Here is a 245,401-nt window from a genome sequence, read left to right as displayed (position 1 = left end):
TAGTCAAGATTTGCCAGTAAATATAGGCACACAAACTTTTAAAGATAGTTCCTTTTATAAAAATTACACTCATTGTAAAAACCAAAGGGAATTTGAAAAGGTCAAAGATGAAAGTCACAGGCCGTGAGAACTGATATAAAATATTGATACATATCCTTCCAGATGTGTCATAAATCCTGAAAAAGAATTAAAAAACAAGACAAAACAAAAACAAAACTCAGAAAAACAGAAAAGCCTGTGTGTTTTGTGTTTAGGTTTTAGAAGCTGTCAGAAGCACCTTTTAAGCTACTATGGGAGGAACACAAGCTTGTAAAGCTGCTTATCTTAAACACCAGGAGTTACACTGAGCTTTCGGTGGCTCTGGAAAACACAAGCCCACGGTAAAATAAGAAAGAAGAAAAAAATAAACCAATTATGAACTTACAGCTGATTCACTAACACTGGGGCAGTCAGGGCTGGGCAGGTGACCCTAACCCCATTAGGGGTTGAGCTGATTGGAGGCCGCCCCTGTTTTCCCTTCTGCCGATTTTGTAGTTTACCTACTCCTCCTGGGTAGGCGTGCCCTTTAGGGCATCACTGAAAGCCTGGTGGGTACCAGCACTGCTCCTCCACTGCAGCCCCGAAGGTATCTAAAAATACATTTTGCTCAGCTTCTCAGCGTCTTATCTTTCCCCTTCCGCTCAGTGCCTCAGCCTCTCAGCCATCGCTTTCAAAGCAGCAGATTCATTGTGGAACAGAGTGGCAGCAACGCCGTACTCTTTTCTCTGGGCCTCCCTGCTCCCTGGGATCATGACTTCTTGGGCTCCAGCTGCCTTGGTAGTTCTCCAGCGCCTTCAGGGAAGATACAAGATCTCCTGCTTTCCCAAAATAATGAAAACAAAGATCCTAATCTTTTTGCTAAATATAAATAATAATAATTCACAACCTTCCATGACTTTAAGTTTGGTTTCTGGAGAACTGTCATTTTCTTTTTGTGATACCATGTTACTGTGGTTTTTTCACAGTGCTTGAAGAGTTGCTCCTCTTCCAGATACTTGAAGTAGCAAAACACCTTTCTTATTTAGGTAACCTGTTTTGGTATATAAAGTTACACAAGTAAATTCTAGAACTAAAAATAATGCAAATAACAAAAATTGAGAAGTATGGGGGAAAGGGAGGTGAGAGGCAGACCAATGTGCTAAATTCCTCATCTTTTTCAGAGCAGAAAGTAACATATACTACATGAAGCTGATAAAACAAGGTTAAGTATCTGAGAGTTACGATGTTATCATCAGAGCTAGAAAGAGAAATTAGTAACAGTGGCTTCCTCTGGGTTGTGGCCTTGAGAATTGCTGGGGAGGAGGAATAAGACGAGATATTTTTTCACTCGATATCTTCTGTACTATTGGAATTATTTTAACCCCCATAATGCACTCCTTTTGTATGACAGCATGTTTTTGTTTATTATTTTAACTCTTGATTCTGACAACCAACTGGTTCATGGAGCCATTGAACTAGACAGTCTTGGGAGAAGTCTTTGAGCTCAAACACTCCTGTGAGCTTTTCCTCCCGGAGAGTCGCAAGCAGGGTTGGGCAAGAGGCCTACTGTCCTTCCATGGGTTTCAATGTAAAAGCAAGTTTTTAGAAAATTTTGGCTCAAATTATCTTCTAAAACAACGCAATACAGTTAAAAGAACAATGCTTTGAAATTGTTTAATGAATTATTTAAAAATACAACTTTTAATTCCCAATAAAAGAGAATTTTATTTTTTTAAAGGAAACCAGGATTTTTTTTTTTTTTAATTTTATTTTTTGCTGCGTTGGGTCTTTGTTGCTGCACGCGGGCTTTCTCTAGTTGTGGCGAGCAGGGGCTACTCTTCGTTGCGGTGCGTGGGCTTCTCATTACGGTGGCTTCTCTTGTTACAGAGCACAGGCCCTAGAGCACGTAGGCTTCAGTAGTCGTGGCACGCAGGCTCTAGAGCGCAGGCTCAGTAGTTGTGGCACGCGGGCTCAGTAGTTGTGGCTCACGGGCTCTAGAGTGCAGGCTCAGTAGTTGTGGCACACGGGCTCAGTAGTTGTGGCGCAGGGGCTTAGTTGCTCAACGGCATGTGGGATCTTCCCGGACCAGGGCTCAAACCCGTGTCCCCTGCACTGGCAGGCGGATTCTTAACCACTGCGCCACCAGGGAAGCCCAAAAGTGAATTTTAGAGATTAAAATTATTCTGATTTGTATAATGAAGTTTTATTTTTCTTTGAAAATCAAATTGAGCAGAGAAAAAGTGTGGCAGCAATGAAAAGACACCAACACGGAGGTAGAGCTTTGCATCCCTTCTTCAATTTAATCTTTAAAAGAAACAATGCAAACAAACTGTTACACAAATAACTGAAATGAGGAAGGAAACATTTACCTAAGTAACAAAGGAAATTCACAGAAAGAACTTGCTGGTAACAGAAGTAATTATCAGGTGTGGGGGTGAGGGGACGCAAGACAAAGAAGACTCTCCCGATTCTAATGCTGGCCCGATTCTAATGCTGGCCGGTCATTCATGGTGATTTCCAAGCTGATGCTGGGTACTTAACAGATTTGAGTCCCAGTAACATGTGGAGCCTCAAAACTCTAGAAATGTCTGCTGGTCCATTTTTAAAGAGTCTTGTTGTTTCCCAATGAAAAGATAACTTTTTTTAATCTGGGAAGAATAGGGAATCCTATGTGAGTATGCGACAAATATTCAAGTTGTCTGTAATGCTGAACTCTACAGAAAAAAGTAAGTTTGCGACTGAAAGAGATGGAGAGGCAAAGACTTGGTTTGCCCAGGGCATTTCTGGGTCCTCTGGATTCTGTGTGGCCTGCAGTGGCTGCCCACGTGCTCAGCATTTCCCGGGCCACAGCCACTGTCGAGATCACTGTGTTCCTGGGCCTCTTGCCCACAGCCGGGCAGACCTCAATGCTGCTTGCAGACCCAAGGTAAGCTGCACAAAAATTAAGCCTCGTCTGTCAGGAGCAAAAATCTGCCATAATCGACTGCAGCTACCTCTCAGGGAAAAGGGGTAAGATGCCCAGAGTCAAAGAGACACGACAGTCTTTTCAGAGCAACCCTCATCCCCCAGCCCCCCACCCGCTGCCAACACAGTGCACTACTGCCTCCCTTGCTTGTGTTTGGCCAACATTCCTGTGGGAGTTGTGTTCAAAATATGCTCTTCTGTGGAGAAGCCTGGGTTCCCTTGGGAGCCCCTTCAATCTCCAAACTTTTCTCATTCCTAATTGATGGCCTGTTGGTGTTAAGGCATGGAGATGGTGAGAGAGGGGGAAGTGACCAGGAGGAGTCCAGCTTCTTGGCTTGTGCAACTGGACGGATGGAGGTGCTGTTACCAAGGCTGTTAGCCCAGAATCACACCCCTGCCCCTCCCTCGACAAGAAACCAATTACTCGTATCTGAGTTTCAGGAGAAAGCTGCAAAGAGAAAAAAAACAACTGGTTAGAACCAACTAGGCCCAAGATGGCGGCAGATTTGACTTCCTGTGGACCTTGAGCCTCATTACCTGCTCATGATAATACGTTAGCTAAATGCCACGCCCACCAGCAGCAAGACAGTTGACAATTGCCATGACAACAACCGGAAAAGCCCACATAAGGACTGAGAAGGAGATTTGCATCAGTTCTGGGTCCAAATAAGACCCCTGTTCTTTGAATAACTCATGAATATTCCTCCCACTCTTTCCAATTCCCTCCCTTTTACCTCAACCCTTCTATATTTTTTGGTGTCTCTGCCCAAATTGGGTTGAGAAGTTGATTTGCAAACTAGGTTCTTGCTTCTCCATTCTCTGGCCATTGAATAAAGCTTGTGCTGCTCCAGTCTCAGCATCGGTTTCACTGTTGGCTACACGAATCTGATTGGAAAAAGAACCTCTGTGGTCAAGACAAGGGGTCTCACACGGGCTAGGACCCTGGAGTGGGTCGTCAACCAATTCGGTAACAGTGCTGTTTACTGGGATAGGGGACCCTTAGAGAACACCCTGGTGGGGGTTGATCAGGAGTTTTATTTTAGAGATGTTGATTTCCAGGTGCTTTGAAACATCCAGGGGGAGATGAGGAAGTAGGCTACTGATATAAGGGCTGAGAGACTGTGATACAAATGACACAGCCCCTACTCTCAGGGATCTCACAGTACAACAGGAACAGATTATAATCAAATAAATACAAAAATAAATATCAACCAAGTTTAAAGAGAGTGAGGGAGTGATTAAGAGGCACTGAATGCTTCTGGGAAATACATACAATGACTGAAAAATCTCACGAACATAGTGACATGGAGGTCTCTGGGGACCCCGATGAGAGGTGTTTTGTTCAGATTGATGGGCAGCATCTGAAAAACTCAGGAAATATGCATGAGATACTATTATCTGGGTACTTCGGAGAGGAGCTTCAGTAGGGGATATGGGGGAGGGGGGTCTATCCCAGGAAGGCTCAGTAGGGTCCTGCTCGGGAACATTTTCAGTGCTCTCTCTGGCCGACTTCCCAGCGCCTTTGTCAAAGCGGACAGCACCCGCTTCCTGAAACAGTCTCCACACTCAGCTCCAGAAACAACCCTCTCCCTGGTTTTCTGTCTACTTCTCTGGCAGGCTCTGCTTGTCCTCCTTTGCGGATTCCTGGTCCTGGCCTCTAAAGGCTGGTTGTGTGTGTGTTTTCCTTTATGTCCCTGTCTCAGGTGATCCCACCCAATTCCACCGCTTCAAATATTCCAATGACTCCCAATTTCTAGCTCCAGTTTTGTCACTCTTCTGATGAGCTTCAGACCTATATATCCATCTGTCTAGCTGTCATTTCTCTTTGGATTCACATGTTGAAAACCCAACTCTTGATCTTCCCCACTTCCCTGCCAACTTCTCAAGCCTCTGTATCTTGGAGAATGGTGCCAAAATCCACCTGGTTGTCGAGAATGGACACCTAGGGCGTCATCCGTGATCCTCCCTTCTTCCCTCCCATCTCTCCTATCTCTTGAATGAGGAGCTACCCCCACCTACCCCCACCCTCCCCCTCAACTATCAAAGCCATCAAAAGAGGCTTTCAGACCTGCAAGCTAAACTAGGTTTCCCTGTTACAAGCTCACAGCATCCAGGTGCTGACCACAGTACTGTTCTCCCTTACTAAGCTCCCTCAGAGGCAGGCTCAAGAAGCCCTCCCAAGAGAAAGAATGAGCTTTCCCTAGACCCGGGGGCAGCCTTGCCCCACGCGAGCACGCGGCCCTGAGCAAGCCTCCCGGAACGGAGTGGTAGCCAGGCCCGGAACGTGTCAGCGAAGGTGCAGCTGGAATCCAGGGCGCCGACACCCTCCCTCGGCACCCGACAGCCTTCCGGGTCACGCCTCCGCCCTCCGCCCTCCGCCCGGTGGGCCGCACTGGGACCCCGCCCTCCCGGAAAGGGGAGGAATCGCGGAGAGCAGGCCGTGGTCTCGGCCGGTGGGGGGGCGGGCGGTGGGGGCCCCGCCCGGGGCTAGGGGGCCGGCGCCGCGAGTCACGTGCCGGAGGGCTGGGGGCGTGGCACCAGGAAGCGGCCTCAGCGCCCGCGAGATCGCCGCCGCCGCCGCCGCCGCACGGCCGGACTCCCAGCGCCGGGCGCCGCTCGCTCAGCTCCACGCTGGCGGCCGCCCCCGGGCCCACCGCCGCCGCTGCGGCGCCCGCCATGGGCGAGGAGGACTACTACCTGGAGCTGTGCGAGCGGCCGGTGCACTTCGAGAAGGCGAACCCGGTCAACTGCGTCTTCTTCGATGAGGCCAACAAGCAGGTGCGGGCAGGCCCGCGCCCTCCTCCCCCGCGCGGCCCGGCGCGCCCTGCCCGCCGCCCCCGGTGGCCCCGGGTGTCCCGCGCGCTGGGGCCGGGAGCCCGGGGACCAGGCCTGGGGCCTCTCCTGCCGTGCGGGCGCGGGATCCGCGCCAGTCCCTTCCTGTGGGACCAGGCTCCGCTGCGGCCGGGGCTTTCACCCCCGAAGTGACAGCGGGGCGGACCCCAGCCCCCGCGCCGACGCCGCGCCCCTCGGCCAGTGTGGTCAGCTGGTAGCACTCCGGTGTTTCCTCGGCTCCTTTTGTTGTCTGTATTTGTCATTAGTTTCCTTTGCATTCAAAGATTTAGACGTTGAGATTTTCATTATTCTCGGAATTTTGTAAAGGGGCGGGGTGCGGGGGGCAGCGGGGCGGAGGAGCAGGGTGTGCGCAAGTGCCGCGGCGGCGCCTTTGCCGAAACGGATTAAAACTTGTAGCCTCGCTCGGCGGGCTGCTCTCGGAATGCGAGACTTTTTTGGTCTCTACTCTCTTGTTTCTGAAGATTCGTGTGGACGCCAAGGCTCTGCAGTTTGCTATGCGTCACGTTAGTTTAGTTGAACCAAGGGTAGGGTGTAGCAGAAATCATCGTTGCAGGTTGGTATGTGTCTAAAGCCTTTCAAAGTTCGGGCCGTTAAAACGTTGCTGCTTTTCCCTCTCAGGTTTTTGCTGTTCGATCCGGTGGAGCTACTGGAGTGGTAGTTAAAGGCCCAGATGACAGGAATCCCATCTCATTTAGGTAATGATTGTATTGACGTTTTCAGAATATTTCAGCATGTAAACAAAATGGTGTTTTTCTGTTTTCATTCAGAAGATTTTAAATTTTGTCCTTGTCTCCCCTAAGAGGGCTGAAGTGTGGGGCATATCCTAGTCTGTAGGAAAAGGGAAGCAGACACCTGCTGTGCAGTCTTGGTGGCACATCTTAGTACCTCCTGCAGAGTGAATGTGTGGAGGCCTTCCCTGTTATTTTGGGATCCAGATACTCCAGCGCAGGGCACCTACTTCCTGGCACTTGAAATTAGCCGGTCAGTGCGTTGATGTGCCTATTTCCGGCTTCTTGAGAGGAGGGACTTCATTTCCTCTTTCGGCCCAGGGTCTTTGCAGAGCGTTTGGGAGGTGGAGGAGATTCCTAGGTCAGTGTTTCCCATCTAATAAAGTGCATTAAAATCTCAGCTTCCACTATACTTAAGGGGAATGAATAACAGCCTCTTTTACTTTAAGAGATATCTCAGTTTGGATGATAAAGTATCTGGTCACCTTAACTCTTGATTACAGAAGGTGAAAGTACAGTGTAGGCCCTCATTTTACATTTTACAATTGGCTTGTGTAAATAGGAAACAGTTTTTGAAGCAGAAAATGAATCCGCCTCTTTTTCTTTGATCATCATTTGTTTGGAAAACACTGATTGCAGCCCCTGTGCTGGGCACCAGGTGTGGGAAGGCTTTGAGTTAGCTTGGCTCCCTTCTGGAAAAGTCATACATTTAGTGTGGGAGGCAGGTGAGTGGACTCATACTGTTTACTGTGGTAGGTGCTGTAGTAGTGCTCTGTTCAGAATGTGGCCACAGAGAAGAGATGGACATTTGTCTTGGTATCGCCTGGGGAAGACCACTGCCCAGGCGTGGGAAGGCCTCAGAGTGGAGCGAGGCTTGAAAGAGAAGATTCTAGGTAGAGAAGAGAAGAGGCTTCCGGATGGAGAGAACAAGAAGGCATGCAGGCACCGTGTTGGGGGGGACTCCGAGTCTGTGTGACTGAAAATGAGGTTTCATGCAGGGAAGGGGTGGGTGGTGGTGGTGTGACCTCTGGCAGCAGTCAGCTATATTCTGCTGTGGATTTCGGGCTTTATCTTGTTCCTGAAGGTAAAGGTGGGGCGTGGCGTGATGAGATCGATGTTTGGAAAGGGCGCACTGTTGCAGCCTTGAAGCTTGATTATTGGGAACCTGTCAGTCAGGGATCCCATTAAGAGACAATTGCTATAATCGGAGCAGGGCGGGGAAGACCAGCCTGAAGGCACTGTAGACCAGCAAACAATAGGCACTCAAAGGTTGCTTAAGAAGGTCTGGGGTAAAACTTGGCAGGTCTCTTGGGTGTGGAAAGTGAGGGTGAGGCCATGATCCAGATTAAGGGGCTCAGGAAGGCTTGATGGGGGGAGATACTGAACTTAACCCTCTTTTTAAAAAACATCTTATTTACTTTTAATAGCTTTATTGTGGTCTAATTATCATTAATTGTATATATTTGACATATGCCACTGATGAGTTTCGACACGTGTATCCATGAAACCATCACCAGTCAGGACAGTGAACATCCCCTTTCCTCTGAGAGTTTCCCCTGTGGTCCATTTCTTGACTTCCCATGTAACGTCCGATTGAGGCAGTTGTGAGACCCGAGGTGGAGCCCACCTGGCGGTGCAGCCCATTAGGTACTGGGTGGCGAAGAGTAGACTCCTTTCAAAAGCACTGCTGTACTTCAGGCAAAAATAAGTAAGTAAATAAATATTTCACAGCTGCCAGCATCTCAAAGAAAAAAGAAAGTGCTGCTGTGAGGGAGATGGAGAGGGAAGGCGGCTGTGTGGAGGTTACTGCATGGGTCTAGACTTAGTTACGCCTAAAGGGAGGCTCAGGTGAAAGTGCAGTGTTCTCAACACCTCAGTCGCTTGTTACCTGCAATTCTGTCGATTTCTCCCGCCACACGTTGCCAGTTGGACTTTGTTGTTTGAAAAGCGGTCCTACTGATAGCGTCAGAAACATAGTTTTAATTTTAAACTAAGATTTGCTGCTTCCTGAATTTTTTTTGTGTGTGTGTGGCTGCGTTGGGTCTTCGTTGCTACACGCGGGCTTTCTCTAGTTGCGGTGAGCGGGGGCTACTCTTCGTTGCGGTGCATGAGCTTCTCACTGCGGTGGCTTCTCTTGTTGTGGAGCACGGGCTCTAGGCGCATGGGCTTCAGTAGTTGTGGCTCGTGGGCTGTAGAGCACAGGCTTGGTAGCTGTGGCGCACGGGCTTAGTTGCTCCGCGGCACGTGGGATCTTCCTGGACCAGGGCTCGAACCCGTGTCCCCTGCATTGGCAGGCGGATTCTAAACCACTGCGCCACCAGGGAAGTCCCTTCCTGAATATTTAACTTGTCTTTTTTCTTTTCACAAAATGATAGATGCTAGAATGCAGTTTTGAAGTGTAACTCATAACCTGCTCTTTCTTCTTTTAAAGAATGGAGGACAAAGGAGAAGTGAAGTGCATTAAGTTTTCCTTAGAAAATAAGATCTTGGCTGTTCAGAGGACCTCAAAGACCGTGGTAAGACATATCTTTAAATACAGTATGAAGAAAAGGACATTAGAAGTACATTTGGAAGAGAATGAATTGCAAAGTTCCAGTGTGACAGGAACCATTTATTATTTTAATGTCATGGAAGCTGTAGTTATGCTGCATTGTATTTGAGCTTTCGGATTCTTGAAGGTGAGAAAGACATTTAAATGGGTAAATACTTATGGGTTAGTTTGTCATTTTTTACTTAATTTTTTTTTTTAAAGTAAGTTGGAACTTCAGGTATCTTTTGTATTGATTGACAGCCAGCACCATAGGTTATACGAAGCATATCTTTGGCGACTTTGTGAGTTAAGCTTACCCAAGTAACTCCATTTATTCACTTCTCTCATCTTTGAATGCTCAACCTAATAGGAGCAGATATTCAAAGCTGGAGCAGCCTGTCGGCATTTTAGTCTTCATAAATCTTCACCATCGCCATTCATGGAGTAGAGGAAAAGCCGTCGGGAAGGAGGCAGAATCCTGTTTCCTTCTGTCAGTATTAATTACTAAAATTTTTGGAAAGCCCCTAGTAAAATACAGCAATCCATTTCTCTGAAATCAACCATTTGAGGAGTGAATTTTCAAAATCGGTTTCTAAACCCTAACAGTATTTGGATTAACTCATTTAAAAAAATTGAATTGTCGACCTGCTGCTATTAAGGGGCCAGATTGTCCAAATCAGTCTTTTTATTTTAACCCTGTCTTTGGGTTTTGTCAGGTTTTTTTTCTGATCACTTTTTAAATTTATTTGTCTTTTTCTCTTGTCTCATTGTATACCAAAGTAGGTCGGCAGTATGCTGCCCAATCCACATTTCTCCTCGTGTGTGTTTTTGTTTTCCAGGATTTTTCTAATTTTACCCCGGATAGTCCTCAGCTGGAGTACACTCAGGAGTGCAAGGTATGGGCCTGATCCTTTCCCAGCTGGTGAGCGTTAACTCCGGGGGTAGAGGCGCAGGGTAGCGTGGTAATTTAGAGCACGAACTTGGAAGCAGGTTGTGCTTGAATGCTGGGATCTGCCTCATGTTGGCTCTGACTTTGGACACTTCGTAAAGTTTTTAAAGCCTGTTTCTTCGTCTGTAAGATGGAGCTGGAAGAATTAAATGGATGCAGGATGCTGAACACCGAGCCACGTCAGCACTTGGTGGCTGTTGTCTTCCTGTTGCCCCTGCCCTTCTCTGCTGGGCGGCGATAGCAGCCTCTTTGGAGGTTTTTGGAAAAGGAGTTCTTTTTCCCTTTTTCCTGACGATGTTTTCTTTTCTCGACTTGTGCTCTTCGTGTCCTTCCTCTTCCCTCCGCCCTCCCTTCCTCCCCTCGGTGGAGATTCTAATCCGTTTTAACTAGATTTGCTGGCTATGCTGAACTAGGCTGGTGGGGGCTCAGCTCAGCGGGCATCGCGGCACCCGGGAAACCCGCAGAAGTGCAGGTGGATAGGGTATAGCTCTTTCATTTTTGTGACGGTTTTGCTGACTGGGGATCCAGGTGGGTCCCTCAGCAAGGAGGGGCCCGTCTGCAAACGCCTGAGCCCCTGGCAGCGCTCCAGGTCCTCTGTGTGCAGCAGAGCCCTGGCCCTGGCCCAGCTGCCCTTCGGCTCCCGGGCTGCTCATCACCACGTGACCTGGGACGGGGCTCAAGGCCTCCAGCCCCATTTGGGGCAAGAGCCACGGAGAATCTTTAGGCCTTTATACTTTTATAACGCCAGCCTTTATGATGTGTTTGACTCAGAGTGTCAGCTGGCCTTTGATTCCCAAAGTAGAGGTTGGTATCTGTGAGTGCTTGGCAGTTGCCTTTCCCTCTGTCGCGTTGACGAGAAGGACTTCAGATTCAAGTGCTTCAGTGAGGCGTTACAGGTGAAAATCTGGGAACGGTGTATTTAAAAGAAAGTTTGATTTGTTCATAAGTAATCAAATCTCGGTAACTTTTATTAAAGAGCAATACAAACAACAAGGTATTTTAAGCTTTTGAACAGAATTATACATACATTTTTTTTTCTTTTAATTAAAAAAAATCTTTTACGATTCTTTTCAGACCAAGAATGCCAACATACTAGGATTCTGCTGGACCAGTTCTACTGAAATTGTCTTCATCACAGATCAAGGAATCGAATTTTACCAGGTACTATATCACTTACGTGTGCTAGAGAAAGGTCTGTGATCATGTTTGGCCGCCTTTTGAATTCAGCACTAGGTAGATATTTTGAGATTCCAGAGCTTTAGTCTTTCGTTTGGGTTTTTATTCTTTTTTTCTAATTACAAGTAATACATGCTTTTTGTAAAACATTCAAACGTTACCAAGATATATGGAAGGTAAAAGTCCCCCACAGTCCCTAGAAGTAACCATTATGAACCATGTGATGCATGTTCCTCCATTTCATTCCTACACAGGTAGCAACATTTGTTTATTTTACAGAAATGGTTATATTGTATATAAACTTGTGGCTGGCTTTATTTATTTATTTATTTATTTATTTGCATAGCTGTCCCTTAGACATCTTTCCATATTTGTTCTGGCTGGTATTCTGTTGTGTGGACCTGCTACAGTTTAACCAATTCCTGTTGAACTTCATGCTTGTTTTCATTTTTTAGTGATTACAAACAATTCTACAGTGATTTCAAGCAGTGAAATGGTTTGTAACCATTGTTTTATATTCTTAGGTGAGGCAATTGTTGGAAGGGAAATAGCCTAGGTACAAACATCTAGAAAGCTGAACAGATATCACTATATTTCTTCTAGAAGTTGCACTCTCACTAGCAACGTAGGAATCTCCATTTTCCAAACCTTTAGCGGAACTGAATGTTATAAGTCTGTAGACATTTGCCAGTCTGAGAGGTGGAAAGCCATTTTAATTTGTATGTTTCATTACGAGTTAGGTAAGCATCTTTTGTGTATTGTACATTTGTGTTTCCTCTTGAACTGCCTCTTCCTCTTAAAAAGAATTTTTTTTAATTGTGATAAGAAGCACATAACATGAAATTTACCGTCGTAAGTGTACAGTTCATTAGCATTAAATATATTCACATTGTAGTGAAACAGATCTCTAGAAGTTTCATCTTGTAAAACTGAAACTCTGTACCTATTAAACAACAACTCCCCCATTTCCCCTTTCCCAGTCCGTGGTAACCACTGTTTTCCCCGTTTCTATGAATTTGTCTGCTTTAAGGACCTCTACCTCGTATAAGTGGAATCATACAATGTTTGTCTTTTTCTTGCTGTCTTATCTCACTTAGCATAATGTCCTCGAGGTTTATCCATGTTATAGCATGTGTCAGAATTTTCTTCCTTTTTAAGGCTGAATAATATTCCATTGTTATACATACACCACATTTTGTTTATCCATTCTTCCACTGATGGACACTTGGATTGCTTCCATTTTTTTGGCTATTGTGAATAATGCTGCTATAAACACGAGTGTGTAAGTATCTCTTTGAAACCCTGCTTTCAGTTCTTTTGAGTATATACCCCTAAAATGGGATTGTTGGATCACATGGTAATTCTATTTTTAATTTTTGAGGGGTTACCATACTGTTTCCATACTGTTTCCAATGGCAGTTATGCCATTTTACATCCCCACCAACAGAGCACAGGGTTCCAGTTTCTACACACCACCAACACTAGTTGTTTTCTGTTTTACTGATAGCAGTCATCCTGCTGGTTGTGAGATGGTATCTCATTGTGGTTTTGATTTGCATTTCCCTGATTAGTGATGTTGAACAGCTTTTCATGACTTGTTGGCCATTTGCATGTGCTCTGGACAATGTCTATTCAAGTGCTTTGTTATTTGGATTATTTCTTTTTGTTGTTGAGTTGTAGGAGTTCTTCATATATTCTGGATATTAACCCTTTATCAGATAGATGATTTGCAAATGTTTTCTCCCGTTCCGTAGGTTGCCTTTTCACTCTACTGATAGTTTACTTTGCAGCTTCCTCTTTATCTTTTAATATGTTCTAGCTGCCTGACCTATTGGGAAAGCTTCTGAGATCTCTAAGTGGAGCCAATGTGGAGAGTGTTAGTATTCTTTCAGGTGTTAACTTTGTTGCCCTAACGAAAGCAGTGTAATTTAGAATGTACGAATGGAGGAGATACACCTGTGTAACAGTGTGCAAAGTGAATGTTGTGGTGCTTTGCTGTAGGGCTGTAATCAGAACCTTAGCTGACCAGCAGAAAGAAAGAAAAACTACACAAATCCCATACGTACAGAAATAGAATTTTGTACCTATGATAGCAAGGAAATGACTGCTTGCTTTACAGAAGGGTTCCCTGGGGCAATCATTTAAAAGTATAGCTTTCTGTTCTCAGTAGTAGAAAAGTGTACATTCACGTCATCTAGATGGTTTTCAGATCTTCAAGAAATAAGTTAGAAAGAAAGAGGACTCTAGCACATCTTTATTTTATTGTACCTGGATTATCGAGAAACCCACGCCCCCAACCCCGACTTCCACGTCTGTTCTGCAGGGCAGTGTTCTGGGAGCATTAACATCTTGGGGCTCTATTCAGCGTTCCTTAATGTATCAGAAGATTGAGAGTATATTTTAAATGTGCCTTGATTATAAAATACTAGGTTTGCATGCGGAGTCTCAGGAACACGTCTGTTAGAAGAAGGGAGCCCCTCCCAGCCGCAAATTGAGCCTGCAGGCTGGGTGGTGCCTGACTTGGTACACGTGGCTCCAGGGGCGTGGGTTTGTTTTGACCGTTTCCATGACGAGTGAGGATGCTGCTCCTCCCTGCCCTTTGGTGGGTGGTGCCTGGGAATGAGGAGGCTCGGCCCTGGCCTGCAGTGAAGTGGGCTGCCTAGGCCGTCACTGGTGAGGCAGGTCCCCTCGCCTCTCCGAGCCTTATTTTCTCCCCTCAAATTGGCCTAATGATGCCCAGCTCTCAGCGTTGTGGAGAGAGTAAATGAGCTAAGATTTGGAAGCGCTAAGCACAGGGCTGGATAAGTGGTAGCTGTGATAAATAAAAATGATTATTTTTTTCTGTTTAACCTACTGGGTTTTTTCTTCTGCTTTTTATTATTTTCTTCATTTACTGTGTCAGTCTTCAGACTTTTTTTTTTTTTTTTTAATTTATGGCTGCGTTGGGTCTTCATTGCTGCGCGTGGGCTTTCTCCAGTTGCGGCGAGCGGGGGCCACTCTTCATTGCTGTGTGCTGGTTTCTCATTGCAGTGGCCTCTCCTGCTGCAGAGCACAGCCTCTAGGCACACAAGCTTCAGTAGTTGTGGCACGCAGGCTCAGTAGTTGTGGCTCGTGGGCTCTAGAGCGCAGGCTCGGTAGTTGTAGCGCATGGGCTTAGTTGCTCCGTGGCATGTGGGATCTTCCCAGACCAGGGCTCGAACCTGTGTCCCCTGCATTGGCAGGCGGATTCCCAACCACTGTGCCACCAGGGAAGTCCCAGTCTTCAGACGTTTTGCTGTTGTGTTTGTTTGTTTTGGCCAAGCCACGTGGCATGCAGGATCTTAGTTCCCCAACCAGGGATTGAACCCGTGTCCCCTGCAGTGGAGGCGTGGAATCCTAACCACTGAACGACCAGGGAATTCCCCATTTGCTGTATTTAAATGAAGGCTCTGTTTCTTGAACTTTGCATCAGGTGTTACCAGAGAAACGGAATCTGAAACTCCTGAAGAGCCAGAACATCAACGTGAATTGGTACATGTACTGTCCCGAGAGTGCTGTGATTCTGCTGTCCACCACGGTGCTTGGAAATGTGCTGCAGCCCTTCTATTTCCGGGTAAGAGTCAGCTTCCCTTTAAAAAAATTTCCCCTCCTACCTTGTTCCTCTAACATCCTAACTGATCCAGTAACTTCAAAGGGGCACGTTCCTCCAACAAGAGCCTTGCCACTTCCGACCACTAGAGGGCACCCCGTACCATCCCATCACCGCCGAGAATGAGTCCTTCTGGGGACAGGCCCCTGGGACCCTGGAAAGAATGGAAAGACATAGTGCGTGTATATCCTCAATGATTTGATGTGGGGAGTGCTAAAACATCAGAGGGGGTTTAATAAGCTTTTCTTAAAACTTTTTTCTTCCCCAAACAGGCTGGCACTATGTCAAAGCTGCCCAAGTTTGAGATCGAATTACCAGCTGCACCTAAGTCAACTAAACTGAGCCTCTCAGAGAGAGACATTGCCATGGCGACGATGTATGTCTGTTCTTTGAGAGAATTCCTTCTCGTAATTGCTTTCAGGGATATCATGATAGAAGAAGCATGTTGTAAGAACTCCAGGGCTGCCCGTGCTCCAGTAGCCTTGGAACACATGATAAGGACTCCGCCTTCCCTGCTTTGTACCCAGATCTTATGAACGTAGAAAGCCCGTCATCTTCTTGACATTCTTTTTTGATTTTATTGACTTTGTGATCTTAGGGAATTTTTCACCATTCTAGTCTGATAAAATGAGAACACTGAACCGATTTATTTCTTAGGTTTCTTAGTTTTAGAAATTTCTTTTCAGTCTGTGAGTCAAAGCTTATCACAGATTATTTTTTAGCTAAAATATACTTGTTCTAAAGAAAAACATAGTTTACATTTTTGATCTAACAAATATAGACCTGAATTACTTATGTAGGAAAGTATATTTTCATTTGGAAATGCAGATATCTCAAATTTTAAAACTTTATTATGAAAGTATCAAACACACAAAAATAGAAACTGATACAAAGAATCTCCTATATACCCATATTCAACAAATATAAACAGTTTGCTCCTAAATTACTTGTGATTCTTCTATGGCCTAAAACAGTGGTTTCCAAACAGTAAAATTTTTTAGCATTTAGAATGCTTTTTTTTTTTTAAGAAATCTGCGGCATCCTGGTTTAGAAAAAGATAAAATGAGAACAGTCCTTGCAAAGGCGGAGACCCTTCCCCCAGTCTCCTCCTTGTCCCTGAGGCAGCCCCAGCAAAGTGTGAACTCCTGGAATAAAAATGTACATGCAGGAACTGGTCACGGCAACATTTATCAGATGAGGCTTAAAAATCAAGAGTGATAATATTTTCCTGTGATTAAGGAATGTACTCATTATATAAAACTGGGAAATTACAGAAAGTTAAAAAGAAAATGGACTTAGCATATTACTCAAGGGCAGCTATTGACAACATGTATTTCGTTCCAGTAGTTTTGGACATTCTTCATAAGTCATTCTGCAGAAGTTTGTGTTTTTCTTTTGAAATATTGTGATCAAGCTATATTTAGTTTAGTTTTTTTTTTTTTAATTTTTTAAATTTTTGGCTGCGTTGGGTCTTCGTTGCTGCACGTGGGCTTTCCCTAGTTGTGGTGAGCGGGCTTCTCATTGCGGTGGCTTCTCTTGTTGCGGAGCACGGGCTCTAGGTGCACAGGCTTCAGTAGTTGTGGCTCATGGGCTGTAGAGCACAGGCTCAGTAGTTGTGGCGCACAGGCTTAGTTGCTCCACGGCATGTGGGATCTTCCTGGACCAGGGCTCAAACCCGTGTTCCCTGAACTGGCAGGCAGATTCTTAACCACTGCACCACCAGGGAAGCCCAAGCTATATTTAGTTTTGCATCCCACCTTTTCACTTAACTTTATAATAGGCTTTTTTTTTTTTTTAAACTAACTGCACTGTCTTTGTAAATATTTCTTTTGGCTGCAAAATACCCCATTAAGTGAATATCTCTTAATTTACTTAACTATGGCCTTATCACTCTGCAGTTAGAATGGAGGGACGTCAAACAGCCAGCATGACTTTCGTCTCTTTGTTCTGTGATTAGATACGGACAGCTATATGTTCTCTTCCTGAGGCATCATTCTCGGACCTCCAATAGTACTGGAGCGGAGGTAGTCCTATACCACCTACCACGGTATATTTAATGCTTTCTTCCCTCTTCTCCGATTGTAAAATATGAATTAGAACTTGTCGATCTATGTTTTGACCTTTCTGTTGTCCTACAGAGAAGGCGCCTGTAAAAAGATGCACATATTGAAGTTAAACCGGACAGGGAAGTTCGCCCTGAATGTGGTGGACAACCTGGTGGTGGTTCATCATCAGGACACGGAGGTATGAGTTGGTGGGGGGGGGGGGGTCCTGCTTGAAGGAGCTGTGAAAATGGATACAATATTCTGAGAGAGACGAGAAAGTGCTTTTTATGCTCAAAGTTTTGATCTTCCAGGTGGAAATGGGTTTGGATTTCTAGATGGTTTAGGAAAACCCTACCAGTTGATTAGCATAATTAAACACTGTTTCACAAAGTAACACATGTGAGGAGATTGGACTTTGGAACAATTGTTCGGTCGAATCATCTAAGCTGGGGATTCCCTGCCGAGCCCGCGTGTTGTGGGAGCACATGAGCCCTGTACTTCCTGTGTGAGTGTAGATGATGACGGTTTTGAGGCTCTGTGGCCACAGAGAGAGAGCTAGAATGATCCTGCTGCTTCCACCCCATCAGCTGGGTGTCTGGTGGGAGACAAGCCACTTCCCTCCTTGCCTCCTGGAGGCTGGTGACACCCGTATCGATAACTAATAAAGATGTTGCAAGTTAAAGTGAAAAAGATCTGTTCAAGTCACTGGAGCTCTTCAGAGGCAGCATGTCATAGATTCCAGGAATACTTCTGAGAGCCGTAGACATGTACAAGAGAGCTGGGATGTTCCAGCAGGTTCCTCCTCAAATAAGAGCCAGCGTGCAGGGGTGGAACGCAGGCACGGGACTCCTTCAGCTGATCCGAAACAGCAGATGTGAGGTCACGAGAGGGACGGGTGGAACGGTGGTTTGTCTGGGCTGGTATCACAGTCTTGCCTTTCTCCCCCGCAGACATCAGTGATATTTGATGTCAAGCTGAGGGGGGAGTTCGATGGCACCGCTACCCTCCATCACCCGGTGCTTCCAGCTCGATCCATTCAGCCCTGTCAGATCCCTGTGGCAGGTAAAAGGGAGTCTCCGTGTGTGCATGGAAGGGGGAGCAGATAAAGGGCTTCCCAGATCTGTTTGCTTTTGCAAGGGGTGATTTTGGGTTTTGTTTTGTTTTTTAAATGATACTTCTGCTGATTCTTTAAGCTAAAATTGTGTTCTTATGAAAGTGTTTTTTAATTTTTTGGTCCTGTGAGATCTTAGTTCTCTGACCAGGGATCAAACCTACGCCCCCTGCAGTGGAGACGCAGAGTCTTAACCGCTGGACCGCCAGGGAAGTCCCGTGAAAAGTGTTTTATAAGAGAGAAGAATCTTCCTTTGAAGAAAATAGAATGATTCTCTTCTTTGAGCTTTAAAATGGAGAGTTGTGATTACACATTGAAGCCCAAAGATTTTTTTAATGTTGAATAAGACCTTGACATTTCTGTTGGTCTGTGCTCTGTAGCCCTGAGGTTAAATTTGGCTGCTTATGGCTGTTATTTTAACCTGGGATCACTTTTCCTTATCTTTTTCACATTCTGCATCATAATTATAATAAATACTGCGTTTTCCCTTGACTGATGGTCACAGTAAGTACTTAGGCTGTGGTTCTGAGGTTATTCTGAACCACTCCTCCAACCTGAAGAGGTGGCAGTAGGAAGTCAGAGAAGAGACAGGGTCAGGATTTCAGAAAAAGGGAAAGAAACCATTTGGTTCCTTTTGCTTTTTCCCAATGTAATCGATTTTAAGGTAGAACTCAAATCATATTCTCTTCTTTTCAAGGAGACTGGAGTCTAGAGTAAGCTAGTTGAAGTTTCAGTGTGTAAACCGTAGTCAGATGGTACACATTTGGAACTCTGGGAGGAGTGTTTTTTTTTTTTATTTTTAAAATTTATTATTTATTTACTATTTTTATTTTTTTTGGCTGTGTTGGGTCTTCGTTTCTGTGTGAGGGCTTTCTCCAGTTGTGGCGAGCGGGGGCCACTCTTCATCGCGGTGCGCGGGCCTCTCACTATCGCGGCCTCTCTTGTTGCGGAGCACAGGCTCCAGACGCTCAGGCTCAGTAGTTGTGGCTCACGGGCCTAGTTGCTCCGCGGCATGTGGGATCTTCCCAGACCAGGGCTCGAACCCATGTCCCCTGCATTGGCAGGCAGATTCTCAACCACTGCGCCACCAGGGAAGCCCCGAGGAGTGTTTTCTTAAAAGGAATCCCCATCAGATAGCTTTGGTGTGTCGGCCTCGCCTGCTGGCAGGATGTCCTTGTACCTGTCACAGGGAAGAATCAGATCAGGCTCTGGGTGATAGTTTAGCAAGAGCACTGCCTCCTGCCTGCCCGCCCAGTCTTGCCAGATCAGCCAGAAGCTGAGCAGAGTTTGAGAATAAGCTACAGTGGAACCTTGAACAGTGGGGTTAATCCACATATAATTTATGGTCAGCACTCCATAGACGAGGTTCTGCATACAAGGATTCAACCAACCACAGTGGTTTTTACTGTTGAAAAATATTCCTGGGCTTCCCAGGTGGCGCAGTGGTTGAGAATCCGCCTGCCAATGCAGGGCACACGGGTTCAAGCCCTGGTCCGGGAAGATTCCACATACCATGGAGCAACTAAGCCTGTGCACCACAACTACTGAGCCTGTGCTCTAGAGCCCGTGAGCCACAACTACTGGAGCCCACGTGCCATAACTGCTGAAGCCCGCGTGCCTAGAGCCCGTGCTCCAAAACAAGAGAAGCCACTGCAATGAGAAGCCTGCGCACTGCAACGAAGACCCAACACAGCCAAGAAAAAAAAAAAAATCCCTGTATAAGTGGATACACGCAGTTCTAACCCGCCTTGTTCGAGGGTCAGCTGTAGTTTGCACATTTGATTAGGTCTTTTGGCCCTCTCTGTTCTTTCCAGCTTCTTCCTTTTCCCAGGGTAGTGATGTTTAAAAGAGTAGATTGTGTCAAGTGATTGGCTTGTATCTGCTGCTCACTCAGCATGAAGGTAACTGCTGGCAAATTGGGGAAAAAACAACTCTAAACATTCCAGCCCTTCAGCTCTGTTCCAGTTGTTTAGGACCAGTAAGAAGGTAGCCAGGTTCTGATTGGTTGTTTATATAAAGCAAAGGCCAGGTGTGGCTAAAACAAGAGCCCAGAGATTAATAAGAATTCAAGAGTCCATGAATCTCTGGGCTTCTAGAGTGGGTTGGCAAAGCGTTTTTTGTGGTTAATGACTTTTTGTTTTTCCTGCTAGACTCCAAGCCCCTCACAGGTTTGTAGCATCTTTGTATCTTGCCCCCCTGAGCTGTTGCAGGTGTGCTGTCACAGGTGCGCTGTCGCAGGTCAGGAAGAGCTTGTTGGACTATTTTGAAAGACGAGACCAGCAACTTGGGGAAGAGCCAGCCTCCCTTGTTTCCCCTTCTGGTTTTGGTCTGTTCGACCACTGGCTCTCGAGCTGGCTACACATTAGGATCACCTGGGGGGCTTTCAAAACCAAAGCCACCTGGCTCTCACCTGAGTGCATTAAGTCAACGTGATGGGTAGCCAATCAAGGCCCACGTGTAGGACCCTCACTCGTAGGTTCCAAATGCAAGTGTTCTTTGCCTCAGCTTGTCTGGTCTGGCCCTGTCCTCTACTGGGGGGTCTGTGGAAAATTACCACCTTTTCCAACCTGCCGATTGAAACCTATTTTCCGATTGTACCTGAGTAGTTGGAACAGAACTAGGATAGTCATGTTCAGTTTGTAGGCTGCATTTCTCAAGGTCACAGCAGGCTTCCCCCACAGACATACACACTCGAGCAATGTCACTGGTAGTTGTGAGTCCCTGTCACGTGAGGGTTTTATGGGGCGGGGGGTCTGCTTCCCAGGTGAGATCTCTGCCTGGACCTACTCTGTGCAGTGGAGAATTGAGCTCATTATTTAGATAATTAAGCCACAAAACACTTTATTTGAAATAGTCTCAGTGAATTATCTGAGTATTTGATTCTGAATCACCCAGGTGAATTTCTCAGTTCTTTAATGTGCATGTGTGTAAAAAAGAAAACGCTGTGAATTGAACCTTGACCTGCTTTCTCCTTGGCGAGACATCTTCGTGGATGGTTCTCGACTTCCCCCTTCCTCCTTATAGGTGTTATCAGTGGGACACGACAGTTCCCTTCTTCGTTATTTAACTACAGTCGAATGAACGTTTACTGAAGGAAGTATTAAGTGTTACCTTTACGTCCCAGTATCGGCAGCACCTTCTGGCTGCGTCACCAGCCCTCACACACACGCATCTTCTCTCTTTGTAGGTCCTGCTCCCGTGACCAGCCAGTCCCCCATCCCGTGTAAACTCTGTATCCTTTCCAAAGGCCTTGGCTGGGCACAACAGGGGAGCTGTCACCTCTCCTTACGCTGGGGTCTAAGGGTGGTCCGAGCCCCCGGTCAGGCGTGAGTAATGTCGTGGGAAGCGCCTGTGGGGTTTCCTTCCCGTCGAGGGCCGGGCACCTGGGGCGGCCTCAGCAAGCAGGGTGGAAGGATGCTAATCGGGGCTGGGTTTGCCTTTTGTCTTCATCTCTTCCTGGTTTAGAATTTCCTATAACGTGTAGATTCTTCATCCTGGATTGTCTTTCAACCTGACATCATCATCAGTGCGAGCCAAGGTGGGTCGGGGTGGGGGTCACCCTGTTAGAAAGCTGTGCTTGCTGACGGTCTCCCGTCCGTCTTGAGGGGTGCCAGCCCTCGGAGGGTTGGGAAAGGGGTCTCAGATCATTTCCAGTGAAGCCTTTGGTTCTTCTCTTCTGGAACCCCAGTTGAGAAGGGCTCTGCCCGCCTGCCCGGCAGTGTGGGTGTCAGGAGGTTCAGGGCTGGTGGATGGCTGAGTTACGGAGCTCCTTTGGGAGCCTCAGGAATTGCCTTTTGACTAATGAGCCAGAGCAGGAGAAACCGGAGCCCAGGACCGAAGTCCGTGCCCTGCAGACACCCGTTCTCCCTTCAAGGTCAAAGGGGATTGGCCAGGGGCGGGGAGGGGTCGCCCGTCTGTATGCAGTAGACACTCCGCGGGTACACGTGGAGTCACTCTGTGAGGAGTCAGCCGACACGCAGAGGTGCTTTGGCTGCCACTCCCACTGTTGTCAGACGTGTCCTGAACATCGCAGCCTGTGCTTTGGTGTGAGAAGCAGCCACTGGCTGTGCTTTGCACCACTTCCCCCCATGAATGTTGAGGGGAACCAGCTTTGGGGCTTTTGTTTTGGTTTGCGTCCCACTATTAAATTTGCTGCCTCTCAATCCAGGTTACCTCTGGAACCTCCAAGTGAAACTTCAGCCCATAGTAAACCTCTTGCCAGATAAAGGAAGGCTCATGGACTTCCTCCTCCAGAGAAGGGAATGCAAGACCGTCGTCCTGTCGGTGTGCTCGCAGAGTAAGTGGGGTCCTCACCCTGCGGTCTGATTCCTGACACTGCCTGTGCCGCCCACCGGAAGATGGGCCACATTTTTATCTTGTCTGCAGCCGGTAGGCTCAGTGACAAGTGGATTATTTAACCCCCTGGAAAGGCTGCTCAGTATGAAAATGACTTGTCTCTACATTCCCTGGGTAAAGACTAAATAAAGCAGACCTGAACATGGGCACACATGAGGGTAGAGGCTGCCCTCCCCAGCTTGAAAACAAACCTTTTTCAGAATCCAAGTCACTCACGACATTTATACCTACTTTGAGAATCTTCTGACGCCCTCCGTAGCTACGTTAGTAACCGGCAAGGGCTGGCGAGTGCCCTTGGGTCCCGGTCTCTACAGCGTTTCTCTGAATGCCCTGGTGACCCCCGGAAATGAGTCATTTCTCTCACAATGTGTTTAAGTTCTAAAGTTGATGCAAGGTTGGCCAACATGTGTGAACCTTGACTCCTTCCAGTGTTGACAGAGTCAGACAGAGCAACGCTGCCTGTGATAGCCACTGTTTTTGATAAACTCAACCAGGAGTATAAGAAGTACCTGGACGCCGAGCAGAGTTACACGCTGGTAAGTTGTATGTACGTCATGAGGGCCTCCTCCCCACCCCACCCCGGGTATCTTGTCTGTGTAATTATAACGCAAGATTCTGACAGAGTGACACCACTGAGGTTTGCTGTGTGCCAGAGGGCAAGGTGGCCGGCCGTAGGGGAACGTAAATCCAGAGTCCCTGTGTCCCATGAGCTAGAGGCTGAACATCACTTAATGTCTTCACCTTCTTTTGTTGTTTTTTTATATATATATATTTTTAATAGTAATCTTTTATTTATTTATTTATTTTTATATTTATTTTTGGTTGTGTTGGGTCTTCGTTTCTGTGCGAGGGCTTTCTCTAGTTGTGGCAAGCGGGGGCCACTCTTCATCGCGGTGTGCGGGCCTCTCACTATTGCGGCCTCATTTGTTGCGGAGCACAGGCTCCAGACGCGCAGGCTCAGTAGTTGTGGCGCACGGGCTTAGTTGCTCCGCGGCATGTGGGATCTTCCCAGACCAGGGTCCGAACCCGTGTCCCCTGCATTAGCAGGCAGATTCTCAACCTCTGTGCCACCAGGGAAGCCCCTTTTGTTGTTTTTTAAAAATATTATTTTTTTCTTTTGGCTGTGTTGGGTCTTCGTTGCTGCACATGGGCTTCCTCTAGTTGCAGCGAGCGGGGGTTACTCTTCATTGCGGTGAGCGGGCTTCTCATTGCGGTGGCTTCTCTTGTTGCAGAGCACGGGCTCTAGAGCGCAGGCTCAGTAGTTGCGGCCCAGAGCATGGGCTTAGCTGCTCCGCGGCATGTGGGATCTTCCCGGGCTAGGGATCGAACCTGTGTCCCCTGCATTGGCAGGCGGATTCTTAACCAGTGCACCACCAGGGAAGCCCTCTTTTGTTGTTTTTAATCAGTGTTTGATCTTACACGTAGATAGCTCCTTGGTCTGCCTTTATTTTATGGATAAGAAAATCAGTCTCAGTTTGGTTATTTTATATGTCTTTCTGCCAATCCAGAGCCTAGACTCAGTAAATCAGAAATATAATCATTTTGCCACTTGTTCTTCCTTCCCTTTGAGGATGTAATAGCTATAAAAAATAAGGCGTGTCCTGGCATTCAGTCAAGATCCCCTTAGGACTGTGATGACTGAGTATTAGCACTGTGCTTTTCCTATAGTAGGCTCAAGTGTTTGTTGTGAAGGGCTGGAAGAAATTAACATGCCTTATCAGGGTCTGCTGTACTGTTTCTTATTGTACCTTCTGAAGCTAGAAAGAAGTTCAGGACAAGTGGAATGAATGATTCCACTTCAAGAATCTGATTAGTCTGAAGGCTAAAAATGGAAGTGGTTTTAAACAATAACAAAAACCCCAGAACGCCCGTCCCCTTTAGCTACTCAGGGATAACCCAAATGCTAGATGGTCTGTGATTAATAAAATTAGGGAGTTATTTTAAGAGGTTAAAAAAGTGTCTCCCTGGCAGTCCAGTGGTTAAGACTCTGAGCTTCCACTGCAGGGGGCGCAGGTTCAATCCCTGGTCGGGGAACTAAGGTCCCTGCATGAGGCGCGGTGCAGCCAAAAATTAAAAAAAAAAAAAAAGTCTCGATAAAACTATGACTTAGGCTTTTTAGTTCATCCGTGAACACTGGTGTATCTCCTGACCTCCTAAACTCCTCCCCGGCCAGCACAGGAAAGAGTTTTGTCCAAGTAATGAAATAAGTGTCATCCTCTGCTCACGTCTTAGGCTCACAGCATCTAGGGGTTCAGTCTTTTTGGGTTAGCTGCGAACACGCCATTTCCCGGAAGACGACTGAGGTCCCGTTTGTGATATATTGTGCAGGCACTGGAGGCGGGGCAGAGCCGGAGCGGCCCGCTCCTCAGGAGGCCGGCGCGCACCCAGGCCGTGGTCGACCAGTCTGACATGTACACCCACGTCCTGTCGGCGTTTACGGAGAAGAAGGTAGGGGAGGCTCGCCACCCCTTCTGGACTGAAGATTCCCAAAACAAAGATCTCATTTGAAGGGGATTGAGGAAAATGAGTAGAACTCAGAATGTGATTAGAGTAACCGGGTTATCTTGGGTGAGGACTGAATGCTCATGGTTTGGCTTCTAATGCTCAGGCCTAAAGATGATCCCCGACCCGGGAGGTTCTGGAGGGGTTTGTGCAAAAGCAGCCAAGTAGAACCCTGGAAGCAAGGGGGCAGATAAACAAGGAGCTGTTACACGGAGCCTCCTCTGCCACTCTGGTTCTAAACACTTTTCCCCTCTGTAGGAGATGCCTCAGAAATTCGTGGTAGCCGTGCTCATGGAATATATCCGCTCTCTGAACCAGTTTCAGATCACAGTACAGGTACCTTCAAGCCAGCGTCTGTGGTCCCATGTTACAGGGGCAGGGGATTATTAAAGTAAAAGCACTGTCAGTACCTTAACTGAGATGACTCTCCGTACGCCACAAGAGTCTGCACACCTGCCTCAGACTCTGTGACCCTCCTCACGTGACCCCATGTTCTCAGGTGGAATGGTCAGTTTCAGGCCGGGTCGGGTTCTTTCGCCCGTCACTTAGAGCAGCCGTGGTCCTCGGCATACTGAGCCTCTAGTCTGTCGTAGTTGAGCGACGTGGACACCGTCTCTCCTTCTGTCTCTGTCTCAGCATTATTTGCACGAGCTTGTCATCAAGACGCTCGTCCAGCACAACCTCTTCTACACGCTGCACCAGTTCCTGCAGTACCATGTCCTCAGCGACTCGAAGCCTTTGGTAAGTACCACCCAATTTTTACTTTTGTGACTTAAAATTTGACCTTTCAACATACGGCAAGTCTAATCTGAAAATGTGTCTTCCAGGCTTGTCTGCTGCTCTCCCTGGAAAGTTTCTATCCTCCTGCTCATCAGCTGTCTCTGGATATGTTGAAGGTAACTCTGATACAGCAGAGTTTTAAACCCCACAGAAGGGTGTTCCTATTGCTTGCACTGACCTGGATTCTCTTTACCTTACTTCTAGCGACTTTCCACAGCAAATGATGAAATAGTAGAAGTTCTCCTTTCCAAACACCAAGTGTTAGCTGCCTTAAGGTTTATCCGGGGCATTGGTGGCCATGACAACATCTCTGCACGAAAATTTTTAGATGCTGCAAAGCAGACTGAAGACCGCATGCTTTTCTACACTATATTCCGGTTTTTTGAACAGCGAAACCAGCGTTTGCGAGGGAACCCTAGTTTCACACCAGGTGAGAACATAGCTGCAGGGAAAAGACCTGGGGCAACCACAGACTCGGACAGTAGCAGGAGAGCACTGGCAGCTGGGGGGGCGAGAAGCCTTTTGGTTTGGAGAACTCTCGGGTTAGTTCTTAAAAAACAAAATTTTGTACCAGCCCGCATAATCCTTAGCCTGTTGTAGTAAGAGTGGATTCAAGGTGCTGATGGAACTGGAGTTCTGCTCTGGAACTGCAGTGGGGTGTCGGGGTGGAAGGCAGGGTAGTCTGGGCCCAGCTCTGTCTGACATCTGGGCTTGGAATGGCCCTTGCTGAAGAATCAGGAACAAGACAGGAAATGGCTGTGGAGGGTTGTAAATGGCCTGGGGCTTGTTGATGTTTTAGTTTTAGGCAGAAAGCATTGGCTAATCACTCTTATCTCCAAAGTTTTGAAATCTAAAGCACCCTCTTCCTTAGGATGGGGAGGAACCTGTAACTCTTTCAGGGCTCCCAGCATTTACTGATCACCCTGCTTCTCCCCTGTCTCTCAGGGTAGATAGAGGGCAGTTTGCTGGGGGCTGTAAAGGTTCTGTAATGGCACGAGCTGGGTAAATGGAAAGGACAACAACTCAAGAGCTTAGGAAAACAAAGTATTTTATGAAAGAAAAATAAGTTAAAACCCAGTATCCACATCTAGGAGCTGCAAAGTGTTCATTCTCGTTTTCCTCCTTTCGTGCCTTGTCTAACGGATTAAATCTGTATTTTCCTTTATAGGAGAACACTGTGAAGAACACGTTGCTTTTTTCAAACAGGTTTTTGGAGACCAAGCTCTAATGAGGCCTACGACGTTCTGAGGTCACTTGCTAGTTTTTTTTTATATATATATATAAAATGTGTACAAAGTTAATTTATTGCGTTAATAAAGCTCTTTAAACTACAAGATGTTATAATAAAGTATATCTACGACATCCTCAAATGTTACTAAAAATATGGTATAGAACTTGTGTGATGGCTTACTCCTACAAAAGGAGAAACATTGCATTGATTGGCCTTTAGAAAGTGTCAGTGAGCAGATAGCAGCCTTCCCAGCGTCCCCTTCTGCCTGCCCGAGAACCAGGCTTCGTTCCTGGAGAACCGGAGGGCGCTCCAGCGTCTTGGGGCTGCCTCCAAGCTCAGTAATACTCCTTCAAGGCAGAGTCTGCATTCCTGAGTTTAAAAGCGCTATGGCCGAAGCTGCTGCTGTTAAATAGCCTGACATCTGCTCGCACTCAGGGTTCAACTGAGCCTTGACAATGCAGCTGCTGTCCAGTGGTGAACCGACCAACTGACCTGCAGAGTCTCCGAAGCCCGTGAGAGAGCTAGAAATTGAGAAGCTGCTCTCGCTCTGTACCTCTGTATCGCTCCTGAGCGGCCAGACTTCTGGCTTTACTTATCGATGGTCCTGTGAGGGATAAAAAGAATTAACTTTTGGATCATTTCTTTAGGAGAAAAGGAGATAGTTTCTACTGTAACACAACTTCCTGTCCCCCAGAGATTAAGGGGGGGAAAAAACCCCTCATTTTCTTAATCACAAAGCTATAAATCAAGCAAATTAGTACTGTTCTTTCAGCCACAGGTCATTTATAGAAGCTGAAGTGACCACAGAGGTAAAAAGATCCTAAGGAGAACTCCAAATTAGAGATGAACAGCAGAGGCAGTGTTCTGCTAGAACAGCTAATGGAAATGAAAGCTGTTCCAGGGCACCGCTGGGCTGTGGCTGGACTCGTGTCCTTCACCTCAGCAGGGAGGAGCCCTGGGCTGCTGACGCACAAACTCACTTCCAATCTGACGACGCGAGGCCTCCAGTTTTCTAATGAAGTAGTATGGACGAACATGAAACCCCAGGATTGGAGTTCTTCTCTTAGAAGTTTTTTTACTCAGTGTTATTTATCAAATGACCATCAGTATAAGTACATTCAAATACTTCAAAAGAATGTTTCAAGATATCCTTTTCCTTTAGTATCATGCTTCCTCCATCCTACTAGGTTAAAAATAAAAACTCTTACCTATGTAACTGAGCAAGACAGGGAGGAATATTAATCCATGAGTGGCTCCCAGTAAGACCATAGCTAAATACATCCTGAAGTAAAATATCTGGAAAATTTGAGATTTGGCAAAGGCCAAAACCATAATGCCTCCAAATTTTGTTAGTGTGATTCCACTGAATACCTAAGAGAAGAGAGATGGGGTTAGAAACAACTTTTATCAACCTGCCATAATTGAACACTTCCTCATAGAGGGATTTCTTAAAAGCCGAGGTCCAAAGTAATGGGGGACCGAACCCTAGCTTTCAGATTTACTGATAAGTAGCATTAGGCTCTGCCTAAATTGTTTTATTTGCTACTTATGAATCTGAAGGGGAAAAAAAAGGTGTAATAAGGGTAAAAGCTGTGTATCCTGCGTAGACCCCATGGTAGCCCTGCAAGTCAATCAATGCCATTTTTCCAACAGCATTATTGTTCAATTAAGGTATGTACTATTTTTTTAGACAATGCTATTTATCACACACTTTCTGTTGTTAACTCTGTAACAGTGTTGTGCGGTGGTAAAGTAACTGGTTGATAGTTCAGCCCTGTATCCTGGTTTAGCCTGAGAAGATTCTCCAAATGTGAACCACAAACTGCACACCGGGCTCCAAGCATGGCAGCTCCCCTGCTTTTCAACACACATGGCTGGCCTGGGTTTTAAACGGCTCTCAAATCAAACTTCTCTATTTTCCTGCTTCAGCCATACTGTCGTCTGCAAAGGAGTCTCCAGCAGTAACAGTTCTAAAGAATTTCAGGGTGGAGCTCTATGCAAGATACAGCTATTTCATGAATTGCCTGAAAACTTGTAATCCTTAGGAGCTGCTGCTAAGTAAAAGATACAAATTGGGCTTTCCCTACTTAATCTTAAAGTTCCTTCTCCTGAGAAACACTCAGTCACCAAGCTGGGTACTTCACAGTGAGGTATCTGCCCGAGTCATCTGCTCGGGCTGTACTTACAGAGCTGCCCATGTGGGAGAGCGCCTCTTCTGCCCGTTCCACGCGGCTTCCCTTCGTGCTCACCGTGAACGCTCTCGTGATATGGCTGCAGAACTCCACAGAGATGCCACAGCTCTGAAATAAAGTGCTTCCTTTACACCTGCCCTTCTCCAGTTAAAAACAGTAAAAGCAACCACCCCTTTCCCAGGATCTGTGGTTATCAGGGCACCTGGGAGATAAAGGAGCCTGGAGCACCCCCTCTAACTTACAAGACAAAGCTCCCATCACACCAACTTAAACTGTCCCAGGAAGCTTGTGGAACCCTCCAGGCACAGTTTCCTCCAGCAGATTTGCCTCTGTTAGGGGGAAGCAGCTGAAACCTCTCAAGGTCCCCCCAACCCCCAGCCAACCAGCACACTGTCATTTCTTTAGCTGGGCCTCACTACTGCTCCCCCTGAAGCCACGTTCCGTTCGTATCTGAAGAGCAGATGCACTGTGTCTGTTTTCTGTGAATACTTTCTCAAATGTGCACGTATTCAAGACTATTAAAAAGCACCTGGCAACCACATGGAAGGCAAAAGGTCTTGGTCAGAAAATTCCACTGAGAAGGGGCAGTTTTTCTAACTGAAAACTGAACGTCGTGCTGTCATCAGGCTACATACTTAGGCAAAACACCCTTCAGAATAATAATTTAAAGGCAGAATGCCTAAGCCAGACCGTGAGCTCACATTTCCGTTGCTATACGTACCACCCACGTCCAACTCCACCTGCCCCTGACCCCACCTGACCATGTGCGCCAAGAGCAGGAGCTGGCCTTGACCTCTCACCCCAAGAAACAATTCACAGCAGTGACATAAGGAGTGAGGGACAGACTGAGTGGACCAGGACTCACCATAACCAAGTTGACCAAAGAAACCGCATTCAAACTGATGCCCCAGAGCCACATGACACCGAACATGTTGACCAAGATCATAGCGATGGTGATGCACATGATCACCGCCGACCACAGCTCACAGCCCAGGAGAACCACCGTCACCAAAAAGATGGCGCCCAGGGACACGCCGAGGTTAAAGATAGTGTCGTCAATCATGGTCAGGTACTGTTCGTAGAAGACGTAGAACACACTGGAGAGGGGGAGAAGGTTCTATTACAGCTTGTTTTTGCTTCTGGAATCTTTACTCCTCATCCAGCCACAACTGCAAAACGGAAACTACCTTGAGAGAGATCCTCACATAAAACCTCCCTGTTTGTGCAAGACTCACCTCCAGCAGTTAAGCTGGACCTCCGACCACTGACACCCAAAGAAGGGCCTCCGAGATGTGTATTTTATATAAGGTTTTTGTTCATGTGCCCAATCCATTCTGCTTTATAGGCATTTATCTACAAAGAATATTCTGTGGTATTCTGGGAAAACAAGCCCTGGTCTATCCTGAGGGCTACCCCCAGCCAAACGGAGTCTTATGCAGGGCCTGAGAAGAAAATGTTTTTTTCGGCAAAGTTAACCAGCTCCTCTAAGGAGTCGGGACACCCACTCCAAGAACTCCTTCCACAGGAAAACAGGCTGTCCTCCTGCCAGGAACAGGTCCAGACTCCCTTCAATGAGATTACAGGGGTTGGGGGGAAAATCACTTGTTTCTCTTACTTTTCTATATTTTCCAAATTCAGTATTTCATAAAATATTTTCTTTATGAGGAAAAAAAAGAAAAACAATAAATGAAAAAAGAGAAACCTCCATAACGGCACTGTCCCCAGCGATCAGTTGCCGGGCCCTCTCTGTGAAGCTGCTCCCCGGGCGCCGCGCCCCCTGCCCCCCGCCTGTTTTGCAGGGTGTGAGCTCCAGCCCTGAGACCTCAGTAGGTGCTGCAGATTCTGGCCCAGGTGCCGTTTCCTGAGACAGGCTTCACCTGTGCTCAGGACGGAGCCGGGTTCAGAAGGAAAGCCAAGTGTCGGCCCCCCAGCAAGGGAACCCCAGGGTGTGGGCGCTTCCCCAGGACACCCTCATTTACAAAATCCACACGTTACCTGTATGGGAACACACGGTGATCACTTCCTTCCAGGCCCATGGTTCTGGTGATTCTGCTGGCGATGAGGCGGGCCTTTTCCATGGCGTCGATGAAGTCAGCGGAGGTCTTGAGTACCGTGTGGTAGGTCATGAAGTACGTGGCTCCGACGCCCGTGCCGTTGCCGAGGATGTTAACTGCTGCGCTGTAAGCGGCGTGTCCCCTGGAAGAAGACAGTGGTATCAAAGGCCACACCTCGTGCCGTACCTGCAGAATCTGAGCGTCAGGGCTGAGTGGTGTCACCTGACCCTGGGCTCAGGGATCAGACCAGCTGTCAATTTCAGGGACAGGGACGCCCCTGAAAAGGAATGATGAAGGTTTAGCTTTTCTTTCCCACTCTGGCTTTTCTTTGCGGCTTTGGTTTCTCTGACGCGAAGCTGCTACCGTTTCTGCAGCTGGCTCTGCTCACAGGCCAGTGTGCTTTTCTACAGAGTTTGCTCAGCAATGCTGTGTAACAGGAGGCGGGAACGGACAAGGGCCCTGGAGTCAGGCCGCCATGAGGTCGGCCTCGGCCCTGGAACCCTGGGCAGAATTACTGAATTTGGGCTGCAGTGTCATCTGCACAGGGTGTACCACCACCTACTCATGGGGCTGTGTGGTGAGTCAGCGAAACAGTGTCGGTGAGGTGCCTGGCACGATCCTGGCACACAGGAGGCTCCCTGTCTGTTGCCCTACGAGTTGAATTCATTCTGACTTCTTTTATGCAGCCGAGCATTCAGTCTGCCGGGAGACCAAGCTACAGGGTTCATTTCTTCTTTATTTTTAGGGACAGTCCTCCCATGGTACCTAGTCTAGGTCTTAAAACACAGACATGAGATGTATGACTGACGGGACTCTGGTCACATTATGTATTCTTATGAAGAACAGGGATGTCCAGCGTTTACCTAATGTACACCTGGACACTCACCTTCCTACCAAAACATCCAAATCCCCCCAACTCCAGACTTCAGTCATCTTTGCTATTTCTGGGCCAGAGATCCTGTTTCCACGGTAGCTGGCTGCCTGGCTAGGTGGGGGAGTGAGACAGCCCATAACCTCATGTACAGACAGGCTGGCAGGAAGCACAGTGGGGCTAAAAGAATCTAAACCTTCGGGGACTTCCCTGGTGGTGCAGTGGTTGAGAATCTGCCTGCCAATGCGGGGGACACGGGTTCGAGCCCTGGTCCGGGAAGATCCCACATGCCGTGGAGTAACTAAGCCCGTGAGCCACAACTACTGAAGCCTGCGTGCCTAAAGCCCATGCACCGCAACAAGAGAAACCACCGCAATGAGAGGCCCAAGCACCACAACGAAGAGTAGCCCCCCTTGCCGCAACTAGAGAAAGCCCGCACCCAGCAACAAAGACCCAATGCAGCCAAAAAAAAAAAAAAAAAAAAAAAGAATCTAAACCTTCATCCTGGGTGATGTCACCAGAGCAGAGCTGCAGTGCCCCATATGCCCCAGACACAACTGGACAGATGCTTTCACATCCTGAATCGCCCTCATCCCTCCCCACAATCTGCCCTGCCAGTGGTCTGCACAGGACTGTGTCCTTCATGCCGCCAGGAGGGGAGCATGAAACAAAATGCTCAGGCCAGGAGGGAATCGGGTCAGAATGAGGAGGAGTTTTGTTTGTGTTTTTTTTAAACATCTTTACTGGAGTATAATTGCTTTACAATTATAAAGTTAGTTTCTGCTGTATAACAAAGTGAATCAGCTATACGTTTACATATATCCCCATATCCCCTCCCTCTTGCGTCTCCCTCCCACCCTCCCTATCCCACCCCTCTAGTGGGACATAAAGCACCAAGCTGATCTCCCTGTGCTATGCGGCTGCTTCCCACTAGCTACCTCTTTTACATTTGGTAGTGTATATATGTCAATGCCACTCTCTCACTTCGTCCCAGCTTACCCTTCCCCCTCCCCGGGTCCTCAAGTCCATTCTCTACGTCTACGTCTTTATTCCTATCCTGCCCCTAAGTTCTCCAGAACCATTTTTTTTTTAAGATGAGTAGGAGTTTTCTTTAAAGGCGTTTTGGTTTCTCTGAGGGACAGGGTGGGGAGTGGCAGAGAAGAGGACCTTCCCGCCCACCATTCCCACCCCAGCCCTCCCCAGCTTCCCAGTGCAAGTTAAAGGGGAAGCGGGCACACAGCTGAATGGTTCAGTGTCACTTACCCTTTGCCACACTTGGGGTTCGGGTTATCGGAGAGGAACATGGGCAGGAACCTCATGAAGTCTGCGCCCTGAGGCCTCTGCTTGCCCTCTGGAGTCAGAGGCCGGCAGTGGACGCAGGCAGGGTCAACCACTGTGCAAACAGGTTGGGGGAGCCAAGGTGAGAAGGATGGGTCTCCAGATTAAAACATTTAAAAATAATGATAAAGAAGTGACAGGAATTCTTTTCCTGAATCCTTCTGTTTATCCAAAAGCTTCAAACACATGGTTTTCACAGTCTTATAAACTTGAGGTCCCATATGTATCTAACACAGGCTGTACAAATTTTCTTCCCCAAAGCAGGCTTCCTGCTCTAAGGACAACCTCAGTATGTTATTACCAGAGCCCAGGACGTCCATGTTTTTATCAAGAAAATCCTAGGACAGACTCAACACTTTTACAAAACCATACGGCAACAGTGATAAACAAAGAAAAGCACTCCCATGAGAAGCTATGGCCAGATACCAATCAAGAGAGACCATCAGCATTGTTGGGAAAAGATGACAAACCTGAAAACCAAAGTCCCCTGACCTGGGCCTTGTTCAGCCTGCAGCCCCGTGGGGGGCTGGAAAGGGGACAACAAGGTATCTCCAGAGTGAACAATGGAGGAAGGAGATGATGACAAGGGGAATGAGATGCAGCAATGGCAGACAAACAGGTGGACATAGAGGTGAAATGCAAATGATTTTTAAATTATAATGTTAAAGTTCTTCAGAAAAAAGGGAAAGATCTGGAAAAGGATCAAGTACCCGACGTGTTGCAGAACCGATCCGTGCTGTTGTAGACTCTACAGCAAGACGACTGTGGCTTGACCCAGTCAAAATAATCGTCAATCCAGGACGAGGGAGCAAAGCCTATCCGGGTACTAGAGAAAGGAGAGAAAGGGTTACTGATGCCCCCACAAGGAGGAAGTCTTCAGTTTCGGTCCTTTTCTTGAAATCCAAAACGTCCTTTTCTAGACCTTTTAATGCCACCCAGTCAGAAGACAAACCACATCAGTGCTTAATGGGAAAAGCTTCAGAATATGAGGTGGTAAATTTGCCCTTTAAAAGGTTTTGCTCAGGTAAAGCTAGATTCAACCCACATTTTGCAAGATAGATTTTCCAGGAAAAGCTATCTTTAGAGAGAGGTTTCAGGCCGAGGTCCCGGGCCAGGAGCCCGTCCGCGGCTGGGGTACTGACTAGTTGTCCAGCTGGGCGGCGGTGAAGATCTGCTGCACCAGCGAGTCGTTGTTGCAGCCCAGGCCCCCACACACCATGTTCTGCCCTTTCAGAGAAGCGTAGTCGTGCCCTCCCTCCACGACAAAGTACACGGGCGGGCCCGCGTGCAGGAAGCGATTGAGGGACTGGAAATAATCCGTCACGTAGGAGTCCTGAGAGAGAGAGCGGACAACAGGACACAGTGTGAATGTCCTGTGCAAGCGAGAGGGGGGCTCCCGGCCGAGACGCCTCGAGCCCAGGTTCCTGACTCCCTCCACAGCCAGTGCCCCCTCCCCACCCTGGGCCCAGGGGCTTTTCCAGTTGGTCCCACCATCAGGAGGACACCTCACGAGGTCAAGACCAGCTGCTCGCATTCTGCAGCCATGCCCAAGGCCTGTGAGCTCAGAAGGCCCAGGCCTCACGGGCAGAGCTCTGGCGAGGTTCCTGCAATGCGGGAGAGCCTACCAGCATCCGCGTTTAGAAGCGGACATCGGCTGAAACACCCGCGTGAGTATTTTGAAAAATGTATTCACCATGGGCTAAATGAGTTAGGATAAAAAAAGAAAGCGTCTTACATCTGGCATTGACAGAGACTGATCCAAGCCGATTTCTACTTTGTTCAGGACTGCGATACTGAATGACAGAACACCCACAAATACCGCTACCTGGAATGAGGAGTTACAGGGTTAGAGTTATCATGATTAAGAACGTAAATCATTTATTTATATTTATTTATGGCTGCCCTGGGTCTTAGCTGTGACATGCGGACTTCTTAGTTGTGGCATGCATGCAGGATTTAGCTCCCCGACCAGGGATTGAACCTAGGCCCCCTGCACTGAGTCCTACCCACTGGACCACCAGGGAACTCCCTAAATCAAATCTTAAACACACAAAACAGGACTTTTCTAAACGAAAAGCAAGTTTAAATGACACGCTAAGAAAACAAGGAGTCTGGGGCAGTAGCCGAGGTCACGGTCTCAAGAGTCAAGCCACCTGGGTTCAAATCCTGGCTCTGCCACTTACAAGCTGAGTGACCCTGGTGAAGTCACTTAACCTCTCTTAGCTTCTATTTCCTCCTCAATAAAACAGGAAAAATAAGACTTGTAACATCAGATAATTTGTGGATTAAATGAGAAAATTCTAGGGATAATCCAGAATTTAGCGTAGTACCCGGTTCTGAGCACAATACCAGATATTAAGTGTTCAATAAATGTTAGGTGTTACCATTACTTTTACTGGAATGAATTTACATTCTTTTAGTGGAGATGTGATAAGTTATAGCTGTTGGCTATATCCAGTGTGTAAACTGTACTACAAAATGCTCTTGCATGGTTGCTGGGGATGAGGGACAGTGCGGGGGAGGGAGGTGGGTGACACTGAAGGTGCAGGACGAGGGTGATGGAACAGATCTGTATCTTGGTGCTTACACGAATCTGCACATGTGATAAACTGACACAGAACTGGACACATACACTGTGCCAATGTCGAACTCTTGGTTTTGTTATTGAACTATGTAAGTATGTAAGACCTTGGGAGGAAACTGGCAAAGGGCAGCTGGGTCCTTCTCTGCGCTACCTCTGTGACTTTCTATGAATCTGTAATTATTTAAAAACAAACCAACCAACTTAAAACAGAAACTCTTGCTTATACTGCCTGCTAAAAATATTTTATATATTTGTACATATTTGCTTTTGCATTCTTGTGTGTGTGTGTGTGTGTGTGTGTGTATGTATATATATATATATATATATATATATATATATATACACACACACACACTTAACAGCTGTCAGAATCCTTCCCAAGCACTCTGATTTCTTAGAAGGCATGTGACAACTTTGGGGAGAAAAACCACAGACAGGCTCCTACCACAATGGGCCGCATCCAGTCCTTAAGCAGAAGTGGAGCATAGGCGTTTCTGAAGAAGTGAAATAAGCAGCTCTCCGAGGCCTGGATGCCTGCTCTGTCTGCCGCGTCCCCGACACAGCAGAGGATGTCCAGCCGGTTCTTCTGAGGGGAGGAAGAGGAACAGAGGTCACCCTCCAGCCACCTCATCTAGATTCTAGACTCAAATGAAACAGGCTGCACGCCCGATGACAACTTACCTCTTGCCGCTTAATGTCTAATCCCAAGAGACTCACAAAACAGGTAATCTGGAGGAGGAAGTCGATGAGGACCGCCATCCCCGCAAAGAGGGAGAAGGTGTGCACAGCTGGCATCACGGACAGGCCTCCTGCGGGGAGAAGGGGGCAGCCACGTCCTTCCCAGCTGAGGGCTCAGCAGGCCTCACCGGCACGTGCACGTGTGAACACGCGGCACCAGAGCAGGCCAATCCCACAAGAATCCCCCCAATCCTCCCACCCAAAGGCACTCTGCGCAGTCTGCGGGTGTCACACCAGAACCACCTGGGGAGGTTAAAATGCACGTTCCAGGGACCGGGCCCCATCCTACTTTATCAAGACGATGGGAATTCAACCCCAATTCTACTGTTCAGAATTCTATGATTCCAACTCTATAATTTAACAAGATCTCCAAGCAAATGCATGCACTTTCACATTTGAGATCCATTAACACAGGCCATTTCTTACAGTACCTGCTACGCTTCAGTCCACAAGAGGGATGGTATTTCCCATCTGCTATTATATCATCCAATCAGTCTCTCGGTTAAGTTACAAATGAGGATGCTCCAAGCGTCCTCCAGGCTAAGACTCAGAAGCTGAAAACTGGCTGCCCATGGGCCAGATATATATAAACCCACTTTAGAATTTAAAAACAGTTTTTAAAAATAAGTAGCCAATATTTAACAATGAGATTCACAGTGTCGCTTGAGGGAAAAAAAATTTAGATTCACAGCGTCGCTTGAGAAAAAAATTGGACCTGGCAGCACTGGGCCAGCAACACGTAACTGCCTCTTGCAGGTGGGACCCCAGAATCTGGTGCCACGGTCCCTGCTGCTCCTCCTGTCCCCCCAAAGTCACCCCAACCTTAAGGCCCAGGGTCAGCTGCTATCACCAACACACTTGCACTGGTTTTTTTTATAACAGAAAAAGGGGAAGTAACTGTTTTGCATCTGTATCCATCAAAAGAAACCACAAGGGCTGCAAGTTTGTTCCACAGTGCACTGCTTCGTGGAAATGGGGGATGATATATGCTAATGACGTGTCTGTGTCCAAAGACCACACCTACGATGTCCCTCCCATGGCCCCTTGTAAGAGGACCTGGTGGCCCCTGCAGGCATTTCCATTGGGACCCACAGATCGTGTGTCTTCCCTGGACTTACTGGGCGATTCTAATCAGCGTCCTCTGCAGAGGATGTGATCAGTTTTCTCTTACTACATGCCAGACATGGGGGTGGGGAGTGCCCTGCTAGTTAAGACTACCGATTTCTCCACATGAAAGAATACACAAGTGCTGGGTTTTGTGCCAGCTTATTCTGGCTCCTTGTATCGAGGGAAGATTAAAGAACTTCTGCTCATTGACGAGGCTGCTTCCCAGTGAACTGTGTGTGCAGAGGTGGGGAGACTGCCTTTCGGAACAGTGGCAAACACCTTGCGAGCTAACGCCTGTGATTTTGGAGTTGCTGCCGAGAGTGCTGTGTCGGGAAGGACTCTGTGGCCGTCCTTCAAGAGCGCTATTTTCAAACCCCAGCACTCGCCATGGGTGCCCTAAAGGGGGAGGGGCAGGAGTCCTAGGTATCTGATCCCCAACATCAACACCGTCCTGAAACAATGTGAGAAAGAAGGCACTTGCTGGAAATTCCCTGGTGGTCCAGTGGTTAGGACGCCGTGTTTCCACTGCGGGGGGCACAGGTCGGGGCGGGGGGCCGATCCCTGGTGGGGGAACTAGGATCCTGCATGCCGCGTGGTGTGGCCAAAATTTTAAGAAATTAAAAATTAAAAATAAATAAATAATGTAGTTAAAAAAAAGACACTTGCTAATGACACCCGAGATACCGCCACCAATTTTTCTCGTGGTCCACTCTGATACTTTCCAATCACAGAATAAAACTTAAAAAAGAATGCAAAGGGTCATATACTGATACACCCAGGCTCAGCAAACCTCAGGGTTGGCAGATTCAAAGAGTAATTACCTAAGAAAAATGCTACCGTCTCTGAAAAGGACGACAGGAAAATACTTGGAGCCACTTCTCCCAGCACCCGGCCCACCTGCTGGTCCAGCGTCTCCCCTTGGAGACGTTCATCTCTCTTAAAAATAAAAAAAAAAGTTAAACATGCGACATTAAAGTTTCTCAATTACAACGCCACCTCTTTGCTTCTTTGGTGCCTTGTGTTAAGCTGATGGTAAAAAATAATGATTAGTAGCATCTACTTGTTGTTTGTAAACTTTATACAATAAAGTGGTGAGGACCCCAAACTTCTCATGTTGATTCATTCGGGATATTTCTGAAGCCCGGAGCCAGGTAACAGGTGAGAATCTAAAGGAAGGATTGAATCAAATTATCAGGAAAATACATGCAATGCAGGCTGCAGGTGGCTGGACTTTTAAATAACACTCCTGCATGCCACTGGGTCTCTGCCCAGGTAAGCGCTACAGGACAAGGGACCCTGGGAGAACCAACGGATTGACGTCATTTTTTACATCAGTGGGTCCTGTGTCGACCTTTTGCCTTTTAGTGGCACCTCTGACAAATCCCTCATTCTTCTACACTATATTGAGAATCATTTTCTAAATTTATTTATTTATTTATGGCTGTGTTGGGTTTTCGTTTCTGTGCGTGGGCTTTCTCTAGTTGCGGCGAGCGGGGGCTACTCTTCATCGTGGTGCGCGGGCTTCTCATTGGCCTGGCTTCTCTTGTTGCGGAGCACAGGCTCTAGACACACAGGCTCAGTAGTTGTGCCTCACGGGCTTAGTTGCTCCATGGCATGTGGGATCTTCCCAGACCAGGGCTTGAACCCATGTCCCCTGCATTGGCAGGCAGATTCTTAACCACTGCGCCACCAGGGAAGCCTGAGAATCATTTTAATAGCTGTTGTGCCCAAAATATTTTCCACAAGCGTGGAAAATAGCCCTTTTTTGCACACATGTTGCACATATTTTAAAACCAAATTCTCACTTTATATCTATGCCACCAACCAAAGAGAATGTTGGTCTCAATCTTCTTGGTCTCAAAATGTCCAGAACAAGTCACAGGCACCAATAAGCAACACAGAGGAACGGAAACGAAGTCTCCACGTGTCACACTCAAATACTCTGCATGGCGCTGAACAGCCGTATGTGGAGCCTGGTACTCGGTCAGACTCTGTGAGACTCTGAAACGCACCTGGTAGGTCTGGACCAGAATGAAGATGTTGTCCACTCCCACAGCCAGCACCAGGAACGGGATGACTTCTATCACAATGAGGGTGAAGGGGATCCCAATGTAGCTGAAGATGCCCAAGGAGCACGCCACTGAGCTCAGCACGATCAGGATGCCCGCGATGCCCAGGGAGATTTTCGAATCCACCTGGAGACGCCACAGAGACATAAATCCTCATTTAGGGTGCTTTTTGTCCTGTTCCTAAAAGGTCTTCATTTTCACCTCTTTACCTGGATATTGCCCATCTAGATTTAAAAGTACAGTTCCTGGTTTGAGAGAAGATATGAAAAGGTGTCTAGGTCTTCCCTAGCAACATATATATACATATTTTTTCAAATGTCTCCTGCCAACATACAATGCATTTATTTATTTATTTTTTTATATATATGCTAGGTATTTTTTTTTTAATTTTTTAATTTATTTATGGCTGTGTTGGGTCTTCGTTTCTGCGCGAGGGCCCCCTCCAGTTGCGGCAAGCGGGGGCCACTCCTCATCGCGGTGCGCGGGCCTCTCACTATCGCGGCCTCTCCCGCCGTGGAGCACAGGCTCCAGACGCGTAGGCTCAGTAATTGTGGCTCACGGGCCCATCTGCTCCGCAGCATGTGGGATCCTCCCAGACCAGGGCTCGAACCCGTGTCCCCTGCATTGGCAGGCAGATTCTCAACCACTGCGCCACCAGGGAAGCCCCCTAGCAACATATTTTATCAGCCTACATTCTTAGGTGATGGCAAGTTAGAAAAAAAACTGGATTATGTGAAATAAACTTTAAGTTGAAGATAAGAAATTGGAACTGAAGAAAACAGATGCAGGAAGCAGAAAATGTGACAAACAAGTAAAACACAGGACAATTTAAGGCAGTTTTGAATATAATGAATTAGGATTAAGCGGAGGCAAAAACATGCCATCACGCTGTGTACTGCCATTTCCCTCTAACACACACACACACACACACACACACATACACACACACATGCACACACACACCTACACACCCCACTTACCAGAAACCTGCTACAGCTTTTGATATGCCCCAAGGCTATGGAAATATATAAAAACATGATGCCATAGCTGATTAGAATAGTGAAGATATCACTGTTACTTTCACGATCTAGTTCATCTTCAATACTTCGTTCAGCCTTAAAAGAAATGGTCAGATTTGGATTCTTGTAGTTTTTCACAAAATTAATAAACCTAAAAGGGTAAGCAAAATTTTGTATTTTTAGTTAAAACTTAGTGACAACTAAGTAAGGAACTTCTTCGTAACTTCTACGACACAAAAGCCACACTTAACCCTTATACCTCATTAGGACCTTCTACACTGGCAAGTAGAAGGTAGGACACTTCCAGATTATGAAGTTCCAGACATGCTGAGTTTTCCAGTATTTAAAACAGGTTTAGAACAAGTTTAAAAACTGCTTCATGGTCTCACTTCTTTTTTTACTAAAAAAGATTTCTAAATGAAGTATATTATACTACAGACATATGCTCATGGAACAAAAATTTTAAAAGTTGATCTACAGATTCAATGCAATCCCTATCAGAATCCCAGCTGCCTTCTTTGTAGAAAGACAAGCTGTTCTAAAATTCACATGGAATTGCAAGGGGCCCAGAATAGCCCAAATCTTCTTTTTCAAGAAGAACAAAGTAGGAAGATTCACACTTCCCAATTTCAAACTTACTACAAACCAAGAGTAATCAAGACAGTGTGGTTACCAGCACAAGGCAAGGACAGGCATACAGATCAAAGGATCAGAACTAAGAGTCCAGAAATATGCCATGTATCTGTCTTCACCTAATTTTCAATAAAGGTGGCAAGACTATTAATGGGGGAAAGAATATCTTTTCAACAAATGGTCTGGGGCAACTGGATAGCCATATACAAATAAATGCAGTTGGACCCTTACCTCACACCATGTATAAAGATTAACTCAATGGATAAAAGACCTTTCAAATGTAAGAGCTAAAACTATAAAACTCTCAGAAGAACACAAAGGGGTAAATTTCCAGGTCCTTGGGTTAGGCAATGGTTTCTTGGCTATGACACCAGAAGTATGAATAACAAAAGAGAAGATAGATAAATTGGACTTTACCAAAATTAAAAACTTCTGTGTTTCAGAGGATACCATCAAGAAAGGCAAAAACACAGACTGGAGAATGGGAGAAAATATTTGGAAATCATACATCTGATAAGGGACTTGTAGAATATATAGCAATTCTTATAGTTCGATAATAAAAATACAAATAACCCAGTCAAAAAATGGGCAAAGGATACGAATAAACATTTTTCCAAAAAAGTTATACAGATCGGTGCATGAAAAGATGCTCAAATTCATTAGTCATCACGGAAATGCAAATCAAAACTGCAATGAGGGAATTCCCTAGTGGTCCAGTGCTTAGGACGTGGTGCTTTCACTGCCGTGGCCCAGTTCAAGCCCTGGTTGGGGAACTAAGATCCCGCAAGCTGTGCAGTGTGGCCGAAAAAACAAAACAAAAAAACTGCAATGAGATACCACTTCATACCCACTAGGATAGCTGGAATCAAAAAGTCAAATAATAACAAGTGTTGGCGAGGTGTGGAGAATCTGAAACCTCCATACACTGCTGGTGGGAATGTAAAATGGTGCAGTCACTTTTTTTTTTTTGGCTGTGCCACACAGCATGTGGGATCTTAGTTCCCCAACCTGTGGAAGCAAAGCCTTAACCACTGGACCACCAGGAAAGTCCCATCGGTGCAGTCGCTTTGGAAAAAAGTCTGCCAGTTCCTCAGAGTTGCCGTATGACCCAGCAATTCTACTCCTAGATATATACCAACCAAGAGAAATGAAAACATGTTCACACAAAAACTTGTATATGAATGTTTGTAGTATTATTCCTTATAGTCGAAAGGTAGAAACAGCTCAAATGTTCATCAACTGATGAATGGATAAACAAAATGTGGTATATCCATAGGATGGGATATTCTTCAGCCATAAAAAGGAATCAAGTACTGACACATGCTACAACTCGGATGAACCTTGAAAACATTATTCTAACTGAAAGAAGCCAGACCCAAAAGTCCACGTACATGATTCCATTCATATAAAAGTCTGGAATAGGAGAATCTAGAGACAGAGAGTAGATTGGTGGCTGTGTAGGGCTGGGTGTTAGGAGGGTGACCACTAAAGGAGATGGGATTTCTTTCTGTGGTAAAGAAAATGTTCTAAAATTGACCATGGTGATGTTTGCACACAACTGTGAATATACTAAAAGCTACTGAACTGTATGTACACTTTAAATGGGTGAACTGTATGGTATATGAATTATATCCCAACAAAGCTGTTGAGTCCGTCCTCCTCGGTCCCCTCTTCCCATTCTCTAGAGGTTACACCACAGCTAACCGGTTCCCAGGTCATTTGTTTGATACCTTTTCTAGGCATGGATGGCATGCATAGCGTATATTTGTCCAAACACGCTGACTGCAGTTTTTATTTACTATCTTGAACCATTTATTTATCTCACCATCTTTAATGACGAAATAATATTCTACTGTACTTCTCCCTACTAATATACACTCAGCTTGCTCCCAGGTTTTGCTGTTAGAATATAATGCAAGGAACATTTCTGCATAGATACTTTTGCATTCTTGTTGCAGGGATATGTATTAAAAGAATGTTTATAGGTAAATTTATTTATAGATTTTTTTTTTCATAGCACCACCAGTACCAAGTGAAAAAAATGGCATAACTTAGATCTACTGTTGGTTAATTTAGTTGAACTGAGTGTAAATGCTTTCTGCTATGGTCCACCTTCCCACAGAAAGAACAGCTTGTTTAGATCCCGTGAGCAACTCACTCTTTTTCCCAGGCCTGGGCCCTCTGGAGCTTCTCTGTATCGTTACAGTAATTATTGACAGGAAAGGTAATCACCAGGGCTGTGGCGTTATTGTAGTTTTGATCTAGAAAGGAAAAAGGTGACATCAAAAAGCAGATTACAAGCGTGCAGAAAACTAGGTCAATACGAGGGGATAATCACAAGCCAGTTAGGTGCCTGGTTTCTCATGGGGCTGAAGCCTATACACACCTGAGCTCGAGGAACACAACAGGAGATCTGGTGCCTGTGTAGTTCAGCTAGTGAAGAAAAAGGACCGTCGTGTGGAAGTAGGCACAGCTGTCATTCGTATCATCATTACTACACGGCACGTGCATGGTGACAATTTCAAACAGAGCGGAAAGGTGTTCAGGGAAAAGCCTCTCTCCTCCCTCAGTCCCCGCCTGTGTCTCAGCTCTCCTCCCCACACCATGGCGCTGTGACTCCTTCCAGCCACGGTCCACGTGCATAAGCACAGTCTCCCCTTCCCTCCTTGTTTACACAAGCAGTGACACACTCTTCTGCAAATGCTGCTTTTAAAGTCATATCCTGAGAATGCTCTGTTTTAGTACACAGAGAGCGTCCTTATTCTTTTTTCTGCTGTATGATATTTCATAGTATAATTTAACCAATCTCCAGTTGATGGCTATCTTTGCAAATTTTTCTGGTATTATATACAGAATTACTACAAAGAATAACCTGATATTTCCAAGATGTAAAATGTAATTCGTAGAATCAATTCTTATAAGTACAATCACAGAATCGAAAAATATGTGCATTTCTAATTTTGATAGATTCCCCCCAACTGCCCTCCAAAGAGGCCATCCTGTTTTTCATTTCTTTCTTCAACAAAATATTTACTGAGACCTACTTTGTGCCAGACATTATCTTAGAGACTATGGATACATCAGTGAGCAAAGGAGATAAAAATCTCGGTCTTCCTGGAGCTTATATTCTAGTAACCATTTATACTTCCACCAACAATGTGGTTTCCCCACATTCATCCACAAAAGATTTTATCAAACACTTAGATCTTTGCTAATCTCATATGTAAAAGATTGAAGTGAGAGGCATTTCACTAATTTGGAGTGAGGTTCAGCATTTTCCCCATATAACTGAAAGCCACTTGTATTTCTTCTTTTGCTAACACTCATATGGCTCTGCCCACTTTTCTTTTGGGTGGCTGACCTCTCCTCTTTTCCCCAAGAGCTCTCCACATATTAAGGAAATGCTGTCTGTTATGTATACTAACTTCTTTTTTTTCTCCAGTTTGCTGTTTGTTTGTTTTTTAAACTTTATGTTTGCTCTCTACACAGGAATTTTAAATTCTCATGCAGTCAAATTCATCAGTGTTTCCTTCTGTGGCTTCTGCATTGTGTGTCCTGCTTAGAAATGCCTTCTCCATTTAAAAATTATTTTAAAAAATTCATCCTGCATTCTCTTCTAGTACTTTAGTAGTTTCACTTCTTATATTGTAATCTTTGTTCCATCGGAATTTACTCTGGTGGAAGGAATAAGGTAGAGAACAAATTTAATTTCGATGGCTGTGGCGACCCAGCTGGTGACACCATCTTTTCCCCACTGATTGGAAACCACATTGTGTTACATAAGGCAGAGTAAAACTTAAATACAGCTCACAACTTCTCCCTTCCCACTAGATGAGGAGAAGAACATCTGGCTTCTTCATTAGGCCGGAGAAAAACCTGTTAGGCTGCCTGTAATTAGGCTTCAGATGCCAAAGCTGTCACATGATTCATTACCCCATCATACCTAATATAATCTGCTCCAAGGTGCTGCAGGAACCAGCAAAGAGCAAACCAACTGCCTCTCCCACTATAAAAGTGTTTGAATTCTTAGCCAACTGGTTTAGAAGGAAAAAAATCTATCCACTTTGTTTCTTTTCCCCCATCTCACATATTATCTCTCCCCCATTACAGATGTTCTTAACCAGAGGGCTACAGACTCCGCAGGGGCTCTCTCAACGAGTTTCAAGGGTTCCATGAACTCCCTGAAACTGAGCAATGTATTACGTGGATGTACACAATGGCATTACTCTGGGAAAACGTCCTTAGCTGTCGACAGCTTTCCCAAGAGTAACCTAAAAATGGCTAACACCACTTCCTTCAGATGCACAATAAAACCCAAAGCCAAAGGAGATATTATATTTGGGACCCAATATACTGGGTAAATAATAAGAGTGCTCGATTGATGAAATCTTCGTAATTACCACTTGACTGTTAATGACAGAACCAAGACTACTTTATCTAGCAGGAAAAGTAAAAGCTTCTCTCACCATCATAGCCTCCTAACACAAGCCACGGGAACACTGGTCCACCAAAGGTCCCCAGGCAAGGATCGTGCAGCAAACTGGTGTCATTCAGGGAGGCGGGAGCCCTGCCAAGAAGTCAGAAAACAACACCCAATTAGAACAACCTTAAGACGTCACTGAGACCTAAACGTTTACACAGCAGTCATGAGGCGGATTAAGAATGTGGGCCTGAGGTTGGTTCCTTGGATGAATAATAACAGTTCAGTAGTTGCTTTTGGGGCTAGAAAGGAAGAGGGAAGCAGTGGAAAAAAGGGGTAGGCGCCATGCTAATAAGCAGTTTGGATTTTTATCCTGTAGGCACTGGGGAACAATCAGATTTGGGGAAAAGGGAGGTCATGAGCTGTTTGACAAAGATAACTCGGGTGGCAAAGCGGAAGGAGGTCTGGAAGTAGGAAAGAAAGAAGCAGGGAGACCAGGCCGGGGACGCCAGCAGTGCAGGACAGACAGACAGACAACCGGTGACAGGGAACCAGCATTTTAGCACAGAAGTCAGGCGGACTCTGGGCACACGTGAAGGTCCTCGTATATAATGTGAACCACCGCCCTTCAGCGCCGAGGGACAAGGGACGGGCTCAGGTCCTGGAGGTCAGGTCACTGCTGGGGGCGAACAGCAGGGCCGCGGGGCTGCACAGAAGCTGCGTCCTGTCAGCCCACACACGTGGGGCTCTGCCGCCACACTGCGGGCTTGAGGGCTCACGCTGGGGTTAAAACCCACAAGAGTTACGTGAGGAAGAGTCCGGGCATCCCGTAAGCGGTAGGCGTTGATGCCATCATGTGATGCAGGGGAAGCAGGAGGTCTGTGCGTGGTTCTGGGCCAGCCGGGCTCCTGCAGGGCCTGCGTGCCCCCAGGGGGAATAGCCCAGGGAAAGGTGGAGGGCGAGGAGGGAGCTGAGAGCTGGGGACGCACAAGCGGAACCACAGACAACACACACCCCTGCCGCGCAGGAGAGGAGCTGCTCACGGTGGTGTTTCCACACCTGTGTGAACCACGCTCCCCTCGGGCAAAACAGAGAGAAAATAACATTTTTCTTTAAATATTAAAGTTAAATAATACTGAACCTTTTTTTCCAATTGCCCGTGGCTGCCCTGTACCACCTGTCCTTCGGAGAACACGGCTTTGGGTACATGGGCTACACTTATTGTTTCACGGGCTTGTGTTTATAGATGTGACATCCTGAAGAGAGTAAACACAGCCCAACCACCTAGAGTCAGTCATATTCCAGTAACAAAAACAGATGGAACCTAAGGTCACCAAACCAGGCCAGAAGCCAGAGCAGTTGGCTGTCAAGATGTGGTTAATTGAGCAGCACGTTCCAAGGTGACAAGGAATAATTTCTCTGCTTCCATAATGAAGAAACAGCCACAGTGGTGGGCCGATTGGCTGAACAACTGTCTCTGGGCCAGATCAGGCCAAGGTACATGGCATCAGGGACGGCAGACGCAAGCCGCAAGCCGCTCCTCCTGCCGCGGGACAGGCCTAAAGATCACCTCACAGGTCACCAAGCACGGTTTCTCTGTGTCTAATTCAAACCATACACGCACCCTGCCCAGCCAGTCGAGCCTCCGAGGGGAAGCAGCTTCAGTGCCCTCCGATCTAACTGCACTCTAATCCAGCCCCCGCTCCTCGAGGGGATGCTGCACGTTTTAAAAACTCAGTATCATGAAATAAATTTATATTTGAAAGACAAGAAAAAGCACTCCAGGCTTCTATTTTTGCACTATTTAACCAGCTCAGGAATGCCTGGGGCGGTGTGGTAGATGCAACTATGTGTTATCAATCCAGGCGGGAGTCAGGGGCTGAGCGGAACCTGCCGTTCCTCAATGACACACCACGAACGCCCCGCCCCAGGGCCTTTGAACCTGCTGCCCGTCTACGTGGAACACTCCCCCCACCCCCCAACCCCAACTCTCCCAGGCCTCCGTCTTCCCTTCTGCTGAGCAGGTCTCCGCTGCACCGAGAGCGGCATACCCCCTACACTCCCCGCCCTCACCCAGCTTCCTTTCCCCACGGCATCGCCTCGACCTGGCACCATCTCAACCCGGCGTCAGGGCCAGCGGCTACTGTTCACCCTCTGCCTCCCTTCATTAGAACGAAGGCTTCGCCGGGAGGATCCAGCCGTTTATCCCTGCTGGGGCTCCAGTACCTACAACGGCATGTGGTCACAGCAGGGGCTCCAATGTTGGAGGAATGAAGGAAGGACTGTCCCCGCCACGTACCTAACGCAGTACAGGAAGTGTGTGTGGTAATCCGCGTACACAAAGAAGTAGTCTCCTACTTTGTGGTCCAGCACGGAATGGCTGTTCTGGAAGTAATTTAACACGCTCATGATGGTGCAGTGCTTGTTATATGGTGAGAGGGGGGCCAAGCAGATGTCCTGGAGTGTCACAGTCTCGTTGTTGTAAGATGCAGTGATGTTCTCGATGGCTGTTTGTAAGTCAAGAACCTGAAGGATGATTTTTAAAATAAACAAACCCAGAAATGTTATCAGTTTTCCCTCAGAGGTTGACTAACCATTATCACCTGGAGGGGTCAGAAGGTTAAAGAGTATTTGGGGAAAATCCTTCCTAAGACAGGGAAGGCTGAGACACACGATGGTAAAAAAAAAGAAAAAAAAAATTTTTTTTTTTTAAACGTATTTTTGGTGACTTCCCTGGCGGTCCAGTGGGTAAGACTTCACTTTCCAATGCAGGGGGTGAGGGTTCAATCCCTGGTTGGGGAGCTAAGATCCCACATGCCTCACAGCCAAAAAACCAAAACAAAACAGAAGCAATACTGTAACAAATTCAATAAAGACTTTAAAAATGGTCCACGTCAAAAAAAAAAACAATTAAAACAAACAAACAAACAAACATATTTTTGCTGAGGAACAGCAAACTGGGATGGAGACCCCACCTAGAGGCACCCAGAGAGAGGAGGGGGCACCATGACAGGTCAGATCCCAGCGCAGGACACACGAACATCTGCCCTCCCACCCTTCTCCACAGGGACCCACGAGGCCACAGAGGGGAGCCTGGGGTCATCTGCCTGATCTTCCTGACACTCCCTGCCCTCACCAACAAATACCACCTTGCTCCATACTACGGTTATTTATGTATATTCTCGTACTTTCTAATAGACAATATATTCCAGGAGGTAAATGACAACATTTGCACCTTTTGCAACAAGCTGGGAAAAAGCAACAGACAGTCATTGGGTGGAAAAAAGATCCTACTAAAGTCTTGAGACTATTTTGATGTTTTTTCAAGCTATCAAGACTTTCTGTAGGGCAAGAGCAATGTTTAAAGGAAAAACCATGCAACTGTGCAACTGTTCATTAAAAAATAAGTGGATGCAGTTTATTTACAGATAAGCGTGATAAGGGAGAACGGGCAGGTTTAAAAGCCTTTGTAAGAGCACGGGATGGATCTCATTCCAAATGCACCTCCCACCAAATGCAGGCAGGGAGCCCACATTCAGGCAACACTAAGTTCATTCCTGCAGGTGGGACCAGCAGTGATCCAGCAGCTCCTTCCTAGGTCCCCAGGACAGCATAAGAGGCTTTTTATCCCTTTGGGTCCTGGTGTATTACTTTTTAATTATCACGGGAAAAAAAAATCCATAAGTTCCTAAGGTGAATTATAAATATATTCTGTTTCAAAAGAGAAGCGCTCATCTCAATTTCAAGCAAGACCTACTGTATGAAATAAATACCAAAGCGGTCTACAGTAAATTTGTCATTAAATTCAACAGCTATCACTTTTTTGAAAAGTAGGTGAAAAGCGCCTTTACTTTTATCATTAAGGTTTACAAGATAAACCACCACACTCAGCCCCAAACCCACATCAAGTAAACTGCTCAAAAACTGACAAAGTGCCATGTCCCCCGGAATTGATTTCTGCAAAGAGCAGATTACCTGGTGCAAAATGTCTAGGGCAAGTGGAGGCCCAAAGGGCACATCGGCTCCAGCGGGGACGGGACTGTACGTGTGTGGCTGTGTGAGGGGGGCTTGGATGATAAGCTGCTCGGTGCGGAAGAAAGGTCCGAAGTGTGTGTCGAAGTACTCCTTCTCCTGGCGCGCCTGGCTGCCGGGCGCAGACCACAGGTCCACCGGGTCTGTCGTGACCTGCACAAACACCAGGCCCGAAGAACAGGCGGCGATGAAGGCCACGGAGAAGAACACGATGCAGCCGGGGTGTCGGACGCAGAACGAGCCCCACTGTGAGAAGAGCCGCTGTAGACGGGCCTCGAAGGTGGCACCCAGAGAGTCACAGCAGGACGGCCCCCCTGGGAGAGCGGGAGAGGAAGAGAGGGTGGAGGTTAAGAGCCAAGCCATTCCTGAAAGTCGGAACGGGGAGCGCATCAGCTACAACTGCCCATAGTGGGACTCGCGCCCACACAGGACACACCAGGACGTGCACAGGACGATCCCCACCGCCCCCCCCCCCACCCCAGCTACTTGTCTGCTCTGGAAGCAGCCCTGCTCACCTGCCCACACCTATCCCCACCCCTAGAGGAATGGTGCTCACACACAAGCCTCGGAAAAGCAAAGTGCTCTCAGCACTCTGTCCAGAGCAGTTCCCTCCAACCTTTCCTGCTACCCCGGCTCTCAGCCCGCTACGCTGGTGCCTCCACAGCTCTCATCCCAGGCCAGGATCATTCTACTGCTATTATTAACTGCGTGGCTCTGATCTGCCACCCTGACCAGGTTGTTAGTGCCACAAAGGCAAGGACCCTGTCTCCATCACAGCCGTGTCCTTGGCACGAGCCCAGGGCCTCTCCTGGAACAGGCATATCAACGTTTGTTAAGGAAATGAACACTCTTGTGCCAACATGGTCCCAACCCTTTTAGTTAAGTACCAACGTGCCTACCTTTGTCACTGGCATTTACAGAGAAAGCAATATTGCCATCAATGGGGGTGTACTCGGAGACAAAATACCGTTTTCTGGAAAATAAAAGCATGCAAGTTGTGTTCGTGGACCTCGGCACAGTGAGGCTGTTCTTCTGATATTCCCACACGAGCTTCCCCGTTGAAAGCTCACTTCCTCATCCTGTTTGCTTCCTCCCTAATTGGTGCCTGCCTTCCCTTAAGTTCTCTTGCTCTGGGTCTCTCCGCTCGTCAGTCTCAGGGGAAAATTTATGAGAGTATTAAAAAAACAAATTAATAAAGGATAATGTCACCTTGTAGCCCTCATTTACATTTAAAAGTTTTAGCTTCTTTAAAAACACAGTAAACACTATATTGCAGGAGCAATGAGCGCATCTAGTGCCTAGATCTTGGTTTCTAAACACCATTCTCCAATGAAAGGAACCAGGACTCCTTGCAGAAGAGGATGCTTCTAGGGCTGGAGCAGGGAAAATAAGAGAACATCTTGTGATTCCAGAAAATAAGAACAAGCTTGAGAATTGGAGGGGGTGGGGGGTGGGGGGGGCATGCTTAAAAAAACATAGGAGCCACCAGAAGATGCTCCCAGTGGTCAAAACTGGGAAAATTTGAGCAATAAGATAAATGATGATACTGAACAGAGACCACAGAATTTTTTTTAAAAGTCCATGATGTAAACATAACTGAATAAATAAATAAGTAGAGGAGAAGGGGTAACTCTGTACAGAGCAAGCCCAGTTAGTAAGTGGAGAAGGAACGAGGCAAATACAAAGTCACCAGCAGGCAAACACCACAGGAAATAAGTGTTGAAGACAAGATCCACGGATGGATGCTAAAATCAGTGGGCCACAGTTTGAGGAGAAACAAGGTAGTAACATAAGTCTCAACATACCTCCTCTAAGATATTTATCAACTCCAAAGGGAGAAACAGTAACTTCACTATTACCCTAGTGGAGAAACCCAGCAGACACCTTCTTAACCAAGCGATCGAGGCTAACCTCACCAGTGATGAGACATATTGACATCATAAGCCCTTGATATGATACATTGAGAAAGACAAGTCACTTCTGTGATATTGTCAAAAACACCTAACCTCAACCTAATCACAAGAAAATATCAGATAAAGCCAAACTGGGGCACATTTTACAAAATAACTGACCAGCACTCATCAAAAGTGTCAAGGCCATAAGAGAAAAGGAAAGATGAAAAACTGTCACAGATTGGAGGAGGTGAATAAAACAAAAAGTGAACGTGACATGGGATCCTGAAACAGAAAACAGAAAAAGGGTGTTAAGAGAAAAAACTGGTGAAACTTGAAAAAAGACTGTGGTTTAGCCAACAACAGTATACCAATGTTATTTTCATGGTTTTGATTAAATTATATCCCATGGGTGATGTGCGTTGTAACACTAGAGGAAGCCGGTAGAGGATATAAATAAACTCTATTATTTTTGTACCCTTTTGGTGAGTCTAAAATTATTTCAAAATAAAAAGTTTTAAAAAAATGTGTTGTCCTAAGTCAAGACGCAGATATCTAAAAGGACTACAGTATTGCATTTGAAAGGATCTGAATCAGATTTGGCTCATGAGACTTTCTGTTAAAGAATGGCTGCTTTAAATCACACGCCATTTTGAATAAATCAATGAAACTGACTTCAAATGTTTCAACGGCTAAATAGGCTTTTGACTATTGACTAGTTGCAGGACATAAGCAATTCATGGAATGGTATTCATGCAGATATTTGTTTCCTATTCTAATGAACCAAAGTCTACCGAGCAAAAGCTAGAAGTGCCACTTGGGTAATTTTGCTCTTCTTGTCCTGGAGGGAAAACAAAACGGATTACCTGTAGCACCACACGGCAAAGAATGCACCAAAAAACACGAGCAGGAATGCCATGTAGGTGCTCCACATGATGACGTACATGGCGTCCAGACCCAGGATTCTCCAGGGAACAGGAAGGGCTGGGGGCTGGGGCTTGGGCCCACAGACGATCAAGCAGTCCTGGCAGCTGCAGGGCCCCATGACCTCATCCACGGACTCGTCACAGCCCTTGGTGGCATTGTTCATGGGCTCCATCCCATGGGCTGGAAGATCTGTGGGAAGGATTGTGTTGAGTGAGAATCTCTGTTAAAAAAAAGCAAACACTACAAGGCTTGTATTAAATTATATTTAAACCCAATGATAAGCACACTGAAAGAAGTAACACAAATGGAAGAATAAAAAGGACTGGAGGTTTCTGGGTGATCAAGTTATGTTTTGCTGCTTAGTCCTGTAAAATTTTAAGTTAACCTCAATAACTCTGGGCATAGGGTTTGTCACCGAGATCCAAGTCTACCACATTCCACGGTAAACCTTCAATCAAGCTTTACCTCCACTGAGGAGCTAGTCTAATGCTATGGCAGAGCTTTTGAAAAAACTTTTTTTAAAAAACAGCTTATTCCTTCAATTCTGTAGCAACACCTGAAGGCAATTCTTCTATCTCCACTCCCATGCCCAGCCCCTAACCAACCAGGGGCAGGATAAATGCTCTAGTTACCTCTCGCGCTGGAGGAAACTCTAGGACCTAGTGATCTGAATTTATCTTCCTACTGCAGGTTAAGGTTCCTGGGCTTTAAAAAAATCCTAAGTACAATACACTAAACGTGGAGGTCTTCATCCCCACCTGAAAAGATGGGCGTGATGGTGAAAGGCGCCTGGCCGTTGTCCTTGTTGAACATGTACTCGATCCAGTTGGTGGCGTTGCAGGCTTCGGCCTCCTTCCCGCACAGCAGCCCCAGGGCTTTCTCGTTACTCGAGGGGGCCTCCACGTCCTTGCAGGCATTGTACATGGCTGGCAGGGGAGTAAGGGAAAAGACTGAAGCCGCGCTGCTGTAATTCACCAGATGAGATCTTACCGGAGGCCTCTCACGTGTGACCCTGGAAATCCAGACACACTGCAAGCGGGAGCCGCGGGCTGGGACTCGGGACAGTAAACACTAAGGGCGGGAACGGAGGTCACCTCTGAAACCGGCTTGTCACCCTACAAGTAACATCAGGCCAGATTCCAAGCAACTTAAAAGTCAAAGACAGGAAAGGCTTACGTCATCCCAGTATCACCCCCAGTGCATGCGACAGCATCCTGAAGGCCGAGCAAGGAGAAGCTAAGGACCTCAGTGCCTGTTCAGCCAGCAAAGCTGGTTCCAGGAAACTACAGCTGGAGAATGATGGCACTTCCAGGGTAAAAATTGGTTTCAGGACAGACTTCACATGTGAATGACCCTAATACCACTCTTTTTGGGTTTTATTTTAGTATGCATAAAGACAACACACAAAATAAGAATGTCAATGACATTTTGCACATAAGGAAGCAGTGGTAATGGGTCCTATCTTAATATTCAATTACCAGTCCCTGCTTGTTAGAAACTTACCAGGACCTTCTTCCCCTAAACTTTAAGGAGATACTTATAAATTCATTGTGTTTTACCCTCACTCCTGAAAGACAATTTAGCTAGAGCGACAGTAGCTTCTTTAGAACTATGATAATTCCATTGCCTTCGGGCCTCTATCATTGCTGGTTAGAAAATCTCCAACTGTCATTCTTTTGAAGTGATTTCTATCTTTTCTCTACTTGCTTTGAAGTGATTTCTATCTTTTCTCTACTTGATATTTGTCTTTGGAATTTTATAGTTTTTATAAGCTATATTTAGGTATGGATTCCTTTTTTAAATAGCTTTATTGAGATAATTCACATACCATACAATTCACCAATCTAAAGTTAAAATCTAATGGCTTTCAGCATATTCATAGATATGTGCAATCACCACCACAGTCAATTTTAAAACACTTTCATCACCTTAAAAAAAGAAACCTGGTGGGGCTTCCCTGGTGGCGCAGTGGTTGGGAGTCTGCCTGCCAGTGCAGGGGACACGGGTTCGAGCCCTGGTCTGGGAAGATCCCACATGCCGCGGAGCAACTGGGCCCGTGAGCCACAACTACTGAGCCTGTGCTCTGCAACAAGAGAGGCCGCGATAGTGAGAGGCCCGCGCACCGCGATGAAGAGTGGCCCCCGCTTGCCACAGCTAGAGAAAGCCCTCGCACAGAAACGAAGACCCAACACAGCCATAAATAAAGAAATAAATAAAGAACTGATTGAAGGACTTTAAAAAAGAAAAAAAAAAAAGAAACCTGGTATCTTTAACTAATGCTCCCTTATCTCCCTATCCCCTCAAGCCCTAAGCAACCATTCATGTACTTTTGTCTCTATAGATTTGCCTATTTTGGACATTTCATATAAATGTAATCATATAATATATAGTCATTTGACTGGCTTCTACCACTTAGCATGATGTTTTCAAGGTCCATCCATGTTGCAGCATGGATCCATATTTCATTCCGTTTTACGGTCAAATAATATTGCATCGTATGGATGTACCACATTTTGTTTATCTATGCATCAGTTGATGGATATCTTCGTTGTTTCCACCTATTATGAACATATGTTTTCATTTCTCTTGTGAGTGGAACTGCTGGCTCATACGGTAACTCTATGTTTAATTGTTTCAGGAACTGCCAGACTGTTTCCCAAAGTGACTGCACCATTTTACATCCCCACTAGCAGTGTATGAAGGTTCTAATTTCTCTACATCCCCGCCAACATTTGTTATCTTTCTGATTCTAGTCACCCTAGTAGGTGTAAAGCGGTACCTCACTGTGGTTTTGATTTGCATTTCCTTGATGACTAATGATCTCAAGAACCTTTTCATGAGCTTACTGACCATTTGTATAACATCTTGGAGAAATGTTTACTCAGATCGTTTGCCCATTTTTAAATTGGGTTATCTACTTATTGAGTTGTTAGAAGTCTTTGTATATTCTAGATACAAATCCTTTATTAAATACATGATTTGCAAATATTGTTTTCACCTCTTTTTGATGGTGTTCTTTGAAGCACAAGTTTTTTATTTTGATCAAGTCCAAGATATCTATTTCTTCCTTTTGTTTGCTCATGTTTTTGCTGTCTTATCTAAGAATTCATTGCCAAATCTGAGGTCATGAAGATTTATCCCGATTTTTTTTTTTTTTTAATTTTTAATCCTGATGTTTTCTTCTAAGAGTTTTGTAATTTTAGCTCTTACATTTAGGTCTTTGATCCATTTTAAGTTTTTAAATGCAATTTTTAAAGGTTACACTCCATTTACAGTTATTGCAAACTATTGGCTATATTCCTCATGTTGTACAGTACATCTTTGAGTCTATCTTATACCCAATATTTTGTACCTCCCACTCCCCCAGGTTTACATGCCACCCCTCGCCACTGGTAACCACTAGTTTGTTCTCTATATCTGAGTCTCCTTTTTTGTTATATTCACTAGTTTGTTGTATTTTTTAGATCCCACACATATGTGAGATCATACAGTATTTAATTTTGTCTGTCTGACTTATTTCACTTAGCATAATGCATCCATCCATGTTGCTGCAAACATTTTAAGTTAATTTTTGTATATGGTGTGAGGTAAGGGTACAACTTTGTTCTTTTGCATGTGGCTATCCAGTTGTCCAAGACCACTTGTTGCAGACTATTCTTTCCCCCATTGAATGGTCTTGACACCCTTGTCAAAAATCAGATGACCAAAGATGTATGGGATTATTGTCAATTCTGCCTCATTTCTTTGTATGTCTATCCTTATACCAGTACCATACCATCTTGTTTTCCACTGGTTGGTAGTAAATTTTGAAACTGGGAAGTGTGATTCCTTCTATTTTGTTCTTCTTTTTTAGGATTGTTTTGGCTATTCTGGGTCCCCTGTAATTTCATGTGAATTTAAAAATCAGCCTGTCCATTTCTACAAAGAAGTCAGTTGGGATTCTGATAGGGATTGCACTGGCTCTGTAGATCAATTTGGGGTGTACTGCCATCTTATAACAATATTAAGTCTTTGATCCATGAACACAAGATGCCTTTCCATTTATAAAGATCCTCTTTAATTTCTTTTAATAATGTTCTTTAGCTTTTAGAGTATGTTTCACACTTTTTTTGTTAAATTTATTCCTAAGTATTTTATTCTTTTTGATACTATTGTAAATGGAATTTTTTTTTAAATTTTCACTTTCAGAATGTCCATTTCAAGTGTATAGAAATACAACTGATTTATATATATATTCTCTCCTTTTTTTTTTTTTTTTTTGGCCACGCCATGCAGTATGCGGGATCTTAGTTCTGCGACCAGGGATGAAACCCACGCCCCCTGCAGTAGAAACAAGGAGTCTTAACCACTGGACTGCCAGGTAAGCCCCTATTCTACTTCTTCTTAATTTATCTGGTTTAAGGATTCATTTTCTTTTCCTAAGTCTGAAGATTCATCTCTCATCCATTCTGGAAAATCCCCAGCCATTATCCTTTTGCTTACTGTCTCTCCCCAGCTCTCTTACCCCCATATGTCACTTTTAATGATTTCCAGAACTTTATATCTCGATGCTGTTTTCTGAGTAATTCCCTCATATCTTCCAGCTAACCATTTGGTTTTCAGGTTTTAATTTTATCAAATATTTCAAGGATACGGAAAATATGGAGAATATGATTCTCATGTACTTGCCACCCACCTCTACCGATCTTACTATTTTACAACATTTGCCTCAACATTAACAAAAACGCATTATAGATATAGCTGAAGCTCCCTCACTATCCCTTCCTATGGGCATCCCCCCTTCCCCAAGGTAATCACAATCCTGAGTTTGATGTTTATTTTTCCCATGCACGTTTGTGTACTTTTATGACATATTGTATCCATAAATATGTAGTACTGTTTAATATAAACATACTACATATGTTCTGTTACTTACTTTCAGTCAGTATTTTTAAGTGTCATTCACGTGACTGACACAATCCTAATTCATCCATTTTAACATAACAGACTATGACTATGCTCCAGTACACTGATCTGTTCTCCTCTTAATTAGCATTTAGTGTCTCCAATGTTTTTTTAAAATGGTCTTTATTTTTTAGAGCAGTTTTAGGTTCACAGTAAAGTTGAGCAGAGAGCACAGAGGGTTCCCATATAACCACTGCCTCTACACAAGCACAACCTCCCCACTATCAGCAGCACCAGAGTTGTGCATCTGTTACAAATGATGAATCTACATTGACATCATATTCGCCCAAAGTCCACAGTTTATGTTACGGTTGACTCTAGGTACTGTACATTCTTTAGAGTTTTGGCAAACATATAATGACACACATCCACCATTATAGTATCAACTATTAGTTTTACTGCCCTAATAATCCCTGTGCTCCACCTATTCGTCTCTCTCTGCCCCCAACCCCTGGCAACCACTGATCTTTTTACGGTCTCCATAGTTTTGCCTTTTCCAAAGTGTCACAGAGTTGGAATCACACAGTATGTAGTCTTTTCAGGTTGGCTTCTTTCACTTAGTAACATGCATTTAAGGTTCCTCCATGTCTCTCCATGGCTTGATAGCTTGTTTCTTTTCAGTGCTGAATAATATTCTGTTGTCTGGAGGTACCACGGTTTCTCCATTCACCTACTGCAAGACATTATTGGTTGCTTCCAAGTTTGGCAGTTACGCATAAAGCTGCTACCAACATCCACGTATGGGTTTTCATGTGGATATGCATTTTCAACTCTCTTGAGTGAAAACCAAGGAGCATGATTACTAGAATGTGTGGTAAGAATGTTTTTCAGTATACATATAACTGATTCACTTTGTTATACAGCAGAAACTAACACAACACTGTAAAGCAATTATACTCCAATAAAGATGTTAAAAAAAGAATATTTTTCATTTTCTAAGAAGTTGCCAAATTCTGTTCCAAAGTGGCTGTACCATTTTGCATTCCCAGCAGCAATGAATGAGAGTTCCCATGGCTCCACATCCTCGCTAGCATTTGGGGGTGTCAGGGTTTTGGATTTTGGCCATTCTAATAGGTGTGTAGTGGTATCTCGTTGTTTTTTGTTTTTTTTGTGGCTGCATTGGGTCTTCGTTGCTGTGTGCAGGCTTTCTCTAGTTGCGGCGAACGGGGGCTACTCTTCGTTGCGGTGCGCAGGCTTTCTTGTTGCAGAGCACAGGCTCTAGGTGTGCCAGCTTCAGTAGTTGCAGCACATGGCTCAGCAGCTGCAGCACACGGGCCCTAGAGCATGTGGGTTTTAGCAGTTGTGGCACGCAGGCTCTAGAGCACAGGCTCGGTAATTGCGGCACATGGGCTTAGTTGCCCCAAGGCATGTGGGATCTTCCCGGACCAGGGATTGAACCCCTGTCTCCCGCATTGGCAGGCGGATTCTTAACCACTGTGCCACCAGGGAAGTCCCTCCTTGTTGTTTTAATTTAGAATTCCCTAATGACATATGATGTTGAACATCTTTTCATATGCTTATCTGCTATTCATGTATCCTCTTAGGTAAGGTGTCTGTTCGGGTCTTTTGTCCACTTTTCAATCAGGTTGTTCACTTCCTTAGCGTTGAGTTTTAAGAAGTCTTCCTATATTTTGGGTAACAGTCCTTCATGAGATTATGTCTTTTGCAAATATTTCCTCCCCGTCTGTGCTTGTCTTATTCTCTTGATGTCTCCAATTTTTCATGATCACAGAAATGCTACAATGAACGTTTTTATATGGTTCTCCCTCCTTACATGCATTAAGAGTTTCTCTAAGGTAGGCACCTCTAAGTGGAATTTCTGCAGTGATGGTATATTTATCTTCAAGTTTACCAGGTATTGCAAAACTATTTTTCAAATGGTTTTCAAACACTCACACCAAGTTACAGTTACCAGTGGAGTAGTATATTAGCATTCCTCTGCCTCTACATCCTCACCAATATTTCTAATTGACCAATTTTTAAATCTGTGCCAATCTGATATGTGAAATGGTAGCTCACTGTTTTAATCTGCATTTCACTGATTGCTACAGATGCTAATTATCTGTATTGATAAATCCTTTCACTTCTGGTTTCTGCTTCTCCTCTCTTGTCTAGAATCCTTTCTTACCTTAAAGTCATAAAGACATTCTATATTTACTTCTAAAAATTTCCAAGACTAGGATTTTCACTTTGTTAATCAAAAATAAAAATTAGATGAATAATTAATTTCTCACTCCATTTATCAACTAGCCCACTCTTTCCCTTAATGATTTGTAACAACACACCTGTTATATATCCACTGTCCACATGGATGGTTCTGTTTCTACACAGAATGATCTCTCTTCATCCTGTCAGGCTGTCTTTTACGTCACATCTTTTGGTACATTTGTTCCTAGGTATCCTACTTTTTGTTGCTGTTGTGAACGGGATCTTTTTTCTAGTAAGTTTTTTTGTTACGTTTTTAACTGATCATTATAATTAAATTTATATGTTGCTCTTATAGTCAACAACTTTGATGAATTATTTTCTTATTTTATTTATTGTTTTTGGGCACATTCTTTATTCAGCTGCATCTAATCTTTTAATCCACTTAAATGACTATTTCTTTTTTTTTTTTTTTAATTTTTGGCTGCATTGGATCATCATTGCAGAACGCGGGCTTTTCTCTAGTTGTGGCGAGCGGGGGCTACTCTTCGTTGCAGTGCGTGGGCTTCTCATTGCAGTGGCTTCTCTTGTTGCGGAGCACAGGCTCTAGGCACGCAGGCTTCAGTAATTGTGGCACACAGGCTCAGCAGTTGTGGCGCGCAGCTCTAGAGCGCAGGCCCAGTAGTTGTGGTGCACGGGCTGAGTTGCTCTGTGGCATAAGGGATCTTCCCGGACCAGGGCTCGAACCCGTGTCCCCTGCATTGGCAGGCAGATTCTTAACCACTGCCTGCCTGTTATATATCTTAACCACTGCGCCACCAGGGAAGCCCTATAGTTCTATTTCTAATCTGTTCATTCTTTTCCCTTAGTGTCCTATTCTTTTAGAATTCTTTCATTTCAGTCATTTTCAACAAACATGACATGGTCTTTTTCAGATTGTTCTATGATTTCTAGTTGCTGGGTTACCCTTTCTCCTACGTGTTACACCTGCTTACTTTCCCTTCTCGTGATCTGTTTCTTCATAGTCAAAAATCTCTCCTCTGCCAACTAGTTCTACCTTCCACCCCATCTCCTCAGTCTTGCAGTAATTCATGAAGTTATGCCTTTCATGTCCACTAGAACCAAAGTTCCAATGGTTTCTAAAATGTATAGAAATAAGCTTGCACATACTAAAAATTTCCATGTGGGAACTTATACTTAGGAAGGAGTTAAAGCAAATACTTTAAGGAGATTGTATAAAAGGTTGTAGCTCAAGTCCCAGGATACAAGCAAAGCAACAACTCACATTTCAAGGCCAATGGAACTAAAAACTGTCATTTTCACAGAGCTGACAGGACAACAAAAAGGGACAATTTGATCCACTGTCCTGATACCAAATATAAAAGAGGAATAACTTGAAAGTTTACTTACCATTGGCAAAACTCTCTCCAACATAGTATTGTAATTCTTTTACGTTTGTTTTTGTCTGGTTTGTAACAGGATCAACATAATCTTCCGTTGCTGTAACGTTCAGAAACTGACTTTGTCGAGGGCTACATGTCAGCTCACAAAACAGGTTCACTAGGTTATAAAAACAGGATGGACATCTAAAAGGAAAAGTAAAACTACTTTGTATGATTTCACGGATAATAGGGCCAGCAAAAAGATGATTTAAAATAGACAAAGAATGTTTAAAATTTATTGTAAAACGGCAAATGGATTACCATGAGGACATATTAAACCCAGCAATTCCAAACCTAAAACCTCATGTTAAAATAAAGACACCTCTTTAGAAACTGCCCTAATTACTACATTTGTGCTGCCCAGATGTAATTTCAAAAAGAGACAAACACTCTCTGAATTCTGCACTTTATAGTATCAGACATGTTTTCTCTGTCTTGAAGTTAGAAGGACTTAGAAGCATCATGGTGACAATTCTGATTGAGAAGAAAAAAGGGAAAAAATGAGATTTACACATTAGAGTTTTCATCTTATAACCTACGGAAGGGCTCTCTTCTGATCCCCAGATAACCCTAGGCTCTCTCTAAACACAAGAGGATTTCCCCGTGACATGAGAAGATAAAAAGAACAGCAGTGGTGTCCTCTGGCTGCATGCATTTCAGAAGCACCCGGGTTTTCATAAGAACCACAACTGTCTGCTGTCTTCCAGGTTCAAAGTTTAAGCTTCTAATGTTGACCAGTTATGTGGCAGAAGACCTCTCTCTCCTCTTTGGTTCACCGTTATCTGCAAAAGCTATTGCTTCATCAGACTTGCACTCTTGCAACAAAACCAATCAAGATTGCTCTCTATTCTGAACCCATCCAGACGACCACATGCGACACAGAACAAGGAAGGTGTGGTCTCAGCCTTCAAAGCCTCTGGTCTAGTGAAGGAGCAGACACCCACGCTGACTTGCTTTCAGGAGTTCCATGCTTTACTGTGACAAACAGGAACGACAATTACACCATTCAAACAGAATTCGCTCTTGGGGTGCACAGTTTTCTACTACTTTCCATAAATTACAAACCTCTTTCCATGTTACTCCATTTAATCTCTGCAATCATCAGTTGGGACAGCTGCATAGTATTCCATATTACCATCTCACTGTTTGCTATCATAAATAAAGCTTTGTTACCTCTGACAACACGGGGGAAACTTGGTTATCTTTTGATGTTTACGCCCATAATACCTCACGTAGAGCAGGTGCTAGATAAATGTATTTTGGCTAAATGACAGCTCCAGTCTGGCTACAGCAACATCCACTAGGCTTCCTTCCACAAGATAAGCGGGCCTGATTAGAGTCTCAACTTTCTGATCTATTATATTGTTTGCTGTCCTCAGAGAACAATTTACAGATGGTTTTCCACTCTATATTGCCGACTGAAAATCTGAGAAGCAAGGTTTCCTAGTGGACCTGTGCCCTGTCACCTGCAGTGACACCTGCACAGAGAAGCACATGTCCTTCCCATCCGCCTTTATCAGGGTGCTCAACGTGCTGTTCTAAAGACCACCACCAGTTCGTTCTTCTGCACATTCGAGAACTGCTGGGTAAGCTTAGAGAACATGTATTACGAAGCCCTTTTCACTGCCCCGGTCACACAGAACACACTGGATGGCAAACTAATTTTGACAAAACCAGCCGACTCTGCCAAAACAAGCTTTGAGCAGTTACCAAAGGCTCTACCGAGGCCTGGGTCACCATAGGAAGAGAGAATCACACACAAAGCAGGGGAGGGAGGCAATGCAGAGGACTGCACGGAGGAGGGTCTCAGGTCAGAGAAATGGGCAGGACCCCCTCTCCTCCCCACAGCGCGAAGGGGCTCAAGTCTGAAAGGACCCAGACCCCAGTGCAGGTCCCCTTTGGGATGAAGACATCTCAGAGGAAAACCAAGTAGCAATTCTGAATGTAAAGAGAGAGAGAACTGAGTCTGATAATTATTACTTTATCAGAAGTTACTGTTTATTTCTGAGAAGTCATAAGATAGCGTTCTTAAAACAAGAACTAACTTTTAAACCCATTTTTTCTGCATGTCTGGCGGTCAACCCACCTGGACAGAAACTGCAGAGGCAGCTGCAGGTTGTCTTTCAGTGTCCGAAGCTGCTGAACATCACAGCAAAGACTGACGTTGCCGAAGAAGAACCCTGGACAGAGTTCCTTTCGGGTGAGAAAGCATGGACATCAGAGGAGCACAGTTAAATAAGGACAAGCATTCCTCAAATATAAGACCATTTTATTCATATCGCCCTTTTTAGGTACACAAGGGTGAGACACCTATATGCAAAGTGCTTGCAGAATTCTTTTAAAAGGCTATCAGATTTACTGTTTACAACTAGGGATTCACAAAAGTAGAGGCAGTAGAGGCATTTTAATTTTTTTTTTTCTAACTGGGAAGCTCACTTTCCTCCCTTGACAATCATTTTACCTCTTTTTAGGTTATTTGGTTAAGTTTAACCAGAATGCTATTTACTCTTTCCATCAGTCACTCCAGGAAATGTCGAATGCTTTTAATAATTCTGATGAAAGGAGTAAGTCCAGATGACCCGCTACCGTGTCAACTGCAGCCTCTAAGACCAGTCTTTCCACCTGGATTTTTCCAGTTCTTTTCTAATATCCCTGTGTATCAGGGATGGTGAAAGAGACAACAGGAAACAGATTCCTGGTAGCAGCCAAAGTTCATAGGCTCTTGGTGGCAACCGGAGGAATCACTAAAGTGAACAGAGGACAAGGGAGTCACAGCCACTTAGCAGCCTCGTCCACTCAAGTCCTGAAATCTAGGAACAAAAAGAGTTAACTTTGAGTGTATTTTGAAGAAGCTGCTAAAGCAACATCTGAGGTACCAAGATCAGTCCCTAAGTAGTAACCTGATAATGGGAAACTTTATGAGCAAGGTATAGTCAGCCCCCAAAAATTAAGCCTCTGGAGTTATGTTATCTTCTTTGTGCTACAGATAAGAGTTTGGGATAAGAAAAGCCCATTCATTTCATCTCTATCCCCACCCCACGGTAACATTTAAGGTATAATTGCAGAGGATCTCTGATTAGCATTTTGTGTTCCCAACGCCCGAGACAACTAACTCACCTGCACCAGGTCATAGCCATCCTCTGGCAACGGCTTTGGTGCCTCAGAATATCTGCAATTGTACCTCTTATCTCCAGATGCAATTCCACACTCTCCATACCAAACACAGGACTGTGAAAATACCTACAAAAGTCAACCCAAAACTCGCTTCATTAGGGCCTCAGGGATAACACAAAGTTCCACAGCAAAGGGCACCCACTCAAGCCCCATTCACAGAAGCTTCCAAGGTTACCTGCAAAGCCAAGTAACAGCAAGAGGCACTGGTTAGTTTAACATTTTGACAAATATTAATTAAAATAGACCAAAATGGACTTGTCAAGTCAGTCAGCGAAGGAGGTAATAGAAATTCCTTATTTACATGATTTCTACTTCCTGCTAGTTTATTTATTAATAAGAGGAAGCTACAGTTCCACATAAGAGTCACTAACAATCAGTGAGGAAGAAAGCAAGATAGTATGTGAGTCTGTGATTACTAAGGCTCTATTTTTGCACATCTGTATAAGGAACTGTGTCAGGTCTAAATAATGAAAGATCGTTTGCATATCTGTTAAGGTTAATTAATATCAGCACACCATGAGTAACATGAAGAAAAGACCGTAAGGAGGACGAGCAAGAATGAATACCTTGTCCTCGAGATTTAAGTAAAAGGCAAGAAATGTGCTCCCTTTAAGGAAAATCACCTCAGAATCTTAAAAATATAAAACCTCTTGTGTTAAGATTTCTCAAGAGCCACTCCTATTCCCAACGTGAGAGTCACACGGCAGTGGGGTTGGGGGGAGGAGGGCACCACGTGACTCATACCATCAGCAAGGCCACCGAGCTCCACCAAGCTGGCCAGGGTCAGTGACCTTGCAATCAGCTATCATGTAGGGAAACAGGGACTGTCGAGAAGCAACCATGGATCCCAAGATACCTGGTGGAAAAGCCATTTTAAAAAAATCGGCATAGAAGCAAGAGAGTGAATTCCCTCCAGGGGCAGTGGCACGTGGGCCACACACCGCAAGGAGTTAAGCTGGGCTGTGTTGGTCGCCGGCATCAAGACACAAATTCCACAACAGGCCCTGAAAACATGAAAGGAAAAACAGGCAGGAGGTTGAGGGGTGTTGAGGGGAAATCTAAGGGTCCAAATGACTTGTCTCTGAATTCATTCTTCAGATATTTTAAAACAGAAATTATGACTTACCCCATCTTGTTTCATTAAAAGTCATATGTTTAGGCCACAAGGAAGGGAGATTATACAAATGAGGAAGCAACAAGCATTTAACAACACCATATCCCAAACCTTTGGCAAGAAGTTGCAAAATTCCATCATTTCTATATAAAAAGATAATTATGTCCTAATTATGTCCATAAACCTAGCGAATCTAGAGAAAGTACTGCTCTTTCCAAAACTCTGGGTTTCCCACTAAAAGGTCATTATCCATCTACTGAAGTTTGAAAAGGCAAATAAGCTAAGGAGGGGTGACAACTGCTTATACTGACCTGTAATTTACATACAAGGGACCCGTCCCTTGGACTCCCCCTCAGAGAATTCTCAACAGACCAACAGGGCAAGCAGGTCCCGGCCAGGGGGCATTCTGGCACGTCACCCACAGGAGTGGCAGGAATCCAGTCATAAAATCGCAACTCTGGCATGACTAACAGGACGGGCATCTGGAGTCTAAGTTCCCCTTCCTCAGCACTTAGCACTCTATGGGAAAATAAAGATGACCCAATGTTGTTTGGTCCCTATTTACAAGATCATCCTTTATAATCTACACCACTTGTTTCAAAGCAAAGTTGTTTCCACCCACCAAGTAGAAGAGATGGGGCGGGGGGATGGGGAGGAAGGGCTGAGGGTTGAGCTTGAGGGGCGGGAGATCAGGAGCCCTGGGTTCCTCAATAAATGTTGAGCCCGGCTGCACCTGGAGCAGGTAACCTGGCTGAGCAGAGCAGGAGTCTCCCACCTGTGAACTGCACTCATAACCCCGCTTACGTCACAGCTCTGGTGTGAACGCTGAATGCGGGAATAAAGGAGGAAGTGCTTAGGAAACTAGAAAGCACTACCACTCAAACGTAAGGAATTATTCATAATGTCTTCCAACTGTTTTCTTTGGGGCCAGGAAAAAACTGGGCTTGAGTCACTGCTCTTAGGTTTGCTTTCCCAAGTCATCTACCTAAAGAAGCATGAACCGGCGGGTCCCAAAGGTACTCACAGGCCACTCGCTGTGTGCCAGGCACTGTTTTAACTGTTCTTACATATTAACCCAATGAATCCTTACAACAAATGCACGAGGGAAGTTTTTTTTTTTTTGGCCACACCACGCGGCATGCGGGATCCTAGTTCCCCGACCAGGGATGGAACCCACACCCCCTGCAGTGGAAGCGCAGAGTCTTAACCACTGGACTGCCAGGGAAGTCCTGGGAGGTGCTATTATGCCCAATTTACAGATGAGAAAACAGAGGCAGAGAAGCTAAATAACTTGTCCAATAGCAGCAGAGCCAGGATTCAAACCAGAACATTCTAGTTCCAGAAACAGACTCTCAATAAGATATAATCAACCCTATAATTAAGGTCCTCCCTCAAGGGGGTCCATCACCCATCATCCCTTGTGCAGGCCTGTGCACTCACTCACACGGCTGCACAGGTGGGGAGGCCTCTTCCCCACCTCGAGTCTCTCTCCCCACCTCCCCTCGGCTCACCTACAGCTGAAACCCGAGCATCTCCTTCAACCGCAGGCCCGGCTGGTGCCAAGCCCCCCTGGAGACCTCCACCACCTGGCCTCCTCCTCATCCACGTGTTCAACCTCATCTCTGTGTTGGTCCCTTCACCTGCTCCTGCCCATGAAGGCTGCTCCATTTCACCCTCCCGCTCAGTCAGACCACCCCCAACTCCTCTCCAGCTGCACCTCCAACCACCTGCTGCACAGCCCAGGTGCTCAAAAGGAAACCAGTCTTTCCTCCATCGCCAGACCCTCTTCATCAGGGGTTCAAGCCCAGGTACCTTTCCCACCAACCTCCCGGGAAGCCTCGCCGGTGCAGCCTCCCTCACCCCTTCCCCCCCGACCCCTTCCCTGCGAGCCCACAGCCATCCTCTGTCCACCTCATCACCTCCCACCATGTGGTCTGCTCCCATGGGGGTACACCACGCCCACGGCGCCCAGGCACTGGATAAGGGTGCCCCTGTCACCTCAATCCCGCAGCAGATCTGTGAGGCTGGCACTAAAGTAACACCATTTCACATATGAGGAAACTGAGGGTTCCACAGGTAAAGCGACCCATCTGAGGCCACATCTGAGAAACAGCAGAGCCAGACCCTGCCCAAGGCCTGGCTGGTTTGGAAGCTGGAGCTCTTACTCCTTATGCTGCACGAGGGTCACTCCTCAGTGGACCACTGACTAGGCCGAGCTCAACTATGCAGCCCGTCAAGAACCTATCTGACATCCGAACAACTGGGGTTTCCAGGATCCAAAGCGCCACAGCACAGCGGTCGGACTTTATCAACGAAGACAACGGCTCACCTCAAGATCCCTGGAAGATTTCCTGGAACATCAGGGCAGCACAAGCCGACACCAAGACCAAGGGAACGTCAAGCAATCAAGGGCTCGGGTACAGGCCACGTACTTCCTTCCTCAGGGAAGCAAGGTGTCTGGGTGAAAGCTGCCTTTACTCTGATACAAGAACACCTGGTGCTGACTTCACACCAATGATACTCACCTGGGGAAGGAAGTATCCTGCCCGATACTGAAATAAACCCACCAAGCTGGAGGTCTGCCAGAGCCCAGAGGGCACCAGACTGCATGTGAGCTCAGCTCCAGAGATGGACGGTGGTGGTAGTTGCACAACATGTGATGTACCTAATGTCCCTGAACTGTACTTTAACTTAAAACGGTCGATTTTATGTGTATTTTATCACAAAACATGAGCTCGGATGCCCTTCACCACGTAAGAGAAAAACCCAGTGGCAAGGACTGCAGAGAGCACATTCTTGGTTATACTGAGATTAAGCAGAGAAGAGTGACTGTCAGTTGAAACACCATGGGTCTGAGTGTCATGCGACACAGCCAGAGTCTCTAATAACAGGTGTTGCCAAAGCTCCACCTGGGGTCGGGGGGGGGGACAAGTCCAAAGAATGATAATTCTCCACAGTTCATCTCATGGGCACCAACCAGTCTTACAGAGCTATTCATGACCACAAGAACTATCTTATTTAAGCATTTAAACATTTAACCGACTCCTAAAATGTTAAATGAGTGTAGACTTTATTTTCCTTAATTACAGAGTACCCACCCATCACAAATATTCAAATATCACAGGTGTATATGAGATAATATTGAAAGCTCCCCCTTACTTCTCCACTGCCACCCCATTCCTCAGATTTAACCAATGCTAACTTATTAGATCTAGGCCTTCCGGGCTTTCAATTCCCTCCCACAGGCAAACCTGTAGAGATGTATCCACGCAAACACACACAAATGCAGTAACTTTTACATAATCTCTACTACCCTCTGTGACTGGCTGTTGACTCTACCTGAACTGCCTGTAACTGTATGTATCGGGGTCCCCAAGGCCAGACTCCAGCCCTTGTCTGCTGTCCCTTGTTTTCTCCACACATTTCAGTCCCCGCCCCCCATCTTGGAATGGCCTCCCTTTTTACAAGCCTCACCCAAGACTCACTGCCTCCACTAAATTGAACTCTGACCCCTATCACCTGGATCTGGTCATGGCGCTCCCCCGTCGGGTGAGCTGTCTTGGGGCATAGGCAGGTTGGCCCCAGGCAGCACCTGGCTGGTGCTCATGGGCATCCATCCTCACTGCTTGAGTCAGCAGGTGTCCTGCACCCAGAGCTCAGGCGAACCATTTCTCTGTGACTTACATTCCACAAGCTCCCCTGGGGATCCACCAGGACGCGGTGGATAAACTTTTCCTTAGAGGGCCAAATATTAAATATGGTAGGTTTGTAGGCCCTAAGGTCTCTGTGCTACATACTCAACCTTGTCTGCTGTAGCTCAAAAGTAACCACAGACAATGGGTAAAAGATGGGCGTGGGTGTATCCCAAGAAAACTATACAGGCTCTAGCCAGGTCATAATTTGCTGGCTCCTGCTCTAAGATCAAGGAGAATTTATACTTATGAGTATCACAAAGTTGTGCATGAGGGCAGAGGTTGCAAGAGTATTTTCTTGCCTTTGTCTCGACTGCCCTGTAAGACCACAGAACCCTAAAGGGCAGAGCCCAGGTGTTACACTTCCTTTGAAATTTTCTATAGTATCTCATCCAGTGTTCACTGATTCAGAAACTATCAAAACGTACAAGATGAGTTAAAGGAGCTTGACTGGATTATGTAAGAAGTTGCTTTGGCTTTAACCCAGAATTTAGTGGTCACAAGCCTAGACCATCTCTGCTTTTAAAGGTTAGGCCATATGGTTATTTCACAACATGCTCTAGAGTTTAATTATTGGATATATGACTGCACAGGGAAGCATCTTTCAATAATAATAGGAATAGTTCAGGAAAGTTAAAAAAAAAAATGCCCCTTCTGCTCTATGTCAGCAACTCTAGCAGCTGTTAAACAGACTCTAATTGGGAGCTCCCCGAAAGCACATCTTATCACATGGAGAAGCTCTGAACCTCAGCAACAGAATTGTATACTCCAGGCTGAATATTAACTCATGTTCAAATGCTTAATGAACATCAACCACGTGCCAGGCACAAAGTTGAGTGATTTCTCCCTCATTGCCTCATTTATTTCTCAGACACCCCATGGAGTAGTATCACAGAATTTTATAGGTAAGGAAACTGGAGCTCAGAGAGGATTCTCTGAGATCACATGGCTCATAAGTGACAAAACCAGTAATGAGAAACAAGATTTTGAACACCAAGTTAAGCATTCTCCTTCCTATTCACCCCCATGCCCACCCCGCCAGCTGCTGCACTGTTCAAACTTCAGCTCAGTTTGTACACGGACGTATCCTTAGATTGTGACAATGTGCTAGGGATGGGCTGTCCCCTCCACTATCATCCTACACAGGTGTCCCTCTTTCCACACAGCCTTGTTCACCTGCAGGACTAATGACTACCATTTACATACAACTCTAGGCAGCTGTCAAGTCCTGACTCACTTTCTCAGGACCAGTGACTGTCTTCAGCCCCAGGCCTGTACCTGGCCATCCCATGCAGATGCAGTGCAGGGCCTGGTCCCCTCACCTCTGCTGCTGTCCTGGATAAGTAAAGCTCACGATGGAACCTGGAGACACACCCAGCTGCAGCTCTGGAAAGGGGTGGAGCTGAGGGGCTGGCCTGGCCAGTCAGGATAACCCAGGAGGCGGTGGCCCAGAGAATCCTGTCCAGAGATTAAGCTGCCTGCTGTGTCCTTTGGGGTCGGGTATGCAGACCAAACAAATATGACAGGACATTTCGGGTGGAGGCTGGTCTGCTCTTTTATTGACGGAATTCTCTGGAACACTGTTTTATAGCCAACCTGGGGTAAACATATCCACATAACAAAGGATAATTTGTGTGAGCACCAGGCACGCCTTTAGATGGGTGTTTTAGATATATTTTTCGAGTTAGATGGGCTCAGCCAACCTTCACTTTACAGATAACCCCTCCAGCTTGCAGTTTAACTGACTTGCCCAAGGTCACACTATGAGTTAGTCTTAGACATTTCTGAGCTCCCGCACTCACGAGTTTGAAAAATAATCCAAAAGCCACAAGGCTAAATCAAAACCATGGAAGTGGATGGGGGTGTATACTGTCCGCAGGTTTTTTCCTAAGGAATGTTCACACAACGTGACAATTGAACCAAGGGTCAGGCCAGTAGGCTAAATCCACCCCTGATCTATCACGGGCTTTTGGAGAAGCCACACTGGAGCCAGGAACATGCTTTGAATGTTACCGGCCAAGTAGAACATCTACTAAACACCCATTCAACAGAGCTTGCTAAATATGAATAACCTGGCAGCAATATTCTGAATTTCAATAAAGTAGAGCCTGGAAGTCAGAAGACAGTGGCTCAAGCCCCAGTCTGCCATTTACCAACTATGACCTTGAGACAAACTTCAGCCTTAATATCCACATCTGTAAAACAGGAAAAACAGCATCACACCTATCTTATGGAGTCTTGGGAGGTTAAAACAAGACCAGAGGTGTCATCGCAATGGAGTACTATGCAAAAATTAGGTAATTCCTTTTTCCTTAGTCTCTTGTAATCCAAGATGCCATTTAAAAATATTGAGATAATTTACATACTATAAATTCACCGTTGAAGTGTACAGTTTAATGGTTTTTAGTAACAATTGGGTAACTTTCCCCCCTATTTTCTCCAGTTTTCCTTTCATCCGCCTGGTAAGCATTAATTCACCCTCCAACACTCAGCTCAAAAATGGACTCCCCATCACATTCTGTCCCTTTATTAGAGCACACTTTTCTTTGCATTGTAATTTTTTTAAGTATCCACTCTTCCTCCCATCAACTATGAACAAGACAGGGATAGTAACTACTAACTTTTACATAGCACTTTACAGTTTACAGACAGACCACTTTCTGGCTAGGTGATTCTTTCGATCTACTATTGTATCCTACACTGCACTCACTTCACATTTATGAAATTACTGAATGACAGTCATTTGAGTTCCTCTGTGGCCCAATTCTAAAGATTCCCTCTCAAATTCCCCAAGAGCACACTTGCATCAGAGAAAGCAGGGGTTTTTTGGGTTTGTGTGTGTGTGTGTGTGTGTTTTAAAGTTTTCTTGCCAAAGCAAATATTCTAAAGACTGAAAATAACAAGCATGTTCCAAGCAAAGGAAAGCCTGTCGGGCCACCGTTGATCTTTGCAATCACCCAGACAACAAATGCAAATCCAATTCTGATCTCTACTAGCCTCTGAATGCCTCCCCGATCTTATCCCCTCACCCAAATCCATGAAGGCCCAATGATTTGTTGATTCAGGCCATGCTGGAGATGGTAAAATATAGTTCTTGCCCTCAAGGAGCCTGCAGCACGGTAGTTCAATTCAAACAATATTTCTCTGTCTTTCCACAAGCACCCTGAGAAGTAGGCGAAGTTGTTAACCCCATTTTACAGAGGAGGAGACTGCCTTTGCCCAAGATCACTCCTGGTAAGAGGAAGAGTCAAGACCCACACCAGGTCTTTTAACTCCAAGTCTTGTGCCAGGCCGTAAACGCTGCTGCTGCTGCAGCAGTTTAAACAAAGATTGAGAACTTCAGAGGGAAGGCATTCTAGTTGGGGGAACAGAATAACAATGCCACAGATGAAGATACTTTTGAACTGGGCCTTGGAAGATGGGCAGAGTTTTGACAGCAAGTAGTTTATTTGGCTGGAGAGCTGGTGCCCTTCACAGGTCTGTGGGTGAAAGAGCAGACGAGGCACCTTAGATCAGGCTAGAGATGGCCCACTCCAGGCTTCCGCACAGGTAATGTGTCATCTGTAAAACACCCCTGAAAAGCATCCCTTTTAGGAGGAGTGGAGGGAGGGGAAGGGTTACCCAGGAAAGAGGATTCTTTGTTCTGGGTAATATGACAAACACTGAAGGAATACAAAGACCTATTCAGCAAGGCGTTTTCTTTCTGCCCACTTGCTAATAATAAAAAGCCTCATTTTCCCTTGATTACTTATGTTAGTAAAATAACTGATCACAGCATCAATCAAGGAATGGGAGAGACTGGGGAAGATTACCCACATTCGCTCCAATTTCAGAAAGTTATTCTTCAATGCTCTCAGGCTGAAAGATTAACCCATTCCCGATCTCCTCAGGAAAAGCAGTTTTAATGACTTAATTCCTACCCAGGCCTCATTATGGTGCAAGTCTCTCAAGAAAAAGCTTATAAATATTACAGTCAGGAGAGATGTGTACTGCTTCTCAAAACTGCACACATTATTTGGATGAACACAAGGTTTACAAACCACGCAGTCTTAGTAATGTGATTTCATCATATGTAAAACTTAAAAGTTAAGGAAAGCAAAAATCCCCCACCCCCCAAAGGTTATTTCAGACTTTATGAAGGACAGTTAGTCTGCAATTCCGTGACAGAACTTTACTGGTGCTCAGATTGAACCCAGATGAGCTGCTTATCACTGGTGAGAATTCTAAAAGCGAGAACCGCCCGCCCCCCCATCACATTTCAGGTGTGAGGAAATGCAGGTACTGAAAGCCTCTGCAGACATTAGGGAGCTAATCTTAAAAATATCAACAGGAGGGTCTCTAGTTCATATTTGCAAACCTTCTCAAGGCTTCCAGGCGTTTTGCAAGAAACTTGTGACCAACCTCTGACCTATCCCAAAAGTCCTAGGAGGAGAGGCACTCATTTACCATCAGCCCTGGCTGCTACCTTGAGGTAAAAGGATTTCAGAGATAAATTAAAGCTACTTAACCATGTGAAGCCTACCTGTTAGATCCTAACCTAAAACTCTCGGGAAATTGAATAGCTGTATTTTCAAAGCAAATAACTGCTGCTATTTCTTGAGTTTTTACTACAGTGATGCGGTCTCTCCAAACATCATTATGCATGGAGGGACCTCAGTAATCATACGAGGTATTGCTTATCTTCAGAAAAAGTTAGGCTTGAAAGAGTAATGAGCCCAAAGTCACAGAGCTAGCAGGCCGTCTACCGGTTGACCCCATTCCAGAGCACCTCCCCGAAACCTGCTTTCCTCTGCCTCCCCTCCCCACCAGGTGTGTGCTCTTCCACAAGCCCACACCCCTGGCGACGGCCACACGCACATACAGGAGGCCCTTCCGGGGTCAGCCACACCTACCCCCCCTGCTGAGAACTACGCAGACGTCTCAGGAGAGCTTTTTCTGGTGCAGGAAACCCCTTGATCTGTCTTCCCCTGGGACTCACTGCCGCCTCATCACTGACACACCTATGAGTGGGCACGAGAACCTGGGATTCCCATCAGGATCTGGTTCAATCAGCACTAAATCCTTAGACATCCCTCCCGACACCCACAGTTTTAAAGGATAAAACTGTAGACACACAAATAGCAGCGAGGCGCCCATGCCCAGGGCTTCTACCAAACCAGGGGAAAGCCGACCCAGGGAGTTCCAGGCCCCATCCTCTCCACGGCTGGTATTGCGAAATCCAATTAACCCGTGCACCTGTCGGCCTCAGCTTCTCGAGATGTAAAGGGAGTGGGTAAGAGGTAACTTGCACTCTTTAGAAGACCAGACCGCCTTCTGTAAAGTACTTAGGGCTGTTCCAATTTGGGGCCTGACGGATTGCTAACTTTATCTCCCCTCCCTCCTTCACCCTTGGGGGAGGAGGAGAAGAAATAAAGTGGTCAGATCTTCTAAACACATTTACAAAGAATTCGCGTGCATCTGGCAGAATTAAGGGGGGAAAAGGCAGGTTAAATAATACGAACCCTATTCCTCTCTGCCCATTTTCTTCCTCCTCTCTTCACCCCACACCCTTAATCCAGAAACGAGGTGACCACAGGTGAAAGGAGCTCCAAACAGGTCAAACAAGCAGCCCCCAGTTGCCACCGTCTTCCAGACCACAGGGAAAACTGCGTGGCCGGAGAAAGACACCGGAGAGCTGGGGGGGACCTCCAGGGGCTCCATCGCTAGACCAACTTCCCCGGGACCCGCTGGACCCGCGGCTGGTCCTCTCTGGGGCCGAGGGCGCCTGAGCCGCTGCACAGCCCGCCGCCCTTCCCGCCTCGCGGCCTCACCACGTCCCCCACAGCCTGCCCGGGTCGCCGGCGGCCGCTCACCTGCGCCGGGCAGAGCAGCAGCAGGAGGAAGCCGAGGGCCGGGCCGCACGCACTCATGCTGCCGTGGCGCCGGGCTGCAGACGTCGGTGACGGTCGGCTGGCAGGCTCCACTCGACTGGCAGGCTCCGCTCGGCGTCCGAGTCTGTCTGGGTCCGGCGCCAGCTGAAGAAGAGAACAACCGGCCCTTGCGGCTGATTGCGCGCGCAGGTCAGGAAGGACGAAGGCATCGTCGGCTCCTCCCACTTCTGGGTGGGGCCGCTGCCGGCACGACCTGGACCCGCCCCAGACCTGTCCTGGGGCGAGGCCGACCCGGGGTGGGGAGTGGGACAGGGGCGGGGCTAGTCGGGACCCGACCGCCGGATCCCACAGCGCCCTCCCTAGTCCCAGCCCGGCACTTCTCCGCCTTGCGGCGCCTGGGGGCGCAGCCCCGGCCCAGGGACTCGCAGACCCGGGCCCCTGAACATTTGGAATCCGGCCCGGGAAGGATACTTCTGGAGCTGTCCCAACGGCGTGTGGTTTTGATGCTTTAACTCCTTTCTCCCCTTTTTGTCTTTCCTCGATTGGAGACGGTGGGCGAGGTTTTAGCACATGGGATTGTGTGCGGACTATCCTCCCAATTAAGACGCCACTTCTCAGCGGGTCCAATTAGCCCCCTAAGCAAGTTCTCCTTCCAAACCCAGTCACCCAAAAGGAATCCATGCCTGGGCACTTCTAGCAAAGCGGGGGGCGGTGCCATGCAGTGGCCTGACAGTGTTGTGATCCGAGAGCTCCACGGGCGGTGCGTGGCTGTGGACGATACCTCAGAGCTACCCAATCTCTGTTTTCTGTCTTCTCAGCCCACTTTTGGAAAAGCGCTAGAACCGCACCATCTGCTGGCGGAGCCAAGCGTGGCAGGGAACATGCGGACGTTAGAAGAGCCCGCCACCAGCCCGGGGGGAGGTTTGACCCAGAGGTGGGACCAGAGTCCGTTAAGTTCTAGGTGAAGTGAAGTAACACAGAGATAAAGAAGAAGCATCTACTTTTTTAAGCCTTACACTTATTATAATCTTTTTACACTTATTTTTGTTATCTGTATTTCTGGTAACATTTTCCCTCAGATTTAATTATTAAAACCACTCAGGGCTTCCCTGGTGGCGCAGTGGTTAGGAATCCGCCTGCCAATGCAGGGGACACGGGTTCATGCCCCGGTCCGGGAAGATCCCACATGCCGCGGAGCAACTAGGCCCGTGAGCCACAACTACTGAGCCTGCGCGTCTGGAGCCTGTGCTCCGCAACGGGAGAGGCCGCGATAGTGAGAGGCCCGCGCACCGCGATGAAGGGTGGCCCCCGCTCGCCGCAACTGGAGAAAACCCTTGCACAGAAACGAAGACCCAACACAGCCAAAAAAAAAAAAAAAAAAAAAAACCACTCAAAAGCATCAGTCATTTCCATTTTGAAGGTAAGGAAATGCAGGTATGGATCTCTTCTCCGCACAGTGGAAGCCAGTTTACAATGAAAAGACTAAATATCCATCTGTAGCGATGAACAAACCCAGTGAAGGTAGGACCATGATGCAGGTGACATTCCCATCCCTACTCTACAAAGCCTCTGATTCAGTTACTGATTTGCCTCCCCACCTCCTCAGCTCTGAAATGTCCACCTGTCTGGGTGGGGACTGAAATTATAGGGATTCCCTCTGGACCTTCAGCCATGACGACCCCCTGGCCTCATGCACTGGCTTGCTCTCAGGTGCCTGGTGCTCTCGCTGATGATAAGGTAGTATGCTTCATGCAGAGGTACTCAAATTGTTGTCACTGAACCAGCTGGCAGCACCACCACCTGGGAATTTGTTAGAAATGCAAATTATGGGCCCCACCCTGGACCCACTGAATCAGAAATCCTAGGGGATGAAGCTGCCCTTTTTAGTTTAACAAGCCCTCCTGGTGGTTCCAATTCACATTCCAATTCAAGAACTACCTCTGTAATGTATTCCCTGGATCCTGGTGGGTTAGTAACCCTTCCAATTTTAGCAAAGTCCTTATGGGGGAAACAAACAAACAACCTTTACTAAATAATTGACTTGAATAAAGGTAATTTTAAGCACCACATGAAACATTTCTGGGATGGGCAGAAATTTTGATACCCAACAAATTATGTCTACTATTCACCAAAATAGTAACTAAAAGATCTTTTAGCTATATATATTTTTTCTGGTTCTGTTTTTTGTACAGCTTTGACAATATCCAAAAGGCTAGAATATATTTTAAAAATAAACTATCATATTTTGAAGAGAAATTTGTTTTGCTGATAAAAGTAATCCATGCTCGTGGTGGAAACTTTGAAAATACACAAAAGTTTACAGACAAGAATAAAAAAGTCATATGTAATTCCACCATTATGGATAATCTATGTCACATCATGGTGTATTTTCTTCTTCTCTGAAAATTGTTTTCACTCATGTGAAGAAAAAAAAATGTTGCCTGCCATCCCAATTCTACAAGGATTAAGCCTTTAACCACTGCAGTTGCTAATGTGTGCACCCTGAGGGGAATTCAGGATGGAGAAAAACTGAAAGTATTCTGTGCATCAGATATACTGACCACTAGGTAGCTAAGATACGTAGCTAAGGAAAAATTTCAGACCCTAGATTCTTTCATCTTCCCCTACTTAGAAAAGCACTAAAATCATTAACTTGAAATGTCCATTCTTTGTGATTAGCAGTGATCTTTTTATGCTTGATTACAAGTTTTTTTCCAAGCAGAAAAGTTCACATACATCCTGGTTCCTCCCTTACCTCTTTGGAACAGTTTCTCAGAGCTCTCTGAGAGGCTGTCTCCCAGGCTATGGTCCTCAGTAAGGTCCCCAAATAAAACTTGACTCACAACTTGTACATTATGTGTTTTTTAAAAAAATATAGATTTATTTATTTTTGGCTGTGTTGGGTCTTCGTTGCTGCCCACGGGCTTTCTTTAGTTGCGGTGAGCGGGGTGGGGGGGGGCGGGGGGGTGCTACTCTTCATTGCAGTGCGCGGGCTTTTCATTGCAGTGACTTCTCCTGTTGCAGAGCACGGGCTCTAGGCGCGCGGGCTTCTGTAGTTGTGGCTCGAGGGCTCTAGAGCGCAGGCTCAGTAGTTGTGGCTCAAGGGCTCTAGAGCGCAGGCTCAGTAGTTGTGGCTCACGGGCTTAGTTGCTCCTTGGCATGTGGGATCTTCCTGGACTCGAACCCGTGTCCCCTGCATTGGCAGGTGGATTCTTTACCACTGTGTCACCAGGGAAGTCCTACATTGTGCGTTTTTATTTCGGTTGACACATGGTTGAGGTCCTAAGAGAGACTTTTTGTTTAAATAATACTCAATACCACTATCATTATAAACACCACTCAGCACTGATTGCATAAAAATAAAGGACAAAACAAGAGGGTCAATGAAAATTATTACATGTATGCATCTTTATAAATGTGCAGAAACATCCTCCAGAAAACATCTATGTATTCGAAAACATGTATGTGAATAATATATGCATGGGCTTTTTAAACAAGTGGGAACATACGGTATACAGTTTACAGCTTGCTTTTTTACATTTACATTTTTTACATTTAGCAATATGCTTTTCCACCTCAATACTTTTACTAGCTTTATGGATTTCATTGTGTGTATATGACATTTCTGAAGGCCACTGTAGGCCAGTCTCAGAGCTGTGCCTAAGTCAGTGAAATAGAGTTCACCACCAAAAAGTATTTCAAAATGACTTAAGCCTCAAAATTGCATTTCTGAAACATGGGAAGGGTTTGTATATCTCTAGTAATATTGTATAAATTCACTTTTCTTTTTCTTATGCCTCCACACATTCCTGAGCTTGTCTGAATTCCGCAAAGCTTTGCATCTTTCTGTGCCCTCTGCTTTCCTCATGGTATTGCATCACAGAAGTCTAAAAGCTATTGAACATTTTCCTTAGGGAGAGAGATGAGAATGTTGACCCAAAACAAATTTCTTTTTACCTAGCAGAGGGAAGGGGAAGGCTAGAAATAGTCTGTTAATAGTTTTTGATCCATTACATAATTTATTTAATCAATCTCCTGTTTTATGTTTGGTTTGTCACTTTTGTTACAGGAAACAATGATGCAGTGAACAGCCTTGTACCTAAATCTTTACAATCATATACAAATAGAACTGTTGGAAAAATGCATATATTGTTGGATCAAAGGAAATGTGTATTTTAGTTTTGATTATTGCCAAATTGCCCTCCAAAGAGATTGCAATTTACACCTTTGCCAACAACATATGGAAGTACTTGATTCTACCTCTTTGCCAACACTTATCTTTGCCATTCTGTTAGGTGAAAAATAGTATCTGTGATTTCAATTATTTTGTTTCTTATTTTAAAAAATATTATGATGCTTTAGTTTGTATTTTATTAATTATAAGTGAGATTAAGAATCTTTTCATACACTTATAAATTTTATTTCTTTTTCTGTATTCATTTTCTGTCAGTTTTTTTTCATATTGATTTGTAAAAACTATTTTTAAAAAATTTTATTATTATTATTTTTTAACATCTTTATTGGAGTACAATTGCTTTACAATGGTGTGTTAGTTTCTGCTTTATAACAAAATGAATCAGTTATACATATACATATGTTCCCATATCTCTTCCCTCTTGCGTCTCCCTCCCTCCCACCCTCCCCATCCCACCCCTCCAGGTGGTCACAAAGCACGGAGCTGATCTTCCTGTGCTATGCGGTTGCTTCCCACTAGTGATCTATTTTACGTTTGGTAGTTTATATATGTCCATGCCACTCTCTAACTTTGTCCCAGCTTACCCTTCCCCCTCCCCATATCCTCAAGTCCATTCTCTAGTAGGTCTGTGTCTTTATTACCGTCTTGCCACTAGGTTCTTCATGACCTTTTTTTTTTTTTTCCTTAGATTCCATATATATGTGTTAGCATACTGTATTTGTTTTTCTCTTTCTGACCTACTTCACTCTGTATGACAGACTCTAACTCCATCCACCTCATTACAAATAACTCAATTTCGTTTCTTTTTAGTTGTAAAAACTATTTAAGAAAATTCATCTGTTGGTCTAGCAAATGCAGTGCAGAAACTTTTACTAATTTACTAGTTTACAGTGTTATAAAAAATTATTCCATGTTTTCCTTTAGAGTTTTAATGATTTCATGAAGATAATGATCCATCTGAAATTATTTTGCTGCAAGGAGTGATGTAAAGATCTGGCTCTCCACCTCCCCGCAGAGCCTCAGCAATCAGATGGACACCTGCTCTTCTTAAAGTCATCACTGGTTTTTGTGTTGCCAAATCGATGACAACTCCTTTGTTCTCATCTCACTTGCCCTCTTAGTAACATTCAGCAGATAATCACATGTTCTTCATAAAACATAGTCTTCTTTAACCCTCATTCTCCTGGGTTACCTCATTGGCTAAGCAACCACTGCATCTCATTTTCTAGACTAGGGATGTGATTTGAGCAGGATATTCATGTTAATAAAATTTTATTCCAATAAAATAACTTTGAGTTCTTCTAATATAGAAGTTTTGTTTTGTTTTTTTTTTTGCTGCTGCTGCTGCTAACTTGGAACCTTCAAAGTAGGCAGTGATTCAAGTGGGCAAAGAAAAAAGAATGCCTAACCTCTGCACAGATTGCAAGCTTGCCTAGTTTCTAACTTGAAGGCTGAAATTCAATACTAGGAAATGAAGACAGAGCTGGGCCTTTGGGGTACTAGGATGCAACTGACTTAATCTGGTGATACCTGAGACCGTTCCTGTTGGACTCGGCATGTCTTCACTTTGCTCTTTTTTTTTTTTTCCCACTTTTCCCTCCTTGTATTAGTCAGCTTAGGCTGCCGTAACAAAATACCATGGTCTGGGTGGCTTAAACATCTGGAATTTATATCCCACGGTTATGGAGACAGAGAAGTCTAAGATCAAGCTGCCAGTGAGTTCTATTTCTGGTGAGCCCCCGCTTGCTGGCTTGCAGACGGCTGGCTTCTCATTGTGTGCTCACATGGTCTTTCTTTGGTGAACGTGTGTGGAGAGAGAAATCTCTCTCTTCCTCTTTGTAGAAAGTCACGGAATCCTATCGGGTTAAGGCCACACCCTTATGACCTTATTTAACCTTCATTACCTCCTAAAAGCCCTGTCTCTAAATAGTTACATTGGGGGTTAGGGGGACATATAAATTTGGGGGAAGACACTGTTCAGTCCATAGCACACCTCCTGTGCTCAGGGCTGGGTTATGACTTTTGTTGGCTCTAAGTACCTTTGCCTTTGGGGGCCTCTCCCTCCTTAAAAAAAAAACACTTAAAATTATATTTTACAACTGCATTTGGTATAAAGATGGATATAATCCAAGCTGATTTCATTATTATATATTTATTATTATTATATTTTTATTTTTCTTCTGATTTTAAAATAAATTGATGTTAAAACATTTTATGAGACCTTGAAAGTGTCAGGGGCCCTAGGCACTAGGCCTACTGGGCTTCATGGAGAAGTTGGCCCCACTTTTGTAGACATTGTAAATTTTGCTAACAGACAGCCCCCAAAAAGATCCAGGAAGAGCAGCTAGAGCTGACTCTAAAAGCACCACCTGTAGACAGTTGGAGGATGGATGACCAGTTCAACACAGGGAACAGGAGAAGGTGACCAGCTCACACCTGTCTCCTTCTGTCTGGCTACACATTGCAAACACATTTTGGTGAAATATAGGAGACCCTGAGTTCATGCTTCTGCCAAACCTCTAGGGAGTTTCAGGTTGAGTGTTTTTGGCAGCCTCTTTTTGGTAATAGACTTTTTTCTTTTTTATTCATATATAACCCATATATAAAGTACATAAAACTTGCCTGTACAGTTCAATGAGTTCTTACATATAATATACTTATATTATCTATTACTTGATAACCAATTATCCCAAAATGTAGTAGATTACAGGAAGAAACATTTACTATATCAGAGTTTCTGTCAGCCAGGGATTAGTGTGGTTCTGGGTGGTTTTGGTTTGTGAGGTTGTGGTCAAGATGTCAGCTGGGCTACATCATCTGAATGCTTGACTGGGGCTGGAATATTTGCTTCCAAGATGCTACTGGCGGGAGGCCTCAGTTCCTCTCCATGTGGGCTTCTCCACAGGGCTGCTTGTGTGTTCTCAAGACTTGCAGCTGGCTTCCTCCAGAGCGAGTGATCCAAGAGAGAGCAAGACAGAGCCTCAACTCAGTGGCATGCCATCACTTTTGCCATATTCTGCTGATCACACCGAACAGTCCTGATACAAGGTAGGAGGGGGACTATACAGGGACAAGAATTCCAGAGGAGGGGAGCATTGGGGGTCTTCTTGGAGGCTAGTTACCTCAGATCCATGTAGTCACCAACCAGAGGAAGCCTATAGAACATTTTCAGGACCCAGAAGGCTCCCTCATGCCTTTTCCCAGTCAATATCATCCCCTCCTCCATCCAAAAGATCGCCACGATTCTGATTTCTATCACCATAAATTGCTTTTGCTGTTTCTGAACTTCATGCAAATGGAGTCATATTCTTTTGTGTCTGGTTTCTTTCACTCAACATTATGTCTGTGAGATTTGTCCACATCACTTATAGCAATAGTTCATCTTTTTTTATTGCTCAGTAACATTCCATTATATAAAAATATCATGGCAGACATTTGGGTTGTTTCCAGTTTGGGCCATTATAGAGTTGCTATGAACATTCTTGTACAGGTCATTTCTTTGAAATAAACACTCAATTCTTTTGGGTTCTGCAATAGAGTTTTAAAACTCCATACTTAAGCAAGCCAAATTTTACAGACATCTTCATTTAAAATAGCTTACAGACACAACTCATGACTTCAGTGTCAGTGGTTTATGAGGGTTCAGGAATGGGGTATTTTTGGTCAGACTTATGGTAAAGTATTACTCACCATACTAAGGATACTTGAATTGGTGATTAATCCAGTCATGGGTTGTGGTGTAGCTTACACTCGCACAGGATGCTATTAGCATGGGGATACCTTGAAACATGGCTGTCAGTGGTTTTCACTTGGCATTCCCTAATCTGGAGGATTCAGTCACATAATACAGTTTCCTTCGTCTGGGGTGGCTTTTGGTCTTATCTTTCCTAAAATAGGGAGTCTAACTTGTAAACGGAAGACTTTTCTAAGGCTATTCTTAAAAGTTCAACTGCGAGAAATAGGAACAATAACAGCATTTCCTTCATTAAAAATTAGAGGGTTAAATTCTAGTGAGGGAGAGAAGAAGAGATCAGCGATGGGAGAAGTCATTCTTTCTGTTGCCAGAGATAAAGCTGACAAGGCATCTAATAAAAACTGAAGATCTTGGGAATTCCCTGGCAGTCCAGTGATTAGGACTCGGCGATTCCACTGCCTGGTTGGGGAGCTAAGATCCCACAAACCTTGCGGCGTGGCCAAAAAAAAAAAAAAAAAAACACACAAAAGCCTGAAGATCTTTAACTTCCTTCAATTGTTAAAACGTGACTTCACTCATATTTTTAAATTATCTTAAAATATTGCCAAAAAATAAGGGTAAGTCACCAGGAAAAGATTCTAAGACTTTCCAGGCCCACTAATGCATAAATTATTTAACTGAGGACTAAGCACGGTCAGAGAGCTTAGAGAAAACACCTCAGCTGGTATTCCTGGCTTCTCTCATTGTGTTTGGTAAGTTAAACAGAGTAAAGAGACAGGCCAGTCTCTCAGTCAGACGAATGTGAAATAAATTATTCTAAATTTGCCCAGAGAGCATAGAACATATTTTTTGTCTTATTTCGTTTTGACTTTGGTTTTTGATTTTCTCCATATTTTGAAGCACAGGTAAGTACATGGGTGTGAGCTGATGAGGGAAAATGGCATGAAAAATCATCACATGGTGTGAGTCTGTACGTAGCTGGGTCTCAGCCTGGTTCTACATGCTCATTTTTTAGCACCTTCTCACACTGAGATAGAACTCACTAATTAAGACCAACTGACCAGCGTAGATAAGTGTACTTTCTTGCACTTTACCAAGAAGGTAGTAAAACATTAACTCTCAGGCACCACATAGATCCTGCACAAAGTTCCTTGTTGGTGACAAGCAGAGGTAATACATTCTGATGGCTGCCAACAATTCCTAGAAAGTGTTAGGAGTGGTTTCAAAAAACAATTGTACCAACAGTACTAGAATCATTTCAAGTCAACCATTTAATTTATCATTAGCTGCAGGTCCTGACCAGACCCCATGCTTTTCCTCTCCAACACAGGGCCAGAGTTCTTTGAAGACTGAACAAGCTCACCAAGGGCAAGGTTGTGCAGCAAAGGAGGTCTGGAATTTGCTGGCCCTAGTGTTTCATGGCCACACTTCTTCATGGGGTTTGTTGCCTGCTCTCCTCTTCCTGAGACTTTCTCCTCCCTTGATCCACGTTTCACCTCCCACTCCTGTCCATTTCATCTCTTCTCCTTTGCTGATTCCCTTCTTCCTTCCAATTTCCTTCTCAGCTATTTCCTCTCACCAGAGTCTTTCTGGGGACCTCATTTGTCCCATGACTTTGACCATCACTTCTACGTAGATGATGCCCAGATCAGGAAGAGTCTTGTCCTAAACGTTAAGCTGCTATTTCCAACTGCCTTCTGGAGTCTATTTCACACATTCTTCAAACTGAACGTGTCCAAACTCCCTCTCTCTCTGTCTCCACCCCAACTCTGCTGTTCTTTATTTCCTAGAGAAAATTTCACCATCCTCCATGTAAACCTTGTATGTGGGAAAGAGTTAGCACAGCAGACCTGAGACTGCTGTCTATAGAAAGTCTTGCTTACAAGGTTGGCTGCTGGCTGGCAGCTGGACTCTTGACTGGCAAATAGTTCCCTGCACTGATAGAAAACTTTCCCTAAGTGATAATGGCTCACTGTGCCTCTGCTGTTTACACAAACAATGTGGTTATTCTAAATGCCTGATTTCCTTCTGGAAGTCTGGAATTCTGGTAAACGCTAAGGCAGAGGGTGCCTATGTGACCAGCTCCCAGTTAAAAGCCTGAGTGAGTCTCTAATGAGCTTCCCCAGCAGATAACACTTCGTAATGTTGTCACAAGTCTTTCCTAGAGGAGAGGACTCTTGGAAGCTTTAACCTGGTTTCCTCTATATCTCCATTTCATTTCCCTTTCCCTTTTCTAATTTTGCTATTTATCAATTTCGCTGTAATCTTAGCCATGAATATGACCATACAATGAGCCTCTTGAGTCTTCCTAGCAAATCACCAAACCTGGGAGTGGTCTTAGGGTCCCCTGACACACCTTAGTATAATTTCTAACTCTTCTTTCTTTTCCTCACCCTTTCTGTTCAATTAATCACAAATTATCATTAGCTCTACCTCTAAACATTAAAAACAAAAAAAGTCCCATATTCTCCACCCTCACTGCCTTGATGCCGTAACCGTGACTCCATCTGGGCACCGCTCTCCCCCCTTTCCCCCACTAAAAAAAGCAAAACCCAAAGATCAGAGGGTTTAGCATTGGCCTCAAAGCATTGGGAGGTTATTTCTTGTTAAAAAAAAGAACTCAACTGAGTAAATTTGAAGACCTATTTGGCTTTATTCAAGGATTCATGGGAATTCCCTGGTGGTCCAGTGATTAGGACTCTGTGCTTCCACTGCAGGGGGCATGGGTTCGATCCCTGGTTGGTTTACTAAGATCCCTCAAGCCGCACGGGGCAGCCAAAAAAAAAATCAAGGATTCATGAATTGGGCAACATCCCACCTAGCAAGTAGAAAGGAGCTTTAGGAGCTGCACAGAATGGAAGGTTTTCAAAGGTAGAAAGGGAGTGGGACAAGGAAGTCATAAAAAGGAAAAATGTTACAGTATTTCAGGCAAAGTCACCTTCCTTTGGGGGAAGGGCGGGGATCTATCATGCAGTTTACCTCACAGGTGCTGATGTGGTAATTCCAGATTGACGGCTTAAAGTTCACACTCCTAGGAGTAGCTGAAATTGAAATTAAACCTTGGTTTGCTGTTCTGGGGGCAACTGACTCCATTTTGGGCCTGTTGTTTCTTTTTAAAAACACTCTTGGTGGTCCAGTGGATAAGACTCCTCGCTCCCAATGCAGGGGGCCTGGGTTCAATCCCTGGTCAGGGAACTAGATCTTGCATGCATGCTGCAACTAAGAAGCCCACATGCCTCAACTAAGACCCGGCGCAGCCAAAGTAAATAAATAAATAAAATAAATCTTAAAATAAATAAATAAATTTAAAAAACACTCTCAAAGCCCATATCCTCAGCTGCAAGATGATGGTGATAATAGTGCCTGTTCCATAGGGTTGTTGTCAGGGGTAAATAAGAAAATGCATGTAAACTTCATGAGATTATCTATGTAAAATGCCGAGCACATTACAATCCTTTAACAAATGTTAGCTGCTCTTTCTATTGTTAGTACTAATAATCTGTAGACTCCACTTGTGAGGCTCAGCCAGTTCCAGCACCAAAACCACTTCATAATGAAATTAGGACCTCAGCTTCTCACCCCTATAATCTGCAGCGCAGGCCCACCCCGAAATGCAGGCATCGCCGTCGGTTTCCAAGTAGCCTGGCATTTGTGGGGGGGTCCTCTTTTCCTCTGAGCAGGTGCCCCAGTGTGGGGTAATGATGAGACATAACTCTTCTGTGGTTGTGAAAGAGGAGGGAGGGGGCAGGGCACAACATTTAAGGGGACTTCCTTAGTGGTCCAGCGGTTGGGACTCCGCGCTTGCAGTGCACATGCCACGGGGCACGGTAAAAAAAATGAATGAATGAATGAAAAAATAAATAAATAAATAAGTAAAATAAAATAGCCTATTCCCAAGCTCTCTTAAAATAAAACAAAATAAAATAAAAGAATAACATAGCTATTGAGAATACGACAAAAGCTGGTTAGAACCGATTCGGTCCAAGATAGCGGAAGATTCGAGCTGAACCTCGTCATATGCTCATTGTAATACATCAGCATGTTAAATGACATACTGACAGGCACCCTGACAGTTCTGAGGCTTCTGATAAAAGGTCAAAGAGTGGGCGGTGGCCCAATTCCTGGAAATTCCTGCCCCTTCCCCCAAATAGTTGAAATAATCTTCCCACTCCTTAGCCTGTGAAATTACCCAGCACATAAAAACTAACCACCCCTTATTTCGGGGCCTCTTGTCTTCTGAGATGGCCCACACTCTGTATGTGGCATGCGTTTCTCCCAGGGCTGTTCTTGCCTTTTGAGACAGACCGCATTCTGTCTATGGAATGTGTATCTCTCTAAATAAATCCACTTCTTGCCTACCACTTTGCCTCTCCCTGAATTCCTTCTGTGCTGAGACATAAAGAACCTGAGCGTCATTAAGTCCACGTGACCATTAGACCACGTGTGCAATCTTAATTAAACGACAGGATTCAAGTCCCAATCTGGGTTTTGGCTGGGTTTGAGTCCCATCTGAGTTGTGTGGTTTCAGTTGCAGAGAGTGGATGGAACAGGGGAGGACCCCAGAACGGCCATGGGGTGCTCCAGATTCCTAATGTTACCGTTGCAAATACTTGTTTCCTAAATATGAAGTTGTGCAAAAATCCTCAACTATTGCAGAAGAAAGAGCCAATGCAAAGGACTGAAGAACCAGGAGCATCATAGATAATACAAATGGATATTAAGACGTTCTCACACGCACACACACACATAAAGATCAATATGTGAGGTGATGGATGTGTTAACTACCTGGCTGGGGAAATACTTTCACGACGTCTACAAATATCAAATCGTCACGATGTACAGCTTAGAGTTTCATTTTCAGTACCTTTCAGTACCTTCAGGTACCTTTCAGTACCTTTCATGACTATCCCAGGAATTTTTGTTTGAATAAAAAACCTTTGGGGATCATTACAAAAGTTCTCCATGGTAGAAGTAATGAAATCATAGGTCCATAAAGCTTAACAATCCTATTCAGTTTCCAAATATCAATATATTTATCAACAGAGCGGAATTATTTACTCTAGAATTCCATACGATTAAAAATCACACTGAAAGAACTTCTGATTAAAAACAAATAGGAAAAAATCAGCAAAGGCAAATTGGGTAGTACGTTAACTTTATTTTGAATTATAACATGGAATTTGTCATCAAACAAATGAATGTAATGAAAAACTTTGGGGTTCAATTAAGCAAACGATTTGCATAGGAATTGCTACTTCTAAGTTTTAAGATGCAGAGCACTGAATTGTGAATTAGATTAACATAAAATAAGAATCATCTACCTGTGTGCAAAATAAATGCAATTTAACTTTATTTTAAAAAGTTAAAAAATGCAATTTAATTTTAAATAACAGAACTTTTGTTCAGTCTTTGGTGAGGGATTAATACAATCTTCTTCCCTGTTATGGATAATATTGTCATCTCATCTCATTTAGACTAAATGTGATCCTTCTAAGCTAGAGACCTCTTACCTACAGTTAAGAAGACCTCCTTTCAATATTGTTAAAGCTACTGAATTCATTCTTTATGCCCCTAATATTGGTCAAGAGCATTATCCATTTTAAAGGATCTAACAAATAGGCCAAGGACAACATGCTCTAGTGAAAAACATTAAGTTTGTCAACATTAACTTTGTCATTTCATCCCATTTTGTCTTTTGGAACTTTGTTATCAGTACCCATTATACTGTTTTGATTTATGTCAGTGATGAGCAATCTTTTTATTTTTTTTGGTTAGGGAAAAAAATAAAGCATTTCAGGCCACATTATTTTCCTCTTCAAAATGAATATAGCTTTATGAAATTCCCATAAAAGAAGATGTATTTGTACAACTTTGCTGAATAAAAGAAAGCCAGCGAGGAGATGGGCACTGCTTTTTAACTACTAAAATGTTTATATCTGGATGTTTTAGCAATACAGACAGCTTTCTAATTTTTTAATCCAGAAATTAGATTGCAGGCTCATTGCCTAGCTGGTCAGGTTGTAGGCCTCTCTGGGGGCCCTGTGGGTTGCTCATTACTGGCTTTGCTTGTGACATGGATTAAAATAAGCTGATTTTTGTTGATTGATTGTTTTACTCATCATAACAAACTTTAAGAGAATATCTTCTAATTTCAAAATTATAATTCATCTACTGACATAAAGATAATACTTTTAGTACCACTGTAAGTTGGTTAAAAAAAAAAAAAAATGGTTTAGAACATTTCCCTCCATCTTAACATAGAACATTGGCTGGAAACCAGAGCAGAACATGAACAAGAAAACTAAAGATGTGTTTAAATAACAAAATGCCATCAGTGTTTATTATGGTAGATTATAGAAAGAAGGTTTAATTTTTGTGTGTGCAATTAGGCACTGACTGAGGCATTTAGACACCATTGATTATAAAGTGCATTGAGTATAAATTTTGACCCCCCTCAAAGGAATAATTCAACAAAACCCAGGTTTCTTTCTTGGAATCAATCAGCCCAAAAACATGCATAGATGAACACTTATTAAATACTAGTAACAGTCTTTTATTACTTATACTTCTGCAATAGTAATAGCAACATATTATATCACATTTTATCCAAGGACTCCAAAGTCATTGTATCGAGCAATTGGTGTTGGAAGCTCAAGATTCCACATCATATTAAGTCTACTTAGTTACAGCACAGGAAATAGATTCCCAGCAATAGACCCAAAGTAATGGTTCAAAGAGACAAGCCTACATTTCTTGTGGTTTGTAATTTTCTGAATCTCCAAATTTGCCACTTGTATCCTATCATACCTACAACATTGACTCCAGGTAAAAATGAACAATTTTTCTTTTTTTTATAGTTCGACAGTCCATCTTTGAAAAGCACATGGTGGAATGTCACAAGTGGCTTTTCAATAATATACCTTTATACATCATTGATTCATAGAGGGGAACATTTTACACTGGAATGACATACATATATATGTAAAATACGATGGAGCCATATCTTTGAGCACACATACATTTAACATAAAAGCAAAAGTGCACCAATTCAATGAAGGTCAGACTTTCAGTCTTTTTAAAGGAACAAAGCTTTCTGTTTCTATTTTTAAGACAGAGGGTTTAACTCTGTCTTAGAGTTTAACTGAAAGACCCAAGTTGATGTAGTTTAAAACGAGTTTCTGTGGAATCCACGAACGTGCCAGGCCCCCTGGAGTGGGGCTACAGGCCAGTGTGAGAAGCCCACTACATGAGAGGAAGGGGTCCCTGAGTTGCTCTGCTCTTGACTCAGGGCACAAAGCACACCTCTTCTTGGTCAGGGACCCAGCATGGGCATTCTGGGCGTTTTCATTCTTCTAGGAATTTCCAACACTATTTGAAAAGCAATTTCTTTTTGGACAATATGATTAAGGTTTCTATCTTTCAGTCGAATATGAAACTAAGTTAGCTCTTCCTGTGTCCTTCTTTACTTCGGAGGAGATGCAATATACGTTCATTTTTGGTTAGTTCTGCCGGAAGTTCATTGGCCTGAAAGAAGATAAGATAGGCATGAGTGAATTCCCACAGTTGGTGTGGTTTCAGGGACTCCAAAGAGGGGCCCCTGACCCACACTTGCTCCTCCACTGATGAAAAACCCCACTGGACTCAGTCTTTTGTATCAAGGCATTAAAGGTTTTCTTTAAATATATTTAAATATAAATATCATCAGTTACTTTCTTATCTCATTGTTAGTTATTTTTCTTTTTAAAATTTTTTGGAGTATAGTTGATTTACAGTGTTGTGTTAGTTTCAGGGGTACAGCACAGTGATTCAGATACACACACACACACACACAAACACATATACATATATTCTTTTTCATGTTCTTTTCCATTATGGTTTATTACAAGATATTGAATATGGTTCCCCATGCTCTACAGTAGGATCTTATTGTTTATTTATTTTATAGTTTATAGTAGTAAACTATATACTTATATCTGCTAATATCTGTAGTTTATACCTGCTAATCCCAAACTCCTAATTTATCCTTCCCACCCTTTCCCCTTTAGTAACCATAAGTTTGTTTTCTATGTCTGTGAGTCTGTTTCTGTTTTATTAGTAAGTTCATTTGTATCATATTTTAGATTTGACATGTAAGTGATGTCATATGATATTTGTCTTTTAGAGTTATTTTTCTATCTAGCCATATCCCTTACTAGGCTATAATCTCCAGGAGGCCAGGGTCCATATCTTATTAATCACTGTATCCTCATTTCCAGCACAATGCCTAGCTTATCGAGTATGTTGTCAATAAATAGATTTGATAACTTATTAGTTTATTATATAAGGCAGTCTGTCTGCTAGGGACTTGAGACTCATCTTTTGATGAGAAGGCAGAGTTAGGAAACATCCAGAGCATAAGACACATGGGGAAGAACAGCTTCAGTGGCCCGACACCCCACCTGATCCAGCCTCACTCTATGTCCTTTCCTTCCACAGTGCTGCTGAGACACATTCTGTAAGTGTTTACTTTGTGAGCGAGTCCCTATCTTAAGAAATAGACATTATAGGGCAATGGTTCCCGAACTTTTTAGTCTCAGGACTTTTGTACACTCTTAAAAATTATTGAGGACCCCAAAGAGCTTTTGTTTCTAACTAATTAAAAATGAAAACTGAAAAAAATTTAAGTATATTTTTTAATTCATTAAAAATAATAAACCCGGGGCTTCCCTGGTGGCGCAGTGGTTGAGAATCCGCCTGCCAATGCAGGGGACATGGGTTCGAGCCCTGGTCTGGGAAGATCCCACGTGCCGCGGAGCAACTAAGCCCGTGTGCCACGACTACTGAGCCTGCGCATCTGGAGCCTGTGCTCCACAACAAGAGAGGCCGCGATAGTGTGAGGCCCGCGCACCGCAATGAAGAGTGGCCCCCGCTTGCCGCAACTAGAGAAAGCCCTCGCACAGAAACGAAGACCCAACACAGCCAAAAATAAATAAATAAATAAATAAATTTAAAAAATAAAATAAAATAAACCCATTACAGGTTAACATAAATAACATATTTATGAAAAAGAACTAAATTTTCAAAAACAAAAAAGTTAGAAGTGTAGCACTGTTAACAGTTTTGCATATTTCTTTACTGTGTAGCTTAAAAGAAGACAATTGGATTCTTATATCTGCTTCTGTATCCAATCAATTATCTTAAATCTAAATTGCCATGTGGAATTTGAAACCACATCAATGAATTTTTCTACTCTGTTGCATTAAAATCCATAGGTCTATCTATCTGCAGGTGGATTTTTTACCTATGCATGTTTGTAACATCATGTACCGGCTCTTTAGAAAATAGTAGCTCACGGAGTTATGCAGATCTTCCAAATGTTGACACATTTCATTATACAATCCTCAAAGCTCACATCATTCATTAATATTATCACTGATTCATCAGAAAAGCTACAGGTATCGGGAAGCTGTCAGGCTCATGTGATGGATACAAGTCCGTTCTTTCAAGTAAAAGTGGAGCTCCCCTCAGAAAGTGGCTGGCTCCCTTTGCAATTCAAACAATTGCTCAAGTGCTTTCCCTGAGACAACCATGTGCTTCGGCCTACAGCAGAAGTGCTTGGTGCAAACTTCGAATTTTGTTACAGAGTAAAAAGACATACAGCAAGGGTCAAGGTTTCATAAAATTAAAATTGTTTACTGCTTCATCAAAGACATTCTTAGGTAAAACTGGTATTTTTATAAAATAATCTACAACGTGTAAAATAACTTAGAGGTTTGTAAAATCGTTTGCCACTACAGTTTGTGACCCTGCTTTGATGTGTGTTAAGGTGCCAACAGTTTCATCCGCCATTGCCTTTGCACCATTACGGCAAATGTCAGCACAGTGAAAAAGGGCAAATAGTGTCTCTATATTATTAAGAATATTGTTTCGACCTATTAGAACCCTTGAAAGGGTTTTGAGGACACCCCAAGGGTCCACGGACCACACTTTGAGAACAGTTGTTACAGATGAATAAAAGGATGTTCTTGCGAATTCAGGGGAGGCAATTAAAGGGTAGAAAGGCAACCAAATCAGGGAGAGAACTTGGATGTAGTTTCTTTTTTCCCTGCAGTTAAACGTGGAACCCCGGCTGCTCTATCTGAAACCCTGATCTTAGGTGAAGCTCCTGCAATCCCTACCTTCTAGGCTGGCTCCTGCTCCCTGACCCCCACCTACTGGCCGGGACCTCACTTGCTGGGAATGATGAGTTTGCCACAGTGGCCTGCGGTGCAGCATGTCCCGCAGCTGCACCCCTGCCCACCCAAAGGACCCTTGATGCTGGTGCTGGACTGACTCTAACAAGAGGTGCTATTCGATGCTGCTTTAGACCAGAGACCCCTCTGTGGGGTTAATTCTAGTATTAGCTTAGTTCCTGCAGGAGCAGATGTTGTACAGGCCTAATGCCTGGGGCTGAGAATAATGCCCCTGGAGAACGGACCTGAGCGCCATCCAGTCTCAGAGTACCCTCAGGAAGAACTAACTGTTTTGCATCGGTTACTGGTCCTTGGTGACAGGCTGGCAGGTAGCCAGAGGATCCTCTACAGTCAGGAAGAGGAGTGGATCTAAGAAGCTGCACCTCTGTCTACAAGCTTGTTAAGTTACAGTGTGGTGACCATCTCCATGAATGTCCATATCCATCACCATTAAAATAAGCTTTATACTCTCAAACTGTGTTGTTTCAGTCAATCACATCACTGTTCTGTGTGTCAGCCATATAGTTTTAAAAACCTGGTCTCACTCCTCCTCTCTCAGGAGGGTCCCCACCGAATTCTCAAGTTGCCCAGGTTACGATGGCTAGCGCCCAGGCTAGCCCCTAAAGGCCATCTTATTCATTATGGAGCAGGACCATAGGTCCATACTCACGACCCACAGCATCGCACCACTCTCTGTCCCCACTGCTCCTGGGAGAAGATGTGTTCTGAGTCCTCAGTTGGGGGTATCAGGAACATGGGATCCCCACACCCATGGGGATAGCTACAGGGTGGGGAGAGGTACTGGGCCATTGGGTACCCTCTCCTCTGGCATCTGCCCCAGCGCAGAAGTCCTGGAGCCCCTAGAGCAGAAGGGTGCTTCTGTACTAGCTGAGAAGTGACTCTCTCCAGGAAGCCTTCGATAGCATTCTTCACTTCCTGCTGACAGCCCTTGTCACTGTGTGTTGCAATTGCCTGTTTAATTATCTTTATTCCCCAGTAAACTCTGAGCCCCATGAAGACAGACACTATGTGAATCTCTTTCACTATTATCTCCCCAGAGACAATGTTCACAGCACAGTGCATGGCATCTAGCAGGCACTCAATAAGTGTTTGTTGGATGAATGAATAAAGGTCAAGGATACCCCCTCAAGAGTCCTGAGTGGCTGCTGGAATCCCAACACCCTTGCTTCTGCAGCTGCCTCTGAAGACCTTGGCTTCTACGGGCTGCCTGGCGTGCAGGCGGGCAGCTTCCTGGCAGCTACTCCCGGCTCTCCAAGGGCTTCAGCAGGATGAAACTCCAACACAGGCAGCTACACAGACACTCCAAAGACCAGCATTTTGGTCACTGGAAATTCCCCATAACCATTATTGCTGAGATTCCACGAGACACACAAGGAATTGCATCTTTCAGTTTCTATGTAAAGAAACTGCCTTAATTCAGTACCGGGGGGCTTAGCAACGAAGACTGATCTTTTTAGGACATCTGTGTCCAAGGTGCAAAGAGAAGAGAGCAATTGTGATTTCAGCGGGCTTATCACACAGCCAGACCAGCTAATGGAAGACAAACCCGTGTATCTCAGGAAGAAATAAACAGAAGTGTTGTCTTCAAGCAGTTCAATGGTAGGGACAGGGGAAGTAATAATTCCACGTGCTAAGTGGAATGAGAAAAAGCGGCTCTTGGCATGTTGTCTAATTGCACTTCTTAATGGTTTCTTTTAAAAATATCATGAAATGTTATCTGATTTTGGTTTTATTATTAATCAAATCTAACACAGTAATAGATGCTTATAAAAATTCAAACACTATATAAGTATAAAGTAAAAGTTGCTTTTCATACTCTCCCCTGTTAATAAGTCCCCACCATACTTCCTCCTTCAAAAGTCAGTAGTTTCAGTGTGCTTCCTCTAGACCTTTCCTAGGCTACTCTCCCACCCCCAGTCTCTACATGTGACTGCTTATGCAGATGTTGAGTAGGAGGAAATACAATGACAGTCATTTTTTACTGGGCATCCTCCCACCTCCAAGTTTGGCTTAATTGAAAACTAAGAAAAATTTTGAGCTATAAAAAAATATGGGTTGGTTTTGCTCAACTATACTTCAATTTAAAAAAATATGGGTTGGTTTTGGAACTGTGGGGCAAAGTCCTGTTAACAATATAAAAAGCAACATTTTCCCCATGAGGTCACCAAATAGAGCACAGGCAATTCTCAAGGTACCAGTATCCAACTCACGGAGGATGGTGATTAAACTACCGGAACGCTGACATTTTTAGGACACTTCTCTGATGAGAGAATACTTATAACCTTACTCCCCACAACCACTGCCCCCTACCCCCACCCCACTGTTACCTGAAAATCATTGATAATATAGGGGTTTTAGTATACTCCTCTGGGTCCAAATGTACTGCTCACTCATAACCTATAATGACAACATTTTATGCCCTTACTATGCCCAAGGATGAGGATAGTGACTGGAGCCAGAGATGCTGTCTTGGCTTCAGCAGACGCTGCCTTATCTCTTTGCACAGGCGCCCGATGGAGGGAAAAGATGACTAAGACGGTACCTTGTTTCTCAGGGCTGGGTCTGCCCCTGCTTCCAGGAGCAGCGCGACTGCCTTAATATTTCCGCTGAGCACGGCCATGTGGAGTGCCGAGGTCCCGTTCTAGGAGAAAAGGACAGTGTGTGTCAGGAGAGAGCTCACAGGCATCAGCACGCGGCTTGGCTTTCCTCACGGACCAGCCTGCCTGATGAGACTGTAATGCTAGAGCCTTGCTCATCCTTATCTTCCCTTTTCCAAGTCACATCGGCACCTAGTACAGTGTCCTCAGGGACACTGTGTACAGTCAGTATAAATATTGCCAATAACCTTTTGCAAGTGAAATAAGGCATCTGCCCAGCATGTACATGACTTCATGCTCACTTGGTCTGTTGTAGAGGCATCAGAACTTGCTGTGGGAAAAACAACAATGCTACGTCAAACATTTTTTTTCCTTAAGGTCTTTGTGCTTTTGGTGAGCACACTTCTGCAAGGCTGGAGGAACAGCCTGCTCACCTACGGGCCGAGTTGTCAACCCAGCTGTACACGCTCCACACGCGCAGGTGGGCAGGAGAGCGACTGGGAGCCACACGGCTTAAGAGTAAGAGTAGGTGCGTTGAGGACCACCTCCGACCCCAGCCTTGAGTTGAAGCATTTCTGGGTACTGAGCGGTCTAGTGGATAGGTTGCTGACATTTTATGGAATTTACTGCAAATAGTTATTGACATAAGGAAGCATCTATGTGAAGCATGTAGCTGGATTCTGGAAGGGGAAAAGAGAATATAACAAACCCAATATAAGAACGATGGGCAGTCACAAGACATCTGTTCTAGAAGGTAAATATGTCTGTGAATAGTACCTAAATGCAAGCTTAGTTTTCAAATTAACTACTTCATATATATACGTAAAACACTTTCTGATCTTGTAGGCACGTTAAATTTCATACCCAGAGAAAAACTCCAGCAAAGTAGCCATTTTCCCTGTTTGCTTTACCATGTTTGCCATGTGCGGCAATACAGTAATCTGGTAATATTTCACTTATCAAAATCTTAACCGACTTATCAGTGTTGCCAAAGTGCAGTGTGGCTAAGAATAAAAAACCAAGCCAATGGGCTTCCCTGGTGGCGTAGTGGTTGAGAATCTGCCTAATGCAGGGGACACAGGTTCGAGCCCTGGTCTGGGAAGATCCCACATGCCACGGAGCAGCTGGGCCCGTGAGCCACAACTACTGAGCCTGCGCGTCTGGAGCCTGTGCCCCGTAACTGGAGGGGCCGCAATAGTGAAAGGCCCGCGCACCGCGATGAAGAGAGGTCCCCGCACAGTGATGAAGAGTGGCCTCCGCTTGCCGCAACTAGAGAAAGCCCTCGCACGAACCGAAGACCCAACACAGCCAAAAATAAATAAATAAATGAAAAACCAAACCAAAAAAGAGCCGTCTGCAACACGACTAGATATTACGAAGTCCATTTCTGAAGCTAGTTTCTTTTATTCATAGAGAATTTATTTTCACAGACTTTATTCTTACTTTCCAAACAATTTTTACGAGTACAAAGTACAGCTTTTTTGACTCGCAAGCTCATGGAAGATTAGAATTAGCTCACTGGGGCAAGAGAGAAAGGCACACAAGCAGCAGCTCCGTATCAGCTGACAGCAACAACGGAGCCTAAACACATAAAGATCAGACAGAAGGCATCCGAAGGGCAAGTAGACTTCAGATACATCAATAAATCCAAAAAAGTGCTAAACTACTGTCCCAAGTTTAGGACAGGTTTGGTATCCTCTATTTAACAAAACACTAGAGCATATACCAGGAGTCAGCAAACTACAGCCCGCAGCACAAATCTAGCTCCCCCCTCCCCCTGCCCCACTTGTTTTTCTACATCCTGATGAGCTCAGCATTTTAAAAATTTAAAAAAGAAGACTATTTTGTGACACGTAAAAATATAAAATTTTAGAAATACAACATCCATAAATAAATCTGATTGGATGCGGCCACAATTGGCTGTTGCCGTATTTTCTATGACTGCTTGCTTTCTGCAATGGCTGAGTGGAGCGGTTCCAACACAGACTGTATGGCCCACAAAGCCTAAAATATTTGCTACCTGGTCCTTTATTGAAAAAGACTGCCAACCTCTGGTAGATACTCTAGTTGAGAAATATTTTAATCCAAAATGATTACAACTTAAAAAAGGAGTTTTGGGGCTCTGTTTTCTGGAAGATGCAGCTCTCCAGAATGACACATTCTCTGACGTGTCCAGATGTTTGAGGCTTATTTCATTCCACCTAAGGTAACAATGTGGTTCTTTGCCCCAGATAATGAAGAGAAGGAATGTGAGTTCCTATCCCTCATGTTTTCTGGGACACAAATCACGTGTTTCATTTGTGGAGGATTTCACAAATCTTCCAATGATATATCAATATGGGTGATTTCCAATTTAGCAATTTCAGTACAATTGTTTAATTTTTTTTTCCCCCTAGAAAACTAGGTACCTACAGACTCCGGTTCACTCTTTTTATTACCTTCCCATTTCTACCAGTGCCCAGGAATCTCTAACATGGACAAGTTGTAGGCATGTTCTCTCAGGAATACAACTAACCATGCAAATGGTACCCAGATTCTACTGCAGTCCCCAGTGTGGACTTCTTAAATTTCTAACCTCTCTCTTTTACAGGGTGGTAAAATTTTCTCCGTAGGTCTTACCTTCAAAATACCGAGGGTGGGTGAGAATTTCAGCAACTCTTTTATAACATCATTATACCCTTTGTTGGCTGCTTTCAGTAATGCTGTTGTACCATCCTTTACAGAGAGAGAAAAAGAAAAGTTGATTATTAACATATGTGTGTGTTGGATAATAATAAAATGTTGGTTGAGAACTGGGAATGTGCTTGTCAGAAGGAGGCAAAATGTGTAAACTAAAGCACAGGCCTGCAATGTCTCTTAATCTAAAATCATTTTAGAGCATATTAAACAGTTAATTCTACGTGAAAGGACACCAGACAAAATATGTGACTTATTACATTATCTTCGATCCCTGCCATCTGGGAATTCATGGTCTTCTAGTCCCTTAGAATATTGGGTACAGGAACAAGGGGAATTTCAGGAGGATATTTTTAGAACATAGATGGACTAAAGAGGCATTCTCTGCAGTTCATGACTTAGAAATTAATTGTTGAACTGTTTTTTTTTTAAAGTTTTTTTCACTGTGCGGCTTGTGGGATCTTAGTTTCCTGCCAAGGATTGAACCTGCACCCTCGGCAGTAAAAGTGCGGAGTCCTAACCTCTGGACCGCCAGGGAATTCCCAGTTGAACTGTTTTTAATGATTTAAATAATTGTTGAACTGTATCTACTGTTTTAAAATTTTAAATTGCTTTTCTTTTTGCCTTCCCGTGTATACAGCCTTGCTCTAGTCTCTCCTGGGTACCTGCCTGCCTGTGGTAGTGGTGATGGGGGGAGAGTAGGAAGGGGATAGATTGAAATCTGTTAAAAAAGAATGCAAAGACAAGTTCAAAAATTAATATTAAGCTCTGTCATCCTTTTCTGGCCTGAGAAGAGATTTTTCCAATTCCCCCTTTCTCCTACTTTCACGCATCAATTTCTGTATTTGGAGGATTTTGCTCACAGAGTTCTCCTGTAGTAAAGGAAACACCCCAGGCTGCTCTAAAGGTTTAGCTGGAATCAGGAGGAAGATGAGAATAGAGGGTTTTTCCTTTCTGACTTCAGAGATTGTGGGAAAGAAAAAAGAGAGAGTGGGAGAGAGGACAGAGAAGTGGTCAGGAATGTGTCTTTTGGTTTCCCCCTTTGTGGGCTCAGACTTGGAGAGTGGACGGGGTCACACAGGCAAGGGTAATATTAAGGGCAAAAAGGCCAGATACTGTAAAAAAAAAAAAAAAAAAAAAATGAAGTGACCCCAACAGAGGCTAAGTGGAGGCCGATGGGGGATGTGGTGTGGGGGTCTGCAGCTCGGGGAGCCGGGGCACTGAGGACCCCAAACCACAGACCCCTCGAGCCAGCTGCACTGTGGCCTGGAGGCCAACAGGAGGCGCAGCGCCAGGCAGACCAGCAGCCGCTGGGGGACACATCCCCAAGGGCAGCCGAGGCCTGAGACTCCTACCTGGTCCTCCCGGGTCATCCAGAGGTCAGCCCAGGGGGAGGAGGATCTCAAGGAATTCAACATTTTCCCCTTAGAGGGACTGAGCAGCAGTTGCTAGGTTTCAACGGATTCAGACCTTTCCCTTGTTTTCCTGCTGAAGAGCAGGAGGAGGTTGGGAGACAACCCCGGTGAGGAAGAGACAGAATAAAGCTGCGTCTCCTCCGCACGTTTCGGCTGAGTTAAACTCGGAGGTGAAGGCTTCAGTGGAAGGCGTCCCCATCCGAGCCCGCGCGCGCGGCGGTCCTCGCACTCACGTGGCGGGCGGCGTCGCGGTCGGCTCCGCGCAGCAGCATGACCCGTACCACCTCGCTGTGGCCCATCTGCGACGCGATCCACAGCGGCGCCGTGCCGTCCTGCGGGGAGAGGACTCAGCATCCACGGACCGGCGGGTTACGCCCCCGGGAGGGCTCCCAACGGCCCACGACGAGGGTGATTCTAACCCACGTAAGTACGCTGGCATTTGGCAGTGCCCGGACTACTTGGGTTCAGATCTTGGCTTATAAAAGCCATTGCACGGCAGGACCTTTCACGGCCGAGAGTGCCGCGGGGCTCCAGGGGACACGCGTGGGAAGCGGCTGTGTTGCAGGTATACCAAGCAGAACCAAATTCGACAAACCCGGGGAGAGGCCAGCCTGTCCTGATTTTTGCCCAGACTCTGCCTGTTTGCTTTACGGGTGGGTTCTCACAACACACCCTGCTTCGTGGGGCCCCCTCATTCCTACAGGAGAGGGGGCGACTTCCTCTGAGGCCGGTCTGAGGGTCAGAAAGCTAAAGACATTGCTCCCACTCTGCTCTTGCGTCCAGAATCCCCCCAAGCCATGTCATTCTCAGGCACCATAATTTTATGCAGGATGTGATACTGTGTCTTCTGGGGGCTGCTGCACAGTGCCCAGCTACAGCAGATTGATAGTTTTGGTAAAACTTGCTGTGTATTATGTGCCCAGTGACCCTTTTTCTGTGAACACTGGGCCATGAAGCTGAGGTATGTTGCTCCAGAGAAGAAGAGGTGAAACATCCAAGGGACAGAGAAGGAGTTGACAGGAAGGAGGGTGGTTCCTGCTGGACAGAAAGGAAACTAGAAAACTCTTCTAGTGCAGAAGGGAGGCACTAGAGAGCGATGGGGGAGGCAGGGTCATGAGTGTCTATGTTTTCCTCCTGCTCTGGGTTGAATCTGGGTTGGGTAAGCTAGGGTGCTAGAAACACCCAGATAAATTAGAGTGAATTCCAGATACGAAAAAAGGATTTTCTCCTGTACTTGGAATGAAACGCAGGAACACTGCAAGCCCCCTAAGGAGCTCTGCGCTTGGCTGGTGCCTCACAGGTAGAAGAGAAACGGCCGTGGGAGCCGGCTGGACCCATGTTGGACACGCCCCCAATACCCCAGGCCCACATCCCCCCAAGAGTCCCTGCCTGCCTGCCTGCGGGAAATCAGAAGTGCTGGCTGAACAGCGGCCTGGAGTAAGCCGGGGTTGGGGAGATAAGGCCACGGGACGTCAGGGACATAGATGACGGCAGGGCCCGCATATGGTGGACCAGCTGCACCTTCGGGGACCAATGCAGGATGCTCAGGGACCAGGGAGGCTGACAAGCCAGCACAAGGAGCAGACACGAGCATCCCCACCCCAACTCCAATGCCAGGGTGATAGTCTGACCTCTGAGAACTTGGGTCACCTGGAGAGAAGGTCAGGAAGAGGGAGAACCCAGAACTGACTAACCTTAACCTCAAACGCAATTAAGGTAATGGGACCCAAAGAGACTGCCTTAGTCAGATAAGACTGAATTATTCATCAGTGGGACTGCGGGCTGAAGAGCAAGATGATTCAGGTACAGAAGCTAAAGTTTCACTTTCTGCTGGAGGATATCATTTCAGCTCCAGTGTACCACCTGCAGCAGGCACAGGGTCACTGCCCACTGCTGTCCTGGCAACGGGACAGAGGACCAAGACCTTTGGGTGGGGTGATGGCAAATCAGGAGCCTAGAATGATCTGGGGGAAATCCAGCTGGCTACAGGCCAAGGGCTGTGGGCAGGGCCCCGGGAGACCAGACAGAGAGTCTGGGCTCCACAGAGGATTTTCCTGGGCTCAGGTGCGGATGCACTTTCCCCTCCTGCCCGCTCTGGGTTCATCTGTTCTTTGTCATCGCCGCCAGAGGGCAGGCGAGGAAAGGCATCCAGCAGGCTGTTCCCTGTGCTTTCCAAGGGTTTGGTTGTTTTTAGTTAAATTCTATTAATTGACACTAACATGTGGGAAAGTGCTGAGAGGTGCTATTTAGCAACAACTATTAATATCATAACAGTAATGTTTCGATATTTTATCAAATGTTATCACCTTAATTGCAATAGTCACAGTAGGTGGAAAAAGAAGTCACCACTTCCTGGTTGTGAGAACTTAGGGAAATCCCTCTGCCTCATTGTCCCTTTCTGCGAAAACATTAGCCTCACAGAGATATTTGTGAAGGAGAAAACATACAGAAATGTGCTAAGCACGAGGAGTGGCCAACAGATGCTTAGAAAATGGATCTGAATATTATTTATCATGAAAAACAGTGAGTAATTTAATTTGTACTTTTGTCTACAAAGCATTCCATGTGCTTTATTTAATTTGATTCTCCCAGTTACCCTGTGAGATAACTGATAGAGCAGGTAGGAACGATTGGGAAAATGAGATTTGGGGGAAGCCTGTGTATTTCCTTGCTGGTGCTTACTTCTCCAAAGCTGAGTTTTGAACCCAGGAAGTTGAATGTGAATTAGAGAACTCTTGTCAGATCCAATTACTTATCAGTTGTTTATCTAGTTTGTGAAGAGGAGAGGTTTTCCTCTTCCGTACACCTCAATTTCTGCTTTGTCATATATTTTCCTTCTATTACAATAGTCAGAATCTTCATTGTGAAGATGGCTTCATAATAAAAATGAGGGCAATTAAGTCGATCTAGCTTCTTTTTTGTAGAGCTTTGGAGAGAATCGGAGTAGGAAGAACATCTGAAAATATTTATGTAAGTTTTAAAATACTTCTTGACAAAAATATACAGTTTTAAAGTATATTAAATCAAAGAAATTGTCATGAAGTAGAAGTTACAATCTCAGCCTCACTTTTTTTTTTTAAAGAAATAGAACATTTAGCTTGAAGAAGATGGGATTCACCGGGGTTATGACAGCTGTTGTTTACTATCTGTGTGCATGACAAGCGGAAAAAAATTTAGACTGATTTTGCATACCAAGTGGTACACTGGCTCAATGTAAGAAAGGAATGATAAGGAGGGCTGGTTAAAGACTGAATGAGCTGATGAGGTAGTAATGAGTTCCCCACGCCTGGAGAGGTTTGACAGTGGCTGATTACCAATCAGCTTCTAGTACCTGATGGATGGTTAAATAGGGGACTTTTGCAGTTTCTTCCAGCTCTGTTATTCCCTCATTCCATTTGAGATAATATTTTCAAGTCTCCTCTAATATATTTTTATAGAGAGGTCACAGCATGAGATGGAGTATATGATGTGACTTGTATTAGAGACTAAATTTTATTTGGTCTTATTTAGGCTCCTAAAGATGATTTAGAGAAAAGAATATAAACCATAAAGCCATTCTCTCCCATGGCAATAAGTATATTAAGTGGCACTAGCTCTTTGCTTCTACTGCCTTCCAGTACCTATACTTAGGCTACTTCACCTGCAGGCTCGAGCCAGACAGCAAGTGCTGAGGACCAATTCTATTCTAAGTTGGGGGTTCAAGAGATTATAAGGAACCTCATCAGTAACACAGGGGGTTCAATATGGAGACACCTTTGCTACCGGCCCTGGAGCCCATTTCTCAGTACTGGGTCCCTCTACTCTGTGTCCTTGGTCCAGCAAATGAATCTGTAAAAGATGTCACTAGATGCCTGCGTTGCCCACACCCTGAACCATTCTCCCAGCCACAAGTGATGAGACTGAGGATGGGCAGGCCAGCCAGGCCACTGTGGCCTGGAGGGCAGGGATGAGCTGCGACAGTGACATGGCTACGCCAAGAGCCTGGGGGTCTGACCTGTAAACTTGGGGAACGCATACAAGATACGAAGGCAGAGGAAGCTGATCAAAATGGAAAGGAGTAGGGAGAGAGAAAGAGAGGAAAGAAGGGACTTTGAGATGACAGAGACAACTTGGCTTACGAGGGAAAGAGAGCAGCCTTGATTTCTGACGGGTTTTCTATTCCAGGAAGGCCTGGATGGAATAGAAATGATAATACCATACCTAACATTTACTAGGTACTCGGTTTATACTGGCCACTGCATGAAGAGTTTTGCAGGGATTATTTATTTTTTTTAATTCTCACAGTATTCCTATAGCAAAGGTACCATTGTTATCATGGTTTTACAGTTGAAAAAAAATGAGATTCAGGGAGAGAAAGCGATTTGTTCAAGGTCATACAGTTCATAAGCAAAACTGGGCCTGTGTTTCTTTTTCTTATCCATATCCCTGTAACTACCAAGTTGCTCACTTCCCCCATCCGCAGTCGCAGCCCCGAGACCTGGCTCTGGCTTCCTAGCTGGCTCTTAGAATCCTCCTGTCCTGCTCAGGAGCCCGCGCTGTATCAGAGCCTTTTTCCAGTTCCCAGTCGCTGATCACCATGCCCTGCGGCCTTCCAGGACTTATGGGCACTCTGCCCAGGCCACGGGGTGCCCTCTGGCGGTCAACACGGCTTTTCTGAGAGTAGAGGGCATGCAAGCAGCAGGGTCTCCCTACTGTGGTCTGCTCCCTTCTCGGAACCCTCAGGATACTGCACCCATCTGCTGACTCTGTGTTGCCCATTGCCCACCACTGGGTTGCCCTCCAAGCTTACAACCTGGGAGAAAGGATACTGTCTGGGTCCCAGCATCTCTGCATACGAGTCCAAACCAAGGCTTCTGATAGAGAAGGTACTTTATGAGATGGCGTTTCGGTCAGGCTTCAAAGAAACGCTGATCAGTATATTAAGAGGACTAGACAGAGATGAGTGATGACAGGCCAACCTCAGCCCCAGGTAAACAGAGCCCGACCTTCGCCACTCCATAAAAGCATCATGTTAATGGGCTGCGTGAGTTGAGTTGGGAAAAGTATACGTCAAAGCATCTTGTTGGTAGGAAAACAGACTAATTAGCCATCTCAGCTAGTGATTAAAAAGGTTTGAGTCATATCAACTCTAATTGGTGAGGACACATAGAAAGAACTGAAAATGAAGTTTTAAATGACTGTGGATTTCAATTATGTCTGTGACTCTTGACCTCTTTATTCAGGACAGCTTAGAAGGGATATTTTTCACGTTTCAAAACAGTAATTTAGTCTTTCCAGATATAAAAAATTAAAAAGAAAGAAGAAAAAAAAAGAAATTAGTCATTCCAAAATCTGCCTATGGCTTGCTTTATGCATATGATTCCTTCTAGAAGAGTACTAAGAAGGTTTTCAGTTAGTTCTTCAGTGATAGAATTACAAGGAAAAGTCATTCCTACTACCGTTCAGGTTCCCTGAAGCTCAGATCAAATGTTAGCTGAATAATTTCAATGCAGCTTCATTCACATCCTGGCACAGTGTACCATAAAATGTCAGGAATCCTTGGGATGGCGAAGCAAAAATTAGAAATCAGATTTATCTAAAAATATTAAGAAATTAAACCAGGCAAATATCCTTGTCCTTATTTTGTAAATTCAAGAATTTTCTGACAATGATTCAGTGTGTCAGCTGAGATTTCAGAATAAAACATTGGCTTCCAAATGTCCTACCTATATAACCGTCTACCATGTACAGGCCATTTTAATGGAAACTTTTAATTAGACTTTTTTTTTTAACCTCTTCATAACTTGTGACAAAGTTAGCAGGGGTTGATATCACTTTTGCTGTATTTCTGACACTTCTTGTTTTCTTGGAATGGAATTAAACTTGCAAAGTTTACTCTTTTACAGAAGACAGAACTTGGACTAGTCTGACCTGGCTAGATCACCTTTAACTATAAGCTTGTGGTAGTAAAAAGATTATGGTGTGAGGGTACAAAGGGGTTACTGCACTCTATGAAAAGGAAAAATTTCATCGCTTTTCCCCCCTAAAGCAATTCTTATTTTATAAAATACCTCTCCCTAAATAACAATCTTTTCAGATCTGGACACTCACAATTCCAAACAGTTGCATTAGATGCAGTTGTTGGAAAGGCACGTCACTTGCTCCTTGACCCAAGGGTGGGCTCCTCCCATTCCAGGCTGGGTTGCCCACTTTGCCCAGGTTATCCTCACTCCTGAGGGATGAAATACAGCTGCGGTGTGTTGCGGCTACCACGGCACTGCTGGCTTACTCTTTAACTTCTTGGCTTTAATGCCATCACATGACTCAATTTAGGGTTAAATGGACATAATTCAGGCAACATTTGAAATATGATCTCTCATGTCAACTTGGTGTTTTACAAACAGCACCTTAGGTGTACAAATAATGCATCTTTACAACCAGAGTTTTTGAAGTGCCAGATGTACAGAGAGACTTGACCATCTTGATAATCTCTCATTTCTAAATTCACAGTGGTACCCTCAATAATGGCCTCCAAATCAAACTTAAGCAATCTAAAATAAATTCCTTTCATTAATTTTCAAAAATGAAACTTCTGATTCAGAATCAATCAATGATTTCAAAATAAGGACCAACAAGAAAATACTAAATTCCAATTCCCAAATGTCAACACTGGCAGGTATGGAAGTGCTATTTTTTTCTAAAAGCATCCTTTCCCAGGAGTATTACTGGGGCCATCCAAACCTAAGAACATCTTTAAAATTCTCAAATTATGATCTTATATTCATAGCAGTGTCTGTCACATGACACGTGCTCAAGAAATACAGATTGAACATTGAATAAAACAATTATCAAAATTTGGGAACTTGAAGATATTATCAGGATCATTTTGTCCAGCCTTCTAATTTTCAGATAACATAACAGAGGTCCAGAGAGGTTCATTTACTTGTTCAAAACCCCACAGCTAGTTAGTGGTAGAGTTGGATCTAAAACTCAGGATTCCTGACCTCCAATCCACTTTGCCCAAAGGCTTTCTTTTCTCAGGTTCCTTATGCACTTGGATTTCTAAAGTCTGAAGAAGCCTGTGGCCAAGAACTCAGGCCGACCTTAAGGTTCCTATAGCTATTCACTAACGAGCATACAGGTCTTCCCATATCAGGCCACATGACAGTGGGAATCTGCCTGCATGTCATTTATTGGTAAGTTAGCAGCTTGACTTTTCCCTAGAAAACTACCTTTAAAGTAATGTTACCTTAATATGAAATGTTTCGTTAAAAACAAATGGATTAGTGCAGAAATAGTTATGAGAGGCTAATTATAATGCCTTCCATTTGGATGGTTCTTTACCATTCATAAATGTGGCCTGTATTACCTTGTAGTCCTGTTCCTTTAAGTATCAGTTAATTGATTTGCCAGATAACATCTTCTTTTGGTAAATGAAGTCTCAATGGTGTTGTAATCGTGAGACATGAAGATGCAGAACCCAGTAATGATTCCAAGAATATGGACTCCTCTTTGGCTCAGCACAAGAAGTGGTGGGTAAGAGATAAGGCAGCAAATCAGCAGAGGGACTGAGCAAGGGCAAGGCTACCTGACCCGTCTCTATTTACCTATGTCCCAGGCTAGCCTACTCTCCTGACCCCAGTACAGCCATCATTTATTTGAACAGGAGGTGGCAGAGTATGTACTTGACCTCCCACGCCAAACATCCTGAATAGTGGTGTCAGCCTGATTTCATAGGCTTTCGGGTGAGCCCAAAGCAAAGAAGGGGGAAAACCCTAATCAAAGATGAACTTTTACCCAGAGGCGAAAGGGTTTAAAGACGCCCAGGGCTGACTGGTTATCTTAGGCAGGTGCTGCTGCAGGACCGCAGGCCCGCCCCGCCTACCGCCCGATGCAGTACGCGCAAACATTACCTGCCTGGGCTGGTTGACTTTTGCTCCTGAGGACAACAGTAATCGAATCACATCCAAATAACCACCTTGGGCAGCTAGGAAGAGTGCGGTGGCTCCATCCTGACAGAGAGCAAATTGAAAGTGTTAACAAGTCATCTTTCACATCTATTATAAAAGAAATTAGATTTTTATTTCCTCTCCTCCCCCCCTTTTAACATGTGTGGCGTTTTCTTCATTGAAGAACAGTTCTAAAACATCACACTAAGTCAGGCTGAAAGGTAAGGTTTAAAATAGACAGTTGTATAAGGATGAGTTATGACATATGTAATTGACTGTTCACTCTGTAAAATCTTGGTCATACAGCTTATGATACATCTAGTTGGAAAACTCAGGTTTTCCAAATAATCATCATTTTCCTGTGTCTGCATAGGTTTCTCATTAGCTGCCTTCTGCTTTTGCTGCATGATCTCAGAGTCCACCCTCTTGTACTTAGACTTAAAAAACATACACATTGGGGTTTCCCTGGTGGCGCAGTGGTTGAGAATCTGCCTGCCAATGCAGGGGACACGGGTTCGAGCCCTGGTCTGGGAAGATCCCACATGCCACGGAGCAACTAGGCCCGTGAGCCACAACTACTGAGCCTGCGCGTCTGGAGCCTGTGCTCCGCAACAAGAGAGGCCGCGATAGTGAGAGGCCCGCGCACCGCGATGAAGAGTGGCCCCCGCTCGCCGCAACTGGAGAAAGCCCTTGCACAGAAACGAAGACCCAACACGCAAAAATAAATAAATAAATAAATAAAAAAGAAAGAAATGTCTGTTTAAAAAAAAAAAAATACACATTTAACACAATTTTCCATTGCAGTCCTTTTGTCACTAAGCGCTAAGTGTTCATTAAAAAACAAAAAACAAAATAAAATCTGTTAATAAAAAACAAAAAAGAAATCCCTCAAATCTATTTTGTGTGCTTTAATGAATTGGGAATGAAAAGTGTCCTTTTAATTAGATATTCCCTACTCCTTTCTCTTTCGTGCTCCCTTATCCATGTTCTCCCAACATGCAGTTCCTCTAAGCTTTAAAACACAAGATGCTTCCAAAATTCCCACCCTGGTAAGAATGTCCATGAATTCTCTCTGTGCCAGCCCAGCAGGCGCCAACGATACCTATACAGACGACTAAGCAGTCGTGCATAAAAAGCCCAAAGCAAGTGCTTGTTTCCAATTTTCTTTAGTTTTCTTTTTAACGGGGCCTGTACATCTTCTGGGCGTTTCTTTTTTCTTGAAGACGTATCATTGGTTAATTTCAGCAAGTACAGTCGAGAGCACGCCTCCTGTCCAGGTGCTTACTTCACACAGCATTCACAGGACAGAGTGAGCCTCATTACTTTCAGACCTAAGTGGAAAACTAGTTAACCCAGCTAATTACCACCCCTCATGTCAGGAACACTAACCACAGGATCAAAGCACCTTCCCTACAAGTCCAACCAGGCAGAGGGTGCTGAATTTCCAGTGGGTGTCAGCTGAGCCGCCAGACTGCCCTCAACGCAATCATTAAAAAAGTAATCAGCCTGTACAGATTCTTTCTTTGTTTTTGGCCGAGCCACTCGGCATGTGGGGTCCTAGTTCCCTGACCAGGGATCAAACCCTCACCCATGCAGTGGAAGCTCGGAGTCTTAACCACTGGACCGCCAGGGAAGTCTCAGCCTGTACAGATTTTTAAGCAAATGTTTGATATGGGGATACAATTTTCAGCTGTTCCTTACTGTGTTGCCACAGAAAGTCTTCCCTACCCTTAGCAGCTGATAACTCTTAGGAATTTTCCAAATCGGATCTCCATGCATTGGATTTTTTTTTTACTGTGCGTTACACATTTCTGTTCCTAGAAGTTTTCAAGAATCATTGACACTCCCTGCCCCCTACCCTGTATTTCAACTGTTTTTAATGGAAACATTTATATTTGGACTGTTTAGGTAAGGGTAAAAGTCTTAATACAAAATGGAAGTTCTGGTGCATGAAATTTCTAGGTTACCTTATAACAGAGAGGAATTTACCATGGGAATGGGATCTCCCCAAACTCTACATTTCTAAAATTAAGTGTTGCTTCAAGGAGCCTTATGGAAGAATGTTATCTAACAGTACAAAATCTATACCCACAGTCAATTTGGACTGCTGACTATTAATGGTAATGTTACGAAAATCATAACCCATTTTCCTTTTCCAAAGACAGGGGCTCTTCCTATTCAACCTGCACATACATATACTCATACACACTCTCAGATACAACTTCACTATATACAGTTGAAGAAATACAGAGCTGCAGACCCCTGTTTCTCAGATGTGGCCACATGTCAGAACCACCTGTTGCCCAAGCTGCCATCAGAGACTCCAGCTTAGTTGGTCAGGAGTGGGCCCAGGAAGTGGAATTTTTTTTAATGCTCCCTGGTTCTAATGGACAGCCAGAGTTGAGAATCACTCCTTCAGACCACAGTCAAGTAGTTTAGTCATTGAACCAGGAATGCTACAGGTTCAAAGAGTGGTAACAGATTTTGAAGTGCAAAGCCTAAGGCTAGTTTCTATGGATTTCAAAGAGGCTGGTGATTTGTCAGAGGTATCTGTGTAAACTCTGGAAAGGGTGTTCAAATGGAAAAGTTCACACCTACACATCTCATTACACGTCTATGAAAGTATAGCACCCCTGGGCATAGGGCTCATGTCTAGTGGTACAATAGCCTAAAATATGGTTCCTAGACAACTGGAAGCAGGAATTCTTCCACTCCTCACCATGAGACTGTCAAGTCACTTCATCTCCCCATATTTTAGTTTTTCCTCCAAAACCAGAATAACATTTGCCATAAATTCTACGGAATTAGAGTGACCATTAAAAATGTTTGGGTAATGTGCTAATTGCCAGTTAGCTGCAAACAGACCCACACTGGCAGTGGATGCCTTTCAGGGTCAATGGCGTGCATGTATTTCAGAGGTCTTCATTCACCCATCCTCACTTCTCTTCCAAATAACTTGATTTCTCCTTTTTTGTGTTCTTCCTCCCAAATAACTCTACAACAGGAGGACTTGTTTTGGTTTTCAGCAAGTCCATACACTGGGCTTGTCATGTTACAAATAAGTATGTATCCCATTATTTTTGACGCTCTTAATTACATAGGTACATGAAATATATCATATGTGCAAGAGATTTAAAAGGGCAGAGCAAAGATGGGTAAATAAGATTATGGGTTTCTACATAGAAAAAGCTCACATGGTTAACTCTATCTTTTTCCTTTGATGTCTCAGATGTCACTTTTTTTTTTCTTTTACCCATATTCAAACTGTTCTTTATTCTGCCTAACATGCATTGATACAATTGTAAGCTGAAGGTCACCAAGGAATACTTTATTGGTTCTTCTGTTCCTTTCAGATCCATGAGATGATCAGACAAGAAATTCTGGAGCAAGTCCTCAACAGGGTTGTTACAAGAGGACCCTCCCCCATCACTCATTTCATAGGTATTGAACTTTGGAAGGGTGGATAAAGTTGTCAGGAACATTTTTATTTAAATGTCATAATACTTTTGGTCCTGGAAAAAAAATTTAATGATATAGTAGATTGACATCTTTAATGACATCTTTGATTATGATGCCGGTAAAACATAAATGCATTTATATTGTCTATGGTTGTCGAGAAGGAAAGGAGCATATAACTAATGAGTGAAACTTCTATCTTGCATCAACTTTCTCTCTTTCTTGTTTTAATACTTCTCAGGTGAGTGCTGTCCTTCTACTATCACTCATTGACCTCCCGTTCTCTTAACCCTTGACATTCTGACTTCAGTACTGGTCTCTTTGGTGACCTCTGAATGTTTTGCTCTTTTAATACATATATCCTAATGCCTAAATCCACTGGTCTTATCTTAATCACCAACTTTCTTAATTTCTCTATCATTCTACACTGTTTACAACTCCCCTGAAGTTCTCTGATAACTGTAGTAATTTGTATCAGATGCCACTTCTGGCATAGACTGCAATGCTATGTGTGATGAGGGAATGAGCAAGTGTCCCCCGAGAGCCCCCTTGAAACACACTCACATAAAGTTGGTCGTGGATGTTGGCTCCGTGCTTCAGCAAGGTCTCCACCACCTTCATGTGCCCATACTGACTGGCGGCCAGCAGGGCAGTGCCCCCGTCCTGCGGTCATAAGAAGTATAAACGCGTTAAAAACAGTGAGAGCACAAATTTCACGAGCAGATGCTCTTCACATGGTGAGAACTTTGGAAAAGAATTTCCCATACATAATAACAAACTCACTTTTCCTCTTTTATCTCTTTTACTTTTTCTTTATAATCATGACAGAGTTCATCTTAAAGACATCATTATGTTGTATACTGGGGTGACTTGCTTGAGATATATTATAGCTATTTGCTAAGTTATTACAATTAATTTAGAAATTTCTCATGTCAAACGCAGAATCATCTCTTTGCCTCTCAATAAAGGAAACAGAACAGAAAGTCTGTACCAATCAATTGTGTGTTGGAATCACCACAATCATTTCCTGTGGTTTCACACCAGAGACCCAACTGGCAAACATTGGCTTCTCCCTGTGGGTCCACCCAGTTGTAGGTCTCTGAGATTAAGGTGTTTTTAGGGAGTAGCCCTCTTGGGCCCCTGCCTTCACGGGACGAGATCTGCATGCACTGAAAGCGGGGATAACTGCAGCCTAATCCATGTGCTTCTCACTCTCCTACTTTGCATTTTCCTTTGAACATGTGCCAATTTGTCCAGACCTCTTTTAAGATGTGGGTGCTAGGACTCAACAGAGCACTGCAAAGTAGATGCGGCCTGATGGGACATTCCTTGGTTCCATCTCCTCTACTTTTATCTCTGCGCCTAAATTAGAATTAGCTTTTACGCCAACCACACCAAATACTGACTCATTGAGTTTGTGGTCAACTGAAACCCTTTCTCTTTTTTTTTTTTTTTGGCTGCGTTGGGTCTTCATTGCTGCGTGTGGGCTTTCTCCAGTTGCGGGGAGCGGGGCTACTCTTCGTTGCGGTGCACGGGCTTCTCACTGCGGTGGCTTCTCTTGTTGTGGAGCACAGGCTCTAGGTGCACAGGCTTCAGTAGCTGCGGCACGCGGGCTCAGTACTTGTGGCTCGTGGGCTCTAGAGCGCAGGCTCAGTAGTTGTGGCGCACAGGCTTAGTTGCTCTGCGGCATGTGGAATCTTCCCGGACCAGAGCTCGAACTGGTGTCTCCTGCATTGGCAGGCGGATTCTTAACCACAGCGCCACCAGGGAAGTCCGTGAAGCCCTTAATGGTTTTTCTCAGGTGCTGGGCTGAAGCTTTCTCTTTTCCCATCTAGGATTGTTGTGTTGTTTGTTTGGCTCTGTGAACGGGTATGTGGACATTTGAGCTAACTGTAAACAATCCAAGAACGTGGAATCTGGTCCTAAAATACGAGTCATAAATAAAAGATAGTGTGGTTTCTAAATTTGGGCATAGAGTGTTTATTCAAAGTGGCTACCCTCGCAGCCCCACCCTCAGATTCAGTAGGTCTGGAGTGAGGCCCAGAAAGAGGCATTTGACCAGCCATGTGAGGTGACAGGGAGGTGCAGGAGGCAGGTAGGCCTCCCTTGGAGAAACACTGCTGCACGTGGTCCTGCACTCACAGGCAGGCAAGGTGCTGGGGGAAGCACATGGCTGAGTAAGGCTTCAGCAAGGGCCCGGCTGTGTGGTGGGAAGAGCTGCGTTTTGAAGGGTGGGGAATGGAGGAGAGAGACTGGAGGGCTGAGGCTGGTGGGTGTGGGTGGAGGTGGAGGTGGGTGGGCATTAAGAAGTTGCTTATTAAGCTATTAGCAGCAACGAGCACCGTGTCCAAGTTTTGTTGTGTCAATCTTCCCAGCTCTTTGCCTAATGGGTTTAGACAATAGATAAAACATGATGATGGTCATAGAAGAGCTGATACCTTTTATTTAAAAAAACACATTTTTGGGGACATAGGTTCAATTACAATGAGAACAGTTGTTGACACAAAGTCAGTTTTGATGACAGGATCATATTAAAACTCAAAGCCTCCTGACACTGTCTTCTTCCCATGGAAAACTCTTGGCCACCTGCAGTTGACCTAATGGAAACATGTGGAACTGCTCGCCCTAGGCCCCATGTTCCATGGATTTCTGGGACAGCACAAACTGGCTCATGTACAAAGGCCAGCATTAACTTGTTAGCCAAGAAGAATGAAGCAGCCATGTGGTCACACACGATCATTTGACGTAGTTCAGAGTTGAGTCAGGTTTGTAGAACTTTACTTTTTATTTTTAGTTGTATCACTTTTTTTAATTAATTAATTAATTAATTAATTAATTTTTGGTTGTGTTGGGTCTTCGTTTCTGCGCGAGGGCTTTCTCTAGTTGAGGTGAGCGGGGGCCACTCTTCATCGCGGTGCGCGGGCCTTTCACTGTTGTGGCCTCTCTTGTTGCAGAGCTCCAGATGCGCAGGCTCAGTAGTTGTGGCTCACGGGCCCAGTTGTTCCGCAGCATGTGGGATCCTCCCATACCAGGGCTCAAACCCGTGTCCCCTGCATTGGCAGGCAGATTCTCAACCACTGCGGCACCAGGGAAGCCCTATCACTTTTATAATTAAAAATAAAATAATATTTAATATAAAATATGTGTACACATGTATTTTGGATTACTGTATATTATATTCAGCATGTCTGGAGGCATGTACACAGTCCAACAGTAGGTTTTAGAAAAGACAGAAACCCTTTCTGAAATTCAGATCTACTTAATAGTGTTTTAACAGGAAAAAAAACTCCACTGGAAACTCCCTTGATATCAAAATATCACATACAATGAATTAAGAAAACCTAAAAGTTTCCAACTAGGGCAAATTTTCAGGAATTTTTTATGACTGAAGTAATTTTTTATGACAGAAATAAGTTTTCAATTACAATGTGCTGGCAGTTCAAATTCTTCTACTACAAAACATTATCATGAAAAGTCATGCTGTGAACACAAAATTTATCTTTCTGCAGCCTCAGTTTTCTTATCCACATGTCAAACATGAAGAATGAATGACTTCTTCAAAGCAAGAACCACAATTCCTTGCCCAACTATATAAACTGTAATCATATGTTATATATTTCAGTGAGGACATTTCAGAAAGTAAACTGCCTGCCAAACCCTGCTTAGAAATCTCTCAGATTCACTAGGATTGGCTTAATACTTCCAACAATTCCTATCATAGCACTGGGATTAACCTTGAAGCAGAAAAAAGCATATGAAAACAGGGCAAGTTATAAAGCACCTGCTACTGTATCCATCCGGATAACAAAATTCAGTGTCCCAGAGTAGAAAGTTACCAGCACAAGAAAGAATCTAAGCAATTCCTCCCACCCTGAGTTCTCCAATTGTGAGCCCAAAGTAAAAATGTCATGTTTTGAATTGGATTCCTAGGACTACCCCTGAATCATTACAATTTAACCTTGTGAAACCCACCTTCTTAGGCTTGAAAATCTTGTAAAAAGCAAAGCAAAAATTCATACTATAGATGAAGAGAAATGAAAACTCATGACTGCTGAAATTCTTCAACAAGGTATAAAATCAAGAAAATTCTCTTACTTTGGTCCTAAATTCAGTGGATGCTCCAAATTCAAAGAGAAATCTCACAACATCATTATGTCCTTGTTGAGCAGCAAAGAACAGGGCAGTTGTACCTGACTGAGAGAGAGAGACAGGCTGGTTTTAAAAGATATTTGGTTACATTACATTTGATTTATATGCTTGCAAACAAAACAAAACAAAATCCTTGTATATAAACTTCCAGCCTAGGATGGGGCTATATTTGAACAGACTGTATTCCTTGTTCAGGTAAGTGACCAGTGTGGAGGCTGCTGGGTTCCAGAAATGTTAAGATGTAACAAGGTCTGGATGAGGAAACTGGGCTAGAATAGGAAAACTCTCTTTTTTTTTTTTTTGGCTGCCCTGTGCACATGCAGGATCTTACTTCCCCGACCAGGGATCAAACCCATGACCGCTGCAGTGGAAGCGTGGACTCCTAAGCACTGGACTGCCAGGGAAATCCCTCACCTTCTTAATAGACATGAATTTTAGAGACTACCAAAGTGTGCAAATGCTATGCGTCTAGAGAGCCAACTAAAGAAAACAATGGCAGGTACATCTTCAGGAGACAAATATTCTGATATTGCAAAATGGATTACAGATGAACCGAGGAAGAAGTCTGCTCTAAGCGTCAGTTCCACAGCACTGCCGGGCACTCTCTTCCAGCTTCCAAAACACGCGGGGTGAGGTCAGGGCCTCTCTTTGGCTATTCTTCCAGACTGACCTGGCTCAGGGAATTCTGGGGGTCACCAGGGACCTACACGTCATCGTTATTTGCACCACACAGGTTACCTCTAAACCCAACACACTTAAGTCCTCAAGGGCCACTGTGTTCAATGCACAATAGTTTTCATCTCCAAGAACATTAATTGAGCAGTTGGAACCAAACAGATAAATATAAAGACCATATATATATATATACATATATATATACCATATATATGTATATATATGTGTCCATGCCACTCTCTCACTTTGTCCCAGCTTACCCGTCCCCCTCCCTGTATCCTCAAGTTCATTCTCTAGTAGGTCTGTGTCTTTATTCCCGTCTTGCCCCTAGGTTCTTCATGACCACTATTTTTTTTTTTTTTTTAGATTCCATATATATGTGTTAGCATACTGTATTTGTTTTTCTCTTTCTGACTTACTTCACTCTGTATGACAGACTCTAGGTCCATCCACCTCACTACAAATAACTCAATTTCGTTTCTCTTTATGGCTGAGTAATAGTCCATTGTATATATGTGCCACATCTTCTTTATCCATTCATCTGTCAATGGACACTTAGGTTGCTTCCATGTCCTGGCTATTGTAAATAGAGCTGCATTATTCTTACTCACATGCAAAACCTGACTTACCTCTCTCTGGAGATTGATGTCAGCTCCCTGCAGGATGAGCTCCCTCACACAGCCTATGTGGCCAGCATAGGAGGCGACCATGAGGAGCGTTGTGCCGTGCTGGGTGGGGGAGAGACAGATGAGCAGTTAGGCCATGTGACACCAGAGAGGTGGCCAGGAGAAGATGCCGCAGACGTCAGCTCCTCCCAGGACACGTCCGAGCTGAGTGCAACATCTCCCGCAGTAAATAAAAGTGTCTCGTGAATAATCTTATAATGCAGACCAAACAGGAAAAAGCAAAGTGACAAATTGCTGAGGCTGGAATTTTCAATTTAAACATTCACTTACTTCCATTACCTTCAGACACACAGTCCAAGTGAACCATGGTTACTGCATTTTGAGGCAGCAGTGATGTAATGGCCTCGCTTTATGATTCCTGAGCCAAAACAGTTATTAATGCAAAAAAGCGGGTTAAGTGGTACTAGTTGGTTTTCTGAGTTTAGAATTCTTTATTTTCAAACTGATTCAGGTAAAGATGCAACGAGAGAGACTACAGAAGTGAGAGTTAAGAGCCCCGGGGTCCATCTCTGTCATCAACCAGCAGCGTAACCTGGGGCACACAGCTCACAATTCTTGGGGCTCATTTACTTCATCTTTAAAGTGAGGAGCTTGGGGCTTCCCTGGTGGCGCAGTGGTTAAGAATCCACCTGCCGGCGCAGGAGACATGGGTTTGAGCCCTGGCCCGGGAGGATCTCACATGCCGTGGAGCAACTAAGCCCGTGCACCACAACTGCTGAGCCTGCGCTCTAGAGCTCGCGAGCCACAACTACTGAGCCCACGTGCCACAACTACTGAAGCCCATGCATCTAGAGCCTGTGCTCCGCAACGAGAAGCCACTGCAATGAGAAGCCCGCGCACTGCAACGAAGAGTAGCCTCCGCTCGCCGCAACTAGAGAAAGCCCGCGCACAGCAACAAAGACCAAACGCAGCCAAAAATAAAAAAATAAAAAAAATAAAAAATAAAATGAGGAGCTGGATGATATGATTGCCAAGGTCTCTGCCAGCTTTAAGATTCAAGGACTTGAGATGTACCACCTGATATTCCAATTCAAGTGGACTTTTGTGGTTTAATTTACATTTGTTTTCAAGGGCTCGAAACTGTAATCTGAACTACCTCTCCTGTGTGGTCAGCAGCCTGCTTCTGTGGACAGGATACGAGAGAGACAGACGGCTCTGCCTGTGAGGAAGCCTCACTAGGTACGGGGTGGTGATTCTTAGAAGCCTCGTGCTATATATTCAATACATCTGTGGGATTTTGTAGGAAGGCAGTATAGTTGAGTGGTCACTGACAGTATGATTCTGGGCTGGTTATCGGAGATTTCAAAGGCTCATTCACCTCATCTGTAATGCGGAATAGTAAAAGTATCTGCCTAATTAAATTAAATGGGAAAAAGCAGTAATTCAGGCAATGTGCTTAGCTTAGTAATGTTAAATATTCAGTAAGAGTTAGATGTTAAAATAATATTATGATGCCTCAGTAAATGTTAGATTATTATTTGGTTTTTGTTGACTTGTGTGAAAGACAATCCTAGTTTGGGGAAAGTCTTGTTTGCTATAAGTAAAAGTACAGGTAGAATCAAGAAGAGCTAGTGGCTTCACAGAAGTGCTTTATGATATTCTTCTACCCCATGTGACCACATTTGGTATTTGAATGTAAGACCTTCATGTCGGCTGTACCACCCATCATTCAGGGGGACTTCTTCCTCCATGTTTTTCAAGATTAGAGTAGCAAACTTGGAGTTACTAACTTCCTCTTGAATGTGAGAACATTTTTATTCAGCATTCAGACAGAAGATTCCTTGATTTAAAGCCAGTCTGAACAGGCAAGCTATGAATGTATCCTTTACGTGAGAGGTGAGAAAATTTTTTCATCATGGGTCACACTGGTCTCAAACTACAAATCAATCATGAGCTACAGGAACCACAGAACACTTAACTTGGATATTTAAAAATAAAAATAAAAAACATCAGGCTCATCTATTTTACAGTAAGGGAAGATGAACGAAACAAATAACCAAAATGCTCCTTTACACATTGTATTTCACTTCTACATCATGGTCGACTGAGGAAAAGTCAGAGGTTGGGACAAAGGAGAAACAGAATACAAAGCCCGCGCGCCTAGAGCCTGTGCTCCGCGACAAGAGAAGCCACCGCAATGAGAAGCCTGCGCGCCGCAACGAAGAGTAGCCCCCACTCGCCGCAACCAGAGAAAGCCCGTGCGCAGCAACAAAGACCCAACGCAGCCAAAAATATAAATAAATAAAAGAGGAGGGATCTGTGGATGTATTAAGCTACACAAAGCTGGAAGTCAGGAGAAGGTCATAGGGGGTGTCTGAAAAGGGGTGACTTTAAGAAAAAGGAGTAAAGTGGTCATCAACATGGTCAGTGGGTGAGGCCACAATGAAAACGGGCATCCCCACTCCAGTTCTGTCCAGTGTGGCACTGCTGCCCAGCAAGACCCAAGTAAGACCCGACGACCAGTTCACAGATGCCCAAGACCCCATATCAGTTTGGGTCCTGGCAAAGAACAGATGGTACATTCAAACTGGGATAACTGGACCAAAGTTTAATAAAGAGACTATTTATAAGGCTATGCTCTGGATGTAGGGAAACTACAAAGAACAGTACTGGGAGCAAGTAACGGCGGAGCTGCACTGCTAGCCCAGGCCCGAAGGCACGAGGGACAGGTGGTGGCTCCCAGGACGGAGAGGGTGAGAGTCCTGCTGCCAGACAGGATGGGGGGGTCTAGACTCCCCAACATCCCCGTCCTCCCTCCCTCTGATTCCTGCCAACGCTCCCACTGGCCAAACCCTACTAGAGGCCAGAGGGAAGCCAGTCCCCTGGGGCAGGCCAGACAGCTCCAACTCTGGGACACAGAGCAAGCTGGAGAAAGTTACAAGTGGGTCTGGAGGTGCACCCCAAGCTGTCCTGCACTGATGCCCGGGTGGGGGGCAAAGTGGAGCAAACTTTGATACCTCGCTTGGGCTGGTGGCTGACATCACCTACCGAATTTGCGCAATAAAACCTGGAAATGGGGGCTTCCCTGGTGGCGCAGTGGTTGAGAATCTGCCTGCCAATGCAGGGGACACGGGTTCGAGCCCTGGTCTGGGAAGATCCCACATGCCACGGAGCAACTAGGCCCGTGAGCCACAATTACTGAGCCTGCGCGTCTGGAGCCTGTGCTCCGCAACAAGAGAGGCCGTGATAATGAGAGGCCTGTGCACCGCGATGAAGAGTGGCCCCCGCTTGCCACAACTAGAGAAAGCCCTCACACAGAAACGAAGACCCAACACAGCCATACATAAATAAATAAATAAAAACTAAACTTTAAAAAGAATATCACCAAACATTCCGAGAAGCAACTGGCCCTGAATCTGATCAGGGACCACTTCTAAAAAAAAAGAAAGCTGGAAATGGCACAGCCTGTTATCAGGAAAACAAGAAGGTTCCCATGAAAACACTTCTGTTTAATCCCTAAAATCAGAACATCTCCTCTCTCCTCATCTGAGGTCCTCTTAGTCCCCGGAGATGCGACGTCCTGCTGAGAACAGAGAAATTGCTGCCTCTAGCCGGGGAGGGAAGGGCTCTCGCCGTGATGCCTGAACGTAGGCGGGAGGACCTGTTTTTAGTTTCCCTTCATTGCCGATGAGGGTATTGGTGTTTGCAAAGGTAAGGAAGGAATAAGAGGCTGGGTGGAGGCTTCCATCTCTCAGTAGAAAAAAACCCAACTCCCACATCCGCGGCAGCCCCCTCCCGTTCTGAATCATCTCCCCCTGTTCTTCTTGGACTTGGCCGATTCTGATTCCCAGTGACGTGTCTCTTCCCCTATCGTGGCCCCTCCTGTTTTATGCAGGTAATGGCTTTCCCAGTATGTTTTGAAGTTCCCCGTGGTACTTCGGACTTTTTGAAAAGGATGAAGCAAGCAAACACATGAAAAAGCGGACAAGCACTGCGAAGGAAGGGTATTCAGCAGGCGCTCTCATGCCAGCGGGGGACGGCGAGCTCCCAGCATGCGTGTACCGAATGGACCGGTCCGTACACTGTCCCTGCAGTCCACGTCCACTCGGCCACTGTTCAGCAGCAGCCGGAGCAGAGCCAAGTTGCCCCTCCTCGCTGCCCAGAACGCCGCGTTGGCAAGTGGGGTTTCCTTCTGCAGAAGCAAAACAAAACAGGATCTTAAAATCGACCTTCATTAACACGACCACTTCTACGCAAGTACGCACTACCATTCAAAAGGGAGACCTTCCAGATGTGTCTGATCATTTGACAGAGCGCTCCTCTGGCAACAGGTGATTGCCGTGTACTTGGTTATGGGATGCAGATACCCGAGCCATGGGGCTGTGATGAAGAGCCGTGTTGTTGATTACACAGCACTATTAATACCCTATTTCCCACCAATGTCCTCACTTTCCTGCCTCTGTGTCTTTGTTCACAGTTTCCTTTTTGTTTGAAATGAATTTTCCCCCATCCTTCACGGCCAAGGTTCTGCTTAAATGTTATTTCCTCCCTGAAGTGTTCCCAAATCTCTCTTTGCCTCTAAGCAGAGGAAAATCTCTCCCAATTCTGAGTTTACAGGTGCCTTTTCTGTGCCCTCAATACTTTCTACCTGATTCCAGCTGCCTGGGTAAATGCCTCACTTTCCCTCCACCAAGTTTTCTCTGTTTCAGCTGGAACTTGCCAGAGGTTTCTGCTGAGAACAAGGAACTCTGGGCAGAAAATGTTGCTGTGAGTCCTCGGGTGGATCCTTCACTCCACTCCTGGGTTATTTTAAAGTTGCTAAGTTAACGTTGGAACAACTACGGAAGGAACAGAGCTGGAGAACAGTTCTTCTGAATCAGAGCTGCAGAGTTGACTGTAGTACCACCACCTTCTCTAAAACAGATCAATTTGAATTTGCAGAGAACAGTCCCTGGTGGGGGTGAGGGACAGACAGAACCACACAGCTCAGGGTTTCCACCCCAGCCCTGGGCAACGGACTTGGCCCCGCTGAGGCCTGGATTCCTCTTGCCCAGATGGAGATCACATTACCTGCCTTGAAGTTTATGGTAAAAATTAAATGATGCAGGTTAATTGGCTGATACGGTGCCCAGCACATCATACATGCTTACAAATACTAGTTTCTTTCCTTCTGTCCACTTTCTTTACAAAGTTAGAATCAACAGGCAAAACTGAACTCAGTATTGGTACTAATAAAGAATTCTGCTGGTCTCAGGAAATTTTCTAGTATTCAAATTGTTTAACAAAAACACTTTTTGGGGTGGGCTTAAAGCACGTATCTGACTCAGAGGGTCTTTTATGCAATATGTCTTCTAAGTATATGTATAAGGTATTACATACAATACCTAACTCACCAATGCTAAGTTAAAAAGAGAACACCGACAATTTCAGCTGCTCCACAGAGCCGTCACAAGTGAAAGTCCAGTGGCAGCAGAGTGGTGGCAGCACCTGTGGGTGTGAGGATTTAATTTCAGGAGCTCTTCAGCACATACACAACTTAGTGTTCTTGTGCATTCTTGGACAAGAGCGTGGCAAAGTGGGGAGTGATAAGCAGATTACAAACATACTTGGAATGCTTCCCTGGCTCAGTTAGGAGGAAAAAGATCACCTTAAATTCCAAGTGAACAATTTGCTTCCCCTGAAGGTGTAAGTTTTACTGTCCCAGGAGTTTTCACACCCAGTGTCTGTGGTTTTTGCACCAGGTTGGGTCCGATGTTACAGTTGTTAGTAAGTGGGTGAAGCAATGGCAAGGCTGGTTTGACTTGTATAATAAATCACAAAACAATGCCCCTTTAATAGAGAGATTGCACAAGGCCAAGATGAAGTTTGGGAGGGTGAGTCAGGAAGACAATTTAATATGCACCATGGAACAGCTCTGTTGGCTTTTCTGGAAACATGAAACCTTGAGAGTCATAAATTGTAAATCATTTTCAGTGATTTTGTTGTTTCCCTTTAACCCCAAATACCTTTCAAAAAACCATTTGCACACCACAAACTTCTATTGTCTAACAAGCTCTCCAGCCAGGAACCTCTCCTGCCTTTAGGATGGCCTCGGGAATTCCTCTCCTGCACGGGCTAGACATCCTGGTTTCCTACAAGGTTCTAGAAACTGAGCTTTGGGAAAAGGTGTAAATCCTTCATTTTCCCTCAAGAGCTTGATATAGTGGGAGGTGGAGGCATGATAGAGTAGTTGATTTGGGGTGAGAGAGAGCTGAGTTCAAGTCCTGGCCCTGCTACTTCCCGGTTCTGGGACCTTGGGCAGGTTATTTAATTTCTCTCTGCCCCAGGAAAGTGAGAATGATATTAATAGTGGTAGTATAGTCAGTATCCTCGGGGGATTGGTTCCAGGACCTCCTGCGGATACTGAACTCTGTGGACGCTCAAGTCTCTGATATAAATCGGCACAGTATTTGCATATAACCTATGTATCTCCTCCTACATACTTTAAATCATCTCGAGATTACTTATGATACCTTACACATGTAAATGCTATGTAAATAGTTGCCAGTGCTGGTCAAATTCAAGTTCTGCTTTTTGGAACTTTCTGGAATTTTTTTTCTGAATACTTTTGATCTGTGGTTGAATAGGCAGATGTGGAACCTGCAGACACGGAGGGTCAACTGTACCTCTGTCATGGGCTGTTAGAGGATAAATGAAGTAATATGTGCAAATGCGCTTTGACAGCAAACGCTCAAGAGACGCGAGCTCTAGATGCACAGTCCTCACAGCCCTTTAAAAGACTTGTCCAGGAGAATTCATTTGCTTGGTCGCTGGCATGTGCTCGGGACAGTGGCACTGGCCAGGGGCTAGGACTAGAGGTACCAGTCAACCTTGATCTCTGCTCCAATGGCTTTATGGGCCAGCAGGAAACGAGCACCCCAGGCATGCAGGGTGCTGATGCAGTGACATGGGGGCATCCTGGGAACCGTCACTAGCTCGCAAGGGCTGGAGTGAAGGACGTGGGGGGAGAGAGGGCAGGAGATGCTGTAGGGCAGGTAGTCAGGGCCACATCTTGAAGGACTTGCCGTGCTATGTGATGGAGCTTGGACTTCATCCGGTGGGTACTAGGGAGTCAAGGAAGGGCTTTAAGGTGAGGAGAGACCACCAGTTTTGCATTTTAGAAGGTCCCCGTGGCAGCCTCAGGAAGAATGGACTGAGGACTGGAGCCAGACTGAGACTGGTGTCTACAAGGTTAGGAGACACTGTACAGACAGGGAAGAGATGGTGAGCTGAGGCTACGATCGTGGGGACGGCAGGATGAGACAGACAGGAGAAATTTCAAGGAGCTGAACTGAGTAGTCTCGGTCTGTGACTGTCTGTGCAGGAGCGGAGGGAGAGGGAGCCTGGCGGATGTGGTGCCACTCAGGGAAGTCGGAAGCTCCGGTGGAAAGGCAGATTATGGGAAAAAGTGATGAGTTCAGCTTTGCACACATTTGCACACGCCGAGTTTCAGATGCCTATGGGGCATCTAGGTGGAAATGTCTAGCAAAGCAATGCGTAAGTTCTCCTATCACACCGCGGCCAACCCATTTTACTGGAGTGCAGGAATCCTGAGCTAATACTTACCAAGTGCTTATTCCGTACCAGTGGCACATCCTCTGCAGACTAGCTCATTTAATGCTCATCACAGCTAGGGGAAGTGGGTACATTATTATCGCACTGCTCAGATGACGTAAGTGAGAAGCGAGAAGCAACAAGGCAGGCTTCAGCCCCAGGCAGTCTGGTGCTTGAGGCTGGGCTTTCAGCTGTCCTACCATCCTGCCTCCTGCGGAATTCTCCTCCTGAGACAGCAAGGAATAGGCAGTGTGGACCCCAGTGACCTCCTTCCTACCCTCATTCCAAGTCCTCTTCTGCCAAGATGAAAAGTTCCCTGACCTTCCTTCTCTTTGGGGTCTACAGACCACATTGCCTAGTTAACTTCCAAACCTCCTCTGGGTACAATCTGCACATAATCATAAAATGCTGTTTACAAAGGGCAGCCCTTTAAGCCTTTAAAGGAGATGATGCACGTGAAAATGCTTCACACAAATCTTAAGGCACTTCACCAATTGTGTGATTGCTATTTAACCTCTTCCTTGGTTTTTCGGGTCTCTGCAAGCAGGCTGTTGGCTGTGACATTGTCATCACGGCAGTGACAACCTACATTGGGTTCTTGCTCTGTATCAGGCAGTGTGCTGAGTACTCTCACTGTTCTAACGCTTTTAATTCCCAGAACCCCATGAGGTAGGTGTTACTGTTCCCATTTTTAAGATGAGGAAACTGAGGCACAGAAGTGACTTACGTAAGGTCATCCAGCTAGGAAGTAACGGGATTCAAACCCAAGTCTGTTTGGGTCCAGAGTCAGAGATCCTATATCTTATCCGCTGTGAGAAAACCTGAGTATAACCTTCCACATATGCCATCTTCTCTTCTCTTTTTTCCCCCTATTTACTGCCAGAATTTTGGCTCACACAGTGGTCATTAGCACACTACCAGAAATTAAATACAGGAAGGAAGGGGAGAGAAACACAGAAGGGAAGTTGTTACTTGTACAGAACTGGAATTCTGATTAAAAGCTAAGAGGGGGTAGAGATCTAAACTATTGGTTTAAAAAAGGGTTGAGAATAATGTGGATTTCATTTGTATAATTAATCTAATCAAGAGAACATTAGCTTTGTTCAACGATGAATTTCTCTGATGTTCGAAGCTGCATTAAACAAGGGGATAAGGAAGGTTGAGAGACCACGGGCAGAAGGAGGTTTTTGATATGTCACCGTTCCACTTTGTGCTAAACGGCTGAAATTTACAGAATTGCTTAATAAACATTAACTGAGAATTAACCCTGCGTTGTAAGTGTCATTACACTTCTATAAGTGATAGGAAACCGAAGAGGAAAAAGTAAGTGATTTATTCACCCAGGCATTCTGCCTAAGAGGTAGGCCTGTATAACACTGGCGTTTCCAAACTCAGAACTCAAGACCACGTTTAAAGTCTGTTTAACACATATATGTTCCAAATAGGCCAATCGATAGAGGTAGAAAGTAGTTTAGCAGTTTTCTGAAACGAGGATGTTTGGAGGAATACAGTGACTGCTAAGAGGTATATAGTTTCTTTTTGGGGTGATTAAAATATTCTAAAATTGATTGTTGTGCTAATGGCTGCACAACTCTGTGAATATGCTAAAAACCACTGAAATGAACACTTTAGCTGGGTGAATTATATGGTATGTGATCTGTATTTCAATATAGCTGTTAAAAAAAATACATGGCTTTGTTAATTTATTCTCCTGTGGCTCATCCAAAAAATTTCAGCTGATTGATGAACTGGAGTTGATTTTGAGATAATTTACATACCTTCAGAACATGGATGGAACGTACAAGTTCCTGTACGTCTGGCCAAGACATGAGCAATTTCCATCACCAAGATGAAGCCTGGTATTGAGATGCTTTATCCTCTTGGGTAAGATAGGCTCAACAAAGACCTAGGTATTATTCTTTATCTAGTGATGATTCCCCTGGGATGGTGACCTCCCTCATTGGGTTAGGGTCTAACCCCCAAATTGTGCCAGACTTTTGGCAACCTCAGCCCTGGAGAAATAACTGTTATAAAGACAAAAGTTAATGTACTGAAATCCACGAGCTTCATTCCACAGAAAGACTCAGACCTGCACTTTGAGTTTGCTTTTACTTTAAAAACAATTCCAACAAACATGTATCTCTTTTCCCAACCAGAACAAATTGGGAGTTGCCAAGGGTGAAACAGGAAGTTTACTGGAGAGGCAAAGCGCTACCAGCAAGAAGGGACTGCTGACAGCATAATGGACAAAGGATAAAAAAGGGTGTCCACGTGGTTCAGAAGCAAATAGCCCTACAAGTTGTGACTCAGTCATCGAGAAGAAGCGAAATTGTGGTTTCCAGCGCTCTGTTGATCCTCCCACAGACTCAACCAACAATACTGGGTCTTTTCAATGCAGGCCTTGGAGATCCAGGGCCTCGGGCCTACAAGCCTTTCGGCTGCCGATGAAAATGAAACAGTTAATCTATGGCTCCAAAATCAAAGTTAATGAAAACTTCATTCAGTATGTACGAAATGTAACATGTTGTCAACTTTACTAATCGCTAAAATTAGTATTCATAAAATATCGCTGACACATGAATATAATCTGCAGGTCTGATTTTCTCACTATACAAGAACTACTGAATTGCAGAAAAAATCCTGGACAAATGTAAATTCAATGTTATTTGTTGCTAAATAATTTTAAAAGCAATAGTATACAAATCCTTCCAAAAATGTACAATAAAAGGGCTTGTGGGATCTTAGTTCCCCAAACAGGGATCGAACCTGGGCCCCTGGCAGTGAAAGTGCTGAGTCCAAACCACTGGACTGCCAGGGAATTCCCAAAAGTTGCTATTCTCATTGTGGGCTGAGGGTACATTTTAATATGTTTGGTATGATGTGAGCTGGGGCTAGTGCAGGGTTAGTCACTGTCCTGTGACTCTGCTCCCCTCCCCGACTCCCCCTCAAGCCTTCCCTCTGTGCCTTTTGGAACTCCTCCATTTGCTGGAAAATCAACTGTCTTTCTCCTTCACTTAGCACCGAGCTTCCTCTGCCTCCCTGGTGGAGGCTGGGCCTGCTCCCACCCCAGCCCTAGGGTGGGGAATGGAGCAGGGCCCTCCTCACCTGGCTTCCAGACACTGCCCCTCTCACCAGGTGTACACATCTCTGCTGCTTCAAGACTCAGGCCATCCCACCTTCTCATCCCCTGCCTCACCTCAAGGTAGTTGTCGCTTCCTGACATTTTCTTCGCTGAAAATGAACATTTTCTTCACTGAAAATGTTGGCACCTTCCTTTCTGCCCACCCCAAATTCTGACCGCATCCTGGCCTTCCCTTTACAAAACATCAATATCTCTGCCCCTCCCACCTCCTGAGAACTTCAGCACTCAGCTCAATCATCCCCTCCATGCGCAAGCCTTCTCAGCACTCCCTGTTGTCATCTTAAAATACTTTTTTATTGAGATATAGTGAACATACTATAAAATTCATCCTTTTAAAGCATATAATTCAGTGGTTTTTAGTTTAATCTCAAGGTTTCACAACCATCACCACTATTCCAGAACATTTTCATCAACCAGGAGAAACCTCATACCTATTAACAATCACTCCCCATCACCCCCTTCTTCCCCCAGTCCCTGGCAACCACTAAGCTACTTTCTGTCTCTATGGATTTGCCTATTCTGGACATTTTGTATAAATGGAATCATATAATACATGGCCTTCTGTGTCTGGCTTTTTGCACTTAACATAACGTTTTCAAGGTCCATGCATGTAGCTACGTATGAGTGCTTCATTCCTTTTGTTGGTTGTATGATATTCCATTGTATGGATATACCATATTATGGACTGAATGATTGTGTCCTCCCCCCTCCAAGTTACTATGTTGAATTCCTAACCCTCATTGTGATGATATTTGGAGGTGGGGCATTTGGAGATAATTAGGTTTAGATTAGGTCCTGAGGGTGGAGCCCCCATTGTGGGGTTAGTGCCCTTACAAGAAAAGGAAGACATTAGAGCTCCTTCTCTCCCCTTTCTGAGGAGATAGCCAGAAGGTGGCTGTTTGCAAGCCAGGAAGAGGGTTCTCACCAGACACTGAACCTGCCAGCAGCTTGATTGTGGACTTCCCAGCCTCCAGCACCGTGAGATATAAATTCCTGACATATGTTTTCATTTCTTGTGCATATACACCTAGAAGCAGAATTGTTGGGTCTTATGGTAGCTCTATGTTTAACTCTTTGAAGGATGACTGGACTGTTTTCTATTATGGCTGCATCATTTTATATTCCTACCAGTAATGTATGAGGGTTCCAATTTCTCCACATCCTTGTCAACACTTGTCATTGTCTGTCTTGTTGACTGTAATCATCCTAATGGGTGTGAAGTGGTATCTCATTGTGGTTTTGATTTGCATTTCCCTAATGGCTAATGGTGTCAAATATCCTTTCAGTGGCTTATTGGCCATTTGTATATCTCCTTGGGAGAAACGTCTATTCAGATCCTTTGACCATTTTAAAATTGGGTTGTCTTGTTTATTGTTGAGATGTCTATTATCATTTAAAGATGCTCAAGTCTCTACCATTTTAAAGAAAACAAACCCTTGGCCAAGTCTGGATTCCTGCTGCAGCCACTGTTTCCCGCAGAATTTTTTGAGAGTTCTCTCCACTTGTGGTTTCCACCCACTCTCTTTTCAAGCTATTACAATCTGGCTTCTGAACTCAACACTGCATTAAAACTGCTCTCAGCAAGGTCACCAGAGCCTGTTTTGTTACTAAATTCAAGGGACACTTTTCAATTCTAAGCTTGTTTGATTTCTCTGTGGTATTTAACTCTGCATTCCTCTCTGCCTTTATGGAAAGACTACAGATTTTTGGCTTAATGATAGCACATGCTTCTGATTTTTCTCATACATTTCTGTCTGCTCCTCCATTTTCTCAATGGGTTTCCTTTATTCTGCTCATTCTTAAAGTCTTGAGCTTCTTTAAGATTTTGTCCTCAGTCCTCTTTTTTTTTTTTTAAATAAATTTTATTTATTTATTTTTGGCTGCACTGGGTCTTGGTTGCTGCGCGTTGGCTTTCTCTAGTTGTGGCGAGTGGGGGCTACTCTTCGTCGCAGTGCGCGGGCTTCTCATTGCAGTGGCTTCTCTTGTTGTGGAGCACGGGCTCTAGGCTCGTGGGCTTCAGTAGTTGTGGCACGCGGCCTCTAGAGCACAGGCTCTGTAGTTGTGGCACGCGGGCTTAGCTGCTCCGTGGCATGTGCGATCTTCCCGGATCAGGGATCAAACCTGTGTACCCTGCATTGGCAGGTGGATTCTTAACCACTGCGCCACCAGGGAAGCCCAGTCCTCTTATTTTCTACCTTTACATGATCTCACTGGGCAGTCACATTCATCCCCAAGGGTTCAATGACCACTTAACACTGCTCACTCTTAAATCTCATCTCTATCTCCTGCCTAGACTACTCTCCTGGGCTCCCAGTTTGTACATCTGTCTAACCAACATCTCTGCTTGGACTCCTATCCATCCTTAAACTTGACATGTCCCACCCCAAACATTTTATCTTTACTTCTCTGGCCTTCCCTAACTCAGTGAATCACATCAATTACCGAATTCTGCTGATTAAAAAAAATTTTGTCACTCACATTTGTCTGCTTCCTCCCATCCTCAAAACCTGTGCCCTAGTCTGGTACCATTTAATAAGATGACCCCAACATCGCCCTGACTGGTCTCCCAGCTCCATCCTCTTCTCCAAACTGTAGCCAGAGATCTTTCTAACATGCAAATCTCACCGTGTCATTCCTCTGCTCACACGAGCTACTGTAAGAGGTGGGATTACACTGGCTTTGGAGCCAGACACACCAGGGTTTCAATCTGAACACCATTCACACACTGGCTGCATGGCTGTGGGAGGAGTTATTTAACTTCTCCATGTTTTAGTTTTCTTATTTGGAAAGAAAAAGTGGGGGGCACCAAAGTACCATCTCGTGGGTCCTCCTGAGGATTCAGAAGATGCACCATGATGCCCTTGGTTCAGAGTCGGGCACATTTTATGAGCTCAATACATTTTAACTACTATTTTTATTAAAACCTTCAATAGAGGCATATCAATGAACCTCATTTTCATCCTAAAATGTGGGCGTTAAATGAATGACTTTAATAACCTCTTTGGACACTGAAGTCTGGTAATCAATCGTAGGTCCACTCTGCGCTGGTCACTCAGCTTCAGGGTCAAAAAAGTCCTGTGGGGAGGAGGCAGCAGTGGTGCGGCTGGCGTTCGGGAACGCGGACGCAGGATCGGGCATCGGTGCCGCAGCCCCGGTCCCTGCGAGGGGCGGCCGCAGAGGAGCGCAGACCCAGGGCTTCTTCCCCGCCCCCGCCTGACTGTTACCCCGGCGACAGTCCCCGCCGCCCCTGCGCCCCGCGGCCGGGCTCACCGCACCTGCAGCCAGAAGTACTGAAAACCTTTCGGGCAAAAACCGCACTCCTAGACCACAAACCACAGGAGCCATCCAGGCCCGGTCGCTCCCTCCCGGCCCCCGCCAGGCCCCCCGGGGCGGCGGCCACCCCACCCTGCGGGCCCGCGGCGGCTCCGGGCGGACGGTGGGGTGCGGGCCCCGCCGCCGCAGGTCTGCCGCCCGCCCGGCGCTCCCTCCCGGAGCCCGCGGCGCTCACCTTTAACGACATCCTGCACATGTCCGCGGCCGCCCCGCCGGGACCGGTGCGCTTCCGGCCCGGACGCCCGGCCCAGCCCTCCCCCGCTCTCCCGCCGCCTTCCGCAGAGGGGCGGCCTTCCAGGCGCCGCGCGCTGTCGCCGCCGCAGACGGGGCCGGGGTGGGGGTGGGGGTGGCGGGGGGAGAGAAGAGCGGAAGGGGAAAGGCGGGGGGGGGGGGGTCACACGCGACCGCCCTCCGCTTACCTACCACACACACACTCCCAACTCCGCACGCACTGTGCACACTACACACACACAGGTTCACACACACACCACTGCACGCTCACAACCTCACATCACTCGTCACACATCCAGGCTCACTCCTTCCCACTCCAAACTGTGCACCTCACACTGCGCACACTTTCCAGGTTCCACACACACGACCCTAGCCCCACGTTTTAAACCTACTTGATACTCCGTGACAAAGTTGATTTAAGCTAACTGCATTCATTCACAGGAGAAATAAGCATATTAATGATTCAAAAGTTGGATAAAAATGTTTTCTATTGTAGTACAATGTGCTAACATCTTTATATGTCATGTGCTATGAAAAATTTTCGTATGCACTAAAAAGTTAATTTAAAATAAAATTTTGGTTCAGGAGGAAAAAAAAAACACACGCACACCCCTCACACACCCACCTTCTCTCTCATGCACGCACTCCATGCACATCCACATTCCTCACACACACACACTGCAGTCTCCACACAGACTCTACATTCCACACACACAGGTTCACACGCAATACATAATTCCACACTCACATCCATGTATACACACTACACACACATCCAAACACAAATCCACACACACCCACGTCCTCCAAAAGGGCATGGTCTTCATCAGATGACTCTTAACCTTCATTACAGCACAAATATGATGATGAGGGAAATGAAACAGAAGAAAAATATTCACCCATCATCCCACCACTCTTTCAAATAACTATTTTCATTTTTGTTTCTGACCTTCTAGGTTTTCTTTTCTTTTTCTTCTTTTTCTTTTATAAGAATCTGGGATTTTTCCTCCTGGGGAAAGAGCTGGGAAACAAGCCTTTTGATTGAAGGAATGATAAGTGGTGTTTTCCTTTTTGAAGGTGAAGGGCACAGTTTGAAATAGACACATATTCCTCTATCTTTTTACCACACCGATCACCTCCTCCTCTTGGCCTTATCTGCACACCTGCAGTATCACAGAAGCTGTCCACTCCCTCGAACGTACTGCTTGCTAATTGCCCAGGGTTGGTCTGAGGGGAGTAAAAGTGGGAGAGTCATATTTTTTTAAATTAAAAAATATATTATTTTAAAAGTATAAACAGCAATAATATCCTTTCTAGAAAATTTGAACTCTAAAGTAAAAGTGAACGTCTCACACCCTCACACTACAGGAATCCACTCATCCTCCCCCTCACCTCTGTTTGAGCCTCCTTCTTTTTTCCAATGAATCTGTAATGATTTTTTAATTTAAAAGTTAAAAAAATATAACCACAAATTAAAGTTCATAAAGAACATAAAAATGTTTATCTTGTATGGATAAATTGTATTACTTTGTGTTTAAAACAATTTTAAGGAAAGAAGTTCCAAAATTTGATAGGAATTTCTAATTTTTAAAATCCAGAAAGACTCAGGGACTTCCCTGGCGGTCCAGCGTTTAAGACTCCGCCCTTGCACCGCAGGGGGCGCGGTTTCGATTCCTGGTCGGGAAACTAAGATACCACATGCTGCATGGTGCTGCCAAAAAGTAAAAAAAAAAAAAAAAAAAAGACTCCAAACTTTTCCCCTGCCCTGGGTGTCTATGGATGAGATAGTTTTGAAGTTGCTACATGACATTATTATATAAAATCAAGCATCGGAAGTTTTGCTTTATTAATAGTTTTGATAAACAAAAAGAGGAAGGGAAAGAATTAATATTTTGAGTGATAGGTACCAGGAGGTTCCCTTGTAAGAATGCTCTGAGGTGTGTATTATGCTCAGTCCACAACTGGAAAAAACTGTTTCTGAAAGATGAAGTAATTTGCTAATGAGTGGTCAGGCTAGACCTTTAATTAGGTCTTTCTGTGGGCTTCTCTGGTGGCGCAGTGGTTGAGAATCTGCCTGCCAATGCAGGGAACACGGGTTCGAGCCCCGGTCCGGGAGGATCCCACATGCCTCAGAGCAACTGGGCCCGTGAGCCACAGCTCTTGAGCCTGCACTGCAGAGCCCGCGATCCACAACTACTGAGCCTGTGTGCCACAACTGCTGAAACCCGCGCACCTGGAGCCCGTGTTCGGCTGCGGGAGAAGCCACCGCAATGAGAGGCCCGTGTGCCGCAGCCAAGAGTGGCCCCGGCTGGCCGCAACTTCGTTGCGTGCAGCAACGAAGACCCAACGCAGCCAATAATAAATAAATAAATAAATAAAAGTCTTTCTGGTTTCAAAGCCTGTTTCCTTTCCACTCAAGAGTTGTTTTGGGCATTGTCTCTGGCGAGGCTGCTGATGGGATTCTTGTCAAAGGAAAGAAAGTGGCTGAATAAAAAGTTTAAATGGTAAAAAAAAAAAAAAAAAAAAGAATGTGCATATACACCATCCCATACACGTGGCTCAGCTTGTCTTCATGAAAAAGCCCCCAAACAGAGCAAAACTCTCATGACCACAGCCAGGCATCTCCTTCTAAAGTCTTCTACTCTGGAACTTATTAGGAACCCACCAGGCCTAACACAGGAAATTCAATCCCTGTAGCCCCACCCTCCATATTCAAATACTTTCTCACTCCCCCAAAAGGAGGGCTCCACACTTGTCCTAGGCGTCTCCTTGTTATAATCCTCCCTCCCATCCCCATGGCTCGCTCGTGTCTTCCCTCTTCCGTCTGCCGTAACCCCAATCTTGACCTAGTGGAGTTACTCCCAGCTCACGTCCCTTCCCGCACCCTGCCCCTCAGCCATCTCTCTCCCAACTTTGTTGAGTTCTTGCTGTAATTCCACTCTGCACCACATGCGTTAGCCCGAGGTATCTCTCTAGACTTTGCTTCTGTTACTTTTGACTCCTCCAGCGGAGTCTAAATTCTTCAAAGCCAGACTCTGAGTCTTACAATATGTCTTTTATTTTTTTCAGGGGTTAGTTTACGGCTGGAGATATGGTAGGTGGTCGAAATGTATTCATTGTTGATTGAATAGAAGATTCAGGAATTGTGTTCTCCACATCTACATGGTCAGAAAGCCCGCCACTCCTTTGCAGACACCCATGACACATAAGCACAGCCATCTGAGTTCATTTCAAATGAGGCCATGTTTGTTATCACCGCGGTTTATACCAGCACAGGCTGTAATGTGTTTGTTCTCGATTTTGCACTCTCAGTTTACGCCCTAGCAGGACTTGCTCTAGTAGGTCAGGCTGGTCTACTGAGCCCTCTTGCTCCTCTTTTTGTCATCAGGCCCCTTCACCCCAATTAAGAGTCTACCCTGGACAATTTGCCTGTCTACATCCCCTGTCTACATTCCCACCCCACATCTCCAGCTGGTTAACTCAGTCTCTCCTTTTGGAATTTACACCAGACAAGGCTTCATGCATCTGGGAGTGTAGCAGACAGAGCGTTGAACAATCTGCCCAACACCCATTGCCCCCTTCTTTCCTGATCAAGACACCAATTTTGCTCAGGCATCTACTGTACTGCACCTTGGGATATGCTTCAGGGACCCCAGCCCTATTTTCTGTCCAAAACTTTCTAATCTAAGCTAGTGACAGTGCTTGGTTTGGGTGTGGGCATGTGGCATATTTTGGTCTCTGCGACATGAGAGGAGGTGTGCTGGGGGCTTCTGAGAAAGATTTCCTTGCTTCTAAGAGAGATACACAGGAGAAGAAAGTCTTTTCTTCCTTGTGATGCTGTCCTGAATGGATGTGATGCCCGGAATTTCTGCAACCACCTCGTGACCATGAGGGGAGCTATCTTCTGAGGGTGACAGAGCAAAGAGATGGTGTCACTAAGGTCTGTGTTGACCAACTGGGGCTGCCCTGTCCCAGGACTTCTTGCTGTTTAAGCTATTTTCCATTGAAAGTATTCTGATCCTGGGTGAAAATGAAAGCAAGGGGTGGGGGGCAAAGGGTCAGGAACTTAACCCATGTTGATTAATGTCCATTATGTGCTGGCATTTTAAATGTGTCATTAAATTTTACTCTCATTCCAGCTTTATATGAAAGCATTCTTGATGATGAAACTGAGACTCAGAGTGGGTGAGAACTTGTTTATAATCACAGGGATGAAAAGTAAGAAAGTGGTATTTGAACCCAGGCAAATTTGAGAGTAAAACTCCTGCTCTCTCCACTATGCTACCTTTCCAGGTCTGTACATAACAATGATATATATATATAAAAAAATAATGGTATAGAAAAATGATATATAACAAAGACCCTTAATACAACTTCCTAGAGTTATCACTTGCTAACTATGTCCCTGATCTTTTAAAAAGCATATAATAACATAATTGGAATCATGTGTATTCTGCTTTTTTACAAACATGCTGAAGAGGACAGTTTCCTCTGGCATAAAAATTCTTTGAAAATCTTGCTTTTAATGGCTGCATTTAAAATTGAAGTATACTATAATTGATTTAGCCTTTATCCTATTACAAGACCTTTCATTGCTTTTAGTTTTGCTATTAAAAATAATCCTAGAGTAATTATTTCATACCTAAATTTTATCCACACCTCTCATTATTTCATACTAAGATAAATTTCTAGAATTCCAGAGCCAAAACATATGAACATTGTAAAGGCTGCTAATTCATAACTACCAATTGCTTTACAGAAATTCTCTGGCAGTTTTATACCTCCATCCAGGCTGATTAAATTATTATTTTGGATTTTTCTGAATGCTGACTGTGTAGGCAAACATTATATGCGCTAAGCTTTCTACTTATTTGTTTGCTATTTATACCCCTGCCAGACATTATTTAAATTCTCTTAAACAATTGCATAGAATAAAACAGGGTGAAAATAAAATAAGAAATAAAAAAAAATGGGACAAAGAGAAACTGAAAACAAGAAAGATAACACAAAGTCAAGAATAAGGGAGAACACAAAAGGGGAGGCAGGAGGGACACACTTGGCTTTTCAACAACCAACACAGAGCTGGGACACCATCATTTTTATGGTTCATGAGTGTCCCTAAGATCAAAACCCTCCAGTTGCATGTGAAAGGGTCAACTATTACAGGCAGAACTAAAACTGTACAGAGCAAAACACACAGCTTCCTCAGCATTATCGTTATGGTAAATGCATTGGTAAATTCCACAGAGCTGATTTGGGGCTATTCCTTCATGCAGGCTGACAACCTAACATCAGAGGAATTCAGGAGAACTCAATATAGTGCAGCTTACGCCCAGCATCTGCTGGGCTGGCTTCCAGGAGGATGGGAGGGGGGACCACTGACCCTTAAATGGTCCTCTATAAATACTGTTCTTCTCAAGTCATTGAATGGCTCAGTTTGAGGTTCATTTTCCAGCTGGTACCTGGAGCGCAGTTGACTTAGGCATGGAGTTAAATCATGTAAACATGGAAATGAGAACTCCTTTCTAATAATAGCTCAGAAATCTGACATGAACTTAAACGGGAGACTACCCACCCAGCCAGGGAGTAGATAAAGCCCCGGAAGAACCCAAGATGGAGGCTACTGAGCCCTGGTAAAGACAGAGTGCTTGACCATGGACATCAAGTAGCCATATGGCCAGAACTTTCCATCATGAGCTAGGTTCTGTCATAAGCTTGGGTGGAGCCAGCAATAATCCATCATAAGGTGGAAGTGGTACATCTGAGGTTGAGTCTGAGCAGGATCAGAGGGCACAGGCAAACCTGTACGATTGTACCTCTCTCAGCTTACACTTGCTGATCTATGGGGAAGCCCTTTGGCCAACCAGATGGAGCAGGAAGGAGCTGAAGCCTGGGTCTTGGCCTGCCTGGTAGGATGGGGGATGTATATGAGTATAAGCTAATACGGATAGTGGCTGCACTGTAGTCCCATTCAGAGGTGGCTTGAAAAACAGAACTGCAGGTGGAGGACACGGTCATCCACTTTGCATGGAAAGAGAAGTGGCCCAAGGTGAGTCTATCTATGACTCATGGCAGAGGAGAATGGCTGGACTTGCGGTCATGTCCTAGGAAGAAGAAGTGTTGGAGAATTGGGGAGAAGGAGCTCTGGAGGAGTCCTGTGGGTGACTCATGGGAGTGGGCAGAAAGTAAGAAGAGATTTGTAATACATATTAATGCTCAACAGAGAGCATTCACCACAAGAAAGGCACTAAATGACCAAACAGAAAAAATAACTTACCAGTTGACATCAACCAGCCTCTATCATTGGCCTCCCCAGTGCTGGCATGATGGGCTTGTGAGTGATGCAGCTGTGGTGGCAGGGATGAAGGTCATTGAATGGGCCCAAGGGTAGGGGCTCCCACTTACCAAGCCTGATCTAGCTACTATGGCCACTACATGGCCAATAATAGGCCTCAATACTGAGTCTCCAGTATGCTGTCATCCCTTGAGGAGATCGCCTGGTCATTCGCTGGCAAATTGACTATATTGGACATGTTTCATCCTAGAAAGCCAATGATTTCTTTTGATAAGAATAGACACATTCTAGGTATGGGTTTGCCATTACGCCTGCCTGTGGGGTGTCAGCCAACCACCACTATCTGGGAGCTTATGGAGTGTTTGTTGGACTAGTAGACTAGCACAGGATCCAGAATAATGTTATGTTAAACCAAGAGACCCACTTTACAGCAAAGGAGGTACCGTCATGGGCTGAAGCCCATGGCATTCACATTACCCAAAGCTGACACACATTTCAGTGTTGGGGGTGGCTTGTTGAAGCATAGCTGAAGGACCAATTTGGAGATGGTATTTTACAAGCATAGGGTACCATTTTCCAGGACACAATATACAGTTTAAATCGAAGAGCTGTCTATGGCGCTGTGTCCCATAGAAAGAATATGAGGGTCTGCAGACCGGGGGGTGGGGAGCGGGAGTGGCCCCACTTACCATCACTCCCAATGATCCACTTGTGTTTCCTGTCTCTGCAACTCTAGGCTCTGCCAGTTTCCAAGTTCTGGTTTCCAAAAAGGGGAAGACTTCTACCAATGGGCATAGTAATAATTCTACTGAACTATAACCTATGGCCACGGCTTGGGCACTTTAGGTTCTTTGTGTCCAGGGGCAGCAGGTGAGAAGGGGAGTCACCATCTTGGCAGGTGTAATTGACCACGGTCATCAGGAGGAGGGAGGGCTGCAGTTACACAGTGGGGCAAGGGGAATACTTATGGAATTCAGATGCTCTACCTGGGTATCTCTTGACCATTTTTTGAGGGTAAATGGACAAAAGATGAAACTCCAGCCTGAGAAGTCTTCAGGATGGTCAGACATGCTGGCTGAAGATGAGGGGAATCTGGAACAGATGTTTGAGGAGTGAGAGGAGGAGCGTTAGCTGCCGTCCTGAGACCAGCTGCAGCAGCGGGGGCTGTGATGTATCCCACCAGCTTTCCTCTTCCATGTTTCCTCCCAGGAAGAGGGGCCCCCAGAATCCTAGAGGTGCTGCTCCGAGCACTCGTATGAAGTGGTTCTGAGTGTACAAGGTTGGGGGGCCTGTCTGGGTCATGTGTCTCCCTAACTGGATTCTTCTGCAGAAGGACTTGTCACCCCAGTTACTCAAGTGCTGTCAGCAGATAACTCTCAGCTGTTAGCCCTCTGGGACTGCCTCAGCTACAGAGAGCCACCTTGCTAAGGTCATGCTTTCTTCCCTGGGCCCACATCTCATGACATTGACATGGGAGTATAAAGACCCAGCCTTCTTGCCCCCACTCAGCGCTACTCTGACCCAGTGGACTAAGTGCTGGGGTCGAAATGCCAACCCAGGAGCCTTCATCCCTTGGTCAGATGTCCAGATTTTGCTTGAAGTGTTTGATTTTTATTTTATGTCTAGCATTATCGTGTAACTCTCTCAGCTGCCTCGTTTCCAACATTTGTTTAAAGAGAGTCTGGGTTAGTAACTGGAAAGTACTCTATCACTGGGCTGGTAATCTGGCCCTTGGTAATAAAAGCATCTATTATGGGTGGGCCCAGAGGAGGTGCATCTTAAGTGAAGCTGCCTTCAGCATTCCGCTGAGGCTTTGCAGTACCATGCAAGGGCTGTATTTTTTAATGTTTGGAGGACCCTGAATGCTGATCAGCTGAAATCTCAGTCCTTAAATTTTATTACCAAGTTGTTAAACCCATAGGGGCAAAAGTGCAGCAGAAATGTGCACACAGGTTAAATTATTTCCAAAGTTGGGACTGGTTTCACTTAATCTTTATTATTTATTTATTTACTTATTTTAAAAATAAATTTATTGATTTATTTATTTTTTGAATAAATTTATTTATTTATTTATTTTTGGCTGCGTTGGGTCTTCATTGCTGCGCACTGGCTTTCTCTGGTTGTGGCGAGCAGGGGCTACTCTTTGTCGTGGTGCACATGCTTCTCATTGTGGTGGCTTCCCTTGTTGTGGAGTGTGGACTCTAGGAGCATGGGCTTCAGTAGTTGTGGCATGTGGGCTGAGTAGTTGTGTCTCTTGGGCTCTAGAGCGCAGCCTCAGTAGTTATGGCGCACGGGCTTAGTTGCTCCACAGCATGTGGGATCTTCCTGGACCAGAGCTCGAACCTGTGTCCCCTACGTTGGCAGGCAGATTCTTAACCACTGTGCCACCAGGAAAGTCCCTCACTTAATCTTTAATTGAACCAAAACCATTTAAGAGAAGCCAAAAAGGCTGAGTTCAATCCTTAGGGAAGATGGACTACAAGACTCCCTTGCTGTGGAAATTCTCTCACAGTCTCACATGGGAGCAAGAGTGGACTTCAAGTTTAATTTTGTTTGTGGAGATAACAGACTGACTTTTGGAGCCCTTGTTTGGCAATTATATAGTAATGTACCAAACTGTGTCTTAAAATTGTGCAAGTTTCGAGTATGGCAGGAGCTTCATTCTTTCAGTGAAGATTCCTTAGTTGGCTTCTCACAGCTTAGAGGTAAGTCTAGGGTTACGCTGCAAGGCAGCGTAAGGTTACAGGAACTTCATTGAGACTTAAAATTAGACGGTGAGCCACATTAAATCAGAAACCATATTTGCCTCATTCTCTTTGTAGCTCCAATGCCAAGTCCAGGCCCTGGCACATAGTAGGTGCTCACTGAGTATTTTTGAAGGAATTCTCTCAGGTTACCTGAGGATCCACGAGCTTCTCAGATACGGAATCAAAGCTTCTGATGCTCTTTTCTCTAATGAGATTTGGAGTCTGTGTTTGTGAGGTTCTTCTCCTACTCAGGAATCTAAGGCATGTAGCTACTAGCCTGTAAGGGAGGCCATTGGGCAAGCAAAAAAAAAAAAGTCCTGTTTTTGCACTAAGGGGCTGTGACTCCATCTTTGTGTGTGTCTGTGTGTGTTTAAATGAACTGATACTCCATGTATGTGTATGTGTGCTCTGTGTGTGTGAGTGGGCGTGTGCTCTGGAATTTTGAGTTGAATGAGGGATCTTGTGCTGGTACGGGACACTCCCATCACCACCACACTCCCCTCCCCGCAAGGTGCAGCTCAAACAAACTTAGGCCACAGCCCCTCACTGGCCACTGCTGGCTTCGATGCCTTTTATGCAGGTGTAGGATTCTCACTTCCCCCAGAAAGTGGGATGGGGCTGAAGAAGGAACCCTAAACAAAAAGTGGTAGGGTGTGTGTAGGGAAATCCAAAGGATTTCATTGGAAAGAGAAATGTCAGCAGAAGTTCCCGGGAGAGCCACGATCAAACATGGTTTCTAGACAAAACGGGTCTTGTAATATCTGCCTTCAGTCTTGTGCCAGCATTCTGACCTGGAGGTGATGTACCAATCCCAGGATGGGACCAAGGCCTTGACTTGTTGCATAGCAAGTCCTGTCAGAGCTGGGGCTCAGCAGGTGGCCTGAGGGCCAGGCCACTCTGGCTCAATCCCGGGGCTAGTCGGGCTCACTGAGGGGGCAGGGATCCAGAAGCTCCCAACAGAAAGTGAAGAAGCCTGGGGACCAGTGCCGTGGCCTGGGGAATCTGGGGGCAGACAGTGGGTGGTCGGCAAGGCAGACCAGCTGACCAGAGGATCCTAAGGCTGTGAGAGCTTCCATAGGACTCCTGACAGCCCTCTAGGACGCTGGGGCTCTGGCGAGGTAAAAAGGGCAGCAGCAGAGGTGGTCGGCAGGTAGAAGCAGAAATGCGATCGCTAAGGACTGATGCTTAATGGCAAGAGCAAAGAAAGCTTCCAGGTTCTGAGAAATCAGGATCCTAGGCAGGCCCTGGGACAGATATGCAGACACAATCGGTCAAAACTTGTTTCTGGAACTGGGCGTAAAATAGCAATAGCTGGCTTAATTGGAGGCAGGCTATGTGCTGTCATTGCTTTTGACCCTTGAGAAGGATGACTTCATTCAATAGTCACAAATCTCTCACCATGGGTAACATTTTTCAGATGAAGGAACTGAGACTTACAGAGCCTAAATAACTTGCCCAAAGTCATGAGGTCACAGAAGCTAGTAGATGGGGGAGCTGGGACTTAAACCCAAGTCTAGAACTCTGCAGTTTGTGGGCTTAACTACTACACTGCACTGCATGGTGAAAGCTTGGTCGGGGAGCAGGGGCAAGGTGAAGGGCGAATGACAGTGAACTCCAACTGGGGCCGGTCCAGCGCTGCCGCAGACGCGTTCACACACGTTATATCATTTACTCTTTACAGTGCCCTTGTCCTCATTAAAAACAAATTTTTCCAATGAGTGATCTGAAGCACGTAGAGACTAAGTGGCTTGCCGAAAATCACACAGGAAGGAGGCAATAACCCAATTAACGGGACTGGGGCAAAGGTCAGAGCAAAACCAGCAGCAAGGCTGACCTGAAGTTGATGTACTGTGGGGAAGGAAGAGACCTACACATCAAGAACGCAATACCTGCTGTGCATTCACACCTTCTTAATCCGGAATCTGAGTTAGTAAAGATCCCCTAGGATAGGGAGTGATTTTAAAGACACACAACTTCAAGGAGTCTGACTTCCTGTACTATGGGTAAGGAGTGGCTTTCACCTAATATAACCCAATGATGCATTTATTCTTCATAAGGAATGTCATGGATTTAGTCCTTACATCGAGCTCAACACCTTACACCATCTCCCTGCTCAAAGACAGCTGAATCAGTCAGTGCTATTATGGAGTAAGTGAAAGCTAATTTTAACTTTAGCATATGTGTCCTTTCTTTTGAGTTCTCTAAACTTGGCTATCATTAATTAGTCATACCGAGCCAAGAGAATTAGGCAGGTTATTTCATGCCCTTTTAAAAAAAGGTTGTAAAACTCTGACTAAAAGAGTACATTTGTTGTATGTACTGTTTAGTGAATGGTAAAGATTTAACACAATATTAGAGCATCATAGGATTAGAAACTACCCATCAGGTAACCATCAATCAATCAACAAATGTTTCTTAACTGCCCAATCTGTGTCCCACAGTGTTCTAGGCCTGAGGCTGGAAGGTCACTTGGAGAGATCATTTAGACTAGTGCTTTTTAAACCATCCGTGAAGAAAGACCATTAAAAAAAATTCCAATCCATCGTTGACCAATATTTTGTAATACACAATAAAACTGGGTTATGAGAAAAATGATCACATGTCATGGCAATATGAAATTGCTAAAAACGTTTATAAACACTCTCAGTTTTTGTACTTTTTCTCATTGCAATAACAGTTCATAGACTGGAAGTGGTCCACAGACCACACTTTGATCAGCAATGATTTAAACAAGGCATGACCATTCTGAAACCATCCAACAACTGAAAAACGAGCTTTTGCTTTTTCTTCCAGTTTTAGAATTCTTTTTGCTTATCATGTTAGTGGACTTTCCAATGCTTGATGAACTTATTAAAGAAACTATTATTCAAGGTAAACCACACTTTTACCAACTGAGAGATAAGGGAGAAATAGTTCCTTTGGAGCCCAACCTATGAAAGGTACATAAAGAATGAAAGAAGGAAATATAAAATATAAACCCAACCTGAGGGGAAACAGGGAGGCCGAGGTCTCACAAATGGTAAAAAGCCTGCTTTCACAGAAAAACTATGACTCACAAGATAGTTGCTAAAGGAGTATCTGACTGCGTGGAATTCACATAGATACAGAATGAAGAAATCTATTTTTATAGAATTGTCCTTTCTGGCACAATTTTGATGCCGTGGCAGAAATCATATTCACAAGAACTTTTTTTTTTTTTTTTTTACTTGGAATGAAGTTAACAGAGCATTTTGGCAAGAGCAAAAAACAGGGCATAAAATTCATGAGATCAAATTTTTCTTTTCCCTAGATACTTACCCAGGGGCAAAAGCCAGGGAAAGAAAATAAGAAGAGATAAACTTAAACTTAATTTGTCTTAAAGACATCAACTACATAGAAAAAAATTCTAAATGCAAAAGTCAAATTCTAAAATCTCAGTTTCCCAGAAGTGTCTAGAAATAAAAACTTTCTCACTCTAATTGGAAAGAGTATTCATATTTCACTTTTAATGCTAACTCAAGGCACTTAAGAATAGAACCTGCAAGTAGTAGGTGATACTGATCAGCTCATATTGATGAATAAGAAGAGACAAATTCTGACTATTGTGGTTGTCTACTGTTGTGTAAGAGACCATAAGCCAGTGGCTTAAAACAACAACTCTTCATTTGTTCATGATTCAGCAACCTGGTCTGGAATCAGCTAGACAGTTCTGCTGGTCTCACCTAGGATCTCTCATGCAGGTGGCTTGATCTGATGGCTTGAAAAGGTCTTTTAAGACCAAGCTGGCTTTGCTTACATGCTTTGCATGGTCTCACATATTCCAGAATCTCTCTCTACATACCTTCTTTCTCCAGCAGTATGGTTGGACTTCCTTACAGCATGCAGTCTATGTTCCAAGAGGGAGAATTCTAAGATGACAAGCACTTGTCAAATCTCTGCTTGCATCAAACTTGCTAATACCTCATTTGCTAAAGCAAGTCACTGGACCAAACTCAGACTCAATGTGGGAAGGAACAACACAAGGGCAGGAGTTCTGAGAGGCATGGTTCACTGGGGGCCACTGGTGTAACAGTTAATTATAAAACAAAAAATTTTTAACTAAATTATGTTTAAAAGTTATATAAATACAAATTCTGTTTTTCTGAATAAGGCAGAATTACGTTACTTGGAAAATCCAGCTGATGTTCTAGAGATTGTAAAATGGCATCAGTATTTGGGAACACTCTTAATGGCATGAAGGACTATAAAAACTCACCAGATTACACCAACCAAGCCAACCGATCAATAGTAAATATTTACTGAGCACCTATTAAGTTATTATCACTATGCAAGGTGGTATGGAAGACACATTTTTCTTGCATTCAGGGTACCTACGATGGAGTTGAATACAAATAATATTTAATGCTGGAAACAGTGTAAGACAATATAACCATGTGCTAAATTGTGCAATATAGACTACAAAGCAGTAAAGAATTTCAGACTTTTAGTCATCTCCTTTCAACATAGGAGATACGGTCTCAGATTTGGAACAATCCATTACTAATCCAAGTCTGTGCATGTAGACTTGACTACAACAACTGTTTAGCTCTACTAGTACTCCTCTCTGGGGTGGAGGACACTGGTTTTATGAATGCAGAGAACAAGGGCACTCAGACACTTAAAGAAAGGTGGTTATACATTCTCAAGGCTGAGTCCTTGTCCTTTCAGAAGGCAGGTGCCTTGCAAGTCAATTTGTCAGCATCTTCCTGGTTCTCCTTTTTGTTAGTAACCTACAGTCTGGCCACAGGGCTACGTTCAAGTGCACTGGGAGGGGATAACAGCTGGATAGTTATGCCGAATGGTGGAGAATGTGACGGCATTTGGAGCAGCTGAAGAGCAGGGAAGAAAGAACACTGATACTCCTCTAGGCACCTACTTCTGTTCCAGACCCTCTGCTAGACCCTGGGGATACAAAGTGAATTAAACCTGGTGCCTGTCCCCAAAGAGCTCCCTGTCTCATAAGTAGGCAGATCTAAACGCTCCATAGAGGTGTGGATAGTACGCTGTGTGGGCACAGTGACAGGAGTGGCCAACTCTGAGAGTAAAGGGAGAGTCCTGGGTAAGGCTATGGAAAGTCTGCTGAGTAAGGTGATGCTTGAGGTGAAGTTTCAAGAGCAAATTGGAGTATACTTGACACCTAGGTGGAGAAGGACATTCCTGACAGAAGATATAGCCATGTGCAGAGTCATGGAGACTCACTGAGGGACAGGAAATCGTTCAGTAAGGCTGAAGACTATGGTTCAATGCAGGCAAGTAATAAGGAGATAGGGCAGAATGGAAGCCTAGGACCAGCTTATGGACCAACTTACAAACCAACCTACTAAGGAGTTTAGACTTTATCCTAAGCAATGAGAAACATTAAACGTGTTAAGCAGGGTAGAGACATGATCAAATTTACAATGTAGTAACAGCACTGCCCAAAGGAAATTTCTGCAGTGATGAAAATGTTCTATAATCTTCTCTGTTTAATATGGTAACCATTAACCACATGCGGTTATTGAGCACTTGAAATGCAGCCAGTGTACTGAGGAACTAAATTTTTAATTTTTAAACTTAAATTTAGATAGCCACATGGAGCCCTTGGCTACCATATTGGACATGTCAACTTCAGAAAAATCCCTCTGGCAGCAGTGTGGAGGATGGATTTGATGTGGACAAGACTGGACGGAGTTGGAAGACTGTAACAACTCAGGTGGGAAAAATGTGGTCTTGAATTAAGGCTGGGGCCATGGAAATGCAGTTGAGGCAACCAAGTTGAGAACTATTTAGGAAATGAAATGGACAGAATTTGGTATCTTATTTGACAGGAGGGAGCAGCCCTGATCATGAGAAGAAGATGGGTACTCAAGAGTAGGGACAAATAAGTACACTTAGGGGGATGAGGCCAAATCCAGAGTATGTGGAGCAGTAGGAAGTTGGGCAACACCTTGATCTGGCACATAATGCTGGTCTTCCACTGTTATGCAAAATAGACTGTAAGAGAGAGAGACTGGAGGCAGCGAGAACAGCAGGGTAGCTGCTCTTGGCGTGGTTGAGGGTGGTCTGGATGAAGGTAGAGATAGCAGGAGGGGAGATAAATAAGTGAATTCAGGTGAATGGTAACCAATGTCATGTAAACATAAGGGATCATGGGAAAAGAATAATCAATGAGAAAGCCATGTTTTCCAGTCTGATAGAGGAAAGAAAAGGGAAAAGTGAATTAATGATTGTTAAGCATCTATTAATTAGCGCTATGGTATATACGTTCACAAAAATTTTTCTCTGGGATACTAGACAAATTGGTGTTATCACTGATGGAAATGGATCGGCCAAGAAGGGGGCATGTTGGTAGGTCCCACTGCATATATTTTGAAAATGAGGTATATCCTAAGTGGAAGATTTTTTCTGCGTATGTTTGTTGAGGAGGTGAGAAAAGACAATTAAGGATGTCTAAACAGTAGGATTAAAAAAATTAGGAACAGTTTTAAGATATTTCTTTGATAGTGGGTAGTTTCAAGGTAATAGATCTGATACTATTTTATTTGCTGGCCCACATAAATGGAAATAGCTAAAAGGACTTTGGCCTTCAGAGTTAATAGGAAAATACTTTAAAGAATGCTAAGCATAATAGAATGCAAGCAACAGGCAACAACTAAACCAAACAGGTGTTTAATGTTATTGGTCCAGCTAAACCCAAGTGAACCCAGTTCAATATTCCAACATAATTTTAAAATAAAACAATAAGCCTACTTAGTTCGTGAGATGAGAAAAATGGAGTCATGACCCATGTGATAACTTAGTTGTAAGGCCTTGGTTAGCTTCTTATTTACCACTGAACATTTCATTAGGAGGGTCTCCTTTCTGCTCCTGCATATGTAAAAATATTACAACAATAATAATTAAGATGTATTAGTTAGGGTAACACTACTTTAACTTCAGAAAAACCCCCAAATCTTGGTGACTTAATTTAATGAAAGTCTGTTTCTCATTTATAAGAGTGCAGTGCGGGTGTGTAGGAGGCAGACTCCCACATGGGACCCAGGCTCCTTCCATCCTGTGGTCCTCCACCTCCAAGGGCTTTGGAGCCCTGGGCTTCCGGGCAGGAAAAGAGGTAAAGCATGAAGGATCATGCAAGAGGTTTTTATGGACCACTTCTCACTTTTTCATTGGTTCAGAATCAGTCAAGGACCACACCTAGATGCAAGTCGGGTGGGAAATGTATCCCTGGGGCCACCAGCCACTTCTCAGAACAACTCTACCCTATGGAAGGGGAGAACCGATCCTTGGTGGGCAGCTAGTCATTTTATCCCCCCAGACTAGATTATGTTGAGAGTCCCCATGACTCTTTGGTATTTCTTTTCCTCACCTCTTAGTATTATTTACATACCATTGACTCTGTCCCTCTCTCATCTCCTCCCACCTCCTCAGAGCCACGCATGAAGTTCACTCATATTTTCCAGTTGATTTATAGGCCTGGCTGTCTAACCAGCTACTCTCAGAATCATCCATGAAGAACGCAGTGTCTGAGATAAGGAAATAGCTTGTGAGTCCCATAAACATCATTCAGTACTCTACTATAAATCTAGAGTAAAAAAGGAGAGAAATGAGCAAGTTGAATCTACATGGACTTCTTAACAAGTAAGTATTGTATCATATGAAATCATCTATATGTGGAATCTAAAAAAATGATACAAATGAACTTATTTATAAAACAAATAGACTCACAGACATAGAAAACAAACTTATGATTACCAAAGGGGATAGCGGGTAGTGGGGGAGAGATAAATTAGGAGATTGGGAATAACATATATACACTATTTTATATAAAATAGGTTAACAACAAGGACCTACACATTCACCTACCTGTGTATAACACAGGGAATTATACTCAATGTCTTGTAATAAGCTATAATGGAAAGGAATCTGTAAAAGAATATATATGTATAACTGAATCACACTGCTGTACACTTGAAACTAACAAAACATTGTAAATTAACTATACTTCAATTAAAAAAAAGTATTGAAGTTAGCACCCCAATTTGTTCTGTGAACTGCTCAGCATTAAGAGGGTTATTAAAGAGATGAGAGATTTCAGTGATTATATGGTTACAAAATTACCTATTAATAACCCTGGGTTCTAGGGCTCAAGTGAAATTAATTCGATCTTGGTAAATTTTGACAGGTATTTACCAACCTGCTGCTCTGTATAAGGTACTCCTATAGAGATCTCAAAGGATACCAAGAAAAAAATCTTTGGGCCAGCCTCTGACCACAAGAGTTTTCATCTTTTATTGTGAAATAACCTTCTATTGGATGTTTTGGGCAAATTCTTACCAAAATACATGTCTCTGAAGTTAGGTGTTTTTTTTCTTCTTAATTTAATTTTTATTTTATATTGGAGTATAGTTGATTTACAATGTTGTGTTAGTTTCAGGTGTACAGCAAAGTGATTCAGTTATACATATATCCATTCTTTTTCAGATTCTTTTCCCGTTTAGGTTATAATCAACAAGGACCTACTGTATAACACAGGGAACTCTACTCGATATTCTGAGATTCTGTCTACATGGCAAAAACTCTTGCTGGTCTTCTCTGGGTACCATCATTGGGCTGAGATAGCTCCAATCATTTTTTTATTTAATCCTTGTTGAAGTGAGGTATTTTGGACATGGAAACAAAGGGCAGTATGGCTGAACATTGCCAGTAGTGTTGCCTCCTGTGGTCACAGAGATCATTCAACTGGGTTCAAATCCTTAAACTTAGGGTGGCCCAAAAGGAGAAAATGTGAAAATGACTCAAGAGGATAATTTAGAGGCTGCTTTCTAATTTTCACTCAAAATCTCTGCCAGATAAGTTACTTAACCTTCGTGTCAAGAGAATGAAGGCTCCATTTCTTAAATCTCCACTTAGCCTGAGCCAGATGATTTAATTGCTCACTACCTTATTTTCACTCACCCACAGAATGAGAATAATAATAATGAGAATAATGGCCCACTTACATTTCAGGGTTAGCTCTGGGCTGATAGGAAAAAGCTTCATTGTAAAGAAAAGGTACTGTTACCTAGGTTTAGCCTTTCTTTTATCCTAGCACTACTGCTTGTAGTAACACACACTTGGGGTGGAAAAAGGAATCCTCCTTAATAACAAATGTATAAAATTACCTGCTCTGCCCAACTGCATATTTCACATAAAGGCCAAACTGGAGTGTGTGTAGCAAGAGCTGGAGAGGAAATTCATGTAATTGGAATGTGAATGCTTCATAGGGCCTTTGGTGGAGCTAACTACCAGGGAGTGCCCTAATGCAGCGTACCAGTGTCAAGGTCCCAACCGAAGCTGGGATCTGCCTGCAGTGAGCAGAGACATTGGATACTGAGACTTCGGCTCCACTTGGGTTAACACTGGGGTTTCTGAGCTGAGACGATGAATCAGACGCAGACCATGTGCCACGGGAGCGTCACTACTTTACAAGGAGCCATTAGATTAGGGTCCTGGAGCAGGGGCCCCACCACAAAAGACAGTGGGGGTAAGGTGTGCTGTAATCCCAGGCAGGCACAGGCTGGGCTCTGGACACCATTTTGTGGTAATGAGGACTTGGTCAAGTCCCTTAACCTTGACTTCTGATCTATAAATAAAAGTGGGTGGTGTTAGATTCGTGTTTTCCAAAGCCCAGGGGTCTAGGGGCAACTCTCAGTTTTCAAAATGACCAGTAGAAACCCTGCCTTTATTTAGCAACATAGGCGGATGGAAGCTCACTTTCTCCACTTTGAGATGGAATGATTAAAGCTCAGCGTGGTCATGCTAATTACTTCATGATAAGCCAAAGCCTATATTGACAGTTATATAGATCTTTGATAACATGGAAAATATTTAAGAAATACAGTTCGTGAAATTCTTTCCAAGCAGGAGGTCATGGGAGAAGAGTAATAAAAGGATATTAATATATATTCTTATATTCCTATATTTTCTGATAGAATGGTTGGGTTCCAAAAGATGCTCTTGATCTTTGGGTTTGCAGTGAAGCTGGCCAGTTGGACAGCAGAACTTCCCTCATCGTTTAGTTACCCCTGGTTTTCAGGGGGAGCTCTCGCCAGGCTCTTGTGTGGTATTACAAGAAGCAGTAACACCTTCTGTTTTTCTGTTTTGTTTGTATTCTTTTCACTGCTGTTGGTGACCCACCTACTGCTGTTGGTTTAGAACGATGTCATTGTTTTCTCTGTGAAGTGATGATACCAGAGGAAAAGTGCAACTTGTTTTTAAAGTGAGACCAAGCCAATGGTAAGGTGTTGTTTAACAATACAATTTTAAGAAGAACAGTAATAATAAGCAGGACCCAGGATTTATATAATCCCAGTTCATATTCCTAGGACGACTTGGGAGGGCAGAAGGAAAAGCTGCCATATTGGGGAGGGGGTAGAAAAGAAGGAGAAGGAGAAAATCTATGCTTTCACCTAAAGAAGCATCAGTCATGAGGATAATGTTAGGCCCATCACTGTATTAATGGGACATGATCGAGTCTGACTATGCCATTGCAAGACAGTGAGTTTACCACCCTTGCGTGTCTACATTCTTGATTCTAGGGAAATTCTTTGCGACAATGGCATGGCAAGTTGCATTTCTATCTTAAGATCTGAAGGACACAGCTATGCATGAATCACTACTGAAGTATTGAGAGGTCAGCCAAACCCCGAATTCACTGTGTTAGTTTGGGTTTGTTTACACCCAACTATGCATGTCTGTCGCACCCACCCCTCTAGAGCTAAGTAAACCAATAGCTCCTCTTGTGCTTGGGACACTTCTGCAGCCTTCACACCTCACATGGCCCTCACCCAGATGGCTTTTTTCCCCCGGAGTCCTCCTAGGAGCATGAACTGAGAATCAGAAGCTATGGGTCCTGCTTATTATTCCTATTTTTCTTAAAACATGGGCAAGTCATTTAATTTCTTCAAGCATCATCTTTCCCCATGAAAACATAAGAGCCCCATTTTGCCTTAAAAACACAAGTTTGCCTTCTGTTTGCTGCCTTAGTGTTTAAAAGCACTTGCTCATACATTTCTTCATTTAAACTTCAGAGCAGCCTTTCTCTCTTCCCCCAACCAAAGTGTCATTATTCCCATCATATTTCCCGTATCTAGAACCATGGAGGGTCGGTGCTCCCGGGATGTTTGTTTTGGATACATAGCCTTTACAGAGAGAACTTTACTAACAAATATGAACTTTAGATATGTACCTTTTATTTGTTCATCTTTAAAGCTATTCTCAGTGGGCAAACACACCTGTTGTGCCCTGACTTCACAAAGTTATTTTTCCATTGCAATGATATTACATACCTTCTGACTAGGGAGTGTAATAAAACATACCAAAGAGAAATGTTGTCATGTACAATACAGCAATTTGTATTTCATGCTCGTAATTTTTGCCTTTTGGAGCAAAATGCGAAGTTCTATGAGGAAGAAGCGTTGTTGTGAATCCACAGATGGTCAGTTCTGCTGCTGAGGATTCTGACATCAGAACCTCTCAGTGAACAGGCCTGGCAGCGTGGGGAGTCCCTGGCTGGGTAGAGAACAGTTACTTCAATGTAGACTTTGCCTTCTTATTTGCCTATTGATAAAATAATTTTGGAATCTTAGCTGTTTGTTGAACGTTTTCCTGCAAATGATCTTGTCCGGAAGGACTTTATAAAAAGAATGTAAAATCTTTCTCACTTTTCTGCAGTCTTCTCTCATCAGTTTACACAGGACCATACCACCTCGGCAGGACTGTTCCAGGCAGTGCTGGGTACTCGGTCAGTTGCTTTATTAAAATATGAATGTTCTTATTAGGGCAAAGCAGTGTAGGCTCACGACTGGTTAGTTCTCTCTTCTTTCAACTGTTCCCCTTCAATCCCCATCTCAGTCTTTGTTCGAGCAGTGCTCTCACACACTCCCTCGTTCTTCCTTCTCCATCTTTCGAAGCTCTAAGTCCTTCTTCCTCTGGGGCACCTGTGTCCATCCTGGCCTGCAGCAATGACACCCCCCCCCCCCCTAATTGTTAGAGGCCTCTGCGGGCTCCGTTCTGGTGAGGTGTCCTGCGTGCAAGACCAAGCCTCAGCCCTGGGAGGTGGGGGGGGTTCGCATCCTTTTCCCCAGAGGCCAACGTGACAGCTCGAGTAATCCACTCGACGTCTCTGTTCGCCTGTAAAATATAGCAGATGGGGCATCTGAAGAATTTCCTCCGAAGTACCTTTACCTCTGGGCACACTACAACTTGCACTAGTGGCTGTCTTTAAATTGTGTACGTTCTGCCACTCCCAGTTCCCCAGAGCTCCTTTGATCCCACACTCAGTACGAGTGTGCAGTGCCACAGGTATCGTTGGCGCCCAGGGTCTGAGAACTGACGGGACTTGTCCTTTGACAACTGAAACTCATCTGGGAAACCACAGTGTCTTTGGTGTAGGTTCTGCAGTCAGTGGCAGTTGCCTCTGCTGTCTCACCCCATTCGCCGCGAGCCTCCTTCCCGCTAGTCCGAGATCCACCGTGAGGCTCTGGAGAAGAGGACTCTTGGATCTCTGCCCCGGCCGTGGGGAGGTGGGGCGGTCCAGGCCCCCGCTTCAGCCGCAGGGGTGGGAGCCGGGGACACGCCTTCCGCCCTCCCAGCCGGCGAAGCCGGCTGCGCGCAGAGCGCTGGCGGAGACAACGTCTGCGGGCCGAGGCCGGGCGCTGTCAGTTCCACATCCGGCGGGTGCCCGCCGCGGCCGCAGCACGTTCCAAACCCGAGGAGCCGCCCCCTCGCCGCGGGCTCCCGGCGCGTGGGGCGCGGGCGCGCCTCCGCCGCCGCCGCCCACACTCGGGCCGCGCTCGCTGGTCGCCGGAGGATCGTCCGCCGGGAACGCGGTGTCCCCGAGCCCCTTCGCCGGCCGCCGAGGCAGGAGGACCGCGCGCGGCGAGATGGCGGCAGCCGGGCGGGCTCGGGGCTGGGCACCGCGGTCAGTGCTGCCACTGCTGCGGCTGCTGCTGCTGCTGCCGCCGCCGCCCGCCGGGTGCGCCACCGCTCGGGACCCCGCGGCCCCGGCGCGGCTCAGCCTGCACCCGCCCTACTTCAACCTGGCCGAGGCGGCGAGGATTTGGGCCACCGCCACCTGCGGGGAGCGGGAGCCCGGCGGCGCGCGGCCCCGGCCCGAGCTCTACTGCAAGTTGGTGGGGGGGCCCACCGTCCCGAGCAGCGGCCATACCATCCAGGTAAGGTCCCAGGTCCCTCCCGGGCGGTCTCCCTCCCCGCGCGGGCCAGCCACCCTGGGCGAAGGGGTCGGGCCCTTTCCCCGCACTCTCGGGACCCGAGGCGGCCGGGAAGGGCTCCCCCAACCCCTGCGCGGGTCGGCGACCCCGGGAGGTGGGCGCGGTGCCCCCCGGGAGTGGTACTGGGGAGCACCGCCTCCGCCGATGCGTCGCTCGGGGCCGGGATGGGTATGCTTTGCCCATCCCGAGGTGAATGTAGGCTGAGGTTAAGTTTGGGCTTGCCCAGGAGAAAGTCCGAAGCTGCGTTCTCGGGATGTATTGAACTGTGGTCCTGTCCTGCCTCCGTCACCCAGATAGCGCCTGGCCAGGGCTTGAGCCCCCCCTGGGCTTCACCGGCGCCCCTCCTTCGAGGCCCTTCATCTCCCCGACCTTACGCAGAGAAGCTGGTAGCAGTTAGATTCCGTGGTGTATTTAAAGAGAGAACTTTTAGATTGTATCAGTAGTACCACTCCCACCTCACCAGAAAAACGCACCTCACCCCACAGCCTGAAGTGCCACCATCCAGAGCCATTAGGCGCGAGTGGACAGACACGGTGCTGAGTCCATCGGACTCCTACTGCGAACACCTGTGTAAATGCTAGTGTCGCTGGTGCTTCATCAGCATCTGGGAGTGTGCCAGGTCCTTACACACGAGCCTGGATCAGGTGACCAGGTTAAGAAATGTGCCTACGTCATCATGGAGGACATCTGGACTTGAACCCAGTCCTGACTCCAAATCCTCTTTACACTAAGCAGTCGTTGCCACCCTCCCTCTCCCGGGAAGTATTGCTGAGGAAATTGTTGCCAGAAGAGGGAGTAATTTTGGAGTTTGGGCTCCAAAAGCGAAAGATTATCATTCCGAGTCTAGGTCAGTCTTTTAGAAGGCCTTTTGACTAAGCACTCCCATAAATGACAAGTTGTTGAACATGCAGTATATTCTTATGCATTAGATGCTAATTTATTTATAAATTACATGCATGTATGACTTTATTAATTTGTGGGTACTATAAAATATACAAAAATAGAAATAAAAATAATGATGAAAATGCTTTTTTCTTTATTAAGAGCCCCAAATAATTTTGCTTTCTCTAAATGTTTTGTGACTGTGTATAATTAGTTATAAACAAATATACAAATGTTAATCATATATATAATTATTTTTGACAAGTGTAGTTTAGCACATATGATATAGCCATTCAAAGTTGGTTTTACATTAATACTGGAATTTAGTAGTTGTCATCACTGAAAAAATACCTCAAAAATACTTAAATTCAAATGAAAGAACTGCATTGACTCCTGAGTTCCAGAACCAGCTGCATTATTCACAGAGTCTATTGCAAAATGAAATGGAGCTGCTTGTTCAAAAATTATGAATTTCAAGATGTGGGGATAGCAGAGCATTAAACTAAGTGAGGGGTCTTTCTAAGAGTGGGACCCTGTGAGAGTTTCCTAAATTGTGGTACTCATACTTCTGCTCCATCCTCCAATTATTCTAAAAGTTTTTTTAAAGTAGAAACTTGGCCAGTATATGTTCATTTTTCAAGTGGAATTCAGTACTTCCTGATAGGAAAGTGTTGTGTTTTAATGCTATAAACAATAGATTCAAAGTTCACTCTTCATTTGGAAAGATGTTACAAAATTCTGTTTCCGTGTTTTTAAAATGTGCAAATATAAGAACTTTTAGAGTAACACAGTTCCATCTTTTCAGCAACAAAAGATGACACATTTCCAAACATCTGTTTTACGAAATGCTCTTTCCAAAGTATGCATTTCTTTAGAACAGTATTTACTTTTTCACACATTTTTAAAACAACACCTTTTCTTTGATGGAACAAAGTACTTCTATTGTTTTGTAAATATCTATCAGGTAGTCCAATACTGGCAGTCACTTGTCATCCCAGCAAAAGTCAGCCAATTTGGAATTTTTGTGAAAAAAAATGTATAACTCATCTTTAAATTTAAGAGGTCTTTTAAGTACTTTTCCATGAGAAAACCAGTGAGCCTGTGTAGTCAAAAGTATTTCATGATCACTCCCCATTTCAGTACAAGGTTTTAACTGTTCTGCTACTTAGGAGAATAGAATCCACATATCCACTTTGCCAGGTGCACGTACGCTTCGTGTGTCCTGATCAGATGATAGCCTGGTGAAACCTCTCCTCTTCCCTTGAACAGACACTCAGGACTCTTGTGACCTGCTGACTTGTGGACTGGATGAAGGCCTTTAGGCAATCTGTATATTAAATATTAGAAAAATTGAATTTCTTCATTTTAAGTAAAATAAACAGTTTTAATATTCCCTTCCTGCACCCCACTAGATTGCCTGGCACACCCAACTTTGGAGAGAATTGTTCTAATTGTGGGGAGAGTAAAGGTAAGGAGAAGGAAGTTATCGAGGAAATTTTCAGCCGTCTCTTCTCCCCAGATTTGCCTAGAAATGGGCCAACTCTCATTCTCCTCAGCTGGAATTTTTATTGTGTCATAAGTTGGCACTACTCTTTTGGGAAGTCCACAAAAGTCACGTTTCTTGTTCCGATTGAGTTTCCAGAATAGGTGCTTAAACCTGGGTCCACAGGCCTAGAAAGAGTAGGAAATGCCTTTCTGAGCTCACTCAACAGACTGCATTTCTAGGCCAAGGTGTAGCCTGCAGGAAGAGGATGCTATCTGGTGTTTTGCCTTATTCTTTCTCTAAAAATAGGGGGTGAACAAAAGTGCTTTCTGCTTTCACAGTTGAGGGCCTGAGCAGGTGCACTGATGGCTGATGTGAGAGGTTCTCATGTAATGAGGAGAGAAGCATGTTGGAGACAAGAAGGAGAAGGCAAATTCCAGAAGCTGGGCTGTTAGACACTTGTTCTAGCCCAGTGTTGGCAGCAGCTGGTGCACACCTGCCTTTCAGAAAAGTGGGTTTGGTGGGAGACGGGTAGAGGAAAGGAAGAGAGATTGTGATTAATCATGTGGCTGTACCTGAGTGATAATCATTTTGAATCTGCTCATGTACGGCTCAAGATGGGGAATGGAGAAGAGTTAACAAAAAAAGCTCTACTTCTTTGAACTTTCTAAAAATAAATCTTTGGGAGCCAGCCAGAGTTTAGAATTTCAGGCCAAAAGGATGCAAAAAATGTAAAAAAATGGATAAAAGTCACATCTTAGAAAAAAAAACAGGGCTTATGGTCCTGATTCTATAATAATAATGCTGATACTTGAACGGTAGCATGTGTTGACAGGCAGAACATTTAAAAAGTCTGCATTTTGTTTGTTGGGTGAAAAATGTTTGCTGTGGTTTCTCTGGATTTAAGATTCATTAAATAAGATTTTATATACTTGCTACTGCTCAGACATTAAGTTTTTGGTGTTTGAGAGCTCTGTGATTCAGGGAGCCTATCTGTCTGGTTCACGGCTATCTCTCCAGTGCTGAACACAAAAGCCTGGAACAGAATAGGTGCTTGGAAAATATTGAATGAAAGCATGGTGGAGTGAAGATACAGTTGAAGTTAATATGAAGAGTAGACAAGAAAAATATGCAAATTAGTTCTATTCCGATGAAAAGTAATTATAACCGAAATATGTCACAATTTGCACTTTAACTTTAAATGTTTACTTACCTATGTGGAGTGTAAAGACATTATTACAGTAGGCCTTCAGTATCTTTGGGTTTCGCATCCACAGGTTTAACCAACTGTGGGTCAAAAATACTCGGGAGAAAAAAAATCCAGAAAGTTCCCCAAAGCAAAACTTAAATTTGCCCTATGCTGGCAACTATTTACATAGCATTTACATTGTATTAGGTATTATAAGTCATCTGGAGATGATTTAAAGTACGTAGGAGAATGTATGTACGTTATATGCAAATACTGTGATGCCATTTTATATAAGGGACTCGAGCATCTGCAGATTTTGGTATCTGTAGGGTTCCTGGAACCAGTCCTTCACAAATACCAAGGGAGGACTGAATTTACTGACATCTGATAGAGGTGATGATAAAATGGAAGTGGAAGGCTGTGTTGAAAATATAACCTTGGGTTTGGTTTAGCTTGACATAAACACTATGCTCACAAGAAATGACATGCATGTATTTACCAAACATATGATCTTTGTTTTTCTTTTTTCTGGCCACGCTGTGCCACTTGTGGGATCTTAGTTCCCCGACCAGGGATCAAACCCGTGCCCCCTGCAGTGGAAGTGCAGAGTTACCACTGGACCGCCAGGGAAGTCCCAGCAAACATATCTTGATTTTGTACATCGACAGTTCAACATATTTTTATATGTTCTTTCAGTGCACTTTGATTTATGCATAAGAATTTGTATTTAACCTAAATGATATTGATAGAGAAGTACACTCACCTGAGTTATGGCTAAGAGCGAGCATGCTTGCCACAAAGCAGTCCCAGTTGTGTGTTTGTGTAACTTGCACTAATAGCCATAAAGGAAACTCAACTTCACTAAGGCTCTGTTTATAGAACTATTGTGAAAGAGAGCCATTTGTTAACTTCAACAAGGGCATTTTCCTTTGTGATATAGATATGAAAATTTTGGGGAAATCTAAAACATTTATGGTGTCCATTGATATATTTGTAACAATTATTAATGGAGTTATTTCAAAACTTCAAATGATTACAGTCAGCAATTGAAGGACAAATGATTCTTTTTTTTTAACAAATTTATTTATTTATTTTTGGCTGCGTTGGGTCTTCATTGCTGCACACGGGCTTTCTCCAGTTGTAGCAAGTGGGGGCTACTCTACTCTTGGTTGTGGTGCACGGGCTTCTCATTGCAGTGGCTTCTCTTGTTGCGGAGCACAGGCTCTAGGCATGTGGGCTTCAGTAGTTTGGGCACGTGGGCTCAGTAGTTGTGGCTCGGGGGCTCTAGAGCACAGGCTCAGTAGTTGTGACGCACAGGCTTAGTTGCTCCACGGCATGTGGGATCTTCCCGGACCAGAGCTTGAACGCATGTCCCCTGCATTGGCAGGCAGATTCTTAACCACTGCACCACCAGGGAAGCCCCGAGGCATAATTTAAATACCATAACATGCATCCATTTTAAGTGTGAATTCAATAATTTTTAGAAAGTTTATAGAGTTGTGCAACTATTACTAGAGTCTAGTTTTAGAACATATATATATATATAAATCCATCTGCCAGTCTCTGCTTTTAACTAAGTCTAATCCGTTTACATTTAAAGTGATTACTGATAATGAAGGACTTACTTCTGCCATTTTGCTATTTGTCTTATATATAAGACAAATGTCTTATGTAAGTCATATATATATGCATTATGTATTTTTTGGTTTCTCAGTTCCTCTATTACTGTTTTCTTCTGTTTAATTAATTTTTCTATTGTGTTATTTTGATTTCCTCCTCATTTCCTGTTCTGTTAATTTTTTTTTTTTTTTTGGCTGTGCCATGCAGCATGCGGGATCTTAGTTCCCTGACCAGGGATTGAACCCGTGCCCCCTGCAGTGGAAGCTGGAGTCTTAACCACTGGACTGCCAGGGAAGTCCCCTGTAAATTTTTTTTTTTTTTTTTATAAATTTATTTATTAATTGAGTGACTTTTGGGTGTGTTGGGTCTTCGTTTCTGTGCGAGGGCTTTCTCTAGTTACGGCAAGCGGGGGGCCACTCCTCATGGCAGTGCGCGGGCCTCTCGCTATCGCGGCCTCTCTTGTTGCGGAGCACAGGCTCCAGACGCGCAGGCTCAGTAGTTGTGGCTCACGGGCCCAGTTGCTCCGCGGCATGTGGGATCTTCCCAGACCAGGGCTCGAACCCGTGTCCCCTGCATCGGCAGGCGGATTCTCAACCACTGCGCCACCAGGGAAGCCCTCCCCTGTAAATTTTTAAAAGTAATTTTCTTAGTGCTTACTCTGAGGATTACAATTAACATCCTAAATTTAGAACAATCCAATTAGAGTTGATATCAACTTAATTTCAATAGCGTCTAAAACTCTGCTCCTATATAGGTCTGTCCCCCCTTTTATGATGTTATTGTCACAAATTACATCCTTACACATTGTTGCCCCTTAAGATAAAAACATAATTATTGTTCTATGCATTTGTGTTTTAAATCATATAGGAAAAAAAGAGTTACAAACCAAAAATACAATAATGCTGGCTTTTTATTTACCTATGTAGTTACTTGTACTGGTGTTCTGTATTTCTTTGTATGGCTTTGAGTTACTGTCTAATGTTCTTTATTTCAGTTTGAAGAACTCTCTTTAACATTTCTTGTAGGGCAGGTCTACTAGCAACAAACTCCTTCAGCTTTTCTTTGGGAATGTCTTAATTTCTCCTTCATTTCTGAAGAATAATTTTACCATGTATAGAATTCTTGACTGACAGTTTTTTTCTTTCAGCACTTTATCATCTCAGTGCCATCTGGCTTCCATGGTTTCCAGTGAAAAATAGGTTGTTAATCTCACTGAGGATCCCTTATATGTGATAAATTGCTTGTCTCATGTTGCTTTCAAGATTTTCTCTTTGTCTTTTGACAGTTTGTTTATAATGTGTCTCAGTGTGGATCTTTCTGTAGATGACTAGCCTTTTTATGGCCCAATTTTCTTAAAAGACCAGGGAAACTCCTGTGAGGGAAAATACAACATCACCTCACTGTAGATATTATCAAACTACTCTCACTTAGAGATGAAGAACTCTGGCTCTACAATCATGTAGACCTGAGTTTGAATTCTAACCCTACCAGCTCTCTGACCTTGGAAAATTGCAAAATCTCAGTTTTCTCATATATAAAACAGGATTAATAAACCTGTGTATCTCACAGGTTTATTTGGAGGATAAAAGCACTTAGTATTTTTCTTGGCACATAGTTAGTGCTCAATAAATGTGTTTTTTCATGAGAGAAAAAATTCTTTTTAAGACTTCTAAAGTGGTAAGCTACAAAAATGATTTATCACAATAGTCATTTAAAATTTTTGAGTAAAAAGTTCTTTTAATGATGAAGTGTACAGTGCATTATACACTGAACACATTTGGCATGCTGAATAATCCACAGGCATAAAGACATTTATAGCCTTCTATAGAATAGCAATGTTGAATTGTTTTGGTAATGTGTTAATAACTAGTTCAGATATTATTTATGTAGGGACTTCATTTATTTATGTACTTTCTGGTACCACAAGATGTTCCAGGGTCACTTTTAATTTTCTTTGCTCCAGTGTTGGAACTACTTTTCCAAAAAGCTCTTTTTTTTTTTTTTTTAAATTGAGTGTGGTATATAGAAACCAAGTCTGGATATGAGGTGTGCTCATTGTTACTGGTGTGTCATTGCTTCTAGACCCTTTCAGGGTACAGAGCTAGGAGTTATATGTATATCTACTAATTCCTATATACACACACATCATATATACACACATTTTTATCAGCTAAACTAACATTTTTGGGGAGGTATTAATTTTTTAAGGTGAATTTTGGTAGCACTAATACATTCTTCCAGATCATAAATTTATTTCCTGTTGTGATTTAGGCTTTCACGAAACCTGTGTTAACTTTTGCTCAACATTTTGGAACCATTTGCCTAGTGAGGAAAAGATTTATTAAATGGTACCTCAGTGGTCTCAGTCAATAGAACTGCCTGTGTTGTGCTGTATACATGGGCTCCTGGCCAAGGGGGCTGAAAATCCAGCCCGGGCAAGGCTGTATCTGCTCAGAGGCAGGGAGCCTTTTTCTGCTTCTCAAAAAAGAGCTAGCAGATCCTTGATTAGATCCCTCCTGCCAACAGGGTGAAACCTGCCCTGGGGAGAGCCAACTCATTGAGTCCCATGTGTCCTGCCTGTTTCTCAATATCATAAGCATATTATATTCTCTTGGTTTTCCCATCCTAGATGTTTAGAAAATACATGTGGAAGTAATAAATGAATATTAGCTTGAGAGAAATATGGGTTTTAATTAGATTATCTATGCATATCTTAACTGTGGGGTATAGATGTAATTCTCCATTACTTTCAAGTTGCACTATATACTGTGTACAGGAGTGATACCAAATTAAGGGGGGCGGGCAGAATGGGGAATAGGAGAACAGCCTAGTAACCAGGAGACTTGCTCCCCTGTTTTTTTTTTTTTTTTTTTTTGGTTCAATAGCTCCCCTGTTTAATGCAGAGTATTAATTTAACACTTAACCGATACCTGGTACTGTTCTAAAGCCCCTTTCACAAACTTCTTAGTCTTCACAACAATTTATATAGGAGGTACTCTTAGCATACTCAGTGTACAAATGAGGAAACCGAAGCACAGAGAGGTTAAGTGATTTGTTCAGGGTCACGCAGCTAGTATGTGGTAAAGCCAGGTACTCTGGCTGCAGAGTTCATGCTTTCACCTGCTGTGCTATGCTGCAACTACTCTTCCCTCAGAGTTCCAGCCAAACTCTGTGCCACCTCCCTAACTCCATTCATGGCCTTGGAGCCATTGATTTTCATGTCTGTATCCTTATTAATTCATGAGCTTCCTGAGTGTGAGGCCACATTTTCCTGCTGTTTGGCCACATTTTCCTGCTGTTTGTCTTCCCCGCGGCAGCTTATCACAGACACTTCATAGATGCTTTTTGGAGAAATGTTCAAAGGGCAACACCATCATAGAATTTTCCTACTAGAGCAACACCTGGATGGAAGTGCTGTTTGACAAAAAAAAATACCTGACTTTCAACAACCTGCCTTTGGAAGACAGTTGTGGCCCTGGTGTGTTGAATTTCAAAGTAGTGCCTAATGTAGTGGCAGAGACCGATGACTAGGACTGGACCACCAGAAGCTGGAAGAGGCAAGGAAGGATCCTTCCTCTGCAGGTTTCAGAGGGAAAGGGGCCCTGCCAATGCCTTGATTTCTGACTTGCAGCTTCCAGAACTGTGAGACAATAACTTTCTGTTGTTCTAAGCCACCCAGTTTGTGGTACTTTGTTACGGCAGCTCAGCTTAGTCCGTTTGGGCTGCCGTAACAAAAAAAATAGATTGATAGCTTATAAACAACAGAAATTTATTTCTCACAGTTCTGGAGGCTGGGAAATCCAAGGTCAAGGTGTGGGCAGATTCAGTGTCTCTTGAGGACCCACTTCCTGTCCGCTGATTGCTGTTTTTTCACTGTCCTCACAAGGTGGGAGGGGTGAGGGGTCTCTCCAGGGCCTCTTTTATAAGGGCACTAATTCCATTCATGTAGGTGGAACCCTCATCCTAATACCATCATCTAGTGGGTTAGGTCTTAACATATGAATTTGGGGGAGGGACACAGATATTCAGTCCCTAACAGTAGCTTCAGCTTTAAGCCAGATAACCAACCTCTCGGTCAGTCAGCAGTGTTCATTGACCAGCGTGTGAGTTATCTGTGTATGGGAGGGTGGAGGATGGGGAGACTACCTGAAGCTCTTGGGTGGTCCTAGGGTCTCTGCTTTTGAGACTTTGCAATCTTATATTCAAAATTAGTCCCTGAACAGAATAAGGAGAGCTCTTGGTTGAACAAATATTTGGGGATCACCCATATTGAGAGTCATCCTTAAATATGAAGAACATATCAGTGGGGCATACATAAAATAAGGATTGCCTAATAACACAGGCGGGGTGGTGGGAGTCTGGGGGCTCTGGACACAGTGAGCTGCACAGAGCCCAGTGGTTGGGTGATTCCTTTACTAGTGAGGGCTCTGGGGGCTGCATCAGGGGAAGGATGGGGTGGGATTGTGAAATGAAAGGCCCAGCTCCTTGTTTCCTGAGATTGGCTCTGCAGAGACTGAATATGGTAGAGGATTCGTGTGCACAAAAGACATTGGTGGCAAAGATTCTATGCAAGGTAGTTTGCCTAATGATTTGATGAGAACACAAAAATTTTAGACTTTCAAACTTTCCTATATGTCTTATCTATTTCTAAGTGATGTTCCTATTTCATTGTGACAGCTGATCACTGAATGTATCTTTAATGTGACATTGAATTTTGAATGTTTTTAATGTACCAGAAAAAAGTAGCAGAAGTTGCTGAGAGACCTCTTTAGGAAAATCTTTTAGTAAGATTGCCACAAACTAGTTGATTTTTTTTTTCTCTTGAATAAAAATATACCTTGAAGGCACTTTTTCCAATAGAAATACCAGGACCTGATAAAGTTTTCGTTCCCTTTCTCTGAGCACCATGCTGGCTTTGAAGTAACTCTTCGTACCCCTCACATACTTGGTGTCACATGCAGCCACCTTTTTCTTTGATCAGTTGCTTGCTTTCGTTCTGGAGTGTGGTTTTTCCCTACCTGTAATAGATAACAACTGTCACTGTAGCTTAGGAAGACCATAGCTGAAAGAGTAAATCTGCTTGATTAACCACAAGGAAGATGAGGCCAAGGGCCTTCACAGTCATGGTAGGAATGTTTGTAACCAATGGTTCTCCATCTTCACTGAAGACAAAATACAAAGGGTGGTGTAGCTTTGCAGAGCGAAGGATTGAGGTCAGCTGTGGAGAAGGACTGCCTTCAGTGCACTGCACCACTGAAAGGATTTTCAAAGAGGAGGGCGAGGAGGCTATCTCCAGGTCAGAATCGTCTGTGTGATTTTAGGTTGCATCATAGGCAATCCAAAGGCTTTAATTGGGGCCTAGCAGGGGCAGCTGCCCTCCCCACACCAGTGCATTGCAGTTTTCTGGAGGGAGCTGCAGTCAAGGAGTCAGGGCCCCGTGGACCGGCCATGCTCATGTACTTATCTGCATTCTCCGCCCTAGAGCCTCTGTTCGGGGGCCTCCATTGAGACTCCTTTCTGGGGTGCTATCGGGGTGCTATGGGTGAGGCCCTTTCCCCCACTCTGACTCGGTACTGTTCTACTCCTCTCTGCATCCCCATCCCAACTCCCTGGGCGCATAAGAAGGCAGGAGCCTTTTGTTTGGGGTCCCTGGGCAGTGAGATCATTCTCCTGTCATCTGACCCTTGCCTCCTGCCCTTCCATGGGGGCAATGGAACCCTGGGGAGCTGGCACCTTTCTCCTTTGCCTTTTGCCTGCACAGTCAGGCACAGGAAGTGAATGGTCTTGATTGCTCCTTTCAAATTAGCTCCTTGTCCTCCTTGACCACCTAACACCTGGCAGCTCACCCAGAGCTGGCAGCCTGTCTTTTGTGGATGATCCCTATTGTAGCTTTTTATCACCTAAGGAAAGAACTGCCACCTGGAAGCATGCATGTACACGTACTTGTGTGCAATATTCATCCACTACTATATTTAACAAATATTTATTGACATCTATGTGCCAGGCACAGAGGACAGGGATATGATGGGCTGGGAGTACAATTCCTACCAAGGCAGAAAAGGTCCCTGCTTATAAGCAGCTAACCTTCTATGGGGAGACTGCAACCAGTGAGCAAACTAATGTGATAGTTATAGATTGTTATTGTGTCTTGGAGAGAATAAATGGGATTTTGCGATAGAGATTAAAGAGGGAATCTTCTATAGGTCAAGTAGATGGAGAAGCTTTTCTAAGGAGGTGTTATTGGTACAGAAAGCTGAGGGTTGAGAGGAAGCCAACCCCAAGAAAAGGCTGGGAAAATGTGTTCCCGGCAGAGGACCAGCAGGTGCAAGGGCCCTGAGGTGGGAACATGTTTGGTGTTTCTAGGAACTCAGAAAGCCACGCTGCCCTAGTTGTTATGTGTTTTGAATGTTATCTCTGAGTGAGACCTCTTTCCGGAATTTATAAATACTTCATTTGATTTTTGTATGTATGTATTCCCTTTCTGGTTCTCAAAAGAATTTAGGTGACTGATAAAATTTTAAAAGGATGAATGAAAGAGTTGAGGGCATTAGGACAATGAGAAAATAAAGCGGTAAAGAGTGTAGTTATTTCATAAGGAGATTAATAACTGAAATGGAATTGAGAGGGAAATGTTTGGTTTGAGGAATGCATCAGGTCAAGGTCAGACTCTCTCCTGAGGACAGTATCTGGCCCTTAGCAGGTCAATAGTTGACGGTTGGATGAATAAACTGTCAAGGCAGAGCTGCTTTTGTAAATCTAGGCTTTGGGATGAAACTCTAAAGAGGAAGTGCTTTGGGTTTGGGGCATTGAGCGGACAGGCCTACGTGTGGCCTGGCCCACCCCAGAAACCTGAGTTTATTTGTGAGCAGGCCACTTACCTGCAACTACAGGTACCAAGTGACCCCTCATTGCCAGTGATATGCCAACACTACGTATAGGGAACAAGAGAATAGAGGGAGAAGTAGAAAGAAGAGGATTATATGGAAACCATTAAAAAGATGGGTTTTACTCGTACACTGTTGGTGGGACTCTAAATTGGTACAGTCACTGTGGAAAATAGTATGGAGGTTTCTCAAAAAACTAAAAATAGAACTACCATATGACCCAGCAATTCCACTCTTAGGTATATATCTGAAAAAAACAAAAACTAATTTGGAAAGATACATGCACCTCAGTGTTCAGAGCAACATTATTTACAATTGCCAAGATATGGAAGCAACCTAAGTGTTGATGAACAGATGAATGGATAAACACCCCAGTGGTTCCGATGGCGGTGTGATCACTTTATGGACGGCGTCTCATTGAATCATCAAAATCACCGCGTAAGGTTGGTGGTGTTAGCCCGTTTTAACAAAGAGAAAATGGAACCCAAGGGAGACTAAATAATTTGACTAACATTTTGAAGCTGTGGCTGGTAGAGGCAGGATGTAGACCTCCATCATTCTACTCCAAAATGCATCTCTCTAAAACAAAAGAAAAACCCTCTGGAGTTTGGCCTGAATGGACATAGGTTTTGAGTAATAGGTATACATTTTGCAGATATTTGCTTATCTGCCTTAAAAAATACATACCTGGGCTTCCCTGGTGGCACAGTGGTTAAGAATCCACCTATCAATGCAGGGGACACGGGTTCGAGCCCTGGTCCAGGAAGATCCCACATGCTGTGGAGCAACTAAGCCCGTGGAGCAACTAAGCCCGTGCACCACAACTACTGAGCCTGCGCGCTAGAGCCTGCGAGCCACAACTACTGAAGCCCACACGCCTAGAGCCCGTGCTCCACAACAAGAGAAGCCACAGCAATGAGAAGCCCGCGCACCGCAAAGAAAAGCAGCCCCCGCTCGCCACAACTAGAGAAAGCCCACGCGCAGCAATGAAGACCCAACGCAGCCAAAAATAAAGAAATAAAAAATAAATAAATTAAAATATACGTACGTGGAACCAACCTGGAGCCCCTTGTTTGGCCTCTCAAATCCGTTCCTCCAGGAACCCGGCACACTAGAGGGCAAAGCGCCCCCTTCTGGTGGGGTGAAAGCTGTGTGTGGGCCGCAGAGCTGGGCGCTCTCGTGGGCTGTGTGATCGCCCTTCACCCCACTCTGTGCAGACTGTTTAAGTGCTCAGGACATTTACAAGATGCTTGTGTTAGTTGTAGGTAACCACGCCCATGTGCTTTGTGCCTCTCAGAAAGGAGAACGTTCTGAACAAGGTTTTGGTAAAGGAGCAATCCCAAGTTTGGAATGGGCGCACTCCAGAATGTTCTCCACATCAGGGCTCCAGCTGGCTTGGGTCTGGCCACTTGAGACAGTGCCTTGAAGGCACGTAACCTCAGGAGCCTCGGTGAGTGACAGTGAGGAGGAGGGTTCGTGGTAGCGCAAACGTGGTGATCATGAAACAGGGCTGTTGATGGGTGAGCGTGGTTAGATCTTGCCGTGTTTTCTGTGCCTGCCGCAGGGCATGGGTGCAGCTAAGCTTCTGTCAGACGGGGTTCTCTCCTCAGCTGGATCTCTTCCCACACATCTGGTCGTGGGCAGGTGTTTGGAAAATCACGTAATTGCCATTGCAGTGCGGCCTCACACTCCATCCAACTCTAAGACGGGGCTCTTCGATGCAGCTTCCAGAGCAGCCAGGCCAGGAGGGAAAGCGTTCCGAGCTGTAAGTGCTGTGGCCAGACCCACACACGGGTCCTGGTTCCTGCACGTCCCGGCTGTGTGGTTTGAGGTGAGGCCCTTTACCTCTGTGAGCCTTCACTTCTGGGTCTTTAGGTCCTGATTTGATACGAATCTGAGAATGTGGTGAAGATTCGGCAGGGAAGGCGTGGCGTGTCTCTCCTGGGCTCCCACACCCCACACGCTCGCTTGAGCCCAGCACCTGCTGGTGACGTGTTGTGTTTGAGTTACTTCTCTTCCATCCCACTGAATTTCTTCCGGGGCCGGGTCCAGCTCTTAGCGTTTGTTCCTTTGTGTTTACCCCAGCATCCAACGCAGTGCTCCACACATTGGTGGCGATTTGGAAAAGTTGAATAAATGAATGACTGCTCAGACAATAAAAGAAGTCGTGCTAGGGAGTGGTGCTGCAATCAACCTCTAGTTTCTTAGAACAAGACAGTGTTTATGCTGTGAATTCAGTTGCACAGTATTATATATGAGAGGCTTTTGGTTAAGGAGAATCATCAAAAATGTGAGCAACTAGGAAAGACTATTTTTTTTTCCATCTTTCTAGAAGAGGGTAGGTCACTCCGTGGGCTTCTGGGCAAACACTAGCTTGTCCTCTGGGGCCCTCCAGCCTTGGATCTCAACTCTCTTTTGTTGTTTATTTGAACAGTTTTGTCCCCTTTCCTTCTAGCCCCTTCTATTACATTTGCTGTTTCCCACACGACTAGGCTAATAATAGCTTTGACACAATTCAGAGCGTGAGTCCCTTGTCTTGTTTATCTTTCAATATTCTCATCTCTGTCTGGAATAGCTTCTGATACAGAGTACATGGTCAGTACAGGTTTGTTGCCTGGATGGATGAATAACTGAACACAAGGATGTAAGAATCCTCTTTGTTCTCTGTCTGTCCCCCTCTTCTCTGACTTCTATCAGGTTTTGTCCTGCTTTTATTTATTTATGGTTATTTAAAAAATATTTGACCTCAGGTGCAGAATTAGATTAGATTATGGATTGTTCATGACCCTCAGTTTAAGACGTGCTTTCGTCATTGGTCCTTGCATGATAAGCCTTAATGTGTATGTAGATGGATGGATTTTAAATAGTATAACAAGGGACTTCTCTGGTGGTCCAGCGGTTAAGACTCCACCCTTCCACAGCAGGGGGCACGGGTTCAATCCCTGGTCGGGGAACTGAGATTCCACATGCCGTGCAGTGCAGCCAAAAAAAAAAATTTAAATAGTATAATAAGCACCCATGAACTTGCTACCAAAACTCAAAATAGGGCCTTAGCAATAACTTATGTCTAACCATATGGTTTCCCCACCTCCCATCTCTCTTTTTCTCTCAATCTGGGGTAACCATCATCCTGAATCCTTTGTTAATTTCTCCTTTGCTTTCCTTTCTATATAGTTTTTTTTTTTAACATCTTTATTAGAGTATAATTGCTTTACAATGGTGTGTTAGTTTCTGCTTTATAACATAGTGAATCAGTTATACATATACATATGTTCCCATATCTCTTCCCTCTTGCATCTCCCTCCCTCCCACCCTCCCTATCCCACCCCTCTAGGTGGTCACAAAGCACCAAGCTGATCTCCCTGTGCTATGCGGCTGCTTCCCACTAGCTATCTGTTTTACATTTGGTAGTGTATATATGTCCATGACACTCTCTCACCCTGTCACATCTTACCCCTCCCCCTCCCCATATCCTCAAGTCCATTCTCTAGTAGGTCTGTGTCTTTATTCCTGTCTTGCCACTAGGTTCTTCATGACCTTTTTTTTTTTTTTCCTTAGATTCCATATATATGTGTTAGCATACTGTATTTGTTTTTCTCTTTCTGACTTACTTCACTCTGTATGACAGACTCTAACTCCATCCACCTCACTACAAATACCTCCATCTCGTTTCTTTTTATGGCTGAGTAATATTCCATTGTATATATGTGCCGCATCTTCTTTATCCATTCATCCGATGATGGACACTTAAGGTTGCTTCCATGTCCTGGCTATTGTAAATAGAGCTGCAATGAACATTTTGGTACATGACTCTTTTTTTTATTTTTTAAATTATTTTATTTATTTATTTATGGCTGTGTTGGGTCTTCATTTCCGCACGAGGGCTTTCTCTAGTTGCAGCGAGTGGGGGCCACTCCTCATTGCGGTGCGCGGGCCTCTCACCATCGTGGCCTCTCCCGTTGCGGAGCACAGGCTCCAGACGCGCAGGCTCAGCAATTGTGGCTCACGGGCCCAGCTGCTCCGTGGCATGTGGGATCCTCCCAGACCAGGGCTCGAACCTGCGTCCCCTGCATTGGCAGGCAGATTCTCAACCACTGCGCCACCAGGGAAGCCCCATGACTCTTTTTGAATTATGGTTTTTTCAGGGTATATGCCCAGTAGTGAGATTGCTGGGTCGTATGGTAGTTCTATTTGTAGTTTTTTAAGGAACCTCCATACTGTTCTCCATAGTGGCTGTATCAATTTACATTCCCACCAACAGTGCAAGAGTGTTCCCTTTTCTCCACACCCTCTCCAGCATTTATTGTTTCTAGATTTTTTGATGATGGCCATTCTGACCGGTGTGAGATGATATCTCATTGTAGTTTTCATTTGCATTTCTCTAATGATTAATGATGTTGAGCATTCTTTCATGTGTTTGTTGGCAATCTGTATATCTTCTTTGGAGAAATGTCTATTTAGGTCTTCTGCCCATTTTTGGATTGGGTTGTTTGTTTTTTTGTTATTGAGCTGCATGAGCTGCTTGTAAATCTTGGAGATTAATCCTTTGTCAGTTGCTTCATTTGCAAATATTCTCTCCCATTCTGAGGGTTGTCTTTTTTGTCTTGTTTATGGTTTCCTTTGCTGTGCAAAAGCTTTTAAGTTTCATTAGGTCCCATTTGTTTATTTGTGTTTTTATTTCCATTTCTCTAGGAGGTGGGTCAAAAAGGATCTTGCTGTGATTTATGTCATAGAGTGTTCTGCCTATGTTTTCCTCTAAGAGTTTGATAGTTCTATATAGTTTTTATTACATCTATATGCATATTCCTAAAAAGTAAGTGCTTTTCATTTTGGTTGTTCTTAACTGTATAAAAAGTATATCATTGTTGAATGTTATATTGCTAAGATTCATCTGTATTGTTGCATGTTGCTGTGTATATTCATTTACCCATCATTGTTCAGGTATTCATTTGTTGTGTGACTATACCTCTGTTGATTCGTTCACACTCCTGTGGCTGGGTAATTAGGTTACTCCCAGGATTTTGTTCTTGTGAACAGTGCTGCCATGTGTATTCTTAAACATGATGCATCAAGTTTGTGCAAAATTTCTTTTTAGGTTGTGAGCTCGAGGGTAGAATTCTTGGGTTATAGGAAATGTGAATTTTCAACTTTAGGAGATAATGTCAAAATAGTTCCCAAAATCTTTGCATCAATTCATACTCCTACCACACCCTTTCCAATTCTTGTTATCCTCAAACTTTAAATTTGGGCCTATTGATTGGGTATAAAAAACAGTATTACACTGTGGTCTGCTCTGATCACTAGTGATGGTAATGGTGAACATTTCTTCAAATGTTTATTGACAAATGTGTTTCCTGTTGTGTAAAATGCGTTTTCTTTCTTTTGCTCATTTTTTCTATTGAACTGTTTATACTTTCCTTATTGATTTGTAGGAGTTTGATATGTATTTCTGATGAGAACGCCTTGTTGATTTTGTGCTCTTTGTTCAGTTATTGGTTCTTGTGTAACAAACCATCCCCAAACTTAGTGGTTTAAAACAAAAACAATGTTTTTCTTATAATTGTGTGGGATGACTGGGCTCAGCTGGGCGGTTCTTCTCCTCCATGTATTGTCAGCTGGGGTGACTCACTGAGTTGTAGTCGGCAGCTGGCTAGGGTAGACTGGACAGTCCAGGGCTTCACTAACATGCCGGGTGCCTCTGTGTTCTTCCATATGTCCTCTCCACTTGGTTAGCTTGGGCTTTCTCATGGCGTGGTGAGCGGGAGTGGTTGAACTTCTTACCTGGAGGCTGTTTTCCAAGAGGAAGGAAGTAGAATCTGTCAGTCCTCTTAAGGCCTCTGCTTGAAAATCCCAGAATGATGCTTCTGCTACAGCAAAGCAAATAATAAGGTCAGTCTGGATTCCAGGGGAGACAATAACCTCCAGGGTAAATAGCCTCCACCTGTTGATAGGGGGAGCAGCAGACACACTCAGAGAAGGAATTGATGGCAGCCATCATTGGGGATTATCTGCCACTTGTGTATTGTGACTATCACTCAGTTATTAATTTTTCTTTCTACTTCTTGAAGGTGCCTTTGATGAACCAGTGTTCTTAATTTTTAAAAATTAATTAATCAATTTTTGGGGGGAGAGAAATGATTTTATTGTTTAACATTAATTTCTTTTTTAAAAAATAATTGAAATATAGTTGATTTACAATGTTTCAGGTGTACAGCAAGGTGATTCAATTATACATATATATATATACACACATATATATATTTTTTCAGATTCTTATCCATTATAGGTTATTATAAGATATTGAATATAGTTTACTGTGTTCTACAGTAGGTCCCTGTTGTTTATCTATTTTATATATAGTAGTGTGTATCTGCCCAAATTTCCAATTTATCTCTCCCCAATTCCCCTTTGTTAACCATAAGTTTGTTTTCAATGTCTGTGAGTCTATTTCTGTAAGTAAGTTCATTTGTATCATTTTTTTAGATTCCATGTGTAAGTGATATCATATTTGTCTTTCTCTGTCTGACTTCTTCACTTAGTATGATAATCTCTAGGTCCATCCATGCTGCTGCAAATGGCATTATTTCACTCTTTTTTATGGCTGAGTAGTATTCCATTGTATATATATATCACATCTTTATCCATTCATCTGTTGATAGACCCAATGTTCTTAATTTTAATGTAGTCAAATCTGTCTCTTCCTTTGTGGTCAATGCTTTCTGAATCTTGTTTAAGAACTCATTCCTTGCTCCAAGTTCTTAAAGGTATTCACCTTTATTTTCCACTGAGAGATTTTAAACTTTTATTTCTAATGGTAAGTCCTTAATTCATCTATAACAACAAAAAAGGAACATCTCCATTCCTCATATCTATACTCTGGAGATGGAGATGAATGTAGATTATAAGTATCCACATCCTTGGAGGAGATTTGCTTCTATCACATGTAAATCTTCTAAACTTCAAGAAATAATAATTTAATTCCCTCACCAAATAATTAAACTGGTAAAATGATTTCTAGGGAGAAAATGGGAAAAATAAAAATCATCAAAGGGCAAAAATACTCATAAATGTTAATATGTCCTAGCTTAAATAGTTATTAATTATACTTATTATAATAATAAAATTTTATAGAAAGGACTCAAACAATTTTTTGAAAAACCCTGAGGGGTTTATTCCTTTATTGGGCTTCTATGACATTCTAGGCTGAAGTGATATAGGGAAGGCGCAAGACACATGTGGCCTCTGGGCTCGTGAACTGATGGGACTGCATACCCCACGGTGCTGCTTCTGAGTTACAGAAGTATCTTCATGAAGGGTCAAAAGATAAAGTTGTACATAATATATCACCACATATGAAAGAACCCTCTGTAACACACTTGATGAAAACATTCGGCCACTCATTTAGTTCCACACCAGGATCGAATTTATCCTTGAGCATTTAAAAATTAACTTCCAAGATGCTTGTCTGGGGCAGAGTTACCCTTTTGTCACAGCACATTTCTGGAGGGGCTGCGGGTCTAAGTTTGCTTCTCTATCCCTCTCCTATGTGGTAGTTATGCCCTTAGGTCATTTAATTGGGGAGCAAAGCAGTTCAGTATGTGACATCCACTACTGGGTAAGCACTAGGCTTTGAACCAGTTAAAAGTATATTCAGTATATAAGAAAGGCCTATGTTCAGCTTTTTGAGTGGTAATGGTGCTAAAATTCATTACAAAAACAAAACAAAATAAAACAAAACAAAATAGAATCAAGAGAATCTGCCTACTAAAAAAGAGTAATTCAGTAAGAAGATGAGATGATATCAGTAGAATCAAAATTCAGTAGAGGTGATAATATCAAATAAATACCACTCCCGGTAAAAATGGATTCCCACTTACCTACTAAATTAACTGCCGACTTCTCACTCCGGTATCCACAGCCCTGCCACATCTCCCCCACTTACCTTTCAAGTGTAGTTTTCCATTACTTATGCTCTTGTTCAAATGGACCAGCTGGCCTCTGTGCCTTTGCTGGTGCTCGTTCCTCCACCTGGAACACCTTCCTTGTTGACTGCTCACTGACACTTACCAACCGCCTCTCCATCCTCACAGGCAGCTGAAATCCCACCTCTTCCACCCTGCCTTAGACCCAGCGCTCTATACTCTTGCCAAACCTACTTCCTTTATGGTTACTTGTATGCTTATCGCCTCCACTGGAGCTGCGAGCAGGGATCCTCTTTGTATCCCAGGGCTTGACACAGAGCTTGCAGAGGAGGATGTAAAGAGTAAAAAGGATTTGCTGAAGGAGAACATCATTGCATCCCAGGCACAACAGGCTCTTCTTAAAGTGTCATACAAGACAAGAAAAACATAGCTCTAACTGATGGAAGATAAATATAATGTGTATCCTAGAAACACGATAAACAGAGATATAAACAGGTGATATGGTTTAAGACTGAATGAAAAAGAGAAAGCCTTACTACTGTCTTCAGAAAACATTATGATGAAATTCAATAGCTGAATTCTCTAAGCTATAGAAAACAGTCTTTGTTTCGATTACTTCTACTAAATTGATAAGAAAAAACTACTTGACAATAAAACAAGAGCTTTATTATTTCAGGGCCAGTTCTGTGACTATTGCAATTCCGAGGACCCCAGGAAAGCACACCCCATCACCAATGCAGTTGATGGATCCGAACTTTGGTGGCAAAGCCCTCCTCTCTCCTCAGGCACGCGATACAACAAAGTCAACGTCACCTTGGATCTGGGGCAGGTGAGTTGGGGCATTTCATCTGGAATGAGGAAAAATTAGTTTGGATCATTGTTTCTGTGGTTATTTCTTTTTTTAATTAATTTTTTATTGGAGTATAGTTGATTTACAATGTTGTGTTAGTTTCTGCTGTACAGCAAAGTGAATCAGTCATACATATACATATATCCTCTGCAGTTATTTCTGATATAATAATGATTATTTTAAAAGCAAACTTCAGTTTCAGTTCACTAATTACTGTGAAACCTGTTACATTAATATTTGTGTCCCTCGACACCCAGCACAGTGCCTGTCACGAGGCAGACACCCATACCCATCTATTAAATGAGTTAAAAAATAGTTGTAAGTAGTATCATTGGCAAAGGTATCTTTTATTATTATTTTTGGCTGTGGTAAAGTACACATAACATAAAATTTAACATATTAGCCATTTTTAAGTGTACAGTTCAGTAGTGTTAAACAGATTCACATGGTTGTGAAATCAATCTCCAGAACTCTTTTTTATCTTGCAGAACTGGCCCTCTGTACTCATTAAACACTAACTCCCCATTCTACTTTCTATCTCTATGAATTTGACTACCCTTGGTACCTCATATAAGTGGAATCATACCGTATTTGTCCTTTTGTGACTGGCTTATTTCACTTAGCAGAATGTCTTCAGGGTTCATCCATGTTGCAGCATGTGTCAGAATTTCCTTTCTTTTAAAGGCTGAATAATATTCCATTGTATGGGTATCACATTTTGTTTATCCATTCATCCATCAATGGACACTTGGGTTGCTTCCACCCTTATGCTATTGTGAATAATGCTACCATGAACATGGGTATGGCAGAGATGTTTTTATAGCATTCTCTTTCCTGGAAATTCTGTCTCTGTGGACACTGACTACCATAGTTTTTGTCCTTGTTTGGCCAGCTGGTCCACGAGGGTACCTGACTCAGACCTGTCCTCCTGTGGTAGGCTAAGATGGTCCCCACAATGCTTCCCTCCTACTGTACATGGCCCTCTCTTTTGAGTGTGGACAGCACTGGAAATACGGTGGATGTCACTTCCGTGATAAAGTGGCATCATGTGACAAAGATGAAGGGATTTTGCAGATGTGTTTAAGGTCCCAAGTCAGCTGCTCAAAAGGGAGACTATCCTGAGGGAACTGTCCTAATTAAGGGAGCTCTTAAAAGTGACTGAGCCCTACCCCAAGGAAGAGATTTGAAACATGAGAAATTTTCCTGCTGATCTTGAAGGGGAAAGCTGCCTGTGGTGATGGCCATGTGGCAAGGACCTAAGAGTGGGTTCTAGAAACTGAGAGAGGCCCCAGCCAACAGCCAGCAAAAAAAGCAGGAACCTCAGTCCTGCAACCATAAGGATCTGGATTCTGCTAACAAGATGTGCAAACTCGGAAGTGGGTCTTCCCAGGCATTTGGTGATTACCTTGATTGCAGCCTTGACCCTGGGCAGAGAACCTGGCCGCATCATGCCCAGACTCCTGACATAAAGAACTACAAGATAATAAATGGTGTTGTTTTATGCCACTAAGTTTGTGGTAATTTGTTAAACAGCAGTAGAAAATTAATGCACCTTCTTTTTTCCTCCTTCAGACCAGGCAATGCCTCCCATATATTTCACCCTATTCCTTCAACAAATATTTCTTGAGTACCTTCTATGTGCCAGGTACTGTTCTTGGTGTTTGGGATACATAAGCAATACAAAAGGGAAATGCATCCCTCAGACTAGAAATCAAATGATACTGAGATTCCTTCCAATGAACGTGCTATCTTCAGTTTGGTGATAGAAGGGTTTTCCACCTCTTCTGCCCGTATGTTTTGTTAAATCAGGCCTCTCCTGAGAATATTTTCACCGTCAGTTTGCATCTGAGATAATTCAGGGAGATCATCATGGTGTGAAAGACTCCATAACCCCAGTTTCAACTATGAATTAGTCTTATCCTTCTAGCATTAATTCAGTAGAGATTTTGCCTATAATGACTAGGATTTACCTGTCATACCACTTTTTAAACTGAGGATTTCTGTAGTTAGCTGGGACTTTTAACCCATTAAATGATGTTTACTGAACATACCAGTGCCTTGTGGATTTGCTCTTTTTCCCTTAAGGCTATTTTTTTAAAAAACCTACCTTTTAAAAGTACCCTTTTGATGTATCGAAAAATCCTTAATTAAGATAGATGAATTAAAAAAACACCAGCATAGGAACAATTTAGTAATTTGCTGGTTGCTGACAGACATGAGCCATGGTAAACATCTTCATGAAGACTGTGCCCACCCACCTCCTTCCTGGGTGGGATGCTCCTCGTAGGTGGCTGAGAGTGTGGGTCCTAGGGTCAGCCCACCCCGGTTCATGTCCTGATGCACTGCTTACTCTCTATGTGACCCTGAGCCACAGACTTCACTGCTCTCTCTTGCAGTTTCCACATTTATAAAGTGAGATGATACTAGTGCTCACCTCATAGGATTGCCGTGAGGTTTGAATGAGTTGACTACTTTGTTTTTAAACCTCTTCAGGCTGGTGGTTTGTTTTTTTTTTTTAATAAATTTATTTATTTATTTATTTATTTTTGGCTGTGTTGGGTCTTCGTTTCTGTGCGAGGGCTTTCTCCAGTTGCAGCGAGCGGGGGCCACTCTTCATCGCGGTGCGCAGGCCTCTCACTGTCGCAGCCTCTCTTGTTACGGAGCACAGGCTCCAGATGCGCAGGCTCAGTAGTTGTGGCTCATGGGCTTAGTTGCTCCGCGGCATGTGGGATCTTCCCAGACCAGGGCTCGAACCCGTGTCCCCTGCATTGGCAGGCAGATTCTCAACCACTGCGCCACCAGGGAAGCCCCAGGCTGGTGGTTTTTAAGTAAGTTTTTATTTAATAAAATAAAGTGAACTTTAGTAAACACTCATTATTAAAACAGACCGACTCCTAACTTCTGCTCCTCTAGAAAATACTGTATATAATCCTGTAGAAAATACTCTAGAAAAGTCTAGAAGCAGGGAACGCAATATACATTATGTCAGACTGAGGATGTTTCTTTTTCCTTGTGTTGGAGCAGCACGTGCTTTAACAAGCATGTTTTATCTTGTAAGAATCATATTTTATGCCCCAGTAGTGGGATCTGTATTTTCTCCTTTTTGCTGGAATTAACCATGAAAGTGTCACTGAGAGGTTAGATTTCATAATTGAATAGCAACCTACACACCTTAGATTTAGGAAGTGCAAATCTTTCTTTTTCTTAGTTTTTTAAATTTATTTTTTAATTGAAGTATAGTTGGTTTACAATGTTGTGTTAATTACTGCTGTACAGCAAAGTGATTCAGTTATACATATATATACATTCTTTTTTTAATATTCTTTTCCAGTATGGTTTATCATAGGGTATTGAATATAGTTCTCTGTGCTTTACAGTAGGACCTTGTTGTTTATCCATCCTGTATATAAAAGCTTACATCTGCTAACCCCAACCTCCCGCTCCATCCCTCCCCCAACCCTTTCCCACTTGGCAACCACCAGTCTGTTCTCTACATCCATGATTCTGTTTCTGTTTCATAGATAGGTTCATTTGCGTCATATTTTAGATTCACATATAAGTGATATCATATGGTATTTGTCTTTCTCCTTCTGACTTAAGGAAGTGCGAATCTTGATGCATGGTTGGGAAATAAAATATAGGCCATGAACTTGTTATTACCAAACCACTTTTTTTCTAGCTATTGAGAACTGGAATTTGACTTTGATGTGCTGTAGTCAGTTTGACAGCTTACGTTGTCGCGAGGGGGTTACTTTTCTCTGTTGTGTTTTGGACTGCTTGGTGGTTTTCATTGTTGTTTTTCTTGGCCAACACAGTTTGACAAGTGAAAACATTGCCTTCAGGACTTGATCTTGAAGGGCAGTTTTCCTCCTTACAAGGTGGCAAACGTAGGAAGGTTCTGCAATTCTCCAGGGGCAGTGGCACATTCTGGGGCTGTTCAAGTTTATTACATTATGTATTACTAATCAGTTTCAGGTTTCATCTTGTCTGGCCAAGTATAATGAGTTCATTTTGACATTTGAAGCAAACTGTGGATGTCCAGTTTTTAAAAGGGGAATTTTTGGAATGTAGGGACATTTGTTTCTTCCTGGTGGGGCGTGACCTCTGGCGATCTCCCCCTGTGAGATAAGAAGGTGTAGCAATGGGCTTGAGTTACGCTCCTGGATTTCCTTCAGAATCAGAACGAATCTTACTCTGTGGACTCCCTATATTCACTCTGCTTTTCCTCCTCCAGGGTGAGGTATAAGGAAAAACACGTGAATGTGGGTGAGGCAGGGGTTCTCATGGTCCCTTGAAGTCAAGGTGGCCGGGAGGTTGGGAGGGGCTGGATCTCAGGTGGGAAGGAAGAGGGGGACCAGCACAGGGGCAAGACAGGATCCCCAGCAAAACAAGCCTGACTCATGGGTTCCAGGGAACAACAGGAAAACCGTCTCAAGAAGAATTTTAAGGCTTTTACACAACTTGTCATGCCCTCAAGAGTACTGTTTTTAACCTATTAGTAGTAGAAATAAACAAAGACAAAGCAGACAAACACCCCTCCCCCCCAAAACCGAAAAAGGAATGAATGTTTGCCTCAGAGGCTGGAGGTGTGAAAAAATGCCATTGCGCCCTGTTCTGCAGGGTTGCTGGGGAAAGGGGCCTGGCTGGATAAGACAGACCCCTTATCTTATCTTACTGTAGATAAGACAGTCCTTTGGGCCTTGTTAGAGGCAAAGGCTGTGAGGCCAGGCCCTGCCCTCAGCCCTCCGGGACCCTCTGAGTGGGCAGCCCGGACCACAGCTCCTGTGCCCGTTCACACATGTACCATCTCCAGGGCCTCCACCTGACTCCCTGCATCTTGCCTGAGGGCTCTTTCCAGGCCCTGGGAGTTTTCTTAGCCTGTGTTTAGAGTAGCTAGCCATGAAGTGCAGGATTTAATGCCCCCAAGGCAACCCTCAACCCAGAAGAGACAGGAGTTGGTGGAAAATCCCCTCATTTCCCTGCCTCTTCTTGGGACAATTCCGAGGAGCTTTCTTCACAGTTCTTCAGAGTCTCCACCAGGACGGAGCCCCAGTTGGCCCCGGTGGAATCTGCCTATTAACACCTCAGTCATTGGCTTTTCTCCCTCCTCTGTGTCCCTCTCTCTTCCAATTTATACTTCTTGAGATCAACTCCCAGATCAACTACCTGTACCCAAGTCTTTATCTCAGAATTGGTTTTATTTATTTATTTTTTAAAGTTACTTATTTATTTATTTTTGGCTGTGTTGGGTTTTTGTTGCTGCGCGCAGGCTTTCTCTAGTTGCGCAGGCTTTCTCTAGTTGCGCAGGCTTTCTCTAGTTGCGGCGAGCGGGGGCTACTCTTTGTTGCGGTGCGCTGGCTTCTCCTTGTGGTGGCTTCTCTTGTTGCGGAGCACAGGCTCTAGGTGCACAGGCTTCAATAGTTGTGGCGTGTGGGCTCAGTAGTTGTGGCGCATGGGCTGAGTTGCTCCGTGGCACGTGGGATCTTCCCAGACCAGGGCTCAAACCCGTGTCCCCTGCATTGACAGGTGAATTCTTAACCACTGAGCCACCAGGGAAGCCCCAGAATTGGTTTTAGAGAGGACCCAAACTAAGACAGTGAAGAAAGGGGCCGAGACTGAGGTCCAGAAACCCCACTAGGCGTCCACACAAGCAAACACTATGAACAAGTTATTTAAAATGCAGTAAGTAGAAAATCCAGAAAAATGTTTCTAAAGCTCTCAGATTAAGAGTAACAAAGGAAACAGGATTATAATTTTTAAAGAAAAAAAATAGGTCACAGAGAAATTTCCCATTAGTCTACCTATTTTTTCATGAACTCAGCATAGACTGTGAACTCCTCAGAGTCCAGATGCATCTGAGAGTGAATTTAGTATTCAGATGCCTTCTAGGCGCCTTTTTTTTTTTTTTCCCCTGGTCCTCTTCAACTTTTATGAGACTTTGGTGGATGAATCCAAAACATTCTTTGTAGCCCTTGTCAGTTCTGACTCAGATGGGAGGAAGGCCTGGGCTACTTTCTGATTCTTCCTGAGTGTGTGGGTTTGGGGGATTAAATTGGTTCTTGGGTTGCCTGGGTCATTAAGAGTCTGACTCAGTTGGGTCTCTGGGTGGATACAGTTCAATCCAGAAAGCAGATGACTATTGGATTTGACTCAGTCTTCTAGATTTCTAGAATTTCTGGAATTTCTAGGAATTCTCTAGCCTATAAGCTTCAGGAAGCCAGGGACAATGTCTTCTTGTGTTCATTACATGATATTCTGCTCCCAACATTTTGCATAGTGTTCAGCACATAGTAGATGCTCAATAAATGTTTGTCAAGTGAATGTAGAATGAGCCAAGGATGACTCAGGGTCAGTCTGAATTTCCCGGGCATGTAGTACCAGTGGAAGCATACTGCTGTGAGACCAAATCTCTGGGTGGGAGTGGACCGGCATTGGCCCTGTAATTAACTAGAGAGTTGGTTCCACTTATAATACTTGGGTCTCTCTGCAACATCATTTAAGTATTTTAGAGGAATAACACAAGATACAGGTCTTATTCAGAGCAAATTTATAATTAATAAATATTCTATTAATGAACATATAATCATGAGGCTCAACCCTTGAAAGCAAATAATTTGTTAGTGGGTAGAAAAATAGGGACGGATAAAATCTCCTGAGCTACTAGGGATGCAATTTTATCCTTTATGCTACTGTAATAACCTAAAAATGGCAATTTGCCTTTGAAGTGCTTTTTAAGGAACTTACACATGAGGAAGAATCTGGCAGTCTGACATTTTCTTTTTATGTGTGAAAAACTCAAAGAAGCTAAGTGGATCCACAGCAACAGAATAGAATCCTAAGATGTCAACTTTGCTAAGTTCTCTGAATCATTACCAGTAACATCGGTAATGTATGTTAGTGAATAGATTCCAAGATCTTTAAACACTACTATAGAAAATAATGCCTGGGAAATAGTTTCTGACCTAAAAACGACGTATTCTCTGGCCATGTTGGTTGTTTTCAGTATTTTTTTTCTCAATTGATGTATTCTTTTTTCTCAATATATTTTTCCACCATCTACCCATTTCCTCAAGCCATAAAGTTGAATTAACATTTACTCCATGTATTACTTAAGATTATTACCTAAGGTTACTTAAGATTGACACAGATAGATCTGATGCTAGTGGCTAAACACAATGCTGGTTTATTTCTCATTCATGAATAGTTGAAGCGTAACCGATCCTGGCCTGGTCACCCCCTCCAAACAATGGTTCAAAGACTTAGACTAACTAACTGCAGGGAAGGCAGGAAACATAGTCTAGCTGTTGCCCTAGAAGGGAAGCAAGCTTTCTAGTCAGCTAGGCAATCTCTTCTGTGCGCTGCAGGTGGCTCCTATCAGTGGTGAAAGCTGATATTGTGTATCTCTTCCCAGCTCTGTATCCGCTGACATCAGCCGTGGTGGGAGCATTTACACCACAGGAATTAGCCAATGTTACACATCAAGGCTTCTTTCCAGGAGCCGGTATACCAGCATAGTACTCACTGAGTCTCTTCCACATTCCTGCATTTCCCCCTCCTGGTGCTCCTTACCATCTAATTAATTATTATGTCTTGATTCTTAATATCCTGGAGTCCCGTTCCTCCTCTCATCAATACCATGCTACCCTAGTTTGTCCTTTGACAGCTTTACCTGTGATTAGTCCACCAATCTTCTAACCCATCTCCCAGCCTCTGCTCTCAGGTCCCTCCCCTAGTTCTGCAGTCACTCATGTGGCAGAAAGATGAGCTGAGAAACAGTAGAAATGACTGAGGTTGGCTGTTTTCTAGGCATCTACCTGTCAATCTCTCTCACTGCTTCCAGAACGCAACAAAGATTTAAACGTGTCATTCTCCCTGATTAACATCCTCTAGTGGCTCCCCATTACTTTCAGAATAAAGTCCAAGTTTCTTGGCATGGCATATAAGTCCCCTGACAGTCTAGCTCCTGCCTTTTCACCAGCTTCTTTTCTAGATGCCACTTTCTCCTGCAGACTCTACGTCACATCAGTAGGGACCTATTGGTAATTCCCTAAACACTCCATGACATTTCCTGCTTTGTGGCCTTGTTTGGGTGCTGTTCATGTTCACCGCCTGGTCTGGCTACCTCCTTCCCAAGGTAACTCAGGTATCACCTGCTGGAAACCTTCCCTGACTGCTTGCTTCCCTCCCTTCTGTTTCTGTTTACCCTGAGGCAGTTGCTACGCTCTATCACAAAGGCTTGGTACACCGTGAGCTCCTGAAGGTCAAAGAGCGTATCATATTCTTCTTTTTCTCCATGGGCCTTAAATGTCCTGGAAGGTCCTACATCCTCAATACATGATGAACTAAATGGAAAGAAACATTTCAATACTATTCTTTTTATAGTATCCCATTTGATTATGTGTCTTGCTCTAACCATGAACAGCTGGGCTCTATTTTTTAAATATCCCTATTTACATTTACCTTTGCTAGTTCGCATATAACCAGCACCACAAGTATAACAGACATAACAGAAAATGAGTTAAATATGTTTCCTTCCAAAACATTCAGTAGGCTGTAGTCAGACAACATAAAACCAAGAATCAGAAGCAGGGATAGGAATTGTACTAGAAAGCAGCAACACTTTTCTACCGGAATTTTCTCCCAAACTCTCTATGAATATATGTTAATATGATAAAGTGCTAAACAGAGGTCACCGTGACTTCCTTGGGGCTCTTACCAGGTCACCCTGAGTCCCACACCATTGTGACTCCGGTGTTCAGCTGTGTGCCAGGATTAAGGCCATTGCAGAGTGGTCAGAGGGATCTTTCTTGTCAGGAAGGGTGATAACCAGGGTTTGGCCTCCCATGGGAGGGTGAGGTCTGCAGTCCAGGAAGAGGCACTAGAGGAGGGGCCCCCCGGCTGTGGGTCAGCCCCCATCGAATTCGTCTCTCAGAGAGCTAGACGGCAAACATGCACCGGGGTTCATTTCTTGAAAACTCCCTGGATCATGGCTCATGCTGCCGAGAGAAAGATAAACAGAAACAAAGCCCTTGGTACCCTCTAGAAAAGGTTAATCCTCTTTCTTTGAGGGCTGGCCATGCAGTTAAGAAGATAGGAGGAAGATGGCATGCCAAGGCACTGGTATTGAGTTAGGTGGAACTGGGAATTGACCAGAAGGAGAGCCATTTGCTTTCTTGTGAAGGACCCAGGCTGCTGTGCCAGCCTTTGGTCCCGGGGGGTGGTCAGGGTGGGGAAGAGACTGAGGCATAGAACCCGGGCAGGCTGGGGTTGGAGTGTCCTGGCAGGCCCTCCCCCGTGTGTGTGGGGAGGACTCCCTGCTATGGCTGGAGACGCTTGTGAACAGTGTTGGTGAACGTGCTTTGATCCTTGTGAAGCACTAGGCAAACATAGACTAGTACTATCATTACTTAGAGAAATTGTCATTGACACCCCTCCTTCTCTCCTTTTCTAGGCTTCCAGTAAGCTTACACTGCCTTATCTCTTCCAAGTGAGTGAAGGATCTATAAATATATTCACAGTAAAGTTCTGGAAGCTCAGTACTGATGTTACATCTTCCCAGAACGTTTGCATCTTAAAAAATTATTATCTACATTTGCCGTGGAACTAGTACTTCTAGGAATTTATCCTAAGGAAATAATGAGATAAGTGCTTAAAATGTTTAAGCAAAGATATTCTTGGGAGCATTGTTTATAATTACATAACGTGGGAAACCATCTCACGTCCAGTAAAAGGGGACTGATTCATTGAATGGATTAATTGGCAACCATTGGAAGGATGCCACAGAGGGAGTCTTTGTTGATCTGACATAAGTTCATGCTATAGTGTGAAGAAAAAAAAGCAAACTATATGTAAGCATGGTATGATTTCATTTTCTTTGTGTGTATAAGCAAAGCAAAAAGTCAGGAAAGAGGGAATCGAAAATGCTGAGTGCTTTTTCTGGATGGAGCAATTATTGATTTTTACTTTCTTCTGTGAATCTCCTTTACAGTGTGATTCAGCTGCATGGCTCTGGGTTATTACATGGGTACAAATCTGGCTCTAGAACTTTCCAGCTGTGTGACACTGGGCCCTCTAGTTAATGTCTCGGGGTCAGTTTCTTCATCTGAGATTTGGGGATGAATCTAGAACCACCCTCATAGGGTTGTTGTGAGGAATTAATAAGGTCACACAGAAAAGCTCTTAAAATTATGCCTCATGCACTAGGAGAACTCAGTCTGTGTTAGCTATTATATCTGTATTTTTTTCACTGAACATGTATTACTTTTAGAGTTAGAAAGACAGTAAAGACAATTGGGAAAATCTCTCCTTTTGGGGAAAGAAGAAGAGTTCAATACAGAGAGGGCAAAAGGCACAGTTATTCCCAGTGGGATTGGAGGTATTGATGGAAAAGCTTCCTTGGAGCTTTCCTGATGCCCTCCATCCCCCAGATACAAACTTCTGACCATTTCATCCCTCAGTGAGGTCGGCCTGCTAGAGGTCTTTAAATGCCAACAGAATCAGAGAAATGCCCAGTAAATGGAAAATTTTTAAAAAGAGCCTCTTTTATTCTTTAGCTAATCTTGAAAACTGTTTCTTCCCTTGTGAAACTTTCATGATTTTAGGCATATTTCGGCTTTAAATCATGGCAGTTTTTCTATTACTATTAATGGCAAGCATATATAAGGAAAAACTGAATTTCATGAATTCTTCACAAGGGTTCCAACGAGAGCTTGTATTAAATGTAACGTCTCGGGGCATCCCTGGCCCCGGCGCCTTCCCTCCTCTGCCCGCCGTCCTCCAGGGCCCGCACCAGAGCCTCTGCCCCTCTTTCCGCTGGTGGCCCTGGAGCCTTCCTGTGCCACCAAACATTTTCCTTTACTCTTTTCTTCCTGAAGCCTCTCCTTTCCCTAGTCCAGTTTCTGTGCTTTTCACTTTCCGTTCTTCCATTGCATTTCCTTCCTTTAGAGAAAAACTAGAACCAAATCAAACCACCACCTTTTCCTGGTTTTCCTGCCCGCCTTCAGGAGGCGTGCTGTGCATGTCCCCGGCCGCCCCTCCCAGCCCCAGAGTGGTGGCCCGAGGAGCCAGGTGGGAGGGCTAGGGCTCCACCAGGACCATGCTCCCCGCCTGGCTCCAGCCGTACCCACCGGCCCGGCCTCCTGTGGCCTCACGACGTGGGCGGCATGGACATCCTACCTCCTGGGACCTCCGCAGCTCCCTCCAGACCGCAGGGGCCCGGCTTTATGTGCCCCCATCCCATCCCGAAGTTCCTGCCGCTCTTCCTCGCGAGGTCTCCTTGGCATGCAGCCTGCAGACGAGATGCTTCATGCTCGCTCCTTGTCTCTCTAACTCAACAGCAAGCTCCCGTGCTATTTGCACTCCTCTCTTTAACTCTCAAACCACTAACGGCAATGTCCTGCAGTGTAGGAATTTCCCGATTCAGTACATCATGCATGACGAGCTCTGTGCCATATACTTTAAGCACCCTGAGCGATGAGATTGCATGTTTACCTTTACAGTTTCTCAACATTGCGGAATAACCGGAGTGAACATTGGGGCCTTTCCCCTGCCTCTCGCAATCACCCTGGCCCAGCAGCCTCTCGCTGTCCCCGCATGGCCGGTTCTAAGCACACGGTGTCCCAGGAGCTCCAGCGAGATGGAGGGGGCGCACCGGGGGCGGGGAGATGCAGCGCCCTCCTCCTGCTTCGGGACCTCGTCCTGCTTCACCACCATGTGGGAGGGCCCCGCAGCACGAATTCAGGCTGGTGTCTCTATCAGAGGATGCAGGTGGGCAGAGCCAGGGGGCAGGTAGCATCAGGGTGAGAGAGCAGAGCCCAGGGCCTGGCTGAGGTCAGGTGGACCACAAGGAAAGCAGAGTCCTGCCTTCTTACTGCGGAGGGAGGCCAGGGCAGGGAGACTGGGTAGGGGGCAGACATTTTGCAAATTCCTGTGTTTCAGGGCGAGGGTATGTCCCCAGCTCTGCGCGGCCTGGGCAGGGCTGGACCTGGAAGCGTCTGGTGTTTAGGACAGGTGGGTTTGACGTGTTGCCCGGGCTGCCCGGCTTGCCCCCGTTGCTAGGTTGCTATGGTTTGAACTCCTTTTATTACTCTCCCAGCCGGCCTCCACTCAGCCCTAGATTCTGCTCTCCTCCCCTCTCTTGTCATTTCCTCCATCCGTGTGTGCCCCCTACTCTCCCCAAGGCTGCAAAAACCACCACCCAATCCAAGGGCACATGAAGATTCGAGAAGCACTGCTTAGACCAGGGCTCCTCAAACCATCTGTTACAAGGGACCCATTTTTTTTTTTAAACATTTCTAAGCTGTCACAGACCAGTACCTTTGTAAGATACAATAAAAACAAATTCTTAGAAAAATGAATTGAAAAATAAAACCTAAAGACATACAAAATATAAGCCTCATTTAATAAAATCAGATTCAGTAGATGCCAACTTATTCTTTCCAATTGTTATGAAGGTTTCTCAATGCTCACCCTTGGTTTCTGTCCTTGTTTCACTGTGGATGAGTCACAAGCAGTCCACGGACCACACTCTGAGTAGCGCTGCTCTAGACCATTAACTGTCATTTTTCTTCAGTGTTATTGATGCTGGCCCTGAAAAGTCTGCTTCTCCTTCCTGTGACCACGAGTCTCTTCTCTGGCTCAGGCTTGGTTACGCAGGTCAAGGTGCGTTTGCTAATTGTCTAAGACTGTAGCCTCGAGTCCCCCTGTGACCGGGATGGTCTCCCTCCCCTGCCTCCAGCCACCCTGCGCCCTGCTCAGTGCCCGAAGCAGCTGACCTTCATGGGCAAAATCTATATTCTCCCTGGCCTTGGGCTTCTGGCAGAGTCTGGCCAGTGGGATGTGCATGCACGTGCTCAGCTCAGAGGGCAGGAGGAGAGTGAGGCCGGGGCGTCTACCCCCCACTGACTGCAGGATCTCAGTGCTTCTGTTGAGGGGCTTGGCTCCTACAGCAACAGCCCTGTCTCAGCTCCAGTGTCCGCTTCCTGACCTTGCCCTTCAGGTCCAGGGTGGGAACGGCGCTCAGGTGCTCTTAGCTGTCGCCCCTGCTGACTCTGTCGTAGAAAGCTGCTTTATGAAAGTCTCCGCAAGTACTTCGTTCTAATAGGTCCTCTGTCTCCCGCTGGGGCTCTGAGTGACACCAGCACTCTGACTTTCGAAGGATGCTTTTTGACTGGTTGAAAGTGACCCAAATCCCCCCAGTTGTCATCTCTGAAAGAATGAAGGGGAATTATTGAGGAGGTGACTAACTGTAAATTTTTAGAAAGTACATATAATGTAAGTGTGTGTGTGTGTGTGTGTGTGTGTGTGTGTGTGTGTGTGTGTGTGAGAGAGAGAGAGAGAGAGAGAGAGAGCAAGAGAGGGAGAGGGCTCAGTTGAATTATGACCACGAAATAAGGAACAGTATTCTACTCCTTCCTATAGAGAATGCCTGGTACACAGAAATAACTCAGTGAATGTATGTTTAATGTATGAATGAATGAGTGTCCAGAGAGTTCCTTACTATATCTGTCCAGTGTACACATGTCCCTCATACACCAAAAGCTATCCATATGCAACAGATAGTAAAGTATTTATCCCTTGCCATTTGGAGCCTACTGAAGACATAATGAAAAAGTTGGATTTTGGGTCACTTACATTTAGAATATTCATTGAAACATTTAGAAAAAATAGGTGGTAAGAAGGTCTGTTGCCCTTTTCCTTGTGGTAGATCTGCTTATGAGTCTTAGAAAATTCTTCAACATCTGCTTCACAAGATGAAGCGAGAGGAATAACACCTTGCTTCACAAGATGAATAATTTAGAATTGAGAACCTTAAGTTCTATGGCCGCTATAACGTGACTTTAATGCTAACATCCTTCCTATGCTGGAAACTGTTCTAAGCACTTTTCAAGTATTAGCTCATTTCATCCTCACTACAACCTTGTAGGGTAGGTTCCTATTTTCTAGAAGAGGAAGCAGAAGCTCAGGGATGTTATGTAGCCTCCTGACCCTAGGACTAATGGTCACAGGGGAGCACTCAGTAGACACAGGGTTGGCACTTGTGCAGTCTGGCTGCAGAGCCGCCCTTAGGTGCTGTGGGATGATGTTGCACGTGATGCTCCCGTTCTGTCCCTGCTCCGGTTCTATGAGCCTCTGTGGCCCCTGGCGGGGGGGGGGGGGGGTGTTTGGTTAGAACCATGTCCCTCTCTCAGGATGTTGTCCATCACCTTCCAGAGTGTTCCCCTAAGAAGATCCATTTGAGAAATCCCTTTAGTCCCTGAAATAATTGTGCTTCTTTGGGGGCATTAAAAAACAAAACTAAACAAAACTTATGGACACTGGGATCCTCTTTCCCTATTTATATTGGCTCCTAAGAGCAAATTTATGGCTACACTGTGCAAGTGTATAGAACTTCATGACCCGTATTTTGTGTGCAAACTTCACTGTGGGCTCAAGATTTCATCCCTATTGATCATTTTCCTTTCACTCCTTTTGTTTGTTTGTTTTTGCTCTTGGGTAATTTCATATTGCTGTTTTCTGTACATCCTTTAGGATTTAGGGTTCTAAATCCCTCCCAACCCTTTTTTCTTAAACAAAATGGGATGTAGATGAAGACAAGCAGTATATTGATGAAACAGTAAAAATATAATCGCTGTTTTCATTCCAGTCATACATTTGGTTAACACTTAGAATAAACTGTCAAAACGTATTTTACCTGACTTCATGATTATTCTAAGCCTGAAAGATTTGTATATTCATATAGAAACATTTCTTATTTTATAGTGTTAATGATATTTCTGAGTCATTTTGAGAAGTACAGTGAGATTCTATAGAAAACACTCAGACTTTGTAAGCTGGCTAAGGTTCAGTTTTCAATTCTTCTTCTTTTTAAGTGGATTGTCACAGAGAAGCTCAGAGTCAAGCAGAATGACCAAGCATTAAATGCTGTCTGAAGACCATGCCAGGTTATAATTTTCCTTTTACAATACGTAACTGACAAAGAACCTGCTTTTACTAAGCTATTTCCTTTCAGAACTGACATGATATGTTCTTTTTCCCTTGAGCAAATATATCCTTTAATTATAAGGCCTCATTAGCTATTGTACTATTTCATTCCCAAATATTTTTTCTTTTGCCCCCAAATGTTTCCAGTGACAGTAGGATAATAATGTGTGTGCTGACAGCTGAGAGAGGGTTCATTTCTAAATATATAGGGATTTATCCTCAGCATGCATATCATGACTCATAACCCCTCCTCAAGGCATTCTTTCCAAAGACCCCTTCTCACCCACGTTGTACCTCTTCCTACCATTATTGCTACTCTTGCTAAGAGTTATTGCTTACTTTGGAGAACAATTGGAGCTTCTTTAATAAAGCATGTTCTTTGCTGAAATTTCTTGCTCGACATATTACCCTAGAGAAGATAGACTTGCACAATTAGCTTGTAATTTGGCTACCTGAAATACTTATTTTGTCCCCCAAACTGGTCTGTACTCATAGCATGGAGAAGACATAGTCCATCGCTGGAAAAACTGGGCCAGCTTTCTATGGAGATGGTTTGGCGGCTGTGGGCATGGTGTGATTTCAGGGCATAGAGCAGTCTGTCCACCCACCCCTGGAATTCCTTTCACTGAAGATAAAGCTGTTAAAAGGCTAATGCTGTTGGGAGAGGTAATACATTGACTTAAAACTCACTTGAGGCTGGGTTTCCACAGGAGAAAGAACAGCGCTGGCAATGTGCGCCTGATGGAAAAAAGGACATATATTGTGGGCTGGGCCAGTGCTTCTCGACTTGAATGTACATCTGAATCATCTCTTCAAATGACAGGTCTGACTCAGAAGTTGCAGGCGTGCCTCTGGATTCTGCATTTCTGAGATGCTCTGGGTGACGCCTGGTGCGGGCCTGGGGGCCAGAGTCTGAGCAGGGAGGGGCCGGAAGGACTCTCTGCTCATCAGCCAGCCTCCCTGGGGAGTGAAGAGCGGGCGTAGGCTGAGCCAGAAGCAGGGCGGGCAGTGGAGAAGATGAGGTGCGGGGCGGGGGGCAAAGCCTCCCGTCGCCAGTGATAACAGACACTATGCTAGGGACACACAGACCTGGAGACTGAGGCAAACATCCGCACAGCCAGGTAACTCTGTGTTCCTCCTGTTGCCGGCTTTCTTGGGCATGGTACGCACAGGGTCAGAAAATCAGGCTGTGCGGCAACTTCTGGCTCTGGCAGGACAACCAGGGAGGAATGACTCCTTGAAGAAAGGACCACACTCCTCCTTTGGCCCCGTCTGGCCCTGTGGCTGCCCGCACAGCTAACTGCATAACAGCCTGGGCTTTGGAATCAGACGTGGGTTTGAGTCCTGGCTTTGTCACCGACTCTCTGTGACCATAAACATGTTCCGCGTCTTCTGCAAACTTTAGTTTCTGCATCTATGAAGTAGAGAGAATATTAGTACCAAAACACTAGGGTTATTGTAAAGGCTACTAAAACACAGGGGCATTAGTACCTGGCACATCATAAATCTTCAACAGATGCTAGTTTTTCTCTCCCTCCTCCTTACTATTATTGTAATAATTCAACTTGACGAATCCTTCTCACAGGTGTCACCTCTCCCTCTTCTTCCTGTGACTGCAGCCACCTGCTCCATTTTCCTGTTTTGTGGCCCTGCATTTCCTCAATCTTGGGGCATTAATCCCAGCAGATAGAGCTTCAGGTTGTGGACTGAGCCGCAGGCCAGTGAGCAAAGCGGAGGAGCCCGGGTTTCTAGCTCGGGGACCACACTTGGTTGGCCTTGAGCTGTCTTGGGGCCCCACTACCATCAGGTCCCCACGTCACACCTTAGCAATGGGGTCCTCTCCACCTCTCTTCTCCTTCCCCGGCATTTATGACAGGATCCCTCCGGTATATTCACATAAAATTCTGGGATTTCATGTGCTTCTTGGGGAGTCAAATGCACGAATGCAGAATCAGCGTGCACCCTGAGAAGTGTAACCACCACGGAGGGAGCTACGACCTCTGCTTGGGGGTGTGTGGGGAAGATTTCACAAGACAGCAGTCTTTCCACTGGTCTTTCAAAGATAAAAAGGAGTTCGTTGGGTCAGTACTAGGCCTGGTCATAACATGACCAACCGTCCCACTTTGCTGGCGACTAAGGGCTTTTCTGGGATGCAGGATTTTTGTTGCTAAAACCAGGACAGTCCCAGGCAAACCAGAATGGCTGGTTACCGTACGAGTTCATCACGATGATCTCTCTGGATCTTGAGAGTCTTGTTCTCTTTCATCAGTTATCTGAGAGCTTGTAATCTGTGGCTGGGACCCTGATATCTAATTCTAGAACACGGGGAGACTTCCTGCCTGGAGCGGCACCAGCTCTGAGTTGCAACCCTTTTGTCCCTCTCCTGGGTGCTGGGACCTGTCTTGATTACCTGCTTCAACTGGGTCAGTCTGTCTTTAAGTCAGTGCTTCTCAAAGTTGGTCCTTGAATCCCTGTGCTGAGAAGGGGGACCCAAGCTTGGGGCTTCACGCCGTCTTGAAATCCTTAATAACTTTATGTTTGAGTTTGTGTTTCGCGAGTGAAGTCCAGTCCATCACGGAGTGTGTGCTGCCTCATGGGCCATCCTGCCTCCCAGACAGGTTCTAGGCCACCTGCTGCCCCAAGTCCCGGTGCCTCGATTCCTCCAATCCTCTTCCTCCCTGCCCACCCTGCCACCCTTTGGCTGGGGTCTGGGAGCAGGAAGGTTGGCTGCATGCACACCGTGAGGAGGAGGGGCAGGGCGGTGCTATCTCCATCCCAAGCTAGCAGAACAACGGGCGACTTGACAGGGACGAGCCTCTTGTCCATCCTGCATCCGGGTACCAAGCTCATCCCAGTGTGGAGGTTCCAATCCCTTGGGGATCGTCTGTCTGTGTGGGTTGGGCGGTGGGCCCGTGAGAAGGGGAGGGAAGGGGAGATTGACTTTGCCCTTGACCAGGGCACAGTGCGTCACGTCAACCCAGCAGCGATCGGGAGGGGATCCTGGCGTGTGCACAGCCAGCGGCAGAGTGGGGTCCCTGTGCGGGTCTACATTCACCCTTGCCCAAGGGAGTGCAACATTAAATAGCAAATAAAAGTTACCATGGTAGGTCAAGAGAGAAACTGTGGAAGAAAGGAAAAAGCATATTTTAGTAGCTTTAAAAGCACTTTTTTCCTGCCTTTAACCAAGGACCCCTGTGTTTTCATTTTGCTCTGAGCTCTGCAAATTGTACAGCTGGCCCTGTTTCTAGGCCTCACTGCAGACCTACTGAACTGGAATGTCTCGAATTGTAGCCTGGGGATCTTCACTGTGACACACCCCCAGGGGCTTCTAACGCACACCTAAGTCTGAGGGTGCAGCAGTGACATTTTGCCCCTAGTTTGGCCGAATGTCCAGAATTGATCTTGTCTTCTCTCAGCCACTGTTGTCCTCTATGGCCAGTGTAGGTAGCCTGGGTGATAAAAGAAAGAACCCAACCCCTTTGAAATCTCAACCTCCACCACCATTAATTTCCGACTTAGCAGGAACAGCAGGGCCCAATTGGCCTGGACCAGGGTCCTCTCAGCATCAGCACCTCTGCGTTCCTGGCTCAGCAGGATTCCCAGTTCTTCTTCCAGGCTCAAGACAGGGCCGCACCTGCCTGTGTCTTGGAAGGAAAGTTTGGGGGCAGGACCAGCCTTGGTGCATGACATACCACATTCCCTTCCTGCCTCAGTGGCGTTCCAGACATACGGACTCCATTGGTTTGTGTCCCTGTGTGAGGAGGACATGGAGCGGGGTCCACCCTGAAGAGACGTGTCACACGGACGAGATATGAACAGATGGACAGTTTTGAACCACTGAGATTTTGGTGTTGCCATTGCATTGCAACCAGCCCACCACGATGGACCGGGCTCCGTTCTAATGACTGTGACTCTCTAACCATTTTCAAGTCCTTAACTGTAAAGCAAGAGGTGGGCACACAGAACTTCCCTCATTGATTTCCTGGAATGGGGGAGAAAAAAGCAAGGATTTCCTTTTAGAAGTCCCTAAACAGAAACTTCGATTCTGATGATGAGATAGCCCCACGTGCCCATCCTCAGGCCTTTGTGCCCTCCCACCTGAACCAGCAGTTTCAAGAAGTGACCAGTCGCAGGCTTGGCTCATGGAAAGGTCTTGCCACCCTGAAAGGAACACCGAGAAAGGAAGGTGTCAGAGGTTACAAGGTCATGGAGATGTAAGGCTGGAGCAGGATCGAGCCATCCAAATGGATAGTTTCAAGCTCAGAGTGTTTTCCCAAATTTGGGGTGGATTTATTCCCTGGGGCCCATTAGTTGAATTGCAGTTCAAGTGGAAGCAGCTCTCTTTCCTTGAAAGTCTGGCAGTGAAGGGACCCACGTGTCTTAGCCAGTGGGAATGAGGAGAAAAAAACCCTCTCCATTACTGGCGGCCCAAACCACAAGAAAACAATTCCTTCTGGGGTGCCTGTGCACGCTGGTGTCTGCATTTATAAGGATCACCCCGGTCAGGGCATCTCCCCGCCTCCTGAACAAGAGGCCACTCCTGCTGCCAGCCTGGAACCAGGACGCACGGTGCTCGTGGACATTTCGAATGGTTCCTTGAGATTTTTGCCAAGTCACTTGACCAGGACAGGAGGCAATATATATTTTGTGATGACTAAAGGCTGATGTTCCATTTAGCTTTGTATTGTCTTATCTCCTTGGGAAGCAGTTGTTGGAGGATTTTAGAGATATGGTCCCTACTTGGAGATGAGTGCACAGCATGTTATGAACTGTGCCCCTCTCGTGCTTTATTCTTCTATTTCCCCTGTCATCCTCAATTCCCACTCCTGTGCCCTGGCCGTTCGCAAGCATCTGTTCTAACATCTTTGCTACTTAATCTGAAACACACTTGTGCCCTTAAGACACACTCACTTCCACGGGTTAGGTCCTCACATGTGCCGGGCTCTGTGCTGAGTGCTCTCCGGGCATCGGCTCTTTTACCCCTCACACCAGCCCTCTGTGGGGCGTGGTCACCAACATTCCTCCCTCCATCTGGGTCACGCTGCCAGCCTCTATCTGGCCCCTCTTCTGGGTGGTGAGTGTGAATCAGGAGCTGGTCATGCACGGCTCTGTCCTGTCCCTTGAGAGCAGGTGTCCAGAGGCAGGCACATGCCCTTCTCTGCTTCTCCTGCCTGAGCCACATGAACCACCCGCCCGGGACATCTCACCTGGCGGTCACCGTCAACAGACACAACCTGTGTCCTCCAATATAAGCTTCACCAGAAATAAAGGCGATATTTTGTCCCCATTGCCCTTCTTCCTTTGTCTTACTTCTCATTTGGTTCTGAGCCAGATAGGGAAGAGGGATGCTTTTTATTGGGCCCTTTCAAAAACTCCCACTTTAAGTACTATTATTATTCCTTTTTACACATGAGGGTACCAAGGCATAAAAAGATGAAGGGAATCGCCCAGACTGCACAGCTCAGAACCTGGAGCGAGACATTCTGGCCCCAACACTGGCCGTGTTATGTTCAGGTTATGAAGGTTCATTGATAGCGTCTGTGTATCTATTTCCTTGCTTCTCACCACTACATGGTTGGTATTTGTATGGTCATTAGTTAGATTGTCTTTCACGTTGATTTTATTTAATAGAATATTGCCTGGGGGAGTCATATATGGGTGTAAATGAGGTGCACCAAAAGTTACATCAGATATTTAGAACTTATTTTGCATTTTTTTTCCCAGAAAAATTTATAAATAAGGAGCTCTAAGCTATGCCTTAAAACCCACTTAGTCCCTAGTGTAGTTATAATAGTGTCATATTCCACATTTGCAAGACGGGTGGTATAAACATTATGGTACAATCCTCCCCCCTCTGGGTAGCTTCTGGGGTATGGGGAGAAAAGGGGAAGAAAGACCAGGGAGTAAGAGAGTGGGGGAGGGGCAGAAGTGGACCCCCAGGAAGTGAGGGGGTGGGCAGGCCATTGTGTGGCATTTGGATGATGGAACTTTGGGGCTCTACCCACCCTCCAGCTCCAGACTCTCCTTTCCAGAGCCTGGCCGCTCATCCCCATCTGCCATCTTCAGATCCAGACCTTCAGATCCATTCCTGGCGAGGTGGCCAGATTGCTTTTAGTGGGATGGTTCCTGCTGGCACTTAAGGTGTTTTTCCCACGTCAGTCCCCTTCTCCGCCAGTGGGCAGAGCGGGTGTGTGCTGCGCCCCCGCCCACCAGGCGTGCCTGGAGCTGATTAGCCCTGTTCTTCCGTTTAACCCACCTGCGGTGGAGGATCTCTCTGGCTGCCCTGCCCACATCCCTGGCTCGTGTTCCGCTTCTCACCCCCTCTGGGGCGGGCTCGAATCCCTGCCCTAGTTCCTAACAGTGTCTTGCCCGGAGGAGCTGGATTTCAGGAAACTGAGGCTCAAAGTTCAGCTCACTCACCCAAGGTCATGTGGTTCCCCACTGATTGTGAGCCAGGCACAGGACTCTCCAGTTCTCCTGATGCCCGTCAGCCCGGCCACACTGCTCTCCGCTGCGCAGCCACTGTCCCTCACCCACCCCACTCTGACCCTTCACACCCAGGCCTCCCCATTCGCCCTGCTATGAAGGATGCCTGCTCGGGGTCCTTGCGGGAGCCAGAGCATTAATTGGGAGCATTTGGGACACAGGAGGCCATCTCACGTCCAGATCCGAGAGTTCAGCTGGGGATGCACCTTTTTATCACAGTGAAAGTGACTTTGAGCATCCCGTTTTTTGCCAAGTAAGTGCAATCCTTAGGGTTTTGGCCGACTACCAGCATCACCCTGATCCAGGCCAAGTGCGGGCCCTGGCCTGGCCTACAGCTACGTGTAGCCAGAGTATTCCTGCTGCAGTTCGTGAGTGGGCAGGATAATCAAGCTCACATCCTGTATTTACAGGTCATGTGCACGCGAGCCAGGAGTATTTATTTAATTACTCCTGGGATGGGTGTTTTAAAGAAAAAGTACAGTGTTCCAGGAAGCATCAAACACAGATATCTCACTGAAGAGGGGGAAAGCTGCATTGAGACCTACAGTTTCCACAGGACTCAGCAGGCTCCAGAGGGCCAGGATGAGGCTTCAGTTGGGTCACATTGAGTTGAGGTGGTGGTGAGGTATCTCAAGTGATTAACTAGGCTGTTGGGTCTGAAGTTTATGTGAGAAGTCTGGGCTACAGGTATAAATCGGGAGCCAGTGGTGTAAGATGGAAATACTGTGGAGTGAGGTGAGAGAAGGCTGAGAACTGAACTCTGGGTGAACTAGAGGAGAGGTGAGGAAGGGGGATACTCCACCCTTTCCTGAAGTGTGGCTGCATCGGGAAGAAGGAGGTAGGTGGACCTAGAGGAGGGTTTGGATGGAAGGAGAGGAATTTTCTTGACTTCGGATGGAAGAGTCAGTTGAAAGCTGATGGCTGGAGGGTATTATGCTTAGTGAGATAAGTCAGACAGAGAAAGACAAATACTATATGTTTTCACTAATAGTTGGAGTCTAAAAAATGAAACGAGTGAATATAATAAAATAGAAACAGATTCACATATACAGAGAATAAACTAGTGGTTACCGTTGGGAAGGGGGTGGGGTAGGGGCAAGATAGGAAAAGGAGATTAAGAGGTACAAACTACTGGGTATAAAATAAATAACAATCAAAGGTGTAAGGTGCAACATAGGGAATATAGTCAATATTTTATAATAACTTTATAAGGAATATAATCTATAAAAGTATTGAATCATTATGTTGTACACCTGAAACTAATAGAATATTGTAAGTCAACTGTACTTTAATTGAAAAATAAATACGTAAGGTAAAAGCTGATGGGAAGGATCCAAGAGAAGGCAGGAGGGGGATGAGATCCAGAGTGCAGAGGGAGGGGGCTCCTGTTCCATTGGTCCAGAGGGAAGGGAGGAGGAAGTGCAGATGCAAAAGTGCTCATGGATTTGGGATGGGAAGGCAAGGGATTCCTTTCCGATAGTTCTAATTTTACTGGTGAAAGAGAAAAAGTCACCTTTGAGGGTGGAAGGAGAGAACGTGGGGTAGTGGGTGAGGGTCTAAGGATCGTAGAGAATCAGGTTCAGGAAGTGGGCAGAAGCAAAGGAGGCAGCACAGTGAGAATCACAGGTCCCTCTGTGAGGACAGAGCTGTGGCTGAACGCTGGCTGCTGCAGCTGGTGATGACACAGTCAGCCCGGATCCTGGACTCAGTATGTCCCTGCTGGGGTCAACCACTGTCCCCAGAAGCCAGAGGGGGCTGCCATATTTGTTGCCTCTAGAAACAATTCTTCCGTGTCCCTGCCTTTCTGTATCATTTGCTCTAGATGCAAAATCTCAGAAGGAGACATCCAATTCACTGAGCCTGGGTCAGGTACCCGTGCTGCCTTACCTGCCAGGGAATCTGGAAAAACTGGCATTTGCAGCTTCTAAAGGTGGAGGTGCATTCTGCTCCCAGCAGGATTCGTAAGGTGGGAAGGGCATTTGGATCCTCAAAAATCCAACAGACAAAAGACAAAACCACCAACAGGACCCTTTCTCCAGCCTCCTCACCCAGAACTGGCAGTGATCTTTCTCAGGGTGGAGGTTGATGCCTCTTCAGGTGCATGGTCTCTCTCCTTATTTGGGTTTGTTATTGTGACAACCAATAAAATACCCCAGATGGTGATACCATCCATTTGGAGAACTGCCACGCTAGGGGATTTAGTGTTCAGAAAGTAAGGACAGCTTTTGGCCAAAGGACAAGTTCTAAGACGAATATTTAATCTATAGCCCAGCTGATTTGAAACCACACTTCAGCCTAAAGCTCATTCCAAAAAAAAAAAAAAAGAAAAGCTGACTAATAAAAATGAATATGCTGAGTCCATTTAAGTGACCAGCACCATGCCTTACAGATATGCACAGCTATTGTCAAAAAGGTCTCCGAAGTGCCCTGCCATTAATAAGAGCATTGGAAACAGAGCCAAAAGGAAAATTTTAGCCTTAGGTAACATTCTGATTTAGCCATGGATGCTGAATCTCAGGAAAGATGTCACAGGGAGAAAGGAAGAGATGTGACTAAAATTAGGAAAGGACCATTATGAGTACAGGCTAGAAATGAGAATACCCTTTAGGGAGAAAGATATTGGCCAAGAGGAGGGCTGGAACATTATGAAGGATGTGGACTCATTTATGAAAAGTGATGATAAATAACATCATTTAGAATCTGATTTAGGGTAAATCCTCATTGAGCAATACTTTGCTGAACTTTATCACGGTGTGAGTCACCTGTAGAAATCAATATATTTTTTAGGAGTTGTTGAGTTAAAAAAATTTAGATAGATTAAAGGAGGAATTAGATAACTTGGTTTGCTCGTTACAAAAGTTGAGTTAGTTAAATCTCTTTGCCTTGGAAGAACAAGATTATCATTTCCCTTGCCCCGTATAGTTTGTCAGACAAATTCTTAGGCTCTTTATCAGTTCAGTGAGTGAAGTAAATGTCCTACCCAATTTTATTATAAATTAGCAAATAAATAAATAAATAGATAAAAGCGTGAATGAGGGAAAGTGAGTTTTATAGGGAGAATCAGGTCCTGGACAAAAAAAAAATTCCCTGAGAGTTGAGTGTAGCTGTAAAGCGCTGGATAAAATATTAGACTTCATTGTGAAATTGAGCTCAGTTCTTGGATTCCAATGGGCTTCAACTTATTTAAAATCACCACCAAATCTATCTGTAAATTGTTAGTTGTGGATAAAATGCTCTTGAGTAACATTTGTTAGTTTCAAGCTCTGCCCTTTGAGTCTGCTTGGGGAATAATAATGTCCACAAGGACTGAAAACCATGCTATATGTCTTCAATCACTTTTTTCCTCCAGAGTTAAGAATTCATCAGTCATAAATGTTTCATGCAAATGTTTCACCTTCTCCTTGTCTTTTGATTTTTTTCTTGAAATCTTCCATTAAAAAATAGCGGGCTTGTCATTTTCCAAGTTATTGGAGTGATCCAAATCTTTAGACTCGATTTTGGTTCAGGATTTTTATTTCTCAGGTTATTGTAGTTATTTTTAATGAGGAAGTGAGGTACTTTAATTCTCTTCCCCTTTCCAGTTCCTACCCTAATCCTTGCCTCCTGCTGGCTTGAATTTGAATTCCTTAAAAAGAACCTAGGGAGTTGTGGTGTTGGTATTTAAATTCTGGGCAGGCTGTCATGTGGGATAAATGGTAGAAATCTGTGCTACCCCAAAGGGTAGGTGGGGGAATTATGAGAAAAAGTTTTCAGGACAGCGAGGAAACATGTAGTGACCAGAACTTAGCAACGCAGTGGGTCTCCTTTCCTCTCAAAAGGAGATTCTAGGGTGAAGGTTCTTACCCTGGGTGAGAGATAGACCTGGGACCTCTTGAGTCCCTTCCTGTAAGTTTCTGGAATGATCGACCTTCCCTCAACGGTGAGCAGGTGCTTTTGGGAAACAGTAAGAGGACCTGAAGGACACAGTGACTTTCCTCCTAAGCACTCTCTTTTCGATGGTGCCAAGTTCTGGGTTTTATAGGACAGGGTGATGATAAACCCGAAAGAAGTGCCCTCGCCAAGCCATTGGCCGATGTGCTCTTTGCACCAGGATTAAAAGGATCCTTTTTCAGGCCAGCTGAGTCATATTTTCATCATTGGCCTTGATCGTTTAATGAGGATTGTACTTCACTTTATGAGAAGTTTTCAAACAAGTTTACTAAAACGGAATTTAATTCCACTTGACCTGCATATTTCCTTCTCAATTAAAAAGTTTCTACAGGGACTTCCCTGGTGGTGCAGTGGTTAAGACTCCACGCTCTCAATGCAGGGGGCCCAGGTTCAATCCCTGGTCAGGGAACTAGATCCCACATGCATGCTGCAACTAAGAGTTTGCAAGCCACAACTAAGGAGCCAGCCTGCAACTAAGACCCAGTGCAACCAAATAAATAAATATTTTAAAAAGTTTTTATAAAATTAGCTCATTAGATAAGCTTTTCAAATGGGCATCAGCCTTAAAGGAACTATAACTGTTTGATTCCATATCTTGGGACTTATTTTTCTTAACTCTTATTTGTATTTTTACATGGATAGTAGGAACGTTTGTAATTTAGTTAATAAAAATAAGTGTTTCAAAATGTCTCTCCATGGGTTACTTATTAATGACAAAGGTAGAAAGATAACTTTGTAAAGGGGAAATCTGGTGGACATCTTCTCAAGCAAGTGATCAAACATAGCATCACTGATAACAGGACAACCTGGCATCCCGTGCTCCCTGGCGTGATGCCATGAGAAGAGGATGTCCCATGGGTAGTAATCCTGCCAAAATGTTTACCCTGAATCAGATGATGAGAAAATAATCAAACACATTCAGATGGGGGAACCTTCTGTTGTGGAAAGATGCCAATGTCAGGAAAGAAAAATCGTGGGAGGACTGCTCTAGATTAAAGGAGACAAGAGACTTGGAAAGTAAATGCTATGTATAATCCTTGATTGCATCCCGGATTGGAAAAATGCAATGGGCGGTGTTAAGAGAATCAGGGTAATTCTAATATGTACAGTGTGTTATATAAGATTTTTGTATGAATGGTAAAAGTTCCTAGGCATCAAAATGTTGAGTTTATGTAGAAGAAACGTCCATGTTCTTGGGAGGTACATGGTGAAATATTTAGGGTTGAAGCATAATGATGTCTGAAACTTGCTTTCAAAGGTTAAAAAAAGGTGTGTATGTGTGTAGACAGAGAGAGAGAGAGAAAGTACAAATGTGGCAAACTGTTAACATTTGGTGAATCTAAGCGAAAAGTGTAGGGATATTCATTGTACTGTTCTTTGAGCTTTCCTATAGGTTTGAAAATTATGCAAAATAAAAAGTTGGAAGAAGCAAATCAGGAAACACTGCATTGTGGAACAGTATGTTTATCAAATTATAAGGCTATGATAATAGATTTATTTCACATTATAACTTAGACTCTTTTGGAGGAGAGAGTGCTGTTTAGTTGAGTAAGAAACTAATTTTGGATGTGACTTTAAATACATGTGCATAATATTTTGCAGTTTCACATGTCCCATTTATTAAGTTTCATTTCAATTCAATGACATTTATTAAGCATCTACTCTGAGGAAACAGGAGTGATTGAGACACAAAGATGTAAGTCTAGTGGAGATGACATATGAAAACACATATATGCCACAGAGCATAGTAAGTGCTCTTTTAGATGGAGGATGTAAAATTTGTATGAAGTGGATATTACTGTCCCTCACCTATGTACTTAAATATCTTTTTTGATTGTTTTATGTTATTATTTTATGGACAAGGAAATAAAGTCACAAAATGCTTTAGTGATGGACTTAGAGTCACATGGCTGGTGGGTGGCAGAGCAAAGATGTGCCACCAGGAGTTGATTCTCCTCTGCCATTAGCAGTCCACCACCGAGCATGGCACCCAAAGGTGCTAACTGGTGCCCACTTCCCAAACTCGGTGGTGACTGCACAACTTTAATATTCATCCATTCATTCATGGCGTTTATTGAACAGCTACTACCTGCATCTGGGAAGGCCATGGAATGAAATAGGTGCTGGGCTGTAGGAGCTGGAATCTCAGAGGCTTCAGCATGACGAGCTTGAGGATCAGAAAGGGCTGGCTTGTCTCACCTGCTCCCCCTGAAGGCTTGGGAAGTCAAAGTACCTCTTGCTGCACCTTTTATGATTATTATCTGCTTCATTAAAACATTATTTGAAAGACTACTTTGTACCTCCATCTAAATGCTCATCGGCAAAGTTCAAGCTATCTTTAGCTTGTTTCAGAAGCATGTGGAGAGAGGATGACAACTCAGTCCTTCTCGGTCACTTTTCCCTCCTTACCTTAACTCCCAAATGTTATTTCTCCGAAAATGCACAACTTGGCCTTTGCTTTTCTGCTTCTAGTGACTCCATTGCCTGGTGCTTTCTTGTTTCGTAAAGGGCCCTCTTTTACATCCATGAGTCTCAAGTGTCACTCAGGCGTGCTTTGAAGTATGTTGAGTGATCAAAGAGCAAACATAAGTAACTGATAACAGGGGTTTAACAGAAGGAGCCATTTAGAAGGCACAGCATTTAAAATTATCAAGTAGAAGAGAATAAATCCATACCTGTTGGTTTAACATGCGTGAACCCACTGTGAACCCACTCCGGAGGCCGCCTCTCAGCACCATTTTGAAGCTATACATCGAGGGGAGATTGGCTGCAGAGCTGGAGTGCTTGGCAAGAAGCCACTGCAAGTTGCACCACAGTGGTAGGGAGAGAGAAACAGAGTCTGTCACTGCAGATGGACTCAGCAAGAATGAAAGGCAGCCTCCCAGTGTCAGGGCACATAATCCTGTGCTGAGGAATCTCAGAATCAAGTTCCTAAGATGAAAATGGGAGGGAAGCATTTTGGAGTGGAAAGTCCTGTCTGGTAGGTGCTGGAAGATGAGTTGGTGGAATCCCAGAGCTTGTTAAATTAGGTCCGGGTGGCAGGTTTATGTAACATGCAGAGGGGACACACTGCGGCATGCCTCCCTTTGCTGCTAGATGTGGGATTTTTAACTGATGTGCTGCTTTAAAGGGATCACATGTTATCGCAGAACAGGATGAAACAAAACAAAGAGAGGTTTCCTCTGAGCTACCAAGACTGTTTCATTTATGGGGATTTGTACTAGCAGAAAGTGCAGCTTTAGAAACCAATGCACTCAAATAACCATTGAGATGTATTATCACATAGCTCCCTACCTCTGGGCTCCCTGTAATGGACTTTTAGCATATTTGGGAATAATGATGTTTGGAACTTCTTTGACAGTTATTTTCCCCAGGATGAAACAGGTTAAATATTAAGTATCTATCAGGTTCAGTGGCATTGCTAATGATCAGTGAGTAGAATATACAAAGGTGCTGGACTTTTACACCTGCAAGATGTGGACACATTATTTCACCTCTCGAAGTCACACTTTCCTCATCTGTAAAGTGGGGTTAATAAAGTCCCACTTTCATGGTGAGAATGTTTGTGAGGTGCTTGACATAGTACCTAGAACATAGTAACCATTAGGTCACCCACTATTAAATAAATAGGGTTTTTAGGGGACATGCTATGATTATAGGATTTTGATGGAAGAGATTAAGAATGTTTTAAATGATTCCTGTATCCAAAAATGTTCCATTTGTATTCTCTCTTACATATCTAAAAGCAGTCTTATTTTGATGTGCTCTAAGAGAGATGTGCAGTCTTAAGGGAAATATATTTGTTCTGATTTTCTAAACTGGGAGTTCTTGGATTTCCTATGAATTCCTTCACTATGTAATAATGGTACATGTATTCTGGAAATTATTTCTCCTTCCTTTAGGTATTGCTTTATGGTTTTCAGAGTACCTTACAATTCCTAACTAGCTTTTTTTTTGTAGCATCTTTATTGGAGTATAATTGCTTTACAATGTTGTGTTAGTCTCTCCTGTATAACAAAGTGAATCAGCTATACGTATACATATATCCCCATCTCCCCTTCCTCTCACATCTCCCTCCCACCCTCCCTATCCCACCCGTCTATGTGGTCACAAACCACCGAACTGACCTCCCTGTGCTATGCAGCTGCTTCCCACTAGCTATCTATTTTACATTTAGGAGTGTATATATGTCAATGCTACTCTCTCACTTCATCCCTTCGTCCCAGCTTACCCTTCCCCCTCCCCGTGTCCTCAAGTCCATTCTCTATGTCTGCGTCTTTATTCCTGTCCTGCCCCTAGGTTCATCAGAACCTTTTTTTTTTTTTTTTTTTGGATTCCATATATATGTGTTAGCATGCAGTATTTGTTTTTCTCTTTCTGACTTACTTCACTCTGTATGACAGACTCTAGGTCCATCCACCTCACTACAAATAACTCAATTTCGCTTCATTTTATGGCTGAGTAATATTCCATTGTATGTATGTGCCACATCTTCTTTATCCATTCCTCTGTTGATGGACACTTAGGTTACTTCCATGTCCTGGCTATTGTATTGTAGTGGTGCAATGAACATTGTGGTACATGTCTCTTTTTGAATTATGGTTTTCTCAGGGTATATGCCCAGTAGTGGGATTGCTGGGTCATATGGTAATTCGATTTTTAGTTTTTTAAGGAACCTCCATACTGTTCTCCATAGTGGCTGTACCAATTTAAATTCCCACCAACAGTGCAAGAGGGTTCCCTTTTCTCCACACCCTCTCCAGCATTTACTGTTTGTAGATTTTTTTGATGATGGCCATTCTGACCGGTGTGAGGTGATACCTCATTGTGGTTTTGATTTGCATTTCTCTAATGATTAGTGATGTTGAGCATCCTTTCATGTGTTTGTTTGCAATCTGTATATCTTCTTTGGAGAAATGTCTTTTTAGGTCTTCTGCCCATTTTTGGATTGGTTTCTTTGTTTTTTGATATTGAGCTGCATGAGCTGCTTGTGTATTTTGGAGATTAATCCTTTGTCAGTTGCTTCATTTGCAAATATTTTCTCCCATTCTGAGGGTTGTCTTTTTTGTCTTGTTTATGGTTTCCTTTGCTGTGCAAAAGCTTTTAAGTTTCATTAGGTCCCATTTCTTTATTTTTGTTTTTATCTCCCTTTCTCTAGGAGCTGGGTCAAAAAGGATCTTGCTGTGATTTATATCATAGAGTGTTCTGCCTATGTTTTCCTCTAAGAGTTTGGTAGTGTCTGGCCTTACATTTAGGTCTTTAATCCATTCTGAGTTTGTTTTTGTGTATGGTGTTAGGAAGTGTTCTAATTTCATTCTTTTACATGTAGCTGTCCAGTTTTCTCAGTACCACTTATTGAAGAGGCTGTCTTTTCTCCATTGTATATTCTTGCCTCCTTTATCAAAGATAAGGTGACCATATGTGCGTGGGTTTATCTCTGGGCTTTCTATCCTGTTCCATTGATCTATATTTCTGTTTTTGTGCCAGTAACATACTGTCTTGATTACTGTAGCTTTGTATTATAGTCTGAAGTCAGGGAGCCTGATTCCTCCAGTTCCGTTTTTCTTTCTCAAGATTGTTTTGACTATTCGGGGTCTTTTGTGTCTCCATACAAATTGTGAAATTTTTTGTTCTAGTTCTGTGAAAAATGCCATTGGTAGTTTGATAGGGATGCATTGACTCTGTAGATTGTATTGGGTAGTACAGTCATTTTCACAATGTTGATTCTTCCAATCCAAGAACATGGTATATCTCTCCATCTGTTTGTATCATCTTTGATTTCTTTCATCAGTGTCTTATAGTTTTCTGCATACAGACCTTTTGTCTACTTAGGTAAGTTTATTCCTAGATATTTTATTCTCTTTGTTGCAGTGGTAAATGGGAGTGTTTCCTTAATTTCTCTTTGAAATTTTTTGTCATTAGTGTATAGGAATGCAAGAGATTTCTGTGCATTAATTTTGTACCCTGCTACTTTACATGAGGTTGGATCATTTTTTTCCGAGGATGGGTAGACACTGACAGCGTTAATCTGAACCCAGGGAAGCAGATTTTTCAAGATCAAAGAGCAAGTGTTTGAGACAAAAATGGCTGAACTTAGGGTTTTCAGTAATTGGTGTGACAATTCTTCCTTCCACAGAGAAGTAAGCAAAGGGGCTTCTTAGAGCAAAGGATAATCTCTGTGACCAAGATCAGTGGTTCTCAAAGTGCGCTTGAGAACCCATGGGGTTCCCAAGACCTTTCAGGGGGTCCACAAGCTCTTAGGTCCTTTTTCCTATTACAGATCTATGGGAGGCCAGATTTTCTTCAAATACTTCAACCAAAACAACATATTACAACAAACTGAAGAAGTGGCTATGAGAATCCAGCTGTTTTCTATGAAGGCAGACATTTAAAGAGATTTTAAAAATGTAAATCAAAGCCACTCTTCTCACTATAATTTTTATGTTTTGGAAAATATAGTATTTTTTTCATAAAATATGGTATTTATGTTAACAAGTAATGGTTTATTATTTTAAATGAATTAGTAATATGTATTTTTAAAATTTCTCAGCCTTAATTTTAATATGGTATTTCTTAATTAATAGACATAGCCCACATAAAGAAAAACTTTTTAAAGTCCTCCATAATTTTTAAAAATGTGAAGGTATCTTGAGACTAAAATTTGAGAACCAGTGTCCTAGAGATTTTGGCTTCTAGTGTCGAGTTGGGAACATTCACAAGCAACTAGTAGCTCTGAGACTTTAAAAAATATATATGACTCTTACCATACTATTGTACGTGAAAAATATAAAGATGAAAATCCCTTATTTTTTTTTTCTCTAAGAAATAAAAGGATCCCACAGGGTCTGAGTACTGCCTCTCTCTCTAACTAGATGAGCTCATTGTTCAAATGGCTCTACTGGGCTAGTTAATAAGGTGGCAGAGTCTTCTTCTGAAAGTCACTGTTGAATCTCTTCCTTGGGGTTGGGGAGTGTGGGGTGGGGATAATCCTCACTTCTTAACATGTTAGCAGATTTGTTTAACACCCATGTTCATTGTCATGACCAATGAACTCATACTAGGCTCTTTGATAAGCATATAGACTCTCAGGGTTCACAAGTCAAGCCAAATATAAGTTTTGAGAGAAAGCGGTGGGAGTGGACTGCAGGAACTCCTGGGGTCCATCATGGAGGCATGTTGGGATTCAAGAGTGGGAGGATGAAGAAACTGGACCAAAGCCGCGTTTCATCTCTCCCATACCTTTGCATTGTCCTGGCCATGGGCAAAGAGTGATGAGGATGAACAAGAAAATCAGTAAGAGGGAGAGAAATCAGGAAAAGAGGGGGTGAGTAGAGCTGGCACAGGAGAAGGAGGTGCTACACTCTACCAAGCAGCCGCTCAGGTCTCAGTTCTGCAGCCGTGAGCTCTCCAAGATCTGGAACCAGGGCTGTGTCACTCCCGGGAGATGCTCAGGGCTGTACTATCGGCTCTTGCTCCTGGAAGAGCTTAGCCCACGATGATTGTTGTTTGACGTCAGACTTCTCTGAATGTACAGACTTGAAGGTGCTGTGTAGGCTGGTTGAAATTCAAGGGTATAATGATTAAGATGTGACAAAAATTAATGTATAGATTCGGTGGAAAGAGAAAAAATGATTATTTTGGTTTTGAGCATGATAAGCTTGAGAGGCTGCACCCAATTAGAGATGTCCAGTAGGCAGTTAGAAATGGGATCTGGATCTTGGGAGAGGTGTGGCTAGATGTGTTGCCTTGGGAACCAGCATCATATAGAGATGATGGAGGGTGTGGACAGATGCGGCGACTTGAGTAACTGTATGTCCTTTGCTTTATCAGCTTTTCCAGGTGGCCTATATTTTAATCAAATTTGCAAATTCTCCTCGCCCTGATCTTTGGGTCTTGGAAAGATCGGTTGACTTCGGAAGCACCTACTCACCTTGGCAATATTTTGCTCGTAAGTAATCTAGCCTACCATGTTATGAGGGGTTTGAATTATTGGCAGCAGATCAAGACTGTGGGTTTAAGTAGAAAATTAGTCTCTCAGTGTGGCTAGTTAGGGGCTGGTCAATTTTAACTTTCCAGGTTACCCTTGGAACATCCCTATTTCTCAAGCACATTTGCATGAATTCCAAGGATACACATGTATAACTGGGGTTGAAACACCTCTTATGATAATGGTTCTTGCTACTATTTAGGGGGAAGCAGTGTACCTATAACTGGGCCGTAGCTTCAGTCCATTTCCTTTTTTAAAATATATATATATTAAAAATTTTATTTATTGTATTTATTTATTTTTAGCTGCGTTGGGTCTTCGTTGCTGCATGTGGACTTTCTCTAGTTGCTGCGAGCAGGGGCTACTCTTTGTTGCAGTGCGTGTGCTTCTCATTGTGGTGGCTTCTCTTGTGGAGCACGGGCTCTAAGTGCACGGGCTTCAGTAGTCGTGGCACGAGAGCTCAGTAGTTGTGGCTTACGGGCTTAGTTGCTCCGCGGCACGTGGGATCTTCCTGGACCAGGGATCCAACCTGTGTCCCTTACATTGGCAGTCAGATTCTTAACCACTGCACCACCAGGGAAGTCCCTATTTTTAAAACTATTTTATTTATTTATTTATTTATTTGGTGTGCTGGGTCTTAGTTGCAGCAGGCGGGCTCCTTAGTTGAAGCATGCGGGCTCTTAGTTGTGGCATTTCATGTGGGATCTAGTTCCCTGACCAGGAAGCAAACCCGGACCCCCTGCATTGGGACCGTGGAGTCTTAACCACTGTGCCACCAGGGAAGTCCAAGTCCATTTCCTTTCATGTAGAATTAGGAACTATGCTCCATCTTTATGGATCCTGCCTTTCACATTACTTACCTTGACCTTGTCGTCTTCACTAATGAAGAATGTCTGGGTCTCTGAACCCCGTGACAAATTGAGGTGGACAGGAATTTGGCTTACAAAAGCATTGGGTTTTCCAGGAATGCTCCTTAGAGGGTAAACTTACCTAATGAGGAATGAGGATTTAGAACCATATCTCCAAACATTTCTGTTGAAAGTCACGTGGCCTGAAATGGCTTGGTATTTTCTTTCGTGAACTAAGAATTTCATTCTAAGCTTCTGTCTAAAAATCTTAAATGCTTCTCTGTTCTTTCCCTTTTCATGTATATTCTTAAGTAAACATAAGATTTCTTAAGAGATTTACAGCAAGATGATAATATTTTATTTTACAATATTAACATGTTTCCTTCCTAGATTCTAAAGTAGACTGTTTGGAACAGTTTGGACAGGAAGCAAATAGGGCGATCACGCGAGACGATGATGTACTTTGTACTACTGATTATTCCCGGATCGTGCCATTGGAGAATGGTGAGGTAAGTAGATCTGGAAGGCCTTGAGAGATAAGACTCAGAAATGAACATGAAGATGCCACATTTTTCATAATTGTGAAACTTGCACTTTCAAGGAAATCTAACATAGATGGAAAGGAATCACATCGAAGACTCCCAGATTGAGTTTGGGTTGGAAATCTTTTTTTTTTAAATTGAGGTATAATTGACATTGCAAATTCTGTTTGAGGTCTAATTTTCCTTGGGAATTCAGGATTCTGGATTCACGGCCCACAGGTCTTGAACTCTTTTTTCTGGTGGACTATTTAGAAAGTGGGTCACTGGTGATTGTGGTGAAGACCCCTCCCACTGCTTCACAAGCACATTACCTCCCGTAAGAGTGGGGAGGGGGGGGGTTGGTGGCAGAACTAATCCCTGATCCTTTTTGGCAGGGTGGGCATCATCTGTAGGGGAGAAAACAATTGCTGTCTCATTGGGGTTGCATGTGGTCCTTGTGAAGTCAGCCAGGCTGTTGTTAGGGAAGATGAGAAAAGAGAGTGGGGAAAATCAGAGAAGCATCCCATGGAGTGAGTTTCAAATGAACTTCTTTAAAGGGTGTCAGTCTCATTCTCCTTAGGTAGAGAGATCTTTCTTGAGCAGCTGTATCTAGTATCTTCCAGTGATCGGTCAGTGTTTCATGTCTCAGTAACTGGTTGGGACTTGGACTTCATCGCCTCAAGCTTTAAAACAAAACCTGGGGGACTTCCCTGACGGTCCAGTGGTTAAGACTTCACGATTCCACTGCAGGGGGCGCGGGTTCGATCCCTGGTCAGGGAACTAAGATCTCACATGCTGCGCGGTGTGGCAAAAAAAAAAAAAAAAAAAAAAAATTGAAACCTGGGTTTTGTATAGATTTTTTTTTGTCCTCTTCACTGTCAACTTTCTATCCAAAGGCTTCCTTTTTTCACCCTCTTTCGGGATTTTAGATTACTTTAGCTTTGTTTCTTTGATGCAGCTTGACAAAAATTGTTTCTTTGTATTTGTAGATTTTAATGTTATCCTTTGAACATTTCATAGTGTTTATAGCCCCACAATGACAGTGATAGAACAAAGGGTTTGTAAATGAAATGATTTATAAAACCTGAGAGCCCAGGTTTTGAAACATCTAATGACTCAAAGAAACCAAGTAAGTGTTTGGGGGCATGTGAGTTATTTTTAGTTACTTGCAGCTAAATTTTGATAAAAGGACTTTTTTCCCCCTCTATGTGTGTGTGATTCTTTTAGGTTGTGGTGTCCTTGATAAATGGTCGTCCAGGCACAAAAAATTTTACTTTCTCTCACACCCTGAGAGAGTTCACCAAAGCAACAAACATCCGCCTGCGTTTTCTCCGAACCAACACTCTTCTTGGACACCTCATCTCCAAAGCACAGAGAGATCCAACCGTCACTCGGCGGGTGAGTAGTGCTTTTAAGTGGCAAGACAGCAGCTTTTGGTACCTTGTTTGCTTATCAAATTCATTGCCTCGAACTCTTTCAAGTAAACTTTATAGCAGTAATGTCATAGGCGTAAGAGTTGTTCTTGTCTGAAATATTAGGTATAGCTTAGAAGTTTGGTGGTTAAAGACAAATCATATTCAGAGAAGATGAAAGGCAAAAGAGGACAGCCATCCTGGTATTAGTCTGCTATTGTAACAAATAATCCCCAAGTCTCAGAGGCGAACACAATAAAGGTTCACTTTTTGCTCATGTCACAGTCTAATGTGGGTCAGCAGGTGGGATTAGCTCCACAGAGTTATTCAGGGAACCAGGCTGTTTCTCTGTAGAGGCACAGCCATCCTGTAGAACCTCAGGGTCCTCCTCTGCACCCCCTGCACCTAGTCAGCAGATGAGGGAAGAGAGAAAGAGCATAGGGAGGAACCATCTCCTGACCACAGAGCCCACTTCCATTGGCAGGAACTGGTCGTAGAGCCCTGTGGAGGTGCAGGAGGCTGGGTAATGTAATCGAGCCAAAGCAGAGGGGTGTGGGCATTGGTGAGCAGCAGTACTCTCCACTAGTGTTAGATTGAACATCGTTTACTCTCAGTGTCAGGACGGTACCCTGTCTCCTGGGCACAGAGGGAACCAGCAGAATAAATATCCCGAGCTCACTCTTCTCCCACCCTCTGATTCCCTCCCAGTTCCTCCCAATGGTCAAACCTAACAGGAGGCCAGAGAGCAAGAAGCCCTTGTCATCCCATAAAGTTTAGCCCCAGGACAAAGGGCAGGGTGGAGAGGGGAGGAGAGTGGACCTGGGAGGGTGAATGGAAGATGCCAGCGTACCTTATAGAGTTTGGCTTCTTAGGTAGGTAAGGCAGGGAGCTGGGAAAGGAAGGGAGAGAGAAAAGTTAAGTTTTGCTACAGTTTTGAGCATTTTCCAAAAAGGCCAGTCATCTGGAGTGTAGGGGGCCTGTTTTCTGACTTTTTAAGCCCCCTTAGCTCCCTCTGAGCCGTTGTATGTAGGAACTACCACTGGATCCAAGAACGCAATTTACAAGGGCGAGCTGGGCTTTCTGATCAACTGCAGCCAGACTGCGTTTCCATTCCTCCAGGTGTTTTGGAGCCTCGCCACAAATGTACCTCACCACCTTTTTTTTTGTCTTTTTAGGGTTGCAAGATTGGTACTCATATATATGTAGATTTCTTTTCACTTAGGTGAACGTAGTCTTCTCTATTAAGTAATCTTTTGTGGAGCGCATCACATATATAATCTTGACACTCCCTCCCCAGCGGTCTAGGTTGCTTCTTTAAGTGGACGAGCCAGGATACCAGGTGTCCTATCACACGTATCATGTGTGCTGGGGTGAAGGCTGATGGAGGGCTTCTCTCTTGCTGCTGCTGCCCTAACCCATGTGTAGAGAGAAATTTCTGTGGTGATCAGCATGAAAGCTTCTGAGTGTGAACTTGTCACAGAAGCCCTCCAACACTGAATTTTATCCATATTAACAAGAGGGATTGTTGATGCCTTTAGACTAAGTAAGACGTTGCCGGGAAGCTAAGACACTTAACAGCTTTCAGGGAGGAGATGAGAACAGAACCCCAACCCTGAGTGACTGTGGGGGGAGGTTTAGGATGACTAATCTCAGCAACAACAAAAAGATACAAAACCCCTCTTGTCCCTGTGAATTCACAGACTTCCTCACTGACAGATATTCTCACTGGTGGCATGACCTCAGTGAGAAAGATGATTTTACAACCTCTGAATTCCTTACTGAGTCCTGTGCCTCCTGCCAAGTCTGAGAAGTAAGGGAGCTGGCGGATGGTGCCACCTATGGTCACGAGTGGAGAGGCCTCCGCCATGCTGGAGACATGCCTTGTCCACGAGATGGCCTATGCGTATCGCTGGCCTGGTCTAGGGACCGAGCCTCAGCTGGGTCTGCAACTGTCTGGCCTTTTGGAGCTTGAACCTCTGCCTTGGGCTTTATTAACCCTGACCTAGCAAGGCTTCCGCAACTGCTAGCGGGTCCTGCCAGTCTCTGTGCTGTATCTGATCCATCTTTGTGAATATTCTCTCCTTTCCTGAAGCCTAAACACAGTAGTTACAAAATTTTTGTTATAAAAATTATGTTTTCTGGTAAATAGATATGTCCAATTTATGGAACTCAGATTTACGTTAAAAAAAAAGAGAAACTAGGAAGCACTTAATCCCTTTCCCAAAGGCTATAGGGTATGATTCTTTTCCGAGGTAATTTCCCTCTGTGCATTTGATTTTTAAAAATGGACAAATTCAGCAGTGTGCTATGAAATTTGATTGGGGAATGTATTTGCTTTGTAAGAAAAGTTACACCCAAACGTGGCTCCCTTTTGTGTTGATGGAGGCTCAGGAGTACAGGATGGAAGGAAGCAGGGTCAATGCAGATGTATGTTAAAGGTTAGTAAAGGAAAGTTCACGTTGGGGTTTAGTAAAACTGACACGTTCTGTTTTCTGTTCTATAGTATTATTATAGCATAAAGGATATCAGCATTGGCGGGCGGTGTGTTTGCAATGGCCACGCTGAAGTGTGCAGTGCAAACAATCCTGAAAAACTGTGAGTACATTGTACAGATTTTTCAGCTTTCTATGAATAAATCTAATTGTTTCAGTAGATGTTTGCATCCTATTAAATACTCCCTAAGTTCCTGCCCGCAACGAGAATGTTGCAATGTCAACAAGTAGGTGATGTGTATGTCTCCCCTCCTCCACCCCTACACTTCCCTCTCACCTGCAACCAGCCCATAGCAGACATAGTTAATCAATCACAGCACTCTATGCATGATCAGGTACAAAGCCACCCAAACCCCCTTCCCCCACCCCTGCTCCAGACACTGCCCCAGGCAGCCACAAATAATTGAGTAGAGTTGGCAAGAGAAATAATATTTGTTTGTCATCCCTGGCCTAGTGAGATCAGGGGTATATGTTTTCATATCCTTTTTCATCTTTAAAATTGTGGGGAAGTGCACATAATATAAAGTTTACCGTCTTAACCATTCTTAAGTGGGGGTGGTTTAAGTTCACTAGTGTTCAGTACACTCACATTGTTGTGCAGCCAAGAACTCTTTTCGTCATGCAGAACTGAAACTTTGTACACATTAAACAGCAGCTCTGCATTCCCTCCTCCCAGCAACCCCGGGCAACACCATTCTACTCTATGAATTTGACTACTCTAAGTGCCTTCTAGAGGTGGAATCACACAATATTTGTCTTTTTGTGACTGGTTTATTTCACTTAGCATACTGTCCTCACTGTAGCACGTGTCAGAATTTCCTTCCTTTTTAAGGCTGAATAATATTTCATTATATATACACCACGTTTTGCTTACCCGTTCATCTGTTGATGGACACTTAGGTTACTGCCATCTTTTAGTTATTGTGAATAATTCTGGTATGAACATGGGTGTAACACTGTTTTGCTTTTAATTGAGGTATATTTCACATACAGTAAGATGCATGGATCTCAAATATTAAGTGTTATGCAATTGTATACACTTGTGTTATCACCTTAGGAAGGATACTTTGAAGGGCTGGAAATTACCAGATGCTGGATATAGTAATGATTGTCTCTCAAGGTTTTATTTAAAATCTCCAATTCCACATGAGCAGCATTTACCAGGGGTACATTTTACTGTTAGTCAAATTCTGGTTTGTACATCATAAGGCCTAGCTTCATGGTCAGGCAGAGGTGCCAGCTACCAACTTACATGGTAAGTTTGTGGCGCCCTTCTCCCTGTCTAGAAACAATCCCTAAGGCTGTCAGCCCTCCTTCAGGGATCAGGTGGTGCTCTCTGAGATAGCAGTGTGAATCCATCAACTGACTAGCCCTTAATCAGCAAGGAGCTTATTAATGATTAAACCATCGCTGCCATGTAGTCTCCTGAAGGGTAGGCCGTAAGGCACTAGAAGCCGGGTCAGGGAAGACCTGAGTTGGAACGAGAGGGGAGAAAAGAGGTCACTCTTGGTCCCTGAGCCTGAGGTAAAGTGGTGCCACCTGGGAGAGGAGGAGAAGTCATCGGAGAGGGGTTGAGCTTCCCACTTGGAAGAGCTGCCGAGCCCCGTGCCCTTGGCAGACCTGGGGGTTTCTGCACTGAGCAGTTTACTGCTCCCAGCGTGTGTGAGTGGAGAGGCTGTCTCCCCATCCCTCAGTGAAAGGCTCAGTTTGCCACTGGTCTATATCAGCACAACTGCCTTGCCTCCCCCTGCCTGTTGTGACCTGCACAAATGACTCATGGAGGCCTCCATGAATAGGAAAACATCTTACATTGAAGGGGATTCAGTGACAATGGAGGGAGCCATGGCTGGACAATCAGAAATCAAGCAGAACCTATGATGAGGCAGAGGAGGATTTAATCAAGCATGGGTACCATGCTGACTTTGATGTATGGAAACATGGATGGATCACAGATTTAATTCTGAGCCTCCTGGCAGTCAACTCAAAAAGGGAGACCTGCTCAGTTTCATATTTCACTATGATCACAATCTAAAAAGTAATCAGTTGTGTAGGAGAAGATGAGTGTTGATGCTAGGGCCAGATGAGAAATCTACCTGGAGGTGGATGGAGTGGCCATCGTGAAGAGGATTCTCCAGTCAACAACATCTTCAATAACATCCTTACAACTGATGCAAGGACAAATTTTCTACATCAACCATCAACCTGGGCTGAGAGTCAGAAAAAGCAATTATTTGGGAGTGACAATATGATTCAGACAAGTTCCCAGCTCTGTTTTCTTTTTCAGTGCTCAATGTGAATCTCCCTATAAGAATAGATGGACTCCACAATAAACCCCTCCTCCAAAAAAAAAAAAAAAAAAGGAGTATTAGAACTATATGTTCTTCAAGCAATTTTCCCTAAATATTCTTTCAGTTCAGCTTGCAAATACGTCACTGACAATGAGCTGAAATTGCATCTCTGACAAAAAGCCCGTTTGGACTCCAGCTGTTCTGTGCTGCCAGTTAAATCTATGTCCATTTGCTTTAACGGGGAGCTGAGTTGGGAGAGGGAAGACGCCTTCCCGTAGAAGCATAACCATCCCACCTCCCCTCAGAAGAGTTGAGGGGATCCCCATGGGCACAGCCAAGAGTCTTCTTAGACTCTGTTTTGAATTCTCTTTCAAGCACAGACGAATGGACGCTCAGAGCTTGGAGTTCTCATCCAACGCCATGGCTACAACGATTTCATTTTAGCTCAGAAACGTTCTAAGGCAGGTGTATAGTTTTTGAATGTCGATTTTTGTCTTTACCCCATTGCCTTGTTGAGTAATCTGAGCTTTGGTTCCTGTGATGGAGCTGTTTGTTGGAGCTGGCATGGACTCTTGGAGCAGGGTCCCCTGAGATCTTGTAACTGTCTCTTGGATTTGGTGAATCTCTGCACCAGACTCCAGGTTGAAAGTAAGAAACCTGACCCATCTCACAGGACTACTCTAGATTTTTGTGAAGATGTTGATATTCAACACACCTCAGTACACTCAGCACTTGCTTGCTCTTGTGTTGATTTATTGATATATAACATAATAGAGAAGAAACACCTGGGACTTTGGAGTCAGACAAACTTAAGTTAGAAATCTGGCCCTCGGTTTATCATCTCCTGACCTTTGGCAAGTGTTTAAATATCTCTGGATCTTAGTGTTACCACCTGTAAAATGGAGATAATAAGCGGGATCGGGGGACTTGAAATAACGTATGCAAAGTGCTTTGTTCTCATAATCACTCAATGGTACCATGGGTGACCATGATGACTCAGTTTTTCACACAGGAGCAACTGATCTTATACTTCAGTTAAACGAACAAACAACTTTTCAGTAACTGAGATGTGCTTTGCTACATGCCCAGGTTTCGGTGTGAATGCCAGCACCACACCTGTGGGGAGACATGTGATCGCTGTTGTGCAGGGTACAATCAGAGGCACTGGCGGCCTGCCACGCGGGAGCAGAGCAATGTGTGTGAAGGTGAGTGCTGGGGGAGGGGTGCTAGGAAGCGAGACCCCACCCGTGGTCCCCATCCCCCCATCTCTAAGGACTGATGCAGTGTTTTCCCCACGCTCATGAAGAGGGCGAGATCATGTCAGTCTTAGGGACTCAGAACTGTCTGATGCAGCAAATAACTCACAGACTGGAGGTAACAGTGCCCCACTCTAAACTCAGATACAGATATGAGAACAAAAATAACAACAATAATGCTCGTTAATATATATTAAGCATTCACTATATGCAAGGATTGGGCTTTGACAATTGGCCTTTCTTTTTTTTTGTTTTTTAATTTATTTATTTATTTATTTATTTATTTATGGCTGTGTTGGGTCTTCGTTTCTGTGCGAGGGCTTTCTCTAGTTGTGGCAAACGGGGGCCACTCCTCATCGCGGTGCGCGGGCCTCTCACTATCGCGGCCTCTCTTGTTGCGGAGCACAGGCTCCAGACGCGCAGGCTCAGTAATTGTGGCTCACGGGCCCAGCTGCTCCGCGGCATGTGGGATCCTCCCAGACCAGGGCTCGAACCCGTGTCCCCCGCACCGGCAGGCAGACTCCCAACCACTGCGCCACCAGGGAAGCCTGGCCTTTCTTTTTAGCAATCTAAAATGTGTTGCAGCCACTATTAAACTGTAAACCCTTATCATTTCTTAGGATGTGATACTGGATTGGAATCCTAATTATTCTGAGGACCGAGATTCAGAGAAGGTGGTGAGATTGATGTCTAAACAGAGAGCTGGAAGTATTGAGGGAATAGGGCTGAGGGGGATGCAGGATGGAGGGGACCAGAGAAGGAAGGAAGAGGAGAGGCTGCTTTTAATTATGGGCACAATATAAAGTAAGAAAACTGTTATTTAAACAAACAAGCCCATGACATCCAACTGAAGATTTTCTTTTAAACCCATCTTCTTAGAAGGCCATATATTTATTCCAATTGCTGGAAACATTTTTGTAACTTTTAGTTATTGGCTTTGGAGACTGTGGCCTATTTTTTCTGAATATTCTTAGCATTTGAAGACGGATTTGCTTTTTTGAAATGACCAAAAGGCGTTTGGATCCAGGTTTGTTGAACTAGATGTGTAAGAAAGAATCTATTGTTTATAATTTCTGGCCAAATAGTTCTTGTAACTTTAAGAGATAAGACTGATGATCTCTGTGACCAGCAAAATTACTTAAAATGCATTTCCAGTGGGGAATTCTGAGCACGCTTCGAGAGATGCTAACATTGTTGGAAGGTGTTGCCGAAGGTGAACGCTCAGGTGATCTCTAGGTCCAGGTCGTTACCCGGATGGCCATTCTCACTTTATAGTCATAGTTAACAGGTTCCTTTGCAGTGAATTCCCGACTCCTCACCCCTAGATAATAGGGCCCCGAAGAGGGAAAAGTAATAATCAGGGGTTGTTTCTTCCAATACTTTCAGGTGCTGGTTTAGGATACTTTGACTGAATAAGTGTCATCACATGAATTCCAACATTCATCGTGTGGTTAGTTTTCCAGACTGATGGAACCACTCAGTGAATGACAACGCTTTACTCCAACACACATATGACAAATTTTAAATAATTTCCTTTCATAAGTTTTTAACCTTTTTACACTTACCAAAATGGTTAAAAATTATAAACAGCCTATGGAAATCAGACCTGTTAAGATATTTGTTAGATGCTTTCTAAATTCCATTTGAGTTACTGCAATTCAAAATAAATAGACTTCTTAAGAAATAACTGACGTAGTAAATGTAAATGCTTAGAATTTTTAAAAAAATCATGGCACCACTGAGGAAATGAAAATAAGAAAGGGCTCAGCCTGTTAAAAACAGGGTATCTTGAAAATCTAACCCTAATAGATTTATCCGAGAACTTGATTAAAACACATAAATTCCTAGAAAGACTTGGAAAATTGGATCTAGGTGGAATGTAGTGAATATATATTCTGCCTAAGAGAGAATGAGTGTTTTACTTGTTAGATCTTTTTTCATCTTGGCAATGATGAAAATCCTAAATGGGGTTTAAATCATATTTTCTAATTTTAGAAGCATCATACGTTACTTGTAGATAACTTGGAAAAATTTTTTTTTAAAAGTAAAATCATTAATACTTTTACTACCCAAAGAGAACCACTATTAATATTTTGTTAAGTATTTTAGTGTTTTTTTCATGCATACTTTAAATGCTCAAGGGTATATTATTTATACAATTTTATATGCTGAGCTTTTTCACTTGATATTTTTAAATATTTTCCCATATCATTAAAAACTCTTTGACATCTTTTTTTTTTTTTTAACTTTGGGTTTATTTATTTATTTATTTATTTATTTATTTATTTATTTATGGCTGTGTTGGGTCTCCGTTTCTGTGCGAGGGCTTTCTCTAGTTGTGGCAAGTGGGGGCCACTCTTCATCGCGGTGCGCGGGCTTCTCATTGTCCTGGCTTCTCTTGTTGTGGAGCACAGGCTCTAGACACACAGGCTCAGTAGTTGTGCCTCACGGGCTTAGTTGCTCCGTGGCATGTGGGATCTTCCCAGACCAGGGCTCGAACCCATGTCCCCTGCATTGGCAGGCAGATTCTCAACCACTGCGCCACCAGGGAAGCCCTTTGATATCTTTTTTGATGGCACATATTCAATAGTATTGTCATTCTCTGAATTCAAGTGTATCTAAAAAGTGTTTGAGTACTTACTGTGTGCTGGGGACGATGCTCTATTACAGACAAAACAGGAGCAGTTCTTGACTTCATAGAACTGACAGGCAAGCAAATATACTGTTGTTTGCTTAGCCATTTCCCTATAATTAGATGTTAGGATTATTTCCAATTGATCACTATTATAGATAGTGCTGGGATGAAAGACTTAGGGTGTTGACTGGGAATAGGTTTTGGAGTCACAGAAAGACAAGTGAGGATTCTGCCTCTCTTACTCGTGAAGTCTGTGACTATGTGCTCGTCCCTTAACCTCTCTAAGCCTCAGCCTCCCCATCTGGGCTACAGGCATAATAGCACCACCCTTAGAAAGTTATTGTGCAGATTAAATGAGATAATGCATGTAAAATGCTTTTCACAGTGTACCAAGAACTCAGTTATTCTTATTTATTTATTTATTTATTTATTTATTTATAGGCTGCCTTGAGTCTTAGTTGTGGCACGTGGGATCTTTGTTGAGGCACACGGGATCTTTTCTCGTTGCAGTACGTAGGCTCTTTGTTGTGGTGTGCGGGCTACTCTCTAGTTGTGGAGTGTGGTTTTTCTCTTCTCTAGTTGTGGCGCGTGGGTTCCAGAGTGCATGGGCTCTGTAGTTTGTGGCAATGCAGGCTGTAGTTGAGGTGCACGAGCTCAGTAATTGTGGCACTCGGGCTTTAGTTGCTCTGCGGCATGTGGGATCTTAGTTCCCTGACCAGGGATCGAACCTGCATCCCCTGCATTGTAAGGTGGATTCTTTACCACTGGACCACCAGGGAAGTCCCTCAGTTATTCTTGACATTAGCAGTAGTAGTAATATTCTCTTTGTGCATAAAGCTTAATTGGCATTTTGGTTTATCTTAATTTGTAATTATGTATCTTATTTTTTAAAAAAGAGAAACCTCTCCCACTTAATATCAGATGGAAGAAGGTATAAATTGCATATGATTATAGGTGGGTCTTTGTGTAAAAATCCTCCAAATTTTCCACTGGGGGTATCCCTGGTGTTCCAGAATAGACTTTCTTGTAGCTCAGTGAGCAACAATACTCTCTGGGGGAATTTACTAAGGGTCTTATAGTCACGATGGAGTACTAACTTAGAATGCTCTTTTTTCAGCATGCAACTGCCATGGCCACGCCATCGACTGTTACTATGATCCAGAAGTTGAGAGGCAGCAGGCAAGCTTGAATAGCCAAGGCATCTATGCAGGTGGAGGGGTCTGCATTGACTGTCAGGTGAGGCACTATTTAAGTCAAAGTGAATGTGTCACAGTAGGAAATGAACACTCAGTAAGCCCTGCTCTAAAAAGATGTCAAGAAAGTGATATGCAATTCTAAGGATTTTCTGACGCCGTTTCTCCATTTTGTACACAGAAAGCTTGGTTAGCTGGATGTAATTTAGGGAAAATGGACTGAGGCATGTTTGTCCAAACTCCATTGGTTAGATTCTTCATTTGGGTCTTTGCCTAAATGGAGGGGAGAATTCCTGGCTGTCATCCTGACTGCTATCCATCTTATCTTAGAAAGGCTCTAAGATAGGAGGGCAAATAGGTATCAACTTCAGTGCTGACTCTAAATCCTGTTTTCAAATGGATTCTGAATCTAGAGGAAGTATATCATGATCAATTAATGATGTCTGCTGTTGACACTAAATAAGAAAAATGGATTTTTCATCCCTCCTATAAGGACGATTGGGTTCACTGGAATTTAGGTAAGAGGAGTGTATGGCAGAGGAGGGTATATGTATATCTGCCTTGAGATATTCATTAAAAATTGTGTAAAATGTTCATGAGTTTGGTCTATATTGTCATTCTGTCTTGTGTGCTTTTAGAGTGATGTTTTGTTAACGTTGCCAGTAAGGAGGCACTCTTTACGTGAGATGCCCGTTTATGTGGAACCAGGGCTACACACCCTTAGAGAGACCCACCATTCTCCACCTGTCTCCCACTCCACACATTTTATATCATCTGTCACCATAGTTAATTAAAATACAAGTAAATGTAAGTCATAGGTTTGTTACAAATCACAGGGTTTCACGGATAAGTGAAAGATCCCAGGATCTTCTTAAAGCTATGCATTGCAAGACCTTCAGGTGATTTGCATGCACATTAAAGTTGCAGAAGCACTGGACTGTCTGCAATCTGATGAAGGGTATTTATGAAAACCCTACAACTAACATCATATTAGTGATGAAATATTGAACTCTTTCCTTCTAAAGATTGGGAACAAGGAAGGATGCTTGCTTTCACCACTTTTGTGAAACAGTGCCCTGGAGGTCCTAACCTCTGCATAAGACAAGAAAAAGAAACAAAAGGTATTAAGATTGGAAAGGAAGAAGTAGAACTGTTTCTATTTGTAGATGACATGATTCTTTATGTAAAAAAGCCTAAGGAATGTACAAAATAATTACTAGAACTAATTTAATTTAGTAATATTGCAGGATACAATGATAATATAGAAAAACCAGCTATATATACTAGTAGCAAACAATAGGAAAATGAAATTAAAATTCAATTAAAAATAGTATCAAAGAACATAAAATGCTTAGGAATAAATTTAGCAAAAGACATGCAAGACCTCTATATTAAAGCTAAAAAATCTTTTCTGAGAGAAATCTAGAAAGACTAAATAAATAGAAAGATGTAATATATTTGTGGATTGGAAGATTCAGTATTATTAAGATACCAGTTCTCCCCAAATTGCTCTACAGAGTTAATGCAGGTTCTTTTTTTTAAAAAGAAGTTGACAAGTGGATTCTAAAATTTATATGATTATGTAAACGACCTAGACTATCCAAAGCCATCTTGAAGAAACAATAAAATTGGAGGACTTATCTTACTTCAAGATTAACTATAAAACTATAGTAATCAAAACATGGTGCTATTGACATAAGGCTAGAAGAATAGATCAATGTAGCAGAACAGGGAGCACAGAAACTGACTCACACGTGGACATTTTATTTTATTTTATAAATTTATTTTATTTAATTTATTTTTGGCTGCGTTGGGTCTTCGTTGCTGCCCATGGGCTTTCTCTAGTTGTGGCGAGCAGGGGCTACCCTTCGTTGCGGTGCAAGGGCTTCTCTTTGCGATGGCTTCTCTTGCTGCGGAGCACGGGCTCTAGGTGTGCAGCCTTCAGTAGTTGTGGCTCGTGGGCTCTAGAGCGCAGGCTCAGTAGTTGTGGTGCACAGGATTAGTTGCTCCGTGACATGTGGTATCCTCCCGAACCAGGGCTCGAACCCGTGTCCCCTGCATTGGCAGGTGGATTCTTAACCACTGCGCCACCAGGAAAACCCCTGGACATTTTATTTTTGATAAAAGTACCAAAGCAATCCAGTGACAGGGGGTGGGGAGAGAAGAGAAAAGTCCTTTCAACAAATAGTTCTGGAGTAACTGGATTTATATGGGAAAAAAATTAACTCTGACCCCGACCTCAAATCATACACAAAAACTAAATTGATATGGATCAGACCTAAAGTAAAGTTAAAGCTTTTGAGAAAAATAGAGGCAGATATCTTTGTGATTCAAGGATGAACAGTTTTCTTAGTTCATAGGAAGCAATAACCATGAAAAATTGACAAATTAGACATCATCAAAATTAAAAACTTCTGCTCACAAAAGACACTGAAGATAATGAACAGGCAAGCCATGAATGGGGAGAAAATATTCAGAAAACATAAGTCTGACAAATGGTTGGTATCCAGGATACACAATATAAAGAACTCCCGCAGCTCAATAATGAAAAGACAAATAACCCAATACAATTGCAAACGATTTGAATAGCCACTTCACAAAAGTGGATGTATGGGGGCTTCCCTGGTGGCGCAGTGGTTGAGAGTCTGCCTGCCAATGCAGGGGACACGGGTTCGAGCCCTGGTCTGGGAGGATCCCACATGCCGCAGAGCAACTGGGCCCGTGGGCCACAATTGCTGAGCCTGCGCGTCTAGAGCCTGTACTCTGCAACAAGAGAGGCCGCGATAGTGAGAGGCCCGCGCACCGCGATGAAGAGTGGCCCCCGCTTGCCGCAACTAGAGAAAGCCCTCGCACAGAAACGAAGACCCAACACAGACATAAAAAAAAAAAAAAAAAAAAAAAAAGTGGATGTATGAATGGCCAATAAGCATACAACAAAGGGCTTAACATCATGAGTCATCAGAGAAATGTAAATTGTAGTTACAATGACTTACCCCCAATTTTGGTGAGGATGTGGAGCAACTGTACCTATCATGCATTGTTGGTGTGAGTGAAAAGTGGTACAATCGCTTCAGGAAAATATCTGGCAGTTTTTAAAATATAATTAAACATACACCTACACCATGACTCACAAATTCCACGCTTAGGCGTGTATCCATGAGAAATGGAAGTGTGTTTACAAAAAGTTTATAGCAGCTTTATGCACAATAGCCCCAAACTAGAAATAGCCCTGGTGTCCTTCAGTAGTAGAATGGAGGAACACACTCTGGCATATTTATACAGTGGAATACCAGTGGGGAAGCAACAAACTATTGATGGTGCAACAACATGCAAGAATCTTAACAGCATCGTGTTAAGTGAAAAAAGCTTTCCCAAAAAGAATACCGATAGTATGAAGACCATTTAGATGAAATTTTGGAACAGGCGAAACTAATCAATAGTGGAAAAAATCAGAACTGTGGTTGACTGTCGGAGCTGGTGGTGGGGAATGACTGGGAGGAGGCATGGGGACACTTTCAGGGATGGTAATATTGTTCTGTATCTGATAGACATCTGGGTTTCACAGATATATGCATTTGTTATAACTCAGTGAATGTACAAGAGTTTTGCCCTTGTGTATAAATTTTATACCAAAAGAAAAAAACTGAACCAACATTAAACTCCAGTTAATTATATGCATAACTTTAGCTATGCATATAATTAACTGGAGTTATTATAATAACAGTTAATAAACAGTTAATATAAATAGCTGAAGTATTTTGGGGGACGGTAACTGATATCTGCAATTTATTTTGAAATGCATAAATAAGATGGATTAATGGATGGATAGAAGAATGAGTAGATGGATAATTATGTGAAAAAACAAGTATAGTAAAATGTTAATGGTACACTCTAGTAGAGGGGGTATAGGTGTTTATTGTGAAATTTGAATTTTTTGGTCATAAAATATTGGGGGAAAGAGCAATGGAAGAAGGCAAGGAGCACAACATTTTTGGATTGACTCCTTGATTCCTTTCTGTTTGATAAAATATTGTTGCTCTTAATTAATGTTGAAGATTACCCATGTTATTTGAGATGATGCTTGAAGATACTTTATCTCCATTAACTAAAACAGAGTCTTTAGCTTCTTCCATGGAGACACGACTTCTAATCTAAGTCTTGAACTGTTTGTGTCCCTAATGTGTTCATCTCACTACTTCCAAACGTTTGTTTTTCTCTCTCTTTCACACACACATACACACACCACACAAAGCTAAGTGATGGGATCAAGAAACAGACGGAGCACATATGGCTACATTCCCTTCTGCAACAACTCCTACAAAATGACAGGAAAGATACCAAACAAGCAAAATACTCTCTCCTTCCAGAATCCACAATAGCATGAAAAATGAGAAAGAGTGTTATCAACAGACCAGCAGTTTCAAGAGATTCCTGAAAGATAGAAAGCAGAAACAGATACATGCAGGAGAACACAGCTGTGATTATTGGAACAATTTGGAGGTACTCCAAGAGGCAACAGATAGAAGAAATTAACTGTGGAGCTACATTTAAACCTATAAAACATTATTGAAGTTTATAAAAGAAGACCTATATGGAAAGGCATAATATGTTTCCAGACTCAGTATTATAAATATACCATTTTTTCAAAACCAATCTATAAATTCAGTGCAATTTCAATCAGATTTTTAATGAAGATTGACAGACTGATTCTAAAGTTCTTATCAATAAAAGAATATATGAGAATAGATAAGTAGCTTAGAAAAGATGAACAATGACGGGAGAAATTTGTCTTGCGAGATATCAAAATATACTGTGAATCTGTATTAATTGAGTGTGGACTCAATGCAGGGATAGATAGTTCAATAGAACCTAATAGAGAATTTAGAAACAACTTCATGCAGATATTAAAATTTGGTTTGTGGTAAAATTGGCATTTCTGATGGAAGAGAAAGATGGATAGTACATAAATGATGTTGAATAATGGGCTCTTCATTTGGGGAGAAAATGTAACCCTATCTTATGCCATATACAGAGGGACATGGGGAGTCTTGCACAGGAAGGGAGGAGAGCGGGTGCAACTACAGCAGGGCAGATGGTTTGGTGAGCTACGTGGTGATGCTTCAAGATGAAATTTGAGTTTGCTGGTAGAACACGCATACCGTACAGCAAGGTCTGCCTATCAGAAACCCAGCTACCTTAGTCACTTCAGGCCGTTATAACAAATATACCATTGACTGGGTAGCTTACACAATAAACAGTTATTTCTCGCAGTTCTGGAGGCTGTGAAGTTCAAGATCAAGGTGCCAGCACATCCAGTGTCTGGTGAGAGCCCTCTTCCTGGCTGGCTGATGTTGACAATGTCGCCATTGTCTTGTATTCTCACATGGAGGAGAGAGAGAGAAAGGAAGGAAGCTCTCGCTGTCTCTTCTTATAAGGGCACTAATCCCATCATGAGGGCTCCATCCTCATGATCTGATTACCTCCCCAGGCCCCATCTCCAAATACATTGGGGATTAGGCTTCCACAAATGAACTTGGGGGGAACACGAACATTTATTCCATAACACCAGCTAACCTGACTGTTTCCTGCCTTTTCTGTGCAGTGCTGGTAATGGGAGAATGATGAAATCTCTGCCATCAGTCTGGGCAGGTGACAGGAAGTGGGAACATCACAGGCAGGCTGGGCCTGGGGACTTTCAGGTGGCCAAGCAGCCAGCATGTAAGAGCCAGATCGTTATCCTGCAGGGCACGTGGTTGTCAGAGATGGCTGTTTTCTCACGTAGTATTGATTTTGCTTTTGTTTCTTGGGTTTACTATTTTAAGTGTTGGTTTGGGGGTATGTGACATTTTAAATAGGGTGGTCCGTTTTCTGGGATATGGCATTTGAGTAAAGACCTGAAAGAAGCGAGAGAATGGACCAGGCATCTGTCTGGGGGACAGCTTTCCAGGTGGAGGGGATGGCAGGGCAAAGGGCCTTGAGAGGGAACAAGGGGCCTGCGTGGCTGGAGGGGAGTGAGCAGGGCTAGATGTGTCAGAGAGGTCACAGAGGCCAGATCACTTTGACCTTCAGATGGAATATCAGACGGGGTCTTCCCAGGAGAGTGTGGCCAACGAGTGGACTAGCCAATAGTCTCGCTGTACTTGAGGTTCACGGAAGTAGAAGTCAGCAACAGTGTTGTAGGTGTGGTCAAGGAATTGAGGGAAAGAGAGAGAGTCAGAGAGAGATGGGGTTTAACTGAAGATTGAAAAGCATGTAGGAAAAGTTTTGCTTGGAGGAATTAAGACCTGAGAATTATTAGAGCAGGGCCTGAGGTTTCTAGGTGGGCGTTCTTTAGAAAGCCTTTCTAGATGGTGCCAAGGGAAAAGGAGTAGGTGGGGGTGGGCTTACCTCCTGCACAAATCCCATCGGCGCCCACCCCACTCTTTAGCTTGGGCAACGGAGGCTTTCTCATCTCGTGTTGTGTCGTACATATGCAAATTCAGACACCCACTCCTCCCGGCAAGAGTGCTTCCTAGGTACCTCCAACGTTGAAATCTGTAGCCACTACTGTCCTTGAGTCTCCATCTGGTATTGATCCAACCATGACCTTGGTGTCCATGGATAAGTGGTGTATCTTGCCCTCAGGTGGTGCGGCTCCTAGAGAACCACCCAAAACTTGAAGGCAAACTACAGGTATTCTTAGGGTGATTTGTTGCTGTTCTTTGTGTTTCAAAAATATAACTTCTTTGTGGCAGGTGCTTCATTAGACAAACCTTGTGGTAAAGCGGAGAACCCAGGGTACCCACTTGAGAGAACTTTTTCTCATTTCCTACTCCAATGGGAAAAAAATTGGGAGCCAGGGTTAACCTGATGTCCTCTGTGTATTATAAGCCACAGTGGCAAACAACAGAGTTGAGAGGTTCATTGGCATTTGATGGAAGGGAGGGTGGACTACAGCTGTTTCCTGTTTGTCCGAGATGTTTATGCATGTAAACCTTAGGTCAGAGAAGTGACCAGTATGGTTTTAGACCTCAATGTTAACGTGAATTCAGATTTTAGCCCGCAGGACAAGGAGTGGTAATAAATAAAAGTCTGTAATTAATAAAATCATCTAAAGGGGTAGAGGATACAGAAAGGGTCTTTGTTCTCCTCTCTGTGTTTCTATGCAGACTCCTTTTGAGTCAGTGTGTTATATTTGTTCTTTTTAACTTCCTATTGCCTTTCCTTTCATTAGTGAAAGAACCCTGGGCTTCTAATTGTTTCCAAATTAGAGAGAGAGAGAGAGGTGGAATTGAGCTAGATCCATGGTATATAGTTCTTGGAAATTGATGATGCATGTTGGGTAATTTGATTTTCTGGCAATTACAAGGATTAGCCGTGAAATATAAAAGGCTGCCTTGTATTGTACTTTAAAATGAGCTCTGTGTATGAAGCACATGCCTACATTTTCCATTCCCGTAGCAGAAATGTTTGGGAAATGGTTTCAGAGTAAAGCACAGATAAAATTTTGGAATGATGAGAGAAGGGGATCTGTATGTGCAGTTTTTTCCAAAACTGGAGAAGATAAAAATACACACATAACCCTTTATTCCTTGGGTTAAACCTAAGGGTGATTTATGATCCATTCATCGCTACCGAATGAAACTTTGAAGAGTGATCCTCTGGACTTTTTGCTCACTCAAACGTCAGGTGCTTCATTAAGTGGTAGAGAGGAAAACTTGGGTTGTCCAGTTCATGGAACTTACCCTCATTTCCTCTTCCAATGGGAAAAAAAATTCCAGAGCCAAGTTCAAGCCAGTGTCCTGTGGTAAATCTTGGAGATTCAAGGTCAAGATCAGTGCTTTTCTTTTTTTTTTTGGTGACTTTTACATTACAATTGTGTATGACAGAATTATTTCTCTGGATGAATAGCGCTTGTCCACTACTCTTCCCCCTAAGTTTCTTTTGTTTCCTTCTAGCATAACACAGCTGGTGTAAACTGTGAAAAGTGTGCTAAGGGCTATTACCGCCCATACGACGTTCCGGTCCATGCCCCTGACGGCTGCATCCGTAAGTTTCATTCCAACTTGGTGTGTCTTAGACTTCAGGGAGGTCATCGGGCTAAATTCTGATTGGCTAGTAATTCCCTTCGTTTTCTCTCTCTCTTCATATTATTGGTTCTACTCCTTACTAGCTGTGTGACTTGAGGCAGTTACATAGTCTCTCCGAGAATCAGATTTCAGATATATAAATGGAAATGATAATCTAGTCTCTAAGATTAAATGAAATGCAATCAAAACCACCTAGGAAAATATTGAGCATTGGGCTTGTCGCATACTAGGCCTGCAACAAATGTTTTCTGTTGTTTTGACATGTTTCTATGATCTCCAGTAATTTTAAATTTCATCAGAATTAGACTCAAGGCAACATAGTAATGATATGCAACATAGTATTACAAGGATGTAATAATAGTCATAATATTCAAAATAGTTATGATTTATTGAGCACTTGCTATATACAAGGCATTGCCTAAATAATTTCACAAATGTCTTATCTAATTATCATAACAAACTTAAAATAATGTATTATTAGTCTCATTTTTAGATATAGAGAAATCAAAGGGTCTGAGTAGTTAAATATTTTGGCCCAGGTGAGAGAACTACCAACTGGTAGGTCCAGGGTATAGTTCATATCTGTCTAGCGCTGCTGTAACATACCACTTCCATTATACAGAAAAATGCCACTGTTTTTTTTTTTTCTGTGGAATTATCAGTCGTAGATCAGATTATAGACTTTGTTCTGCATGTGTAATTTATTTGGTTCTTTTATGTTCTCTGGCTATTGCAGTTAGAAAACAATTGCAGTCCTGAAATTGGCTTCTGTGCCCACCTTCCCCCCCAAATTCATTCATCATATCATTAATGTTTGAGAGCATCAAAATCCAAAGAATGTGTAAACTCTGATTTGTTCCTCTGTAGGGCATCTTAGTTATTAAAAGTGTGTCCTTGTTTTCTCTCGCTCTTCCACATCACCCTATGAAGTATGCCCATGATTTATCTTGTGCCCACGAAGAATAAGCTTTGGCAAAGGAAAACAGGACATCGTGAATAAACTCATGCCTTATTAGGAGCCTCAGTTTTCCATAAATTTTCTAGTTTCTTTCTTCATCACTGAAGTGGTCTCATGGAGATATTAGAAGCTTAGCATAAAGAATCCACAGGACACATAAATCCTAAACAAATTAAGCAAAAGACACCAGGAGAAGCCAGGCTAGGGGGTTGCTTGGTGCTCACGACTTCTCCAGCCTCCCGGTTCCTCACAGGACAGGGACTCAGCCGAGCTATGACAGTGTTTTTGCTGTCCAAGGTGAGGACTTTTGCCAGGTCAAGGGAAGTTCCCAAGTGAGGGAGCGTTTTACACCCAAGTGTGTCCCTCTGGAATGCAAACCCAATAGTCAGGCCGGTTGCAAAAACTGCCTTCAGTAAGCTGTATCACTTGATTCTAACATTTGGGTTATGGGCACGATCTTGCTGTGCTGTGCACAGATTATATATCAATGTCTAGGCATCCCACACTTGTGTCCACATCACAGCTGTGTAATGCCGACCACTCTGTGGACATTCATAGTTGGCTCATAGCCGGGAGAGGCTGTGCCCAACAGCCCTGCCAGGAGCCAAAGCACGCTCATAGCCGGGAGAGGCTGTGCCCACCCCGCCCCTCCGGTGGTGGCTTGTGCAGGGTTGCCCCCTACACGGTGAACTGGGCGGTGCTCAGTGTAATAAACCACATCCTGGAGAACTTCTCAGTGTGACTGCTCATTAAAGCTTGTCTCTGAGGGTCCATGGGGTTCAGTCAATGCAAACCATCAACCAGGTGTGAAGTGGAAAACAGGCTGTACCCTTTCAAGAATCCCTGGAAACCAGTGATGAAGTAGTAAACATTGCCTGAGAAGGATTAGGACATATTTGCCTTAAGAGGTGCAGTGAAGGAGGGACTCCTTGAATCTGGGATTTCTCTTAGCCTGCAGCTGTCACCCCGACCACGCGGAGGACTGTCAGCAGGGCTTGGGCCGCTGCACCTGCAGGCCCAACTTCCGCGGAGACCACTGTGAGGAGTGTGCGGCCGGCTACCACCATTTCCCGCTTTGCTCCAGTAAGTCCCAGCTGCAGAAGGAGAGGCCTGGCTTCTCGGCGCTGACCTGGGCTTTGTGCATCGACCCCTGAGTGCACGGCAGGCATGGGGCAGGGACAGAAATAGGGCCAGGAAGGTTCTATTTGTGTGAAAATGTTCCCCAAAGTTGGGAACATTACATTTTTATAAGTATGTTTTATAGTGTTATTTATCTCCAAAGTGTTAGGCTGTACCATAGACATTACCATCTCAGAAGGTCAAAGGGTCAGATAGTGGCAATTTCAACATAATAGTAATCCATGTGTGAGGTTTTTCTTCATAAACCTAGAGTAAATGTCATGGGCTTCCAGATGTTCGCATGCGCACACGTAGTGTGTGTTGTAGTTCCAGTGGCCGGGGGGATGTGTCTTCTTTCCCACTGTACAGTAGAGCCCTCACCTTATCCCACTGCCGTGACCTAAGAGAACATCTCAGCATCTTGGAGAGAAATATATGTGTCTGTTAGAAACAGCGTAGAACATGGAGCAGGAGAGCGTGTGAAGTCACCTGTGCAGACTGTTCCAAGAGCCATGATCCTATTTGTTCTGCAATTAGTGTAAAAACTGGACTTTGGGGTCAGGACGGAGAAACACGGTCTCAGGAAGACGATACCCCATTGCTGCGTTAGTTCTTGCCCATTCCCACCTCACAACTCTGCCATCCCCGGAAAAGCATGTTGAGTTGTGGGGCTCTGTGTACAGGACGTGCACGTGTCCTGGCTCCCACCTGCTGTCCCAGGGTCATTGTTAAACGAGCACCCACTTCCACTGTCAAGTGTCCCAGTTTGGAGGATGAATTACATGATCATCTTAAAGTTAAAGGAACCAGTTTTTAAGCCCAAACATAGTGACACTGAGTCAGGGCTCAATCCATTTAGAATCTATAATTATTGGATAGAGGCTAAGGAGAAATTGCATTTTCATAAGCAAAGTTTTAGGGAAGAAGACTTGAAAGAAAACATTTTTAAAAAGCTAGTCTCGATGTTACATTAAAAAACAATAAAGATACTGAAGAAGTCCAGCTCAGCCCTGCTAGACTGGGACTTAGCTATTGTGAGCACGAAATATCCATTTCTGTTCATTAATATACAAATCAGAATGTCTGACCATCCTGGTTCTGTTACTAGATGCATTTTAAGTGTAGCAACATTTCCTTTCTTTCAGTTAGTTTCCACATGCTGCTTTCACTAAGTCAGAGAGGGCGTCTTCCTAGTTAGTGCAATTTATTGTTTTACTTTACTGTCTCCTTAATCATCCTTCTCTGTATTTTTTGATAAACTATTTTTCTAGGAATTCCCATTTTCCCTATTTCTACTCCAAGTTCAGAAGATCCAGTAGCTGGAGATATAAAAGGCAAGTAACTTCTCTTTTGGTTTAACTTCAGTGAAGATGTTATGCTCCATATTCCTTTTCTACTTTCTGTGCACATGGCTATGTCCAAGTTCAAGTCATCCTCATGGGACCATGGTGGTGCCTTGCAGGTGTGTCATATTTGGGCTTCTCACCTCCCATCATTCTCTACTCCAGTCTGTCCTTTGCAATGGCACCACCTGATGAAGGAGACTAAGAAGAGTTTTTAGATTGTATGTTGCTAGATTGCTCAGAAACCTTCAGTAGCAGTCGGTTGCCTCCTGTGTTATTTGGTTCTCCATAAAGAGACTCTGAGAAAGGAATTGAGTGCAAGTAGTTAATTTGGGAGGTGACACCAGGAAACATCAGTAAGGGAGTGAGTCCGAGATTGAAGGGAACCCTTATGAAGATGCGTTAGCGGGCATGGTCCTGCTGTAGCTCCTGGAGCTGCAGCCCCCTGAGCAACTCTGGGAGGCAGCAGAGAACTTGCTCAGCGTTATCCCAACGGAACGGATAACTTCAGTCACCTGATGTGCATGGAGGGCTACCTCTGGGGCATTAACTTTCTGGGCCCGGCCTGCAGGGGGGCAGAGGAGCTCCTGCAGCCAGAAAAACACCCAGGGAAGAGAGTGGCAGGGGTATGCAGGAAGCAGCCTTTGGGGTGGAGAGGTGCTACACCTACCTAATCCCTGATTCTGCACGTATTTTATGACCACCTGCTATGTGCATAGCACTGTTCTGGCTGCTGGGGACTTAGTGAAATGAATTTCCCAACTCTCCTGGAGCTTATATTTCATTCGGGGGTGGGGGTGACTCCTACAATAACATATTTAATATACAAACAAGTAAAATCACTAATGTGATAGATTATGATATGCAGGGTTGTCTCCTGCACAAGGTGTTACTTTTAAATGGGAATCATTCACATTGTAGGTGTAAATTAACCCATATGAGAGTATTCCAGGCCTTTGGATTCGATTCTGGAGCTGTGAGCAGTTCGCTATGTGAACCCGCAGTGGTGCTCACAGGGACACACACGCTCAGAAGGGCGTGGCACATTGCATGCACACAGCCCACGACCATCTGGATCAGGCTTGGGTCAACCACCTGGTCTCGTCCCCCAGGATGGGGAAAGGCCTGATGGTCACGTGCTCATCTCACTGGGAGCACATGGACCCCTCTTCCCGGTGCGTCCGGAGTGTGAGTGGGCAGGGAAGGGGCACTGGTGGCCAGACAAGAACCTGGTCTCTGGAGGGCCATCCTTGGTCAAGGAATTCAGGTTCTACAACAGTATATTAGCTCCGGGCGTGTTGGCCATCAGTGCTGTGGAATAAATAAGGCCGAGAGAGAGGGTAGGAATGTGAGGTTTGCACATGTAAGTAGGTTGTCAGGGAAGGCCTCGCTGAAGAGATGATTAAGCAGGGTCATCAGGGGGCTGAGGGCTGAGCTCTGCAGGTGTCTGGGAAGAAGCATCTAGATGCAGGAAAGAGCGAGTGCAAAGTCCCTGGGGCAGGACATGCCGGGGGTGTTCCCTGAACAGAGAGAGACCAGGGGTGTGAAAGCAGAGTGAGCGAAGGGAAGGGGGTGAGGGGGGCAACCCGGGGACCAGATTGCAGGCCCTCGTCAGCCACTGCGCGGACGTAGCCTCTACTCTGATGAGCCAGGAGAGTTCTGCACCGGAAAACGACGTTGCGTTGGGGTGTGGCAACTGTGTTGAGGACCAACTGTAGGAGGAGGAGAGAAGAAGCAGGGAAGCCATCACGATGATGATCCGTGAGGAAGAGATGGTGGTGGCTGGGACCCCGGAGGTGTCAGTGGAGGTGACAAGCAGTGCACAGACCGTGGATATAATCTGAGGATGCAACCCGCAGGACTTGCCTGGGGGTTGCTGGGCAGAGGTGCACTGTGAGAGCAAGAGGACCGGGGGTGGCTCCCCGGCTTCTGGATGGAGCACACAAGGAGCGAAGGGGAGGGGGTGCCATTTGTTGAGCGGGAAAGGCTGTCAGAAAGGAGAAGGCGGAGCGCGGGGACGGGCTGGGCAAGGGCCTGCAGACCCGTGGCGGAAGCATGTGGATGCTGTCTTCTGGTCTTTCTCTTTTTCTTTGCAAAATAAGAATCAAGATGGGGGCAGAAAGTGAGGCTGGGGAGAAGGCCTTGGAGTTGAGGAGAGAGAAGGTATGAAAGAGGCATCCTGGAATGCGAGGGAGTGAATGGGCTTGGAGAGTGTCACGGGATTTGGGGCAGCACAAGGGCTCACCTGAGGTCAGCTCTCACGTGACCCACTTTACCTTCCTGTGCTGTTTCCTGCTTGTGCCCTGCCCACACCCAGCTCCTCTGAGCAGACCACGGCGCTGGGGTATTGTCTTTAGCTTTCATCAGACACTTGGTCACTTGGGGACAGTGGCTGTGCCTGACTCGCTTTCTAATCCCCACAGCACCTGCCGTGGTATCCTGCCCACAGCGGGTATCAGCAAGTGCTTGCTTAAATGTTTGTCATTTGAGTAGAATGGGACTCAGCTTTTGAGCATGGATTATGACACACATCTCTGGTTTCCTTCCACAAACATGTTTTAGATCTTCCATTTCTGGTCTGTTTCCAGTAATCCCTTTGTTATCCCATTCTTTTTTCTCCCCAACTAGATTGGTGGTGACTTCAGGGAAGGAAATTTAACTGAACTTGAAGGGAAGTTCAGACGTCTATTACAAAATATTAGGGAAGCCTCAGAACACAGCCTCGAGAAAAGAAGTTTCAATTAGTGCAGTTAGATTTATTTGGGCATTTGAAGGCACAGATACCCACTTCAATTTGGTTTCCACTAATGCATTTTAAAAACACCCAATTTAGGGCCTAACTTCTGGCAGTGAACATTAGAAGCACAGACATCTCAACTGCCAGGAGACACACAGCACTGGATGATACCAAGTCCCTCTCACCCCAGAGAATTTTATTTCATTAAGGCTCATTAATGCTTTCGTGTCTTCTGATATAGTGGTTCTTAAACAGGGCTATGTTTTAGAACCCCATGCTTTTACAAAGTATAAATTCCTGTGTTTGACCCCCAGATCTTTTTTTTTCCCCAATCAAATATTTTATTTAAAGTTTTCCATATATACATATAATTTCCTAAAGTTTGTTTATAAATTTCTTATGTATTTGTTCCTTTGAAGTTCCAGTGTTCTTTTTTTCTTTTCTTTTTTTTTTAAACATCTTTATTGAAGTATAATTGCCTTACAATGGTGTGTTAGCTTCTGCTTTATAACAAAGTGAATCAGTTATACATATACAATATGTTCCCATTTCTCTTCCCTCTTGCATCTCCCTCCCTCCCACCCTCCCCATCCCACCCCTCTAGGTGGTCACAAAGCACCGAGCTGATCTCCCTGTGCTATGCGGCTGCTTCCCACTAGCTATCTATTTTACATTTGGTAGTGTATATATGTCCATGACACTCTCTTACCCTGTCACATCTCACCCCACCCCCTCCCCACATCCTCAAGTCCATTCTCTAGTAGGTCTGTGTCTTTATTCCCGTTTTGCCACTAGGTTCTTCATGGCCTTTTTTTTTTTTTTTTTCCTTAGATTCCGTATATATGTGTTAGCATACTGTATTTGTTTTTCTCTTTCTGACTTACTTCACTCTGTATGACAGACTCTAACTCCATCCACCTCATTACAAATACCTCCATTTCATTTCTTTTTATGGCTGAGTAATATTCCATTGTATATATGTGCCACATCTTCTTTCTCCATTCATCTGTTGATGGACACTTAGGTTGCTCCCATGTCCTGGCTATTGTAAACAGTGCTGCAGTGAACATTGTGGTACATGTCTCTTTTTTTTTTTTTTAATGTAAAATTTTTTTTAACATCTTTATTGGAGTATAATTGCTTTACAATGGTGTGTTAGTTTGTGTTTATGACAATGTGAATCAGTTATACATATACATATGTTCCCATATCTCTTCCCTCTTGCGTCTCCCTCCCTCCCACCCTCCCTATCCCACCCCTCTAGGTGGTCACAAACCACCGAGCTGATCTCCCTGTGCTATGCGGCTGCTTCCCACTAGCTATCGACTTTACATTTGGTAGAGTATATATGTCCATGCCACTCTCTCACTTTGTCACAGCTTACCCTTCCTCCTCCCCATATTCTCAAGTCCATTCTCTAGTAGGTCTGTGTCTTTATTCCCGTCTTGCCACTAGGTTCTTCATGACCTTTTTTTTTTTTTCTTAGATTCCATATATATGTGTTAGCATACGGTATTTGTTTTTCTCTTTCTGACTTACTTCACTCTGTATGACAGACTATAGGTCCATCCACCTCACTACAAATAACTCAATTTCGTTTCTTTTTATGGCTGAGTAATATTCCATTGTGTATATGTGCCACATCTTCTTTATCCATTCATCTGTTGATGGACACTTAGGTTGCTTCCATGTCCTGGCTATTGTAAACAGAGCTGCAATGAACATTTTGGTACATGACTCTTTTTGAATTATGGTTTTCTCAGGGTATATGCCCAGTAGTGGGATTGCTGGGTTGTATGGTAATTCTATTTTTAGTTTTTTAAGGAACCTCCATACTGTTCTCCATAGTGGCTGTATCAATTTACATTCCCACCAACAGTGCAAGAGTGTTCCCTTTTCTCCACACCCTCTCCAGCATTTATTGTTTCTAGATTTTTTGATGATGGCCATTCTGACCGGTGTGAGATGATACCTCATTGTAGTTTTGATTTGCATTTCTCTAATGATTAATGATGTTGAGCATTCTTTCATGTGTCTGTTGGCAATCTGTATATCTTCTTTGGAGAAATGTCTATTTAGGTCTTCTGCCCATTTTTGGATTGGGTTGTTTGTTTTTTTGTTATTGTGCTGCATGAACTGCTTGTAAATTTTGGAGATTAATCCTTTGTCAGTTGCTTCATTTGCAAATATTTTCTCCCATTCTGAGGGTTGTCTTTTGGTCTTGTTTATGGTTTCCTTTGCTGTGCAAAAGCTTTCAAATTTCTTTAGGTCCCATTTGTTTATTTGTGTTTTTATTTCCATTTCTCTAGGAGCTGGGTCAAAAAGGATCTTGCTGTGATTTATGTCATAGAGTGTTCTGCCTATGTTTTCCTCTAAGAGTTTGATAGTGTCTGGCCTCACATTTAGGTCTTTAATTCATTTTGAGTTTATTTTTGTGTATGGTGTTAGGGAGTGTTCTAATTTCACACTTTTACATGTACCTGTCCAGTTTTCCCAGCACCACTTATTGAAGAGGCTGTCTTTTCTCCACTGTATATGCTTGCCTCCTTTATCAAAGATAAGGTGACCATATGTGCGTGGGTTTATCTCTGGGCTTTCTATCCTGTTCCATTGATCTATGTTTCTGTTTTTGTGCCAGTACCATACTGTCTTGATTACTGTAGATTTGTAGTATAGTCTGAAGTCAGGGAGCCTGATTCCTCCAGCTCCATTTTTCGTTCTCAAGATTGCTTTGGCTATTCGGGGTCTTTTGTGTTTCCATACAAATTGTGAAATTTTTTCTTCTAGTTCTGTGAAAAATGCCAGTGGTAGTTTGATAGGGATTGCATTGAATCTGTAGATTGCTTTGGGTAGTAGAGTCATTTTCACAATATTGATCCTTCCAATCCAAGAACATGGTATATCTCTCCATCTATTTGTATCATCTTTAATTTCTTTCATCAGTGTCTTATAATTTTCTGCATACAGGTCTTCTGTCTCCTTAGGTAGGTTTATTCCTAGATATTTTATTCTTTTTGTTGCAATGGTAAATGGGAGTGTTTTCTTAATTTCACTTTCAGATTTTTCATCATTAGTGTATAGGAATGCCAGAGATTTCTGTGCATTAATTTTGTATCCTGCTACTATACCAAATTCATTGATTAGCTCTAGTAGTTTTCTGGTAGCATCTTTAGGATTCTCTATGTATAGTATCATGTCATCTGCAAACAGTGACAGTCTTACTTCTTCTTTTCCAATTTGGATTCCTTTTATTTCTTTTTCTTCTCTGATTGCTGTGGCTAAAACTTCCAAAACTATGTTGAATAATAGTGGTGAGAGTGGGCAACCTTGTCTTGTTCCTGATCTTAGTGGAAATGGTTTCAGTTTTTCACCATTGAGGATGATGTTGGCTGTGGGTTTGTCATATATGGCCTTTATTATGTTGAGGAAGGTTCCCTCTATGCCTACTTTCTGCAGGGTTTTTATCATAAATGGGTGTTGAATTTTGTCGAAAGCTTTCTCTGCATCTATTGAGACGATCATATGGTTTTTCTCCTTCAATTTGTTAATATGGTGTATCACATTGATTGATTTGTGTATATTGAAGAATCCTTGCATTCCCGAAATAAACCCCACTTGATCATGGTGTATGATCCTTTTAATGTACTGTTAGATTCTGTTTGCTAGTATTCTGTTGAGGATTTTTGCATCTATGTTCATCAGTGATATTGGCCTGTAGTTTTCTTTCTGTGTGACACCTTTGTCTGGTTTTGGTATCAGGGTGATGGTGGCCTCGTAGAATGAGTTTGGGAGTGTTCCTCCCTCTGCTATACTTTGGAAGAGTTTGAGAAGGATAGGGGTTAGCTCTTCTCTAAATGTTTGATAGAATTCACCTGTGAAGCCATCTGGTCCTGGGCTTTTGTTTGTTGGAAGATTTTTAATCACAGTTTCAATTTCAGTGCTTGTGATTGGTCTGTTTATATTTCCTATTTTTTCCTGGTTCAGTCTCGGAAGGTTGTACTTTTCTAAGAATTTGTCCATTCCTTCCAGGTTGTCCATTTCATTGGCATATAGTTGCTTGTAGTACTCTCTCATGATCCTTTGTGTTTCTGCAGTGTCAGTTGTTACTTCTCCATTTTCATTTCTAATTCTATTGATCTGAGTCTTCTCCCTTTTTTTCTTGATGAGTCTGGCTAATGGTTTATCAATTTTGTTTACCTTCTCAAAGAACCAGCTTTTAGTTATTTTGATCTTTGCTATTGTTTCCTTCATTTCTTTTTCATTTATTTCTGATCTGATCTTTATGATTTCTTTCTTTCTGCTAACTATAGGGTTTTTTTGTTCTTCTTTCTCTAATTGCTTTATGTGTAAGGTTACGTTGTTTATTTGAGATTTTTCTTGTTTCTTGAGGTAGGATTGTATTGCTATAACCTTCCCTGTTAGAACTGCTTTTGCTGCATCCCATAGGTTTTGGGTCACCGTGTTTTCATTGTCATTTGTTCCTAGGTATTTTTTGATTTCCTCTTTGATTTCTTCAGTGATCTCTTGGTTATTTAGTAGCTTATTGTTTAGCCTCCATGTGTTTGTATTTTTTACAGTTTTTTCCTGTAATTGATATCTAGTCTCATAGCGTTGTGGTCGGAAAAGATATTTGATGCGATTTCCATTTTCTTTAATTTACCAAGGCTTGATTTGTGACCCAAGATATGATCTATTCTGGAGAATGTTCCATGAGCACTTGAGAAGAAAGTGTATTCTGTTGTTTTGTTTATAAATTTATTTTATTTATTTATTTTTGGCTGCGTTGGGTCTTTGTTGCTGCACGCGGGCTTTCTCTAGTTGCAGCGAGCGGGGGCTACTCTTCATTGCAGTGCGTGGGCTTCTCATTGCGGTGGCTTCTCTTGTTGCGGAGCATGGGCTCTAGGCGCATGGGCTTCAGTAGTTGCAGCATGCGGCCTCAGTAGTTGCGGCACACGGGCCCTAGAGCACACAGGCTTCAGTAGTTGTGGCACGTGGGCTCAGTAGTTGTGGCTCGCGGGCTCTAGAGTGCAGACTCAGTAGTTGTGGCACATGGGCTTAGTTGCTCTGCAGCATGTGGGATCTTCCTGGGTCAGGGCTCAAACCCATGTCCCCTGCATTGGCAGGCAGATTCTTAACCACTTCGCCACCAGGGAAGCCCTATTCTGTTGGTTTCAGATGGAATGTCCTATAAATATCAATTAAATCCATCTTGTCTAATGTGTCATTTGAAGCTTGTGTTTCCTTATTTATTTTCATTTTGGATGATCTGTCCATTTGTGAAAGTGGGGTATTAAAGTCGATTTCCCCTTTTATGGCTGTTAACATTTGCCTTATGTATTGAGGTGCTCCTATGTTGGGTACATAAATATTTACAATTGTTATATCTTCTTCTTGGATTGATCCCTTGATCATTATGTAGTGTCCTTCTTTGCCTCTTGTAATAGTCTTTATTTTAAAGTTTATTTTGTCTGATATGAGAATTGCTACTCCAGCTTTCTTTTGATTTCCATTTGCATGGAATATCTTTTTCCATACTCTCACTTTCAGTCTGTACGTGTCCCTAGGTCTGAAGTGGGTCTCTTGTAGATGGCATATATCACCCCCAGATCTTAAATCTAGATTTCCAGGGGTGAAGTTCAAGCTGGTATTTTGTAGAGGTTTTCCAGATGATTCTATCGTATGTCTCTTGTTAAGAACAACTGCTCTAGTTAGTAGAAATTCCTATTTAGTGGTTGGCAGACTTTCCTGTAAAGATAAAGATAGTAAATATTTTCATCTTTGTAGGCAAAGTTGCAAGTACTCAAATCTGCTGTTGTAACATGAAAAGAATCATAGACAGTATGTATGATAAATGAATGAGCTTGGTTGTGTTCCAATAAAACTTTGTTTACTAAAACAGGGATGGATCTGGCCCTCAGGCCATAGTTTATAGATCCTGGGATTATATCAGCGTCTCTGAGTTTGGGATTCTACAGCCAGGCAATGACGTTTTACCCGGAAATTCCATTGTGCAGCCCCAACTGAGAACTACTGGTTTAGAAAATCCATAGGCTCAATTCCAGACACTTGAACCAAAGGTGACGTGAAGCAAAAGGACAGAACAATTTTGCAGATCAGAATGTTTTTAGATTTTTCGTTATATTTCATGACTGGATATTATTTGGAATTTCTGGGTCCAAGTGATCACTTATAACCACTTAACATTTATTGTTAGGAAGTCAATGTTTAGTAGACACATCTTCAAGGGCTCTTTTTGAAAATGACAGGATACACAAAACATTCACTCTAGAGGGACACTGGCCTCTGGGCATGGGCACAGTTTTATTCCTCCAAGTTCAAACAAAGAGTGGTGACAAGCAAAATCAACAGCTGCAGGAAGACTCCAGGTGCTTACCTTAGGAGATTGATACAGTCTTGGGATGATTTTGTAAAGCAGCCCATTTGGCCTGAAGACATGGCTGCCCAGAGGTTTCTCAACAAATACCATGAAAAGGTTTTGATTCCCCCATCACTTTGTAAGGAGCTACTTGCCATTGCCGAAGTATTGCATCAGTGTGATCGGGGCCGGGGCACGTGCTAATGATGAGAACTCTGAGAGATGGGGCGACCACCACTAGGGCATGCCTTCCTGCTGTCTCTCCCCAGGCTGGGCATTTCACCTGCCTGGCAGGGTGGGACATTCATTGTTGGCGTGGAGACAAGCCAGATACAGCTTAGAGATGAACAGGTGAATTCTGATATCTCGGTTTGGCAGCTCTGTGCCAATAAAATAAAATTCAAGGAATGGTGTTTACCCAAGAGAATTGTCATCTTGACTACTTAGCATATTCTTCATTCATTAAACTCCTATTAAGTGCCTCCTCTATACTAGGCATGGCCAAGGCAGCTGCCTGCTCATGGTCCCTGCTCCCTGGAAGCCCCCAGGCCTGTGGGAGACACACAGACAAGCAGTTATAACAGCAGGAGTTGATGCTATGACAGGGCAAGAACACGGAGCCATAGGAGCAAACACAAGGGGCATCTTTACAGCTCCTTACAGAAGGGAGGGAGGGTAGGCAGGAAGGCAGGTGGAAAGGAGAGAAGGAAAGATGGAAGGAACAGTGGAAAGAGGAGGGAAGGAAAGGAGGAAGGGAAAAGGCAGAGGTTCTAGAAGGGCTTCCTGGGACCAGGAGGAGGAGGCATTGAGGATGTGGCAGATCTGTATATATATGGTGACGATTTTACAGCAAGTGACAGGAAAGCATCTTGAGGAAGAGACACCTTTTTCTAGTTTGCATAGAGGTGCCGCATGGGCTCTGGCAGCCTGAAGATTTTGAAGGGTCTGCTGTGTCACACATGTCGAGGACTTTGGATTGCATCCTGAAGGCCTTGGGTCACCGTTGAGGGGTTAATCTGGAAATTGATATGCAAAGATTGGCGTTCTAGAAAGATCACTCCTGACACCAGTTTGGAGAGTGGGTTGGAAGAAGACAGGAAGCAGACAGCCTTGTCAGGAGGCTCTTGAAATAATCCAGGCAAACGAGGATGAGGTCCTGGAGGAAGGCTCTGGAAGTCTGGAAGGAGAGGAGGATTGCGGGCGCTTTCCTGAGATATAAGCACTACGGCCTGGTGAGGAGGTGTGGGAGGTGAGGGTGGGGGAGAAGTGAGGGACCTCAGAGGTTTCTGGCTCCTGCACCGTGTAGGAGTATTTGCCACATAAGTTACGTGTCAGGTGGACATGGTAACCACTGCACTATGGAAACCATGCCTAAGTTAAAAAGTGAATTTCAGAAACAAATTTAGAAATGCATAGGCACTAGATGCTTTCTTTCTGTTTACAAGTGGGTGTAAATCAGGATTCCTTGGACCTCAATGCCATTGTAAAGTTCAAGTTGCTTACTGAATTCCAATGCCTGGTTTAATGCCAAGACTGTAATTTACAGTAAATCTTTGCATTTCCCTGCGGTGTTCTCAGCCTGTGGGCCCCTGGCATTGGGACCTTGTATGGCAGCTGTGATGGATGGCAGCTGTGATGGATGGCAGCTGTGATGGACAGCTGCTGTGACGGACAGCTGTTGTGATGGACAGCTGCTGTGATGGACAGTCAGGGCGGTGCTCGTGCCAGCCTGGGTTCCAAGGCTTCTCTTGTGATGAATATGCCCTTGGACACATCCAATGCCCATTTTGTCAAGTTAGGTGACTGTTGAAGTATAAACAAGTTAGAGATTATGCAAAGACTGTAAAGTTGCTCTGATTTACCTTGATCTTTTCTTTCTTAATTATTGTAAAAAAATAATTCCACAACTTTGTTACTAACCTTTTACCTGAAAAAGGGCAAAGGGAAGGAGTGGGATTTAGCTAACTTTTCAGATTATCTATTATTTTAACCCTTGTAGAAAACCTTTCTGAAATGCATGAGACTTCCCTTCCTTGAGAAGTAGGGGGAACCCAGTCAAATCTTTGAGTCTTTCAGGATCTTCCTCAAGGGACCATGTTGCAGGTTTAGATGCTAGTGTTCTTGGTTTTTTTTAATCTTTATTAAGTATAATTGCTTTACAATGTTGTGTTAGTTTCTGCTGTACAACAAAGTGAGTCATCTATATGTATACATATATCCCCATATCCCGTCCCTCTTGAGTCTTCCTCCCACCCTCCGTATCCCCTCTAGGTGGTCACAAAGCACCGAGCTGATCTCCCTGTGCTACGCAGCTGCTTCCCACCGATGCTAATGTTCTTGATAGAAATGTAGATGTTTTAAATATGAGAATGGTTTGAATACATACACTAATCTGGAACATACCTTGAACACAGCTTTTAAAATCAGTTATCAGCTTGTATTCTTGGCATCATAGAAAGGGCATGGGCTTTAGAATCAGACAGACCTGGGTTCAAAGCCCTACTTAGCTCCTCTGGCTGTGTGACCTTGGGCAAGATAATTAACCTATCTAGCAACCTAAATGTCCATCGACACATGAATGGAGAAAGAAGATGTGGCACATATATACAATGGAATATTACTCAGCCATAAAAATAAACGAAATTGAGTTATTTGTAGTGAGGTGGATGGACCTAGAGTCTGTCATACAGAGTGAAGTAAGTCAGAAAGAGGAAAACAAATACCGTATGCTAACACACATATATGGAATCTAAAAAAAAAAAAAATTGTACTGATGAACCTAGTGGCAGGGCAGGAATAAAGATGTAGCCATAGAGAATGGACTTGAGGACACAGGGTGGGGAGAGCGGGAAGCTGGGGCGAAGTGACAGTAGCATAGACATATATACACTACCAAATGTAAAATAGCTAGTGGGAAGCAGCTGCATAGCACAGGGAGATCATCTTGGTGCTTTGCGACGACCTAGAGGGGTGGGATAGGGAGGGTGGGAGGGAGGCTCATGAGGGAGGGGATATGGGGATATATATATATGCACATGGCTGATTCACTTTGTTGTACAACAGAAACTAACACAGTATTGTGAAGCAATTATACTCCAATAAAGATCTATTAAAAAAAAAACCTTTCTGAGCATCTTTTTCCTCAACCATAAAATGCTTACCTATCTTGCAGGGCTTTTGCTTGACTTCATTATTTAATCCATCCATAATAAAGTCAAGCAAGAGCCCTGTCTTCTTGAGAAATATTTATTGATTGAGACATACTGTACATGGCAGTGGGAGTCCTGAGGTGAGCTCTCCGTAAGTTTTCAGTTTGATAGGTGTTTCCTTCTTCTATTGCTATGTAATAAATCACCCCAAAATTTAGTGGCTTATAACAGTAAGGGTTATTTCTCACAATCCTGTGGCTTGGCTGGGCAGTCTTTCTGCCAGACTTGCTGAAGGGTCTGCTGGGGCTCGGTGTCTCTCTCCATGTGGCCTTTTATCCTCGATGAGGTCAGACAGGGTACCTCCCTGGTGGTCTCAGGGTTCCCAGAGGGTGAGAATGGAAACCACAAAGCCTGTTGTGACCTGGGCTCTGAAATCCCACAGCAGCACTTTCCTCTCATTCCACTGGTCAAAGTCAGTCATGAGGCCAACAAGTGACTTCAGTAATTAAAGTGTGAAAGACAAACACAGCTAAATAGAGAGTGGGAGAGGGAAGGGAGAGCTGCTGGTACAGACTGGGTGGGGAAGGCCTTCCTGACCGAGACCTGAAGGTTGAGAGGGAACCAGGGGAGGGGTGTTACCTGCCGGCCAGAGCAGAGGTGCTGGATTAGGACTGGAAGCAGCCTGCCTGCTGGGAAGGGCTCTGCCTGGAGGATTGAGACAAGCCGAGTGAGGTCCCCCAAAGCCACATCTGGCACTTTTTAAGGCTACATGTATGTTCATCTCTTTTCTTCTGAAAAATGGAGGTAGGAATATGTTTAATTCAAGACTGTCATTCGATGGGAATCTATGAAGTTGAAGTTTTACTAAACAAGGCTCAGTTTGGGGAAAAAAAATTGTTCCCCCGGGGGTAGATGCTAGAAGATTGTAGGTACTTTGCAAACCAGTGCCTGTCCTGGGTGTTTCTGAATGGTATCTCTGATCTTTCCAGGAGAGATGTTTTACTCCCCTTAAGATGCAGTCTTCTGGGTTAGGAAGGTATATAAACCATAGATTACTCAGAATCTGTGGGTGAAGGGATGGAGGATGGAGACCCCTCTGAAAATCTCTTCCCCTTCGCAGGCTGTGACTGTAACCTGGCCGGAGTTCTCCCCGAAATATGTGATGCCCACGGGCGGTGTCTGTGCCGCCCCGGGGTGGGGGGCCCTCGGTGCGATGCCTGCCGCTGGGGTTTCTACTCCTTCCCTATTTGCCAAGGTAAGTGGGCCCCACGTACGTAGTGATCATCAGTCCCCCGAGGTAAGTTTCCCCCTGAGGAAACGCAGAGGCTCTTTTTGGCAGAGCTGTGTGGCCTATTGTTTAATAAATGAGCCCCTGGTCTACATATGTATGTTACATGTGACTGTCCTCAG

The 245,401-nt window shown here is 44.2% G+C and overlaps 4 protein-coding genes and 1 long non-coding RNA gene across 12 annotated transcripts in view; 2 read left to right on the top strand and 3 right to left on the bottom strand.

Moving 5' to 3' along the window:
* Positions 1–2,292: 2,292 nt before the first annotated feature.
* On the bottom strand, positions 2,293–5,413 carry LOC309610603. Its single transcript, XR_014234076.1, has 2 exons — positions 4,256–5,413; positions 2,293–3,430 (listed from the first exon to the last, which is right to left on the bottom strand). It is a non-coding gene; the product is annotated as an uncharacterized lncRNA (long non-coding RNA).
* A 100-nt stretch (positions 5,414–5,513) lies between these two features.
* On the top strand, positions 5,514–26,974 carry RMC1 (regulator of MON1-CCZ1). The gene is made up of 20 exons (XM_082353563.1): positions 5,514–5,760; positions 6,454–6,530; positions 8,995–9,079; positions 9,933–9,989; positions 11,117–11,203; positions 14,670–14,810; positions 15,119–15,222; positions 16,804–16,893; positions 16,985–17,090; positions 17,842–17,953; positions 21,190–21,234; positions 21,487–21,540; positions 22,171–22,299; positions 22,788–22,894; positions 24,687–24,806; positions 25,119–25,196; positions 25,497–25,601; positions 25,688–25,756; positions 25,845–26,070; positions 26,809–26,974. Exons 1-20 carry the CDS (start codon positions 5,659–5,661, stop codon positions 26,886–26,888), a joined length of 1,974 nt encoding a protein of 657 aa, XP_082209689.1. The 5' UTR covers positions 5,514–5,658; the 3' UTR covers positions 26,889–26,974.
* On the bottom strand, positions 26,672–75,312 carry NPC1 (NPC intracellular cholesterol transporter 1). Of its 2 annotated transcripts, XM_082353491.1 has the most exons (25): positions 75,111–75,312; positions 64,396–64,518; positions 63,365–63,471; positions 61,247–61,422; positions 53,506–53,673; positions 52,687–52,936; positions 50,828–50,901; positions 49,872–50,242; positions 48,196–48,422; positions 45,943–46,043; positions 43,635–43,737; positions 40,805–40,994; positions 39,768–39,950; positions 38,577–38,691; positions 36,592–36,719; positions 36,356–36,496; positions 35,062–35,151; positions 34,469–34,659; positions 34,037–34,152; positions 33,252–33,381; positions 31,059–31,259; positions 29,929–30,160; positions 29,058–29,171; positions 28,080–28,242; positions 26,672–27,475 (listed from the first exon to the last, which is right to left on the bottom strand). In XM_082353491.1, the coding sequence occupies exons 1-25, from the start codon at positions 75,165–75,167 to the stop codon at positions 27,393–27,395; spliced, it is 3,834 nt and encodes a 1,277-aa protein (XP_082209617.1). In that variant the 5' UTR covers positions 75,168–75,312; the 3' UTR covers positions 26,672–27,392. The 2 variants fall into 2 exon arrangements, with proteins under 2 accessions (XP_082209617.1, XP_082209618.1); XM_082353492.1 differs by lacking the exons at positions 63,365–63,471; positions 64,396–64,518 and having other exon boundaries at positions 75,111–75,296.
* Positions 75,313–90,081: 14,769 nt separating this feature from the next.
* Positions 90,082–131,082, bottom strand: ANKRD29 (ankyrin repeat domain 29). The gene is made up of 12 exons (XM_082355551.1): positions 131,015–131,082; positions 130,504–130,581; positions 128,432–128,533; positions 120,853–120,963; positions 116,775–116,873; positions 115,417–115,515; positions 111,886–111,984; positions 107,830–107,928; positions 100,171–100,269; positions 98,466–98,561; positions 95,792–95,890; positions 90,082–90,541 (listed from the first exon to the last, which is right to left on the bottom strand). The coding sequence occupies exons 3-12, from the start codon at positions 128,504–128,506 to the stop codon at positions 90,458–90,460; spliced, it is 960 nt and encodes a 319-aa protein (XP_082211677.1). The 5' UTR covers positions 128,507–128,533; positions 130,504–130,581; positions 131,015–131,082; the 3' UTR covers positions 90,082–90,457.
* Positions 131,083–149,827: 18,745 nt separating this feature from the next.
* Positions 149,828–245,401, top strand: part of LAMA3 (laminin subunit alpha 3) — a 241,691-nt gene continuing 146,117 nt past the window's right edge. For 3 of the 7 annotated variants that reach the window (XR_014234427.1, XR_014234428.1, XM_082355463.1), the window contains exons 1-12: positions 152,331–153,323; positions 174,037–174,189; positions 207,439–207,556; positions 208,834–208,952; positions 210,192–210,362; positions 212,880–212,971; positions 216,246–216,361; positions 220,165–220,283; positions 228,178–228,268; positions 230,219–230,350; positions 231,658–231,720; positions 245,112–245,246. Coding sequence is in view for 5 of the 7 variants with exons in the window: in XM_082355463.1 (XP_082211589.1) it covers positions 153,033–153,323; positions 174,037–174,189; positions 207,439–207,556; positions 208,834–208,952; positions 210,192–210,362; positions 212,880–212,971; positions 216,246–216,361; positions 220,165–220,283; positions 228,178–228,268; positions 230,219–230,350; positions 231,658–231,720; positions 245,112–245,246 (1,600 nt within the window). In the remaining 2 variants the exon portion in view is untranslated. Of the gene's footprint in view, positions 153,324–174,036; positions 174,190–207,438; positions 207,557–208,833; positions 208,953–210,191; positions 210,363–212,879; positions 212,972–216,245; positions 216,362–220,164; positions 220,284–228,177; positions 228,269–230,218; positions 230,351–231,657; positions 231,721–245,111; positions 245,247–245,401 lie in introns of all 7 variants that reach the window. The other 4 variants (XM_082355462.1, XM_082355460.1, XM_082355461.1 and 1 more) reach the window with 3 other exon arrangements.

Source organism: Balaenoptera borealis, assembly GCF_965194805.1.
Source record: "Balaenoptera borealis genome assembly, chromosome: 14".
Lineage (NCBI taxonomy): Eukaryota > Metazoa > Chordata > Mammalia > Artiodactyla > Balaenopteridae > Balaenoptera > Balaenoptera borealis.
The sequence above is the reverse complement of the archived record's forward strand: the minus strand, read 5'-3'. Positions and strand labels throughout refer to the sequence as shown.

What these genes read in the sequence shown, in the direction of transcription:
- RMC1 (XM_082353563.1), top strand. Translation starts at nt 5,659, where the DNA reads ATGGGCGAGGAGGACTACTACCTGGAGCTGTGCGAGCGGCCGGTGCAC. An exon ending in AGGAATCCCATCTCATTTAG is followed by an intron (nt 6,531 to 8,994) that starts GTAATGATTGTA and finishes CTTCTTTTAAAG; the next exon opens with AATGGAGGACAAAGGAGAAG. An exon ending in TGTCTCTGGATATGTTGAAG is followed by an intron (nt 25,757 to 25,844) that starts GTAACTCTGATA and finishes CCTTACTTCTAG; the next exon opens with CGACTTTCCACAGCAAATGA.
- NPC1 (XM_082353491.1), bottom strand. Translation starts at nt 75,167, where the DNA reads ATGAGTGCGTGCGGCCCGGCCCTCGGCTTCCTCCTGCTGCTGCTCTGC. An exon ending in CCCTAGACATTTTGCACCAG is followed by an intron (nt 48,423 to 49,871) that starts GTAATCTGCTCT and finishes ATCATCCTTCAG; the next exon opens with GTTCTTGACTTACAAACAGC. An exon ending in CTTTGGTCAACTTGGTTATG is followed by an intron (nt 29,172 to 29,928) that starts GTGAGTCCTGGT and finishes ACTTTATTTCAG; the next exon opens with AGCTGTGGCATCTCTGTGGA.
- ANKRD29 (XM_082355551.1), bottom strand. Translation starts at nt 128,506, where the DNA reads ATGTCAGGAATTTATATCTCACGGTGCTGGAGGCTGGGAAGTCCACAA. An exon ending in ACGTGGACTGCAGGGACAGT is followed by an intron (nt 116,874 to 120,852) that starts GTACGGACCGGT and finishes TCCCCCACCCAG; the next exon opens with CACGGCACAACGCTCCTCAT. An exon ending in ACCGCGACGCCGCCCGCCAC is followed by an intron (nt 98,562 to 100,170) that starts GTGAGTGCGAGG and finishes CTCTCTGTAAAG; the next exon opens with GATGGTACAACAGCATTACT.